This window comes from Neodiprion pinetum, chromosome 2, assembly GCF_021155775.2.
Source record: "Neodiprion pinetum isolate iyNeoPine1 chromosome 2, iyNeoPine1.2, whole genome shotgun sequence".
Taxonomy (NCBI): domain Eukaryota; kingdom Metazoa; phylum Arthropoda; class Insecta; order Hymenoptera; family Diprionidae; genus Neodiprion; species Neodiprion pinetum.
Window position 1 is genome coordinate 4,706,859 of NC_060233.1, and position 288,358 is coordinate 4,995,216.

The following is a 288,358-nucleotide window of genomic DNA, read 5'->3' on the forward strand; positions in this document are numbered from 1 at the left end:
GGCATTCCACTTTGGCAAAAGGATGAATTTTAAGGAGTTCTCCTTCGCAGAAAATCGATACATTTTATTCATCTTATTACTTATCGAATTGTTACACTCGTAAAATACGGAAATAAATAATACCGGACTTTTAAGCAAAAGATTCGATGTCGATGCTGTACTTCGAATTCCCTCGAGATTGTTGAGAATTCAGTGTATTTGATCGATTCTACTCTAAGCCATGACTCAGTTTATTCAGAAGATTACTTTATAAAAAATAAACCGAACAGATTTTTTTTTCTTTTTGTATTTGTAGAAAATTGTTTTTTGACAAAGAAAAATAAGTAATCTTAAGTCGAAATCGAATTAGTCCATTTGATATTTCTCCATTTTACAGCGACGACTTCAGCGTTACCTTCATCTCTGCAAATCTGTCGAAGTCTTAATTTCTCGGAAAAGTGTATAACTTAGAAATGGTATGAAAATTCAAGGGGACCGTCGCCTCTATTGTCGATTCACCCCTAGGGAACCCTCGTCCGAAGGATCGACGCGCAAGTGGAACGAGCCTGTGATTTTAAAGGGCTGATTTCGGCCCGCAGGGCAGGATAACAGGTTTCGGCATTAGAACAGGTGAAATCCCGGCTCTCCCCAAGAGCCAGACACTATTATGACCGCCGAACAGCTTCTGCGGAATTTCGTTCAGGTGCTGTGCCTGTATTTCGGTTGATCAAGTGATTTGAACCCTTGGTGGAAGAATCGATTTACGATGTTTACTGTTATTTGCACCGATTGCCGTAAGTGGTGTTCAAGTTTGATTGGATTTACACGGAATGACTTTGCCGGGGCGGGGTTGGAATTCCGAATTTGAAAAGTTTCGAAAGCGCCTTATTCCGAATTTTTTCATGGCGAAAGTCGAAGTAAAGAAAACAAACTTTGAAGAAACAATAAAGTTTCGAATGGTCTGAAACTCGACGCCCAAAGTTCCGAGAGTGAAAATTTAAAAATCTGATACATCGAAATTCCGAATGATCCAAGATTTTTAGTTCCGCGAATTCTTGGCTCGGTGAAATTTCACCACTTTGATATTTCTTTGTTTTGGATTTTCGATATTTTTACTTTTCGAATCCTGGTCATTCTGATTTTCAGTTGTTCAGGTTTCTTACGTCCCACCCGGCGAGTAAACTACGCTGAGAGAAATTTTTAGTTCCGGTTACCGCTCAGTCCTTAACTATTTTCATTTTTTACCACAATCGAAAAATATAGTTCTAGGTAGAAAATGAAAATTAGTTTTCTAGCCGTTACCGGAAAGTCTAGAATCCGTTGCTATTCTTTCTCATTGCGATCACTGTTGCTATATTTTCTTGCAACTGTTGCGAAAATTTAACGCTCGTGCAACGATAAATTGACGTTAAAGCCTTGTTTAACTAAAAAAGTCGAGTAAACCTCACAAACTGATTCAGCGTTGCGATAACGAAAAAAGGATCGACGATAGCGCAAAATGATTAGGCGTACATCGTTTTTCGTAATTCCAACAATATTCAAACAGTTTTTTTTAACGATACCTGTTTTTCTCAATTTTTCTAGTTACTTTAACAAATGAAATTTTCCTCAGTGTACGCTGTGTGAATACATTTTAATTTTCGGGATTTTACTTTATCTAAACTTTATCGTAACTTAAATTTTCAGAATCTTGTATTCCGGAACTTTGAGCCGTCGGGTTTCCAACCATTCGAAACTTCGTTGTTTCTTCAAAGTTAGATTTTTTCACTTCGACGTTTCACCGCCAAATAATTCTGAATTAGCCCCTTTCGGAGCTTTCCAACTTTGGATTCGGTTGAAGCCGCGACCCGATTGCCGATATTCTAAAACAAATTATGAAAATTTGACGATCAATCAATAAAGTATAACCGGATTATTTCTCAACACTGATTGCAAATGAAAGGATTGTAAATCCGATTTTCCATATCCTCGGGGCGTCCGACATCCCCTTAATCCCGGCTCGACCCGAATCCAGATCAGATGTCTCGGTCAGGTATTTGCGGAGGCTGTGCTGCACTGCTGCAGACTCGCTAAAAATATGTCCAAATTATCCAGGTGACCCCTGCAGACTGCAGACCAACGTTTTCTGCAAATCGATTTCACACGCCGAGCCGGCACCGGATTATAAATACATAATAAGTCGCGTCACGTCATCGGCGAGTTCGGAATAGCCGGTAAAATCCGCGACTGCAATTCGAGCTTTGGGAGAAGGGAAAATTTTTAACACGAATTAGCCAGGATTATTTCCGCTGTTTTATACGACAACAAAGGTGAACAAACATTTTTCTTCTTTGAATTTTCTATATCAGTTTATACTTGAATAAATGAATTTTAAATTCAATTCATTACTTATGAAGTTTGCTTTTGTATTTTTTATGCTAGTAAAAAAATGTTTAACCTCCGAAAGATATACGTTTATATCGACGAGATGACGGGGGATGAAGGGAATGCATCGTTCGTTGCATTTTTTACTTTATTTCGGGAAAAACTGAAGAAAAATCGTTCCATTGTCAAAAATTCTTGAGGCTCAAAAATCCAAGGGTGTGTTAAAAGGCCTGGGTACACTCGCTCAAGGTTTACTCGAATCAACCCTTTATTTATTTGAACGGGACCACTTATTTTCCGCCACCACTTATCTCGGAAGAACGCCCACCTTTCTACCCTCTTCTATACCGTCCAATTGATGTTTTTACCCCGGATTCTCATCCCTTCCTCGACCCCCTCTATATACAGTCATTAACGGCAAACCGGCCGAGAGCTGTGGCTGCCTATATTTTTCTTAAAACTCGATAAAAATATTATTTCTCCGGTTTTCTTTATCACTCTTACTCTGTCCATGACGTATGTGTACATACAATTTGTTATATTTTCAAATCGTTTTTACACAGCGACAATTTTTTTTTTGTAAAGTGGATCTTAATTCGGATACCCGATTTTTATTCGTAAATTTCTTTTCCTCCTCTCGATCCTTTCGATCTACGCAGGGACGTACCATTCACTCGCTGTTTTTGCCATCGCAACGATTTATCGTTTGTACAATTAAAGCATAGGATAAATTTTTTGCCGCTTCTGCGCCAAAATCCGATGCAAAATGTCACGGACAAAACTTTGTTTGTCAATTCTTTGACACGTGCAGTTTATTAATAATTATCATTTTTGAATGAAAGTGATTTAAATGCGAAACTGAAGTTTCTTTAACTGTTGTTCACAATAAATGTTTGAGAAAATAGGTAATTCTTCTTAAAATCCAAAATATCGTTCTGGCTTCTACAAAAGCAAACTTTATCTAATAAAACAGTTTTTGCATTTATTAATTCCGCGGAAGAGATGAAAATTTGACATCTAGAACCCAGACTCAAGATTCGTGTTGACCGGTATGATTAGTATTCGCAAGATCGTTATTCTCTTCTATTACAGCATATTATTGTTCAACCGTGTAAGCTTATGCGTTACGAATCAATCGCGCTCGTGCAAAAGCTTCGTGTATACGGGTAACCGCGAAGCACAGAACATATGTATATATATATATATTAGGTATCGATGTATACCAGCGTATCCAAAGGGAGTTTTGAAATTTAGCGGTAATGTTAGGAACGCGTTCCAGATATTTCATATTTTTCAACTATGAGCAGTATGCGATGATAATAATTGGTGAATTCTTGTTGGAACGAAATCCGAACGATTATATCTACAACTACTATGTCATTCGGTACAGAATAGAAAGAAATTAAATTCACGTAACATTCGAATAACAATTCGATCATGACGAATACATGAGCTTTTGTTACACGAACGCTTTGAAGTTGCAGCATGAATCATAAGCGGCGTGATTGCAGTAACGAGACAAATCCGTTAAACAAATGTACAGAGTACGTGTAATGATCAATTTGTGCAGAGGTCGAGTGAAATTCGTTTCTCGAGTACAAAGCAAGGCTTGAAAATTGTTATACAAGCGAAAACTCATCTCGAAAGCTGCGATCTAGTGTAAATATTAAGAGACAATCGAATCGCGGCTTTGTGGCAAAGCGTTAATTATACCCTTCCGCTGTTTCTCATCACGGAAATCCGCGACTCGCTTTCGTTAAACAGTTACTGTCGTTATATTCATACCCGCGATTCACATCTCTTAACCCCGGAAGATTAGAACAATCCCTGCATTCTATCTCTCGCCTCCATTCGACTGTCAGTTTATTTGCCGCTGACCACTCAAAGTTCTCAGATTCAAGGGTCCCGGTCATCGCAAAAAATGGGACGAGGTTGAAATTCCGAAAATGAAAAGCTCCGAGCGTGCGAGAATGAGAAAATTTCAAAATTTGAAACATCGAAATTCTACGAATTTCACATTTCAAAACTTTGTTGTTTCATAAAAGTTTGATTTCATTACTTGAAGCTTTGCCGCAAAGTTATTCGAAATTCGGCGCTTTCGGAACTTTAACCCCGGCCCAAAAGGGTTAGAAAATTGAGTGAGAAGAAAAAATTAAAGTTAAAAAGGATGATCAGATTCCAATTAGTAAGAGATTAAAGTAACCTGATTTCACTTGGCGAGTTAATTCGCTGATTATTTTTTTCCCTCACGTCACACCAATGAAACAGGATTTTACTCCGATCATTTCAACATCGCGCGTTGATGGGAGGGTGAAAAAATAAATAATAATAATCATTTTTCCGTGCGGTCTTACTAGATCGCAAACGATTCGACGAGCATCGCGGTAATTTGATTCATCAAAGCCAGGATCACGGACTCGCTGATCGAATGCTTTCATCTCGACGGTAATCGAGCTTTTCGAGAGCTTAGAGTACAGGATGTTATTGACGAGTAACGCGACACAACGCGTTCTTGCCATCCGAGCGGTGAAACTTTTTTCCGCTTCTATTTTTCGCACTCAATGTCCGCGATGTAACGAGCTTTGAGCTTTTCTCGAAAAAGTGCAATTCACCGTCGTCCATTCAACGCGTTACTGGATCCGCGCCTAGCTCGGCCTTTCTCGTCTCAGTTCTATAAATTCCAACTCCAAGGATGCGAATCGCGCCAAGACTCTTCGCGGAGAATACATATCTATATTATAATGCCATGCAGCAGCAGCAGCAGCGGAATTGCGTCTGCTAAATCACAGAGCCGTATAACTTGCGTAATAATCGTTGGTATAAGTTACGCAAGCTGGGACACCGCGTGCAAAGCGCTCGCATTTTGCATTTTCGCAACTATATTTATTCACACGCGATATTTTTCACTCTCCTTAAGGTTTTCCTCTCCGCGAGTCAAGACGGAAGCCGACTCGATTCTCGTCGTAACTTTTCGACGTCGGATCATCCGCAGACCGCTTTAATTCCCGTAAATATTTTACTCGTCGTGAAAATATTTAAGCTCCGACTTAACGAAGAAGAGAATCGGTGCAAAGGCTTTGCTGTTACAGCGACTTCGACTAATGAGTGTTAAAATTACCGTATAGCTTTTTATACCCGGATTCGATCCCCGTAATATTCAACCTGTATTAATCATTCAGGCCTCGAGTTTTATTCCGCTACGAGATAGCTGTGAACTCCAAAAATATTCACGCCAGATTTGCCTGAGATAAAGGGGAGGGTGAAAAAATGGAATGGCTGGTTGATGAAAGGAGCAAAATATCGACTTTTCAAAGACGTGAAAACCTAATTCATACGGTTATCAAAATCTGGAAGACTCGAGTCAAGATAATCGAAATTATCAAAAGTCCAAATACGGATAAACGAAATATAGAAAGGTCAAAGCCATAGAACGGGAAAATACAGAATCTCTAACGATTCCATATCATCAAGACGAATTTAGACGATTCTACATTTTGGCATTTTACATTCAGACTATTTTATTTTTTTACGCCTCATTGCTTGGAATTTCTACGTATTTAAATTCTATAAAGTAAATGTTTCTTTACAATAAAGTTAAAAATTCGTTATTGTGGCCCTTCTATTTTTTTTATCTTTCTATGTTTTTATCCCCACATTCTAAAATATATCTATCAACATCTCCTGTATATGTATACGTATATGTACACCTTAAATTTAATCAGCTCACTTATACGAACCGCGATAATTGCAGAGGAAAATTAAAAAGTCTGTGAGCGCCAGCATCGAAAAATTAAAAAACTGTCTCTTCTTCGCTCCACATTTAATTATCGTTTGAAAAAACTGTCACTTACCTCTCTTTTCAAAAAAGCAAAAAAAAGAAAAAAGCACGAAGCTAAAGCTAGCAGCCAGAATTAGCAGCCAAAAGTGTTAAGCTTTTTGGAAATAGAAAAACGTAGTTCAGTTTTATCCTCATAATTGTACGAAAGTCCTTATATCGGGGGTTCGAGGTGTCTTAAAAAATTTTGATCTTTGAACTTCACCACCTTATGCCAAAGAAGGTTATAACATTTGTCTGCTAATTTCAGCTGCTATCTTGAGCCTCGTAAAAAAGCGTTTCTCTTTTCTCTTCTTCTTCTTCTTCTTCTTTAACCATTCGCTCGATAAGCAGTTGTACTATCGATTGTTTAATTCGTCCGAACGTCGGAGTAAATTGAAGGAAAAACGAATTCCTTACCGTCTTGATGTAAACTGTATATACGATATGAAATACGTTTAATAATCGCCGGATGCGATGAGAGGAGAGGCCGACAGCGTTATCAGCAATTGTCGGTGTGTTTTGTCTCATTATATACCTCCGATAATTGCCGTCTTAGCGTCCAAAGTTCCAATATCTAATCAGTAAAATTCCAAGGCATCGCCGCGTTAATTATAAAACTCTTAACGCTAACAATACAACACCTATGAACGAATGTATCCATCGCGTAACGTAACGCGTATATAACGCGCGTAAAATATCCGTGATTCGGTATTCCGTACGAAGAAACGGAGAGTCCATAGTCTCGTAGATGCTTTTCATAAACCTACATGCGTATGGGCTATTCCGCGTCAACCGGATCAGTCATCTCTCAGATATTTTTTTAATTTGGCATGTGGATTGTGTGGGACGAGTTAGATTTTTGTGCCAAAGCGCGAATCTCATAATGCAAAATTCGATTTTTTATTAACAATAACAAATTAGACTCCCATTTTTTTCAAAAATTCATAACTTCGGCAAAAAATTAGATACAATATATTTTTTTTTTTCAAATTACGCGGAAAGCTCCATAGAATTTAAAAAAAAATACGAAATGGTAAAAACAAGTTGTTATCAATTGTTTATTTAACAATTAATTTTTCAAAGATTTTCAAAACAGTGACTGACACGATCAAAAAATTTTTTTAAAATTCTGACATGTTCCTTGAACTGTACTACAACCTGTGAATTAATTCCAGAGGGGTGTTTTTCTTCGTTTTCGAGTAAAAAATCATTAAAGGTGTCGATGCGCATGAAATTGCGGCCCGCCGAGTCTCTACGTAATGGCGGGCGGCCGGTTGCCGTCCACCGCTACACCGCGGTGGCGTCGCAGCGTTATTTTAGAGTCATTTTCACGATGTAGGACATGATTGAAGAATCTGAAAAAAATACTGTACCTTCACAAGGCCTGCTCAAAGCGATAAGTGAAGTTTCAGGAATGTGTTTTTCACCGTTTTTTTATTACAGAGATTCAAAATAACGGTTACACACCATGAGAGTGCACATAAATGATAATAATTACATAACTTGCTACTTATTTTAAAATAAAAACACATTCTTGAAACTTCACTTATCGCTTTGAGCAGGCCTTGTGAAGGTACAGTATTTTTTTCAGATTCTTCAATCATGTCCTACATCGTGAAAATGACTCTAAAATAACGCTGCGACGCCACCGCGGTGTAGCGGTGGACGGCAACCGGCCGCCCGCCATTACGTAGAGACTCGGCGGGCCGCAATTTCATGCGCATCGACACCTTTAATGATTTTTTACTCGAAAACGAAGAAAAACACCCCTCTGGAATTAATTCACAGGTTGTAGTACAGTTCAAGGAACATGTCAGAATTTTAAAAAAATTTTTTGATCGTGTCAGTCACTGTTTTGAAAATCTTTGAAAAATTAATTGTTAAATAAACAATTGATAACAACTTGTTTTTACCATTTCGTATTTTTTTTTAAATTCTATGGAGCTTTCCGCGTAATTTGAAAAAAAAAAATATATTGTATCTAATTTTTTGCCGAAGTTATGAATTTTTGAAAAAAATGGGAGTCTAATTTGTTATTGTTAATAAAAAATCGAATTTTGCATTATGAGATTCGCGCTTTGGCACAAAAATCTAACTCGTCCCACACAATCCACATGCCAAATTAAAAAAATATCTGAGAGATGACTGATCCGGTTGACGCGGAATAGCCCGTATGCGTACACACACGCGCGCAGACGTATATAAACGTAAAAGATGTATGCACGCATCTGTACGTAACGACGTCATTTCCCACAATCAGCGTTGAGTCACTATCTCGATTGTTTCCGATTCTTTCGTTCCGTTTGTCGTTTCTTTTTTTTCTTTTTAATTCTTTTTCTTTCGTTTTATTACACGGTACAAACAGCTCACTGTTAAAAATGATTGCGAATTTACCGCATATTTATTGTACGAAAAGATTTTGTCATTTTGCGAGATCAGATTGAAAGTTTACAAATTCGATGCAGCGATGTAAGTTACCACGTGTTTGTAATTAAATTTATAACGAAGAAATTTGATGTGACTAAAATTTGTTGGAAAAACAGACAAAACAAAAACGTCATTTGATTTCACCAAATTGCGCGGCAAATTTATTGTATTTGGAAATTGGATGAACGGTAAGTGTACGGTGAATTACCTGTATCGTGTCCGAATAAAACTTCTATACTCGATTCCGATTTACGATGGCGTTGCTCATTTTCTTCTCATCGTGACAGGATTTCGGTATATTTCGATCGTAGAACGGTACTTTTGGCGAAAATTGCACTTTTTTGACTCGTGTAATCTTCCAAACAGATCTTCATAAAAAAAACGGTGAAAAAAATTCGTGTTACGTGTCGTGGCCTGTAAAATTATGTACTGTAAGGGTAAACGTTTTCTTTTTTTTATCGAGCCTTCGAGTAGTCCGTAAAAAATTGTTTCGTACCTAAAAAATTTCATATTCTTCGCGAATGTCAAGACGCACATATTTTTCTACTCTGTTTTAAACGTTTCATCCATAACAGTTTTAATGTGCCAAGGATATTTTCATTTCACTAAAATAACAGCTGAAGCGGTACACTTTGACATAATGAACCCAAATTATTGATCCTCAGCGTTACTCCAATACATATATGTGTGCTGTAATATATCGTTAAAAAATATGTTTTTACAGCTATTTTCAGGCGTGACGGTGTTTTTTTTTTTTTTTGTTTTGTTTTTTATGAACTGTTCGTCATTCTACAAGTCACAGAACAGATGACACGATATTTTTCACCGCACTTTACGAAAGCGTTTGGAAAATAATTCAAGGTCAAAAAGTGGAATTTTTGTAGAAAGTATCACTCTTTGATCGAATTATTTCGAAATGAAGAATGGTAATGGACAACAAAAATCACTAAAAACACTAAAAACAAAAAAAAACAAAAAAACAGGGCAACGCCATCGTCTTCAATGCTCTTGTTTGAGTAAAGAAAGACGTTTCGGATGATTTTGAGATACTTTGGACATGTTTCAGAAATTGTATCTTTTTCTTCTTCAAAATTTCCGGTTTTTTTTTCCGTTTATTCGTCTTGTTCCCTAAGAATAATTCTACAAAACAAAAAGCGGCAATCGATTTGTTAAAAAATTTTACCCTCATTTCAAATACCTGACAATTATTCGACACGCAGTATAATCTCGAGAAAATGGCGAGTAATAAAAGGAAAATCGATATCGTACGCTGGATGATAAAAAAAAAAAAAAAAACTTCGAACGGATTATAAATTTCAAATTTTGTACACAGCGAAACCTCTCTCACAACGAAACTTTTCTTACGACGAATTCCTCCCGACAACGGACAGTCTAAAAATTTACACGCCGAGCGTGTTCCGAATATCGAACACTCCTCGATACCGTGGAATATTTTTAATCCGAAAGATGTCCGTTACTGCCGCGAAGTTTCACCGCAACCGTATAATAATGAAACGTAAAAATATCCCGTGAGAATAATTACAATCAGACGGTGAAAGTCCGCGTACCGGCGTGTAACGCACGTGGGCAAAATAGCCGGTGCCGCGGCGTTCTTGTTTCGGCGATATAATTATTAATCAGTCTCCGAAGCTTCGGGGCGCGAGAGAGCGAGAGATATGTTGACGCAGGGATGGAGGGAGAGGAGGCGTAAAGCAGGCGTCGGGACGGCAGGCGTCGAGCGGTGCTGCCGCATGATTTCGAGACGGCGAGTGTCGGCGTCGCGATTCGGCCGGTCGAAGGGCTTCGCGAAGTTCCGTATTTCCTCGGCCACGTTCGGCTCTGCCCGCGAATCAGGTTCGCCTCTCCGGCGTCAGTTGCTCTTCGGCTCTCGCGCGGAAGAGTCTGAAAATTCTGGCGCGTATCCTTGTCGCTCAAATCCGAGTGTTTACGACGGATTTCCATACGCAATACGAAACCGAAGTATATCGAAACCGCAGTATTGTCGGAACGTGTATTTATCGGTGATACCGGCGCAGTGTGAATTGAAAATAAAAACAGGAAATATCAAAAGCGATGAAGACACGTGAACGCCAAGTGTCGTCGTGCGAAGGATAATAAAAGAATTTCAAACAAACGACAAATAACATAAACAAAATAAAACAAAAGTGCCGTCAGTTATGTCGGATTGTTTAAACCTCCCCGTTCTCGTCGCGAATAATTCGCGGTTTTGTTTCTAAGACCTCATCGGACGTACCATCGCTGTCGTTATATTTTCCTTTTCGTTCGGCATATGATGGATACTGAAGCGAGTAATTTTTTTAAATCCTCGCCGAAAAGAAACTGCAATCAGACGACGGACTGTCTAAGCAACAATCCTAGTAAAAATCCGTTCTGATCTTTCTCTCTCTATCCATCCATCCATCCATCTATCCATCCATCCATCCACCCATCTATTCATCTATCCATCCCTCTCTCTCTCTCTCTCTCTCTCTCTCTATCTCTGTCGCCTCGACTCGTGCAACGAATACGAAAAACCGGCGTTTACGCGATAAAATGCCGATCAACGAACGTTTCTCATTCGACGACGGAGTTTAACAACCTTTTTCAACTCATCCCGCATCCATCCGACTTCTCCGCCGGCGCTCTCTTACGAAAAAAGAGGGACAACGGGGAATAACCCTTTGCCGTGAGGTGGGGGGGGGAGGGGTTGGGAGGGGGGGTGGGGTGGGGGTGGGGGTGGCGAAGAAAAGGGTTTTCCGGGGTGCGGGGGAGGGGAAGGGGACACCTTTGCCTCGTCGACGAAACACATGTGTCTGTGCGTGGATGCTGTCAGTGCCGATACGTGCTGCTGTTGTTGTTGTTTTTGTGATTGTTGTTCCTGTTGCTGTTATAATAAATATTATTGTTGTTGTTGTTATTGTTGTTGTTCGCCCGGCAACATTTTGTGCATCGACGATCATCGGGTGGTGAAACCGATTATCAACGGTTATATACGCAGTGAACAAGAGCGAGTGATTCTCGATTTATTCTAGTTTTCACGTTATCGTTCGACGACCTTTGGTTGTTCGTTTTTTTTTTTTTGTTTTTGTTTTTGTTTTTTTTTTTTTTTTTTCGCCTTTCGTTCCTTCTTTCTTCAACCTCTCTTTTCTCGTTCGAAAAGTATTTCGCAAGATCCGAGTTGCGTTTTTTGAAAAAAACGTTTTTTATTTTATTTAAAAAATAGATAATATCATTGTCGCGATCGTCGCCTGTCGCGCGAATTTTATTACTCGGTGGTTTCTCTGTGACACAAACGCAACCATGGATATCCTACCGAGTGGAAACATATTCAGGGAGTTGCAGGACATCCACGATACTGGATATTTCTCCGCCCAACCCTCGCTCGAGGATCATTGGCAACAGGTATGTTAATTAATTAGGTGATATTCGCGTGTTGTTTACTTGCGAGATCGCTCGTCTTTGTTAATAACTTTCGATTCAACGACGGTTTTAATTTTTCCTCTTTTTTTTTTATTTCTTTCCCCCCCCCCCCCCCCCCACGTCTTTTCGGTTGACACAATTTTCTCTAAAAAAAAACGGTGTTTCTTGCTTGCTCTTTTTGTTTTTGCACAACGTTCAGTTGTAAGTTGAGAAATAAGAGAGAGAGAGAAAAAAAAAACACCCTTCGCCGAGTTTACTTTTACTTGTGTTTTGATACGGAAAAGTTTCGGTAATTAAAACAAAACGTGTTTTATATATATATATATATATATATATATATATATATATATATATATATATATATATATATATATATATATATATATATATATATATATATATGTCGAAGTTGGATTGTCGATGAGTAAAAATGGTTATTTCACGATTTTGGAATTGACTGAAATTCGGTCAAAACGCGCTAATGAAACAAAACACAATTGTACATCGATATTTTAATTCCTTAAAAATCATTGCAATAATTAAGAAGATTTTGGTAATTTCTTTTCACCAATATTTCTGTTACGATAACGTTACCAACTTTTTCTACCTCGTAAAAAAATAGTCGGAGAGTAAAGAAAATGAGGAAGAAAGGGATTCAGGATTTGGAATCTAGGATCAAGGATTAAGGAAAATGTCAACAGAAACTCCCACGGGTTTCATAATAATCGAAAGATCGTTACGTTACGTTACGTTACGTTACGTTGGGTCGAAGCGATACGGACGTAAACGGAGCGGAGACTCACGAAGGTTGAAAGTTGGCGGGAAGGGAGGAAGGGAGGGAATCTATTTCATTCATAGAAATAGCGGCAGCAGCGTCGAGTCTCTCCTCTCCTCTCCTCTCCTCTCCTCTCCTCTCCTCTCCTCACCTCGACGACCGCGCTCTGCAACAACCTACGCTTACGCTTTCTTTTTATATTTTTCTTATTTTCCCATTTTTCTCTATTTCTCTCTATCGTTCTATCTCGTAGAACAAGAAGAGAGACAGAGATCGCGAAGCCTTGCAGATTCGTAAACAGGTACCTCGTATCTGCTCTGACAGCGAATGACTAATTGAAGTAGCGAGACAAAATAGCGGCGATATTTTTAGCGAAATGTTTGCTAATTACTCGATTTCGATATTAATTATTCACAAAGGTGAAGTTATAGAAACGTTACTCGTAAAGATTCGTGTTATGGAAAAATCGTTACTCAGCATCTTTGGGAATTTATGCGTGATAAACGAAACGTATATTTATTGTGAAAAATCAACTCTTTTAAAGTTATTGGATAAAATTACGCATTGGTGATTTTTTTTAACGTTATACCGAATAACTTCAGCCTCGTATTAATCGAGGATGAAAAGGTCTAGCGTTATTCTAACGATTCATTTGTTATTAATAACAACTTTCAGAATCGGAATAAAGTCAATTGCAACGTATTCATATTTTCGTAAATTCAACTCTTTAAATGCTACCGCTCTGAAATGATGAAATAACGATTTATTTCCGAATTTAACATCGCGTTCACGTTGTTCCGATTCACTCAACGAAATGGCAATGAATTTATTGCACGCGTAACAATTGCGGAAATAAAATTACAAAAATACGACAAATGAAATTTGAAAAATTACTGTAATGTTCGTGGAATTAACTAGAAAGCAATCCGTATAAATTTGAATGAAACTATGGGAAATAATTGCTAACGAATCACTTGCAAGTCACGTGACAGTGTTTAGGAAATCGTAATAGAAATCGCGTTTTAAGCCTTGCGGTTAACGTAACGCGCCGAACGGTCGCAGGTTTCAATTTATAAACATATTTCGTACATTTGCGCGTTATAATTCATAAGATAATTACGTGTAATCTGAAGCTTGGATCGATGAAATCTGGTGAAAAACTGAACTGTAAATATACAGTTAAAAAGTAAAGATTCTTTGCAATATAGGTCTGTACTATATAATTGATTGATTATTCCACCGACCTATATTTTCCCTTTTATCGGAACTCGATTTGGTGAAAACTTGTATTTGCGATCGAGATTAATTGCAATTGATCGATCGAAGCTTTAGATGTAATACATGGATAATTTGCAATTACAGTTTTGGAAATAAGAATTGATAAGATTGATCAACACGTCTTTTGAGTCCGAGTTCCACATGTCAAATTTTGATTTCTTCCACGCAATTAGTAAAAGAAAATAATAGATTTGTTAGATCAAAGTTTGCTTTTTTAAGAAGTCAGAACGATGTTTCGGATTTTAAGAAAAATCATCTATTTTCTCAAACATTTATTGTAAATAACGGAATCAAATTTTTAAATAGACGCGTCTTAAGCGAGATACCGAAGTTCGTTCAGTTCTTATTTGCAATAAATGTTTGAGAAGATGGGTAAATTTTCTTAAAAATTCGAGATATCGCTCTGGTTTCTAAAAAAAAAAGAAAAAAAAAAACTTTACAAGTTATAAATTGAGATTTTGGTTATTATTCGATGTATGGAATCAAAATTTCATTACTTAAATACAAACTGAAACAAAAAAAAAATTATCTAAATTTTGTGCTGATCCGTGTCACGAGTTACTAATTATCGCATCGTCGATGAGTGTTATTATTTCTGAAATTTCACCCAGTAACATATTTTCTTTAACCTTGCACGGTAAAAATCACCTACATCAGGTTAAATATTAAGAAATATTTACATATTTTTTTTTCAACGTTTCTCAAATTTTTATCAACGTACGGTTACAATAATCACCGTCGGTTTGATTTCACTTACAATTAAAGAGATTCTAATCAAATTTCACGGCAACTTCACTCTTTCTAAATTCTTGAAGAATGTTACTTTAATAGCTCAACGTGTTCCGTTCATTCATTCATTCATCATACCAGCTGTTTATTTACACTCCGACTCGGCTTGACTTTACCTTTTTCCACCCTTCTTCTTCTTCTTCTTCTTCCGCTTCTTCTTCTCCGTGACTTCGAATAGCGCAGCTTCCGCTTAATCGTTTATACTGTTTGTCGTTCCTTCTTCCCATCTCTCTCTCTCTCTCTCTCTCTCCACCAGGAAAGGACAATGGTATGCGATTATGCGTCGGTTAAATTCGTGTGTAAACTGTAAATGCAGGCAGGATAAACGTATGTATGTATATATATATATATAATATACCGCGTGGCTGTTCGGAGCGAAAGTTTCGCGGCTGTCTCTGACTGAGTGACTGAAACACCGGAATTAAAATTGAACCGACTTGAATAACTAAATGATACGCAATTCTTCTTGTACAACAGCGATTATTATTTAAACTGCGGGGTTTAATTTTTGTCCCCCTGTCTATATGTATATATGTATATTATTATTGAAATTGTATTATAATTATACAGAGATATTTTGAAACGGTTTACAAATCAGGCGAATTATTATTTATTATATTACATGCTTTACTCTGTCGTACATTTTTTTTAGCAATTATGACATCGTTTTTTTTTTTTTTTTTTTTTTACGTATTATATCTCACAGCCTTCTTATTGTTGTTAAACGAGCGACTTGCCGCGAACGAGAGTTTAAACAGCCAGTCTCTAAACCGTAGTCGAGTAGTTCTCGTTCTTCTTTAGCTTTAAAGACTGACGTCATCGCCGACCACTGGAAATAACCGATCGAACTCGACCCGACTCTATTTCGTACACGAAAAAACTCTTTACTTCCCGTACTACAACGTTTCACTAAATTTCATTTACACGCGGCGCAAAAAGATAAAAATAACCGAAACTCGGCGTTTTGTCGAGAAAATTTATCGCTGCATCAGCGATTTAATCGATTATAAGCATCGTTTTTTTTTTTCCCCCATCTTTCCATCCCGTTAGTTTCAATATCGCAATATCACGGAGTCTGAAAATTCGCTGAGAGAAATATCCAAGGCGTCGTAATTCTCTAAGTCAGACGCTCTTGTCCCTCGAATTAATTATACTTTGGTTAATAAACCGATCCAACCCAATCTTTCCATAGACAATGATGTCCGAGGGGGTGAATGATTCATGTTCACATATTTCGGAAAGACGTTGGATGTATTACGTCGTATAGAGTATAGAGTATACAGTCTGAAATACCATCACCATTGACACCCCCCCCCCCCCCCCCCCCCCGTGAAAGCTTGAAAGCTCGAAAGCTATTATTATTATTATTGTATACCCTGAATAATTAGAAATTTGTAGATCCTTAGATTAGGTCTGGTTTTGGTATGGTTTAGTTTGGTCGCCTGTGTTTGAATACCCTCGTTATTACACGTCAAGAACGACGATTACGATTCTCCGTTACAACAGAGACGACGCTGATTATTATTCATATGTCCTTTGAAATTACTGCACTAATCACACAAAATCGTCTACGTCTACTAGAAATTCATACGCTACGTGATACAACACGATGTGTGTGTGTGTGTGTGTGTGTGTGTGTGTGTGTGTGTGTGTGTGTAATATATACTACAAGCTATGCGCACTCGAATTGAAAAATTAGAGCTTTGCACAATTGGGCCAGGTTCATCTCTAATAATAACAGCAACGACAATAATAATACCAATTATGATAAAAATCAGTTTTATATCTCGTGCTAGATAAGAACGTACAGATCATACCGGATGACGACTTGAGACGACACACGACACCCGATCCTCGGTTCAGAGATCTTTATTTAGTGCTGTTTGTGTTCGAAAAAAAAAGAGAGAGAGAGAAAAAGTTTTCGAAGACATATGTTACGTATCCGCAATTAGTCGTTTCTCGTGTCTCGGGTGGTAAAAAAATCAAATTTTTTTTCTTCTCCTTCTTCGCACCATCGTGATATATTTTCTCTGATTTATCCAATCAGTGATAATCGTGCGCATGCCGCGTATATACATATGTACGAATATTATTCAATTTTTCGTAATTTATTTACAACTTTGGAGACTGATGTGATTTTATTTGTTTCATTTGAATTCGTTCTTGTCAGTTTCTTTTCTTCTTTTTTCGTCTTTATTATTATCATCGGTATTATTATTGTTATTTTCCACAAAATTCCGTATCCGATCTATGTCATTGATTTATTTAAAACAGCTACAGCGCTGTCCAAGTAACGCGCCTTTCACTTCCGTGCAATGCAATGTGAATTGACGATATACGAACGACTGAATAATTGAAATATTGCTGAGGATTAAATTTAACGTTATTTTTATACCGTATGTACGCAAGAGCTTTTTACACTTTACAGACTTTGATTGAGTTATTAGTATGAACATATAAATACATATGTATATACTCTTATCCTCTCTGTCCGTTGCAGGATGCATCGAATAATAATTATTTTCGTACAATTATACCACACGTGATAAACACACACACACGCACGCACACACGTATATACATTTGCATTTGTATGTATATATATATGTACATAATCTATGTAATTTAATCTATAATACATGTGCGAACGTATCGCGTTATCATCTTCGTGTCACCTCGTATTTAATACAATGTTGTAAATCCATCTTACACGCCAAGATTCGTATCTTACATAATACACACTCACACACACACACACACACACATATGTTAATTTTTATGGTGCGATTGGATCATCATTATTATCAGTTGTAATTATACATGTGTATTGTATGTTATACATATATATATATATGGATATAGTACGTGCGTTTTATTGATGCTACAGTGTTACTATCATTAATTATCGACGGTTATATTCTTATCCGTTTTTTTTTTCTGTTTTTTTTTTCTCTTTGTTTTTGCATATACATACTTTTTACGTTCGACGTCGACGAATCGCACAATTTTATAGCTAACTAATTTATCTCGTCGCGACACGGCTTCGTCGCGTGTTTTTTTTTTCTTAAATTGTCTTACTTCTTTTAACAATGATATTTTTCATACGTTTAGTTTTCTCCCGTTGTTCACAGTTTACAAGCGTACGCTTGTCTTATCTTACAGTTCATAAATTATATAATTATAATATGAATATACTGTGCATATATATATACATATATATATGTTGCATACATAATTCTCCCCCTCTATCTTTTATAATTCATTTTGTTTTTTGTTTTTTGTTTTTTTTTTGTTTTTTTTTTTGTACTCCCGCGCTTATCACGAATTCATTCATTCGTTCTTTCATTCATTCTCATCCCGATTCCCATTATATGAGGTATAAATAAATGGCAAACGTGAATAAATAATTGCTTATCGTTAAGATTTAGTATTCGATGAAAAATTGTCTCTTTTTCATCTCTCCTCTCCTCTCCTCTCCTTTCGTTTTCCCTTCTCTTTCATGATTTCGTTCCGTGGTTCGGCATGCAGCAGCTAGCTACTCGCGCTGCCGGCCGTCATTCCTTCGGCCAGCGGTAGCGATGAAAAACCTTGTTTATTTACATACCGCGTAAGCGTTATTCTTAGGCATATCCATAGTGTCTATGTGTTTGTGTAACTAAACTTTGCGAAGCGGGCGGCCAAATAGTTTTGGCAGATATTACCTATAGGCATTGAATATGGAGATTTGAAGTCTACGGAGAAGCTCTCTTATTCTTCTTCCTCTTCTTGATATTTTTTTGGGTCGGTATAAATTGCCGCAGGTTGAACCAAACCAAACGTAACTAAATTAAATTACACTAAATTAAACTATTCACGTTTTTTCCAGATATATAAATTGAAACACTCTTCTGTCATGTCACGTGCGTGGGGATTTGAAAAAGGAAACACGTTTTTACTTACATCGGTTTGACTGTAATTTGGTAAATTATCGTTTTTGAGGTCGCTTAATTACAGGATGAATGTATGAATTTTTATACTTTTTCAACACAAAAGTTAAACGAAAATCTAATTTTCATCCGATTTCTAAAGGGTTAAGTGACACACATGATAACCTGAGAAAATTTTAGTGTAGAACGATTATCATGGAATATGTGTTTCGAGGTGTTTTTTTTTTTCTCGTTTTTTCTCCAAAGTTTCCCAAAATTTTTGAGTCCGCGAATTATTTGTTCTACCTTTGTAATTCCTGTAATTACTGACTATAATAATAGAAAACTCGTTGAATCGTACCAAAATAATAATAACAACAACATCTACGAACCCGATTATTATTGAATATTTCTCAATTACATTGTCAGAGACATAATTACTTGATTTATTCGATTCGAGCACGGGGGCTGTAATTTTTTATTTATTTTTTTTTTTTCTTACTGCCCAATTCATTCGACGCCTGGAAGTAGAAACAAAAGATTGAAAAAATGAATTGAAATTGATTTAAATGACGAAACGACAAAGTGACGCGTTGAATTGTACGTGGTTGTATATCGTATGCCGGAAGTGCACGAGATATGTAATTATGTATACGTGTAACGTATGTGCATATGTGTATATATACATATATTGTATACATATAATACATGCGATCGACCCGTTGATTAGGATGAAAAGATTTTATGCGTACGTGATCGCCGCCGCTCCGTGCGTATGTTAAAATGTTTGACGAATTAGTCATAAGCCAGGAATGTCCGTTGCTTATTAATATATACACTTGTAGAATCGTTACTGACAAGTTTACTCGTTTGATTTATCAATTCACTATTAACTATGTTTTCCATTTGTTCCATTCGAGTGATTTTTTTTTTTTTTCTTTATATTTTTCTTTTCAAAACGTGTTTAAGCCCACGAAAGAATTTTTCGGTTTTTCTATCCGAGTAGTTTTTTTTTTTTGTTTTTTTTTTTATTATCTCCCGTAAATTTTTCGATTTTTGACTTCAATATTCTCGGATACGAGAAGTCATCTTTACACGAATACATTTGTTGTTACATATGCACTTGTGTCACATGTATTATTATCGTATAATATCCTTGTACGTCGGATGTCTGCATTTAACACCTCTTCGCGCGTTTTATTAATATCTATAATATACATATACTTTACGTTTATTTTAACAATCAACACCGCGGCAAAGCTGATATAACCCACGCACACACACACGTTATTATACTTATGCTCATTCCGAAACGCTAAATTTGAATCTCGGCAAATTTTTCACCTTCTAATTTAATTATATCCTGTAGCGTTTACGTATATATATATATATAAATACATATATATATATATATATATATAATGATGGAACAAAAAAGAAGAGAAGAATACACACAAGAGTGGGTAAAATTTTTCTATAGAAAAATTGTGAAACAAGTTGTACAAAAATTATCGCGTTCTCTCTAACTGAGAAAAAAATCGGAGAAAATTTGTCGGAACACGAATTATCGCGATCTCGTTCCAAAAGCTAGAACATATTTTCCTGTGCATATAATTTAATCTGTCACGTGCAAATATTATTAAGAGAGCAAAGTTCTCAAAGTTACATATAATGTTGTAACGATTCAATTTTAAGGAAAATCATTATTTCGCAACTCTGTGAACCATCTCTCAAACTTTGAGTAGGTGACTAATTTATTTAAAAAAAAAAAAAAAAGCAAAGTGTACCGATATTTTCGAAAAAAATTAAACTCCTTTATAAAGTCGTTACAAATTTTCAATACCATGATTACAAAATATCAATGTATCGCGTTAGATTAACGTTAATACTAATTTCAATTTCTTTATATATCACACAGTATTGTTTTATGTATTGAAAAACGAAGGGAGAGCATTTTAATCGTCTTATATATACGCCGTATGATGATGGAGAAATGCACTTGCATCGTATTCTCCTCCTCCTCCTCCTCCTCCTCCTCCTCCTCGTAATTCTTCCCTTACATTTTCATCCTGTACCTACTTTTACGGATTTGATACATGGTACACGTGTTTATATATATATATATATATGTATATGCATGCATGTCAGACACACGTATGTGCGCGTATCGATTTATCGACGTCGGCATGTCGCGTTCGTTCATTCTCCGACGTCTTGCTTGCCCGCCGTAATAAAGTCTAAAAATACTCCCCCACCATTTTTCTTCTTTCCATCCACCTCTTCTCTTCTATTCCCTTTTTCGACATTTTACCGGCCTGCTCTTCTACGTTCTCTATTTATCTCTACATACGTTTTTACACACATCTTCACTGTGAATTCTTCTCGTAAAAACCATATAGCTCGACAATTATTACCCGTTTATTTTAACAATTTTTCTTCATAATTTTACTCGCCCGGAAAAGCTGAGCGACCATTTTATTCCAGCCTAGTCATTTTACCGGGATAGTAAAAATTTTCAAAAAATTTTTATTTACCTGTAAACCAGACGAGTTGCAATTTTATCGAGCGATTCCTTTCAAGAAAAACTCTCGCTATATGTGTGTGTGTGTGTATATATATTAGTATATCCATATACACCTATGTACATGTATGCACGTACGTCAGTCAATCATCATTGTTTCAAAGATCAGAAAGAAAGATAAGAAAAAAAATAAGTAAAGCTTGACGGCGAGTGACGTGTGTGAAATATTAAATTCAGTCTTAGGATTAATTTTGAACCTGTATTATATACGTTATTACATAAATACAGTCGTAGTGTTTTAAGGGGGTGTCGATGGTCGTGTCTCCGACGTTGACGTGTTATATCTCCGATATCTGAGTTCGCGTATCTGGAAGAAAAAAAAAAAAAAAACACCGAGAAAAGGCTTAATAGTCATTTTTTATACACAATTTTGAACAAAAACACTCCGTTACATTTTCATTTTACGCAGATATAAAAAAATGGCACGGATCATACGAAAAAGCGATAGAAAGTTCGTAGAATTTGTGCCATTTCTTTATTTCTGCATCAAATGATATAATATATTGGAGCGTTTTTTTTTTTTCCTATCTATTTAGTTCAATGGAAAATGGATAATTGCTTTCAGGAACCACTATATATCGATATTAAGGGCTCAGATTGCAAGAGGCGTATTATTTCCTGTTCCTACAATTATTATATTAACATGTGACTTCGGGGAAAAAAATGAACGATATTTTTGGACAAATCTAATGCGTGTATTATGTGTATGAAATTGTGAACACTGGTACATGTGTATTGTGTATTACCAGGGTGTCTGACCACATGAAAAAAAAAAAAAAAAAAAAAAAAAAACAAAACCTGAAAAATTCCTAAATTTCATGAAATGCGAGCCTTAAAAAGTTATGGAATGTCGTGAAATTTCACTGACGAACCTGAATATTTTATTATTATTGGAAATAAACGTATTGGAAAGCTGTATCGTTTGTTACTCTTTTTTTTTGTTTTTTCTTATAAGAAAAAAATACAAGCACCTCATATACGTTTCTCGCTGCAGTAGAGCGTGGTGGCGATATTTACGACGATAAGTTGAAAAAAAAAAATCAATAAAAATAAAAAAAAAACAAAAAAACAAAAATCGAGTTGCAAATGTCAAGCTGCTTTGCTACATTCGTAAATATTTGACCAATCACGTCGAAAAAAATTCTGGTACGCAGTTTTGTGGTGATGAAAAAATTCTTTATCTTGTTCCTTGAACAAAACTTGAACCTTGCGACGATTTTCTGGTTCCCGTAAAAAAAACTCACTCTCTCTCTCACTCACTCTCTCAGTCTCTTCTCGGGAATCGGTTATCTTCGGGATAGGTCAGGTCGGACTCCGCGTTAGGCTAGGCTACTGAGCCGGAACGAATCAATTCCGAGGTACGAGTATATTGAAACAAACATTGGCGTACTAGGGTCATTACCCAGATACGTTGCGAGAGTCGTATAGTATGGCCGTATGCACGTAACGTTGGTGGGTGAATTATTACTATGCTTGTAATTTATACAGTGAGAAAAATTTCATTCGTCGCAGTAACTAATGTTGTTGGAATTAGGAAAAACGAGGTACGCCTAACCATTTTGCGCTATCGTCGATCCTTTTTTCGTTATCGCAACGCAGAATCAGTTTGTGAGGTTTACTCGACTTTTTTAGTTAAACGAGGCTTTAACGTCAATTTATCGTTGCACGAGCGTTAAATTTTCGCTACAGTTGCAAGAAAATATAGCAACAATGATCGTAACGATAAAGAATAGTAACGGATACTAGACTTTCCGGTAACGGCTAGAAAACTAATTTTCTTTTTCTACCTGGAACTATATTTTTCGATTCTGGTAAAAAATGAAAATAGTTAAGGACCGAACGGTAACCGGAACTTAAAATTTCTCTCAGCGTAGAGAACGATTTTTAACGACTTGTATTTGCCGAATTAATGTAAGTGTAATGTTCTTATTTATCAGAGTTTAATGGAGTTCTTTCTTGGAAGATTGTAAAGTTACTAAATAGAGAGCTTTATGGAAATCTTATCGTTACTTTAACGTTGCCAACTCAAAGCTTACAGTATAGCTGGATGTTCATCCTCCTCATTCAATCTCTCTCTCTCTCTCTCTTTCATAATTGTAAAATCGATCTACTACAACATGTAATTATTACTTTTTCAATCAATCAATCCTTTACCTTTCAATTCCTATATGAAAGAGAGATTTCCTCCAATTCCCACGATCAAAGAGACAGAGAGAAAGAGAGAGAAACCATAAAGTTTTATACAATTTTCTTTCCGCTTTATGCAGCGTTTTGGATATGTGCAATGCAGAATTATACGAGTTCCGTTACAATTATACATTATAACGATGGACAATTACGGAATCGTTTTTCTCGGCAACAGCCTTGTAGTCTCAATTATTACCAATCGTGTCTCGTTATGAGAGCAGTCGAGGGGCTGGAGGGGAATGCAGGGATGATTCTTCGTCTCTTTAGTTTTTCTCTCTCTATTTCTTTGTACTTCTTGTTTTCGCTATTTGACGGATAGTCTCGTATTTATTCTTTCATCATCATCGTCGTCGTCGTCGTCGTTCCCTGACGGTACAAATAGGTTTAATACATAAATTGCTCACATCGTTTAAACCGGCGATGCCCCAGCTTGAGAGAAACAACGAACTAAGAAAGGAAAGAGTTTGTGCGCGCAGAATGCGATGCAGGTAAAGATTCGAGCTGCAGTCACAGCTGCTGCTATTGCAGTGCAAATCTGCCTGCAATGTTCAAGCGGGGCAGACGACAAGAGAGCTCGGGGAATGGAAAATTTAGGTCAGCCGTTTCTAGAGCTCTGTTCTTGCAATGTTTATTATTCGTTTACGTAAAACTTGACAAACCTGCCTGCTGCAGTTTTTTTATTTTATTTTTTTCTTTCTCTTTATTTATATTTTCATTTTTCCTCGCACCCGGTAAGGAAATAAATAATTTGCAAGGTAGTAGTCTGAATTTTCGTATATACATGTATACATTTATTATTGTCAATTTCAATTGACGATAATATTCTTGACATATTCAATCTTCACGAAAAAATTATTCTTCCCAAACTGATGTAATAATGTTATCGTTTTTATTGCCGGATTTTTATATATAATAATATCGATAGAACTTAACAATTATAATAATGCACGTGTGTATTTATATAGTACGAATACGGTATGTGTACAGTAATAGTATATATTTGAAGCTCCCGGTTCGTTCCGCGATTTCATTCATAAAATATATTCTTACCCGTTTAAGTCGCTGTATCCTTGGCTTGTCTGCGTTCACTTTCTGCCTTTGCCAACCACGCACTAGTGGTGGCACCTAAATTATAATAAACACATCTCTCTCTCTATATATATATATAGATAATATACGATTCAACCTAATTGATTATCAGATTATATGACGAAATTAAATTTCCGTAGAAGGAGAAGATATTTTGTAGCGTGTTTTTTAAAACGGTTAATTATCATACGTCGTATAAAATCATTATCAGTCACGATTACTTTTCTTCTCATTTTAATTTGAAATTCTTCCGTATCAACGTCTTTGGTGACCAATAAATTTTCATATTACACAGAAATGAGGAAATGGCACGGATTCTACGAAATCGCGATAGTAAATTTTGCAGTTTCAATTATTTCTCCGACAAATGAAAATTTATCTGAGTGTTTTTCTTCGAAATTTTTTACAACAAGGGGCTGTCAAGACCTTTTTTGTATTTGAGATACGCAGGCGTCTCGATGTTTGAAGATGCATTCGCCATATTCAAAGTCTACCAGAGCACCCCGTTAAACAAAACCGCCAACTTACCGCTTCTTCTCTCATTTCTCTTTTCACCCCTCTCTTATCTACCCTCTACATCTCTCCCCATCTTCTAGTCTGCTGCAAAAATTTCGCCCACGGTATATTTCACGCTGTGTATACACCAGATGTCAGTTACAAATGGCTTCTATTTCGATCTACGACACGTTTGCCGGAGTGAAAAAGAAGGGGCAGAACAGAATTTCACCCATCCTAGCGCTCTGCGAGAGTATATTACACATATTTCAAAGCGATAAAAGTAATTTCTTTCTCTTTCCTCTCTCCTACTTCTGTAATTGTACGTATAAGGTATCCCATCCCATTAGAAGTTCGCATAAGTATATTATTTGTACATTTTTTTTTTCTTGTAATTTGTATTACCAATATACTATTTACACTAACAACAAAATTTGCATCATTATTTTTCTTCTGTCTTTTTTTCATCTCGTTCCTCCAAATTTCATTGCTGAAGGTAAATTTTCGCAACAGTTCCAAGAAAATACAGCAACGTTTTTTTTTTTTTTTTTTTACAACATCCAATCCCTTAATCGCTTGTAATATACGTATGTAACGACGGTAATCCAGCATCTCGACGCTGCGAGGAAATTACTGCTCGTTTTCCGATTCCGTAGTTACGTTCTACGTATTACTGTATTACTGTGTATACAGTAAACCACTATGTATACCGAAGACCCTGTTACAATTTAGCACGGATTAATGTCGCCATGTAATTAGCGTGTCTCCACCTCCTCCTCCTCCTCCTCCTCCTCCTCCTCCTTCTTCCCTCTCCGCCACTTGATTCTCTTCCCTGCATCCTCATCGACGACGTTACCGGCTTGGCCGCTTGTCAATTTTCCGTATCGTCGAACCAGCCGATGCATATACATGTATACATACACGTATGTATTATACTATGCATATATCGATGCACACGCTATGTAACATGCATACATACATATTTATGTATATGTGTCATGCCCCAAAGATCCATTAGACGTACCCACATAAGGAATATAATATCGACAGTTCATGCTGACACCGTTTCAGTTTAGAGCGTCACGTCTAAGGAACGATAATTGCTGCTGTTCGTTGTATTTTTGTTTCACACCCTTTTTTTTTTGGCGATCAGAACACATAGCAATAGGCATCGAAGATAGTATTTTTAGTCAAATTCATTCCTCAAAGGAAGAAAAGCTTGGGGAACGAATCCTCCTGATTTTTTTTGTTCCTTTTTCTTCTTTTTAAATTCATTATTTTATTTCAATTCATTCTCCTCGGGATTCTTTCCTCAAATTTTACGATCCCCTCTTTCGTTTTCCTTGGGTATCCGTTTGCAAACTTTTTTCATTCCTTTTTTTTTATCGATTATCTATTTATTTGTTATTCATTTTTTTTTTTTATACCATTGTACGAAAATCAACGAAATTACGCGCGTCATTTTCTTAACGCAACAAGACCGGCAGCAGCCCAGTTCGGTGGATTTACGAACAACCGTGTAGAATTTGAGAAACGAAAGTCAACCAAACCCAAACCACCCGACACGTATGGATATTCCTATAATTCTTTTCACATGGAAACCGATGATAAAATAATTTTCCACCGTCGTCGTCGTAACGGGTCGGACAATGGCGGTGCGACGACTCGGTTCGTTGAAATGATAGTAATTCAAACCGGAAGCAGAAAAAAGGGGGAGTCGCTTTTCGTTCTTCCGGCAGTGCCGGCGTTGCTCGTTCTCTCCTACCGCGTTCCGCTATTGAAATTTTTTTTTTTTTTTTCCCCTCAAACGCATCCCGGACTGCCAAGTTTCGTTTTTTTCCCTTCTCGCTTTCATACTTTGAGTAAAAACAATACGGATCTGGATCTTCCCGGCGTCTCGTAAAATAAAATAAAAAAAAATAAAATAAAAAATTAAAATGAACCTTTTTTTCACTTTCGTTGTAAGAATACTTATCACGTAGAAGAATTTTCATCTCCTTTTTCTCGTTCCTCGTTATTCCCACAATTTTCACGAATTCGTGGATTGAATCGACCAAATTGAAAAAAATATACAATTATCAAATAAATTATACCCACCTACATTTGAATGTCGAAAATAGGCTACAGATTGTGAAAAACAAATATTATAAAAGAATAGAAACATGATTTTTTTTGTTTTAAGAAACGATAATAACAGCGATACCTACGAAAATAATATATATTTGAAATTTTACCAGCATCACTTATTGTTATTATTATTATTATTATTGTGCCTGTATATATAAATGATTCGTGTGCCTACTTGTTTTATAAGAAAATAACAGCTTTTCCGGTATTTGGAACGTGATTTGGATTTGGCTTTTTGCGAGACTATCCGCAGTTTCCAACAAAAACCATATTTATTCCGAGACGATTCCGCGTAGAAATTAAACATTACTCTTTTTCAATGTGTCATTTTTAATTTGAATTCAATCGGTAAACAGGCCTGATGCTGCCGCTATTATATATATACGCAGGTATATAAATTATGCCGGCGGCGATGCTGTGCAATGCTTATTGTAGTTTTTACTAACCGATCCCTTTTTATTTATTTTTTTTTTTTTTTACCAAAGCACCGCGCGTTTTGCGGTGGATTTTTGTCTGTTATCGCGGTTCAGCGGGTTGACCAATAATTGCAAAAAAGAAAAAAGAAAAAAGAAAAAGAGATAAGAAAAAAGTGGGAGAGATAAAACTAACCGTTGAACAATGTTTTTCATCGTAATATTGAAATAGATTTCGCCTCGTATTAAATTGTATTATTATACACGGCACGGTTTTGACGCATCGATTGTAAATCCATAAATCGATAAATTGATCGTGGTCGTAATTTAAGAAGTATATATCAGAAGAGAAGAGATAATTTATTGCATCTAATGTGTGTTTAGGATGTTGAAATTCCGGTGTTATTGTTTGCGCGTCGTTGTCGAAACTTGCAGAAAAAAAGGTAAAAAAAATTTTTAATTCAAATCTTGGTCTCGTTTTTCCATTCGTTTTTTTTTTTTTTGTTTCTATGAAACCGATTACATATTACCATGAGTTTTGGGGCATGATTGAAATTCCGAAATTTAAAGTAAAGAAATCAAACTTTGACGAAACATGGAAAGTTTCGAAAGTGCAAAGTTCCGAAAAGCTGAAATGTAGAAAGGGCGTAACTCCGATAACACAAAGTTTCGAAAGTGCGAAAATGAGAGAATTTAAAAATCTGAAAGACCGAAGTTTCAAGCGATCGAAGATTTTTTGTTCCGTGAATTTCTGGCTCGCTGAAATTTCACCACCTTGACGTTTCTTTGCTTTGGATTTTTCATATTTTTATTTTCGGAATCCTGGTAATTCTGATTTTCTGTTCTCCTCATTTTTCACACCCACTCGTCGAGCAAACTAAGCCGCGTGATTATATTTCAACTTTCGGAATTTTACTCCATCGAAACTTTATTTTTCAGAATTCTGCTCCATCGGAACTTGAATTATCGAAATCTTGCATTTCGGAACTTTGTCGTTTCTTCAAAGTTTCATTTCTTAACTTGAAGTTTCTCCGTCAAATAATTCTGAGCTAGGCGCTTTCGGGACTTTTCAAATTTGGAACTTTTCAAATTCGGAACTTTTCAAATTCGGAACTTTTCAAATTTGGAACTTTTCAAACTCGGAACTTTTCAAATTCGGAACTTTTCAAATTCGGAACTTCTCAAATTTGGAACTTTTCAAATTCGGAACTTTTCAAATTTGGAACTATTCAAATTCGGAACTTTTCAAATTCGGAACTTTTCAAATTCGGAACTTTTCAAATTCGGAACTTTTCAAATTCGGAACTTTTCAAATTTGGAACTTTTCAAACTCGGAACTTTTCAAATTCGGAACTTTTCAAATTCGGAACTTCTCAAATTTGGAACTTTTCAAATTCGGAACTTTTCAAATTTGGAACTATTCAAATTCGGAACTTTTCAAATTCGGAACTTTTCAAATTCGGAACTTTTCAAATTCGGAACTTTTCAAATTCCGAACTTTTCAAATTCGGAACTTTTCAAATTCGGAACTCTTCAAATTCGGAACTTTTCAAATTCGGAACTTTTCAAATTCGGAACTCTTCAAATTCGGAACTTTTCAAATTCGGAAATTTTCAAATTCGGAACTTTTCAAATTCGGAACTCTTCAAATTCGGAACTTCAACCCCGTCCCGCTTCCTCAGTATTAAAGAACAATAACAATTGCACACGTGTTTTAAGATGTGCACAATATGTACGTACGCATTGCAGGTACACCTACTTTTATACACATGTGTGTGTATATATATATATGTATATAATACACGTGTTCCCCACCACACATTCCCCGCATGGTACGGGTATTATAGGGCACTGTGCTAATGCACTTCCTTCCGGTCTCACGTTATCGCGACCCCGGTATATTACATACAATATACCCTATAATACGTACTCGTATACACCTGTAATAATATTCATCGCATAAAACTCCCGCGCCCTTTTTACGTGCACCGGTGCAAAACCGAGGGGGAGGGAATAAAAAGTAAAGGAAATGGCCGTAGAAATACGGAAGCTTGAAATTCGTCTGTTGAAGATGAAATAAAAAAAAAAAAGGAAAAAAAGAAAAAAAAACTGCCACTCTTCCGAATAAGCCAAAACGTAATATTTATTTACGGAATATGAATAATAAATTACGAATCGGCTTATAGACGGTATTAATGTCAGAAGGTGAATCATCTTTGAGCGTATCTCATCCAAAGTCTGGATAGTCTGGTTCGTTTTAATTGCATCATTGAATATTATACATGTACACAGGTATGTATGTATAAAATGTATACGCAGCCCGTTTGACAAACTTGTAATTCTTCTCGCAGACTCAATCATTACACGTAATGTTTTGCGACACTTGGGTATGTGAGATTTAATGTACACAGGCATGTGTCACTCTTTGCCATACGTCCGTGATATTTGTACAACACTTATTGTTGATAGTTGTGCGCAATGAATCAGGTATTGCATATTGCTCAGAGATTGTTATCTCGTGTACGCTTTTTCTTTTTTTTTTTTTTTTTTTTTTTTTTTTACTTTTGTACCGTTGCGGCAGCATCGGCCTTATGAAACCGGGCTACGATAACGCGATAAGAAAACATTGCGTCGTACGTAATATGTACGTGTACCTATTTTAACGCGTAGGTATTTTATATATGTAATATAAATTGATGTGTCATGTGTGCATATATATATATATATACATGTGTGTGTGTGTGTGTGTGTGTGTCTAACAAGCCGAGAGCAAAGATTGCAAAATCTGTTTCGAGAGAGGAGCCTTGCGACTTGTCTCGCGGATTCGACTGCAATTATGCACGACGTGCGGATTTGTCGTCTTTGCTTACACTTTGCATTAGTGTAAAGTCGACTCGTGTCATTCGCAAAGCGTTATGTAAATTATACATGTATGGGGCGGCGGTTGGAATTCCTCAAAAGTATTGAGGAAAAAAAGAAGTTATTCGATCGGATTGAAAATTGGATTAATTGTTGTCGTATTGGACGGTACTAATGGCAACAAAAATTACCCGATTCACTTCGACAAATATGAATCGAGACGGAGGGTGTATAATTTTTGAACTTTCGTTGCAAAGCCAATTATCTTGAAGCGCTAGCGTGAATTTTTTTTTCTTATGCAAAAACCTCGCCTGAAATGTTTTCAATAAGATTATTTACCAATTTTCAGTAACTCGTGACTATTTGAAAAAAAAAAAATAAATAAATAAATAAATAAAAATAAAACCTTTCTTTGACGTCTATTTCTTTCCAAAGTTGGATACTTTATTATTATTTTTTTTTTTTTTTCCTTAAATAATTTTGAAAGAAAGGAGAGCTTTTTCCCCACAGAATCACCAATTTTCATATCGGGGAATTCGTTAGAATTTGAACAGTTGACCGACCAGTAGCCATTATATTTACATATATCTCGTTTTTCCTAAACTGATTTCTTCGATCAGTGTATTGTTGGAATATATTTTGAACGTCTAAGTGTACGCGTTTACGCGTGAATAATATATTATTATGGTGTGAAGGCCGAGTCAGTTAACGAGAACTGAAATATCGTATTTGAACTGTTTGAGGGGTAATAATTATATTTTTAAACAGAGGGTGAACGGTGTTAAAAAAAAAATTGTCGCTTGCATTCGAATTTAGCAATACATATAATATATATATTTGTTTTTCATTCTTTCTGTACGTATCGAATCACACCGTATTTTTTTTATTACATAGTAATTTTGTATACATGAAACTTCCGATAAATAAAATTGTTTCTTATCAAATTCAAGTTTAAACTTCTATGATTGATCATACAATATGGTGGAAAAACTTGCTTCCTATTTTTATTTTTTTTTTTTTTTTTTTTTTTTTACGGGAGGGGGATTGAAATAGTAAAAACCGCAAGTGTACAGATCAGGGTGTTGCAGAAAAATTACAATTAGTGATTTTTTACCACGGCACCACCTAAAAAGTTTGTTTAGGTTAAAAGAAACATTCTTTCAAGATCGACGAGCTTTCTAAGCTTACGTAAGATCGCGTACAATAGATTTTTTACTTTCCATTCACAATTTTCTTTTTTAATTTGTGATGAACACGTTGTAGGATTTCAATCATTATTTCTCTCCTGACATTTATATTCAACCCAAAGATCACGATTCGTAACACAGCCGATCCATGTATGTATATATATATCAACCGGGAATTTTATTCACCTAAATTAAATGTTCATATTAAATTATAATTATTTCACAAGATTGAATTAATAATGAAGAGGTCGTTATATACGCTTTTCAAACATCAACCGGGGATTTGATGTTACAAGTTTGGTTCTTGTATGTGACGTAAATTGCTGCGACGATTGATGTAAGCAATAAAAATAGAAAAAAAGAAATGAAATTTACGATACTTCATGAATTTGAAACAAAATAAATTGTAAAAAGTGAAAAATCAACGTAACGCAAAACGCTCACCTTTTTACAGAATCTTTCCTTTAACCAGAACAAACTTTTTACGGTGCGTCATGGTGGTATATCGCTGATTACTTTTTTTACCGCAACACCCTAGCAGGTATGCACTATGCATACATCATACGTATTTCAATTTTCAACGACGTTCGGCAGGCGATGTTTAACGGCATCCGCGCTGCGGACGTGAGCCTTTGGTTTTACCTAATGACACGACTTACTGCCTGCAGTGCCAGTGCCTAATGATCATTGACCAACGACGAATGACCGTCGAATAGCGATACTGAATCTCATTAGCTAGGCCATAAATTCTACGAATACAACGCGCCTTGCAGGTCTCATCGACGCTTAGTTATGCAATTAGTAGGTACTAATATTTTTCCACATTATGCATACATGTGTTTATTTATCAAATTCAGGAAATGACAACCGTTATTTTGCGACTCGAGAATTTTATGAAATTTAGTAAATCGTAACGAAACAAGAGACGTTCATATTTTTTAAATCATGGTACCTTAAAAGTCGTTATAAAATTGATAAAAAAAAGTCAATTTTCATTCCAATCCTTCGTTGCGATAACGCTAATGAATAACTTCAACATCGTAAGTATTTCGCCTTATTCTCAGATTCCCTGCATCGTTATATAATTTTTCGTAAACTGATCGTGCTATTTCATTACTGCAACAGTGTGAAGAATTTCATTCGTCATATTATTATACAACTTACATCTTATTTTTCCATTTTACAATCTGAAGGATATTTATTTGCCGAACTTGATTAAAATATTCTTTTACCGCGATACTTCTAATCGTTATTATGTATTTAAACATAATATAACTCGCGGTAACTTTATTATTTTTTCTCCGCTTGTGTAATTGTTATTACTTGCAGTAGTTGTATCTTCGTTGAGAGGGAGGATGAAAAATTTTCAACGGCAATTGCGAATACAAATTATATGCATAACACATATTTTCGGTGAATCAATCAAGTGTTACCCGCAACAATAATTTATTCAATAATAATACAGTTTTACCAAAAAATTTCAGATTCTCGCGTTGTTGTTGTTGTATGCTGGGTTTTTATAATTTAGTAGCTGCTCTTATTTTCTTTTTTATAATTGTTTTAAAAAAAAAAACGAGGTTTTCGTTCTGCTGTAAGTAGATCATACACGTAACGAAGAAAGACCCTTGATTTGTTTGAATTGCAAAATTATCAAAAAAGAATCCGTCTCGTTTATTTTTTCTTATCATTTTATCGCACCGTGAATTTACATGTCGTACAAACATATGCCGACGGATGTGTGATATACATACCTATACGTATACGTATACGTTTATAAAACAAAAGTAAAACAAACCGAAGAAGAAGAACAAGAAGAAGAATAAAAAAATGAGGAATTCAAAAAGCAACGATTGATTGACATATTACCCGGCAGAGTCAGTCGTACGCGAGAGATTCCTGTGCGTGGGTGGGGGTGGGGGTAGGGCGAGGGGCGAGGGGTGAGGGAGGGGGGGTTATACAGCATACCTTGCTTACGTACGCACACAAACACACACGCACACCGCGTCCTGAATTTACAAGAACTAACAATAAGCGAGATTTTCCACGTCACTGTATGTACAATTGTTGCTTATATACATATAGACGAGGCGTTAACTACGCCTAGTGTATTTACGAATGTACGGTATGTTGTTTGACGCGAGAGACGCTCGTTAAAAATAATATCATTTTGTGTTTTATACGCACGTACAGGTACGCGTGGTGTGTATAAAATTGTATTATACGTGTATTGTACAGTAGGTATATGTATACATGTAAAAAAACACATGGTGTGCGTAGAAAATATGTTGGTACGTGTGTATCGACGTCGAATCATTGTATAACACATCGGGATGCGATTCTGGAATGACGAAGAAAATATTATCCCGTGAATGATACGCGTACAACGCGTACAGAAATTTATACACACAGGTATTTGATATTTCCTATTTACGATTAATCATTATCTCAGCGACTGATTATATAATTTATTATTTTTTATATGTGTAAAAAAGAACGTCCCGTCGTTTGACAAAACCGTTCTTTTAACTTGGACAAACTTTTTATCAGAGGGTGCGATGGTAAAAAAATCGCTAATCATTTTTTTTTTTTTTTTTTTCCTGAAGGACCCCGATGTAGGGAAAAGACGGGATAAACGGGTCCGACAAGGGAGGAATAACGACGTTGAATCAATTTCGACAAAGACAATTTTTTGTGCCTTTGGCAAGAAAGAAAGAAGGAAAGAAAGAAAAAAAGAAAAAAAACCACATTTCAAGCGTTATCGACAATTTTTGAATCATACCATTTTCCCATCGTCTCTCCCGTAATACGTACTTGTACCCTGTGCCTCTGTTATATGCATACATGCACGCATACCTCCTATATCTTTATGCAGTATGTACGTACGTAGGTATACGTATATAATATAATATAAGTTATGCGAGAACCTGGCCAAATTCAATCCGCGTACCGTCAATGCGTTACTTCCTGAATAACAATGATTCGCACTCCCGGCGTCGAATTGCCCCCCCGACGAATCGGCGGCGGTGGTGGTGGTGGTGCACCGACGGGGGCGAGCGTCGCGACGCTGAAGTGGCATTATCATTTCTAATGAATATTCAGTTTCGCTTTGTTCGAAAATCCTGGTATTAGGGCGCTGTTCAGGCTCAATAATATTTTTTTCCCCGCACCCCTCAATCAGTTTTTTTTTTTTTTCTTGTGCAGATTCTCGTTTCCAGTCGTCGATTTTATTTTATCGATATAGATTTTCCCTTCGATTTTATCTTCTTTTCTTCTTCAATTTAAAAAAAAAGTTTCGTTTCCGTACTCCTGTTATAATTTATTTACGTATCTTTTTTTTTTCTCGCCCAATCCCGTCGCTTCTCCATCTTTGTCGAATGTCCGTCGTCGTGTTAATTTATTTGTTTATTTTTTTTTTTTTTGGTCAACTCGCTGTTTCCTTGGGAAACATTGCAGGGCAACCTTTTTTTACATTTTTTTACATTGCCAATTTTTGCACTACGGTCAAAAATTATAAAATTAACGATCAAGAGACGCGTATAAGAACAAAAAAAAAAAAAAACCAGCCGTATCAGTTTCACGCTGTAATATCGTTATTGCGATGAATCGTGTAATAATAATTAGACCCGCAAGATTTCGAGGAATCCAAAAATTTGATTGAAACAAATTGAAAACGCCAGCTGGTGATCAACGTTTTTTTTTTGGTCGACGAAGATTTGTCATCGAGGAATTCGCTTCTTTTTTTTTTCTCTAACGAGAGCTTTCGATCGTAACGAAGATTTTTTTATCATTATACGTACCGCTTGAACGGCGGTCATAACCGCGTCTTAAAATTCTACCCCTGGCTATAATGGCGTCTGGTTGGTGACCAGCCTGGTGAATACGAAGAAGTTTATTAATACGTGGTACCTATAAGCCGTATCCTGAAATCACGGTTTGTACTATACCCGACACATGCACACATTTACCACCTGATTTGCATTCGTTATTATAACAATTAGAATTTAATCGATCACTTGTATAGAATAATAAATCGAGGTGACTTTTTCTCTCTCTCTCTCTCCCGTCCTTGTTCGTAGTGGCAAAAAAATAAATAAATAAGCTTATTCGTTGTTTTGTTTATTTATTTATTTATTTATTTATTTATATTGTTCAGATAAGATAAAATCCGTAAGTACACATTTTATTTGGTATTTTTGCTGTTTTCTTGCCGATGGCCAACTTAAATAACAAAGAAAAAAAAAAACAAGAAGAAGAAGCAAAACGCGTCCGAAGTGTGGCCAGTCTTGCAACCTTCTGTATTACATACTCGTACACTGTGTGAAATTTTTAGTTCCGGTTACCGCTCAGTCCTTAACTATTTTCATTTTTTTACCAGAATCGAAAAATATAGTTCTAAGTAGAAAATGAAAATTAGTTTTCTAGCCGTTACCGGAAAGTCTGGTATCCGTTACTATTCTTTCTCATTACGATCACTGTTGCTATATTTTCTTGCAACTGTTGCGAAAATTTAACGCTCGTGCAACGATAAATTGACGTTAAAGCCTTGTTTAACTAAAACAGTAGAGTAACCTCAGAAACTGATTCAGCGTTGCGATAACCAAAAAAGGATCGACGATAGCGCAAAATGTTTACGCGTACCTCGTTTTTCGCAATTCCAACAATATTCAAACAGTTTTTTTTAACGATACCTGTTTCACTCAATTTTTCCAGTTACTGTAACAAATGAAATTCTTCTCAGTATAGGAATTATTTACGGAGAAACTCGGCTAGTTACGCGAAGCTTGAATCACACGAGTTGAAGATTATGCGTGTGTGTATATTTCTATACGCACACATGCATGGTGGGTTGTTAATAAGTAAATGTGCAATTATGCTAACTGCAATTAATGACGGAATTAGTCACTTATCGAAAACTGTCAGTGGCAAGAATTTCAATTAGAATGCAAACTGCGATGTGGGTAGCAGATAGGAAGGAAGGAAGGAAGGAAGGAAGGAAGGAACGAACGTACAGGTAGTTTCGCTCAAACAAAACTTGCAAGGGGCTAGAAATGGCAGGCATGGCAAGCACTTTTCCCAAAGTGTACACTCTCCCTCGAATCATCCACTTCTCTCCTTCTCTCCTTCTCTCCTTCTCTCCTTCTCTCCTTCTATCTTTGCCCTTTCGCCCGCTCAGCATCTCCTGCAACGGATCGCTTTGAGCTTTCGCAGCATCCGGGAGAAATGGGGAGAGAGTAAGGCAACGCGAAAGGGACGAGATGCAGAGTAATGGGAATGGGAAATCCCGTGAGAGAAGCACCACCACCACCACCACCACCACCAGCATCAGCAGTAACGCTCTCTCCTTCCTTTATGGTTCCTTACCATAACTGCAGGAGGATGATGTACGCGGAGAGCGGAAGTCACACACGGACCGGAAACACGAGCCTAACTCCTCTCTTCGCTGTTCCTTATACCCACCCATTCCGCACTTTCCGACCTCGCCTTGTATAAAATATTCGCGCACAGTACACGTATAATAATTAATATCACGCACAGGTATGTGTTTATAAGGTTGCTGCCACAGAGTGGCTTACACCGGGACAATCTCTTGAAACTTGAAAATTGAAAATCAACCGCGCATGCGTCAAATAATTCAATCTCATTGGTCGGCGAAATATTCCATGCAGGTGAGCCAACCTACGCAACATGTGTACGTTTGAATTTTCAAAGAGCGGAAGCGTTAAATTCCGACCGTTCTTTGAAGAATCGACTTTCCGACCCTGTAACAAACGCTTTCCAAACCTTTGCGAGTCGCTGCCTCAATTATTTGAGATTCTAACCTCGAAAATTCGCATCAACTGCATCGCCGGCAGAAACAGTTTGACAGCTGAAACTTGGGTTGGCCAGCCTGCACGAACGGCCGATAAAACTCGCGCATGCGCGGTTGATTTTCAAGTTTCAAAAGATTGTCCAGGTATGCGACTGCAGAATTACTTCATCGTCAGTCTCCTCCTCCTCCTCTTCCTCAAGTTCTTCGTTCTCATTATCAAAGTCCAAGAAAGTCGAATGTGTCCATTTATGCGAAGAAAAGAATGGAAGGAAACGGATGTTGACGTTTTTACGAAACTATTCAAATCATGCGCGACGGAAGACTTGAAGGGTGGATTTTCGGCTCCGTCCTTGTATCGAATGCGTAATGAAAGGATTCATTTAGTTCGTAAGCTAGGACGATTACGACTTTGGAAGTCTCGGTGCAGGTGTAACGTGTACGTATGTAATAAGACCTTAATTAGAAAAAGTCCAATTGGTGAAATCAGGAAGGTGGTATGTACATATTGTACATATTATATAAACTGTGGGAACCGTTTTCGGTCCGTTTTCTACTCCTCGAGTTTTTACCTTAGCTTCAAGTTCGTTACTCCGCATAGGTTCAAGTATCAGCCTTTCGTCTATCGCACAAAGTCTTTTAAATCCAGAAAAGATTTTTTTTTTTATCTTAAACAATCAACATTCGGGAAATTTCGCGTTACGCGAATAACTGCCGATTAGTTAGTCTATATCTTTTATTCAGTTTCGTTTCCTTCTTCTTCTTCGCGTTTGGAATCAAGGAAAGCGATGCGTTTAGAACGATGGTCGAAACTTACTGGAGGAGAACGGTATTTTCCGTTAGATCGAGAAAGAGAGAGATGCAATCGTAGAGTCGATTTTGTACCCTGCAGGCCGCAGTTCTAGATCGTATCTCACGAGCTGGTCGCGCCGTTAAGTCTGCCGTTCAAGAATATAACGTAGGTGGTGGCCGTTGGTCTGCTTCTTATATACAATACACACACACACACACATGTATATATGTATATAATTATATATAGGAGACGAGGCTTAAGTTAGTAACGTTAACGTAACGAAACTTGAGGGGAAAAAATGATTATCGTTCAATTTTGGAATTACTTTCAAGGAGTTGACTTTTCAAAATATACCTATGAGTATGTTTCGTTCATCGTCATCACCGTGCTTCGTTAAATTGCAGACAATCCTAAGTGTGCGAGGTGACGATTTTTCCTGAACACAACAAAATTTACTATTTTTTACCCTTAGAATAACTCTAGAAGTTGAATTTACAAAATTTGATTTTGTTTATACTGTAAACTTTACGTCATCCTTTAAAGTTGCAAAATAACGAGTTTTTCTAAAGATGCATTATTACAATAAGGGCTGGCTGCCATTATTTCAAGGAGAAGTATTTCACGTGAACTTTCAACTGAAAAAGTGTCCACCAAAAAGCAGGAAATAGTCGTTCAAAAAGTCGCCAGAATGACGTTGATAAGCGGTAAAGGAAGTTCAATCGGGTTCGATCTGCAGATTGGCGATTTGTGGAATTTTTCCTGCGGCAACGCCATCTTAATTTCATTCTACTTTACGGACAGTTTTTATACTCTTTGTTTTATAATCCTCCTTACTTTTAACCTCCATAGGCAGATTGATCGAAACTTTTTACTACGTTTTATGATTTATATTTTTTCTTGAGGCAATATTTCGATCTTCTTTTCTGGCTGCAGTTGCCGCTACCACCACCACCACCACCACTACTACTACTACTACTACTACCGCTACTATTATTCTTAAACCTTATACCTGTTACGTATACCTGAAGCCACTTATCGAAATGCCTCTGAAAGTCGCGTGCTGCAAATGACGCAGTTTCAACCACTCTTCTTGCGAGGATAGAGATGACTAAGAGATTGGAATGTAGAAATACCTGACTGCCGATTTGGGTGAAAATTTGTAGAAACGTTGGAATATAATCAAAGTCTCACAATATGTACGGTGTGAGAATTTTTAGATGGGAAAAAATTTATACGAGAAGAATGAAGAATTATAATACATAGAAAAGTTCGAAATTTATAGAAAGCCAAAATGCTGTGTATAAAATCGTTGTCAGAATGACGAATTATAAGAATATTATCTTGTCAAAGTTAGAGTTTGATTTTCTACATCACACTGAGAAAAATTTCATTTGTTACGGTGACTAGAAAAATTGAGTGACAAAGGTATCGTTGAAAAAACTGTTTGAATATTGTTGGAATTCTATCTATAGCTATATTTTTCGATTGTGGTAAAAAATGAAAATAGTTCAAGACCGAGCGTTATCAGGAACTAAAAATTTTTCGCAGTGCACATGTTATCAAGCATGGAAAAAAAAAAAAAACCCTCCCTTCATTTACTTCCGTTCATGCATATTATCACAGATACCGTGGAATTTATTTATTTACGCGTATCAGAATGTGTAATATTACATCGATTCAATAATGACACACGTTGTTGTTACAACTACCAATAACTTATTTCGTTCAGACCGTTGTAGTGTAGCGGCTGTCTTTGTTCTTCGAGTCTGGAAAAAATTGGCAGAGGGCAGCATGAGATTCAAACGTTTTATATTTTATCTAACAATAAACGTTTTTATAGCTGTATGGCTATACGTATATCGACTCGAGAAACAGGCTTACTACTTTACTTCGCGTGTTTTAACTTTCAACGCGAGTTATTTTTGCCCGGCCTCCCCCTTCTCTACCCCTCGCCCTGCTCTCTCTCTCTCTCTTTCCCTCTCACCCTACGCTACATTTCGCTGTTCAAAGGAATTTCAGCCTTGAAAATAAAAATTCCTGTTTTTTTTTTTTTTTTTTTCTTTTCACCCTTCCAACCGCTAACCATATGCTCGCTCTGAAGCACTCGATCGTGCTCTGTAGGGATATTTTTTTTTTCTTTCTCGTCATGTATGATATTATGGCCACGCGATTTATAGAAGTGCTTGAATTATATTTCTGAAATTACTTTGATTTATTGAGAGTCTTTCTTTTTTTTGGATCTTTTTTTTTTCTCCCCCCCTCGACGTTGTATAATTTATAGAAAATTATCAAGTTGATTTATCGTCAGAGAATACTGTTGCTCTATGTATTATTTATACTTGAATGTCATAGTAAGAAATTTATTCTACATCCCTCAATATTCGTTCTTCGCTTATCAAATTTCACCTTACGTGAAACCATCGGTGTGTTGATTCGTTCTTTGGTTTCATTGAAAATAGTTTTTTTTTTTTTTGGTTTCTTTTTTAAACGTTTTTACTGAATTCTCATATTATTACGTTATACCTAAGAGGTAAAAAAGTTGTAAACCCTTCTTGGAGGAATTTCGCTTTTCCGAGAAACCGATTATTCATGTCGTGCTGCTGCTGTAAATACACCGCGTACAATAACAATTGGTCGATAATAATACACGTGTGTACGTAAAAAGTTACGGTGGAAAAAAAAATAATAAGAACATTTCATCTCGACCTATTATTTTCTTAGGTCTGCAGGAGAGTTTCTTCTTTCTTCGTCAATCATCGTATTCGTAGAGTAATAATCTAACAATCGTTAATCATTATTATTATTATTCAACGTTTCATACATACATACATACATACAAGTTTGTGTTATATATATATTATATATAATATATACGTACGCATATAACTTACCAAAAAGTGTTCTAATAAAAGTCCAAATCTAACAAACCGAGCAAACTTGAACAAACCAAACTTAAGCCAACCGGCACATAACTAACGTTTCGCACTCCAAAGCCGATAACTGGGCTTCTTCTTCCCCTTGTCGAGCATTCGAAAATCCTTTCAGGCATCCTTAAACTGTCGATTTTCCGTCTCAAATTTTACCAATTTCAATCATTTGACGATTCGAGATTCGGCAATTCATTATTTTAGATATATGTCAACACATTATAGTTAATATAACTGTAATTTATAGATGTAATATGTATTTAACGACACTCACGACTTGAGGTCTTGTTCTCTCGTTCTTTTTGAGCAAATATTGGCAACAACGATTTTGCAGTGAATTCAGATAGATGTGCTCAACGAAAGCTCGAGTGCTTTTTTAATTTTTTAATTTTTTAATTGACTTGACTCGAAACTGCAGGGGTTGCAAATCATTCGATGCCAATTTATAAACTTCATCGATGATGATACAATTTGTCAATTCAGTTGATACGGTTCTTAGCTCTCTCTCTCTCTATATATATATGTATATATATAATTATTATCATACCTGCGCAGTTAAACTCTTTAGTTATTCTTACAAACTGCGCGTTATAGCTATTATAGATCTAATCTTGAATTTGGAATGAAAAAGAATAGATTAGACTGATTCCTATTTGTCTTAATTATATGTGTTTCAATCATTTCCGATCCAAGTACAAGGATACAATTAAATGTAGCATTGTTGTATCTGATTAGAGACTAATTGTAAATAAGTTTCTCAATTTGTCTTGTCTCGTTGGTGAAAAATTACGAACGCAATCAAAACTGTGTGTATATGTTATCAGCTTTTCCTTTCCTCTGTCTCTCTTTCCTCTATTTTATCGATCCGGAAAAAGCCGTGTAGACTCGGCGGCACAGCCTCGTCTTCTTTCTCTCTCTCTCTCTCTCTCTCTCTCACTTCCGTCGACGTCGACGTCGGGGGGCGTCCCCCCTCTTCCGTCGGCTCGTGCTAAACAAAATAAAATTAGTCTTCTCGCCCTCGGAGGCAGCGAGCGTCGCGTCGACGTTTTATATGCGCCCTTTTCACCTGTAGCCTGTATATATGTATAGTTTACCGTAGTTGTATCCGTCCCTCTTTCTCACCGACATTCGTCTCTCTCTATTCCCTCTGTGGTCCTCCGCCTCCTCCTTCAACGAGACCGTACGATTCCTCCTCCCCCTCCCCCTCCCACCGCCACCCCCTTGCGCTTCTTCTTATACATGCAAACTCCATTAGGGAAGAGGCTGACACTCGCTTCTGGCAAAACTGTATTATGATACCGAGAAGAGAGACGGCATCTTCATCCAGCAGCTCCTTCCGAGGTGCTTGGTAATGCATCCACCCTCCTTTCCTTCATTCATTCATTCATTCATTTCTCTCCCTCCCCTTATTATTTTTATTCTTCTATTTTTCGTGCTCTTTTTGCTTGACGAATTTGTACAATATCCGTACGTATGATATTCCTTGAACTCGTTATTGCAAATCGAGGTGTCTTATTTAACGTTTTCAATTAGATTCCTTTTTTTTTTTTTTTTTTTCTAAATCGTGCTTTGAATTGTGTTTGATATTTTTTTAAATATTCTTTTTGTTCATTCAAGTATTTCCATCGTACCTACTAAAGATTGTTAAAATATCATCGTTTTGTTCGTCGTTATTTTCTTTTCCTAGATTCTTTCTCATCCTCGTTCGTTTTATCATTCTTTTATATTTTTCTTTTTTCCAACTCGAATAACGCTCACGACAACTTACGTACTTGACAGTACTGCTCGTTTCGTTTCTTTGAATTTTAATCCTGCGATTCAGCACCAGCAGAAACAGTTAGGGGGAAAATTTTGCCTTGAAAAGAAATGTTACCTTTTCTCCTTCTTCTCTACTTTTTAAACATTTTTTTGATATTTTTCAACCAGACTCCGTTTTTTTCTGCATAATTTCATCACTTATCCATCGAATCAGTTACCGACACAGTTACCGACACTTAGCCAAGACACAATCCTAACGTTGAGCGTTTCAGAAAAAGGTTCGTGTCTTGGCTAAGTATCGGTAACTGTGTTGGTATAGGAATCCTTATCCCGAGCAGGTATTGCTTTACTACTCCTGTATATATATACTGAAAATAGAGAGGGAGAGAGAGAGAGAACGATATTTGGATGAAGCATATAAAGTATATATTGTGTATATATAGAGATAGAGAGGGAGGCGCTTGGCGGGACTCTCGGACCGATCCATGTAACAGTTTTTGCTACGCTTTCCTCGATGAGGCAAAACAGTAGTTGAACCTGCGCCGCGCGTTCCGACCATCAATCAAACACGCTCACAATCGCTTTTCTCCCTCATATCTTTTCTTCTTCTCTCCTCTCTCTCTCTCTCTCTCTTTCTCTCTTTCTTTCTCTTCCCCCGGGTACGTCTTCTCGCCGAAAACTTTCCACCCTCGCTACCGTTAGATAAAAGAAGAAAAAATGAAGTAAGTAAGAAATTGTGAATAAAATGGAAAAGAAAGAAAAACTCACCGCAGATATTCGGGACAAGTAAACATATATTATTATATAGATGGAAATAAAAATTAAACTTAATCGGAGGAAATAATTTTGATTCAGTTTTCTCTCATTTCACGGTTATCTAATTATCACTCGTACGAAGAAGAAGATGAAAAATGACTGATAAATTAATTATTCGTTGAAAAAACAAAAAATCGAGATAGCAAAAGATTTTCTGCACGTTGAAACTGAAGAGTAATGATGAATAAAAAAGGGTTGTGTAATATGAAAGGGAACGCGAAATTTTTGACGACAAAAGAACACAACACGTTGGAGTTTTTTTTTTTTTTTTAATTCAAAAAATTGATTCTCACCAATAGTTTCAGTAGCCTCTACTCGTTGTGTTATATTTGTTTTTATTTTCTCTTTCTTTCTCTATCTCTCTTACACTTTTCATACTTCGCGTGGAAATTTTCATTATTATTCCACAAATATTTTTGAATATACATAATAATAATTCATGATATTTAATAACAGTAGGTATGTAATAATGTATGCATATAACGGTGTATAGATATTACGAAGTGGGTTCATCCCATAGTTGAGTTACGAAACAGGTGAACGACCTAGGAACTTATCCTTACCTTACAGTCGGTATAGTTTATACCTTTCCACCTTACTCTCTTCCGAGACGTTTCACAATTTTTTTGAAACTCAAATTTTGTACCGATCAAGCATACGCGTTGCATACACAAATCCATGATCAACGTTTAAAATTTAACCGTAATTTGAACTCGCGTTCCGTTTTTTATGAATTTTAATTTATACATTTTTGTACCCAATTCTTTTTCAGCGATGAAACTAACACATGTTTGAAAAATTAGGTTTCGTTCAATTGAAATCTAAATCCTGAATTTTTTTTTTTTTTATAAATCAATATTTTAATTTTAGTAATTTTTTCTGTTACAGGTAAGAATCGAACGAACGTATTTTCATCGTTTGGAAAAATCTATACGCGTACTTGCACTAAACTTCTTTACCGACAGCTGTAACAAGTATTATACATATATATATATATATGTATATGTACAAGGTAAGAAAATTTATGTCAGAACTCTTAAGTGTCGTTGCGACAATGTAACGGTATGAGATATATATCTATGCTAACTTAAACACCTACATACACGTTGCATATAATTATGCGTGTCAGGCGTTAATGTTTTTCAAGCCTGCAGCTCGGCTGACAATCCAAAGAGAGGGAGAAAGAGAAAGAGATCTTATATCCGATTTTACGGTATTTAAAGAGAATACTTGAAGTAAGTAAGCATGACAAGTATTCTTTGTACTTGCGGTAAAAGTTTCGTGGGTATTAAGTGTATTTGTAAATAAAGGCGTACCTGCGTAACGTATAATTATACACAATTTTGTGGTAAAAAAGAAAATAGTCGCCTTCATCTATTAATGTCTCGGAAAATCTGGTCGGGTGTTAATCATTTCAATGTTATTCTTTATCGTACACATTGCTCAAATTCAAAATATACGTGAATGGCTTGCCTACTTTCGTAGATCTAGCGATGACAGCTGCGTGTCTGTTGTGAGAAATTTTGTAAATTTCTTTTCAAATTATTGTAAATTTCTTGAAAAGTTTCGTTTAACGAGGTGTAGAGTGCATACGAATGATTTCGTGGTTGGTCAAAGTGGGTTTGTCGTAATAATACACTGCGAGCTCTTTCGCGTTGTTTCTTGATTAACAACTTTTCTTGTTAATCATCGTTTCCGGTACATAATTCCGGCTGTGCAACGAATTGCACACATTTCAGATCAGAATAAAAATGACACGTTTCATCTCCTTTTTATTTCAACACTTCCATGCGGCACGTTTTTATTCTCCTCGTCTCATGCATGGAATCGATTCAACGCTGGGTACGTAAACGAAGAAAAAAAAGGAAAAAAGGAAAACAAAAGAAAAATTGATACAATTACTTAGTACCGTATAATCACTCGTCTTTAATATTTTCTCAATGTTTGACAATATTACACTATACCTGTATTCAGACTTTATCAGCTGGCACAGGTAAATTATTCTTTTTTTATTTTTTTTTTTTCATACACTTCCTTTCCGTTTTTTACTTCCGTCCGTTATACCCTCTTGTAAAACACTTGCCTTTGGAATACGTATGTATTTAATACTACATACCTGATGCAGGAAATTTAATTATAATTTTTTTTTCTTCTTCTTCTTCTTCCTCTTTTACTTTTTTATTTACTTGACGAATTTTTTTTCCTTCCCCCTCCTTCTTTCGTTCGCCAAGCCCGGTATACAATTTACCTTTCCTTTCGCTCATCATCAGGAACGCCATCTCGTACATACCAACGTACCTTTGCATATACATAATACATACATACATATATTTATATATATACATACATATATATATATATATACACCCCACAGTATTTTGTAACGTTTTCACGTAATAAGGTCACGTCAGTCAGAAGAGGCGTGATGAAAAGAGGTGAGGCGATGAGTAGGAAGGGTGAGGTCGAGTCAAAACGCCCTCCTCAGCTTCAATTCGGTCGGTCTCGGTGTCGAGTTATGTATACGAGTAAGGTTTGTATGCGTATATATGTATATATAAATACACACGCAGTATAATATCTTGGCGCCGGTGCCATTCGAATGAAAAGAAAATGAGGCGAAAGCTTATGTAAATTAGAATCGTCGCGAGCATAACCCTAACCTTCGTTTTTTATAACATACAACACTGTCGGGGTAAAAACAAAAACAAAAAGAAAAGGAAAAAAAAAACAAAATGGAACGAAAATGAAGGAAAACTGAGGATTAGAAAAAAAAAGATTACCTACACCGTCCGTCGACGATCTGAAATCGTATTTTTTATGTTACTCGCAGAGAAAAAAATAATTGCATTTTGTACGACTTACTTTTTTTACGCGTTGGAACTAATCATCGTGCTAGCTTATCTCGTTGGAGGAATTGATTTTTTATTTTTCCTTGTTTCATCTTTGTGGTTACGGGTTTACGTTGTCCGTTCTTTCTTTTTTTTTTTTTTTCTTTTTCTTTTTTCATTATTCCTTGGTAATTTAACGGTAAAATTTTAATAACTTGTAGTAAATTGCCACATTTTCATTAGCCTGTGTAAATAATTAAAACTAGTGGTTTAAATCGGAGAACTTATGGTAATAAAATCGCACATCGAATTCCGGGAAGCTTGTGAAACAAAAATTCATTACAGTCAAGATTAAGCAGTCTAGGATTCGGGAAAATTATCACTTTAACCGTGGGACAATTTATTTATTTATTTATTTTCATATCGCCTTTTTTTTCCCTCCCTTGGCTCGGTCTTGCAAAATTTTGTAATCCGCGAACGTAAATTTTATTTGTCATGTTTCAACGGTATAATATATAAGTATAAACCGTATATGTATAAAATCCTGACTGTAAGAGGCTTCTGCTTATACTTACGATGTACATATTTATATTTATAACGTATACATATATGCATATCGCATAATATGTATATATATATACGCGCGCGGTTATTTACGGAAAGTAAAAACGGGGAGAAAAAGAAATTGAAGTAAATTTTTTTATTTTTCTTCCCCTTCCACCCTCCTTATTTGAGTTCTCCTCTCGCACGAAGGTTTTCTCTGGAGATATTATCACGAAAAGCTTCTGACTGTTACCTCTATTCGTTTTTATCTTATTCGTTTCATTGAAACCGCGCTGAGAAAAATACGCGGCATCAAAAATCATTTTTTGCATGCACATATACCGTACACGTATATAACTATAATATTATTATTCGTTATAACGGTAGCGTGAGAGACTTCTCGAGAAAAGATTTGGAAAAGATTTATGGAGGTCGGGCGGATCTTTAACTTGGTTCGAAGAAGAAAGATCTCGAATTTAATTCGTTTCTCTACGTTATTCTTATACTATGTTATAAACATTTTCCATAAAAAGCTTCGAAAAATCGTGAATTCACGTGCTTTTGACGCGATCGAGTCACCGAATTATTTCGAAATTATTATTTCATATTCCTGTAATGAATATAAGTTCAGAAACGACGAATAGAAGAGATTAGATCAGATTCTCTTCGACATTATTATTTCCTCGATTTTCTCCTTTACTTTGCATAACTTTTCCATTTTCACATTACGATTATTCAATTGATGGTGGTATTTACTTCCGTTTCATTTTTCGGTTATAATCTCTCTCTCTCTCTCTCTTGATCTCTGTATTTCACTCGACCCGACGGGAATGAGAGAAAGAGAGAGAGAGAGAGAGAGAGAGAAGAGAACTCTTTGGGATCCGTAATCACGAGCTTTTTCGTGTGTAACTTATACGTAGGCAGGTATCTCTGGTACTATCCAGTTTTCCATGCTTTGAGGTCGGAATGTTTTCATTTGAGGGCGAAAGCTCTAATTTCCCTCTCCCTAACGATTCTCGCCTCTGCATTTTCCATCCTGCTGCAACTCATTCTTTAGCCCCCATTTAGAGAGCTTGCACTGTAGTTGCTGGCATGCTTTCGCCTTGCCTCGGAGCTTTGATGTCGAAGATTTTTTCCCGCTCTTTCCTCATTCTGTTTCCTCTCCTTTATACCTACGCTGCGTTTTCCTAAAAAACATCCCCAAAAAAAAAAAAAACAAAACAACAACATTTCTTCCGTTTTTACCTTTCGTCCTTCTTTCCTCCTCCCCGCTACGCGGTACCGCAAAAGTTAGTTGGCTTCCATAATTTTTCTCCAGCTTGAGCTTTCTCGTCGCTTTCATTCCCACGTGCGAACATCAGCCGCAATATTTTCGTCTCTCCGATCATTTCTTCTTCGTATTTCTGCTTCGCTCTTCGAACGGAACCATCGTCGGCTCTTGTTTTTTCAGTTCAAGAGCTCTCAACGTTTTGCAGCCAGGAATCGGCGTCCTTTTTCATTCCCTTCTACGCTTCGCGGTTTTTCTCTCTCTCTCTCTCTCTCTCTCTCCTTCGCTCTTATTTCGCTCGTCGTGTCGCTGAAACGTAACCGCTAGGGTCCTTGAGTGACGAGGAGGGCTTATAAACACTAAACGAACTATGTGAAAAATGGGGAGAAGAGAAAAGAGAGAGGTTTTTGTGGTTTTAACCTACCTCTTGTCGCTGCTACGGCGCTTTCATTTATCGATTTGTACAGAAAGGGAGAACATTAATTGCGGGTGACGAACTACTAACGAGCTGTTTCAAACTCAACTAATTGTACGATTCAAATCTATTCTTATCTTGCTGACACTTTTTCACCGATGTTTTTGCCTTTCGGTTTGTAATTAGGAATGGTTGAAAACTATGTAAAAAAAAAAAAACATGGATTCAGTCTTGATATGATATTTCGGAAAATGCCTTTCCAAAATTTTCTATTGTTTAGCCTTGAAAACCGAGCAGAAGATTTTTGTTTTCCATAATACGTCACGGAGGCTTGTAGGCTTGTATAATCGGGAATTCCAAAACGACCACGTTGAAGTTAGCAACGAAACATCACGGAATAAACGACTTCCAAGAAATTGGTTTTTTCAAAATATGAAAATGTTTTCTTTGTTATAATTAACTTGGCTAAATTTCAGACGATCCTAAGTTTGCGAGGTAACGAATTTGCCAAATACGCATCGTTAGAGTAACGTTAACGGTACATCAACGTCATTGGAAATCTGGTTCTGATACCTTTCCCAAATTGTGACCCTCTTCTCTTTCAATCTCTCATCTTATTTTTCTTTCGATTTTCGTCAACAAACACCGAATTTCCGTATTTCCCGTTGAACAAACACCGAACGCCTCGGGCTCTTTTATCCGCATCACCATGCTCCGATTTCTTCGACCAACGTAGACGACGTCGACTGTCTTTTCTCGTCGTAGTTTTAAGACGTCGGACCTGTCCGACCCAGCACCCGATGCTACGTCACGCTGCGCGACGATGATGGTGGTGACGGTGGTGGTGGTATCCAGCCGCCATCGTCGACGACGAATCTGCGTATTTTTCAAGCAAGCCTACGTACTCCGAATAGATATCTTGGGCTCTATATCGGGTCTCGGCCATGCGCCACATGGCCATTAGAAGCTGGTGCTTTTACCTACAACGTGCTTCGTGCGGTGAATTAACCGAACGAATCGTTTCACTTTTAAGCTTCTTCTCTTTTTAATCTTATTTCGTACACGCGCCGTGATAAAGTGCACGAGATATTTTTTAACGAAATGAACTTGAAGTACCGCACCTTGTGTATATACAGAGTGGTGACTTGCCTGGAAAATCTGGAAAACCTGGATATGTCGTGGAATTTTTAATTTGGTCATGGAAAAACGTGAAAATATCAATTTCCTACAATCGGAATTAGAAATGATTTTGTAAAAATGATTGGTTTAGATCGAGCTTTTTTCTTTTTTACATTACAATTTTCTTCAATTCGAATTGAATCGTAAACGAACATAAAGTTAACAAGCCGAATAATTTCGGTTTTAGTATTTTACTAGAACTGCGAAAATGTCGGTGAAAACCAGGTCTTGGGTCTTGGCGAACCTAAAAAATGTCGACGACTCTTTCTCCCAAAAATATTTGTGGCCATCCTGTGTATAAAATACAAGTGTCGAGGAGAATAATTTGGGTTCGATAAAACAATACCGAAAACCAAAGTTTTCTTCCTCTCACTATTGATTTCAATTTTTATTCTTCGGCAGCTTAATTGGTCAGGCTTTGGTACAACTAGAAGACAGTGTGATTTGGATGTTGGTTGGAATTTGAGAGGCGGATTTGAACGAGATAAGGAAGACGGTAAAAGAAAAATTGCCTCGTAACCCTGGTTGGTTGTTAGCTACAGAGTGAAGGAGGAAAAAAATAAGATGGGATTTTATAATCATCGTTTATATTCTTTGATCTCTTTACCGGGCTTATGCAAGAGCTTACAAGGCTTTTTCATGAAGAAGGTGCTGAAAGACCGTGCAAGCTGTGCAAGCTGTGCAAGCTGTGCAAGCTGTGCAGTGCCACACGGTACGTTATTAAATATACAGGCTGTGTTATACACGCTCGTTATTACACCCAGACTTCGCCTCTACCTGGTTATCCTCCTCCTCCAGTTCCTCCTCGTCTTTTACCTATTCTTCTCCTTCTTCTCCTTCTTCTTCTTTTTCTTCTTCTTCTTAAGTTCCTCGGAACTAGTCGCAGTGTATACCTCGTACCAGCCCACTTAATTTACCGGAAATACCTCGACACGAGAATTTCTGTGAAAAGTCCGCGCTGCGACAACGCTGCTCGAGTCGAGGAACGTTTCGGTTTAATGCGACGCGGTGGAACTGGGCAAGGGTTTTGGTAATGGGACGAGGCGGGGTTGGTTTGGTGTCGTGATAAGAGGGGATTAGGAGGAGAGTGGTAATCTGAAGCCCCCGGAGCTGCTTGCTTCCTCCTCCTCCTCCTCCTCCTCCTCCTCCTCCTCCTCCTCCTCCTCCTCCTCCTCCTCCTCCTCCTCCTCCTCCTCCTCCTCCTCCTCCTCCTCCTCCTCCTCCTCCTCCTCCTCTTCATCTTCTTCGTTATCGTTTTTTGAAGCTCCGCGGTTAACGCGACGTTTGCTGTGCTCTGATCTGCGAAAGAAGAAGAAGAAGAAGAAGAGGAGGAGGAAGAGATGAAAGTCCAAGCTCCATGGGACAGTCATGCTGCTCTTCTCAGCTCTTTTGCAGCGAAAAGAGAACCTTGTGTATAATGTAGGTTTTGCTCTCCTACTGCAGTTTCTGCGCCTGCAGCATCATCGCCTCTCCTCTCCTCTCCTCTCCTCTCCTCTCCTCTCCTCTCCTCTCCTCTCCTCTCCTCTCCTCTCCTCTCCTCTCCTCTCCTCCACGTGCAGGAAAAAGACACACACACAACTCCCGATCGCTGATGTGTGGGTGCAGTGAAACCCGGATGTCGGGTCTCCCTTCCCCTTACACCTGACTTTTCCCCCTTTCATCCCCCCTTATTCGCTTCTTCCGCGACACCGGCAAACCCTGCCACGTAAAATACGAGCGTTGCGACTGCTAAGCCGGCCGTAGATTGTGGAAAGCTGAAAGAGCCAACCTCGCCTCCTCCTCCTCCTCCTCCTCCTCCTCCTCCTCACCTTTGCTTGAGCTCGCGTAACACCCGTCCTCGATTATTCTACGCTAACCTAACCTAACCTAAACTAACCTAAACTAACCTAAACTAACGTCAGCTCGCCTCATTCATCCCGCGAAAACCACCAGACTACCAGCCTCGTCTCCTTTTCTGCCAGCTTTCGTTTCTCTCGATTTTTCTCGTAACATTTATGTATACGCCGTGTCTCCTCATTCGCGTCGATTCTTTACTGCACCGTGTAATGTATGTATGACTTTGATTTTTGAGGGGGTAGTCTCGCCTCTCGATGAATTTTTTTGTTTTATAAAACGATATTCTTTCTCTGAGTGAAATTTATTCGATTGTTTTATCGTTTTCTTTATGTCAGGCCGTCCGAAGTTAACCCTATTTAAATCTGGCTTACAGGACGATATCTTGACTTGTTGAAAGATCGGAAAAAAATCTGAAAAAAAAAATATCGAAGAGATTATTCACAAAGTACACTTGTCGTTATCGTCTGAAGCAGGATTATCCAAATTCGATGGAAGAAAAAAATAATACGGAGGATTTTTGAAATATTCAACCTCTTTATTTCAACTTGAATTGTTGAAGCAATGGATTAAATGTTGATAAATAATTTTGATGGTGCTCCAGACGATAACGACAAGTGTGTGTTTTCATAATCTCTTTCTTTTCAGATGCCAGATATAAATAGCGATAAATTCAGGCGGTCATATCAGCGAGATTTATCTTCAAAAACATACAAAGAAATTTTCCGCTTTACTTTGTAACATCTTCTTTTATGTGTAAAAAATTTGAAAATATTATGACAATTTTACTATGAAAAAAAAAGTAGAAATAATTAAACAAAGTAAAAACGTGAAAATATTAGACGAATGGTTTGTTTATTTACAAATTTTTTTTTCTCACTCACTCCATCGCGTAATATCGTCCAAACCGTACGAACTAGAAGTCCACTTTCTATTAGAATACAACAACGAACTTGAGAAATGAAATTATATTACGTATAGGTTAAACAAGAAGTCATTTGTCAGGCAATGACAAGTTTCTAAGAGAAAAAAAAAGTGTTCGTTGGTTAGGTACGATATCAGAAGATCGTGGAACGATTGCGTGACTAATGAAACTCGACAAGCTTGTTACACGTAAATTGTAAACGAATGATTCAATTATACCTTGAACTTGATGATTACGTATCTCGTATCTCGATCCACAATTGTTTTCTTTTCTTCTTTTTATTTGCACTTTTTTGCTCTACGGACATCAAGAAATGTTTTAGGAACTTTATTTTTAATTTTTTTCGAACGACATGTGCCACCTGCAAAATTAACAACAGTCATGCGGTACGATAAATCTGATTACCCTTTGCACTCCGGCCATTAGGAAAATATAAAGACGAAGGCGACGAGTAAAGTACTTGAACGTTTACTAAATATATATGTATACAATATTATATGACTCATGTTGATATATTATACTACGAGAAATGTCGAAGTTTTAAATTATATACGAGCATTAACTTACCGCAATGACGAATTCGTTTTCTCTGTAACTACCTCAATCTTTTTCGAAACTTTTTTTTTTCCTTTTTTTTTTTTTTTTTTCCTACCAAATCAAACGTTGCAGCTATGTTTTATTCCTCAAATATTACAGTACAAGTATATGTATGTATATATATGTGTATATTTGTAGAAAACGTATGTATTTGATTTATCTTGTTGGAAATCCCAGGAAATAATTATCATCGTTTTATCCGACGATATAAAACACATGTGTGTTCATTCGACTGTATCGGACTTTTGTGCGGCAATGTTTGTAGAGATACGATGTTCGATTTTGATAACATGATATCGCGACATTTTTTTTTTTTATTTATTATCGATTATCCCGATCCAACGTGTTTAACAATATGTTTGACGTAGGTAAGCGTATTTTGGTTATTCGTTTGTTTTGTCATTAGTATTTTCCCCGGGTGTTGGACAATAGTTGAAAGAAAAAAAAAAAAAAAAATTTGAAATATCACCAAATCAATTGTAAATTTTCGTTCCTCAAAGCTTTTTCATACCGCCGCATATCAGCGCCGTGTTTTGTTTTCTTCTCAAATTTCACTCGATTGTCGAAGAACCAACCTTATTTTTTCCATTAATTCTCCCCCCCCCTCCCCCCCCCCCCCTTCCTCCGTCATTCTTTTACGAAAGAACAATATTTGCTTCTACGGTGTTTGCCTGCAGCTGTTTTTGATACTAACAACAAAAAAATAAAAATAAAAATTGAAAAAAAAAAAAAATAACACAAAATAAAAACGACCACCGACAGGCGGACGATACAATTTCCCACATGTAGTTACATACGTACCTAACCTAACCCATGTACACACATATATATATACATGCAAGTGGATACATGTGTGGATGCATGAGGAATAATACGTCTATCTTCGTCCCGCAACTGTATAAACAAAATCTAAAAGTCATATTTGAAACGTGGAACGCGTTTCTCCATCTTTTACTTACTTGCGACAGAATCCTGTATGAGATACGTGCGTGTGAGCGTTTCCTTCTTCTTATTTATTTATTTATTTTTTTTTTTTTTATCGTTCTCGTTTCGTTTTTTCTCAACTTTATGGACGCTTATTTGTATTTTTAGGTCGCGCAATTTTGGTGGAATTAGTCGTATTTCGTTCAGTTCGAAATCGTCTCTCTCTCTCTCTCTCTATCTATCGTTGATCCGTGTACGAGCTGTGAAAACGAGAATCCCTCCCTACGCTTCGGGTTATTTGTTTTCCCGTTGAATAAAAAACAAAATACACTACGTCCCGCTAATCGATTAGCTGTTCCTTCTTTTCCACATTTCCACATTCCGTACATACATACTGACATACATACATATTTAGTCGATATTTATCTAATTTTAGCGAGCATTTCATACACTTGACTTTTTCCTTAAAATTTAACCACCTTCCGATGTATCATCATCGCGAACAATTTAATTCTCCATTTCCACTTTACAACCGTTCCTTGTTTCTTCATAGTTATTGCCACGCCGTGCACTGAGAGAAATTTTTAGTTCCTATTACCGCTCGGTACTTAACTATTTTCAGTTTTTACCACGATCGAAAAATATAGTTCTAGATAGAAAATGAAAATTAGTTTTCTAGTATCCGTTACTATTCTTTCTCATTACGATCACCGTTGCTATATTTTCTTGCAACTGTTGCGAAAATTTAACGCTCGTGCAACGATAAATTGACGTTAAAGCCTCGTTTGACTAAAAAAGTAGAGCAAACCTCAGAAACTGATTTCGCGTTGCGATAACCAAAAAAGGATCGACGATAGCGCAAAATGTTTAGGCTTACCTCGTTTTTCCTAATCCCAACAATATTCAAACAGTTTTCTCAACGATACCTGTTTCACCGAATTTTTCTAGTTACCGTAAGAAATGAAATTTTTCTCAGCGTTTTATACTATACATTATATATTACATGATGTAATATACTGCAGTGTAAACCCTAGTCGCGATAAATTCGCCATCTTTTCTTTATCACCCCGCAGGGATCATGACGGAATCATATTGTTATTGTCATTATTATTATTAATACGATATTCTCATACCGTATGTGAATAGTGTAGGTAAGTACGCGTATGAAAAATTAGTTATAAATTTTCACAGAGTACGCGAGGCGAGAGACGGCGGGTACGGCGCGGGGAGGGGGGGGGGGGGGGTAAATATAGGTAGTAAATAAAGAAGCGTGGAATTTTTACGAGGAGATATTTATGCCGGTGGTTTTTATGGGGTGTTGCTGGCTGGGCAGACTGGTACTCGTCTTGGTCATAGTTCTTTTCTAGTTTCATACGCCAAGCCATATTCTTCTCAGTGTGCAGCGTAGTTATCTTCTCCGAGCGAACGTAATTCCGACACGTTAACGATATCATCTAGATTCGTTTTTACGTACAATTCTTGTAACAGTCCTTATTTATATTTATATGTAGGGAGCAAGCAGAGACAGTTATATAAATGTTAAAATCAACGCAATCTATGTATGTATAGAAATCGAATTATAAGCGATTATTGACAAAGTAGTTATACACCCATGTACGTACAATCATTCGTTACGAATATTATTCAAATGCATATCCGATGTAACGATATGTACTCGCATCGCATCATCGACGTTCAAAAGCCCGAGGTTAAAATTTGCACAAGAGATTTAAACAAATATTCCGGGTATTCATACAGATTGGTGGAAATTTTAAGAAGGTCGTATTAGCGTCTGCAAATATCCAAGGTTTACACCGACCGTCTCTCCTCCATCATGGATAGGCTATCCATGCATGGCTACCCTAAAATCCCCCCCCACCCCCCCTCCAAACTCCCTCTTGCACCACTATCATCATCATCATCATCATTTGTCTATTCGTGGTATAAATAGTGATACACACATTGGCGACTCTCGGCTTTGACGCCCCCTCTTCATTATACATCAACCATTAAGTTGCATCCCCATGGCTGGTAATTATACACGCGTATGCCTGTAATTACCTGCATTCCTGTAAACTATGCACGACGTGTACACGTATACTGTATGTATATCACGGGTCTTTTCTACTTTGGATATTTGATCAACTTGTTCCTTTTTTATTTTTATTTTTTTGCTTAAAAATTATTGCATCGTTTGCGACTACATAAATTTTCGTGTTTTGTTTGCTAATATTTTGACCATGGTTTTTTCGAACTTACAGAAAATGTTGCTTCATTTTTGGCACACTTGATTCGTTGTTGAAATACGTAGGAAATGTGACCATACAGGATACTTAACGATACTTTAGAAGATTGGGGTGTTTTTATAGTAGTGGGTAAAAAAAATAAAAATGAAAATTACGAACGAGAAGATTGGAGTATTAGGCAAGTGAGGAAAAAAACAATATATAAACAAGTAAACCGTTTCGGACGATTACAATCTTATGTTATACGTACTTTCATATTATTTATCCTGTTATATTGTCGGACCAATTTTGTTTGAGAGAGTCGTTGAAAATTGTAGATCCGTGATACGCGAGGTCTTCTATCAAGGTGGTTAGGAATTGCTTCAGGTTTGTATGAATAAATTATGATATTGTGAGAAACTAAAAGGCTGTGTCATAGTTCGCAAGAGTGGCAGCAATAGCAGCGTCGCGTCGCGTCGTCGTCGTCGTCATGGCGGTTCACGGGATCCATCGATCATCGTTGAAACGATATATCTATATGCTCATGTAGACGACACATCCTAACTCACTCACTTAACCTCCCCGTCTATTCCCAAAAGTCTTTCTTCCACTTTTTTCGCACAATATTATTACCCTCAAATACCGGACGCACAGTTTTAGAATACACTGAGAGAAATTTTTAGTCACGGTTACCGCTCAGTCCTTGACTATTTTCATTAGTTACGTGCACCTAGTTTGTTGTAATTCCAACAATATTTAAACAGTTTTCGTCAACGATAGCTGTTTTACTCAATTTTTCTAGTTACTGTGACGAATTAAATTTTTCACAGTGCGTACAAACATTCAACTGAATTATTGATTCACGCCATTTTCGCATCATCAATTTTATTATATACATAAGCTTTTGTTGTAGCTTTTTTATTTCATTTTATTCTTGTTTTTATTTGCACACTTTAATTTTTCTTGGTAGAAGGGATGACAAAATACTAACGAATAAATTAACGTAACTGATGATACCTGTCCCCACACAGAAATATATTTAATGCTGTAGAAATCGAAACTATACATGTTTTGTATACTAAATTTAGGTTATACCGAGTAATGTGTGTGTATATATATATATATGAGACATTCCAAGCCAACTTGGTAAACGTATAAAAATAGAAGAAACGGTTGAAAAAATCGTAAATTTAATTCAAAAAACAATTTCGATGTCTTTGAGAAGAGTTTAAAAAAATTGTAGGGTAAGGATGATTGATTGTAAAAAAAATTGGAAATTTTTTCTTCTAACGAAGCCATTCAGGGATCGTACCAAAGTCGGAAAAATCCTTGGTGAAATTGAAACGTGACAAGAGGTCAACCGTTTACCGAGTTGACGTGGAATGCACCATATATATCATGTATAATTTGGTCGCGCAGAGGTTGTTGTCGCTTGTAGTATTTAGACGCTCAATTTAATTCCGGAACGAACGGACGACTGCTTTCCCCGTGTTACTGCAGTAAGGGTGAAAAGTAATTTCTCCTCTCTCCCGTGTTTTTCCATCCCCCTCCTTCTACACCGTCCACCTCCTTCCCCTCAGTCGATTTTCACACTCGCTACCCTGCCCGCTTCAATTTTCTTTTTCCTCTTCTTCTTCCTTCCCTCCTTTCTTTCATTTTTCTTTCCTACCGTCGTTCTCTTTCCAGCTATCGATTCGTTCATCTTTTTTACAAGCTCTTTTTACATCCCCGCTTTGTAACCTCTCGTTGTACGGATTTTCAACCCTCGATACAATCGACGCGACGCGCCTTTTTTTTTTTTTCTTAATCACATATTCAATTAAAATCGCAAATTTAATCAATAATTTTTTCATCCAATTCCCGAAAGATCGAATCGATTCGTTAACTAGTGTGAAGATTTCGGTACACGTGTCGCATTACTACTGGGTGAATTCGAAAAGTGAAAATTCATTCGCGTGTCCAAACATTTTTAACATCGCAGTATCAAAGCCAAAGCCGTTAGAGTGAAAGAGAATGAGGAAAGAAAGTAACTTTGCGAGAGTGTAACGGGAAGGGAAGGGTAGGTTGGTAGGTTGGTAGGTACAGAAATACGACCTATTGATTTTCAAACAATTAAGCTCGGATTTAAATACCGAAACGCGAAGTACACTCGAGGCAAAACCTCTTGTCTCAGTGAATAAAAAAAGAGGAAAAAAGAAGAAAAAAAAAAAAAAATAACACAACAGAAACGTCCTTTACAATTTTCCGACGGTCCCGCACATCCCTCGTCATATTTCTTTTCCTTTGTGTGTGTGCGTGTGTATTATATATATATATAATATTATATTTCTTGTGCACGCATGTATGTATTTCAACGTTTCTTTTTCGTTCTTCTCTTCTCCGTTTTCTTTCTTACTGTTTGTTTTACCCTTTCTCTATCTCTCTTTCTCTATTCGTTTTTTTTTTTTTTTTTTTTTTTTTTTTTCCCATACCCTCAACGAAGTCTGGAAGCACGCAAAAGCTCTCGCGCTCCCTTATGTAACGCCTTGCCATAAATACATCACCACACACATACACGTACATTATACACAACAGGATCACTCTTGTTATTCAAACATGCTTGTCAAGTTTCAACATTCATATTATACTTACCTGTCTACCCACATAAATTTGGAAGAGCGGAAATTTAGTTTTACCTCGCGTAGGTAATGCTATGTAACGTTTGTCATCAAACTCGTATTCGTCAAGTGGTTGAATTAATTCCTGGATAAAAAATTTCACGTATACGATTTTATTGCTTTTGGTATCAACATTATTATTATTATTATTACAATCATTATGGTTTCTATTATATTTCACCGCTTTTTTTATACGTATAAAATTGCAAACCGAATGAACATACCTATATGAGGTACGCGTACGTGATACGCAAGTGTAATATACGGGTCAGGAGGTTTGCCGTCTCATGTTTTTTTATTGTTTTCTTTTTCTTTTTTTTGAAATCAAAATTTTTTTTTTTACCTTTTTCCTCCCATAGCCCTTTATCTGCAGGTATGTTAATATTTAGGTATGTGTTTGTTTTTTTTTTTCACGTTGTAAAACAACTGTTTCATACGACGACGTACCATGGTTACTTACAACAGGGTAGAAAACAGCCAGCAGTCGTACGGTCGTCGTTATTCTATGCTGCCACTGGGCACGTTTAATGATGCGAATAAAAATATCCTTGTAGCGGTTGCGACGTAGCTTTAACGCGAGCTTTACCGTACAGAGTTCACTCGGCTATGAGGTGGCGACGGAGGTGGAAGGGAGGGAACGGGACGGTGGTGGTCTTGATGGACGATGATAAATACGACGACATTGATTCCACTCTTCTCCTAAATACGAAATCACAGGATAAACAAGGAAAAAGGAATACTTACGCATACACGTGAAACAATTCAACAAGTCATCTTTCAAATTACGCTCTCATGCAAATACTTACATCCGATATTTTACAAAATTCCTTCGTCTTCATCTTTTTTTTTTCTATCTATTTTTTTTCAATGATTGTGAAATCGGTCCAGCACAATGCGATACGTAACACAGTTAAAGCTGATACAATTCGTAGGTACCTACTCGAGACAAATTTTTTTTTTCTTATCAGTTACGACAACGTGCGTGTGTAACGTTTGTGGTTACTTATAAGGTGAGTGTAAGTTAATCTATCCGCAGTTTTCCGCTACTTTGATTAGGGGGTACACAGGCAAAGTGGGAATGCAGAAAGATTGATATAATGGTCGGAAGGGGGATGAGGAGGGGGAGGAATGGAATGGAATGAAATGAAATGAAATGAAATGAAATGAAATGAAATGAAATGAAATATACTAAGAGAGGAATATGGAATGGTGGGTGAGGCGTGAGGGTGGGAGGAAAAGAGAGGGAGGAACACGGCGTCGACGTCTTCGTCCTTCTCGACGACTCGACTCGACTCGGCTCGGCTCTCCACCTTCCACCCTCCACCCTCCACCCTCCCTCATCCCTCATCCCTCTTCCCTCGTTCGCTTCTGGCCAGCTAACAACGCGAGCCTCCAACCAACCCTCGATCAATAACACGTGTGCACGCACAACGCACCACCACCACCACCACCACCACCACCACCACCACCACCACCACCACCACCACCACCGCCATCATCACCACCATCACAGATTTCCATCCTCCCGTATATTCACGCACTTTTACCTACGACCTTGCGCCTCCGAGCTGATGTAGTACTAACGCATATTTACGCGTATGTGTCTCTCTCTCTCTCTCTCTGTGTGTGTGAAATTCTGCACATTGCATACCGCTATACGTATACGTACGGTATATAACTGGACATATGCGTGTGTGCGTGTGTGTGCGTGCGTGTGTGTGTGTGTGTGTGTGTGTGTGTGTGTGTGTGTGTGTGTGTGTGTGTGTGTGTGTGTGTGTATATTAGGGTGGGCCAAAAAAAATGAGTATTTTTTTTTTACTTTATACTCTGAAAATCGGTTGCTAGATACCTCTAAAGAATTCTCACCAAATATGAGCTCTTAATTTTGATAACAAGGTCCTCCGCTTTACAATTTTGCATTTTTTCCTGAGTATTAGAAACAAAAATTCATATCTCTTTGACAACTGTTCGTTAAAAAATATCTCTCCTCATATTCTTGTAGGAAATCGAACGCTCTACAAAAAAGGTCTCTTACAATTTTTTCGTAAACCTTACCGTTTAAAAGATATCAAAGCTTAAAGTTTGATTATTTTAAGAGAAATTTCTGTTTTGCTTATGAATTTTTTAACTCGCTTGCAAAAAATTTTGATGAATTGCGCAACTCATAGTTTCGTAGGAAATTAACTGCTCTACAAAAATGGTGTGCTATGATTTGTCGATTAAGTTAAGCGTTTAAAAGATATTCATCGTCAAACTTCAATGTATACTAATTTTAACAGTTTTTGATGAATAATTCGAAAAATTTCAATTTAATTTATAAGTTTCATGAAAATTTATTCCAATGTGAGTTCCTAAGAAAAGAGAAATGTTTTAAACTATTTTTCTTTTATTTTTTTAGTTCTATATATTATATATTTTTTAATTTTTAATTTTTATTATATATTTTTATACTATTTTTCTTTTATTTTTTTAGTTCTATATATTATATATTTTTTAATTTTCAATTTTTAATCTATATTTTTATACTATTTTTCTCTTTTCTTAGGAACTCACATTGGAATAAATTTTCATGAAACTTATAAATTAAATTGAAATTTTTCGAATTATTCATCAAAAACTGTTGAAATTAGTATGCATTGAAGTTTGACGATGAATATCTTTTAAACGCTTAACTTAATCGACAAATCATAAGACACCATTTTTGTAGAGCAGTTAATTTCCTACAAAACTATGAGTTGTGCAATTCATCAAAATTTTTTGTAAGCGAGTTAAAAAATTCATAGGCAAAACAGAAATTTCTCTTAAAATAATCAAACTTTAAGCTTTGATATCTTTTAAACGGTAAAGTTTACGAAAAAATTGTAAGAGACCTTTTTTGTAGAGCGTTCGATTTCCTACAAGAATATGAGGAGAGATATTTTTTAACGAACAGTTGTCAAAGAGATATGAATTTTTGTTTCTAATACTCAGGAAAAAATGCAAAATTGTAAAGTGGAGGACCTTGTTATCAAAATTAAGAGCTCATATTTGGTGAGAATTCTTTAGAGGTATCTAGCAACCGATTTTCAGAGTATAAAGTAAAAAAAAAAATACTCATTTTTTTTGGCCCACCCTAATATATATATATATATATATATATATATATATATATATATATATATATATATATATATATATATATATATATATATATATAAATATATGTATGTAGCTGAACGATAAATGCTCGTGCAAAGCGGCAATAGCCGAAAAATACCCACGGGAAATGAAAATGTGTAATTTTGTAATTGTGCTAACGACACAATGCCCGTCACGTCATTCGGTACTCGGGATCATCGCACTCTGCCTCATCCCCAAAGCTTCTGTATTTTCTTTGTTTTTCTTTTTTTCTCTCTTTTTTATTTTCTTCTTCTACACCCCCATTGTTTTTTCACTCCTCATTTTACTTCTCTCTGTATTCAGTCGCGGAACTTCGATTAGTACCGGCTGTCTTGTTTTTTCTTTTTTTTTTCACCCCTCTCTTTTTCTCTCTCTCTCTCTCTCTCTTTCTCTCTCTCTCTCTCTCTCTCTTTCTCTCTTTCTCTTGCTTCTTTTTTTTCGCCTGTTGATTATATTACAACGCGCGAAGCAATGTTTTTAAGATATCGAGAGAGGTTTATAAAGGAAATTTTGATATAAAGTTGCAGCAATTTTCAATCTTTCGAGATCGCTTGAAACTCGCTGCGCAACGAAGAAATCGGGATTTTGACAATTGTCGGTTATCCGTGTATCGTTACAGTTTCGATAATGTTAATATACGGGCGATGAGAAATGGTTTGAAAATTTTCGAAAACAAATCTAACTCTCCGATAACGTAATTCGTAATGCATATTACGGTGTATTATCTATACAAACACGTATCTGAATATCAAAATACGGGTGGTCCGATGGTATAATTTGCGGGCAACCCGTAAATTCGTTTATTGGTAGGATAAATTTTAGTCCATTATGGTAAAAGCGTCTCCTCGTCGTTGCGAAGGCTGCATATATATATGTGTGTGTGTGTGTGTGTGAAAAGCACGGCGAGCAAATCACGTGGATCGAATAAAACTCTTGTATACGTACATATGACATGTGTGCATTTTTATGCATTAGTGAAAGTACGTCGATATTTTGCGACGATGAGTTCTACGCCTAATGCCACCACCACCACCACCACCACCACCACCACCACCACCACCACCACCATCATCGTCATCGTTCAGACATCGATGTTGTTGCCCTCCCTCCCCATCGGCAAGGCTCGATTTCATCCACCACCCGTCGTCGCATTACCACCCAAATCTCGCGGTGTAGTCAGCCAATTTAACCCCGTGTATACGAGAAACGAGAGTGGGAGTCAGAGTGCCGCCTGCTGTTTGGCGTTCGGGGTATATGGGGGGCAGGGAAATTCAATTTTAGCCACTCTTTCGAAGTGAGTGTGCATTTTTGAATTTAGGGTCGGCGGTGCGGAGGATCGGTCGGATCGGTTTGAATCAAGAATCGGGAAGAGGGTGAGGGAAAAAAAATCAGCGTTTTGAAAATATCGGGTAGTGTTGGCTTGGACGATGATGGTGAAAATTAATGAAACGACATTTTTGACGTTTAGGAGATGAATGAATACGAACAAATTTTCAATTACGCAAGATAACATAAATCAATTAGCTGAGAATAGGTTTTATAATATTGAAACATTTGAAATTATAATGTAACGAGAAAATGACAGCCGACGGCTTCAAATTTCCGAAAATTCAACTTACGTCGGAGCAAAATTCCAAAAATAAAGTATCGGTGGAGCGAAATTTCGAAAGTTGAAATATATTCACACAGCGCAGTTTACTCACTCAACGAGTGCGTGTAAAAAATCGAAAAAGCTGAAAATTAGAATGACCAGAATTCCGAACGTGAAAATATCGCAAATCCAAAACCTAGAAAAATCACAGCGGCGAAATTTCTCCAAATCGGAAATTCACGGAACAGAAAATCTTCGATTATTCGGCATTTAGATGTTTCAGATTTTTAAATCTGCATATTTTCGGTATTTTGCACTTTTTCATTGCAGATCATTGTAAACTTCGTTGTTTCGTCAAAGTTTGATTTCCTTGCTTCAAGTTTCGCCACGAAAATATTTGGAACTTTGCGCTTTCGGAACTCTCAAAATTCTGAATTTCAACCCCACTCCGGCTATATTAGTTTGGGTTTGTTCGGTTTTCCTCAGATTCGTTTCCGTTGCACGTCTGTGTGAGGACGTAAAAACAATAACAAAAAAGAAAAATTATATCTATCGTCTGAGGGGGAAAAAAGGAGAAAAGTAAAACCGAAAAATATACCCTCATGCCAAATCCGCGGGATTAACCGATCTCGGAAGCGCGCAATTACAGGACTGCGCGGTTCGCTTCTTCGAATTCCATCTATACCAATCGACTCGCCCCCTCCTCCGACTATCTGTAATTCTACTTCGGCCCGCCTTCGGGGGATTAGGTAATCCTGGATTTAGCATAAGGCATTTTTTCGGCTAATTGCTTTGACGGTACGCTCGCCGTTTGCGCGTCTCTGCGCATGACCGCGTCGCTGTTATCCTGCCAAGGTAGGTTTTTTTCATCTTTCAGATTCCCATCGTCGTTCACCACCTTTTATTATTCGTTACAGTGAACGTCGAGTCTTAATTTGATTTTTTTTTCAATTTTTTCAACCTCTACTTTACGCCCAAACGCAACGTTATCCGCGGATTATTTTTGCTAACAATATTCTGCAGGAATTTCCGCACTGAGAAAAATTTCATTCGTTACAGTAACTGGAAAAATTGAGTAAAACGGGTATCGTTAAAAAAAAAAAAAACTGTTTGAATGTCGTTGGAATTACGAAAAACGAGGTACGCCTAATACACAACGCTGCGTGATAAAATTCACCAAACGCGCCGTGCAGCGAAGAAGAGTAAAAACATTATACCCTGCAAATTTTTATTTTATTTCTTCTTCTTCTCTTCTACTTTTTGGCCACCCTCTGACGCAGTTACGGCATCGCTGCTGCTGCTGCTGCTGCTGCTTACTGTCACCTTGACTTCTCGCCAAATCGCATATTCGCGGGTCGTTTCGAAGGCGGTCAACGACCCTTTGAATATCGCCACCACCGAAATATGCTGCACCGCAATGCACCGCATGTGTTGCCACGCGGTGAAATTCTGAATTTTCAAATTATACCGTCGTCGGAACGCGGTATATAATGTGTGTGTATGTATATATATATATATATATATATATATATATATATATATATATATATATATATATATATATATGTATATGTATATGAATAGATACATGTATATACGTATGTATGTATAATACGCGTGTATAAATGTACGTATATCTTCCAAGGGCGGATTATTCTACGTTTACCCACCTTTTAACCAGATTAATTATTCAACCCCTGCAGCTTAAGCCGGTTTTCCAGATATTCACCACTTTCACAGAGCTGTAATAATTTGAGGCTGGTATATATATGAAATTACGGATAATATTGTTACAAAGGGCGGAATCAACCTTACGCTCGTCGTTCTGGTTTATAGTAGGTAGGCATCGTAGAAAAAATACGTCGAAACTAATTACCGGTTGCTGCGTTGATCCGTATTATTTTACAAACAGTCCTGATTTAGACTATGAACTTGAAGCACGTTAAAATAATATACAACATTTTTCTGTCTCCTCCCCCCCCCCTTTTTTTCCTTTCATTCTTTATTTTTATTTTTGACGTGACTGGTCACTTTATTTTTTAACAGTATTACATTCTTACTTGCTTACGGAACTTCGGTTTCACACACGTATGCCGTTTAATCTATGAACAATTCAACTGCCAGGAAATATCTCGAGAGATTTATTAATGAAAAACGCTTTTCGTTATTTATTTGTTTGTAATTATTTTTTTTCTCACTTTTGCACCATGTTGTTCACGCTTGAAGAAGAAGTGAACAATTAATATGGGTGGTGGTGAAATGTGGAAAGATTTTCATAAAATACAAGAATGTTTCGATATCGAAATTTCGATTACCTGAAAATCTACTTCATGCAGATGTATGCGGATAATTTCTAAAAAATTTTAACACGCATTTTAAAACTATATCGCGAATGAAATAAATTTTCAGGTATTTCAAAATTCGATATTGTAACCTCTCGTGTGTTTTATGAAAGTCTTTCCACATTTTACCCCCCCCCCCCACACAATAAAATGCAGACACTTTTTTTTCTGCAGAATCGGTAAGAATTTATTCAAAAAAATCTGAGACAAATGTTGTAAATTTTGAAAAATTGTCGAACGTATCTCGAAGAAAGATAATTAATAAAATGTCTTTCGATCGTTTGCTCCTCGAGTCCCGGGCTTCAGGAATCACGCACTCACGCGTGTTGAAACCTCGCGGTGGGGGTTGAGGGGCGGGGACGGAGGGAGGAAAAGGATTTATGGAACCACGACCTAGAGAAATTAGTCCCGATCCAACGGAACCATTCGTCGAAGGAGAAATCACAAATCTTTTCCACCTCCGAGAGTCTCCAGTTGTTGCGCTCTGCAGCGGTAGCCGGTTTGCTGCTGTTGCTGCTGCTGATGCTGCTGCGTTAGAGCTATTTATAGGAAAAATAACTGGACCAGAAAAATGATACGTCCGTGGGTACAGAAATAAATCGACTCTGGACCCAAGACCTCTTTGTTGTTTCGGGGTGGAGGGAATCGCGTTTCCGTGAAAATCGCGCGACATCAAACTTTGAAGAAACAACAAAGTTTCGAATAGTCCGAAACTTGTCGCTCAAGTTTCCGACAAGTCAAAGTTCCGAAAGTGGGAAAATGAGAAAATTTGAAAATTTTAAGCATCGAATTTTACCACTTTGATCTTTTTTTGTTTTGGATTTTTCATGTTTTTACGTTCGGAATCCTGGGCATACTTATTTCCGGTATTTCTGATTTTTTAGGCCCAGTCATCGATTAAACTACGCTGCGTGAGTATGATTTAACTTTAGAAATTTTACTCTATCACATAATATATTTGCATACTCAAAGAATACAATATCGTACTATTATTTATCTGAATTCTACGATTTCAAGTTCTGTCAATCGTTCATTTTTCTGCAGGCAAACAATGCAGGCGTGAATAACGATATGTATTGAAAACATATCGAGTGTATCCGATGTATATCGTGATAAATTTGGAGAAAACGATTAGGCGATAGGTACGCTTAGAAGTGTACTATTCGGACACGTCGATTTCCATGGCATTTGATACACCGATCAAACTGATTATCCGGACGATTCTCCGTGCGAAAATAACGTCCACGACGTGCGAGTATAATTGCGATAACTAATTGATACGCGACAGGATTCAAAATCCATATACGTTGATGTAATTTGCACGACGTATCTCGCCTGCTATGCATAAGGCTAATTGAACCAATTAGTCTGTAAGAACCACAGAAAAAGAAGAAGAGTACTTAATAGGATCTAAAAGAAAAGAAAAAAAAACAAAAAAAGACGAAATAAAATACAAATTGGGGTCAAATGTACCGATGCGTGATGATGATACTACAATATAACGATCCCTGCATATTTGTCAATTATACGACATTTTAACGACCCACCAGCGCCACTCAAGTTTCTACATTATGCTCCAGAGAGAGAGAGAGAGAGGGAGGGAGAGACAGAGAGAGAGAGATGAATTTGTTCGTTTCAATAGTTGCAGTACATCTGAAATAATCTGTCCACGTACAATTTATATTTTCGGTGCTATAACGCGGTGAGAAGTTAAATGCAAAGGCGTCGTTGAATTATAATTTCCAGTCAATTGTAAATAAATTTTTATTTTTTTTTTTTTAACCTTACGAGACAATTTCTGCACTACGGAAAGTAACGATTATATTTTCAATGTGTACTGAGAAAAATTTCATTTGTTACAGTGATCAGAAAAATTGAGTAAAAAAGGTATCGTTGAAAAAACTGTTGGAATATTGCTGGAGATAGGAAAAACGAGGTACACGTAACCACTTTCGGCTATCGTCTATCCTGTTTCGGTTATTGCAACGCAAAATCAGTTTCTGAGGTTTACCTTACTTTTTTAGTTGATCAAGGCTTTAACGTCAATTTCTCGTTGCGCGAGCGTTAAATTTTCGCAACGGTTAGAAGAAAATATAGCAACAGTGATCGTAATAAGAAAGAATAGTACGGATACCAGAAAACTAATTTTCATTTTCTACCTGGAACAATATTTTTCGATTGATCCGATGCCTTGTAGATATTCTCTTGTATTCGTATGAGAGAAGAAACGTTCGTAGTGTCGTAACACTTTTGGGTGTCACGGAAATTAATCGGTTTCGTTGAGCGGTAAAAAAGTGACGGAAAGAAACTGAAATTAAAAGATTGGAAAAATCTTTTTATTAGCGATACGTGTTATCGTTTTAAAGTCTGAAAAGCAGGACTGTTTTTCTAATAATGTTAGTTGACGCAGCAATCTTATACATTTTATAACATATTACGAGTTCTCACGTACATATAACGTGTCTTTTATCTGTGACTGTTTTGATTTCACCATTTGTAACGGTATTAACGTACAATATATAACAGCAGCTCGTTCAACGCTTGATAACATTCTTCTTGGCTACTAAAATTTGTCTCAATTTAGAAATAAGCGTTCCGATAACGCCTCTCTGCAGTCTCGCAGGAGGAGAATGAAAAGGAGCTTTTATAAGCAAGCTCCCGTGAAAATGACGACAATAAACTTGTTCCTTATCGTTGCGCAGTACATGTACAACGGTCCAAGAATCTCGGACTAGACAGGGACAGGGAACAAACAATTCCTTGGGTCCAATAGCATAATTCACAATAAAGGGAAAACTACCCGGGGTGAGATAGACAGACAGAGAGAGAGAGAGAGAGAGAGAGGGAGAGAGAGAGAGAGAGAGTTTCTTGTTCAGGGTGAACCATGCTTCTCTGAACCTCCTCATTCTCTCTCTCTCTCTCTCTCTCTCTGTTTTTCCTCCCCTTCTCTTCGCCGCCGGCATCACATCACATCCCTCCCTCCCTCCCTCCCTCCCTCCCGCCCTCGCACCCTCCATGCATCCATCCATCCACCGATGAGTGAAAAATCAACGACCCACGCACGATAACGTCGGTGTATCGCCGAGGCGCGGGTTCCCTTTCTCTATCCTTCGCTCTTGCGTGTTAAATTAATTACGACGAACGATGTCATTTATTTTCATTTCACCCGCGAATCGTCCACCCCTCCTATGCACCGCTATCCCCCCCGCCATCCTGCGCACTCGCTAACCGCTCGCAGATGGTTGCCTGCCATTCTTGACACGCGTGTGCTAATACGCTTCGTGGCTTATGATGTACACGCGGAACGGACTATATATGTATATGTATACACGCGCCTTCTCAGCGCACGCATTATTATTACCTAGGCGGGTATAATGTATGTGCCTGGTGATACTGGGTTCACCTTTAGCTACCTGACTGCTTAGTAGCTAGTTAGTAAGTTAGTTAGTTCGTTAGTAAAGCCAGTTTGATATTTCACCCTGACAACGAGCCTAAGTTGCACGTACGTATATATATATATATAAGTAAGTATTGTAATATATATATATATATATATATATGTATATACCTCTTACGCAATATCAGGGTGGCCACACGCGTGGATAACCTGACATATCTGGAAATATCAGGGAATTCAAAAGGGTTCGTGGAAAAAAATTGAAAATATCAATTTTCTATCGTGTGAATCAGAAATGACTTTTTCGAGGTGACAAATTTACGTTTTTTTTATGCCGAGAAAAAACAAAAAAAAAAAATAAATGACCTAAACTGATCTTTTTGTTCATTATATATGTATATATACATATATATTTATTTTTTTTTCCAATTTCTATTGAATTCAAACCGAACATAGAGTTGATAAATAATCGATTATACTCGATTAATGAGGATAAAATAATCGATTCAATCTGTAATTGATTATTATTTTTGGTAATTTTTGCATCGAACAACGGTAGATATCAAGATGTACCTACGTATGGATTATAAAATTAACAGACGGTCAAGTTTCAAATTCAAACAAAAAGTTCAAAATTTATAAGTTTGAAAAGTGACATATCTATAGTTGAAAAATTGGTCTTCGTAGAGCAGAGAAGAACAGGTAAAATTCACGTAATTATTCGCGGCTTTTAGATACCTACTTACAGTTGAGTATCTTCTTCTAATGAAAATATTCCAATTTTTCATTTGCGTCAAATTTGTTACCATTGTGCGATACATTCCAATATCACATGTAACACGTATGTAAAACTGTGTACGGTAGAAGTACGTCACGTATAATCCGTACGTTTATCCAATTTATACGATATTTGCATTTATACTTTCGATCGTCACGCTAACGGATCAACGAATAATTATTATCATAATTGTAAACAAAGTACGGTAATATCAATACAATCTGCGATAGGATGCAGAAATCTCTGCCGGATGTAAATTTGTAACGCTCTGCCATATCATATATATATATATATATATATATATATATATATATATAACCTTATTGTGTACGCTCAAATTTTTACCCTGTGTTGAATTATATAATAGCTTCATCGCACAACCGGATCACATAAATTAATAGGCATAATTAATCTATTTCACACGGACAAATATACGCGGATCGGTGAGTTTATTTTGATTGCAGAAATTCGAGACGGACGGATGGATGGCATTCGGTTACCAATCTCAAAACGTGACGACTCTATATATGCCGATTTATTTCCGTATTGTTATAATAATCGTGCAACGAGTCCGATTGCCCGGAAATTCAAACGCGTACTTGCGATTTAATTTATAATGCGATAAACCGCTCCTCGTCGGATTAATTAACGGACCCTTTATCTCTCTCTCTCTCTTTCACTCTTTCCGACCATTGCTTATAATTTCTACTTCGTAATAGCTGAGAGCTTCACTCGACGATCCTTTGCTAGGCTGCTGCTCACGACGCTTTCTTTCTCTCTGTCCCTCTCTCTCTCTCTCTCTATCTCTCTCTCTCTATACAAGTTTAAGTCACGCGTGCGTGCATATCTCACGTACGTAGTTACGCATGTAGAGAGGTACGAGGGTGTAGATACCTTATACCTACCGGCACTTTGTAGTAATATTGCAGCAAAGGTACGCCGCGTTTGATGTCGCTACTGCCGCTCGCCTCGCGTTGCTACCGTATAACGTAATTATCATTATATCCCTTCCTTCCCTTCCATTTTCTTCCCTTCTTCATCCCTCCCCTCTCACCCTTTTTCCTTCAACGTGTAATCACCGTTACTACTATTCCTTCCTCTCTATATTCTACATATACGTATCTATCCCTAACCTGAGCAATGCGCACGAAAAATTTCTTACTTTTTTTTTTACACTTTTCTATCCGCGGATATATTTACACGTCTGTAACGTATATATATATATATATCATGTTTGATTGAAATTGGTAACGTTAATGCAACGATTCATGCCCGTTGAAGGAATATCTTTACTTCGTACCGTTAGATTTTTAGTTTGAAATTTTTTTAATCATACTGAACTAAACGTATCTATATTTTTCAAAAATCAACCCCGTGAAAGTTATTCTAAAATTGCAGAATAATGAATTTAGCGTTACTTACTTTAATCTCTTAACGTACGTAACTGTCAGATGTGAGAGAATTTTTTATTCAAACGTTGTTATTGATCTGATTACGAAACTTGGGTTTTTCTTTCATTACAATTATCGTAGTACGGATAATTTTTATTTCGAAGTTGTAATTCGAGTCGATTGTTGATAGTGACGGTGAAAGGTAAGAAAGTTGCATGTAATTAATATCGCAACGAACTCCCCCATCTATCTGCCTGCAGTTGGTATTTAATCGTATCGTTGTTACACCTCCGTGCAAACAAGAAGAACCGTCAGTGACGTGTATATCAATCCGAACGGAAGTTGGGGATAATAATATTGGTACAAATATCAAAGCGTCAAAGTTACAAAGGTATTTCGTTACGCAATTTGAGACAGCGATTTTCCTATCGAGTTGCAATTTCGCGTTATGAGCATATCGTCTTTTTCATTCCTTCGATAACGGCCTCAAGCCTGCAAGCCCTAAAAAGTAAAAAAAAAAAAACAAAAATTGTGTAGAAAAATCTTTGAAAACATAAGATAATTCATTCCGCTTTTTGTATAATCTTTATTGTTCTTTTCTTTTATATAAATTTCCCAGAGCGTTGCATGACTTTTAGCTTAAACAGGATTGAAATTCGTAACATTTAACGCGACGTTGTAGTTTTTTTAGAAAAAATTTTTACTTTCCAACATCAATGTTTTCTGAAATTTCGTCATTCGTAATTAAAGAAATAATCGTTTACTCTTATTACGGACTGTAAACGTTTCTCAAATCGCAAGTCAATTGTTACGTCAACGTTACTTCCATTAATCTTGTATTATTACCGTCTGTCGATTCTCCGTAAATGCGATCGCTCTTTCCATTTCCCAATTTCCCGTCTCTCATCCGGAAGCTAACGTTGTACGTAAACATTGTCAGGTGTAAATCTGCCATCCACTTAAATTTTCTGTAAATATAATTTTAACTTTGTTCACCGCGACACCACGGTTTTTTTTTTTTTATCCCATCGCTTCACCAATCTTCCATCATTTTCTCTACAGGAGATGGATGTATCATCCCAGACAGGCTTATCTCATCCCGAGATTCTCTTCGCTCTTTCCGTGTTTTTTTTTTTCTGTTGCATTATGCAGATATTGAACTGGTTCAAAAAAAAAAATCGTGGCTTCCTCATAAAACTGTTGTTTATGATAGAAAAGAAAAAAAAATCGCCTGCAAATTTGAACTCGATCGGACAACATTTAGAGATTTCAATGTAAAAACGAAAACTCGAAATCGAGTTTTTTTTTGTGAATCACTCTGACGTTAAATGAATAAAGTTACGATAGAAAGGGTGAACATTTTGTGAGAAATTGTCGAAGATCGAGTCGTATAATAGTTTATCTCCACACATTGATTCTTTCAGCGCGTCGGGGAAAAAAATTGTTTAGCAGCTTGCACAATGTTTTGTAGAAACAAATTATTTTCACACGGGAACTTAATTTTAGACAATTCTGCACTGACTTGAGTTTTGATAATTATAATCTTACGTAATCGTAACAGTTTTCATTCGCCGTTCTCGCACGTTGCATTGAGTTGAATCTCAGAGTCTCGTACACGTCGTAGAAAGGATTACGAGGGATATAAATGAGTCTTTTTACGTACGTGTTATACATCGGTGTAATTGCACAATCATGTTTATAAGTAACCGTACGGATATTTACTCACTTGTAGGAGAAGGTGCAGATTTCATGTGTACACAAATTTCTGTATGCGTGTGTGTTTGCGTCTGTGCGTCTGCGTGTATACGTTGATCGATAAAATCGATAAGTCATCACGGGGCTTAGGAAACGTTTTGGACTCGTTATCGGCTGTGACACGGCAAGTACATCGATCATTTTGCGATGGCGTTGGTACTTAGCTTGTGCTGCGGCCCCGATAAAGGCTGGGTTACATAAATTTATCAGAGTAGAAGGAAGAGGAGAAGGAGGGAGGTGATAGAGGAAAAGGAAGAAAAAAACCGTGGAGGAAACACACATCCGAGCTTTTAAATTTTCACGCACACTTGTAAAAAAGGTCGGTTTGCGGTCGGTCAACGGTTTAACTCGCCTCGCAATTTCCGTACATGTCACTGTAATTTCTCTCTCTCTCTCTCTACTCGTTCTAAGCACGGATTGCACTAATGATGAAAACAACCGGACGGGATTGCAAAATGTTTTCCCCGTTTCTGTTGCAGCGTTAATTAAATTCTGTATATACACACCTGCTGCCGGCGTGTTGTTTATCGTAAATCGGATTCAAATCGATTTCGTTATTTTTTATTTTTTCTCTCTTTCTTCTCCTCCATTGCAGCGGAATAAATTTCGAATACCCAATATTAGCTGTAGATTTTATAATAATAATAATCATAATAATAAGAAGAAGAAGAAGAAGAAGAAGAAGAAGAATAAGGACAATCTCAATATTTACAAATAAGATTGAAAATTTATGTGAAAGTTTTGGGAAGGCGTGAAAACGTGTTACGAATCGAAGCGTAGCGTTTAATCTTTCGCGATAGAATTTCTTATCGTGGAATTTTTTTTCTCTCTTTTCTTCCAGTTTTCTTTTCTTTTTTTGTTTTTTTTTTTTTCTATTCGCTCCATCGTCCTTTAACCTAATTGCCCTACGTCTTTGATACTGTAACATATAATCTTTTTCCAAAGTGTTCGCGGAATGTTCAATTACCTCGCAACTGTATATAATACATGAATATGTTGAGGCTTTGATTGGTACCGAGGGAATTTCTGATTATTATACAACCTATCGCGTAATTAGGTGCGTGTAATTACGATAAAATTGCCAATCTTATCGCGAGCCGTGTAATTCTTTTGCTCGGATCTGTTTTTCTTTCATCACTTTTCTTTCTGAATTTACATTAGAGCTGGTTATACCTATATTATTAATTGACGTCAAGTTTTTTTTTTTCGACGTTTTCTTTAAATTTCGTTCGTTTTATCAGGTAACTCACGCATTGAGAATATAGTTCACATCTATTAAGCCACGAAATTTATTATTCCGATCTACGGTAATTCCGAGTATCTTTATTTCGTACCCATCTATAATAAACTAACGATGGGTGTTTTTCAACAACAACAAATGAACGGAAATGATTGTTCCGTGCGTATGAAAAATCTTAACTTCGTTGTAGGTGTAATCTCTGATACGTTATCGCTCGCTTCTTAAATTTTCCAGTAAACGCATTATGCACGTATCGCATATCCGAGCGCTTGAAACTAAAACGTGATTTTTCTTTACCTTGTTCCAGGTAAGAACAGAATTCATTGGAAAAAGAATTATCAAAGTCCGACATCGCTGCTGATACAGGCTTGTTAAGTGTCTGAGAAAAATGATTGTGAAATGACGAAGTGAAATAATTTAACGAGGAGCACTTGTTGACGCATCGAGCTACCGCCCGATCTATAAGGTATAATTTACACTGACATTCGTTGCTGCGGGAATTGGTACGGGGAAAAATTCTGTGTACCATATGCCTAACCACACGCTAGTCATGTGCGGTGCATATCTAAGGGTCGCAATCACGGGGATACGCGTCACCTATATCATTTTATCGTGATTGTGCCACGCGTACCCGACCAAACAACCCGCGGACCCACTTGAGTTCAACCGAGTACGTGCAAACTGGTCAGAGGGAGAAAAAGAGAAAGAGAGAAAGAGGGGGGGGGGGGGGGGGGAGCAGTTGGTGGTGTAATTTAGATAGTACCATCCGATGACGTCATGCTCCTCTTATCTCTTCCTGGCTTATTACAACAGATTGACACGCGAATGGTTTACCGATGCTTTCGTGATTTCCTACCTACTTCTCTATGTCCCGTTTTTCTTTTGCCATTGTTATATTCATTATGGTGGCCCTTAAAGCGGTCTTTTTTGATTTTGGATTAGCTCACCCTCTCAAATCAGCTCCAATTAATTGAAACATAATTTCCTAATTTTTTCAGACTTTAAGCTCAACTGTAACTCGTGCCCCAAAAATGGTGGATTTCCCTATTCAACCCTCTCAGTGACACATCAAATCTACAGAACGGATATAGATGAAATTTGGAATAGGGGGTTTTATTGGGTCACTGATTACGAATCTGAACTCAAAATTTGAAAATTCAAAGCGGCGGATCCAATGTGGTGGACCAAAACCCCAAGAGTCACTCGATAATGCCATATTGGATCCACCATTTTCAATTTTGTAATTTCGAGTTCAGATTCGTAATCAGCGACCTCGAAAACTCCTGAGTCTCCAGTTTTATCGGAATCAAATGAGTTTTTTGATTTCCCTTCACCAAATTGGATCCGCCATTTTGAATTTAAAAATGTTGAGTACAGACTCGTATTCAGCGACCCAAGGAACCCCCCAATACCAACTTTCATCTAAATTCCCTTCGGTACGTTTGATGTGTCCCTGAAAGGGTGGAATGGAATCCATTCTCTTTGGGGCACGAGTTAGAGTTGAGATAAAGATTTGAAAAAATTAGTGAATTATTTTTCAACTATCTCGAGCCCATTGAAATTAAAAAATGACATTTCCAAGGACTACCTCTAAGTTATCCACATACTCTATCCATCGGCTATTCTTCTTCATCGTAAGACCATCGATTTAAACGAACGAAGATGAATTATGTAATATGAATAAAAACTCAGAGAAAGAAGAACAAAGTAAATGGAACTGTAGAATACTTGAAGAAAGTTGCGAAACTCTACTTTCACGGATCATGAATCAAATTTAATACCTGCAGGCAAATCGCGGAGATTCAGGTGACAGTATTAAGTGGAGTAAGGGTTCGGCGAAGGGCGGGAGTGTAAACGACGCCATTTCAGGGGAAAAGGGGAAGTTGGCGTGTCACTTTTCCTTTCATGTTTTGCACTCGTAGTAGTAGCCGTCACTTGCTAAACGAATGGTTCAAGTTTCGGGGATGCGTATAATAATGTTGCTGGTGCTGCTGGTGCTGCTCCAGAGGAGGATGCCGTTGTGCAGGTTCTCCAATTAATCTAATTGGTTAAACGGAATACCGTGACTGGTTTTTTCCTTTCCATGCAAAACGCCGCGTCACGATGTTCAACACCCGCGGAGCAACGACACCCACCCTCGTGAAAGTGGACACGAATCATGGTGACCCGAGAAGACCTCGATGCCGCGTCGTCGACGGTCACAAAAGTGAAATCGCCAATTTGACCAGATCGTAATCTTGACCGTATCTTGCCCCCGGGGAGCAATTTCGTTTGCGGAAGATTTGCCACTTCGAAACTTGAAATTTAACCCTACGCACAATGCCGCCCTCGCGTATCGTTATGTAAACCATTGGAGGGTGTGGTTTATTGAAATAAAACTACCGTCAAATTCTTTCCTAACAGTCGGTAAAATTTTCAAGGGTCTTACGAACCATAGCGCGGAACGACCGTCCGGCAATCATTCCGCGGTAACGATCGGACCTAAATCAGAACTTTTATCAAAAAATGAGAGGAACGATCCTTATACAATTCTGACGGTTGATCCTGGAGGATAGACCGGGATGCCGGGTATTCGCGTCTCGCTACGCGTTGACGGGAAAATTCTCTTTTTCTCGCTTTCATTACTGCCGGTGTAAGAAGGATTAGAGCGTAGACGATTTCGAGCTTGTACCCCTGCAACTTCTAGTTGGCTTACGTGCCTGGCTATACAGTCGGCGTCTTTATAAGCCGGTTACGTGTTCCACGTCCCCGTATTTCGCCGCTCAACGATAACTTTCAGTTGGGGAAATTTCAGTCTAGGTAGGTACCTCTCAGTCACTTCTCGGGATGTCAAGTCTAGGCCATTGAACCCAACGAACCACCCAGAGAGGAAAAACTTTTTCAAGTATCGTCGTTGCAGTATAGTAGCATGATTATTGTTATAAACGTAACATTCTCTCTCTCATTCTCTCTCTCTCTCTCTCTCTCTCTCTCTCTCTCTCTCTCTCTCTCTCTCTCTCTCTCTCTCTCTCTCTCTCTCTCTCTCTCTCTCTCTCTCTCTCTCTCTCTTTCTCTCTCTGTTTGGCTTACTGGAAATGAAATGCCAGGCCCTTGATCTCCGTTTCGCTGCGTGATTATCGCGCTGAACAAATAAGCGGAAAAAAAATTGAGATGAAAAAAGTTTTAATCATCAATTAAAACTGACAAAGATCGCTGGAATGGAAACGAAAGTCTACAAAGATGCGTACGTATATATATACACATGTAACAGCAGGCTGCTTTTTGTCTGACGAAATTATTTAAAATGTGATTATCTTCCTTCAAGTTTCGCCTCTGGACGTTTATAACGTTCATCAAAGCGAAAGGATTCGGGGCTATAAAGTGCGACTAATCGTAACGAAAGATGGGGACCTTGGGTTGTTATGTAGGTATAATCATTTTGACGGAAGTAACTGCAGTTCGTGTAACGTTGAAACAACTGGTTGGGTCCGTTCGTTGTGTGTGTGCAAGTTACGTATGTACGTATACAGCCTGCGGAGAGCCGGAGCGATGGTGGTAGACAAACATGTTTTCTCGACCGAGAAGCAATTAATTCAGCTCGATTGTTCATATCCCCTTCCTTCCTAGCTTCCTTCTACCGGGCTCCTCTTCCACCTCGTCCCCCGCCATTTCCGTCCCGTTTTCCTGCACCCCTTCGAACCGAAGGAACCATAACCATTCGGCCATTTAATTTATTACTTGAACTTAAAAGTCAAGACCCGGTCGTCGCCGAAGAACCATGTGGTATTATACGCCAACCCGCAACTAACTAAACGTTCCTTCCTGATGGCTATATCTTGATGATATATTATGCAAACAGGTGTGGGTAGTAAATACACGTACAAAGGAAGAAGGATATTAGTTGCTGGTTGAATTGGCCCGTTGGGGTGCGGCTGTGGTGGTAGAGTTAACCTGAACATCGAAATCACCCGCCAGTAAGGAACGACCGGAATCCAGGGCTTAATTACCGCTGCAGAAACTTGCAACGTTCTTTTTCTCCTTCTTCTTCTTCTTCGTTCATTTATATTTCTACTCCTCCGCTACTTCTACCAGTTTTACGACCGATTCCGTTTCTCGCGAGGTCGTCCTGCAACTACTCCTCACTATATGTATATACAGATAGATACCGTCCCCATCCGCGACTGACTTCATCCAATTAAGTGATTTTACGAACCTGAAGGGTAGTAATCAGCCGAGCACGTGGCTCGTATCGTATCATTCGGAGCTTGCTTCTCTCACCCCGTTTTTCTTTTCCCTCTCCGCCACCTTGCACCTTGTAACGTGTAGGAGGTACAGCTCGTACACTGCGGGAGGAAATTAAACCTCCGCAAAATTTTATCCGCTCTGTTTTATTCTCCCCTTTATACTTTTTATTGCATCGTGATACAGTTTTTCACTTTTCTTGTACAACACCGTGTGTCGAAAAATTCAATTGTTAATAATGGTTTACTCTCATAATTGACCATCGCATCTTTCTCGCGTAATTTCTCAGCACAGGATCAAGTGTTCGTACCAGTAGTTGCTTGACGAGTGAGATACCTCAGTAATGATTCATTTTACTATATTTTCACGTTTATTCATTCAAGCTTTGGGACTCCATATTACTTTATATACATACAGCACAACGACAAGCCGGTATGTTAGAAATGCTGCACCTATACAAGATATGCATGCACATGATAGGCAACGTTGAACCGATTATGAGCGAAGGGCAGGGAGTAGTTGGAACGAATACCAACGATCGAACTCTGCAGCCCCTCTATATACCGCACTCCATCCCCGCTTCGTGTCGTAAAGTACAGAGAAGGTGGACGATATAGGTGGAGAGAATGTCTAGGTATGGAACGCCGGATAATCAGGGTTGACTAACCCCCGAGTCGTGGGAGTCGCGTGAGGCGCCACGACGCGACGTCACGACGTCACGACGCCAGTGTCGAGTCTATGCATGGCTGCCCTGCGGCTGGTCCACCACCCAAGTCCAGCTGGTCTCGACCTCCGTTTCTTCCTCTTTGTTGAACGATGAAATTACCGCATCCCCCGCTTTACTTGGTATACCGTTACTCGTTGGTTCCCTGATTGCCTCGTTCCCCCGTTCGATGACTAATTCGATCTAATCTAAACCATTCTTGGCTATAGACAGCAGAAGTAGTCCGCCTTCGTTATTCTCCCATTTTAACGGCGTTAGCCGGATATAAATCAAGGCGACCGCGTGCTGCACTATCCAGTCAATTGTCCATCCCGTCCATTTACAGTTTGAGCTTGCGATTCTCTCTCCATTACCGTTTTGCGGCTGTTTTGGTGATGCAGTGGTCTTGGTACAAATTGCATCGGTACTCCAGGTTGGAACGGTCTTCTTTCTACAATACCCAGACTCTTTCATCACGTCGGTTTTTTCTCGTTATTCTTTGTCTGCCTTTTTTTTTCCCCCCTTTATACTCAGGTGTATGAGTTAGGGTGCAATTTTCTGGCGGTACCGGGGGTGCAGGCACTTTAAGAATTTTTTGCGGTAACCCTCGGGCAGAGCGGGGGTATAAATCATTTTCGATATACGAGTATATGTATATATACATGCGTATGAGGGGGTCGTCTCGGGGAGCCATTATCGCAGCTGTCAAACCACCCTTAAGATACGAAGGATACGGTATCTTCCGCCTCCCCCGCGCTGCCACGGGCTCCCACAAACCTAAATAATCCAGAGTTTGCTCGCTCGCCGGCCATCTGCGCGATCCCACACTCCCGTACCACCACCTTAATCCGATCCTGTCCGTCCGATGCTCCTCCTCCTCTTCCTTCTCTTCTCCTTCTCTCCCTGGCCCTTTCCCTCTTATACGTGTATCCATCCGGCTTTCCCCAAACTCCATATTTACACAATCGAACCAGCCGACCGACTCTCAAATCAACCTATCGCTCCTTCGATCGCTCAGGAATTTATCCTCATCTTTCAGAAAAGAAAAGAAAAACTTCCCATCTATCTTCTAAACGTCGCGTTACCCTGCACGGAACGGGAGGAGATTACTTTCACCCTAATCATTCCATTTCCAACGACTTTCCTTCGGTTATAGATTTTTTTTCACTATAGTTGTACTTTTACAATTTATATACGTATAATTGTCAATAAAGGTATCTGTAAGTATTTCGCGATACGACGGTAGTTTGGCGCTTACAAGTTTAGAGTCAACAACGTGTATGCGCAAGGTGTTTGCATCGAAGGACGAGGTCCCACTTGAAAGGATGGAACTGGATGAAGGGGGTGGTGGTTGTTGACTCGTTGGATGTTAGCAGCAGACGAATCGTGCTGGTTGGGAAGATTGTATTTTTTGACGGAGAGTAGAAAAGTAAGGAATCTGGATGTGCTGTAAGGTGGAGGTTCGTATGTCTTTTCATCGCATCGCGGCAGCGGTAGCAGGCGAGTGAGTTGCAGGGTTCTGTTGCCTTGACGAAGGAGAAGCTGGTACCCGTGTACCTTTATATCTCTGCCAACCCAAGAACCAACCACCCAACCAACCCACCTTAGACGTTTAGCGGCAGGAAATGTCGCGTCTGCGAAGTTTACCAACACGAGAAGAGGCGGAGGAACTCCTCCTAGTGCGTACTGGAGTAGTTCGGTTTCACGGGGTTCAATTCCTCGGGTTAGTTTCCATGGAAACTCTACGTCGTTCTCTCACTCCCCACGCCGGATAGGGAAGGGTACCGCGTGGCTCGACCAGATACACCTAGAACTCCTTCGTCGTATACCTATATACGTATGGAGCACATAACCCGTAAGTTCTCTTCGATTCAGGGTATGAGGTACCTGCAACGAACTGCAATCAAATCGACCCCGACGATGCTGCAGACGTTTGAAACCATGGGGAACTGTTGAAAGTTTATGTATCGAATGAACAATGTGGTTATTATAATGTATTCCCATTCAACTAGACGTGTTTCATTCGAGAACTCTCCCGACGGTGCCGCCGTTTCAGCACTGTATATGCACCTCATATTATATAGCAGTCGGCAATTCCGGCAGCCCGTTGAAACCAATTCCTCTTATATGATCCTTCGGTTATATGTAGTCGTGGTAGTATCAAGGTGCTTCACGTAGACTCGATTTCAATGCTTCCTCGGTGTTTCCTCACAGTAGCTTATTGTCAGCCTTAATTGATTGATCAAACTTTGACGAGACTCATCCATCTTCGGAGGTCGAAATTTGAGAATCATTCTACACATCATTATTTAAACAATTTCCTGTTCAGGGTGTCGCTTATCTAACGGTAACGGTAAAAAGTCGGAAAGGTAAAACATTTGGCTGGGAATTGAAGCTGTCTGACACGTTGCGAAGGAATATGCGGATTACGTGTGCAACAATTATTCCCATGCGGTATAATTGACAATGGGATAATTATGTGTGGATATAAAGCAGAATCTAAACACACGTGCGATGAAACAACGCGGTGATGAACCGAGCTGAGCTCAGCTGAGCCGAAGCGAAGCGGACGCGCTTCGTTGATAAATTAATTACACCACAGCAGCTGTAGCCCCTCACTGTTGATGGTTGACGAGTGCGCTGCAGAGCTGTCGTCGCTCGTTTCAAGACTCGTTGACGTCGTCGTCCTCATCCTCGAGAAGAGATGAGGAGAGGAGAGGAGAGGAGAGGAGAGGAGAGGAGAGGAGAGGAGAGGAGAGGAGAGGAGAGGAGAGGAGAGGAGAGGAGAGGAGAGGAGAGGAGAGGAGAGGAGAGAACGCGACGGCTCTTCTCCTCTTCGCACCCGACATCAGACAACCAGGTGTCGTTGATTAGTGTACGTCACTCTCTGTCTCCACGCCAATATTTGCCGCGAAATTTTCTTCCACCCTCTTATGGTTTTGCACCGAGGATGTCATTGATGTAATATCCACCTAATTTCGTGCAATCTTCTTCGCATCTCGCGCAGGCTGTTTAACGACTTTCATTCCGACCTCGCACTTGGCAGCCATCTTTTTCGCCGACTAGATAATAAAATTCTGCACACCACACAGGTGCGCGCTTTAGCTGGCAGATGCGGAGCGAGAAACTTCCGTATATTATGTCTAATTCATGGGGACACACAACGTTTAACCAAAGTAACGAAGGCAGATGGGCATCAACCGGAAGTACGGACAACGGACCTCTTCAGTGGTCAGTCAGTCCTTTCACTCAACCAGTATGAAGTTCAGAGATACAGAAGAAATATGACGATCGTTTTGGGTTTTGGAAAGACTGTGTTGTCAGTGGTTATGAATTGTGAGAACAAGTGCTCCATTTCGTCTTTGTATGAGGATAAATAATAAATATTGAAAATCTAGAATGAAATCATCGTCGTTATTACTTCTCATGTGTCATCGAGATGACAGATCGACACTCTTGAGAACAGTCCAACTCCTTGTATAGTTTATAAAGTAATTTGCTTCATATATTCTTAATATCCGTGAGTACGCAACTGGTCATGGGTATGAAACTGTCGGTATCCTCTACGAACCAACGGGTTCAAAGCCGTTTAAGAACGGTAAGCTTTTCGGTTATTCAATCGTACCAATTTTACGATAATTAGGTTGTTTTATCTTGCGGAAATCCTGATAGTAAATGGAGTTTAAAAATGTGGAGCATTCGATGGATTATAGTAGAGACCGGCGCTTCTTATCGAAAGTTTATCGAGCCAATCCAAGGAACCCGATATAGGTATAATACGACGTGTATATCAATAACCGACCGACGACTCGATTCCACCGTACTCCTCGCTATACATATATATGTATACGTATACATATATATATGCGCTCCGGTTTTAGAAACATGATAAGCTACTATTATCAAATTAGGTTATGCCCTCCCTGTAGGTATAGGTATATAGCCTCTCAGGGTTATTGCCTCCGCTTCTCCTCAACCCTGCCGCCTACTCCACTTTCCCACTTCACTCTCGTCCGTTGAACGGCGGAGTAGCTATTGTCGGCAATACTCGTTACACTCGTTGCTTGCCTCAGTAATGGATTAGGACTTGGAACGAAGTACCGCAGAGTTCAGAATCCTCGCTATTTTTCTATACGTATAACAGATATAGCCATTCCGGGTAGAGCTAATCAAAGTGTAATGCAAAATCTACTCAATTCCGCGCTAATTCAATTCGCATAAAGGTATAAAGTACTTTAGGTGCCATTGCAATGTGACGGCAGTTTTTGATCACAATTTTCAGACGCTGTTATTCCATCGGCAGTCACGTGCCAAAATCACTAACCCACGTGTTAATTAATCCTGGTAAGCTTGGTCTCCGTCTTTACAACCTTTCGCAGGGTTGGTGACAATTTTCGTTCATTGTATATTCTTCTTTTTCTTGGGTTACTTGAATCTCTTCTCTTCACTTTCCAATCGGAAACTCTTTCGGATGTTTCAATTTTACAGGAGTGCTGGTTGTACTGCTACTGCTGCTGCTTCAGTCGTTCTTAGTCTTCGGTAAATCGAATGTAACGGTTGGGAAAAAGTGAAGGGAGTGGAGCGTGGGTTAATCTCAATTTAAAGATGACGATGACGGAGGCCTTCGAAAGGAAGGAAATGATTCGAGTGGAGGAATTGTTTTCTTTTAACCAGACCCGACTAAACTCCGTTGCTTTAAACCCAGCTTTCAATCCTCCTTGGTATATACGAGGTATCCCGTACTTTTATCTCGAAACTATACATGGAATGTTACAGATTTGTGTACACGCGCGTCTCAAGGAGCTGCAGAAATGAGACGGAGAAGAAAAGTATACATCGAATTTTATACCGTCGTGTGTAAACTATGCGGGAACACGTACCGGGTATGTATAAAATTGGGGTGAAAAAACTTTTGCACCACCGCAGCGCGACACGGTTGATCAGACAAAGGTTTAGGCAATCTGGGAAATTCCGAGGTGGCAAAGAATCCTCCAGGCTGATCCCCGTAATTCCTTCTTTTCGGCACCCCGCGACTTATTTCCGTGACGATGAAAGAAGAAGCGAGAGGAATTCCTTTCCATCACTAACTTTCTTCTTCTTCTTCTTCTTCTTCTTCTTCTTCTTCTTCCATCTCCCCTGTACGAATGATCCGCCGATTCCTCCAGGGTTAGAAACTCGACTCCGATTCTCGGAAATGGTTTGACAGGTGTCTATGGGATTTGGATTTCAGACTTGCTTGGTTCGTGGTTTTACACCAACAGGGTGCGACGTGTACGGAAATGTGTAAAGTAATACAATTTTGCAATTTCCGTATCGACGAACGAAGGGGACTCCCCTCCTTCTCTCTCTCTCTCTCTCTCTCTCTCTCTCTCTCTCTCTCTCTCGCTCTCTTCCGTCTTCTTTACCATACAAGTTGCGGCCCTCTTCGTAGTTTACGTCGCCTGTTGTTGTCGGTTGTCCCTATCCTTCCGCGGTAAACTTGTCAGCTTTTGACGGAAACACCCTCACTCAGTCACTCGCTATGTTACCTGACTGGCTGTTTGTCCCATGTGTAATCGTGTTACGTGTGCGCGTAAATCGCGACTCTCTACCACCACCTTCTCTACCTTCTGGCGCCTCCTATCTCCGAAAAGCCGTCAGGTGTAACGCGGAAACAACAACAACAGCAACAACTCGAGTTATACCTGCAACCAGGTACATGTTCCTACGTTTACTACGCCACGTGCAGTACTGACACACTGTCACCGCCATTAGTCACGCCGGTGAAAACACCGCACGATGACAGCTTCGGTTCGCTCCTAGGCTCTTCTTCCTCCTATACCTACTCATCTGTATAACCCGAAGTCGAGAGAGAATTTCAATTGTATATAAATTAATCTACCGGGTGTCGGCATCCGTTTAATTAAACGATATAAGATATAGGAACAGCGTTTGATCTGCACCACCTCGCTTCACATGTACATATTATTGTTATGAATCCACCAATTTTCACATGTCAAGATTTGCAATGTGTATATAATTTAGGGCGGTCCTTGAAAATGTCGTTTTTTAATTTCGATCGGCTCGAGATGGTTAAAAAATAATTCTCTAATTTTTTCGAATCTTTATCTCAACTCTAACCCGTGCCCCAAAGAGGATGGACTCCATTCCTTTCAGGGACACATCAAACGTACCGAAGGGAATTTAGATGAAAATTGGTATTGGGGGATTCCTTGGGTCGCTGAATACGAGTCTGTACTCAAAATTTTTAAATTGAAAATGGCGGATCCAATTTGGTGAAGGGAAATCAAAAAAGTTATTTGATTCCGATAAAACTCGGTACGCGGGAGTTTTCGAGGTCGCTGATTACGAATCTGAACTCGAAATTACAAAATTGAAAATGGCGGATCCAATATGGCAATATCGAGTGACTCTTGGGGTTTTGGTCCACCACATTGGATCCGCCGCTTTGAATTTTCAAGTTTCCAGTTCAGATTCGTAATCAGTGACCCAATAAAACCCGAATTTCCAAATTTCATCTATATCCGTTCTGTAGATTTGATGTGCCACTGAGAGGTTTGAATAGGGAAATCCACCCTGTTTGGGGCACGAGTTAGAGTTGAGCTTAAAGTCTGAAAAAATTAGGGAATTATGTTTTAATTATTTGGAGCTGATTTGGGAGGGTGAGCTGATTTCGAATCGAATGTGAACTTTTTAAGGACCACGCTAAACACTGTATATATATATATATATACATGTATACCAATTTAAAGTTCGCGGAAATTTATAGCTATATATTCTTAGGTTACAAATTTTGCCGCGAGATTAGACACTGCCATGATTCGACACTCTCAATCAGCTGTGCACAGGAGTTGGTTAGCTGTTCTCTCTCTTTCGCTTACCTTTTCGCAGAATTCAATAACACTCATTCCCCGACGGAATTCCCAGCTACGAGTTTGAAATTGGCGAATTCCATCGACTTTACGAATCGCTCTATCCGTCTGCCTCTCGCTTCTTGCCTTTTGCCTCTTTCCTCCCGACGGCTGATTCATTGTCTATTATGCAGTCAGACTGACTCGACGCGACGCAGGGTAACCGAAGAACCCGAAACACGATGGCGACCATCTGAAAGTATAATGACGACGCGGGATCCGGCCAATCCCGTCTTTTTCACTCTCTCGTGTAATTTTTCCTTGCCTATTTCGTATTCGCGCGGGACACGCGTCACTCCGAGAGAAAGATACAAAAGGGTAGAAATGTCGGAGAGTGGAGAAGAAGAGAGATGAAAAGAGACGGGAGAAAGGACGGTAGTTTTGACAGGAAGCGCATACCTTCGCATCCGCACGAACACACCCGTACACACACTACGAATATACGGGGAATACGGGTCAATCGGTGTTGCAATCTTTAATATTAATGCCTTCGATTAACCGCACCGCATACCGTTCCGCTGATAGGTCACACTATTTCATCCTCGTCGTCTCCGTGTGCACGTAATTCTCTACTGACTCGATACTCTATTACCATCTCGATTTAATACCCGTTATAAGCTAATCTGAACGCCCGTCTGTCCGAGACTCTGTGCCACACGTTGTACGTATTATGTGAGAGAAATCTCATTCCCGTTGGACTTATGGCTTGGAAGGCGATTTACTCCCATGTACTGGGAGAAAAATCGTTAACTAAAAATGATTACACAGATCGTTGCAATTAATTTTTTTAATGGCACTTTTCTTATTCGATAACTTGGAGATACAGAGTTTAAGAGAATCGTTTTGTTACTGAGAAGGTTCTGATGACGAAGTGAAGCTTTATGAGGCTGAAGTTAGTTAACGTTAACGCAACGATACGTCGAGAGAAAATATCATTAATGGGCAATTTTAGGATGACTTTGTAGGAATTGGTTTTTCAGAATTAAAAAATTAGCCATTTTTTTTTTAAACACACATCGTTACGACAACGTTGATAACTCGATCCGGACGAAGCTCTCCGTGGGTTACTTCAGCGTGTTTTCATCTTCGTAGAAGTTAAAATACTGCGGATATGTATGTATATGTTAATTTTGAATCATAGAGACCGAGTCCAGGTTTTCAGCTCGTCGATGGCATCGTACCTTTGAATCGCAAACGGTCGCCTTGGCTCTCCTGCAACGCGTATATTGTATCGAGGCACTTAACCGGCACAGGTATGTTTTATACGTACATCCAGAGCGAATTGTTGAGCGGTAATAAATATTAATCCCGTAATTGGACCATAACGTGATTTATATTTCACGTAAGATAGCATCCCTACCCACGGGATATATTTATTGAGGTGATGCCTCCTGGTTTACGACGGTCGCGCAGGGCGAGCGAGGGAGGGTGTATAACTCTGCGGGTGATGTGCAAGCTCCGAGCTTTATACTCGATCGCCTACTTTATACATAACACACGCGTCTGCATTTTGCACACAGTACGGTAGGGCTTAAATTATACCTATGCGTGTAATACACGCGTGTTATACGTATTTTACATTGACGCGGAGTACTTTTCTATACCTAACTATCTCGTATATTCACTTCTTGACAAGGGAGACTGGGTGAGCAATGAAAATTGCTTTCTGCACTTTAAACCTTTCAGTCACAGTGGGATCTGCTCAGCGTTCGAGGTAAACAAATTTCCATATCCTAGCCTTATCACGGTTTATTATCAATTCAGACTTCAGATTCGTGATCAGTGACCCCAAAAACCCTCGAGTAACAAGTTTCGGTTAGAGCGATCGAATTTTGATAGTTTTTTCGATTTTACAACCGACGTATTGGATCCGCCATTTTCGATTCAGAAATTATCAAATTCTGACTTCAGATTCGTGATTGGTGACGACCCAAAAAAACCTCCGAGTAACACAATTTCGGTCAAATTATTGAGTTGAAAAATGTGTGACCGAGTGAAAGGGTTAAGGGTAGGTATTTCGGATCTTTCAATTCGATCTTGACGCTTAAATGTGTTTACATTTATATGAGATCTCTCCCTTCATCTTTCATCGATTGCATTATTATATATACGTGAACCGGCGATGCCTTTGATCTCAATAAGGAGGAAACAGTCTCTCGCGATTCAATGTGACGATAATCCGAAACAGGCAAATGAATTTAATTGAAAGGAAAAGGTAAACGTGGAGAATTCGGTACACTTCTGATCGTTGCACTGCTTCGTTTTACTACGTATCAGCATTTATAAATTTATAATCCCGTTTACCGTATATTGAACCAAAGTTTTTTTTTTTTTTTTAATTGCTAAAAATATTGTTCGTGCCTTACGACGTGCAAAGGATTAATTGTATCCTTCAATTTTACGTAATTTTTCGTTCATTCATTCGCCTTTCAAGGTTTCTGTCCATTTTTTTTATTACGATTTGTAATCTCTCTCGACGCGATACCTACTCGAACGGTCATTATTATACACGTCGTATATTATACGCGTCGCATCTATAATAAACACACGTGTGTCAAATAGAGAAAGCTGGTCAAATGCCCACGCATGCATCAAGCACAGCAGCGGTATCCCGAGAAAACCGTCACCCGTGAGTGAGTTGCGTAAATGTCTATTAATATAATACACACAACTCCTATCGTATACGTGCTCGATATGAATGTTTGCGCATGTCACATGAAGATGAACATGAATTCGTTACGCAAATAGGAAAAAATAATAATCGTACGTGCTATAATAATACGCACACGCACGCGCGTATTACTCGATTTGTTTACACGTTCCGAATGACAGAGTAGAGTAGCTAACTGTAATTGAATTTCCGTGGTCCTCAATTACCTTCTTCGGCTGTCGAACTTTTCTTTTTCACTCTTAGGAATATTACTATCATACCACACGTTTGATGAATACTTTACAATAATTAGGGAGAAATTTTTTTACTCCGTGCAATAGCTTTGCCCTATCTTATCGTAGCGAAATTTTTGAAATTATCTCCGAACGAAAAAGAAGAAACAAAATATGTCAAGAAGCCGAAAAATTGAGGATATTGTGATTTACTTTTTTCTCTTTCTCTTCTCCTCTTGTACGATTATCTCCCCCCCCCCCCCCCCCCCCACACTCACCCTTATCTCCCGACACACGTCGAAATGAATCTCTCAACGCTTCTCTCGACTCTCGAGGGACTTCCTCCTCCACCTCCTCCTCAACCTCCTTCCCGGTCGGTCATACAACTATTTTAACTCTGTCAAACGACGACGTACAACCCGTGTTATCTATTTTTAAATTATCGTAGGCTATTAACGGAGCGCAACAACACGCCGAGAGACGAGACGCGGTTTATAACGGAGGCTTCCCTTCACCTCCTCTTGCGACTAACTGACCTGTGCCAATGCTAGACAATAATAACAATAACGAAAGCGAGAATAACGATAGCAGAACAGCGATTCGACGCAGTCTCTTATATATAATGTAACACGCGCGGTTTACTCTATGAACTAGTATTACATGTAAATGGTTGCGTGTATGCGTACACATATGTACGTACGTGTATGATAAATATAGCGCATAAGAAATGCGAACGCGGCCTTCAACAGCTCATGTTGCGAAAACAGTGCAGACGATTAGGTCATTATTGTAAGTTCACAACTTGAACGAGTAAAAGAGGAAAGAGTATCAGAAAATTTACAATAAGATTGACTCAAGTATTATATCTATGAAATTACAACGACGTTCGAATGATTTTCATTATTCCTCTTGTCTCAGCATCATTGACAGATAAACTCGCATCTCTGGTTTCACGTGGTGTATCATTTTTCTTTTATCCAATTATACATTTTGTTGGTAGAATTATGGTCGTGGTGTAATCGATGAGCGTGTAATTAACGAAGTGAAATTATTTTCTGTTTCAGGTAAGAGGCTGTGGAAATATTCTTACACACTGTGTTTTGGCGTTTTCTCGATTTTCCGCGTTAAAAGTTTTTCACCCATCGGTCTTGAGATATTATCGAGAGCAGTCGGAACGAGGTACATGTCATTTCCAGTACCTAAGTAGGTACGTATACGATTTTCGATCTGGTTCAGCGCTAGTTTTGCAATAAAATTAACACGGGCAAAAGTGTTACACGAACCAACGTCGTCGGACGGATAACAGATCAGCAACCGATCCCCTTTCTAGCAAACTAATTTCTCCTCTACTTCGGGCAGCAATTAACCTGATTATCGCTTAGCTGGATGATACGGTAATAATTTGATATCTTGATATCCTAATATCCATTTACACGACGTCGACGGCGCCGTGGAGGCGACGTAGTTATAACCGAACGTGCAACACGTCTCGTCGTCCTTCGTAGCAGCTACTTAGTCAGAAGCACTTATGCGCAAGAACAAAGTTTGCTTGTTTCTTGCTTGCAGCGTTGCAGGAGACATAGTTCGTTGGCGGTGGTTGACGTTCGTGTGAATGTCCCGGGGTGGCTTTCTTGAGTTTGGTTTAATACTCGAACTGATTTTCGTCCGCAACGTTGCACCACTGCAACGTTCCGTTACTACGGAGAGACTTCTTGGTGTGTGTGTGTAACGATGTTCTCTCTCTCTCTGTCTCTCTCTCGTAGTTTCCTACCAGGGAAACTTTGAACAAAACATTCACGTCACACCAACGACGCGTCGTCTTATTATGCTGTTTAACCAACAGCTGCGGCCAGCCTAGAAACAGCTGTTCTTGCCTCAATTAGCGAAGCATTATCGATTCCAGTCTAATTTTAGACCCTGAGTTGGTCCAATTCACCCAGAAGTACCTCGCTAATTGTACAACTGACTTCGCTCGTTCGTTGTTGGGTTAATAGGTCGATAAACTCTCATCCCCGTGCACCATTCGGAGCGGCGTCAGGATTTTACACCGAGGAAGAAGTGGAGGAAAAGAAGCATAAAATGAGGAATCGGGAGTGAAATTGAGGGTGTCTCTTACCTACCCTACCCAAGGCAACGAATAAATATATACTCGTCGTCTCTGAATTTACCGAAGCGGAAAATCTTTTGTCAAATATTTCGGTAGCAGTATTTTCAACGTGTCGTTGTCAATTGTTCTCGGTCAGTCGTTGTGAAACATTTTCGCAAGATTGAGAGGGGGAGATAAATGCGTCTGACTCACATTTCGCACAGTATCATCTAAACGCGGTGAATTTTCATGATTCATCGCTTGACGTCAAGCAATGCTGCCGCGGACGGGGATCATATCAGTAGCAAAAACAGGAACTTGGCCAGAGGCACGAGTTTAGTGAGTTTCACAGGCCTCCCTGCCTGCAATAAGAGCACAAAGGCAGAGACGATGGTCATTTGTCAAAGGGTTTCGGTTCTGACGGCCTGTTGTGTATATTCTCCCAACTCTTCTTCTACTTCTTCTTCTTCTTCTTCTTCATCTTCTTCTTTTCATCCTCATTTCCGTGTTAGTGCAGAGTGGCATTCACACAATAGACGCCTGCAGAGCCACGTCTAATTGCTCGATACTAATTCGTTGGACACGGAAAATAATCTCTTCGGCTCAAAGCTCGATTAGATCGGACGGGACTTTCATCTCCTCAAACTTTCGACGTGTACACTTTTTTCTATCTTGTGTTGGTGCTCGATGATGACCCGTACGAAAGGCTAGTTTTGTACCCTTTCGGCGAGTCGATGGATGAAAAGCAGCCTCCGGTATATTCACGCATCCTTACGTGTGTGCGTGGATAAAAAGACGGCGTACAATAAGCGAGGAATAAACAAAGCGTTATCGAGTCGGTCGAAAGTTTATATATCTATGAAACCTTTCGTTGATTTGCTTCGCTAACGATTCGTGGTCTAATTCCTTCTCCATTCAACATTTGGGAAAAAGTATTTTACTACGGAGTTGAATTGAATTCAAGTAATGATGAGAATTAAAACACTATGAATCATAACACGCGGAGAATGAATATTGCGATAATTATTAGATAAGTGTTATTATCTACCGCTTCAAGTGAGTTGGCCTGCAATTTCTGTCACGATTAGCGAGGATATGCAGAATGACGCAATAACGAGCCAGCAGTCGTTGATTAAGACGTGAACGAAGGGAAGCCTGTTATCTCCGCCGTTCGTTCTGCCGTCTAATGGTAGGAATTGTTTATCGTTTCACACCCGGTCTGCGTGCGTCCTGTTGCGAATATATTTATTTACGTACTTCATCCGGCAAGCACTAACTCATCCTTAAAAAAGAACGGTTATTCACCGAGGAGGAAAAGTTGGATGGACTAATTTCGTATCGACATCACGAGGATTGATAATGATGATGAAAAATAACTCATGCGAGAAAGAAGAGGGAGAAATGAAAACTTATTATGCACGAACTTCGTGATTGTACTTTTTTTTTTTTTTTTTTTAATTTCTGTTCTTATTCCTCTTTTTTCATTTCCTTCTTATTTTTTTTTTCCTTGTGCAGGTACTCGCAATAATTCGTACCGGTTCTCGTATTGCGCGTTGGCTGGCCGTGAAGAAGCTCGGATCGTACTTATCAGGGGCTCTTGAAGCCACCCTGCAGAGTACTAAACGAGCGTAAGAAGATCCCCGCTTTGAAGCGTGCCTACGGAGGAAGGAGGGCGTGTTATCTCGTTGCGGCTGCTACCGTAATTACTACTACTAAAACCTCGGCGAAAACAGACGCCCAGGTCCACCATCCTTCTCTTATTCCCTCTACTCCTCCTCCTCTTATGTGGGCAACGAAATTTACTTTTCTTATCGTCGCTGTGCGTATCACATGCACAAACGCTCTGTCTGCCTCTTATTTTCCTACTCGACTAAACTCGCCCGAAAATCCAAAAATTTCAAATCGCTATATCTTAGCAACCAAGGCCGATTGGATTGAAAATCGAAAACCACGTTAAATCGGGGGTTTTCATCTTTCACCACGTGCAAGGACTATTAGATTCGCGATATCAAGCCTCTCTGCTCTTCTTGTGAGTCAAAGCAGCTAGTGAATGGTAGAAATTTTGGCGGGCAGCAGGTAGAAAGCTCGTTTGAGCAAATTCGTTGGAAACATTCGATTTGGATCGATCTTTTCATCGATTATTATACCGAGCTCGGGGGTCCTCGTTAGATTAGTTTTCGCTGGGTTATATTAATGTTTACACAAATTTATATGTACGCCTCCTGTGTCACTGGCCGGATACATTAATTGATATTCAAAACGATCCAGCCACCGTTTTCACATAACTTCCGCCGCTATCTGGTCCCTGGTAAATTCCCCTTCACTGATACGCGCTACCATGTTACGATACAATATACGTGCCATGCAAATACTTGCCTACCTTGATCGAACAATAAATTTGGCTTATCGTTAAACTTTGCGGTATCGTTACGAAATTAGAGGGAAGAGCGGGCTTTTGGAAAAATTCACAATGTTCAATCACGCTATTGGTCAAATTTCACCATAGCCCCGAAGATGCGAATCAATGCAAGACGAGGCGTACGGAGTGCAAATTTTGGAAAGATCCTCGAGAATAACGATTTTTTAACAACAGGAAAATCAAGTCGAGTTATATCTTCAGAATAGTTATCCCAGTTTCCTCGTATACCGAATTCCTCGGTGCGAAATTCATTCAGCGTTGAAAGTGCCGTTTCCGGAGCCGCCGCGTTCTTCAGCTGCGAGTCAACTTTGAAATTTTAGGATATGAATCATGCCGTGCATGCAATTCTGAACACACGCCGCGTGTCTTTGATATTCATCCTCGAGCTGTTGTTTCCGCCATTTATTACACCCTGATGTCTAATATCGTAGATTATTGAATCGTACAGTATTTGAAAAGTTTTGCAAATAATTATAGAGCGTGTGCAAAAAAAGTAAACGTGTACCGATCTCGCTGTGTTTAATTTTAGAATCGTATAATTGTTGAGTATTTGGAAAATAGTTACGAAATAATATTAGGGGATGAACTTTGAACCTGCGGCAACGGAGGTTTGGCAACGAGTGCTAATTATTGCTGGTTTAGGGTTATACGTAACATATATACCGAATATAAATTTGCACAACGTTTCGTCGATGTATAATTGAAGTATAACTTTCAATTTCGCTGCACGCGAGCGCGTTGCAAAATTAATTCTAAATCAAATCAAATAAAATAAAATTCCTCCGGATCATTGCTTCTACTAATTACACACTCAATATTGCTAATTAACCAATCGCTAATTGCTACGTTGAGTAATGCCACTTTCGTTCGTATTGATCGGTGAAAAAGTCTACCGAACACGCATACTCAACTTTTTTTGGTAGGATATTTGGTGTTGACGTAATTAGCAAAAAACCGTTGTCCGTCGTATCGGGTTTCAAACCTGGATTCTTTCAGTGAGCGAAAAAAGAAACTGATACCCAGAATAAGAATTCGTTCTCTGAATTTCTGTCAATAATGGCGTCTAATTATACATCCTTCCTTACGCACCTAACGACTCTCCAGATTCCTGGACACGAAGAAAAAAAGCGATAAACAATTTTTCGAAATTCTTGAAAGGGACAGAGTTGTATAAAACGAATTACCAAGGAATATCAACGCTATCAGCAGGGTCTTTTCGAAGCAGAGAAAAGATCGTTGTGATTTCATCATCGCGATCCTTGTTCCAAGTCGAAGTATTTTCGTTATTCGTGCTGACATGGATGCGGATGAAAAAGAGAGAAGCAAATAGGAGAAAATACGATACAGGCGTAAAGAAAAGGACGAGGAAGCGTGTTAGGTGGCCAAAGGCTGTGCGCCCGTGTTCATTCCTCGGAGGGACGTTTCGAGAGTGAGAGAGGATCCGTTCCCTTCCATTTCATTCCTTTCCCCCCTTAGATTCCCTTCTCCGTCGTCATTTCTCTCGTCTTTGTCCGTTCCTTCGGATCTCTCACTTCCTCGCTGCTGGATGGATGCTCGTACACACGGCGCGATGTGTCGAAGATGAGGAAGAGAGGGAAGAGAGGCAGTGAGAAACCCGAGGAGAGCAGCGAAGAAGGGGGAGGACAGGGATTATAGTAACAGGGTCAGGTTGCCATCGTGCCACGTTGCCAAGTCGATATTTTTTACTCTGTACGTATATGCAACGGAGTCGACGAAACTTTGCCTTGTCCGCGAGAGCGAAAGGATGCCTGGGAGTGTAAAAAAAGAAGTTTGAGCAAAAATAAAATGAAATGGGGAAAAAGAGAGAGCTTTCGGTGACGGTAACGAAACCCATGTGTCATTCACACGCGCGCACGTTCCTTGGATTTCGGTAGTGCATCCATACACACTTGAAAAAGTCACACCTTCCGTCCCCTTCTTCGTCCTCCACTCATATTCAACTTTGTGTCTTATGTACGTATACCTTGGTACCCGTTACTCAACCGTTTTCTATCCTCATTAATCATCGCATTTGGGTCTATTCTCACATTGAGAATCAACGAGTCAATTGACTATTAGCCAGTGCGGACAGGACGCCACAAACAGTTTGGTTCTTTTACGGTAGAGAATGTCAGACAGATACTCTGATGATTTTGCTTTCTTTCTTACTTATTCCAGTCTTCTATACGTCGTTCATGAAATCATTTTGACCCCGTATCGAATGACGAAGTGATTCGTGAAGTGAATTGATCGTTTAGAGGATCCCGTTGAATCGGTGACATCGATTAAGTGGATTCAGAAGCTTGTCAAGCCATTCTGAACCGTCAATAAAGGATGGCGGTCGATTGATGATTGTACGATTCGCGTGGCGAGAAAATCATCACATTCGGTGATACTCGTATGATCTCTAGTGTATGTACAAGTAACCCGGTCGGATATGTGACGTTCGAAAGACAAACCCGATCTCGCACTCTGCAACCTGCTACTGCGAAGCACAGAGGACTCGTCCTACAAAAGAGGAAGAGTACATAGAAAAGCATGGCAAAACGATAACCGTGGTATGAATTAAAATTGAATAGAAGTGCAGAGGAGGCGACACGCGTTGAATGAATGTACGCGTGCGCCTATGGTGCTACAGAAAAACGTAAGTTAAGATGGGGAGAGAAAGAATGAATGAAAGAGAGGAAAAAACGTTTCACGTATACGTTTATGGTGTTGTACACGTTTATGGGTGGCTGTGGTAGGTACTCTGTAGAAATCGGCCTCGTGTCAGGTGCCTGCTGTACATGCTGCTTTACAATCTTACGGTTATGCGTGTGTATCCAATAAAATACACGCGTACAGAAACCAGGCACAATCGAACCCACTTACTTCGTTACAAGTTCACACCATCAACATCGACGCGGCATAATGCACTTCACACTTCTCGTACCGTTTCGTGTTACGCTATTGTAAGCCGAACCCTTCCTCTCTGCTCGTCATTCACCACACCCTTCATCTGGATATCCACCCCCCACCCCCTTCATTACTTGTCGAAGCTGCGACGAAAGCTTAGGTAGTAGGTACGTACGCTTGCGAGAGAAACTTTTAGTTACGGTAATCGCTCGGTCCTTTGCTATTTTCGTTTTTTACCACAATCGAGAAATTTTATTGTAGGTAAAACAATTAAAATTAGTTTTCTAGCTGTTACCGGAAAGTCTAGTATCCGTTACTATTCTTCCTCATTACGATCGCTGTTACTGTACTTTCACTGTGACAAATGAAATTTCACCCAGTATGGGTACGTGCACACACGTTTGCGCGCACCCTAAAACTTCTCAATACAAACAAGATTCTCATGCACTTGTAGTCGAGGATGAAGTTGGAGTGACACTTTGACGTGAGTCGGTACGCTGTAGAGCTATCGTGATTCTACTGTGATTTTTATCGTTTCTACACTCTCTTTTCGACCCGTACCCTATCGGATCTTCTGTTTTGGGGAACCTGAGACACCGCGGTAAGACCGAATCGATTCGCTGTCTAATAGACGGATGGAAAGAACTCCACCGAAGATGGTTATCCTCTTTTCAACGACAGCAGCTGGCGGTTCCTTGTTACCAAATACACAGAGTAATCGAATGAAACACGGAGTGTCGCTGCAGGGTCCACGGATGAATATCTCTGATCTCGTTATATCGTTTAGAAGGTTCGGGTACCGTAACTGTTCCTCGAAAAATTAAATCCACTTGAAGCAGGTCGAGGGTGGGTGACTCGCTGGTACCCGGGATGAACAAATTTGCCGAGAGCTTAGCTGGTGCACAGAGGTCTGAAATTTCAGTTAAACCCGAACTTGCTTTAAGCTGGCATACATCAATATTATCATAACGCAGTACAAACTTTCGAACAACCCTGAAGGAGCGGGTGGCAAAGAGAAGGCGGCCAAGGCGAAAGGATGAGGCGGAGGCGGATGTTCTCTCTTTATGTCCCATTTCTGAAAGAGGGCGGATTGTAGCAACGACTTCCTGCATTGTTTCCGTTCTGTTTTTGTAATTTTTTTTCTTTTGTTTTAATTACAAGAGAGGGTGGAAAACGCACCCCCCGCTGCTGTTTACGGTGTTGAGTTTCCACTCTTTTGTTTGTTTCCCTCGATTTTCACGGACATTGGGTCAGTAGTCCCGCGTAGGCTCGGTCAACTTTCTTCGCAAACTTCGCCCGCGAGTGTTTGAATTTTTCATCACTTTGTACACGTAAACGGTTAAACGGACGTTAGTTAATTAGTTTCCCTTAGCAACCCGCACGCACTGCTATACCCGCGGGGTTAAGCAAACACAATTTTTATTCCGAACCCCAAGGAAGAAGGAAAAGGAAACAACAAAGCCCGAGAAAACAAACAATACAATAAATCCAATATTTGGTTTGTCGCGGAAATAATTTTTACTTCCAACGAGTTTCTCATCGATTTGGGGCTTTATTTATTTATTATTTTTTTTTTTCTCTTTCTCTCTTTTTCTCTTTCTCTCTTCCTCTTCTTCCTCTTCTTTTTCCTCTCGCAACGTGTCTAACAATAAATAAACGACGAAGGCACCTATACGTGACTACAGTAACAAACTGGCGTTGCGCAATTTTTCGTGTTTACCTGTGATCCCACGTGCATCGTACGGTTCTACGATGAAGATGGAAGTGGCGAAGGGTGAGAGGGAGGGAGAGGGAAGATGAAAGGAACGAAGAACGAGGAGAGGATAGGAGAGGGCGAGGACCGTTTCGGTGTTGTCCATCGGCGCGCGCGCCTCGTGTTTCGAAACTTAAATACCTACTTACATCGAAAATGACCCCTCATGACCCCGCCAGGAGAGAAACTTCGCAGCCATATACACCACGGACTGTCTACAATATGCGTGATGTAGGTAGAAGGTACGAGCACACGACTCACCGGTACTACTTTCTTATGTCCATAGAGGGGTTAACGACTCTTCCATCTTCGAGTTGTATCATGTACGATTCAGTTTTCCCGCTAATAAGACCAATTTCAAACTCGTTCATGCTCGTCGTTGACTCCCAAGCAGTGGTCCACGGTTTCTTCTTCTGCACTGGGAGAAATTTTTAGTTCCGGTTAACGCTCGGTCCTTAACTATTTTCATTTTTTACCACAATCAAAAATACAGTTCCAAGTACAAAATGAAAATTAGTTTTCCAGCCGTTATCGGAAAGTCTAGCATCCGTTACTATTCTTTCTCATTACGATCGCTGTTGCTATATTTTCTTGAAACTGTTGTGAAAATTTAATTCTTAACAATAACAGACGTTAAGGCCTTGTTTAACTAAAAAAGAGGAGTGAACCTCACAATTACCAAAAATGGATCGACGATAGCGCAAAATGGTTAGGCGTACCTCGTTTTCCGTAATTCCAACAATATTCAAATTTTTTTAACGATACCTGTTTTACTCAACTTTTCTAAATACTGTAACAAATGAAATTTTTCTCAGGGTGGTTAGGGAAACTGGACGGTCCAATCTCGTTATAAGGTCGGTCGCAGGGCTGTCGATTGATAAACGTGGCGATTCGTGTCCCGGCAACGCCGCAACGACAAGTAGGACTAGATTGTTTATCTGAATAAACGGGTCAGATGGATACGTATGAACGGAGAAATACACGCGAGTTGTATATATATATGTGTGTGTGTATATTAAACGGACAGACAGTTACGCCGAAGATTTCTGGGCCCCCATTCCGTACTAGGCAAGTTGCGTTATAAGATTAACGAGCACGCAAACGGCTTCTCGCTGAGAAAAGAACCTCCGAGGCCAAGAGCCTCTCGGCTCTCCTCTCCTCTTTCAGTACCGGACGATGGGATGAGAAAGGGTCCAAATATGGCGCATGACCGTAGGCAGCAACCGTGCCATGCGAGTAACGCAACATCCGAGAAGACCGAACGACCCGCGTTCTGTACCAACGATCTTTTATTATATTCTTGTATCCATGTTGGTACACGGGAGTATTGGTACGTAGGTACTCAACGAGTCGAGACCCTGATCAAACAATTTGGGAAAGTTGTCTTACTTTTCACACCGTCGTCCGTAACGCTTCGGGCTATCGTACAAAACGCATTCTCATCTTCGGTACATTTCACACGACGCGGATGGTCCGATAAATTTGTTGAGAATACCAGATTTTACTGGAAAGTTGAGCTTCGATTCACGGAAATATAATCTAGTCTCGAACAGAGATGTTGAGCTTGAAATCACGTCAATGGTTTTGTAAAACGAACACGAGAAACAATTAAAAATAGGACGTGACGATTCCTCATTTCGATTGTTGCGTAGATAATTCTGAGAAAGGAAAATTCACATCCGTGGGTAATTACTCTACCAAGGGGGAAAGAAGGGACGTTGCGAGGAGTGAGCTTGTAGCTTGTGGCCTAGACGAGTATAATTCAGAATAGTTAATTTAACGGTTAAAGAGACTAGAACGACGGGAAGAGCATAACTGGCTCGTTTACACGCAACGGGGATTGTACCGAACATTGTTACGAGCTAGCGTATCCACCTATACCTATACCTATACCTACATATACGTGACATTTACACGATGTTGTAATCTCGTAATCGTTTTCGACCGTCGTCGATTGTCCCTCACAGTCTACAACGCACTCGCAGGATACCGAAATGTTTCTGGGGGTATCCGGTAATCTGAAGGCTCTTGGAATCGTCCCAGGAAATTCATTATAAGTGCATGGGAAGTCGCACTGAGAAAAATTTAATTTGTATAGTAACTAAAAAAATTAAGTAAAACAGGTATCGTTAAAAAAACTGTTTGAATATTGTTGGAATTAGGAAAAACGAGGTACGCCTAACCATTTTACGCTATCGTCGATCCTTTTTTGGTTATTGGAACGCGAAATCAGCTACTTCGGTTTGCTCTACTTTTTTAGTTAAACGAGGCCTTAACGTCAATTTTTATCGTTGCACGAGCGTTAAATTTTCGCAACAGTTGCAAGAAAATATTGCAACAGTGATCGCAATGAGAAAGAATAGCAACGGATTCTAGACTTTCCGGTAACGGCTAGAAAACTAATTTTCATTTTCTACCTGGAACTATATTTTTCGATTGTGGTAAAAAATGACAATAGTTAAATTACCGAGCGGTAACCGTAACTAAAAATATCTCTCAGTGCAGGGTTTCAAATGAGAGCCGTTCGATATCGCTCGCATCCCATTTCGAGATCCAATTTTCAGCTAATCTTACGTTGCTGGATTCCTTTCCGCACTGTTCACCGACTTTCCACTTCTGACGTACCCCGGCGACTTCGATTGTTATTTCAACCATGTCGCCCTTTGCTGCGGTGACAATGTACCAGGAAGCAATCTGACGCAAGCTCCGCTGTAAACCGCGGTCAAGGATACAAAGTGTACATGTAAATAGGTGTCTACATTCCTCGTGATCGTTTGAACAAACAGCCGAGCGAGGCGTCTTTAGTTGTTGTGAAGTGAACAATTCAGTTTATTCATTCGTCGTTCCGTGCGATTGATACCTACCTGTTTTATTAACTGTATAAAAACTGCTTCTGTCAAAGTTCGAGCACCTCCGCAGGCCGATCATCCGCCGTACAAGCATAATACGAGAGCTTGATACCGACACCTTGGCGCGCGCGTTTCGTTGGTGAATATCAAAGTGGCCGTTGCCGATTGTACGTGCCAACGATTCCTTCGTGACAATATTGCACGCTGTCAGCATTAAAGAAAACTGGGAGTGACCTGCGGAAGCACGCTCGACGTGAATTCCTTCGTCAATCGTAGTGTCATCGGCTCGACGTGCCGGTTGTGTGGTACCAATAACGACGACGGCACTGTACGTACAGCCCGCGTTTGTAATTGCAAACTTGTCAAAAATCCATGACACCACCGACCTGTCCCGTCATCTAGTCGCGTGACGGAACGACGAGAGTGATTGTCACGTCGACGTTGCGCGTTACATGCATATTTTCTTTCCATGTAACGAAACTAATTGCTTTCCGAATAACCGAAGCCTTTGGGCTTTACCTAATCTCTGGTTTATTAATCATCGGCATTAGATGGCAGTGTCCACACACAGCGATGAGCAGGTAATGCACGAAACCAAAAAATAGATGAAATAAATGAACAATGACAAGCTGATGAATCGGATCACTGGAAACTCGGGGAAAAAAAACATCATGGTTTTGAAGCGACTAGGCTAATCGGTGACATTAGCGCAACGATTTTGGTCGACCGATAGAAGGATCTAGAATTTTTACACATCGATTCATTCCCGAATGATCTCAGTCCATCGTCACTCGGTTTGCCAGAAACTACGATCGAAGAAACGTTCATCGGTCTCCTAACGAACCTTCGTTACATGATCTACCGATTTCTCTTTTTACTCTTCGCCAGATCCAAAATTGGTTAGATTTTCTTTTTTCTTTTTCTTTTTTTTTCTTTTTTTTTTTTTCTACTGCACACAAATACTCGGCCACGGTGCAGCTCATTTTTCGAATCAATCACCCTTCTCTAAACGTTCGCACACACACGGAAATCCTAGTGTTCTGCAGCGTAGGAACGTGTAACTGCAATCGGTCGACTCGTATCGTGATTTCGATCGGCAGTATCTTTATCACCGTTGCTGATGATCTTGCGTCCATTGCGTCTGGCCGTAAAATACAAACGGCTCATTACCCACAAGCTAATGTTTCTTGAACGTAACCGTTTTACGATCGTGACTCCGATGCAAATGGTTGCAGCCGAGGGAGAGTCATAAAATTCAAAGCCACTGCTTCTTCTTCAGGATTTTGTAATTGCACGCTCTCGCGGTTCGTTAATTAGTCTCCCGCAATTAATCCACCCTCCACCCTCTACCTTGTATACCATATTAAATACCTACGAAATTTCTGAAACAGTGTACAACTTTGTTTCCAAGTATCATCATCTGGGTTGAACAGCCTCGTTATTATATCGCAGTCAGAGGTATGTATATACATACCGTGCACGACGTGTACATATATATATATATAAATAAATTTGCTTACTGATACCGCGTAATAAATAGATAACGTTCAACTTCTCCTTAATGACCGTTTGGATGGATCATTAGCCGGCGAGGAGTTCCATCAACGAAACGACGGCGACGACGACGATGATCAGACTCCTGTTCAGTTGCTAATTACTCCGCCGTACACATCGATACACGGCTAATGGTATTTTTGCAACTTTTTCGCAAACATGGCCGCGATCGTTGCTCGTTTACAAACGAAGCTTTTCATCCGCACACAATTTATATATATATATATATATATATATATCATCCGCTCTGTTGGCTAATTGATAAGTCTCGTGCCATTTCATGTTGGTATACATACGTCTTTGTGTGTGCCAGGACACGACTGGCAACGATTACGCAATGAAAACTCACAATTAAATTTCCCATTGCGTGTCTGTGAGCTCGGTGCTGTACCTAGTCTATTCACACACACACACACACACACACACACACACACACACACACACACACACACACACACACACACGCACGCTCGCAATATGTACGTAGATCGGTTTAATGCGCCAAATGGCCTTGCGAAAGAAACCACTACATACTACAAGGAATCATCTAATTGGGTAGTCTAAGAGAATAATGACACGGTGCACGTGACGCTAACTATTGAAACAAAAAAAAAAAAAAAAAAATAATAAAAACGAACGTAACAGAATCTACAACCGTCAAATCGTTTGATACTGCACGTTTTTCGATTATTCAGATTCAATTTGACTTTTGTTTCAATAACAGCGAAACGTTAAGCGGTCGATTAATAAATTGTTGATACGCCTACGCGGTTTGTTATGACCGGAGCATTAAAAATAGGTAGAGATGGAGGAGGAATAATTCTATGTACTATATCGAGATGTTTATTACTGGTGAATAATCGAATTACCACCGCAAGAAGAAGAGTGAGAGAGAAACGAGGTACGAAGAGCGAAGCAAGGATCGAGAAGTAGCAGCAGCACCAGCAGCAAGGCCGAAAGAATGCCGTTTGTGACATAACGGTTATATTTTTAACTCTTAACTACTCGCCGGTGCTTGAGTCGACTCAAGTGCCCACCACGGGTCCCTCGAGGAGGAAAACAGGAGAAAGAGGAGGAGGAGGAGGAGGAGGAGGAGAAACAGGCGTAGCGATGGTGAGCCATGATACAAAAACAGACCCCTGACCCACGGGTCACCCACCCACCGTAGAAACTTTTGGAGCTTTTTTTTTTTTTTTTTTTTTTTAAAAAAAAGCTACTTTTGACAGCAGAAGGAAAAAGTCATTCGTCGATGCAAATGACACAGTCGCCTGTTGCCGTCGATGTTCCTGCAGGCGCAAAAGCTATAACGTAAACGCGGGGGAAGAAACGGTATAATTTATTACACTTAGGTCCTAGGAAACGATTTCGTGAGGAATTTCAAATTTACCCAACTCGATTGCTCGGACCGTGAATCTTCCTTAGCCATACCATACATTTTACGACGGTGGTACACATCGGGCACGTGTATCGAGAAACGACCGTCTCTCACTTGACGTTACTTCAATTTTTCTACGCTTTACAAATTGTCAATAAAACTTTTTTATTACTGTTTTTATGAACAAAAATAGCGTTACTGTACACTGGTAAACAAAATTTTGTAACAAGTTGCTCGCTGATATTTAAATTCCTATCTGCCATCGTTGTAAAACCATATTTATTTTGATTCGATCAGGTCTAGTTTTTGCGTTACAGCTACTATCGGTAGAATTGAATGTTTATCGTTTTGACTCACCTTTTTTGGTTCAGGGTGTACGAGACGGGTGTATTTACAATAAATAGGTATCAGTTAGTTGGTTACGATAAATAAAAAACATTTTGACCGGTGTTGTTGATCCGTTCATTTTTCAAAATTTATAAGTCGACGACACAAATCGTGGAATTTTTCGACAACTGAAACCAATTGCCGGAGTTCGTTACTACAAATTAAAGATCAAACAGAAACAATGAAAAACGATCAATAACCGTTACACTTATCTTACATATTTTTTGTTTTTACTTCTTCGCAACAATTTATCCTTCGACACGAAATCTGTCAGTTCTGTAACTTTCGTCCACGTCGTCTAACGATAAACTTGTTAGCCTCGTTTATAACCCGGGGCTGGAACAAATCTGCCGTGATTATATCTGCCGATCGGTGTAGTTTTGTCGCGTAGATGTATAACTCGCAACGATTTCACGGAAATAATCGTGCGAATGAAAGGGACGATCGTCGTCCGTTAATCGACGCTGACCCAAGGAGATTTTGTCCCTTGTAACGTGCGAAGAGGGTGAGGCCCGAAGGGCCAGAGAATCCGGTGGCTTTTTCGGTTCATTATCAAACGAGTTGCGCGCGCTAATGAATCTAATTACATTCTTTGGCTCAGAGGGATCAAGTCTGTGCATACCCAGTTTATGGGATTTAATTAGAAAAAGTTGTAGTATCGCCTCGACCAACGTTTTTTTTTTTTTATTATTCGTCGACTGCGTCCGATTGGCGCGTCGAAAGACGTTATTTCAGGTAGACGACGATCAACCTTGCTTCCTATACACCTGACAGCTCTCGATTCCGTTTCTGTGTGCGGCAGACATGCGGTAGCCCGGAATACGGCTACAACATCACCTATCCAGCGGCGTAACGAACGACGACGAGATCCGATATCGATTGGTAACATTCCGCAAACAGGCTGGTAGCAAATAAAGGAAATAGGTACGATCACTCAGCGTCTGACACTGTACACTACGAGAGATCGATTTTCTCCTGGGAGAAACTTCACGGTGTTCCACGATGTGTGTAGAAAAGAACGTGGGTTGAATCTCATTTTTAACACGTATGTTATACGTTTATTGTCAGGGGTTGGGAGGCACGGAGAGAGAAAAAAAATTCAGGACAGATGGTGCGGAGGAGGAGAAGAAAATATAAATAAATAAATAAATAAATAAATAACAAAATAAATAACAAAATAAACGTTGATATTCACGTTTCACGAACAAAACGCACCTGCGACACTTTGTGATAATATATCCCATGTTTGGGTGTGTTGAGGATCCGATTTCGAAAACGTGACTCGAATTTCATTTTTGATTTTCAAATTTAATCGTATTTATTTTTCTTTTTTCTTCGCTTCTACGTACGATATTTATTATACGATTGTGGAAATAGAATCCGAACACAGGAGATAGTGTGAATGAAAATTAATTAACGAATTAACTTCTTAATTAGGATATAAATGCATGTGCATGAAAAATTCACGATTACAAATCTTGAACACGAACGTGTGAGGATCAAGATTGAAAATCTTAATACTTAAATTAGCATGGTACCCACTTAAGCCGCTTGTTTGCCCTTGCGAGCTTTTTCGGTACAATTTATTACACTTGGGCACGCATCTCTTATTCCCTTGTTATTATTATTATTTTTGTTTTTTCTCCTCGTCTTCTTCTTTTTGTTGTCGTTTTTTTTTTCTTTTTATCTTCTTTTTTATACATAATTAAGTCCATCATCATCATCCAGACGTTCTGCATAAGCAACGCTCGTGTAATTCTCTACCGTACAGTCAGTCCTCACGCGTTGTTAATTAGATTACGCCCGTAACAAACACACACACAAACACACTCACTCACTTTTAAGGAACAATATACACGTGTACACGTTTATCGTTTAATTTTAAATCTCGCAAAAAACTGCGAAACACCAAAACGGGTACGACGATGCACATCCTGTTTGTTCTTTTTTGTCTTTCGTATTGAAAAAAAACGAACTGTGCTGAATAATAATAATTAGAAAATTTATATAACTAAGAAAAGTTGTATGTAACGTGGGGTGGGTTACGTCCTTCTATAAAGCACGTTTCAAATTAGTACAATTAACGTCAACAAAAGTTTCGCACGCGATATAACTGCCACGGGTTATATACATACATATATATATATATATATATAATCATACACACACACACACGCGCGCGCATTTATACGTATGCATGATGAAAAAAAAAAAAAAAAAAACGGTGGAAAAAAAGCTCACTCCAATATTTTTTATTATACTTTTAGGTTTTTCGACATCGCGTTTATAACGACGCGGGTAAAGAGTTATGTATAATCGTAGTTTTTATAGAGCGCATTGTTCTTCTCGCTGTGCGTGTGCAATGCAGTGTGAGCTAAAACTGCCTAAAATTCTGCAGTCAGTCCGCGAACTCGCATCTGCTGCAAATGCGCGGCCATTAAATGAGAAAATAAAAAATGAAAAAAACAATGAAATACGCCCTCCACTATCCAATTACATATTTTAATTCAACCAGATTTTCCAACGCCCAACGCATTTTTTGTTGCTCGGTTTTTTTTTTTCTTTTTTAGTCTAACCCTTCGCCACCTACGTTGAAAGACTACAAAAAAAAAAAAAGAAAAAGAAAAGTTTTCGCACAAAATAGAGGAGAATGAAAATTGCCACGAATTTTATGTCTCGCTACGTTTTTTTCCCGCGTGTAACCAATTACGATATTTAAGCTCTTGTTCATTGGCAGCGGGAATTCAATTTCAACCGATGAAACGAACGATCGTTTTTATATCCTACGCTTCGGATCACATACAACGTTATCGGTTGAACTAAATTATAACACGTCACCGAGGCTTGTATACCAGATTTGAAAAATAATATCTCTAACTATTGCTGTTTTCAAACGATCCAGAAATTACGTGTGTATTTTATGTACGATCTTGTTCGAAATTTTCCCCAAACAACCGCTTACACAGAATTCTTTTTATCTTTCAACGAGGTATACTTTTTTTTTTTTTTTTATTATGTTTTCTTTCCACTCTTTCTCTCTCTCTCTCTCTCTTTCTCTTTCTCTTTCTCTCTCACTCTCACTTCTTTCCCACCCGATTTCTCGCGTATGAATGGTCCGACTGTTCGTTCGATCCTCGATCCCTTCATCATGGAGAGGCACTTACGGATGGTAAAATAAATTGTTCGTCGAGACGAACGAAAGATAACCAGTGTGAATGAGAGAAAGAAAAAGAAGTAGTAGAAGCAGCGAGAAGGAAAAGAGAGAAAAAAAAAACAGGAGACCGAGAGCGAAAAAATGAGGGAAAATACCGGTGGTAAAAGATAAAAAAAAAATAAAAATGAACAAAGTCGACAGGAAGAATAACAAAAAACGTTGACAAAAAAAAAAAAAAAATTCAACGGTACACAACCAGCGAATGGAATAGAGTTTCGTTTGTTCGCCTTCTTTCTCACCCTTATATCTTGTGTATCATAGGTGTAACACATACACGCGGATATTTTTCTCTTTTCGAAGAAAACTGACTTTTAAACGTAACACCGATTATGGAAAATGTCAATTTTCACATTTCTCAACGGTTTGCTTTTCGTTTGTTATTTATTGTCTTCTTCTCACATTTCATATCTTCAAGTTCAGTTATATTTTACCGAATCGTTTACCAAAATCGAGAAAACGAAGCAAGAACGAGAGGTTTTTTTTTTTTTTTTAATACTCGTTCTACTCACCTGTATCAAAATAAAATTATAAACCATAAATGATTTCGAATGTTACGAAGAAAATTTGAAGAAAAGAAAGACTATTTGTATCTGTATACTCATTGATTTGTATTTCAGTCGATGGTTGTATTTACTTTTCTTTTGTTTTTTTCCTTTTGTCTCGTTTTCAAATCGGTCCTAGCAGCTACGACTTTGAACAATAAGCTGCAATATTACCTCTAATTGTTGGAGAATTTTCGGGTTTGGTGGAATCTATTCGTGAAAGCGGGCATCCAACCTACCCGACCGACTCTTCGTAAACTCCCAAAGTAACTCTTTAAATAGCTTCTTTGTTTATGGCACGGAGAGGGCAAAGTGGTTTTATATGTATCTAAAGAGGTCCGCAAAGAAACTTGGGACTCTCAAGCACGACTTGAAGCTTTCCCCGCGATCTATAAAATACAGTCATGTCATGTATTATACCTACGTATAATACCTTACGTATCGTATCTCACCGTTACACCAAAGTCCACATCTTTCATAACTTTATATAATATTTCGTTATTATACATAATATTCTTTCACTCTCTCATATTCTTATCTCTTATTCATTGAAATATAATATTTACCGATAAGTTATAATTATAAGTGCAATTCTTAGAGAATTCTTTATGCGGTTAGTGTTATTTCAATACATAATATCAACGTTATCTTATTCTGGTATACAAGTAATATATTATAATAATGTATGACCAATGTCTAATAATAATTCTTATCACATTATGTAAAAACTTTCAAAATTATACATGTAACGCGTTTAACTTTATGAACTGTAAATATAGTAATGAGATTCGTACTGTAATGATAATAAACCAAGTTTAGGCACCAATGAATCTGGCAGTTGAAGATAATTACAGTTCACTCAATTTCTTATCTTCAATGTGTTTCGCAGTGTAAACCGTGTGTGTGTGTGTGTGTGTGGCCGAGGAAAGGGGGGGTGGGGGCTGTTACGGTTAATTTTTCACTAATTAATATCGTTCACTTTGATAAAGAAGCTTATAATATTATAATTAAACTCACTCTTAACGCACTTTTGCCGCTGTGCAAGCATTTCGTTTATAACAATATCGATGTAACGAAGCCGATTCTTTACATTGCGTACGTTTGCATACTTAATTGCTTAACCACATTTAATATTTTCATACAACACGTATTGATAACAGTGTTTGAATTTTACACCGAATTGTGTGTTTCTTTCTTTCCTTTTTCTTTTTTTTTCATTTTTCATACGAAAAGATGAAATATGACGGCAAGTTAAAAATATGGCAATATTACGCTCTGCATAAAAGGTTATAAAATTATCGCCTGACTGCAGGTGGTCCGCGATATTTCGCGATTCGCTAACTTGATCAGTTAATTAATTGATATTTAAGAATGATCGATGAGTATCTGGTAACAAGTGTTTTTTTTTTCTCTCTCTCATTTCCCCAATTAAGATGCCGCGTTTTTGCTCCTTTTTTTTTCTCGTTTTGTTCTTTCTCTCTTCTCGTTAGTTCTTAGGTTTTATTTGTTTTAATTTTACATCCTACGGAAAGTTTCTTCTCTCGTACGTGTACGAAAATTTTCCCGAGATGTCACCGCGACATTGTTGCGTATTTATTTATGTTTCACTGATAAGAAACCTACGTCGCGTAATACGTCCAACGATAATGTAAGAAAAACAGATAAACACCTCATACTGAGAGGTATGTGTCAGTAAGGGTTTAACGCAGTTTGCGTAATAATAATTTCAATGTGTCTACAAAGAGAGAGAGAGAGAGAGAGAGTGAGTAAAAAAAAAACACATTGCAAGAGTAAAAATAAAATAATCCGCAGCTCCTGCACTCTAGAAAATGCTTAACATCCTATATAATGGCCAGGAATCATGCACGCAACAGGTATAAATATACCTGTGCGATATATGTGTGCGTGCCTGTGTGTGTGTGTGTGTGTGTATTACCTATCTACCGATAATAGCCGTATACCGCGATGATTTAAGCACGGAGTGAGCTCATCGCGAAGAAGGTGTTGTAAATTTGATGATGTCACTTCTTCGTCGTTCCAACGTAAGAAACATCATCGTCATCACGTTTCTAGCCCATAAACAAATTCCATTCGATCACGTCGAAGCGATGGAAAAACTCGAATATTTTCTACCTTTACTTGTCATATTAATTATACGCGTTTCTAATTTACCTGTGTATGCATATTTTTGCGAACATACGTATGCTCTTAATTGTGTGTGTGTGTATATATATATATATATATATATATATATATATATATATATATATACTCGACTATGATTCAGAGACGAATCGATCGATCATCACCGAATGCGTTATATATGTATGATCTGCGTCATTCATTTATATCATAATAATAGTAATATTACTACGTCCTGTAGCCACGTGACAATTACCGGTGCTCAGGCTTCTATCTTTTAATGGTGTGTAATATAATTTTAATGGCTTGGTATGCGAACACATTTTCTTGCATCATTTGACTACATATTTCTCTACCTTAAACTAATTGAATTTTTGCTTTCATTTTCTGTTGCAGGTACGTTTTGTTATTCGGATGCAATATGCTATTTTATCGCAGAACAGTTACGCGTAAGTAGCGTAGTATTAACTCGTACGTTTTTTGCGGGATAATGTTGCGAGACCGTTTTGTTTTTTTTTCGCACCGATATCGCGAAGCGGAAAAGAAGAAAACTGAAAGTGAAATAAAAAAAGGGAAAAGAAAAAAAAAAAAAGTAAGAGGGTCGTCGGGGCTGAACGTGAAATATTAAAGAGGAGGACAGAAAGAAAATATCGACGTACCTATGAGAAAAGTGGGTATGGAAAAAAATTCAATAAATTTCGGGAACGGTGGGTCAAAAGGAGGATTTTAAAAATTGGGGTGAAAATTGATACGATCGTTCCAACTTGTATCACAGAAAACTTTTATTTCACGTTTTATTTTTTATTTAATTTTTTCTATATGTTTTTTTTTTTTTTTCTTCTTTTTCACTTTCATCGCCGTTTTATTCATTTTTCCGACAGGTTCATGTATGTATCGTATGATTTATATTATTGTATTTATATTCTATGTATTCGTTTTTCGTGTGACATATATACATTTTACATGTATAAGCTTATACGATGTATATATATATATTAGCGTAGCCCTTAATATTGGTAAAAAAAAAATATTATTTTTTCTCTCACCCCTTAAATCGACTCGAAATACTAAAAAATGATTTTTAAACGCGAAATCCGCTGTTAATTTTAATATCAAGAGTTAAAATCGATTAGGAGTGATTATCAAGGTAAAAAATTTGTAAAAAATAAGTCTTACACAGTTTTTCTTGCGAAAATCTATGCCGTTATCAGTATTTCGACAGCATTCCTTTTTTCCCACGAAATAGATACGAGAAAATCCGAAAAATAATCGGATCAAAATACCACAACGCTGGATTGGCAATAATTACGTTCGGATATGTATTCATCAGCGATTAATAACATGTAAAAAAATTCACCCTTTTATCATTTATCACATTTCTCTAACGTCCGTATCACTTTCAGAAATTCAGATATAAATGCGCGGAATACGGTAAAATTACTTTTAGATTAGTTTAAGCTACCACACAATGTTGTTTCATTGTTTACATGCAAATTGATCAAAAAATTGATACAAAAAAAAAAAAAAAAAAAAAATCGGCTTCAACTCCTTCGGATAGCCTTTCGGGCACGGGTTAATATTAAAATTAACAACGGATTTCACTTTTAATAATCAATTTTTAGTATTCCGAGTCAATTTAATGGATGAGAAAAAAAATGCATGTTCTTATGTATAAGGAAAATGGAAGAAGGAGAAATGCGAAGGAAGACGAAATTGATAGGTTATATTTATACAATATTTTTTATATATTTTATATGTTTATATTACGAGCCGGGCATGCGCGTGTCGGGTCTAGTCGGGGGAAAATCTGTCCGGAGATTCGCCGCAGCATCAGCGTCGGAAGCCCCGGATGATCGTGCATGGCGGCGTGCAGTGCGGTTCCAATAAAAATGCAAATCCGTAGCCGCATCGCATCCTGGCCGCGGTGAATCAGGTGCGGTGTGGTTCGGAACCCTGCGATTTGTTTATACATATATACGATATGTAACGCGTCAATACGCGCGTACGTGTAAAACGGAGGCTCGCTTGTCGGAGAAATTTATGCGTGTCTCTTGTTCATCTCTCTCTCTCTCTCTCTCCGTTTCGCGTTATATACACGTGAAGTTTTATCAGATATTCGCGAGACTGACGACGAATTTAAAATGTATGATAATAAATAAATGTACGAAACTTTTGCAAATCTGAGGCGTGAGGCGTTAAATCGGGAGGGAAAGAAGGGGAGGATTTCCGGCTTAACTACGTTTTACGATAACAAAATTATTTTTTTACTATTTTCTATTTACTATGCTTAGGCGTATGTACGTACGGCTCGCGATCGGTGAATAGGAGGTGGTACACGTGTATTATACAGCTTAGGCGGGATCGTGATCCCTGGCACAGTTTCCATTTTTAGAATTTTACGGCATAAACGCGGTACGAACGAGATCTTCGTATTATATACACACACATATATATATATATATATATACAATTATATATATGTACATAGTACAATGTATAATCCTGTTTTTCAAACACTTGCACGGATTTTGCAGATTCACATTTTTACAGATTCGAATTTTGGTTATTTCTTCTTTTGACACAGTCGCGATTTCACGTTTTTTTTTTTTTTTTGTATTCGTCGTATATTGAAGATCTTTCGGTATGGTGTTGATTTATATGTATATAACAATTTATCTTCCGTAGCGATTTTGCAAACTTGACGAGATATCCTGTGCAGGCAGAGTTCATTCGTTCGAGGAATTTCGCGTCAGCATAAATCAGGCAAGAAGGCGTTCGAGAACCTTCGTTTTCCATCTTCTTTGCTTTACGTACTCGGAATTTTTACTGCGGGTTTGGAGTGAAAAATATAGAATTATAAAAATAAAATAGAAGAGCTACGATAGCGAATTTTTATAGAAGCTGAAACCTAGTTTAGAGAATTTGTAAATGTGGTTAGTCGAAGTGTGGAAAAGTAAAAAATCATGCCAATATGTAGAATCGGCAAAATTTGGTCTCGATAATGTAGAATCGTGTACAAATTCTAGATTTTGCGGTTTTATGTTTTGACCTGTTTATAGTTCGACTTTATAATATTTTCAAATTTTTCCCACTCTGCCTTTCTACAATTTAACAACGACACCTACAACTCGGATTTTGACTTCTTTGATAATTCGATAATTTAGTCCTTCTGGTAATCAGCCAATCCAGTTTCTTACTCTCGCTCACTTTTATTCCTACCGATCGGCGGCCTTATTTTTTTACTTTTATTGTACATTTAGTTTGAAATCCAAGCCACGCGTAGGTTACCCAACGTTGAAATAAAGTGGAAATGTTGTTTTACACACACACGCAAATACACATCAGCTCTACATGATACCGGTATGGCGGGTAAGAATTTATCTCAATCCGTCTTTGGGGAATGGAGAAGAGAAAATAAGGCAGAAAAAAAAAGAAACAACAAACATTCGTGTTCTCCGTTGAATGATAAGATTGAATCAGGTTTGCGAAGAAAATCGAACGATATAAGATATGTACGAGGTGTGTTCAAAAAGTAAGGTGACTTTTCTAATTTCGCGGGCTATGTCCGTTCGATCTTCGATTTTTTTTTATGTTATGTTGGTACACTTGTCCCGAACATCTGTACACAGTTTCAAGTGTATAGCATGTTTAGTTTGTTTTTGACAGATACAAAGGTGAGACGTATTTTGGTGTGCTCGGCGATTTTTTGCTATCAAGAAAAATGGATCAAAGAATTTGCATCAAATTTTGTGTAAAAAATGGAATTAAGTGCTCCAAAACACTTGAAATGTTGACAGTGGCATACGGTGAGTCTACTCTTAGTAAAAAAAACGTTTATAAGTGGTACAAGCTCTTCCAAGATGGCCGAGAAGATGCCAATGACGAACCTCGCTCTGGACGCCCCAGCACGTCAACAACAGATGAAAACGTTGAAGCAGTGAAGAAAATTGTTTTCGAAAATCGTCGAATCACTATCAGAGAAGTTGCTGAGGATGTTGGCATATCGGTTGGCTTGTGCCATGAAATTTTTTCGGATGTTTTGGGTATGAGACGTGTGTCAGCGAAGTTTGTTCCGAAACTGCTTAATTTTGACCAGAAGAATCGTCGCATGAGCATCGCTCAGGAGCTGTTGAATGACGTCAATGATGATCCTGATTTACTCAAAAGGCTCATATTCACCGGATTTGGCCCCATGCGACTTTTTCCTGTTCCCAAAACTGAAGAGACCTATGAAAGGACGGAGATTTGCAACGATTGAGGAGATAAAGACTGCATCGCTGGAAGAGCTCAAAGCTATACCAGAAAGTGCTTATCAGAAGTGCTTTGAGGATTGGAAAAAGCGTTGGCACAAGTGTATTATATCTGAGGGGGATTACTTTGAAGGGGACAACATAAATATTGATGAATAAATAAATAGTTTTTCATAAAAATATAAAGTCACCTTACTTTTTTGAACACACCTCGTATATATTTTTCTGAAAAATTGTATACATAGACACTGTACATACATCATGTATACAATGTACGATATACATTTTTTTGTTTTTTTTTCTTTCATCGTATTTTAAACAGTCGAAGTAAAATTTATCCCCGTCAATCAATTATCATTTGAGGAACAAAAAATTCACAAATTTCCACGTTTCGTTTGTACTATCTACCAAAGATTTTCTTTGTTTTTATTTTTTACACTCCGACTGGTGATGCGCGTTTTATATAATGTATACAGTATTCAAATTTATATATATTTTTATGTATATACATATTAGGGTGGTCCTTAATAGGGTTGTTTTTGAATTTTTATGCTCTCAGGGGCTCAAGAGCTTTCGTATAATAAAAATAAAAATTCCCTGAAAATTTGAGCTCTCTGTGATCGAAGTATCCGATGGAAATAACATGGGTAAAAAAATTCTTTGCCTTTGAAATTTTACAAGTCGTTGTCGAATGTATGGAAAATAATGGAAAATATACATTTTTGTAGAGAATTGTGACCAGGTGAAAATATCAACCGGGACTAAAATTTTTCAATTCTTTTCCGAGTTAGCATCGATCGATACTGGTAGAAAATAATTTTTGGATTTTCGTTTATTATATAATGAAAGTTTTTGAATAATGTAATTATATGATTCTATATTAACTTTTTTTAAACTAAACAAAAAATGGAATATAATTATAACACGATTGTTTATTTCGCAGAGCTATACTTGACGGGATAATTTTGTATAAATTATAAACCTTGAACGTTAATTAACATATGAACGCTTTCATTTATGAATTTTACGCATCGGAGCTATTATTGCAGAGAGTTCAATATTCTCTACAAAAATACGTATTCTTCATTATCGTCGTTATATTCGTCGACGACATGTAAAATTTTACAGATCGAAGAAAGTTTTCCCCACGTTGTTTTCACAAGATACTTCTATCACAAAGCGGACTATCTTAGAGTTTATACAAAGCTCTTGCCTATCAATTTAAAAGCTTCAAAGCCCCTGGGAGTATAATAATTCAAGAACAACCCTATCAAGGACCACCCAATATATGTACATTAGGGTGAGCCAAAAAAACTAACCTATCGAATCTATGGTCTTAAAAGGACATTTTTTTTTTGCTTGTTATTTAAATGTGAAATTTCAAATGGCCAGCGACACCTTTTAAAATTGAACTAAAATTTTTTCCAAAAGCCGAAAATTTTCTTTCTCAGTAAATACGTCCTTGATATGTTAGTTTTTTTGGCTCACCCCAACGTACGTAAAGTACATCTAATCACAAGTGTAACGTGTAAAAATGTCAATTACACACTTGTGACGTTGGTGCGCAATACCTGAGCCGTATAACCGCGTACGTAATTTGTTTCCTTTTCACACACGCCGCCGTTGGCTGCTGCTGCTGTTGCACTTGAGGGCAGATATCTCGTTATCTAACTATAAACCCGGTTGTGTATATTCGCACACGCTGTAAGGCTGCACGCGCGTGCCGTTTAGTCGTGTACGGTACGTGTTGTTTAATTGAAAACTTTTCCGCGGATATACGGGGTGTACAATTATGTGAAATACGAAAACGAATGGTCTCGTATTATATCGCGAATTTATACCACTGAAATGGATTCGGGTGTAGACTTTATTGAAAAAAGAAAGAACGTTTCGAACAAATTTTTTTTTTTTTTTTTTTTTTTTCTTCATTAAAATCCTTTCCCCCTGAAATTCCTTTTGACTTATTAGTCATTTTCTCCTATTCTCAACGTGTTTCCGAGAGTCAAAGTGTCGAATTGCATCGCGTACGTGTATCATTTTGATTGAAAATCGGTCGCAAGATTTGCTACATAAATGCCGACGATAAATCAAAGACGGGATATATTACGTTTGTGTATGTAATACGCGTGAAATTATTTTTACATCGAGTAAAAACAATAACTACAAATGAATCATGATCAGGAATCTTCGTTGAAATTCGAGACGTGTAACTTATACGCATGTGCGTATGTGAAACCGCGGTTTGAAGCCAACATCGCATCATATTTTGGCTCGAATATTGTGTCATCGCGATCGTACGTAGGTACGTAGAGACGTGTGTAGTTTTTTCAATGAAATCCATCCACATGAGAGTCTAACGCTGCTCTTTTTTCACGGTTTTGTTTTATTCTTCTTCTTTTTTTTCCGTTTTTTTTTTCTTCTTATTTGTAACCCACTTGTGATCAATGAGCTTGTTTACCGCATTTGCCGCGTTCAATTCACGTTTTGTACCGTTCCCACCGACTTACTTACACACGAACTGTGTAAAGTGTTTAATACCTAGCCAACCTACTATGAAATGAGATAATCGCGTTACGAAACTGTCGACGGTTATCCGCGCCAAACTCGCGTTTCTAGCCTGCAGGATCGATGTTTAAAAACCTATATTTATTTTTATTTTTTATCGTTTTTCTTTTTCTTTTTTTTTCTTTTTTTCTCTTTTCCAAACGAAGACACAAATTTTTCTCGCCCGTTCGACAATTCTTTTCTCTTATCAAATTGTAAGACGGTTGATAAAAAATTTCCCCCAGAGTCGACGAATTGTCTCGTTCTTTTTTTTTTTCTTCATTTTTTTTCGATTCCGCTCTTAATTTTCAAAATTATTAAAAGGGAACGTCACGTTTTTAATTCTGTAACTTGCGTATCTATTATATATATATTTACAATGTGCAAATAATCGCCTGATGTGATTTTTGATTTTGACATTTTTACTTAATTTTCTACCTTCTATATTGTACGTATAATAACTGTCGTCTTGTATCATCGCGGTTGCGATGCAAAGAATAGATGTGTGTTTAGGCGAACACCTTGCGCATATCGTGCAGCATACAAATTAGTCGGCGGGGATAATTAAGAGTGTATAAGCATTGCGCAATTCGTGCGCTCGCATTTTGTACATAACAAACAGAAAAATATAACATCGTACAATATGTGCACACCTATGCATACTCTTAAACTGCTGGAAGAGAGAGAAGATTCGGCTTCATCGTGGCTTACTTATACCTACGTGTATGTATAAAAACATATAAATATTAGGGTGTTTCAGAAGAAAAGTAATTTGCGATTCTCCGCCAAAAAGTTTGGTCAGATTAAAATAAAAATTCTATCGACAGATTGAAAATAAATACGTTTCACGTTATGTGGACGATCGCCTTCAGTTGATTTTTCGCTTTTTTTTTTCTGCATTCTTTTGTTTTCAATTTATGAAGTACCGTGAATAGATTGTTTTTTTATTGCTCAAATCAATCACCAACATCAATTTACGTCAGAAAGAAGAGCCAAACTTGTAATATCAAGTCTACGGTTGATGTTTGAGAAACGTATCTGACGACTTATTCATTATTAATTCAATCTCGTGAAATAGTTACAATTTAATATGAACTTTTAATTTAGGTGAATAAGATTTCCGGTTGATATTTATATATGTATATATATATCGTTGTGCTACGAATCGTAATCTTTGGGTTGAATATAAATAAGTCAGGAGAGAAATAATAATTAAAACGCTACAACGTGTTCTTCGTAAATTAAAAAGAAAAAAAAAAAAAAAAAAAATGCACACGATCTTACATTTTAACGTAGAACGTTCATCTTTTGACAAAATGTTTCTTTTTACCTAAAAAAAAAACTGTTTAAAGTGTACAACGGTGGTAAATCGCAATTAGTTTTTTTCTGAAACATCCTGATCCATATATACACGTGTAGTTCGGTGTATAGATTATGTTTACGTGTAAGTATTATACGCGTGTGTATATATTTACCAGCGTATATACGATCCACGCAATGCTGCCTCGAGTTATTAACGGTCCTGAGCAAATATCTGCAAAAACGACCTTGCAAAGCGGCCGGTATGCCAATTAATTAAACGTTCGCGAGATCCAAAACGTACCTATACGTGTATATACATATATATACACGTGTATAATAAAATATATTTAACGTGTGTTTGTACGTAACTCGGGTGTTTTTAAAAAAGTGAAACAATCGTTGCGTTTATTATACGCGATGATTCTCATCGGAGTTTTCTTATCGTCTTCATTATAACCATTATCGCAATGTCGATCTGCATGTTGGCGCAGATAGCGTACTGAAAAACAAGGTGAAAATATTTTGTTGGATAATAAAATACGCCGAATTTATACGTCGAATAAACGAGACGCAATCCGGTTTGGTAAGTGATGGGAAGAGGAGGGAAAATGCAGCAGGATGGAAGGATATAGGCTTGAAATTTCCATAAATTAACCGCATTGCAAAAGCGTGGGATTTGGCGGATACTCCATCGTCATGGATTACCGGTTGATATTAATTCGGTTACTCAGTTAGCAAAATGATGGATGTGTTGTGCATGTAGCATTTGAAACCTCGTCACAATAACCGCAGTCAAATATGAGAAACGCAGGCGGGATGCATTTCGTGTCGTTTCTAACTACACGTCTCGAGTGACGTGGATTTATTCGATATCTGAATATTGATTTTTTAATATCCCGTAAATCGTGTCATTTTTTAATCGCGAGGAAGTTTTCTTTGACGATACGCAAATTGGCCGATAGAAAGCTTGAGAGCGCGTTAACGTGAAAGCTCGCGTCGGAAGCTTGTCGAAGAAACAGCGATAAGTCGTCGCGTTGAAGTTGGTAACGTTATCGTAACGATTCGCGCTTAGTTTAAAGCTTTATTTCCCAATTTTCGAGCTTTTTGAAATTCGCTGAACCGTAATAAAACCAAATATATTCACATTTTGAAATCCTGGTCTCGTGAAAGTTATTGTAAAAATAAGAAAATAACGGTTTGTTTTTTTTTTTTTTTTTCCTCAACCTCTCGTTACGATAACGTTACCAATTTCAACCTCGTTGATGAGTCAGAGAATTTCCGAACAAATAATCCTTTTTCATTCGTTAGTCTGACGTACGTTTATTTTTTATTTTTCCATCGTAAGGCAGAAGCTGCTGTACCTGTCATAGAAATTAAATAATAACAACAACAACAACAACAACAATGATAATAATAATCTTTATTCATCACAATTTTGTTTGCGAATGTTACACGAGTAAAAGTTTAAAAATTAAAGAGAGATAGAGAGAGGCAGAGAGGAGGAAATGCGACGTGTCTGACGGATCGCAAGTTAGAAGAAAATTAAATTCATACGGTCATACATGGGTCGATAAATAACAATTTAATTTATCTGACGGATGGACGTCGGTTCGTATCTTCCTAACTGTGTAACAATTACCGATGTGACAGACTGACGAATCGACTATATCGCTGTTTACAATCCGTATGTTTACACGATGTTGAAAGAGGTGTAATATCTCAAACCCTGCGCAAAACGTATGACCCTCGAAATCGACGATTTTTTTATTTTTATTTTCTAGTATGACGTGAAGTGTAGAAAAGAAAGATAACGTCTGAACAGGATTCAGATTTTTTCGATCACGGGTTTGATTTTTTACTTTACTACGAAAATCACACGAGAGCACAATTTTCGAACGAACAGTTCCAATGGATTGACTTTAAATTTTTCGCATTAATTCTTTACTGAATAACGAAAATTTTTAGACCCAGACGGAGATGGACAAGCTTTTCGTTTGAAAGTTACAGGCTAAGCAAGTAATTAAAAAGTGAGAAAAACTGAATTGAATATAAATTTAAAAGAAATATTTTTGTGCTTGACGCGTTTTTTTCCTCACTTTTCAATTTAACTTGTTTCGCCGATGAACTCAGAAATAATTAAAATCCCCGATAGCGAGGGTCACACGTAGGTCGGTTTTGGGTTGAAACGCCTCATACGTACATTATATAATACAATCCTCTCTATATATTTGTTTGCATTTCAATTTCTATCGCTTGAAATTGAGCTCGTCGTCGATTTGAATAAATTCAATTGCTTGTTCGCCAATCCGTCAGTAATTACATGATTGCGTGTAGATAGAGAGAAAGAGAGAGAGAGAGAGAGAGAGAGAGAGAGAGAGAGAGAGAGAGAGAAAGAGAGAAAATGTCTATAGAAGATGTGCAGCAGCGTTTATATCATATTTGTCACTTTTTAACACCGATGCGTGTCCTGAATATGTCTTCTTTTCTTCTTTCTTTTTTGTTTCAACTCTGCGAGTCGTCGAGACTTTATTGGCTAAAATTGTAATAGTCAGTGATGTTAGGCGGCCATTTTTGGCAGGAAGCTTGTCGTCGCCGTTATCGCGACGGTTAAATTGTTCTCTCTCTCTCTCTCTCTCTCTCTTCACATCAAGCCCCAAAATTTCATCCCGCTCGTTATTGTCATTGCAAAGTGCCTCGCGTTGCGTCGCTAACACATTATCTACTGCCTACAGCTGTAGAATATTACCTTCGCGTAGTTATAACACAAAACTCGTAAACTTTGAATACTCACTTTTCTCCCCCTAATTCTTATTCTTATTCTTATTCTTAAGTTCAACAGCAGAGCGTAATTTTATTCGTACACTTACGAAATGTGCACGCGAAACAAAACTGGACGAATTAATGTGAAACGAAGTTAAAATATGTATGGCAAGAAAATTTGCAAAGCTTGAAAAAACCTCGATCCGACGGTATATGCGGAATATCGACACGCTTTACGAGAAACTCGAAACTCCCTTCGTAGTTGAATAAAGTTGGAAGAAAAAAAGAAACAAAAATACAAAAAAAAAAAAAGAAAAAATAAGAAAACTTAACCTGCACCGAATGATACCGCAGTTCTCTTTATTGTTACTTCAATGGCCGTAGAGCTCTTGTAGTTTATTTATTCCGCCTCGGAAAATTCCCTCTATATTGATTCAACACACAAAGTTTTCTGAAAAGTTTTTGAAAAAGGATAACGTCGCGTCTCTATTCTTCGCATACCTAACACAACTGGCCAACTATAAGCGAACGATAGTTGCATGTTGGTATATATCTGTGTAGGCATTTATGTACTAGATATAAGGTTACATATTTACTTGCGGTATAATATAAACTTCTACGTGACCGGTTAGTTGCTGCTGCGCTGCATCGGACTTTGCGTTTCTCCAACGTGTTTTTATTTCTCATTATTATACTGCAATACACATATATGTATATGTTACACACATGTGTGTAATTTGTGTTTCGTAACAAACGAGAAGTGACGAAGGAGATGAAGAAAAAAAAATAAAAAATACACCGAAAGTGTAATATTCATATGGCAAACGTTATTTTTTTGTAATCATTTTCGCGTCACGTGTAGTTCTATAAATGTTTCTATTAACGCGAACACAGCGGGATAAAATCTCGCATACGTGGATAAGCGATTTTTCTCCTGTCTAATATATCCTTGCAAATTATGAACAGTAAAACAATTTGTAGAATAGAATTAAAGGGAAAAAAAAAAATCACTTCCTGGTAGATCCTTTTTTGTCCGTAGCTTGTAACATTCAAATGAGGAAAAAGCGTCAAAGCGACGTAAGTACATAAAAATACGCATATGCATACGGCGGTATATACAAGAAGAAGAAGAAGATGTAACGGGAGGATCGATAAACGACGCTCTTCGGTCCAGTTGGAAAAATGTTAAAGGAAAATCGCGAGTTTTATAGTGAGTCACAGGCACGTAGACAAAAAGTGATAACTCGTTTTAAAATTTCATCAACGATGCAGGAAAACACACACACACACACACACATATATATATATATATATATATATATATATATATATATATATATATATATATATATATATATATATATAAATTCAACCGTCTAATTCGCGAATATCAGTGAATATATATTATACTATACATGTAATAACGATTGAGGATGGCAGTGCGAAAATAACTTAAGTATCGATGGATCGGAATTCCAATTTTTATTACTTTTAACATGAGTTTGCTATAAATCCTATTTTTGCATTATGATATATGTATATGAACAAGTTTTTATTCGATGATATATAATGGGATCGCAAATATTCACATACGGCAAATCGCATAGAAATTGGCTAATTATACAACTATCCTTTTATTAGATTACTTGGCAATTTCGGACTACTCGCAATGTTTTTTTTTTTTTCTTTTTTCTTTGCCTTACAAATTGGTGTTCTTTAATTCATTGGACAGCCTTCACTGCGATACTTTGAATATAATAAGATTCAATAATCGATCGATAGATATTCAAATCCTAGTATTTGAACCTTTTCTTTTTCCCCCGATTTCATTTGAATCCATCTTTGTTCGAAGTCTGATGTTAAACTTCAGTTGTGAACATCGTTCGGTTATAATTTAAACACTTTTTTCATCTCTCTTCTTTCCCCCTCTTCGTCTCTGTTATATACCTCGACGACATCTGTAAGATATTCAAGCGATAGCACATCGTCTTTAGTCGTTCGTCTCGTTTTGTAAGGATTTCAGTGTGTGAAACGGTGTGAAATGATCTTGCCACGACGGTTTGAAGAAGGGGGAGGGGGGCCTCTGTGGCGTCATCGCGACGATTGGTTTAACGGCCGACTTGACTCGGCAAATTTGTCACGTTTCTTTTCTTTTCTTTTTTTTTCTTTTTTTTTCCCTCTTCTTCTCTTTCTCTCATTCTTTTTTAGGCTCAAGGTTGCTTATTTTCTCATTCTCGCATTGCTGGAGAGAGACAAAAGAGAGACAAATTTGCATACTTTTTTTTTTTCGATTATGCGTCAAAAATTTTTTCAGGATTAAATTCATCAAATTCATACTCGAGACAAAATTCAAAAATATAATATTAAAACCAAATTTCTTGACGAAATTGTCCACGAAGTTGAAGAAGAAAAATAGAATCAAACAATTCGTCCAGGTTGAAGACTAAAAAAATATTCACCCACGCAACGATTTGCATACTCTTTTTTTTTTTTTTTTTTTTCACCTCGGTGTGAACATTTCAGCCAGTCAGACTCGGCGAGTCGACTCGTTTCGCCTGTTTTTACGTCTATTATGTGTATTTAGAACGCGACTACAATTAAGTATAACTAGAATTAATGAATACTTACCGTCTGGATGCCCTGGCGGCTTATTTAGGCGCCAAGGATTAGCATCCCCAAGGATCCCGTTGCCACTGCATGTGGCTCCCGTATCCCGGATCGGTATAAATAAAACGCAGGAGATAAAATTTTACGAGGTTATATTTATGTAACCATTTGTTTTTCCTAATTTCTCTGCCGGCGCTGAAATAACGACGATAATCGGACCAAAGAATCTTGACCATTTTTTTTTTTTTTTTTTACACTTTGTTTCGTCGATAATAAGAGTTTTTTGGAAATTATTTAACACTGGGTTTTTTTTTTTTCTGTTTTCTTTTCTAACGTTTTGAGACGAAAAATGTACCTAAATCCTATCTAAAAACGCGAATTGTATCTAAACCGTTGTTCTCATCGAGATTTGTATATACAGATAATACAGGCATGTCTATAATGTTCCCTGCAGTAAAACGTCGAGTTAATTGGGAATCTTGAAAGTGACAGTTATGCCCTGTAGAACACTACGTATATAGCGGCATGTTTATGTTCTTATTTTTCCTTCCAGAGCTTCTGTAGTAAAACAGGATACGTAATAACCGAGAGTCTTTTATTTATTTATTTTATTTATTTTTTTTTATTTTTTTTTCTCTTCTCACAATCCGTTTCGTTGTTTTTCTCATTCTTTTCCAATACTTTTTACTTTCATTCAACACTATTTGGTTTTCTTTTATTTTCCGGTTTAACCGGACTCCCGTCAACTGTGGGAAATTACTACAGTTACTACTATTATATACGCGTGCGTGTTTGTCCGCGTGTATGTTTGAATGTTAAAGCGTCTCGCAGCGCGTTGTGTGGTAATAAAAAAGTGCCGACCGGTAAATTAAAAAGAATAAGAATAAGAAGAAGAAGAAGAAGATGAAGTAGAAGTGGGGGTGAAAACCGAGGCAACCGGGCAATAAGCAGCGCTACTTTACAAAACTTGCATCAGGATACTCACGATGCTTGCGTGCCTTGCATTATTATCATTAACTTGTCGCGACATAATATTTTTTATCTCAACGCCTTCGCGTGTGTAGGTCAGTTCCCATCCATCGGCTTTCCCATACGAATCCCATGTATAACGCATGTTACATGTATAATAATGTAATTTACGTGGGGTTCGGTAGACGTGACGAGATTCGGCTCCCCAGCCTCCGGATAAAAAAAAAAAAAAAAAAAGGTGAAGAAAAAATTTTTTCATCATCTCGGCACGGAGAGGATTTTACAACTTTTCATTATTACATAGTACGCTATGCATAGTAAACGTGGGCAAGCAAATGATGATATCAAAAATAAAACAAAAAAAAAAAAAAATAATGGGAAAGATCTGATTTTTCATCGTCCTTCGCGCCGACGACGCGTTGTTCAATTCCAAGTGATTTTAGGCGTTTGTTTTATCAAAAGAGAAAGTTTTCTCTACCGTTAACAAAGTATCGAAAAAAGAGTGTTATTTATATGTTAATTTTTTTTTTTTTCATTTTGATACGGAACTGGATTTTCGATCAATTCGTTATGGTTCTTGGTGTCCAGTTGCTGTTTAGTCATATTATCGTACGCTCGACACCTGTTCGATTATCCTTTCATCATAAATGTACAACCGTCGACCGTGCTGTTAGCTTCATTACCGTTTTTAATCGACTGGTCCAGCTGCCGCGGTTCAGAGGGAATAAAAACAACACGCGGTGTGTCGAAGGTGTTCTTAAAGTTATTCAATCTGAACAGAATATCTATTGATTTTATATTTTTCACCATCGAGTCGTATAATAACGATCGTCGTCTCATTTCAAATTTATACCACGAATGTAACGAAAATACGTGCCCAGCTCGTAAAAACTGTTCTTCCCCGCTGTTACGAATGTTCTTATTTTATCTTGACGCGCCTCGGCAAACAGTGAATTATCTGATAAGAAACACTTTTTCGTAAGTTGAGATGATTAATTCTCAGTCATGCTTGTGTGGCACGTTTCGTCGTAAGCATACGTACATCCAATAGTTACGCGATAGGTGTTTTAAAAATGAAATATTCGGTTGAGAATAATAATTTGTACATTTTTTCGACGGTAGAGAGGTGGTCGTTAAAAATGACGGGTAATAATTAACCTGTTGCAAATTGTACAAAGTTACAAACGGGGAAACGGGAAAAGCGAATGTGAACAAGAAACGGTAATTTCGGAATCGTGGGAAACGAAATTTAATTACGAATGAGAAAATTGCTGTAGTTTTTTTTCCCTCTTTCACAACGTCTCTACAGAAACAACGTTATTATCGCGATATGTACCTGTTGCCACCGCAGGGAATTACAGCAGCAGCAGCAGCAACATCAGTGCAGTACGAAGTTTGAACTCGCCCGGGCGATTCCTCCTCTGACCTGTCCTGGTATTCAACCTCAGATTGCACTACTCCACCCATTTGAGTATCTCGTGTTCACCGAGACGCATTCCTTGGCACGCAGATGCGCCGAGGTGAGCAACGGTATGTGGTGGCTTGGTACCGAGCAGCTATCCGACAAACCCAAGGGTCACCCTCCTACCAAGTGGTGCGTTGCCGCATTTCCAACCTCGCGAATTCCTACGAAGACCCTTAAAGCTCCTCCGAGAAGTCCTCGTGTTTTTATTTTTCTTCTTCTTTTCTTATCCATTTTTTTTTTTTTTTTTTTTTACATACTTCATAATTATCCTTCGCGTTATCGGAATATATCGCCGCGGCCTTATATCGTACAGTGACAATAGAAGTTTCGAGAAACGTGCGAATGAAAAATGCGAAAATTGAAGCGCAATTCCATCGGCGCGCGTGATAACAGCTTTTCGTTTTACGCATGAAATTCAAGCTGTGCTTTGGAACTCTGTATATAAAGTCACAAAGGCGAATCGCCGAGGTGAATAATGTTACCCTCGCCGTTCCGTTGTGCAGTTTTCGCGTTGAAGCAGAGCGGTATAAAGTCCGCGGACTATCAGACACCGGTGCAAATTGCAACCGGCAACGAATATCCTCCTACAAACCGGAGGCAGTAGGTACGCACACTACCTATACGTTTATCCAGGTTCCATATACGGCCATACAAAGTTTCAACAACGCTATCCAATTTCCTAGACCGAGCATCGTCTCTCTCTCTCTCTCTCCTCCTATCTCCCTTCCGCTTGCAGCGAAGCAGCGGAGAGCAGTCCAGGAATTAATCCTCGGACCAATTATCGCCAACAGACTCGTCGCTTAGAATTTTTTGACATTGTGTTTTTTTTTTTATCGTCCTCACCATCGATCGGTCACCGTAGAGTAGATACTTTGAATAATGAATCACGAAAAATAAAAAAAAAAAAAAAAAAACGCCAAAGCGATAACGTCATCAGAATAGAATCATAATCCGTCATTCATGTCCCTTTTTGCAAAAGGAGTTTTCAGCTTGCCCACGCTTTACACCTTCTTCGTTCCTACGCGTTGACCTTCGCGAATTCTTGGCAATTTTGATAACCGCCAAGTGTCCAAGTCACCGGCTATAAATAGCCTTCCGTTCATCCGTCGCTCGTCGTCGCTCCTCGTCGTCGTCGTTTGGAATAAACCGAGTAGGTGGGTACCTACCTACCTACCTACCTGCCTACGACCACCAAGCGGGCGAACCGCTGTCATCGATCCTGGTAATGCGAAACCGTGGGATACTCGTGGGATGAATGATACTGCAGCTATGATGACGATGATCTTGTCCAGGTCCATCAAGCGAGACTGGTCAACGGATGACAGTGTGCAGCTGTGTGAAGAGAGGTCATTCTCACGTCTGGATGCTGCAACAGTGGCTGGACGTTGTTGGCTGTGGCTGCTCGGTGTTACGGAATTGCCTCTGCATACTTTACCCCATTGCGGTGTTCATTAAGCACGTGATGTTAACCGACGCTGCTGCACAACCGAGCTTCTTCACTGGATTATTAAGCGTAACTCCATCTATCTCCCAAGGTATAGGGTTGGGTGGTTGGGACGACGGTGTAACGGAGAGAAGTGTATTTGGTAAGGTGATAAACATAACCTGAACTTTCCGAGTGTCGTCAACTTCCATCTTAATTCGACGATCAACTTTTTGGTCTTGAACTCTTTTCAACTTTAAATCACTTCACAACGATGGTTTCGAGACTTTCGTCTCGCGACAAGTTGCTCTCGATATTGCGAAATCCAGATTTGCCGGTTGGAAGCACTTTCTTGGAAGTGTCCGTTCGGTTCCCGTTCCAAGGATAAACGATACTTTCGGAATTGAGGAGTGATATCGTAGTTTCTTGGCTTTTCATGGCCAATCTGCGATAATATAAACGTTGTGCGAATAACGAATGCATCTCTTCCATGGAATAATAGAGGGGAGTAAAAAGCCTCAGTTTCAAACTGGTTATATGACCGTTTTACTACATTCAGACTGCATTGTGCGTAAACGTATCCTCGTGTCTTGGCCTTCTTGAATCTCATCCGTCTCTTCTCGTCGCCGATTGGTCGGTTCGCCCTCACTCTTCGTGGTCTCTCTCCACCTTGATCTCCGTTCCGTTCCTCCTTCCCCGGCCCTCCTAAAGCGACTTTCTAAGCGTTACGCAACGAGCCGTGTCCGTTGATTATTTTTCAAACAGCGGCGGTTTGGAAATTTTTAAACGGCTGTTCAATGAAACCGGTTTCCGCCTCGTGGGAGGAAGCTGTGGACTCGACTCAGCACGCGAGGCTGCGCTTCAGCCGCCTCTTCTTTTTCCTTCCTTTCTCGTACCCTGCGGACTACACGAAGCCGAATCCCTGATTCGAATCGGGATCCGACCAGTCGGAATAACGCGGTGAAGCCAAATTTCGTAAACCCGGAATTTCATCCGTCCTTGGTAATTTTTAACGAAAACAAAAGTACCACCAATCAGCTACTACCCATTCTGGATGTATATGCGCATCGGATAAAAAGAAGGTAAAACGAAGTGTAACCAAACAAACGTAAGGATACCTTTCTCTGCCTGCGCAGCAAAGATTCGTCATTGTCGACCCTCTTTCCCTACCTGTTGGAACGCTCGAACGAATCCAAACTTGATCCTGAAAGGTCAACGACTAGACACGTCAGCAGAAGCGCCAAACGCACGTTTCGCGCAGAGAACGCCGGAAGAATTGGAGGGTAAAACGCCGACTGGACGGTTTTCGGTCCATGATCACGAAGGGTGTCGTCCTTCCGTATGATCCAAGGCGTTCGGACGTCGTAGTCGCCACGAATATCTCGACTCTGTTCGCTCTATGTGGAATCTTGTAATCGATCACCGACCAGCTATTGGCGCGAGAGTGAATTCCCCAGGTTAAATAATTATCGCCCGTTTTGCCGATCGATCAGTGTGGGAGTAGAGATGCCGCATGGTTGCGGAGGCAGGTGGATGGGTATATGTATACATAACCGGGTAACCGACTCAGTTGGGAAAGGATTACGCGGTCAAGTGAAGGCCATGTGCTCGATAAAGACGATAACCCCTTGGGCCAGACCTCCGGAATCGGGTTTAACCGTGTAGTCTCAGGTATTTTACTCAAGCTGGCTCGATGCCATTAGCAATATCCTCTACAGCTAACGCGCAATTCGAATTGTGATGCGTGATTCTTATGCCACGGATTATACGACGTGGTGTAGATGTAGACGATTTCGATTCGATGGTGAAGCTGAAACTAGCAGCCAAACTTGTTAAACTTTTTGGAAAGATAAAAATGCAGTTCGGTTTTATCCTCATAATTCTATGAGAGTATTTGAGGGGTTTGAGGTATCACAGGTCTGCAACCAAAAAATGGCACAGGTTTTTTTTTATACTATTTCTTGTTGATTTGCACTCACTGAAAACGAGAAAAATACTCAAAAAGTTACATGACGTCAGGTTTCTTTTTGAACTTGTGTTTATGGTTTGATTTTGAGTGAAACTCTCGTTTAATTTGAAGTCTGGTAGCCTGTTCTTGATTCTGAAAATCCTATGCAAAAGTGACTTCTTACTTTCATTTAATATTTATTAGAGTGAGACTCGAGAATAAATACAAACGGGGAAACGGAAAATGGAAAGCGGAAGCGCGTTCGGAGGTGTATCAAAGAGAAGAAGAAAAGACTTCATCGGCGAAAAGAATGATCACGGAATGTTAAGTATATTTCATAAAAGAATTGTTTGTTCAATTTTATAAGAAATATTGTTTGGTCGATTGTAATAAAATGGTAGTTTATTCGTTATTGTTATGCTTTTATTTATGCAAACGTCTTGTATTTTGCAAGAGAACTGTACATGATGGAGGAAAATGAAAGTCATTTTTGGATTCAGAAAACTCAAAAACATAATATTTACCGAAAACTTTCCATTCGGCTGAAAAAAAATTCTTCATTGCAGACTTCTGTATTTCACAAAATTTTGATTATTGAACTTCACTGCCTTATTCGAACGAACATGAGAACGTTTGGCGGCCAGTCTCAGTCTCGTATTTTGTTGCAGAGAGGGTTTTTCTACCCCCCAATCATCCCCTAATCACCGTTGCGTAATTCCGACTTCTTCCTGCGATTCTATCAAGCGGCAGCTTAGCATGTGACATCATCGAGTCCATTGATTATTATTCCTAATACATATTTCATTCATGATATTACGATGTTCTCTGATCGTGAATGTTTTTTGTTCCCACGTACACTGGCAGCAAAAAGCACATTATACGTAGTGAAATTTAATTCGCGGTGGAAATTTTTTTACATGCTTTAATTATGTGCCAAGGCCACGCGACGTCTGTATGAACAACACGATACGACGGCTTATTTATAATCATGCTGTTGCAAGTCATCATTATCTTCATTGTTCGAAACGTTGATTGCTCAAAACCTAAAACGTATAATAAGGTAAGTTTATACTTACTACACTCAAATGGTTTCGTGCACAATTAGTTATCTGGGTAGTAGGAACGAGGTCTTATTATTGTCGTTCCACACCTCAACGGAGGTTGAAGAAAAACAAAAAAAAAACATACATATATATATATATATATATATATAAGACCGGTGCATGTTGTTCAATTCGTTATTTTGTTTCTTCTTATTTTTATCAAGTTACGTATAACGCAAAACAAGTTGTGGAAGGTACGAAGAAGAAAAACACGGTGAACATCAAGCTCACGGAGAGTATAAATTTGTTGGTCAAGATCTTAACTTCCACATTTTTTATTATACGGTGTATAAGGTGAATTAAGAATTTAAGAGTATCCGAATACTAAGTGTAATTCAACCGTTTGCGGTTGCGGTTTGTCCGCCGATCGAACATCGTCACGTTGTAGAATTAATCATTGTAAAATAAGGTAACAACGACGGCCTCGTTTCTAGGAATTGCGAGAATCGAAATTTAATTCATACAAGGAAATAATTGCCTGTTACGACTGCAAGGCCGTTTCGGTGTAAGAACGAAATCAGCTGACCGATGAATCAGCACGAACCGTTCATTCATTCGATGGTAATTCGAACAGCTGTCGGTCGGCCATTCAGTCAGTAATTCAGCAGCTCGTCGTCGCCGGTGTATTAGACGCGCAGTTGAGTCAGACACGATGACGAGAGGGTGATACAATCGGCGTGGCTACGCAACATCGAAGGGGAGGGAAGGGGAGGGATGACGTGATCCCTGTAATCGTTTATCTGGACCAATATCGGAGAGACTGTGTACGCGGAAATCGCTCTGTGGTCGGACGCGACAATGCAAACTCAACCTGACGAGTCGGGCTCTGGGATCCGGATCCATTTCAGTGGCAATATTAGCCCCTCTCTACCCGGATTCCAGGGACCAGTTTCACCGTATCGGCTACACTCGACGAATCGCGCGTTAAAAAGCAACCCTGCAAGCCTTGAAATTTGAAATTTTCAAAATTTCAAATTATTTTCAGATTATTTTCGTCGTTGCAACTTGCCGTTTGATACTAGGATTTAATTACTCGCAATTGTAAGTTAAATTATTTAGTTTACCTCGTTTTAACAAATCTCCAGCGCTGCAGTTGTTGGTTGTTACACATGTTAAACGACAAAACTTCACAAAGCTGAAGTTGACAACGTTACTGTACTCTGAGAAAAATTTCATTTTTTAAAGTAACTAGAAAAATTGGGTAAAACAGGTATCGTTAAAAAAAACTGTTTGGATATTGTTGGAATTACGAAAAACGAGGTACGCCTAACCATTTTGCGATATCGTCGACCCTTTTTTGGTTATTGCTACGCTGAATCTGTTTCTGAGGTTTACTCTACTTTTTTAGTTAGACAAGGCTTTAACGTCAATTTATCGTTGCGCGAGCGTTAAATTTTCGCAACAGTTGCATGAAAATATAGCAACAGTGATCGCAATGATAAAGAATAGTAACGGACACTAGTCTTTCCGGTAACAGTTAGAAGACTAATTTTCATTTTCTACCTAGAAGTATATTTTTTGATAGTGGTAGAAAATGAAAATAATTAAAGACTGAGCGGTAACCAGAACTAAAATTTTCTTCCAGCTTAACGAAACATCAGGGAAAACTTGATTAATTGTTTAATTTTACAACGACTTTGAATTAGTTTTCTTTTCAAAATATGATTGTGTTTTACCAAATTCCCGACAGTTCCTACGGTGAGAAGTAACAATTTTTCTTAAACACGCGTCGTTGCAGCAACGTTACTAACTTCTACCAACAATAATTTCAAAAATACACGGTGAATTATTATTCTTGAAAAACTAATGATCGAGTTTCGAAATGTTTTGTTTTATTTCCGGGATTTCCGGAGATGCATATGCACGATGGCTGCCGGCATGACCGTCCGGCACATTTTCAATTCGGATTACTGCAATGGTGCATTGCGCGCACGTGTCCTCCCGTAAATTTCTATAAATCTCTCGACCTGCAGCAGCCACGTCGGTTTTTCCATCGCTGTTGTTATACGTGTACCTAGGAGTAATATACGGCTGTCGCACTGCACTGGTCAACCGGGGCTGCGGCATATATATTCGCGTATTATACGTACACGCAGATTCGTAAGCAACCGTACATCCCCGAATAGTGATCCAGGGCCTCAAATCACGCCGTCGCATCCCTCTCGATCCGAGATAAAAATCCAACAGTTCCCGATTGCCAAACGGGACGTCGATTCGAGCCGAACCTAGTCGCGTACCTCGCGTTTCAGATTTATGAAACTAGAAACCCGAGTCCCGTGCCTTCCGCACGTATGATCGTAAAAAGTTGAATCGGAAATAGAATTCGAGGCAAAATATTCAGAGCTATTTCATGATTTCTGATCTACAAGTTCTACTTGTTTCGATTCGGTGTGAAATTTTGTCGGTCTCTCGAAACACGCTCGATTCTCTTTGCCTCGGAAACGAAGGATGAAAAAATTCTGGCGATATATCGCACGGGGAATGTACAAGCACACCGGTACCATAAGCACACTACTTTTGTTCGGAATTGTAAATTGGCTCGAGGGAGACCCTCGAAGGGTGCAGGAAAAATAAATGGCAGAGTTGGTTTGGTTTGTTTCTGGACTGAAATAACGTCGTTACACTTAACTATGGAGAGTGGCTCGATCGTGCGTGCGATGCGAGGAGAGCCGCTGGTTGGGGAAAACTGGATGTAGGGGTTGCGGCCATATGTACAAGGGCTGAGACCCCGAGGGGTCTCGACAATTCCGTTATGAATGCTTTGCTTCTTTTTTCCTTCTACTCGATTGGCTCGGAAAACCTTGAGTCCTCTTTACGCAGGGCAGGGTACGAAGGTGTGAGCGAATACCTTAGTCGCTTTCGGAGAAAAAGAATAACGAGGGCGGAAAGGGGTGGAATAAAATTTTGCAACTGTTGTGTTCTTTGCCCTCGCAGGTCCGACTTGCACGCACGCCTGTTGTGCCTTTCCGGACGATGATGAAAATCGGAGAAAAATTCTCCGCCGCCAGACGCGAAAATGTCTACTCGTCTGTGAAAATTCGAATCTTGAAAAATTCATAAATTTCAAAAACTCGTTTAACCGCCAACCCTGCTGCGAACTAAGCGACTCTGATATTACAATATCGAGCAAGGAAGGCGAGGAAGAGGAGACGACTACTCGAAACGTATATCTAGTAGCGGGGGGTGCGAAATGAGCAAACGTCGCGAAACTGCGAGTGTATGTATACACGTAAGAAGGGGATGCGCGTTGGCCGGTAGGCAAAGTGATAGATAAATTGCGGACGGACGGAACGAGACATTCGCAATACGTACGCGAGAGGAAAAAAGAGGATTGGCGGGAAATTATGTCGCAAAAACTGTTCTAGGATTCTGTTTTAACCCCCTGAAAACTTATCATTCGTGTCTGATAAAGGGACTAAATTGCACGCACGCTGTGACTCGGATTGAAATATATTTGCCTCTACGCAAACAGTTTGAGTGGGTATCGTAAAAACGTTGCTTCAAAGTTCTGAACACAGTGGTGAGGGAGGCTGCATTCACCGCGTTTGGGCGTTGGCGTAAATCGACGTTTGAAGTTGCAACAAATAATATATATATATATATCATGACGTTGCTGCAAGTAAAAGGTCTTTGAAAGGAATTTTACTTCCAGCGAAATCGCGTGGAGTTCGAATTGCGGAGCGACCTAACGAACGAGGAGAAAAAAGTGGGGGGCGGGGAGGGGAGATGTGTTTATAAAAGAGAAAACAATGGATTCGAATTCGTTGCTGCTCTGCAGGGAACTCCTCCGCGATTCGACCAACCACTGCAGCAAAGTCCGCGTCTACTGCAGAAAATAAAATGTAAAGAAGTAAAGCAAACCTCCGGAGAATGCTACCGCTATATATACTCAGCTGTGTCCGGCGGAGGACACAAAGCTTAGCGATCTTCGCGATCTTTAAAAGATCGCCCGGCCGGAGTTCGAATTCCGTCGTCGCTGCAAGCTCTTAGGATGTATACGTCTACCGGGGTTGGCATCGAGTGTGCAAGCTGAGGGTAAAGGAGACGAGTCGGGACGAGCTGCAGTCGGAGGAGGGAATTTCCTTGCGGCAGTAGTAGAAGATTCGGAGAAAGGAGGCGGAAGCGAGACCGATGCCACGTCGATCGAAGGGGAGGGAGAGAGATGCCGGAGAATGCTAGACGAGGATATTGATTACTACGTGCGCGAGGGGCTGCGAGAGAGGAGAGGAGAGAGAGGAGCGGACTACGTAGAATTCCCTCCACGAGACAAAACTACCCCCGCAAACTCGCGCTTCCACCGGCAACCCGGAATTGCCTCATCTTCTTTCGCCCTCGACGGCGAAAACGGTTTTCCATAAATTTTTTTTTTCTTTTTCGTTTTTTTTTCCACCCCTTTTCTTTGTTTGCTCTTCTTCGATCATGCGAAGAAAAATCAAACGACTCAGAAATCATTCCTCCTCTTAGTTGATAACACTCGTTGCAGTCATTCGATTTTGCGCTCTATTCACGATTCTGAACTGCGAAAACTTAACGATGAGTTTCAAATCCCCCAAAAACGGAATGGTTTCTTTAATTATTGACGCAATTAGGCAACTCGCTGTATTCGAGTCCCTGAGTAATTAATTACTGGGAATCAACGTACACGTATAACCGAGTGTCCTGAATAAACTGTTCGATGAAATGGTTCGGTTCGTTTGGCACCGCGTCGATTCGACGACTGTGACGACTGTATAAAAAAGTGACGATGGCTGATGGCGGTAGGTGTTGGTGAGAGAATTTCTTTATCAGGCCCAGACCATGGAGGTGAAAAAGAAGAAGAAAAAAAAGTGAGACAGACTGCACGGCGCTAACGAGACTGGGATCGAAAACTCCTTGGAGATTTTTTCACTCGATCCCTGGAGAGCGGGTGCAGAAGTGGCAGAAGAAGTTGAATGGCGATATCGGATGTGGGTCGTCGGTGGCAACTTGATTGGGGCCTTTGGAACTCCGCGACTTTCTTCGGCATACAGAGTTCCATTTTTTTTCCCCCTCACTCAGGGCGCGACGACGTGACACCCCTTAGTTAAGGGCGCCAGTTTCAGGTGAATCAGGGGTAGCGTGGTAATTGGTCCAAGTCTAGATGTTATTAGCGTCCTTTGTCAGCCATTAAAGTGACTGATTCGATTTTTCGAAATTGACCAAACGACGAGTCGAAACTTAAACTTCACCATCAACAGTGAAAATATCAACGATACTTATTTAGTCGGAAAAAAACGGAGAGCATGTCACTGTTGGTTGAAATGAGTTCTGAACTCCCGTGATTTCTATATCTTCCAATGTCGTCGTTGGCGGTTTTCCCCGCATTTCCAGAGGAGTGGAAGTATATATCGTAAAAATACAATTAGGCTCGATGGACCGAATTTATGTGACGTTCGAGGTCGGTGTACATAATCCCATCCGAAAAGTTTTCTCCATTGGTTAGTAGTCACTGGTCTGCCCAGATAGCTGTGAGAGCGAGGAAGTAAAAGAGAGAGAATGACAGAAGGAGAGTAATAAATAAAGCATAGGTAGGTCGCGGCGCACGGCGGTGGGTAAGGTAATATACTAAAGAGTTATATAGTAGCTTCCTGATGGCCCTCGAACCCGGAGGGGCTTGGACGACGAGAGGAAAGTTCCCTTGTAGCTTTCGAGCTCTATTTCATATTTTAATATCACTAGCGGATATAGGTAGTCAAGTAGCACTACGTCTCCGAGAAGGAACACACACACGAACACACATACAATATTCATCCGACCCCGATGCAGCATTATCATTCATTTCATCTTCTCTCGGATCCATGTTCATCCAGTATCTAATCATCGTCGCAATCATTGACCCGTTCTTCTTTGTTTTCTGTTGCAGGTATGTACAAAGATGGAAGCCTCGGTTAGCGTTGATCAGGCCAAACCAACCTGAAGTCACATTCGAGTGAATGGTGGACCTCGCTCAGTACGTAAGTCCGCCGTATGATTCGAAGATGCTGTAATGTATAGGTACACATACGTGTAACGTAAGACAGGGAGGAGTAGACGAGGAAACAGTGAAATAGAGGAACGGGGGGTTTTGGGCTGAAAGTCGTACTCGTATAAGTACCCACCAACCAACAGAATCATCCCATTCAGTACCACGGAGAGACTGAAAATAGAAGTCGACGCATCTCCCACGGTACTCGCGTGGTGCAGTGCAGACTGTCAGACCTCGAACCTCATCCCATCGCTAGGCATACTCCAGCCTTGGGTCTTCTTTCTCTCCTGTACAGGGTGTTTCGACGCTTCGGCATGTTGGATCAGGAAAGGATCAAGATACTCCGATTTTAGGAAAAATCGTTCAGCCTCGATTTCAACGTTCCGTTTTAAAGATCACCGCAAGTCGGTTCGTTGTCCCGATTATGTCCAATGGTCACGACTCTCCTTCCGAATGGTAACTGCCAAAAAAATAAAGAACCACGGGACACTCTGTATACCGTGACGTGTAGAGTAGCTCGTAAAGGGACGTGTGGTGGCTCGGATGTCGAAGTTCTCTCTACTCTGCAGCACTTTCGTCGAGGTTACGTTTGTGTTCCGAAGTCGCGGCAGCATAGTGCACGACTCGAGCCCCTGGGGCCTCGTTCGATGCGCCTTGACACGCGAAATGCGTCTTGTAGTTCTGGAACACCACCGTTTCGGCTGTTTTACAACCGCGCATGTCTAATGGCGAAGCGGAAGTGCGTATATTACCACCGTCCCCCAACATCAAAGCTTCTAGAACTTCCACAGACGGGGGAAAGGCAAAGTTGTTGAATCTCTCCTGGTCCTCGATGAATCGGAACGTAATGATCGGCAAGAGTCATACCGTTTGAGGATCAAAGATCACTGCTACCTCCAACAGAGGTTTAAAACGCCTGGCACGCGGTGTGACATCCGAAACGGAGCAGCAACGGATATTTTACTGTGTAATAAGACAACACGGTTATAAATTATACTTTGAATACGTGACACGGGGTAGCCAGCTGTATCTGTTATATAACCGAATGAGTACGCAACGAATGCAATTACGCGTTGACACGCACCAGGCACCATCCCCGGCATCGTCACCCGGCCAGCCAGTGCCCATCAACAATATTTATCTTTGCACCCGGCTGGAGCAGCGTTGGTTAGGTAGGTACCTACGTACGGTGTATGTAGGCAACGTCTGCTCGTTTTATACTCGGCGGCCGCATAATTGCAATGCGTGTGTTATTCGTGATACAATGTTTCCACAAGCCTGTTTTACCGTGTTTACTTATCATTATTATCCATCCACGTGCATACATCAAATGTGTAACGCTGCTGCAGTCGTCAGGGATCTGACCCGGTTTAATTCACCGAGGTATCATGACGATACACTCACTCTACAGAGATCGCGTTCGCCAAATGATGTAACACACTAAAAAACAGTGGCGGTTTTTCACTCTAGGGATATGGTCAGCGTTAAAAAAAACAAAAACTCTTGACAGAAATTTTGGAAATATCTCTCATCTCAGTTACAGAAAATTTACCCTCTTGACGATACAGTGACGTGACGTAGTTGGTTGATGAGGCGGTAAATGATGCAGCTACCCATTCGCCTTTGAGAGATACGAAATCGTGAAAATAACTTGTTTTAGTTGATCGCATCTTTAACCGTACGGGGATTTCGTTCAATTTGCAATCGTTTAAATCAGATCAGATACACAGGAATATAGCAAGTTTCTAAGATGTAATCAAGCGATGATGAGTTTCTTGAGAATATTAAATACGGCGGAGGTGGGATAGCTATGTATATCCACTCTTCATCCGAACCAGTCTTAATGTCTATGAAATTAATCAAGCTACCCAAGAGCATTCGCCTCGTCGAATTTCAATGAGCGAATTGTCGAGCAAAATTCTTGAAACCTTTGACGGGTTTCTGAATATACATACCTGGAATAATTAAACACACGGCCGCCAATAATTACTTTGCACCTTGATCTACGCTCGAATTCCATCGGCTCACGCAACCAGTCACAAATCCGTGACGTCTTTATACGACAACAAGTTCTATCGAAATATTCACGTGTAAACCGATATCCACGTATGTTGATTACTACACACCAAGTTTCAAGATGTTTCAAACTTAACGTAGAGAATCACGTTGCTTTTTGTGCTTCCGACGGTAACCCGAGGCTAAAAATGACTCGACAAGAACCAGGATAATAATTGTCGATTAAGTGGAGTGTACGTCACAGGTATAGCAATCTCATTGTCGGTTTTTGATCGCATCGTTATTCTTGAAAATCGCGTGTAAGGGGGATTTATAAAAAACGGGAACAATTGAAAGGGATTCCTTCCTGCCATTATTCGGCTTTCCACGGTCTCTGTAATAAATATTGTACACGGATGGTTGATTTGCGAGGGTGGAAATTGTTCCTTCATTGCAGTGAGACACTCTCGATGGGCAGTAGATACACAAGCCTCAGCCTCGGACAATCGCCTTACAAATCGTGAGGAGCTTACAGATTGGCAGACTTAAGCCCGCTGAATGCCACTTGAAAAACGACCGGGTTCCAGAGTCGGGGTGTTTTCCTCGGGAACGGCTCGTTAATAAAACCAGAGCGCTCTTAATTCGAGTGCCTTCCGTCGTTCTCTCTTCGGCCTGCCCGGTCCCTCTTTCACTTTCCATTTTTCTTTCCGTTCTCGTCGCTCCTTCCACGCGTTTAAAAGTAACAGAAAAAAAGAAACGTTGGCAGTTGGGGGGTGGAGAGGCAAAAAGAGTAGAAACCAAACAGAGAATAGACCGCTGGAGTTGAAATTCATCGTGTGTGTTACCCATGTACCTTCACATCTCGCGTTTAGCGAACGTTCCCTCCATCGGGTATCGCGCACTATTGCCCAAGCTAATTAACACCGTGACGGATATTTGCGCAGAGGATTTCCCTTTGGGAATTAAGGATCACCCTAACTGCCTACCACCTGTGCGTATATATCCACTCCGATATCGCGTAGCACGGCACATAGGTATACCTTGGTAGTATTATACCCATGCAGTTCGTGCAGTTCAATTGGTCACTAACGTATATCCATGGCATCGCCGTTTCGATTACTGGAATCGTAGAGACTGAAAAGAAGGAATGTACAAGGAAACGATTTTCAGTATCAACCGTTAGTAGCTGCTCGTACTGAGTTTTCACGACGATGATTCTACGGTGAATCTAGTCATGAAGTGACACTGTAGTCGTATGGGTATAATTGATATACGGCAGAATATGGAGAGGGTTGAATTATTATACGCATACACCTGCCAGTGTAGCGGTGTGAATGGTTGATTACTGCCGGCGAGGGGCGACGAGACGAGGGAGGTGGGCGGGCGGTGTTCATGTACGCAGATTTGTTAGGATAATTTAGTTTTCCAAATTGGAGAAGGTCTAATCATTCGAGCGAGGGAGAAAGGGAGAGAGAGAGCGAGAGAGAGAGAGAGAAAGAGATCGACGGTGAGAGAAGTGGAAAAGGGTGGCACAGCCGAAGACGAGACCGTATAACTGTAGAGCGTCCTCCACCTTCAACCAAACCAAAACTTCTCGGTGGTTTACGACCCTCCAACCATAGCCGGGGCAACGACCAAACTAACAACGTTAGACGCGCCGGGCGCAGATGCGGAAGGCATATTTTACCGGATTTCCAATTAATTATTCTCTCGGATTCCGCTTTGATTTTCATCTCTCTTCATCCTCTCCTCGTATTACGTATGTATGATACAAGTTCGCAGTGATTAACCGTGTCTGTAGAGCAGAGTTTCACGTCTCTAATTTTCGTCTCAAATTTCTCGCTCTTCTTTTACTGTTTTTTTTTCGATATTTTCTCTCTCTCTCTCTCTCTCTCTCTCTCTCTTTTCGATTACTTCGCTAAGCTTTTTCGTTCATAAGCTCAGTCGTCGCCGTTCTTTGAAGTTGGCCGACACGCCATGGTATAACGAATCGTTGTATAAATGCATGGAATCGAATGCGGATTTTACCCATGCATGTTCGTTAAAAGTGACGTTGGTTGTGAACGGAAGGATTTGGACTGCGGAGAATTGTCATTCGCTGTTGCCCCGGCGTATTTCGTGTACATACTCGTTTATCAAAATTCTCTCGGATACAGGTATGGGGGGTAGGTATACCGTTGTGTATCGTTTCATTGGAATTACCGGAAACTTCCATTTGGTCCGTTAGTTCTGTCTATACCAATCTACGAGTTGTTATGTACCTACCATCCTAACTACCGGCCGGTACTGTCGGCGATTTATTCGCGCAGCATATATAACCTATTCCGGCAAAATTGCTTCAGTAGCATGATTCCGCGTGAATTGCTACCCGTTTCGGGGTTTAATCGCATTTTTTCCAACTGGCGACCAATCGTTTTAGTCCACCCTCGCCTTCGACCGCTCTCTCGCAGCTGATACACATCAATATGGACGTACACTCATATTATATACCGTATACATAGGTATATATCTATAATCGTAGAATGTGTATACCGCATTCCTCGCTTCTATCCCTGCCAATCGCTCACATCTGTCGAGGTCTCGGAAGAGAGGTTCGTTGTTGAAAGGTCAGCTCAAATTGCGGTATTATAGCCCTGAGGCTTCGGTCATGTTTCCCGCTGGCCACGTGCTTCCATTCGGTTCATCATCGTTATTTTTCTATATGTATATTTTTTTAAAAATATTTTTCCCTCGGTGACAGATTTTTTTTTATTATAGTCTAACGCTCAGTGGTAGTAATTATTTGTCGATAATCTACGCGTGGAGTCTTGTAATATCCCTTTTTACTCAAGGCAACGAATTCACGTCATCATTCACGATGAGTTACGATATGAAAGAAGCAAAGATTTTCGTCGTAAAGTCTGCGTCATACTTTTCGACACAAGTTTAAATTATCCGGAATCTCGTTTGAAAATGAAAATACTTGATGATCGTTTTATTAAACAAACCAGTTTCGCGGAACCTTCGCGTTTAAAAGTTTACCATATTATTATCAAGATAAAATTAGAGCATTTAATTGTCTTTCTTTCCTTTTCTCTTTTTTCAATCTCTCTTCTCTTCCTTCTTCTTCCTTCCTCCTCCGCCAAAATTATCCAATAACTGCGTAACGGCATTAGCCCGACTGCTGCCGTTATATTATGATTATTACTATTATCGGTATCATCACACAGTTGCATTATGATGATTATCGATTTTGTAATCACAGCCATTTAGTGGGCCGGTGGCACGCAATATCCCGAGGACATTAGCCAGATCGTTCCTGAAGAAAATAAGAAGGAAAGGCCTGAATGTACCTACCTACCCTATCCATCCGCTCGTCCGTTAGCCCGTTCTATACAGAAGGAAATATGAGGTCTGGCTGGTGGCAGCGGTGGGACGGGGTTCATCCATTCTTCGATAATCGGCGCGAGGAAAGGAAGGAAAAGAAAGGAAAGGAAAAAGGACGAAGAAAAACGAGGAGAGAAAAGACACGGATGTGAAAAAAAAATAAAAAAAGAAAAAAGAACGTGATCTAATGGCGCGCGTGATGCCGCGGTGATTCAGAAAATTGCAGATCGCCGAGTATAATCGTACTAATATCACCTTTCCACCTCGACGTTCCCAGTTCTAACGCTTCATACCTTCAGCCACGTATTACCTCGGTATACCCAGGCCACCTCATCTCGCACATCTCCTCCTCCTCCACCTCCTCCTCCTCCTCCTCCTTCCCAGTCACCTCCGTTGCCGAGTCTTGGGAGTCGCTCTGCAGATCTGAGGAAAATTTCACTCGAGAGTTCATTTTCCGCGGTGATGCCCTCGCTTAAAGCGATGCGAGGGAGAGGCGGGGCTGCAATGGGACGGTGGAACGGTTTTGACGGGGGTGGTGTGCGGGGGTTCGAAGGTATGAGGTAGGCGGCGATGAGTAGGGACTAAAGCGACGGAAAAAGAGAGAGAGAGAGAGAGAGAGAGAGAAGGAGGGAGGGAAGAGCGCGGGGTCAACGAATTATTTCTCGTAATATTTACACCAGGTCCTTCCTACCTTTGTCTCGAAGTTCGTATAATAAAAATTTCATTATGTAATTTTTCATTCTCTTCTCCTCACCTCGTCTCGACAATTTTCCTTGATTTCCTCAGGCCGCTGAACGACTTCTCGATCGATTTTCAAAAAGGTAGAAATCTCTTCATTCTCACTCGACGACGACGATGACCTCGTTCTGCTGACGGTGCTTACATACTCTCAATCTCAAGTGAACGAAGACTTCTTATTTATTTTTTATCGACATCGGCTCTCTGCAGCAACGATATTGCCGCTAAAACGATACAACTTGTTGGAGTCGCGCGCGACGTTATACTGCAACGACTTTTAGTACGATCGTTAAATTTAATCACGTCCGCTCGTTGATAATGATACGGTCGCGCGAGTCGATCGGCCCTCGGATTAATTACGGGATTTTTCCCCCCTCGTGTATTTTTTTCGCTTTTCATTATTTTCTTTTTCTTATTTTCGTTCATTTCAGTTTTATTTCCAGAACGTAGCATCGACGGCATCGGATCGTAAATTAGACCGGTAACTTAACCCCTCGTTGGAATAAACGTCGATGGTGCGCTTGATCTAATCATCACCACGCAGACCGATCGATCTATTCGGTATAATATCTGCACAGTATTTTAGAGACACCAATAACTTTTTTACCAGTAAAAAATAAGGAAAAAGAAAATCCTTCACGTATCGTTAACGAAAGACGAGGGAAAATGTAAGAGATGGAATTTCCATCGAGCTTCTCTCGATCTCGGTTTCTCGTGTAGGTACATGACAGACTTTTGATCATTGAACGGTCGCAATGCTTCTTCTTCTTCTTCTTCTTCTTCTTCTTCTTCTTCTTCTTCTTCTTCTTCCATAGTCTGCCAGCGTACAACCTTTACACGCACAGCATCGGTACATATAGATGGATGGATATACGCGTCCTTATGAATTATGGATATTAATACACTCGAGTGAGCTCTCTATATCCATCCCCCCCTCGAACCACCACCATCACCATCGCCGTCGCAACCACCGTTACTACCATTTTGCTGTTACGGTTCTGAGCAACGAGGCAAGCGCCACCACGTCGGTTCGTTATGCGCTCAGACGCGTATAAGGTGTATTGGTTGAGCCCGCCCTCATCTTTCGAATTCGAACTCTGATCGTTGCGTCAGCATTTCTTGACGCTCGTCTCCACCGCCTCTTCTTATTCCTCTTATTCTTTGCCCTCGAGAAGTGCAACCAGACCGGGAAAGGGGGGGGGGGAGAACGTCTTCCTTTGTTGTTCCCATCATTGTTGCCCACTTAAGATGGGCGTTATTATTGTGTATTGTCATTATTGTTGTTCCGTGTATTGTTCATGTCCCCTCGTGTAAATACATACGAATATATGTATGTATATTGTATATGTATATATATATGTATATACACACCAATCTACAACAGTCAACTGACGCAATGCGGTAGTAATGACTCCTCGTTGCTGCGCCCAGGTGGGATGTCGAAATTTACGAACCGAAAGACCGATGTTACAATCCTTGCAATTGAATTTAAAAAACAATCCTTCCCTACAAATCAATTCAGTCGTTTCACCCACCTGATCATCACCATCGGATGGTTATAGTTTCGTGGAAATTATCGAACGGCGATATATCTCGTCGATAAAAGTAACTCTTCAATCGCCTTTTCGATGAATCGAAATTTTCGCGGAATCGCTTTCCAAACAGAATTAAAATAATCCAAAATCGCAATCGACACGTAGAAACTCGACAAATATCTTGAAGATTCTTGTCTTTCTGAAGGTCCGAGCGTCCATCCGTATTCGTGGAAAAGAATTTTTCTCCACCTGTGGCTACACCGAAAGAGGCAGGCTGTATTACGATGAATGAGAACGAGCAAGCAATCTCTGTCATACGAGAGACGTATCTCTCTCACTTTCCTTCTCCATCCACCTCGCGTTCTCCCTTTTTCTCCCCCCTCCCACCCTCGACAACCTCGCGTAAAACGTAGTATTTCAAGCGAGTACGACGAACGGGGGATTCCGTTGTAGCTGGAAAGCATGCCTGCCTGCCTGGTCCGCCGGTGTAGCGCGATACCTACATCCCGAAAGCTCATCCACACTCCCGTAAAAAGCTCGACCAGGAGGAGGGAAGGACGGCGGATACTGTACCAGAGACTTTTGCCCTCGACCGTTCGAATGTAGCGACGAACGACCTCTCTACCATTCTGTGCACCGTTCGCCCCAGGGTTACCACTCTCCTGGGATCTATCCGTCTTTTTCCTTCTCTTCACCCGCCTGTCATTCCCCCGCCTCCTCCTCCTACTCTCTGTACTCTACCCTGTTTTTCCGTCTTTTATTTTACAGTTCACTCAATCTTCCATCACCATTTCTATATTACGTATCTATAAATACACGACTTTTTACTTCGTTATTATTATTTATTCACGCTGTAAAATCGGTTTTTCGATTAAAAAAAAAAAAAATATATAAATAAATAAAAAATAAATAAAAAAAATACGAAACAGAAACTGTTCCGGAACATTGATCGTAAGTGTTAGCGTTGTTCTCTATCGGATGTATACGTTGCACGATAACGCAACTCGGATATCTATAACGCGAAACGCTGGTATAAGATATTATATTCTTCTTTCTGGGGTCGATCGCGGAGCTCTCTGCAGGATGAAATTAACGGGAGGGGGGGGGTGAATAAAGAGGGGATGCCGGGGCTGAGCGGTAATGCTTTTTCTCTCCGCCGCGCGAATGAGGGTGTGACACCGTAGCGCTTCCGTGTCCCGCCCTTCGCCAAACCTTTCCGCGTTCCAATTTCATTAAAGTCCAGTTCATTTTCCGAGTCCAAGGGTCTTCGGCTCATTTCCCCCGCAGCAGCCGGCGTCGGCATTCCAACGTCGACCAGTGACCCACGATACCACACCTCCACCCCGAGATTAAGATAACTGGCTTACCCCGAATCTCGACTCCTTCGGAATCAACCCTCGGCATCGGGGACACTGTGGGAAGGAGTCGAAAAGCTACGGCGCAGGGTGAATTCGCGAATACGATCTTACGTAGAGATCGTTTCCTTGCCATGGCCTGAGAGAGAATATAGAGAATAGAGACTAGGGAATAACGATTTTAACGATAATATATGGGCAGAAAGAGAAGGTAAAAAATTCTCTCCGCCATTGATTCGACAGATAAAAATAACGCTACTCTCCGCGCCGCTTGTATGTTGTAATTTTATCGATTTAGTTATTAGATAGTTAGCGGTTTCACTGTCATAGCGAAAAAGTGGGCAGCCCCTTCTTACTTCTCATATATAGTCACCCCGAAAATTGGTAGGTGAATGTGAGGGAGAAGCTCGCGTGGCCACTTTCCTTTCCTCCCGATAAAAATAAATAACAATTAACATAGTGTTTGCGTGTATATATATATATATATATAGACACATACACAACATGTATACGTAGTTGAATGTAGAAGGGGGAGGGAAAGGGGTGGCTGGTTTAATTGCGGTAGCACGTGCAGCCGCCCTCCTAAAAACTGCCAGGTCATCCGGTGGTTGAAGGGCAACAAGGTAGTATCGCGTTGGCGTTGCGAGTCTCACCGCTCGATATGTTTGTGAAAACAGAAATGAAACAAGTAAAAAATTGGAAAGCAAAAAAGAACGGAAGAAACAAAAAATGATGTTTTTCATCGTATTCAAATTTTCAACGAGAATATCAATTGTGGGGTGAATTTTTACACTCGTTTGGGAGTGTAGAAGAAAAAAAAGAAAAAACAAGATTCGCTCGGTTTTTTCTGCTGTTTCTCTTTTGCCCGCGCTCTTCTCTTTTCTTTGCAGTACTCACCTCTCGTGCGGTGGAAAAAAAAGGTAAAAAATTGTAGCAAAAAAGTTCCGACGAAAGAGCGATAGGTAATATAATACTAGTTGTAGGAATTATACGTAAATCGAACCGAAGCGATTCGTGAAAACACCAAATCTGAAAGCTGAGATGAACTATTTACTGTTAAGGGATGTTTATCTTACTCAACGACAAACTGATCCTCGTTTTATTCTTCCACGAAGCTTTTCACTTCTAAGAACAAAGAGGAAAAGGCGGAAAAAATAACGAAACACGATCTCACTTGGCTGAGCGTCGAATTGTGTATTCCGTTGGTTCTGCGATTTTTTGGAGGTAAAAAAATAAAAAAAGAAAACAAAACGAACAAATTGAAATCAGGACTGAATTTTAAAGTTAGCGAAAAAAATTGCGCGTGTATTTACACTCGCCTCTCTCAGATTCGACTGTTTTATTCCCCGTGTTTGACGCTTTGTTTTCTGTCCTGAATCAGCCCGCCCACTTCACTAATTTATCCGCTTGTTTCCGTGAATGTACGACGAGGGTGCGTGAATTTGCACGACACGAGGTTAAGGGGGTAAGTATACCCTTTGAAGGAGGGTATTTTCGAGAAACTTTAAAGTCTGGAGAGAGTTTGCTATTAACCCTCTCGTTTCTCGACAAATTAACTAACAAATATCCTGTGAGCACAAAATTTAAGAGCCGACAATCATCCAGGATACCGGATGGAGAATAAAATCCCGTCAACCAGAGTTAGAAACTCACTCTAAGGATATCCTTATTAAACCATCTATTCAGAATCATAAATATTTTTGAGAATGTGGGGCAACAACGTGAACGTCGTTCGACAAATTTCCTCGTCAATTCAATTCAAGTGGAAAACTAATTTCGTCAAATTCCCAAGAATATAACAGTTCGAAATAATATCGCTGGATGCAAACGTTGACCTTATTAACGGAATAATAATCTTCTTTGCCCGTTATGGTATTAAATTTGATTGTTATCCGATCTAGAAATTCACGAGTGAAATCGAAATCGTAAAATTTCCTTAAATTGTGAAATTCATTTAACGATTTCTTTGGATTAAATTCACGGGACTGAAGCTAACAGCCAGAATTGATAGCCAAACGTTCTAATGTTCTTCGGAATAAGGTAGTGATGTCGAAAAGTTTATATTTTGTGAAACGCCTCGAACCCCCCATACTTTTATAGAGTTATGAGCACCAAACTGAAAACAAAACGAAAACAACAGCAAGTTTGACACATTTGGCTACTAACTCCAGCTTCATATTGAATTCGACCAAAAATTTATCGAATAAAGCTGAAAAATCTGTTACAGCAACAAGTTTTTAACCGTATATTTGCGCAATTGATTCAGAGTGAAGAAAATAATTTTTCGTGATATTTCATTCCATGTTTACGAACTGAATGATGAAATTGGGCTCTGACCACGAAAATAGAAGCATCCTTGTCGATTTTCAAGGCTTCCTTATTTCACCTCCGAAGTTCTGAGTCGTATAAGGTACAAGTACCTACGCTCGTCAAGTGGCGGTGGCGCAGCGTGACGATTCACAACTTTGGAAATTACAAACAGTGGCGGCTATGGGGATCCGAGACATGGCAGAAGAGCTGAGGGGTGGTTTTGCTGCAGAGGTGGAAGGTCGACGTGTATTCCCGGAGGAGAGACACCGTTGGAGAAAAACAACTCCTTCGGGCGAGAGGAGAGAATCAAGGTGCAGGCGTGGCTACCAGTTGCCAGTTGACGAAGGAGAAATATACAACCGAGAAGGGTTTGGGGTGCAAGATGGCTTGCGCCAAACACCCTCTCTCCTGTCACCTACGGCACTCAAACTTTCCAAGTCCCTCTTTGCCTCAAAAACTTTCGAGACTTGTACAGGTGTTTGTATACCCACGTCGCGAGTGTGTGCACAGGTTGTTTGTTCAATCCATAAAAGGCACCCTTGTGATTTCTGCCGAGTTGCTGCTGGCTGCTACAGACCAGCCACCATGGATGGATAAACAGACAGTACAGCCTCCGGCCGGCAAAAAGTACACTTCAATCAATTTCCTCCACCCCAATCTCCAGAAGTCTACATCTTTTCCCGTTTTACTCTCTACGCCATCGCTCGACTGTCTAGATTTCGTGCAAATGCAACATCGAGGAGGAGTATATTCAAACCTTAGCAACGAAAGAGACTCAAGCAGTACTCGAACACGAAGCAACAAAAAATCAACGACTATCATCCGTGGATCCAATGAGAGAGTGATTTTCAATTCTTCTTGGTCTTTTCTAAACTGAGATAGGTACCCGAACACCTCGTGTGTTGTAAATGAAGTGAAATCGATTTTTGTTTCACTGATTAGGTACCTCAGACTCGAACGACCAACGTAACGACCGACGAAAACTGCTCCTGAACATGAGAGCTACTTTTTCAACGTCTGGAATTATCGGTGGAGTAATTTTTCGAAAGGTTCACCAACCAGCCAGCGTACGTGTCATAGGTACTCAGTACAGAGGTGGGCCTCTACCGTGGATGTATTTCTTACACGGAGTCGTATCTTCCGCTTGCGTATCCACCGTAGACTTTTTCCCTTGGAGGTAATCTCGGGTAATCCGAGAACTTCAGGAGAGCTTACTTGTTTTCAAAGACTAGAGCGCTCCTCGATGTTCCGCCGGGTGGCCCAACTAGACGACTGAAATATTGGAGAAGCGGTGGTTTGTGGTGGTGACGAGTAGCGAGACCCTTTGAGAGTTGGCATATTCTCGCGAGTGGCGCGGGGAGGATCTTCGTAGTATATTTCAAATTAGGGAAAATTCGAAATACCTCAGCAGCAAATATCTCGAGTCAGTCCTCCGCCTTCTTTTTCTTTGCCGCCGCCTTCGCTCTCCACATGCCCCATCGTATAATCGCTAAGTGTTCAAAACTTTTTCAAATTGAAATTGTTTTCGATATGTGGGATAAGTGCTCTCGAAAATACGCGGGAGAAAGAGAAAAGGCTCGTCTCGAGTCACGTCGTCGTATTACGCGTATACTTGCTCGAGAATTATATCACTGCCAAAAGTTTTCGACTTATATACACGCGGCAAAGTTTACCTCTTACGTTGGAAGGGTGGAAAGCTCGAACCCGCGTATTGAAATCTCGGTACGCGGGAATTCTTCATCTGGAAATACCGACAATTTTTCATCATCTTGGAATCATCGATTTGAAATCGTGCCTTGAGTCAGGGTTGTGCTTCAACTCCATCGAAATGCTTCAGGACCATCTTCTCAATCACCATTTCACTCCTCTCACAGTTTTTTGCACTGTAATCCATACTTTCTGCCATAAACCTCTTCTTCGAGGTCACAATCGATTCTGTACCCAGTCGGTTCGAGTCCATTGCACAGCACTGAGCTGTCCTCTTCAATTCGAAAGGTAAAATTGCTTTTTGGTCTGATATCATTTATACATTCATTTATTTATCGTTAGTTCGTCCTGTCAATTGGAAGGGAAGGTTAGGGCCGAAATAAAAATTGCGTGAAAAATTCTATCGTTTGAAGAACGTGATAATCCAAGTTCTTGTCGAAAAGCGTGGAGGTGTGCACATTTCAGTGGTGCGCGATGAAAACGGTTGGTAATATATTTATGCGACAGCGGGAAAAGGAACGCGACAACGAAGGAACGGAGGAGTCAACGATGCGAGAGCGTGGAAATTGCTGGATTTGAATAACGAAGGTACGGCGAAGAGAAGAAAAAAGGAGGGCAAAGATGAGAACAGAAAACAAACGATCCGAGGCAAATCTACCGTGTCGCGAAAAAATTACCGAAAGATTACCGGGACCATATCTCTCGTATCGCGTTGAAGAATCCGAGGCGATAAAGTTTTGCAGGCTAGCATCGCGACGCTCGAGAAAGAAACTCTATTATCGAATCCTCGAGTTGTTCGGTAGGAGATTGAGATGGGAGGAGAAAAAGCCGTGAGGAAAAACCGAGGGACTTTGAGAGAATGGGACGCATGCATACTTCATGTCTCGTTCAAAGAATAGGGACAGCCTCGTCGGGCGAAAAACCCTGGGGAACTCGGCTCCTCGGAAATAAGAAACTCAGTTTTGTTGATTCGGCGTGTCCCTCTTGCCCATCGGGAACACGTGCTGCACGTATCCGTACTTTCTGCTCCATTATTTATATACAGGGTGCACCCGCCATACCTGCTGTAGCTGCTTACAGCCTGTCGGTGAGCTCCTGTGTCCGTCGTGCCGAAAGTTTTTTTTTTTTTTCTTCTTTTTCTTCTTTATGGAAATGAAGAGAAACTAGTTAGAAGTTGGAGGCGCCCTTCGCTGCCGTTTACTTACCTATTCGGTAACTGAGGATCTCGGGTGGAGCCTTGGGCTCTTGGAATTAACTAAGTGTACGAAAAGTGAGAGAGAGTGAGAGAGGGAGAAGGCCACCAGCAGCCTGCTGCAGTGCGGCGTTGTGATTTCACCCGGCACTCAGAGGTAAGAGGTTCTCTTTCGACCTGGCCTAGGCCTCCGGCCACGCTTCGAGGGGATGATAAAAGGCTGGCCAAGGAAGAGGAAAAAAAGCGGAAAGCAGGCGCCGCCGGGTGAGGAGGACCCTCAAGTTTGATAAGGAGTATAATTAAGGATGGTAATTGCAGAAACAAAAACACTGCCTTTCGAGGTGCCTTTTTCTCGGAGCTTAGTACGAGAAGAGGTCGGATCATCCTTAGCAACGTTCTTCTGAAGATGGACCGAGACACCGAGACTACGATTTCACGGCCGGTTTTACCCCATAGTTGGCTGCCACCAAGAAGATTCAAACCTTTCCTGGTGCAACGGTAAGCACGGAGTGAGTTGCGCGGTTTCGCCGCGTCGCAATTCTCTTCCGAACTGCATTCTCCGGCAACCAGCCGTCTTTTATTCATTTTATGCCGCTTCGTTTTTACCCTTTTTCTTTTTCCCTTGTCCCATAACGCTTTACTCAACGATCGACTCTCGCTCCTCCTGCATGCTCGTCCTCTTCCTGAAACAACATTCTGCCTCTATCGCTGTAAATATCAAACAGCTGAAACAACTCGGCCGTTCTTCTTATCGTCAAAATAATAATAAAGAAGCCTCTCATCTTGTACCTTTTGAACGTAAAGACGATGCTGACTGGAGATCCTAGGAATGCTGGCTTCGCGTGTATCGACAATGACATTAGTCTTGCTGATGTTCGGTATTGGAGAGCACCAACGACTCCTTCAGGAACGATGATGAAGCCCAAGACCTTCCCCCTTCCGCATATCTGCAACAACGGCAGCTAGGTGGTGATAATGAGGTGGTTGTGGTGGCAACAATACCGCGTTGGCACGTGCAATTGGAAAACACCACGTGGTCCATGTGTATGACTGCGGAGAATGGCTGACAAAACCTGAAAACAATGTAGGAGAAAAGGACGGTGCAATCCTGTATCCGCCACCCATTGTCTGAGTGCCGTTGCACACGCTCGTTCCCATATGCAAGACCGGATTGAATACGCTCATTGTAAACCGCGCTTAATCTCATTTCTCATACGTCCTCGGGGGGCTTAATCATTGCCTCCGACTTAGCTAATAAGGAGAGACAGGAAATGGATCTCACCTTATAGGTATAAGAACCAGAGACGCAGATGCGTAATAATCGCCCAATTTCACTGAAACCTTATGTGCGGAAGCTTGCTTCGAAAATTCGATAATCCTTGAGGAGGGATCGTCATATGTACACCTTGTGCTGTTCGGTTGAACGTAGACGCCTGAAACCGTACGTTTCTGAAAACTTGGAGTAGCGATAGTGAAAATTGAAAGTCCCTCGAAATTCGGTACGTTTGTTAGGTGAGTCAACATGGCTACCCCCTCGAGGAATGATTCGTGAAATTTACAGAGGATCCGCACTTTATACCGTTTCAGGGCATACAAGGGATTCCGCTGGGATCTCCTAGGTTTGACCTGTAAGTTTATTATCGGAATCCGAAGCCGGACGACCGGCCACCATCTTATCTGTATCTGGAGCTCCCTTGGCTGGTTTTCTCCTCGTATCTTTTTTCCTCACCCCCATTTTTCTCAAAGCTCCTCCTTTTATCCCTTCATCCTGGCAAACTGTATGCCAGTGCCACCCGTAAATTCATATCTCGTATAATTTTCGTTCACAGCCACCACCGGTACCAGCAGTAGCAGCAGTAGCAACGACGGCGACTGGCCGTGAGCCAAAAGTTGTCGTAACTTGTCGGTACTCTTTTATTCCCCGTCCGTTTCCACCGTCTCTCTTTTCCGCTATAGGTAATCCTCCCTACCGCTTTTGTCTGATATTCCTGATTCCCCGGAAATGCCTTCCGCAATCCTGACGCCGCCATATCTCTTGCTCGTGGCAATTCTAGGTGCTGCGCCACCTAGACCGGTTCAACCGCGCCTATAAATATCGCCAAAAAACAACATCGTCTCTCGCTCCTTGTTCCTGCTGCAGCAGAGACGCGCAATGGGCTTGGTGGACCTTGAGATGACGTTGAGTTAGGTCATGTCCGACCGTCCGGTATCGCTAAAACGTTGCAAAATTTTATCCTTTGTTCTTTCCTTGCCGTGCGTCGCGTCGTGATGATGACTCCTTTTCTTCGACGCAGGCAAAACCCGTGACGACTTTACAAACAGCAGAGGCCATCCTTTGAACTGTGACGCAGCGAAGCGTGCAACCCCTTGTAGCATCACTAGGCAGGTCTTCCGGTGTAGGTGAAATGGAATCGTAGTTTTTCGGGATCTTGGGGTTTCCTCTTCGTAAAATTTTTACTTCGCCTCAATTTAAAGTCAGCTTCTCTCTCTTCGGTGTAGTAAAAAATGTCTATTCTTGTCTGAAACATTTTTCTTAAAGCCAATTCATACGTGGAGGCGGGTTCTTGCGGAAACTCGATGCCCCATTAGTATGCTGTGAGCGTTCGGATGACCCAGAGTTTCTCAGGGTCGCCTAGAGGGACCATCGTTCCTGCATATGCGAGTCCCGGTAACCCCCGCTATCTAAAATACAAAACTTTCGGTGATAGATCGTTTTCGTTCTAGGACTTGAGAGAGAAGCAGCGGTATAATAAGCCGAAGATCGTGATACGCGCGGGGAACAAAAGGTGGGAAATTCGAGCACCCCGGAAAAGAACAATTTTATTTTTAACTTTCGGGGGAGGAATTATTTGAACCCCCGTGTCTCTGCTGTGTCAAATTGGGCACAAAGCTCGACTCCCAGCATCCCCCGAGGCTTATGTAACCTGAACTCAAAATTCTTTTTGCTACATTTTTTCTGCCCTCGACATGCTCTGCTCTGTATTTGTACGCTTCGCAACCCTTTTCTGCGAAAGCTTCATACATATATGTATATACATATATAGTATACGGACTTTTGTTGGTAAAATTATTTTACGGTAATGGAATTTTTTATTTTTTTTCTATTTTATTTATGTTTTTTTTTTTCTCGCCCGTGTACATCGTGCGGAATTAATGATGCTTAATTCCTTTATTGTTTTTGTTTTTTCTTTTCTCGTATTTTTTTTTTTTTTTTTGTTCCTTTAATTCATTCTTGCGTTTCACGAGCTGTCCGAAAACTTTCTCAATTTCGAGGAAAGTCGAAGTGCTGGAAATCTTGTAACTCGATTTCTGTCTCGCTTATTCGTCTCACTTTTGGAGGGCTCAGGCGCGGCGGCATTGAATGATGGGAAATTTTGTAACGCCGGGAGCGAAGTGATGCCACGAGTGGGAAAGTCGAAGAGTCAGAAAATCGGAAAGGGTAATGAAGAAGGTGGCTTGACGAAGGAGAAGAAGCAGAAGAGGGAGAAGGAGAAGCGGGTTCGTATAAGGCGCGAAGCTTCCGCGAAAGCATTTTGTCTCAGAGAGACAAGAGAAAGAAAGTGAGGGAAAGGGCAACGGAGAAAAGAGAGAGAGACGGTGCCGGGAGGCTCCGACAACTCATTAGGGAAATCGACCGGGTTAATTCTTTATTTCAACTCCCCATCGGCCCCTCTCTTTTCACTCTCTATCGCAAAATCATCCTCTCCCCTCACACCTTCCGTCTTATCTTATTTGCCAACCCCAATTCTAAAGCACGATAGCTCCTTGGGTATATTCTCTATAATTTCGCACCGAAAAGCTACCGTTTCCTATATATACAAACTTCGGTCACACAGCTTCTCTTTCGTTACTCACCTTGTATATTATAATATATTCCGCATTGTTCCAATTAGTTGAAAATTCAAGTTGAACAAGTCACGCAGATGACAGAATCAACATTTTCGAATGTCAGGTGACTTTGGTATCAACGTGTTTTTCCCCAATTTTCATGGACCTGATACCTACACACCTGTGAGGCTCGTCACTGGCATCGATCAATGACTGTACAACTCGGGGTTTTAACCGGCGCCACTTCGTCGGCGGTCACATTCACACACAAATATCACCGTCACGGTACCGTGGTATAGTTGTACAGTTGCAGTAGCTTGTACCATACGTACACCGTCCGCCGGATAAAATTTGTCTCCTCGTTTTACTGCCCGAAATTCTCTTATTTTCTCTTCTATTATCCGCAGCAGCAGCAGCGACGGTGATAGTATGAATTTTGTCCCACTTCCATACATCATCCCGTATGTACCATCTATGTATAACGTAGACATTCAGTGACGCACGCCTTATGCGAAAGTCGAAAAGCGAAACTTTTATAGCAGTAAACTAGCAAGTACTCGTATTGTGCACGAGTAGCTGTTGTTTTTTCATCCTTAAAAGCGAGATAGTGTTGTATCCAACCTTGTGCAAACGTTACGACCCTACACAGACTCAAAAAATTTGTATCGTGATCCTGTGACGACGTGTTTAATTGAGAAGTTCACGCGGGCATGATCGCAGAAGGAAAAGTAAACGAAAATTTTCAATACCGGTATCACAAGTTTTCACCAAGTCACGAGTTTGATGTCGAAAACTTGGGCCAGCTTTTCGTCGGAGATTTTTTAATGACGAACATTGGTCTGTAACACACTGAGAGTCGAGAGGAGACATCGGACGTAGTTCAGGGATTTCGTATAATTCAATACCCGGGTGGTGTAAACGGTAGTCATCAAGAGCAGGCGGCCGGCTCTACTCGGCATTGGAGAGAGTTCATACGACGTATGTACGACGTTGTGCTTGCTGTCTATCGAATCGAAGCATTCAATATCGCGGATTTGGTTCGAGAGTCGCGGAATCCAAGAGAGAGAGAGAGAGAGAGAGAGGGGTTGGTGGAGAGTGGGGAACGGTTAATATGCAAACTAGGGGGTGGAAACCGTTTTCCTGAACTTACGAGACAACCCGCCGCTCAATGTCGACCCAATGTCGACCCGGACTCAATACCGCACTGCCGAAATGCCCATCGACTTTATGCGCACCTCCTCTGATCGTTATGGAACTTTGGTGTATTACCGGGAACTTCCTGAAACCCCATCGGGTGAGGCAGGGGACGAATGACGGTCCCCCAATAATGATACCACCTCAACCGAACTATCCTCGATCTACGTGGTCATCATCTGCGTCAGGATGAGGCGAATGAATCCCGACCCGCGATTCTTTCTTCGGCGTTTCTTCATTTTTCTTCACTTTTGTCGTTGTCATTTTTTTTTATCAGTCCTCTTCTTCCATGAAAACCCCTCGAGGGTATGATGACTTTTCGATGAATGTTCTTCTGAACAAATCTAAGAAGCCGAGCTTCTGCCAACAATTACCGTTTTAAATCGTAGCAATCCTGGTTGAAGGGTTTTCATTGTTGTCGATAGTATAAGTTAATTGCTCGTTACATGACCGAAGCTGCACGCAATTAATCAATGTCATGAGGATTTCATTTTTTGTTTCGTACACTTTTTACCTGTTCATTTGTGTCGTTTTCTTTATTTCTTCCTTTTTTTTTTTTTTTTTTTTGTTATACGGCGTTTACGTTTTTTCCCCCCTTTGCGGTACATCGGTCGTTGGTTATAAAGCGACGATTGTGACTAGCGATGTGACACCAATGTCACCCGAACCACTCCATCATACGAGGTTCATTAAGTGTCGCGCATCATCGCCCGTTTGTGCGCACTTTAAAACTGGACCCGTTCCCGTTTCACCCTCACGATTTATCGACGACGATCATATCCCAAAAAAAAAAGCTCTGTATCGGATTTCATTTTACATTTCATGGATCATTCTCCGTTAACAACGTAGAAAATCTCTCATTCGCGACTTCCAACACAGTGGTCGCGACGCCTGATATTACACTATCCGAAAGCCAAGGAACCGAGAAGAATTTACCTGACTGGAATTCTCGGAGACCCAGCTTCGTCACTCGTTAACCAGTACGTCCACCTGTGCAGGCGGCTCTTTGTAAACCACAGAAACGCAGAACTCGTGCGTGCCTCTGCCGTTGCCTTCCACAGTCCCTTTGTGTTCCCGTTGTGAAGCAAGTGAGCGAACGCTTTCTTCTTGGCATTACTGCCAAAAGTCGTAACGGTGTCAACGACAGAGCGACACTTGTTCATTTCCCGTTTGACAAACTCGATTCGAACGCTACTTAACTCTGTTCTACGAGGATCTCGATCTTCCGGTTCTTCCTCAGTCGGAACCAACACAAAGTCGAAACTCAAACCACCGCTCCGGGGCCTTTCCAGATCACCTCTTCATATCGTCTCTTTCTTCTTTCCTTGTTTCCCTAGCAACGACGACCGATTACCGCCAAGTTTTATCAAAGTCGTGGTCGACGACTACGCGGGGGACCGTGTAGTGATCTTTCCACGAGATAAGCCAACTTTTTAGGCCAACATTAGTCAGCAGTACGCGTATTCCTCTTTGCGTGGCGGCGCGCCTCCCTTGGGGTGCAGATAGCACGCGAGCGTGTAACTGCGTTATGACTCACGCGAGGGAAGAGACGGAGAAGGTGGGCAACTCCCGGAGAGAACGAGAGAGGGAAAGAGACGGAGAGGGTGAGTCCGCCACCCTTGAGCATAAGTTATGCACGGGTTTGTGGAAACGACGAGGGTCGACGACGAAGACGACGGCGTCGGACCGGCGGTGAAAAAAAAAATAGAAAGAAGTTTCATCGCTTCGGATCACCGGTTAAACACACCATGTTCAGTCTGCTTTATGGTCGTACACGGTCGATCCCCGCTGCTCGTTTATCGAGGCTCGCTCAATTATTGGCTCCTAACGCGGCGGTAACGCTAATTCACGATAATATAGACTGGTAAAAAATTGAAAACTGATCCGATAGTAGGATCCCTCTGAATCCCCTTTGTCCACTATACCCGGCGCCTGACTGCAGAATTAACGATCTTTCCTTTCTCTCCTGTCTTTTTTTTGTTTTTTATTTTTTAAGGAATTTAGCGCTAACTCGTTAAGGAAAAATGAATATCAAGCAACGAAAGACTGAGGCAATCGTGATGTTTACAAAAGAAATGAGTGAATAATCGCTTTGCGACGTAAATGTAAGCAACTTTTTTTTTTCGAAAGTGGTGGTGAATGGTTGTTACGATTGGAATCGAGAATGAGAAACGAGCAGTCGGAGTTTTCTCCTCGGTGAAAAATCCTTCCATACCCTAGCGTTGACACTCGGCTAGGTTCCTGCCATTACGCAATCATAGTCAGTGCGGAAACGAGCTATTGAGGACGTCGGCCAGGTCAACATGACCCGATTCAAGCTTGGCAGCGGCGTCATTCACCCTGTGCAACGTCTCCGCAGTGGCAAAAGGCTATGTGCCTGGAGTTGATAATAATAATAACAACCCGTAATGGAGTATTATCACAGTATTCGGCGAGGTGTTACAACAGCTTTCAACTAATTATTATCATTTCCTTGTCTCTGAATGTTATACGCAGGTGAGATTTGTACAGGATTAATATTTCGGGACTTTCGATCGGAAGGTTTTGATCTTGAAACAGCACTGTTTGGATGTAACATACGAAAAATTATCGGTTACAGATTTGACCCAATTTTTTATTCGCTCAAACGCTTCAGAGAATGAATACCTGTGCCCAGCAGTTGAGGTCTAATCATATCTTTAATTCTGTATTTTCCGTTTCGCAAACAATTCGGCTTGGAATATAACAATCCGATATTATGCGGAACGTAAAAAATAACTATATTCGCTTTCGTTATTATTAATTATCATTATTATGCCATACGATTGATATTAGTTGAAATTATCAACAATCGATTCAACGATTCATCGAAATTATGAACGTCGCAAGGAAGAGCGATAGAAAACTAATTACAGCGTTATTGTTTTTGCTCAATTAAAAATTTTTATTTATCGAATCGACCTGTTTTTTTTTTTTTTTTTATTATTATTATTTGTTTTTTTCTCACGCTTATCACATACTTCAATTAATTTTGTTCCATGGAAGGTTTTATGAAACAAGTGAAATAAAAACAAGCATATTTATATACCAACTTCGTACGCAACGCCGGTATAAATGTGACGGCTTCTGTGAAAGAAGTTGAGTACCTAAACGCGAATGGAAGATTGCGAGGGCGAGCCAGAGAGACGGATAAAAAGTGTTTGTGTGTGTGTGTGTGTGTGTGTGTGTGTGTGTGTGAGAGAGAAAAAAGAATTTATATAACCCCGGGTAAAGCCAGATGATTGAAATTGCAATATCGGAGAATCTCGATGGAGAACAAAATTCATTACGTCGTTATTAATATTCCGTATCCGGATTGATTTACTCTATTCTATCTTACATTTTAATTACTTCATATTATTCAATAACTTCTCCTATTCTATTTGTCACCTTTAATTGTCGTTCTTTTTTTTTTTTCTTATATATCCGAAATTTCATAAAATCTGAAATTCATTCGTTTCGTTATTTGCGCCTCGTCGAAGTTATTACCGCGTCGATAAGAGTTATACAAAAGTATAGAAATCAAATGCGCGTAGCAATTAAACCGTAGAATTAATTGATTGAATCTGTCAGTCAGTCACTGCAGAGTCAGTGAAAATATACTCGGTTCGGCTCGGCAAAGTCCTCGATTGTCAGAGGGATTTGTCGAGGACATCGTTGTGCGTGACGTCAAAGTCTCTCCGAGTTTGAACAGAAATTGCGAATACATGTATTTTTTTTTTTTTATTCATTTCGTTTCATTTCCCTCCCTCGCACCTGCATGTCGGAATCAAATCTTGCAATTTATACACGAGTCTTGCAAAAGTACGGATAAATGTATTTTCAATCATTTTGAAATTTTTTTTTTTTCTTTTCTCTTTTTTTTTTATTGTTACATTTTTTTTCTTCATTCCCTTCCAATCTCCATCCGCAAAGTGATAAACCCCCTGTGGCTATGAACTCGTTACACTTGTTCACTGTGTAACAAACGTGTGAGGTTTATAATGTATACGAATAAATCTGGTGGATTTGGATTTTAATATCGTCACGTAATCTCTCTCCTCGCCTCATCGCCTCTCGTCTACTTTCCATATTATCATTGCTCGCCTTCGACCAGGGAATATAAAGGTTTGTTTGAATACTCGGATGTAAAATGACTAGAATCAATATAGTATATTACCTGTAATCAGAGCCAGCGGAGGATATTAAAACAGAAATTAATCAGGGTGGACCAGGCAGTAACTGAATTCACCGATATCGATGCAGCAACCTCTGCTGCAGAAATATCTGCTTCAATGCAGTTACGTTTCCAATCGACTATGAAATCTTGAATATCGACTCGTTGCATCTACACTGAGAAAAAATTTCATTTGTCATAGTAACTAGAAAAGTTGAGTAAAACAGGTATCGTTGGAAAAAACTGTTTGAATATTGTTGGAATTACGAAAAACGAGGTACGTGTAACCATTTTGCGCTATCGTCGATCCTTTTTTGGCAATTGCAACGCGAAATCTGTTTCTGAGGTTTACTCTACTTTTTTAGTTAAACAAGGCTTCAACGTCAATTTATTCTTTCACAAGCATTAAAATTTCGCAACAGTTACGGGAAAATATAGCAACAGTGATCGTAATGAGAAAGAGTAGTAACGGATACTAGACTTTCCGGTAACAGCTAGAAAACTAATTTTCATTTTCTACCTAGAACTATATTTTTCGATTGTGGTAAAAATTGAAAATAGTCAAGGACTGAGCGGTAACCGAAACTAAAAACTTCTCTCAGTGTACGGAGTAAGTACAGTATGATACTGCAAGTCGACGCGTCTCGATCCAAATATTCTCTTTAAAGAAAGGCAGGTTTTCCTCACTACTCATCATGGCCCATCTATCGGCGACGTTATTGGGGGAATGACCACTGTCGATGCTGAAAACTCCGATCGTTAGAAAAACTATTTTCCCGTGTAACGCGTAGCAAGTGTGCCAAGGTTCCGGAACGTTGGGGTTTCACGGAAGTGAACCGTTGTTCGAAACGCTTCTCCTCGACGGTCAATTCGATCCTGCATCAGCAGCAGCAGCAGTGACCGACCGACCGAGCAGAGCGGGCATTTCGGTGATCTCGAAGCGACGCTTCCCGAAAGATTTTCCATTATCGTTACCGGAATTGGTTCTCATGGTGGCGGATGCCAGCCTTGCCTCTCCACAGTTCGTGCCTCGAAGATACAGCCAGCCAAAATAAACTCCATTCTCATCTTCTGCTCTCTCCCTCTCCCTCCCCCTCTCCTTCTCCCTCTCTATTTCTATCCCTCTTCTTTTTTCTTACGGCGCGGTGCGACGAATCGTACATGTATAGCAGGCACGAGAGATCGGAGGGCGCGTTTGTGTAAAACTTTTCCTTTGTATACCTTCGGATCTCGAGGGCAGAGGCCACTACCCAGCGACAAATCGTTTTCCTCTACGTGCCTCGCCGGCTTCGTGTGGATGTAGGTATACTTTATCCACATAGTGTCCCCGGGCCGTTTCACCTTTCGAACGTCTTCTTTTATGCCCATAGTCGGAACTTTTCATTCGATCCTCGATAGCGCGATGGTGGTCCAGGTGGTGTCGGCGTTGGTGTTGGTGATTTTCCTTCTACTTCTGCGTTCTGAACTGAAACCGCACGAACGCGGTCTCCCGGCTGGTTTGTTCTCCAATTAGCCACCCTGCGAAGTACGGTATAGTTTGAACTTTACGAGAGCGTGCGGCAGCAATTGCACGAGTGGCATCAGAGATCCGGTGGTAAATTTTAGGGTCCTACCAGTCCCGATATTGCCGTTGCTGCGGCAGTAGCTCTAGCTATCGGGTGGATACACGGATACCTGCAGGGAATGCTGCTGCTGTTGCTGCTGGCCAAAGGTGCGCGCGATAATCGGGCAACAAACAAAGCCAACAGCAACGATGTGAGGTGTGCCACCGGCGGACAGACGTGTGAACAAACAAATAAACCATTTGGTAGAGAAATTGTCGACTGGTGTATGAATCGGTGAGGGTCGGATGGATGGAGGCGGCTAGACAAGGCTGGGCCAGATGACGTTATCAGCGGCACCGCGCCCTAATTCACCAACTAGATACAATTTGCAGGCTAGCTTATTTCGCGCTTCCCAAATGACACGAAGCCACTGCTGCTGCTGCTGCTGCTGCTACCGTCGACTGTGCGTATGGCTGCTGGCAATTTGCAATTTCCTGCCTGTTCTCTGCGCCGCCGCTGCCGCTGCCACATGTATTCTCAGTACCTCCACGTAACATTATATTTAGTTCTCTCCGCTCGGTTCCACCCTCCGTCCTCTCTTCTGCTTCCCAGCCCCCGTCCTCCCTTCGTTCTCTTCGTCACTTTCCCGCACCCACTCGTCTATTCCGCGATATATGGGTACGCTGAACCGGTGGTACAAACACGGAAAGCATTACGCTTCGTCGCCGCTAATACACCTTGTCCATGTATGCGTTTTCGCATGATGCACACACGTCGCATGCCGACCGCTAGACGTGTCGTAGCCAAACATTCGGGCGGCACGTGACACCCCAATTTAATTCAGAAACTACTTCCGCTCACCTTTCGTTATACCTATCCCTCGGGGGTAAACAACACGGGGTTGAATTACTCGTGTATGAAATTTCGCTTCCATGACTTTCCAAATACGGAGACTATGACAGTGACCGTTTTTGTGCAACTGTGCAGTGTTGCCGTTTCTTCGTACTCTAATGCCAAGTTTAGTCCATGCTTTGTGGATCACGATGTATCAAGCTACCGGCACAGCGGTAATCGCCTCGACATTAATTAAATAGCCACGTCATCGAAGAAGTTGCTGAGTTGAAACTGTAGGAATTCACGTCTTGGCCGTCGTGTTTTATTGTAGTGTTTATATTTGAACAGAGCATGATATCCAAGATGCTGGAAGTAGAGGATAGAGAGAACCAGCGAAGGGTCAAACTGAGACGAAGGTACGACAACACGCCTCCGCATCGCCAGAGGTTCTGCAAGGCTCTTTCACAACGGACCAAAAATCCAAGGAAAGGGATACTTACTGGAGCTAGATGGAGGATAATGTCGTTTCTCTGTTTTGATTTTAAGTATAACTAAGCATGTGTTAAAGAATGATCGCCACGTTCTTCTGTAGTGCAATCAAAAGTCCACTCACACTCAGAAAAATGTCATTTCCTATAGCAATTAAAAAAATATAGCAACAGTGATCGTAATGAGAAAGAATAGTAACCTATACTAGACTTTCCGGTAACAGCTCGAAAACTAATTTACATTTTCTACCTAGAACAATATTTTTCGATTGTGGTGATAAATGAAAATAGTTAAGAACTGAGCGGTAACCGAAACTAAAAATTTCTCTCAGTGCAGATTTTTAAAGCTGTGTATATAATTTGAATAGTTTCAACCATATATACAAATCTGTACATCGTGATTCTCAATAACTTCGACAAAGTTCGTAGTAAACGACGAGTTTCGGTGAACTCCCTGCGAGGTCAGTTGACTATCGGTGACGTTTAGTCTCGGGACTTTATCTCGAGTCGTAATCTCGGTGTGGGCGCACCTTGATAGAGTCGGGAGGCAGGATGCTGTTCGTCGGGCCCACACACGCCTGCTTCTGTCTGTCTGTCCGTCCGTCTGTCTGCTAGAAAGATAAAGTCTCCGGCAGGCAAATGCCCTCGACAGATGCCCAAAGCCCACGTTGGTAAATATAGCAACGTACCTCCGCTTGCTCGCCGCATCGCGTGAAGGAATCATCCTCCAGGGCTGATGGCTAATCCGGAAGACGTTGACCGAGGATGGATTCCGAGACCTTGGAGTATCAGAGAGGCGATTATGGGGAGCTTCCTCTGAAACTTGGTAGAAAATTAGCCCTAAATTGATTTTAATACTGAAAGATAATGAAGCCAAAATCATTTGTATCCATTTTTTTTCTGAAACTCATGGCACCGTGGACCATAAATTGCAGGAAGAAATTTTTGGGTTCATTAGTTTTTCGTCAGAAGATTAATTTTTCCATCGATTCAGTGTAGTCTTCTTTTGAGAAATGTAGAGTGACGGGGGTATGACTGAGACTCCATCCGATGTAACGTTTGAGGGGGTGGCAAATGACTGTTCTCCCGTTCTGAGTACCCGCATGCAAGCGAAGTAAAAAAAAAAAAAATAATAACGAAGTGTAGAATTCAAAGAGGAGGCAACCTTCTGCCGTAAACGTGAATTTTCTTTTTCTTTTCTCTTCGTTTTCCGCGCGCACGTTGGGGGTGGAGGAACATTGGAAAGCCAGTTCCTTCCGCACTCAAGGAGGAAAAATTCGTTTAATTTCGTCGTTGAAAAGGGGGATGTTACATCACCGTGGGTGGAACGAGACTGTGGGCAGGCAGACAGCGGCCTCAAAAGCCAAAAAACAAACAACTCTCCTTGATCAAAACGGCAAAGAAAGAGGCCGCCCGGGTTGCTGCCGGGCTACACGCCCCTGTATGTACAGCCGAAAACGGAGCTCCGTATCTTCCTGATGATTTTATTTCCAACGCTCGCAAGCTCGTCCCTTGTCGCCTTCATTTTCGTGCCACTCGAAATAATCATTTTATAGACGAGTCCCTTTGCGAAACATCGTCGCTTCTTCTACTTGTTTCGTCGGCACAAAACGACGACGCCTATTCATACCTGCTCAAATTTCTCTCTCTCTCTGTTACACTGAGAGCAGAGAAGGAGAGAGAGAGAGAGAGAAAATCCTCCAGCTTCCTTCGTGCGGGTTTTATTATTGTATAATTGAATTTCCTCTCGTTCCACGTCCCGATGTTGGCACACTTCAAAGGCGTGTCTTCTTCTCGACGTGGCGCTACCGTTGTTGGAAGATTTTCAATTAGCTTCAGATTTCATCGGTGGAAAAGTAAAAAGTGAAGAGAGAAAGAAAAAAAGAACGGCGAAATTACCGAAGCGCGGCGGTGACTTCAATTATATTTATTTTACTCGCCATTAATATTACATACCTGTCCGTGTAGATACATACCGTTACCTCTAAATCTATACAATATTACTCTACACTCGTTTCATATCTTCCGTCACGTTTTGCCGACTGATTGCTTCAACGTTTTCTTTTCATTCTCTGTTCCAGGTAAGCCGGACCCACCGATCTCATGCTCGAACCACCGAAACTCGGTGCAGTTCATCTTATTCCAGTAGATACGAACGAAGCCGATGAAGCGATTATTCCTCCAAGGTCCAATCGATTTGCATTATGCGTGCGTACATGATATCCACGTAAGATAATCTTAAGATAATTTTCAAACGGCGTTCCTCCCCCCGTCACGTTGGCTCTAGTTCCGGAGAGCTGTCGGCGGTGGCGCGTTCGCCGCAAAATGGGTTTACCCCATTCGTAGTAGTTTCACAAGACCCCTGTTTTACTACGGCGCGCACAGTGTCGGACATAATTGAATTGCCCCTGGTTCCCGGTGTCTGTCGTAATAATATCGCGAAAACGTTATCGAGTTAGCTCGTGTAGTTCGGCCCCCGTAACCGAATCAAGATTCGATCCCGTCCAACCTAGCTGCAGTCCATGGAACTCGGACGTTTCCGAGGATCCACGTGCACGGACTTCACCTTCCCATCGGAGCTAGGTGTTCCATTTTCGTATTTCAATCCATTCCCAATTAGGACGTATCGCACCTGACGTGAATTTTCTCGTTTTTTTCCCTTAAATACCGAAGCGGTGAATCAGCCCGTGAGTTTCACAAACCAGATATGAAAAGTGCGGAACGTCAAACGTGAGAACGAGGCCAGAGTTAGAGGGGGAGGTCGTCGAGGGGTGAAATTAACCCGAGACCCTTTCTCGGGTATAATTCAGACTCTTCTCGTCTCTCCTCACTGAGGACAGACGGTCTTCAAATCCCTCTCCCCTTCAACCGACGAGGAGGAAAGTACGCAGTCCTTCTACGAGGATGAGGTGACGCTCTCCTCTCTTCTCCTCACTTCTCTCCTCTTTTCTCTTCAAGGTCGCTCAATGCCGAGGGCTCAATTCCTCCAGGGGTACGAGGATGAGGGAAAAGTGAGAGCGAGTCGCGGGCGTCGGTGACACGTTGTGCAATTTATATTTTATTTTTTTCTTCATTCGCTCTTCTTCTTCGTCCCTTTTTTCCATTTTCTTTTCCCTTTATCGGCCACCTGTAGATGTAAATTAGTAACCGCGCAGCAGCAGCAGCAGCAGCAGCAGCAGAAGCAAAAGCAACACCAGTTATTCTCTCTTTCTCATCTCAGGGGAAAAACAAAAGATTTTGAAAATGTACACGTAGTTCAGGATTTGTCATCTGTAGGTTCAATTATACTCCTGTTCTTCTTCTTCTTCTTCTTCTTCTTCTTCTTCTTCTTCTTCTTCTTCTTGGTAGTCTCATTGTCATGATGAGTACCCAGTTAATTGAGTCAGATATTAAAAGGGATTTCCTCCTCGTGCATATCTTCAATCAACCTGAATGGGTAACCCAAATTTCGTACCATACTCAATAAACAAAAAAGCACACAGAAAAAAACACAAAGAAACAAAAAAAAAAAATAACAACGTCGTGCCACTGGCAAGTCTGAAAATAAACAATTAGGAGTTTTTGAAAGAGGGGATGAAGAGGAGCGAATTTGAGTGAAATAATAATAACGCGACGAAGTTCCTGTCCGTCCATCCTTCCATTTCACACGAGCTGCCGAGCGCTCCAGACAATCGGAGACAAAGGATCTCGCCATAGACAATGGGAAGACGATGCAATACGTCACGGGTTTCTCTACACCCGTATTCCTTTCCCAAGACGAAGAGAACGCGACGCTGGATTGTTTTCACCAGGCTTGATTTCCCGACGTTTACTCCGTCGTCGTCACTTCGTCAGAATCTCGGAGGCTGAACTTTGCGCAATTAACACCGAGGTAGAAATACGTGCCGGATCTATGGTGAGGATCATACTGGAATTTCCTGCAATTATCGAACCCGGGGGAAGAGTAGAAGAAGAAAAGGGTCTCCGTCAAGAGGATAGAACTGTTCGTTGGATTTTCCGTCATTAATTTTTATTTTTAATTTTCTTCTTTTTTGTTTTTTTTTTTATTCTTTTTACGTCGCGATGCTTGGAAACCATAACGTCATCGCGTTCGTTCCCGGATTTAGAACGAACGGCTTCGAGCAACCTTTACAGTGTAAGCAACAAGGCGAAACCCCGGGGAACTGGTAACGTTCACCCAGCCGAGGGATAAATAAACACCGTAACGATTGGCCCGAAACGTTTAATGGCCAGACGCCAAATCGAATTAACAGCATTCGTCGAGTGTATCGATTTCCGTCAGTCGCATTCGAGACGTCGCCTCGCCGTTAACTTGCCACATTTCAAACTCTGGAGAACGCGGTAACGCAGTCATCGATATCCGATGGCCGTCGCTAGCTGCTGCGAAGATTCCACGGAAAAAAAATGTGTCGACAGTGCAGGCTCACTTATGCGGAAAAGAAGGTGTATTGCATGTACATATATGTATATTCCAATTTTGTTAACTTTTACAATCCAATACGCTTAAGATTAACACGCGATACGTGAGCCTCGAGTCGCAGGTGTGGCTGCGCTTTTAAACAAATGGATCGAGCAAGTGATACAGAGATATTCAAACGCGCCTTATCACCCTCGAGTCAACTTTATTCACTCTTTCTCGTTATCGCCAGAAGAGATTTACGCCAAAGACGAAGACTAAACGGGTCGGTGACACAAGATTCAAGGTTACAAGGTCTTCGAGATCTTCTTTCGAAAACACTACTCGAAGATAGGTTCTACAAAATAATATTTACCTACATGTGTGTACAATGTACATGTATATTTTAAAGAAATGGAGAGGCAGAAAAACGATCCTTAGATAATCCTGAAGAACTTGTGCAATATTGACGATATAACGTGAGCAAGGAACCCTCGGGATTCCTGAGAACTCGTATTACACCTGGATCTGTCGTCAAGTGACTGGAAGGGACGGTGACGAGGATCGCCGGTCGCTCTCCAACTCCGTTAATCTTAACTCAGGGCGCGCCTGTCGTCGTCAAAAAGTGGTGTTAATCTCGAGCTTCGATCAAAACAGCCGATTTCAGGTAACATTATAAAGTATCGAGCCTGATTTTGTCGTCGAAATTAACGATTTTTTTTTTTTTTTTTTTTGTTACTGCGGTACGGCCGAAATGGAATCACCTTTATATACCGTCATAATACAAATATTGCAGCTTGACATTTTTTCATCGCTGTATTTTCAATCCGATTGTTAGCTCATCATCACGTTCGTTCGTACGACTCTCCCCGCATGATGCATTTTTCGTCACGTTGCAACGTGACGGCTACGGATTATCCATCGTTGATGTGAACAACGGTCAATACCGTCGTAGGAGAGAAAACCAGGATTGTTGCTTGCCGTCCCGTCGCGCGTCACTTTCACAAATATTTAATAAAGGGAAACGAGCAATTGACGCGATACGGCGCGATGCAGAGGTTTATCCAGATTAGTACCACGTACTACCCGCAAGCTCGATCCTATATACCACCGTATGATGCAGATGCGGCGAACAATTCTCTCTCTTGTTTTATCAGTTACTTCCTTTATTTTTTTACCCCCCTCCCCCATTTTGCAAACGAGAACCATTTTATTTTCACTATTTTATTATGCAAACTCGATCACTCCGAACGCCTGCTGCATACACTCCACGGGATCCAGACTGTTCTCAATGAAATTTGATTAAAGGCATATAACGCGTGCAGGGGCGAATTAAATTTTCACGATATCGGGGATCGACCTCGCCGTGTAATATTTCACGGATATTATATATCGCATGGAATATTTTCCGTGACCATGACGTTATAGAAGCCTTGAAGAATTTCCGGAAGATTAATGTATCTTAATATGTGCAGGATTCTTTTTTTTTTTTCTTCATTTTTAATCCAATCTTTATATTCCTCAAAGTTTTTCCTCGAGATAATTTCAGCGAATAAGAAGCAAAGTTTTTCCTCAATCGTAGGTCAATGCTACGTGACATTTGGTAATGATTTTTCTTACTCGTCTTTTTTCTTTTTTCTTTTTTTTTTATCGCGTGTTCACGCATCGCTCAACTCGACAAAGCGAGAATCACGACGAGCGTGAAACATTGTAACGATTGGTTGAAATAATTTTTTTCAAACCACTCGAGGATGCTCGTAAAGGGTTGCCGGGTTTCCACGGCAACAGAGATTGAGAGAGGGAAGATCCGCGAGCTGTGCCGCGCACAGGGGTGATTGTCTTTTAATTTGGACCAAGTTAAGTGCAGCGAAATCGCTCGTTATCCGCTCCTGGTTCTCGTCAGATACGGACCGGGGACGTTGAGCGTAGCATTTGGCTCAGGGGCTGCGAGGACGAGAAAGCGGAGGAGGACGGGGACAATCTAAGCCCCTGTAACGCGTCGTGGGGCGGCCGGATATGACGTCATCAACTCACGAACCTCGCCGCCCGCGTTTCTCGAGGCTTCCACGATCACCGACCAACCACCACCACCACCACCAATTCTCCCCGTGTAGCCATCGCAGTATCCCATCAAGAAGTTCGCGACCCAAACACCCTGGGTTAATAATAATAATACCCACCACACTTTGCGAACGCTTCAAGACCTTGTTAGGACTCTCCATTTTCAATGGTTAACAATCTACGGCAACTGCAATAGCCGCCGAAATCGTTTAACAGTCTACTGTTAGATCAATTATATCCGATGATAAGAATCGTAAAAGTAGTTTAATATTGTTCATTTTAAAGAAGCAAAAAAAAAAAATCTTTTGATCTGCATTCAATTCACAAGACAAAGAAAATGTCCCAATTCCAACACTTCGGATTCTTCGGGCTTTGCTGTAATCAGATACTGATATCGTTCGGTAGAGGATCAGGGTTCTGAGCGCGGCTTCAATCAACGGGTGAGAGGAAGGGACTGTGGAATGGAAACCACGACACTGCTCGGTTATGTTGCCATCGCACGCGCACCCGTTTTGTGTTTATTTTACCCGCACAGGGGAGTGCGAGGATGAGAAGGAAGCAGGATCGTGATCCCAGTGATACCATCTCTGTTCCCGTTCAATCTCGGAGCGATGCAAGGCTCGCGATCCATTTTAACGGGGATAAGATGCCGAAACCGAGTGTGTTTGTGTTTGCCGAACCAATCGTCCGTATTCGTTTCATTCCTGATATCTAAAGTCAGTCCGTCATAAATATTGGCAAATATCGGCAATTGGAAGTGTGCGGTATTGTAACGGAAAGGTTGCGTAAACGAAAAAGACCAGTTTCGAGCAACCGAATTCCTTTCAAACGTGTTCGTTACTCGGACGTTTCTTATTTACGTCTTACTCGAACGATTGTTTTTACAACCTCGAAACGAGTTTGAAGAATTTACTCTTCCTTTCAGATTACTTTCACTTCGGGCATCTCTCGATCAAATTATAGAAAATTTTGATATTTCATACTGATTAGAGAGATGCGTGAAATTCTGCCGCGAAGTTTTTTCTACTCGAAGAACAGCCGCAGTAGTATAAACGCAGTATTGGTCAGACGGAGGTGGTGAAAACAGCCAGATGTAGTCGGACGCACGGTGAGCCTGACAGGAGATTGATCTTGTCGAGGATATTTGCAAGGACTTCGCAGTTCGCTCGTTCCAGATGAAAATACATCCCATCCTATAAACTTGCCGACTGAAAAAGGATTATTTTGATTCTTTGCATTGACGTAGGTCTTCTTTTTTTGAACAGCATTTGCAATCCTGCATCTTCCTTTGTAATTTATTATAAACTTTGCACAAATTGCGTATATCGAGATTCGCAGCAAAAGATCTCTGGTTTAGTTTGAACTCGAACGAACACAACTTGCATACCTATCCTTTATCCGTCGGAGCTTGTACCGTGAATTAGCATAATTCACCAATTCAGGTTACAATCGGATGATATAAACCGGTTGTAAATCGATCCCCCCTGCCGTTACAGTATATCTCTGAAACAGCGAGCGTAATAACAGTACGATCGCAACAGTATGAAATAACAGTATAACAATGGTATTGGTACGATAATAATAAAACGGTATATAATAGTATACAGCTGTGTAATTTTCGTCCATTCGTTCGTTTAACGGTACGTCGTAAAGGAACCGAAATATCGCTTCTAATGTATCGGAAGGCAGCGGGGGCGGAATTTTGAATGGACGAACATGGGATTAATAATAACGCATATGCACGATGGGTGGAGAAAATGAGGGATTTTTTGATCATTTGAAAACTCCTCGCGAGTGAACCGTGTATCATTTATAAGTCGTATACCTAGTAGTAGGTACAGTATCGTCCAGAGTAAAGTCGCGGTGAGGGAGGGGAAAAAAAAAAAAAACCACTTAAAACTTTTAAGTGCTTTCTAAGCGACGTTACGGGGCAATTATTTTTATTTTAATTTTTTTTTTTTTTTTACGCCCTCGTTTTTCCTCTATTATCGCACAGACAATTTATTCGCAACGTTGTTAACCTAGCGTAGATAAATCCCATTCGTTTGCGGTGGCAAAAAAGATGTGAAAAGAACAACAAGGTTGAACATGGGTGAACAAAAACGTTTCTATATAAATAAAAAAAAAAAAAAAAGTAAACAATTACGTTCGCACAATTTCGCAGACACGCCGAAGGCGCGAATTCGTAGTTTTTGCAAATCAGTCTGAAGTTACGAAGGTTGCCTTTTACTTTTCATCCCTTCCCGCACCTCGCACACGGCAACGTGAATGGCCCCTCTCTCTCTCTCGCTCTCTTCCTCTCTCTCTCTCCTTCTCTCCCCCCACCGCGTTCGCTTCCTCATTCACTCCACCCCCGCCTCTTTCGATTCTTCCGCGGCTCGGCTCCCATTGTGCAAATGTGGAATCGATAGAATCGCGTGTGTATACCCAGCGTTGCCTACCTGCCCGGCACGGAATGTCTGGCGCCATCGTGTCGAGCTTTTCTCCCCTTTTTCACCCCCGACGAGCCGACACGCAGTGCCGTAGGTACGAATGGCTGGAGGGTCGCGAATCGCGAGGTTAGCGCGTGGTGCAGACCGGATTTCCGGGGTATATTTTTCGCGGCGTCAAGTTGATCCTCCTATCTCTGCTTCGCACTCCCTTTTTTTTTTATCATCCCCCACTTCCGCTTCTCTGTCTTCTTCTTTTCTCTGTAGTTTTTTATTTTATTTTTTTCGAAATTTCTGTTTCATGTTTCGACAAAACAGCAATAAACCATACACCAGCGTCTTTAGCTTCTCTCTCCGGCAGGCAAAGTTTGCACGTTCGTTACAAACGACGGATTACCTATACAGGCATACATCCTGCGGAGCTTAGAAGAAGGTTTGTACCCGACTAACGAAGCAGCGTCGGTCGTGCTCCACTCGAGTAACCTTAGAGTTCCCGAAACGAATGTTAAGGAGCATGTGCACCGTAGCCGGCTTACGGCGGATTGGCTGGTCGGCCGGTATCCTGCACACACTGTCCGAGATATCTAACGAGACCGTGCTAATGTTTGACTTTGCACAAGAATAATATACCCCGCCCTACCATTCGCGGCGTGCTTTGCATCCGAAGCAGGGTTCTACGCCGCATAATTCGCGCGGAATCAAGCAACCGCAGCGGCAAAACGTTCGAGCCGCACACAGCGGTGATATCTTGGCGGAAGAGTCGCCGAGCATATCTTGCGCAAATCTTATTTTACTTGTGAAAAATTCAATCTCGGGATCACGGGTATTATTCTCAGGTGCAAGGATACGTTGGTACAACGTCTTAAGGAATCGTAACGCGAATAGCTGACTGAAGCGCTGACAATAAAACTGGGACAAATGAAAAAGCTATATGACGACCATCGAGTGAGTGCTGAACAATGAAATAAACGCGCGCGTGTTTCGTTAACGAATTAAGATCTTTCTCAAGGAGGGCTAATTTCGCGGGGAAATGGGAGGGTCGTTGTTGTCGCCGGGGATGAGAGGTGCGACCGACTCGACGGTAGACCGAGAATTTAATTAATCAGGATCACACTTCTCTCGATTCTTTCTTCTTTATATCGTCGCGGATTTTTTTTTTTCTTTGTTTTGTTTTTTTTTTTTTTTTTTTTCCGGAATCCCGGTCACGTAGGAGTGTTTCTTTTAACCTCGAACCACCTCCTCCTCCTCATCCCCCCTTCCCTCCAACCCCAGTCCCGAATCCCGAGTCCCGTATTTTTTTTTTTTTTTCCTTTGTTTCTTTCTTCTTTCGTTCCTTCCCGCGTCAGCTTCTCGGGTGACGATTTGGTCAGACTTTTTTGAACGCAGGCCTAGCGTCGCGAACACACGCACGTACGACGATTGAAATTCGAAAATGTTATAGGGCAAATCCGTGGGTGGTGGGATTCGTTCTTCGAATACAAGAGCCGGAGGTTTGACAAAATCCAATTTCCTCGCATTTGGGGGAAGGGGTGAGGAAAATGGCAAGGGTGAAGGGGGAAAAAGGGATCCGCGGTCAGTGACAACGCACTTTGAATTTTGATCTCCTCCCCGTCACTCGACATTTCCCGGCGTTCCTTATTTGTTTGCCATGCCATACCGGCGTGCAGGCGAGTCCCGCGAATCTGATTTCAAACGGAGCACTTTCCGGAGTCGGAAGTCTGCAAATTTGCTAAATTCATTCCACGGTTTACCGTTTGTGCGACGAACCCTGGGCGCCAAGGGCGACGGGGAAAACACACGCGAGCGTTTCGGTAAGACCGCGTTACGTTTCTCAAACCCGCTCAGCTGCTTGGCTAGTATATACCTATATCCACTCTGCTCTATTCCCGCAGAATATCCATTAGTTACGGAAGCAGTGAGCAGTGTTGACGAAGCGGGTTATTTCCCTTGTGTACGATGCCTGGCCTGCCCGCCTGCTCGCCCTCCTGGTCCCTCAATCTTTCTCTCCGTGTCTCTCCCTCTCGCTCTTTCCATCCGTTTTCAGAGCAATCAACCTTCGCTCGAGTGTTTGCCCTTGCACAGAGAGAAAGAGAGAAAGAGAGAAAGAGAGAGCGAGTGAGAGAGTGAGAGAGACAGTCGGGCGACTGCGTCGGTTTTTGGATGACTTCTCTCGTTTTCAAATTCGTAGCAATTAAATTCCGCCCCGTGATGCTTAGTCAGTCCACCGTACCAGACGACTCTGGAGAACTTGGCTTGTTCCAGTAACAACAAACCCGAGAGTCTTCTTCTCTCTAAGTTTATACGTGATTATTCAGAGAGCAGATTGTGCACCAGATTCCGTTCCAGAGTCAACGCGCTCTCGAGTTCGCCAAATGCAACGGAAATTCACCAAGTCCGCAGTCTGCCTTTTCAGACTCGATGGCAAAAGCCGCTCCGTTACTTACCTTATGCAGATTACTGCACGCGGTTGCCTTTGTAATGAGTCCTGTGCCGCCGCGATCTCAGCACTTTGTCTCTGACTTTTTCACACACCCAAAAAGAAGAAGAAGCAGAAAAAGAAAGACGTGAAAATTGCTGAATCGTCGGAGGGAGGAGTAAGGAGGAATTATAATGGTGATAAGACGCCGACCGGCATGCAGGAAGCGGAATCCTGGCATATCGGATGAAAATTCCGACAGTGTTAATTTTCCACTGGATGATCACCACCGGCGGAAATTCTTGGTTATGGGGCCCCAGTCGAGGGACCGCGCGCAAAGCCTGGGGGTGAAACTCTCTTCCCCGCTACGGAGAAGAGAAGAGGGAGTAAAGTAACACGGACCACCCTACCTGCACACATCTATCTACCCAACGGTCAACTTGGACTCGGGGAGTTTAGTTTCCACACGTGTTATGTACCTACGTTATACGTATTCAGGTGAACAATGGTACGCGGCTAGACGTCACACGCGTGTGAAACAGTATGCAGCATTCGTGCACGTCGCGCTGACCGCCGCTTGGGTATTGCAAGATAATTATTGTTGATTAAAGGCGTTTCAGAGGCAACGGCAGTGGCTCTGGTCTAATACATACTCTACCAGCTCAACATCAACTTTGGAAAAAGAAGCACAGTCTGGATATGATGACGTGCGGGACCTCGATCAAGCGGAAGGTAATGGTGATAAAATTGTATTTAATCATACTGGATACAAAGAGTGAAAGGAGGGACATTTTAAGAGGAGTCACTTAGCGGACAGATAACTCAGTGCTACCGCTAAGAATACTTTTCATACTTGAATCATCGGTCAAGGTTTCTCCGAGTTTAAGTCATAAGTGAGAAAATTTCTCATTTGTTACCCCTTTTTACGACGGACTTCCTTGTTTATAGACTCTCGGTTTCTACGTAGCAAAGACTATCATCAGCCAATCGACCCTCGGCTCTAGGATATAAACAGCACGAAATTATAGCAACGCACCCTGAACTTGGAACACCAATCTTCTAAACGATCCCATAATTTACCCTAATGGATTAGTAATCGTTCGAGAAGATAGCTCTGGAAGTCGTTATTATACTAACGTTGCTACAGATCGGGTGCAAGGTACTAAAAATACCGATGTGGCACATCGGTGTCTTCATTATTTTAGGAACGAACTACTTGGTCAACTGTCGTTCGAGTATCTTTGGAAAAACGATCTCTCACGGGGTGTCAATGTTGGCAAATTTACACCGGCTGAAACTGATAAGCGCAAGCCAGACGCTAAATCAAGACCTAAAACGTAGCCGATTTCAGCAGTTGGACGATTCTCTTGGTACTATTGTTTTGACTTACCGAATGAGTTTCCCAGTTTGTGAACTGAACACATTGCAGTCTTTACAGACGATATTCAGACGGCGTATTATAACCAGGAAACTGAGCATAACGTTCCTCGGTACGCATATTACATCCAGACACGTACGAGTATACGCCTATGACGAGAGTCGCCGGTTGCACGGGAGATTTAACGACGATCTCGAATATATTTTATTTCATACCGTCTGCAATAAATCCCGTTAATGGGGCGATTCTTTAGGCCTAGTCCACCGCGAAGTTCGATGCCCAGGGGGTGAGCAGAGGAAGAAAGGTGGTTTAGCTTAGACGCGCGAGGTATGCAAGGGTCGGCAGCTTATGAAGCCGCGGTCTCATCCTCCGGGCTTCTTCTCTTCTCCTCCGTCGCTGCCTGCCCTACCCTCTCCGCGAACGTTAGGTATGCTATAATCGTCGGGGGTAGGGTATAGACTCAAAATGTCTGTATATCTTCGTAACGACGTCGTTACGCCGCCATCCGTTACCGCCGGCGTTGGCTGCGCTCGACGCCAAGAGTCCGCGTCGCGTCGCCAAGCGACAACCTCGACGGCTCAAGGCCATCTTTGTGCCTTTTACGTTCCCTCGATCCTAAACTGCAAAAATAACCGCAACGTGTCCCGTATCTCGAAATCAAAGAAAAGGCAAAGAAGTAACCTGACGAGTCATTTTCTCCCAGTCAAACAAGACTTGGACTGTCAATGTCGTCAATACACTGTACACGATTGTTATTTTTCATTCCATCAGCAGATATATACTCTCGTAAACCAATTTGCTTACCGTTTGATGAACGAAAAACAAAAAAGAAAACGGAAAAACCCGCGAAGCTCTTCTCAGGTTCGTTTATCACCGGTGACCTGCAACCTTATCCGCGATTCGTTGTCGAGCCCTGGTATGGATTTTCCGAAATGTACTCAGGCTCTTCTTTCCTTCGAACTGGATTAAGAAAGGCCGGTGTTTTTAATCTGAGAGGTTTATCAAGCCCGACATAAATCTGGAAGACGAGGGTCCATTCTGTCGCCCCCCGTCCTTCCGTCCTATCGGCCTTCTTCAACCGATTCACCCACCGCCACCTTTCTCTGTCAATTTCTGTATAACCTGTATATCGTTCCCGCTCCGCTTCTCCTCTCCGTTTTATGGCGTGTCCCGTCATCGGTGCTGACGTTAACCCCGGAGTCGGGTAACCCATTGCGATACGTGTCAGCTCAACGAAACCAACCCATTTATTTTTTATTTTTTTTCTCTCTTCTTCATTTTCAATCTGCGCTTGATTCCGGACCCCACAATTCATTGTCCGTTTAAATTTCATCGCCGGTTTTGAACCAGCTGGAGCGACCACTCGGATCACTTCATGGGATTTCGGGTTGCTCCGTTCTGGTGGCTTCGGCTGCCTTGGTAATAGATTACAGCTCGCGCAAGAACGGCCTATACATCCTTAAGTCCTTATCTCTTCGGTCGGGTAAAGTCAGCCTCTCGTTTTTCGCGGATAAATCTTTCGCTCCACTTTCTTTTTTTTTCTTTTTCCTTTTCCTTCATCTTATTCCTCCTTTTTCCTGTTTCCTTTTCTATCCTTTTCCTTTATTCCTGTATATGTTTCGACGCTAGTGTATGTGTGCGAGATCGTCTTTTTATTATTTCCTCTTTACTTTTGTGCGGCTCGCGTTCACTTTATATACCCATACTCAAGATACGTACTTTACCTAAACTAGAAAACGTGCAAAGAAGTCGAGGAAGAAGAAGATGAGAAGTTATCTAGATCGTTCTTATCAATAGTAAAACTTCGGCGAACGATATTCCTGCCATTTGTTTCATACTCGTGATTTCATTCAAACAATAAAAAAATTTGCAACAATTTTTATATGCGTGTTTCGCGATGATCCCGGAAGTATAAGTTTTTCGGAAAATTGTGAGATAGCCTTATAACAACATCGACATAATCGCAAGTTGCGAGCGGCTTTAATTCTCTCCCCCTTCGCCACGGGGCTTGGTGGAAAATGAGGAGAAAAATGACACGTGTCGGATTCGCGGTTACGAGGCACGTTATAACTCCAAGGCCAAAGGTCGGGAACCGTGGCGCGAATCCGACCCATGAGAAGAAAAAATAACTCAATGTATAGCACACGCACGCACATAATGGCGCATTTAATTGGCTTCATTTTTTAAGATGGAGTCGAATTGCGTTGGCTGCTGCGACTAATTACGAGAATCCATTTTGACCGGGTGTTACACTATCGTACATACCCACGAAACACCAAGATCTCTATATTCTTTTTTCAATTAGCCTGTGCAGGTGTGTGTGTGTGTGTGTGTGTGTGTGTGTGTGACAGAGAGAGAGAGAGAGAGAGAGAGAGAGAGAGAGAGAGAGAGAGAGAGAGAGAGAGAGAGAGAGAGAGAGAGAGAGCGCTGCGTGTAACTCGACGTACGTACATACCTGCGTGTAATGAAAGGCCTGAAAGGCTACACGCAATGCGGCGAATGGACGGAATGGGGAGACCCTTCATTCACGTCACAAACGGGTCTTTCTTTGGCGTATAGTAATCAAAACGAGTCGCCAGTTTCCCCGCGAGTATACGACGTGTTTCACGGCCCAATTCGTGAAAACACACGCTCGCTTCTTGCCGTGCCGGTTTCCCGCCATTTTTGTTTATCCACTTATTTCACCTCGCGTTCCTGTTTTTTTTTTTTTTTTTTTTATTCCTACATTTCTCATCGTCTTTGCGGTAGTGGAATTCCTTTTTCCGTGCGAATGTGAAAAACAACTGTAATCGAACGCTGAGAATAAAAAGAAATTTTCACAATGAAACGGGACGAATTCGATTGATCGACAGAAATGTAAATTAACCCGGAATGGAAATCGTTGGATTTTAATTGGCTACTGCAAACCCGATTTGAAATTCTTTCTCCATCTCTCGCTGTATCGTTCTCTTATAGTATTTCAGAAGGAAGCCGTTAAAGTACTCGCATATAGCCTCAGATTTTATAATTAACAACGCTGGATTACTGTATGGATTTTTCTAAGCTTCGTCGTTTGCAATTTCCCAAGGGGGGGGGGGGGGGGGGGGAAGGGATTGGCGAGATTAGCTTAATTGCTAATTACACGGTACGTAATTGGGCATGTAGGTACATGCGGACCGGTTGAAACCTACGTGTTTCTTAACTTAATCAAACTTTACACCGCGAAGTTATTCGCTCGAGTCAAAGCTCGAATCTCCGTGGTTACAATTACGGTTGATTCGAGAATGGACACCCGGTAAACGGATGCGGTGGTATCCGTTCGTATTTAAAGGCCGATGTGGTCAGGTTTACGAGGCGCGTAAATCGCGATGTTATCTCTTGCTATTTTCAACCTTTCTCGGCGGAATTCGAAATGATCGCGAGAGAGCGAGAAGGACGAGAAGAAGGAAAAAGGAGTCGCTCGCTCTTCTCATCCTACCGAGCTCCAAGCGAGCAAACCAACCGTTCGTTCGAACCGCCGTCCTCGGCTTTGATTACTATTTAAGATTATTGCTAAACCTCCTCGACCGGCTCGCTGCTCGCCGGTCATTTCCTCGCCGTGAGAAATATACAACAACTCTTGTTAGCCACTGAGAAAGATATACGGCTTTATCCCCGCTAGCCGAGCGAGTAAATTAGCCCTCCTCCTCCCCCGCCCCCCTGGCTGGCAACGTGAAAGTTACCGAAAAAGTTTCACGGCGGTGTTATCACCGGTATTCTTCTTCTCTATCCGTTTAGAAAAAAAGCTGATAAAAAGAATAAGAATAAATCGCGAGAGCGATTTTTCTACGAACATACAAGTTATGCGGGAAACGCGATGAATTAATCTTACAGTCGCGTTGCGAGGAGATATTTGTAATTCTTCGTATTATTTTCACCATTTTCATTTCGTCAAGCGGAACGATATTCATGCGGACTGCGGAGAGTGACAAACGATTTTATACTACGTACATAAGGTGTGTCTATAGGTTAAAGGTCGTAGATATACTTGAACGCGTTTAACTATACAGGCAGGAGTAATTTCTCTTGTTCCGATTTTTATACTCGTCAAATTTTTTTCCACCCTTTCGTGTTTTTTTTTTTTTTTTGTTTCTGCTTTTGACGCATAATTGCCAACGGGTTTGAAACGCCGACGAAACGTGTTGCTCTAGCATCGACCCGCGGTGTAGGAGGTGAAGAGCACGTTACGGGCAAAGAGAAAGAGAGAGAGAGAGAGTGAGTTGAAGTGGATTATATATACCGGTTGCTTCATTCGAGTATTCAGGTCTCGTAGTTCCTCCGACGATTGACGGTTCGCCATTCTTCTCCTTCACGACTCTCATGGAATGGCAGTCGAGTGAATGTAATGAAAATTTTACTGTACTCTTGAATTTTTAACGCAAGCGAATTGATAGCCAGAAAACCGAGTCTCTCCTCCGTTTCTTCTCACTTCATTTCGAGTGAAAATTAACTTTTCACTCGAAATGTCAAAGGCGTCGACGGGCTGACCGCAGACCGGAGTGAACCGCTAACCGCATAAGAGGGCTTTGTGACGTTGAATCAACTCACAATCAGTCGCTGCATCCACATGCCACACAGGCATCGTCATATGGCCGACGAGATACGCGGAGGCGAGCTTTGCCGCAACTGCAAAGCCTTCACCTTTACAGCGGCTCAAGCCGTGCAACTTTTGTCTCCGTTGCGGCCTTTCGTTCATAATTACTTGCTGTTATCGCCGTGGAACATTAGTTCGAACAATTTTGCGAGAACGTTCTCTTTCGACTATCTCGAGGATCTGAGATGCTTCGGAATCAGGTACCCACGCTGTTTTTGAGGAAATTTGTACAATGGAATCGATATCAGTGAAAATATGAGTGGTCAAGGGCTTGCGGCATCGGACGAAGCTTGGTTCTACCACCAAGAGCTGTTTGAAAGTTTCAGGTTTTGTGTGTAAGTGACACGTACGAAAAAGACAGTTTTATCCTTTTGTAGGAGGGAGTTTTATGGATGGAAGTGGCTCCGATGTACGTTATGGAGTATAAGAGGAAACAAGAAGAAATAAAGTAGGATAAAGAAGAAACACAACGGAGCCTTGGAGGACGATAATTCACGGTTGGTTTTCCCGGGTTTTCCATGCCGTCTGATCGTTCCCCGTTTCGAGAAGCCATTTTCAGATTTAACGACACGAAATGATATCATGTAGATTTACGCTCGTTGAATTAGAACGAGCCGTCCTCAAACGACCGAGGATTGCAACACGTTCCCGTATCCGTGTGCGCACACCCTCTCAAGATTAACGTTTCTACCTTCTTCCCTTCGCCCCCCCCCCCCCCCCCCCCCTTCATCGGTATCTAGCAGAATTTCTCGTCCTTTGTTTCTGCTCTCTGATCTCAAAGTCGCAATAAACCTAGACGTAATTTCAGAGAGCCGAAACGCCAAGGCCGTAACAAATTAGAGGACTTTGTCAACATCGTGCACCATGCCTCGATGGTGCTGCTACTGCTGCTGTTGCCGTTTTATTCTTTCCATGGTATACACTTTCACAACCAACACTGCTACCGTTACCACCACCAACCACCATTACCGTCGCACCTTTTTACCTACCCAACAACGTCTTAGAATCGCGCAGCGTGGAACGCCGTTCTGGAAAATTGACCGTTGGATCACCATCAAGAACTAATATATCCAACACCAGGTGCCACAGTGCGTTACAGATTCGTTCATAGTTCGATGATCGCGAACCTTGATCGCGGTCATGCTCTTCGGAAAATATCTCAATCGAATGAAATCGCTGTGTACGGGGGTGAATTCCTTCGCTTCACGTTGCCGTGAGGATAATTTTACCGAGAATAGTAACTTTGGAAGAAGCGATTTGGTTTTATTAAATTTTCGCTTCTGTGTGGTATGTATTACGACGTTCATTTCGGGATAGCCATCGGCGGAGTAACGAAAATTGATAATACGTATAACCAGTTTCCCAGAATCGCGAAACTAATTTAATCTTGCAAAGGAATCGTACACACTTAACAAGGCTCCATTCTTATTCGTCTTTGTTTGTTAAGTGAAGAGCAACGAGAAATATAATCAAGTTTATTCATATATATCTGCAATCTTCCGAAACGAGGAAAAATAATAAAAAATCGAGTCTCCTCGCTCCGCGTTTACGTCTATACGTATATGTGTACGTATATTCAAAGCAATTTCATTACGTTTATCGTTTTTTTTTTTTCCCCCTTCCTTTTGGCATAGATAGATATACGGTCCGTCTCTCATTCCGACAAGTGAAAAGAGGGTCGCGTAGGTATCCAACTCGTGAAGAGGTGGATTTCAATCTTATCTTATCTTACCCGAGAGAAAAGTGGATGGTGTTTACGTGACACGCGCCGATGCCGCTTCGTCACGTGGCGTTTTTTAGCCCAACGATAATTACTCGGTGGATTTGAATACGTGCAATGTTACCGCCGGATATGACGGCTCTATTTTAAATATCGCCGATTGTATTCCCTCGCGGACTTTTCTCCTCCCATTTACCCTTTTGTTCCTTCCTCTTTTCAGTTTTAACCTATATATTTTCATTTCTTTAACCTATATATTTTCATATATATATATATATACTATGCACACCTTGCACGCGCGTAACCTTTAGGCAAGTTTTACACAATGGAAAAATAGTCGCAAATGTGTACACCGTGTGAGTGTAATTACAATTTTCCCTCCCTCCGCGTTCTCTCATTCTTTTTTACTTCAATCATGCTTGTTTCTTTTTGTCCTCTCGTTGTCCCTGCCCTTCGTCTCATCTCTCTACTCTCCGGCATAAAGTACAACAGGCCTGAGCGTCCGGTCATGACGAAATTAAATCTGTTGAGCAGAGTGTTACTGTAAAAGAGCTTTTAACAGACAACGTTACAGGTACGGAGTTGATTTTCCTCGTGAACAAAGGACGTCGCAATCAGCTTCTAGCTACGGATAAATGTTCAAATCCCGTTTCTAATTCCACTACCACGTATCGCGGTACATTCTGCATTCCTGAACCTGGCTGCAGAACTCCGTGCACGTGCACCGTGATCATTGGGCCTTGAGTCGTGGTCGTGGCACAAAAATTCTTTCCCACCTTGCCACAACAAAAACCGTTACATCCTTTCCCGTGGCAAATATCTACCGTACTATACAGACGCACGTATTTATACCGGGCATTCTCGCAAGTAACGTTGTTACGCCGAGCAGCGAGGTCGGAAGAGATCAACGGGCGATAAGGTCATCGCCGCGTTGCTCAACGGACGAGAACGCGGTTAGGACAGAGACCAGGTATTCAGCCTTACAGGTGCTTGTCGCAATTTCTCATGACTATCCGTTCCTCCCCGGCGCCTCTGGGCTTCGACAAAAAACACCGAGTGTCGTTGGTCCGAGGATGACGGCCGAAAACTGACTTCGATGCGAAACGGGACACTGCAGGAAAAATGCCGTTTCTACTTTGATAGACGGTGTGATTTGATGATGACGATTTGACACTATCTGACGTTGAATTTCAGAATCGGTACTATACTTGGTTTAAAGTAGTCCACTTTCAGTCTATCATCACTGAGAAAAATTTCAATTTATCGTTGCACGAGCGTTAAATTGTCGCAACAGTTGCAAGAAAATATAGCAACAGTGATCGTAACGAGAAAGAATAGTAACGGATACTAGACTTTCCGGTAACGGCTATAAAACTAATTTTCATTTTCTACTTGGAACTATATTTTTAGATTGTGGTTAAAAATGAAAATAGCTGAGGACGGAGCGGTAACCGGAACTAAAAATTTCTCTCAGTGCATCAATTTTAACACCGTCATTTTTCACGGTAAACACTACTTCGATCGTAGCGAAATTGAAAGGATAAGGGTAAAACGTATAACCTCGAGATCGTCGTTCAACTCTGAGAGCAATTCTGGCGTGTTGTCGTTATTCTTCAATTACCAGGCTACATGGTTTCGGGAAAGAAATTGCCGGAAGCTATTGCGGGGCAGGCTTTGACGTCTTTGTGATATGATGTCGAGTCACGGTTGCTCCAGGGGAACGGTTAGAACCTCGAGGTATAGAACGGTCGTTATAACAATCCTCTCTCTCTCTCTCTCTCTCTCTCTCTCTCTCTCTCTTTCTCTTTGCAGCGTAAAGCGAAGAGCAAGTCGGCTCCGGAGTTCACTCGCGATCAATAAACATACTGCTGAAAATTTTTCTCTCGTCTGATGGCGAACTGGTTCTTCGTAATAGAAGGATTCGCTCTGCACGCAGTCCGTGGAATGGAATATGACCCTGTGACCGGGGAACCGTTATACACGTGTACCAACCCCGGTGGTTGGTGATAACGATTCGCCAACTTCCTTGTTACCAGCCTCTGCGGCGCATTATCGCGTGCATATTGCACTTCCGGGACGAGCTGATTGATTTTACGTTTGTTTGGTTATAACGGCGATGATTGCGGCAGCAGCGAGTAATCAAAGAATTTTTTCTGTTCTTCTGTTTCAGGTGAGACAGAGTAGTGCGCAACGGATGTTGAAAGTACGCTCCAAGGTATTATAATCCTCGTCCTTTTCCTCCGTAAAAGACACCTTTGCGGTGAGTAAAACGACCGCCGTTAATGCAATGAAACTTTTCGCAGTGCGGTGGCGAGAAGAAGAGCACCGAAATGGAAATAAATGATGGCCGAAACGAAGGGAGAAAACAGATGAAGAGTTTTCCCTTCCTCCATTGTGCAATTATATATATGTATATATATATATTATACATCAATCCAACTCCCGTTTGCTTCATTAAGTGTATTCGATGAAGTTATCCTAAAATTAAGCCTCGCTTTAAACTTCGTTCCACTCAACCCCCATTTCTACCGCAAAAAAGTTGACGCGTGAGATGAAATTACCCTCAAAGGGCCGTGGAAGAAAAATTAGCGGGAATGATGGAAGCGCTTCGAGTTTTACCCGCGTCTTCGGGGTGTGCAAAAAAGATAAGTTAAGGCAAAGGGGTTCTTTTTTCATTTTACCTTTTGCCTTTTGGATGGTTAAAAAAAAAAAAAAAAAAAAAAGAGGACAGGATAATATCGCGTTTCAATCGTTCTACGAATATATTTCATCGGATATGTGACTCCAAACTTCTGAAACATACATTTTCCAGCGAGTGCGCGGTTCCAGAGTTGCGGAGATACGGACTCTTCGGCGACGGGGGAAAAAAAACCTAACGAAGAGTCACGACCCGGTCTCATGCCAACCGACCAGCGAACCAGCGACAACAAAGTTTTTGTTCAAAAGGGAGAGAGAGAGAGAGGGAGAGAGAAGTCTCGAGCATTAGCAAAGGCTCCCGGCTAATCCCCGTTCCCCCGGTTTTGAATCCACGGACGTTGAGAAGCTGCCGGACCGCGCGCTCTCGCAATTTTGCCGATGAAAATCCGGCGGGCTGTTGCGTTTCCGCTCAATGTATTCCGGCCGAGAAAACGCGGAGACCGCGAGAGGAAGAATCTACAAAAGTGTCTTCGTTCTCTTCCCTTCTCGTCTACTCGAGGAGAGACGCTTTGACTCACGCGCCATCGTCTCCCCGTCCGTTTCATACGCGTCCCGTTTTTTTGATGGAACCTTTGTTCGTGATCAACGCACCGGACCCAAACTGCCGGTCCATCAGCGTTTCTCCGCTCCTTCGTCGTTTCCATCGTCCTTCGTTCCACATCTGTGCACCATTTCCCTCTATAAGAAAAGAACAGCCAAAGAATGGGGGAGGAGGAAAAAAGACGGTGACACGTGCGAACTTGCGGACCACCACCCCTACCGTAATTCCATTCTTCGGACTTTCTTTTTTCTTCATCGCGTAACTCCGGGGTGAAGTCGTTTCAACCAAGTTTCCAGGCTGTTTTTACGGAGAAAATATTTAATAGCATTCGATAAATATTTTCGGTGACTTTTTAATCTGGGTCCGGGTTTCCGACATCTAGTTTCCTTTATCGCGGATGAAAAAAAGAAGACTTAAATATAACGAATACCTGCGATTAATTGTTCGAAGATTCAGGTCTAATGGTATTTATTTTCTCACGAACTTTATGTACAAATGGCGCTAAAATCCAGGATTGAATTTATGTAACGCTTTCTTGAATCTGTCCCAGAATGAGCGGCTTCCGTTTTCCCAGGGTAGAAAAATTTCCATATTCCAATGCTCTCGGAATGAGTCTCGGTGTACAAGCCCTTACTGAGAAACAGGCGAGAAATTTTCTTCAACAACCGACCGTTTTTCCTCCTTTCGAGAGACGAAAACAACGAGAGCAGCCGAGCTGAGATTGTGGGGAGGGGGAAAAAGTATAAAATATGTAAGAAGTTGAAAAGATTATGAAAAGGCGATAAGGCCTGGCTGCCGGGCCAAGTGGAGTGTTGCTGCAAAGTCGGCAACCGGTCCCCTTGTTCAAACTAGTTTAAAATCAAAGCGTAATCCGCTCGACCGACACGTGCGAAACTTTTGACAGGAATGGCACATAAGAATGCCGGCGACTTGAGAACCGAGCGAAACTGAACGGCCCGGGAATCCGAAGTTGAGGGTTTGAATGAAATCGAATATTTTTACCGAAAGTACAGCCATTGGGAAAAAGGCGAGAAAGAGAGAAAGAGAGAGAGAGAGAGAGAGAGAAAGGGACGAAAGAATCTCATTAATTTGACAGTGAAAACTTTGAAGTAACTTTTTGCGACGGTTTGACGTTGATTTGTTTTCAGCATTCTTTTCCCGGCTTAAATCGTCGGTTATATATTTGCACCGTGTGTAAAGAGCGGCTGCAGATGCAATTCGTCAAAGTCTCGCCGTCGCGTGTGTGGTTGGAAAATGTATAATAACACCGTTTTTCTTCTTCGCGGTATTTTTTTTTTTTTTTTTTTCGTTCTTTATTTCCACTCTGCCGATCTATATTTTTTTGTGTAACATACCCGTTCGTAGGAAAAGGTCGCAAGGTATTTTTTTTTTTTCTCAATTTGAAATCGAGCCTACGAATCACGAAATTATTCTATTCTTCGAGCCGTATGTAGGATCGTAGCCACTTTCAAGAGGCTGCTGGTATAAGAGGTAGGGTGGAAAAGGAAGGGGTGGGCACGGCACTTTGGTCGACGTGACGAAAGCTTGTGATATAAACGCGACAAAGGCGCAGAATAGAGGGAAAATAGAAAGACGAAATGAAGAAGGGAGCAAGGGGGGGGGGGGGGGGAGGGGGGGGGGGGGGGGGGAGGGGGGGGGGGTAAAGAAGAAAAAATAAAATAGAGAAAGAATGAAAAAAAAAAACACAACACCGTAAAACGAAAATCTCCCCCTTTTGCACGCATAGCAAAACCCGCGAGTAGAAACGACTCGCGCTTGGTAGTTTTTCTTTTTTGCCCGGTTGCGTGGTTCGTTGAAGGTAGAGAGAGGTTAAGGTAGGTGGATGTTTATACATCTAGAATTTAACGTGAAAGAATTCGCGACCTGAGGTTGTCGGGCTCTTTTCGCTTGGTAAGAAACTTCGGGGTTGGGTTCAGAAAATCTCATTAATTTACCGCCAACATTCCTTTATCCTTCCTTTCTTCCTTCCTTCCTTCCTTCCTCACGTATTTTCGTCAATAGCATAGCATGCAAAACCACGTTTCGTTCAAAAATTTGACTCTGTCACCTCGTGCGATTGTAATTTTTGGATTCGTTTTTTGTCTCTCGTGTTTGAAGAATGTGATTTTTTACAGTTTTCCAAACTCCTCCGAAATTCCAATGTCGGAAGAGAAAAGGTATCGATGAAATTGTGATATGAAATTTTGATTCCTTGATTCTTAGAGCGATGATCAGCTGCTCTAACAATCCGGTTGAGTTACAGAATTTTCTATTCCACGCTTAGGCATACATACGTATGGGAATGCGATCGGGAGATGCGAGGCGATAATTTCACGAGGGTTGCCGGAGGTGGTGGTGGTGGTGGTGGTGGTGGTGGTGATGAAAAGGAATCGGTATAACGGGACAGCAGGGATTTCGTTTATTACAGACCCGAGGGAATTAGTTATGGTGGCGAGGAAACTATTTTCGGTATTTCTAATTCCGTCTGAAGGGCGGCGGCGCGACGCGGGGTTGAGAAGCCGTTTCTGTCGTTCGGCTCGCCTCGCGACCGGCAGAACTTTTAAATTGGAGTTTTGACTGAACGCATTGAAATGGATTTAATGCGATTTCGAATTGGTTCGAGGGGGCGGATTTTCCAACGACGACGGCCCGGCTCCTTCGTCGCTTTGGTCCAAGGGGGAGGCTCGGAGAAAATGCTCGCAAAATTAGAAGACCCGATCCTTCCTCCTTCCTTCTCGTGCAAAACTCAACTCAACTCAACGCGACGACAAAGACTTTGCGGTGAAACGTCCTACGTTTCAAAAGTCCTACAAGTTTTTCATCGCTTCCACATTTTTCTCTCCCCTCCCTTTTCTCTTAACCACCTCCCCAACGTCGGAATATCCTTGGTACGGGTGATAAATCAGATCCTGAACGACGACGATACGCGCTCGGTGAAAGAAAAAAGAAGAACAAAAAAAAAAAAAAAAGAAGAAGAAGAAAAGAAATAAAAAAGATTAAAAAAAAAAAAACATCGGAAGACCGGAAGCAATAAAATTCCACCAGATTTTGTCCGATGCATCCACCTCTTTCCCTTCATCCCGGGGGGGGGGGGGGGGGGGGGGGGGGGGGCTGTTAACAGACGAGCAGCAATCGAGTCAGAGGGAGGAAAGAGTTTCGAGTGGCGATGCGGTCACGCCTCTTTACCCCCGCAGGCAAGGCATGGCGGCTGAAGTTAATGTACTTTCTCTGTACGAAACCACACGCCAGCGAAGGCCCGAATAGCCGGGTCTCTATACCCGGAAGAAGGAAAAGAAGTCGATGATTTCGAAGCATTCGAGGTAACGGACGTGTGGGGGGCGGTTTGTTGACGGCGGTTCTCGGGGGGCGTCGCCTCCACCGCCGGTTAGAGTGGTGCGAACGAAATTAAGAGGATCGCAATTGAACGGAAACAAGTCGACGACCATTAACCGGCCACTTACAAGCCCCGATCGAACTCTCTGACTCCCTCCCTCCCGCCCTCCCAACCCTTCGTCCCTCTCTCTCTCTCTCTCTCTCTCTATCTATCTATCTCTCTACCTCTCTCACTCACTCACTCACTCACTCCCGGTTCTCGTAATTAACCCCAGAGTACGCCGGGACGACGAGGGGTGGTTCGAGGGGGTGCGAAGGTCGGACAAGGGATGGGGGCGCGGATTCGGCTGGCAAAAACGTATCCCCGAAACGTAGCGTTAAATTAATGTTTGCTCGCTTTGATTGGGTGCCCGACCGACGACCCCCAATCCACCCCCATTCAAACCCCTGCATCCCTCTCTCGGTTCCTCGCTCCAAACACCATTGCGAATTTCTTTCGCCCTCGTGTGGATACCTACTTGCACCTACCTCGGTTTTGCTTGCCCGAATCCGGGACTGGTCGAAATACTGAGGCGGATTCCGCAGCTGCGGTTGCGAATAACCGACAAGTACCGAAGCAACAAATGGACGGATACCACGGTCGAAAAATGTTTGTGGTAAAGTTGCGATGTTTATTTATTGATCGATGTGTAACGAAAATTTGGTGGTTTTGATATATTTAATATGGCTTACATTATCTTGACCCTTGATAAGTTGATAGAGGACAATATCTACCATATTTTAATTTTTTCTCATCGTCAGTGCAGGAATAAAATTGACTCTCAATCAGACGAGTCTTTTTCTTTCACGTGTTTTGATCCTTTCGATTCTTTTTCGTTTTATTCTTCTTCTTCTTCTTCTTCTTCTTCTTCTTCTTCTTCTTCTTCTTCTTCTTCTTCTTCAGGGGAAGGCGGGGATCATTTGACCTCCATAACGTCAGGTGGCCACCCTGGCGCAGATAGGGTCGAATCCCGAGGAGTACGGACACCCTACACTAGCCTAACCTGACCGTCGTTAAATCACGTGCGTCGTCAGGCGCCGCTGTGTAGGACCCTCTGTTTTTGCCCAAACTTCACCCTCTGCCGCTACCAAGCAAGTTTCGCCCCGAGTGCGATAAGTCGGGTACCAAGAATAAGTTGAAATTGGGTCGAAGAACCTCGCGAATCATTCAAACTATGTGAAAAATCAATGTCATTGGATGTTGTTGACGAATCGGTTGTTACAAATAATTCTGTGTTTTTTATTTCCCTTAATTACGATCAGGCCCAAGGTAGTAACGTTGACGTAACGAAACGTCAGGCTAAAAAATCATCGCTATCGGGGAGATTGAAAATTACTTTCAAGGATTCAACTTATCAAAATTAAAGTATACCAAATCTCCGACATCCCTGAAGATGCAAAGTAGCGATCTCTCTTAAACATCCATCGGTTACAGCATCCTTACTAACTTCGTCCTCGTTAATTTCGGATCATACGATCCGGCCGATTCGCCCTACGTAGGGAAACTCGATTCTGTCGAGAAGATTTAAGGCAGCTTAAAGAACCTGAAACCGTTCGACAAACTATCACCGCAAAGGTGATTCTCGCTCGGTGAAGATCGCAACGGGATACCTGCGCAAGCTGTGAAATTGGTCTCTCCTTGTCTGCCGGATCGTACGATGTCGGAAAGCTGCTGGTAACGCGATATCGGTTTCGCATACCAATTTCATCCAAACTTTATGGACTACTTCACCACACGGGGCACTATATACCATTTAGGTTAGCATACCGCTCGCTCGCTCGCTGCGCGCCTCTCGTCGTCGTCTTGATACCCTTACTCTCGACCAGGAGCAGCAAGCTTAGTACATATGATACTATAACCTGCCCTGCACGCGTGCTTGTACATACATAACTTGTTATACATAGTGGCGCAGCAGCGCTCCGCGATGCTCTTCACGTGCTCCTCGTTCCCCGTTCATCCCGTCAACTATCCACCCTCGACCCCGTTCCGCACACTGAGAGAAATTTTTAGTTACGGTTACCGCTCAGTAACTTGACTATTTTCATTTTTTACCACAATCGAAAAATATAGTCCTAGGTAGAAAATGAAAATTAGTTTTCTAGCCGTTACCGGAAAGTCTGGTATCCGTTGCTATTCTTTCTCATTACGATCGCCGTTGCTATATTTTCTTGCAACTGTTGCGAAAATTTAACGCTCGTGCAACGATAAATTGACGTTAAAGCCTTGTTTAACTAAAAAAGTAGAGCAAACCTCAGAAACTGATGCAGCGTTGCAATAACCAAAAAAGGATAGACGATAGCGCAAAATGGTTAGGCGTACCTCGTTTTTCGTAATCCCAACAATATTCAAACAGTTTTTTCAACGATACCTGTTTTACTCAATTTTTCTAGTTACTGTAACAAATGAAATTTTTCTCAGTGCACTAACCTCACTTTCCGTTCGCTGATTCTCTCTTCTCCTATGTCTTTAATTCTCCCGTCCACTTGCGAATAATTTTGCGTTACAATCCTTACGAATTCGGCTTTGCTGCATGTAGAATGAGGTAACAATTTTTTTTGCCAATTCGTCGTGATTGCCGGTGCGCAGAATTGTCTGATCTCAGTGTGGTGACAGACCGGGAGAACCGTTAATAGTCAGGGAATTATGATGGACCGTAAGAAAAAACGTATTTTTTTCATAGTTTTCAAACTTCAGCTATGCTTCGTAAATTGTATTGTTCAATCTTTAATTATTTGTGCGAAACGAAGCAATACTTTGTGTTTTTTACATCCAAATTTATATATTCAAGGAGCACAACTTCCGAAGCCTTTGATCGTAAAAGCTGCCTAACCTAACCTAACTTTGTTGGAAAAACGTCAGGGAATTCGGAATTTTTTGACTTGAAAAGTAGGGGAATTTTATTTGAGCAAAATTTTTACCACTGGTTATCACGTACAGCGGCATAATTCAAACAATATTACAATGTATTGCAATGAACGCTAGCAGCTCTGCGAGTAGTGGATTTCGTTGTATCATTTCTATTTTTAGATTCTCTATTTGTAGAACGAACGGTTGCCGAAACGGTGTTGTAGCATCGTGCGATCGTCGAGGAGTGAAATGGATCTGCTGAATCGTTCGAGATTTTTTTTTATCGAGAAAATCCGCTAAGATAATCTCTTTTCATATTTTCCGATCCTCGACGATGAGGGTTGATTACATCCTCGTTCGACCGTAATAATAATAATGATAATAGTAATAATAACGCCATCTGTAATTCGGTGCTTTTACACACCTCGAGTGTGAAATGCCGGGATGTATGCACGAAGAAATTGAATCTTTTACCACCGAGACGACGCGAGGCTCTCGGAATATCTCGGCTCATTTTTGTTGCCTGTATTCGAGAGTAACGCACTTACTCCGAAGTGTAATTGCGCTCTCGTCGGTCGCGAATTGGCCCTCGGCACTTTCAGCGGCAACTCCCGGCGAAACTTAAACTTCCAAGTTTAACTTTTCAAGGTCGTCCTAACACCGTCTTGGGATAGGTAGGTATTACGTGTTGGTATATGTGTATATATATATATATATATATATGTGTGTGTGTGTGTGTGTGTGCGTGTATCAGCTGGCGAGATATTACAACGAAATTAATCCAAGAAAGTTTTCAATCTTACATTCTGCGACCCGCGGGTGTACGTCGCACATACAACAATCTTAACGCCCCATCTCGGTGGCAAACGACGGCTATCTTACGTTGGAAACTTTGACGCCGATTCGTCTTCCACCCCCTAACTATAACGTGGTGGAAAAGCGAAAAGAAACGGGAAGTGAATACTCGTCTTACAACGAATTCACGCTAATTGCTGGAAGCGATTTGGAGGAATTTTGTAATCCAGAGACCCGTGCACAGTCTCACCGAAATCCAACTCTGTGGAAATTCGAACGAAACACGCGCGGAGTGATACGCGAGGGAACATCTGGGTTAGCGGAAATACGTATAACGTGGGTACAAGCGGGGGGAGGAGGACTGGGAATCGCGTAAAACGTACGGAAGCGAGGCTAAACCGAAATATATTGTATTCTGGGAACGTATTATACGTACGTGGGGGAAAGACGGTGCACTCGCGAGTTTGCTTCCATGGTAGCCATGTCTACGTACGTAAACGTAGACGATATGCGAGGCTTCCCGGCAAAGTGCAGAGAGTAAAGTAGCGGTAGCTTCGACCGAGAATTTACAACGCCTGCAACGTTCCCTTCGTCCATCGCACACGCAAACATCCTCTACGGGGTTAGCGTAAACTCACAAGGTAAACGCCAAACCTAGGCATTTATATGTATGCTCTTATATCGTCCGACGTTACTTGTCGGAGGATTTTACTTGCAACGAGAAACCGGCTAGTGCTTCCACAATATTCAAAATGGAATGTATTCTTTACTCGCGCGAATTGCGGCGGCGTAAAGGCGAAATTAGAAAATAAGGGGGAAGGTTTCAGAGCGTCAAAATCAATCTAGAGGGTTGCATTGAGAAAAATTTCATTTTTTACAGTAACTAGAAAAATTGAGTAAAACAGGTAACGTTAAAAAAACTGTTTGAAAATTGTTGGAATTACGAAGAACGAGGTACGCCTAACCATTTTCCGCCATCGTCGATCCTTTTTTGGTTATTGCAACGCTGAATCAGTTTCTGAGATTTACTCTACTTTTTTAGTTAAACAAGGCTTTAACGTCAATTTATCGTTGCACAAGCGTTGAATTTTCGCAACAGTTGCTGGAAAATATAGCAACAGTGATCGTAATGATAAAGAATAGTAACGGATACTAGACTTTCCGGTAACAGTTGGAAAACTAATTTTCATTTTCTACCTAGAACTATATTTTTCCATTACGGTAAAAAATAAAAATAGTTAAGGACTGAGCGGTAACCGTAACTAAAAATTTCTCTCAGTGTTACAATTTTTTCGTCAAATGTATAATATGTATACATGTTTTCGATATTAACTATTGTTCGATATTCACATTGATTATTGTTATATTATAAATTGCAATTAATTTCAAAAGAGTACGGGAATTTAACCTGCAGCTCTCGAGTATTCTAACGAGATAAAAAATGGAGGAGCTGGGAAGTGAAGAGCGAATGTGGAGAGGGGGAGAAAAAAAGAAGATTAATGAATATAAAAAATAAATGCAAATAAATTGGGATGAAAATTATTACGAGGTCGTAATGAGAGATTGTGACGACGTCGTTGCGCCGCAGCGTCCAGACCTTTTTTCCCTCTCTCTCTCTCTCTCTCTCTCTCTCTCTCTCTCTCCTCTCTCGTTTACCGGTGACACCGTGTAGTAAAACCGTGACGCTGGTTTGGTGCAAACAAACGAGCCTGCCGTCCGAACACGACGGACGATGGCGGTGGGTACACGGTGCGGTCCGGTAATTTTTATTAAAACCGTAAAACGCTCGCTGCTCACCCTGCCCGCCTACCCGCGTGACATTTTAACACCCACCAGCTCACCGGCAAAAATTCTCACCGATAGGTACTTATATACCTACAACGAGCAAACAACCCCGGTAGTGATGCGAATATACGCCTGTCCTCACTTCATGAATCACAATTCAACGAACCGAATCCACGCAGAAGGGTGGAAACGGAAATTTGGGGGCAGGGAAACGGAAAACTAAGGGTGATTGAAATAAAAAAAAAATAATAAAATAAAAATAATAGAAAAAAAAAAAAATACGAGGGAAACGATTACGGAAGAACATCCTCTAAAAACGCGGGATTATGAATCGAACATCGATCGACACGTGCGTGCCATTTTACATAAATCAGAGATGCACGTCTCGTTTCTGTATAATATACCTATTATGTATACATATGTTCGCGACAAGTGCAGGTGGATAAAAAAACTTTGCAGATTTTCATCGAAGCAAACCCAAAACCGAGTAAGACGTTCTTCGAAAACAAGAGCTGGCTTGTCTGCGGAGTCGATTCAATCGCTTTATCCATTCATAAATTTATTACGGATCACAGACGGTTTTGAATTTTAAATTAGGTCGGCTACCTGTCGTTTCGATAAATTCGTTTCGAATAAATCGATCAAAATTATTCGATCGAACAAAATTCAACGTACGTTACGTAAACTTTTTTTTTTCAATCCTTTTTCTCGTAATCGTCGTCCAAGCTAAAATCGAAACAGGTACACGTGCTGATTGTACAACGGTTAAGTGATGTTCGTAATTTGGCTTGTAATTACAACGAACAATGCCAAACCTTAGACCGTACGATGCCTTGATAAGAAAAATGAAACGTCTCGAGCCCGACACCCTGTCAAATACACACCGGACGCTGAAACGTGACGAAAGTAATTTCGACGTCTTATAGCTACGAAGGTTTATACTTTGTGATTAATTATTCTCAACGGATTTATATATATATTCTTCACTTGTAGGTACACGAGCTGTTACGAACGATTTTAATTATGAAATAAAAAAAATAATATATGTATATAACTCCGAGCCGGTAAAGCGCGATGATGAAATCTCGAGACCGAAATCCGACGCACCTTTGAAAACAGAAATAAATAATTACGATACCAAAAATCATGTCATAAATCTCATTTGGCTATATTTCCAACAAATAGAATAGAAATAGAATAGAATAGAAAGTAACTATTTTCGTATTCGAAACTCGCCGTGTGGTTTTTTGCTCCAAAATATATATACATATATACATACAGGCACCTAGACTATACGAATCATTCAAAGTACCTGATTGGTTATTCACGTTCGGGTACCGTACGTATTTGTGCACATATATATATATATATATATATATATATATATATATATATATATACACACGCATTGGACGAGAGTTTTAACGAAGTCATTCATGCCGTTGGGTCGCTGGAGGTCGGCCATTTTTCATCCTACTTTGATCGATAAGAATCGGGAATCAGCCAGTACAGGACTACGGCGATGCTCGTAATTACGATCACTTGTCCTCGGTCCACAAAGCCGGGAAAAGAATTCCAAAACGCGGATGGTGCAGAGCGAACGAGAAATTAACGACATTTAACGCGAAATTAGCTCTACGAAAAAGTGCTGAACGGTCCGAATGTGATTTACAGCAAGGAAGGTGATGATTTTTTTTTCTTCTTCTTCTTTTTCCCTCTCTTTTTACACGTTGAGTGCAAAAAGAATTCGTCTCGAATACGCCAGGTGATAGAAGTTTGTTAGGATACAATTTGAAGCTGTTTAAAAGTTCCGTTGTATAGTCGACGCCTTCAAAGAATAGGCGTACAGGATATAGGTGTGTATAAACGGTCGCTTCTTTGTGCAAACTCGCGTTTATTTCGAGACAAAATATAAAGGCATTAATTTCGCATGCAAATACTACCGGGGGTCGAGCTTTTCCACCGACTCAACCCTCCGATCCTTGACTCGAACTCCGCCTGGCGAATGTATGGGGCGGAAGAGAAGTGGGAGAAAGGTGGAAGGAGGGAAAAGGACCGAGGAGCTTGCAGGCGACTCGAGTCGAGCCGGCTTTCAAGGTATAATCAAGATGTTTGTTGATGTCGAGGGTGAAATAAACGCAAAAGCTAAAACGCGAGTGCAGAAGGAGGGAGGCGATTTCGAGAGTAAAGACAACGTTGAAAATATTGTACCAGCAGAAATACCAACCGTGAAGAATGTGCTACCTATCTACCAACAGATATATCGGTCCGCGAAAAAGACCGGCGAAAAAAGAAACCGACAAATCTCAATTGGCTAATTTCAGAGTGGGAAAATAGTACATTATGTACCAAGGGAATAAAGTCGCAGATTATTCCCGCCGCCGGTGGTCGAGAGCAAATAAGGAGCGAATCCGAACACTTGCGTCAAACTTATGTAACGATGTTTGTTATTCAAGTCATTCGATTCTTCGGTCTATAGACCGAATTCTACAGAAATGAGAACATTAAAAAGTGTGAAAATGAGACTAAACTCTCCATGCGGCGATAAAACAACACGGGTTCGAATGTAAATCCATAATAAATCCGAAAGACCTTAACGTATACCCAGTGTAAAAATACTTCTCTTATTTTCAGTTTTATTTATTTCTTCTCCTCCCGAAGAAGATGGCTACGTTGCCGCCGCTGTTGCACCGGACTGCCGATCTTGGACGGGGCCGTAAAGTGTCCAGTAATCGTTTCTGAAATATACACATCCTATATATATATACAATGCTCAACGGCAGATAAAACTCTCTGTGTATCCCCATTGCGATTTTCCTTGCACTTGGCAGATATCGGCTCGTACTACCGCCTCGCCCATTGTCGACTACAACTGCGTCCATGCGTTACGTTTGTTTTGACTTAACGGTTTATCGTAAAAACGCGTCTCTCCCGTCAATTCCCGTTGGCTTTTTCAATCCTTTTTCTCCCGTTTTCTCCTGCCGGTAAGAATTGTTGCGCGAATGAACATTTCCTCTCAATCTTCCATCTTCCATTCCCTGGTAGCACTGCGAAAGAAAGAATCAAGTACACAGAGAGAATACATAAATTTTGTTTTTCAACCCAGAAAAATATGGAGTGTCGTGTTTAACAGAGTTTGACGGTCGCTCGGGTTTGGCCTTCAACGTCAGCTGAAGCCGCCCCCAGGGTGGTGCCCGGTATTTGCTGAGGAATTTTTTTGAACCATCCAGGGACGCATATTGCCCCGGTAAGAGGGAAAGGGTTGACGTGTAACCCCGAATCGTGGGAGGAACGGCGGTACGGAGCGAGGGTGTAATATTGGTGAAAAATGGTAGACAATCATTTTTATTCCCCGCGATCCCTGGGTAGTTAAAAGCCAGACATTGCACCTGGGGGAATCTACTTCGCGGGTTGCGGGTTTGTATGCTAAGTAGGTAGCTGCTGCAGGGATATAAGTGTTATAATCCTCGCGAGACGACGACACCGACCGACACTCTGACTGCTGCCGGTGAGATGGTTCTCTTTAAAATTTCATGCACCATCAGATACCGCGATGACTTTGATACGCCCGGAGATATCGCGTCCCGTCTACTCTTTTTCTCTTTCACTCTTTGGTGTCGCGTTGCAACGGTGCTGGGATCGATGAAAATAGTTGGAATTCAGAACGCGTTGAATCAGTGCCCGCGCATTAACGAACCTGTAGTCGAAACGTACCGGCAGCTTTTCTCGCCGGCTTGATCGAAATTGCCGGAGTATTACAGAGATCAGCGAGTATCGAGTGTAAAGCCGTCATTTTGACATTTGTTGCACGAGTTTGCGAATGGTGTAAACTATAGCCTCTACAAAACAGAATCCGGTCAATCGCTTCCACTTTGGCCGCCATTTTCTAGCGAATCGAAATTTTGAGAAGTTTTAAACTCGCACTATTAGGTAGAAACATTGATGTTATATGATAAGCATATTACGATATTAATTACAAGCTGCTTGTAACATATTCGTTTATTAACATCAACGTTTCCACCTACTTATACTTGTTTAAAACATCCCAAAATTTTGGCGCGCAAGAAAATAGTGGCCCAGGTGAAAGCGATTGACCCAACTCTGTTTTGTAGGGATTTTAGTGTAAGCGAGACACTTTTAACGGTCGGTAGATTTCTCAGTTACGTAGAGAAGAGAAAGTGAGAAGGGTAGAATTGTGTAATACTAACTCTACCGTAGCTGGAGTTATAACAGAAATTAAACCCTTGAGATTAATTTAAGGCAGGAGTTTAACCGATTCCGGAAGGACCGGAGAAATGTAATATATTTAAACACCGAGGATATAATTGAATAAACGTTAATTCAAGATATTTGCGGTCGTGATGATGATGACGTTAAACCGTCTGTTATTGTCGGGTTACAGAGCTCCTCCCTTCTCTTCCACACAAACGCACATGCTCCGAGGCAAACCGCACACTACATAACCTGGTACTCTTCCGGTTTAGCAAAAGGTGCCGCACACCGATTTGTCCGTTGTTTACGCGAACGGCGAAGCAAATCGCAAAACGATCTGAGTTAGAAACGATCAATGCGATCGTAAAAAACATCGACGTCTCAAAAAACGCGTGCCCTTGCATACTGCCGGTCTTCCGTAAAAATTGTGTTGTGGCAAATCCCATAAATGGTACCTGCACTTGTCGCAATGTTTCACGGTAATGAAATTTGTCGAAAGAGAATGACGCGGACCGTTTTGATATTAACGATAGCGTTTCCCGCTCGTGCAAACTATCAGTTCGGGTTGTTTCATTGGCTCGTAAAGCGAGTTACGCCCCTCCTTGTCTTCGGAAGCGACGGCGTGCAATGTTGCAGGATTAAAGTCGCTACTTGCGTTCGTTCCAGGGACGGCGTTTCGCAGGTTCGCCGACATCGACGCGTATAAACGTTTACACAGCTTGCAGGTACAGACGACTTTGGCGAGGCGGGGTTGGGGTTGGGGGTAGGAAGGGCGGAGGGTTGTACCGGCGCTAGGTGTGCCCACCTACCGTGGTGGAACCGTGCTACTGCGGACATCAAAGCGAGATTGGCCGTGTAAACCTTCGTGCCTTGCCAAAGTCTTCTCGTCCGAAGCGCCGGGGTTGGCCAACAGGTCGTGGGCTGAGGGAAGGGCAAAAGGGACGGGCAGTGGCCGCAGGTCGACGTGGAAAAGATGGCGTTACACGACGCGGTGTTCGACGATGAAAAAACCTCGCGAGAGAGAGGAGCAAATAGGAAAAGTATTTTGGAACTACAACGGTGCAACGCTTTTGCCGTCAAACAAACTGGAACAGTAGAAGAAACCGACTCCGTGAGATTGAATTTCTTTCTTATTCCCGCCCTGCGAGCTGGGGTGTGTTAAGAGGGAAAAGAATACAACCTGCGAATGCCACGTCGCTGATCCTTGAGCTCACCCTGGTAATATAACCGAGACTCTGCTCGTCTTTGTCCCTCGTGAGTGAGTTCGTAGCGGTGAATTTTTTCTTCGTTCTCTCTTCGTTTTTACTCCTTGTGCTTCCAGGGAACGAGCACCAATTCGGGGTAAACAATTTGAATGCTTCCACGACCAAGCTCCTGTGTATGACGATGTCAAGCTTATACATGATGTACACCCGTCGAGAGTTTCCCTGCTGCTCCGAAAGCGACAAACTAGACACTTGAATTATGCATCGCCTACGAAGCGAGCACCGTGGCCGCTAATACCTGCCGGGCTTGGTCTAGCTTTGCTCCAGCTCTGTCTCTAGCTCTACCTCCGGCCTTACCCAGCTTCGCTAACGAGCAGAGGCCGTGCTCGGCGAAATGTTGAAACTGAAATTTATGGTTGAACTTTTTAATGAAATAAATTGCGTGGGAAAAATCGCTCTCTCGCCTCATGCAGCACGCCGTTGCAGACCGGAGGTGTTAAACCAATCCCAATCCTGCTGCTCCGTGGTTGGCTTTGGGAAAACAGAAGCCATTTATCCATGCCGTAGTGTTGTTCGTTCTTTCGTTTGCTCGCAGTGTGTAGCAGGGAAAAACGAGAAGTAGGAAATACTTGTCACACGGTTTCAGTAAGCGAAGGCTAAATTCTCCGAATGACGAATGAAAACCAACATCAAATCACGCTTGCCGTCGTTGCAGCACTCGATTGACGTGGAGGTATGAAATTCAGGAGCCATGTTCGTGAACCGCGTACCTGATGATAAACTCTTGCGACTCGGTCCGCTACCGATTTATGTTGTATTCGGCAAACTTTCCTACGGCCGATGACTCGACGTAGTTACGTATTAGCACGTGCAAAACGCGGCCTTTGGACGCGTACAATTTGCCGGCGGGGTGACATCATTGAACTTTCACGTTTGCCGTAAAAGGTATCGTGGGCTGCAGCGGCAACAACGACTTGCGGTTAAAGTGGACCAAATCGTTGAGGCAGTGTTCTACTCGTATAACCTGTGCGGACAGTGATGAGAATCGGAGTCGTTTTTGCTCAACCTGTATTCAGGATGAGTCGGGACTCGTTTGTCTGTTGTGTGATAACCACCAGGCACCGCTACAAAAATGAACTTTGTATTATCGCTGTAACGTGGACCGAACGGTTCCAGAAACAAAGACCCTTGCGTGTTGGAATTCGACATAACGACACGTCGCGACGCCGATCGTTACACGGACAAAAGGTTTATTCCACCATAGGAAGGACTTTTGGTACGAACCAAGCATCCTCGCTGCGTAATGCCTGCCGAAGTAACATCTGGCAGACACCTGTACGATGCGTGACGAGTATATCAAACGGATTGCGCAAGGCACGCGTTCATTTCTTTCTCATTTAGGAACCGATAATTCTCTCCCTCTCTCTCTTTATCTCTGTCTCTCCCGCGTGCTTACGGAACACGAAATTCCAAATAATAAAGGGTTCCTTTATCATCCCTCATCGGGGAGAACGATAACAAGTTGGCGAGGAATTAATGTCGTCGTCGAAACCGTCGGCCAGTTTTATCATTTCTGGTTCACGGTACCTACCTAGTCGTCATTTTCATGAGCTCACGTTACGAGATCGTATAACGCAAAATCTCCTTTGTTAATTGCTTGTAAAGGGATTGCGATATGAGCGTTAATAGACAGGTCATACCTCGCTTATCGCCCCGTCCATTCGGTAGTCTGTTTAATGCCTGCGGAGCGGAGAGAGAAATAAGAAGTAGAGACACGTAGCAGGTGTACAGGTGCATAATAATAATCAAAGAGTTATATTATTACTCGGCTCGTGATTTTAACTATTTTCACCGTAGCCGGAGCGTTGTTAAAACAATTAAAACTTTTGCCAAAGTAATTTACTCGTTACAGGCGATTTGAAACTTGAAAGTTGGGCCTTAATCATGAAAAGTTTCCCGTTTTGGGTGAGCAGGAGAGTAGAGAGGGGCTTCCGAGAACAATTAACCGCCGTTTTGCCTCCTTAATTAATAAGCTTGCAATCAATTTCTTGAAAATTCGCCACACCAAAAAGATTCGTGTATGCCTGTCAGCCGAGTTGGAAAAAGCAGAGCTTCTCTATCAGACGAGATACTCCCCCACACATCCTTTTTTCCAGTCCTTTTTCCCCGGCCAGAAAAACAAGGAGAAGGAATCCAGCTCACGTCTCCTCGGCACGAAAGAAAAATCCCGCTGGGATAAGGCGTTCGAAACTTGGATAACTTCTTCTTCGCCCTTTCTTCGCGACGAGCCGAAGACATTCGCCACCAAACAAGCTAGCTAGCCGCAAGCCTAGCTAGTAGCGAGCCTGAGAATTGATCGGTGTATGCAAGATACGTACTCGCATAGGATGTCACGTCAGCGAACGTGCGTCGAGTCGTCGTCGTCGTTGTCGTTGACGTTACGAGGATCGGCCGTGAACGCGTTTCTCCGTGTTTGTCTCTACGTGTGTGTATATAAATACTCGCATCTCTGTCTCTACGGCCGTGTGTTCCCTTCTCTCTCACACCCCCTTGCCTTCCCTCTCTCTCTTCTCCTTCTCCCTCACTCTATCTCTGTACCCCGTATCGCCCGGAGAGCGAACGGATGGCACTTCGCTCCTGTATGACATCCGTAATGTCTATCTATTCACTCCGACGAGTCGCGCTGCCGTTGACAGCGTATGAATTCCAAACTTGAATGTGTATTGTTGGGATTAAATTAATTTAAACGACATATGCGAGCCTCTCCGCCTCCCGACTCTCTGCATGTGTGCTCTGACGTTTCAGGTATATGGAATTGTTTTTTAAATCTACTTTTTTCCTTTGTTTTTCGAGATTAAACGCTTTTTATGCTAATTCCGAAAAATAATCGAAAGAGTAATACTTGTCAGAACGACACCCGAAACTTTGATCTCCTTCTATCTTTGCGCCAACTGAATAGGATTTGAATTAACTTAACGTGGAATGGGCAGTAAAACCATTGGAATCAATGCTACGGCATCGTTCTGTAACGTTTTTCCCACATGGAGGTGTTTAAGAATACATACCGAATTTTTAAAATCCAATTTCAGCTGAGAGTTTGAAAAAAAATCATCCGGCAAGCCGAAGGATCAAAATCTGTTAAGTTTCTTAGCCGACGATGGAAGCTCCGTTAATAACCATCTCCTATCCTGTCGGTGGTTTGCTTCTGCTCGCGTCTTTCTCAGCCTCTATTCATAGTCCATCTCCCCTTTCCTGACTGCGCTCTTTCACTCGTCCTCCCCGTGCGCTGGCTGTCCTCATCATCACCACCAGGACACTTCAGTGATCTGGTAATGGTCCGTATCACCAACGTTGCGCGAAGAATGACGTGTATTGACATCCACCTCCTCGTCTCCCCCCTCCCCCCCCCCCCCCTTCCCTACTTCTCGCTTTAGTTCCTCTTTCTCCATTTCGTCAACGAAAATGAAGCTGCTGGAAACGCCGAAGGAATACACGTTTCACCAACTAGCTTCGTCGTGAACTGTTTGGCTACGGCGATGAGTGGCTTCTTCACAGGTTCATTAAAAATGACGAGGAAGAACGAGAAGTCTGTAACTGCTTTAAGAGAAATTGGTAATATGTCTACTCTGTGCCTTGAGGATTGTTGGAAAAATTCAATCGAATCTTTCTTATTGTTCAGACGATGCTGGTCGGATAGCAAAAAAGCCTGAAGCTAGAGTGCGGAGTGCTTTTTGGCCCTTTCCTTCGATTTTCTCCACATATTTCTTGATACGACGAACAATAAGGGAACGGTAAAAACCCAGTAAAAATGTCTGCCTATGGTTGAACTCTTCTCCGCGCCTTCTTGGGGCAGAACACACACTTTTGTCCCTGAGTTTTTTCTGTTTTGACGCATCAATGCCTGTTGTTTGCACCAGCAACGACAGCTGACAGGCCGTACTTACACGGAACATCGCCAAGCGTCATCCCCGTCCGTCGTCTCATGTCACATCGTCGTCGTCGACGACGACGGTTTAACCAATAATGTCGAGAGTACCCGATGCTGCTGCCGCTGCTGTTGGTACTGTTGGTGCTGTTGCAACGTATACACACAGCCGCAGTGACGCTGTCTGGATCCATGTGGCATAATATTCCCGCTGCGTCCCACGTACGCACCGATGCACCCATGCCCACTCGGTCCCAGCATCCTTCTATAAATATCTAACCTAGACGCGGCTCTTACAACTACAGCAATCAGTTGCACCATGCCGAGATCCGTTCTCATTGTACATTTACAATTGCCAATATTCTCGCTTCCCTCTTTCCATTCCCATCTTCAATGGCTGGATAAGAACCTATGCTGCAGTATAGCTGCAATGAATCTTGTTCTGCAACTTCTTGTTGTTTGAGAAACTCCGGTTGGTCGTTACAGTGGCCGTTGTTGGGTAGGAACCGACATTTAACGGTAGAAAGATTTCTCTGAGACCAGAGAGTCTGGCTGAGGAAAAAAAAAAAGAACGGTAATTCTCGGGTTCTTTTTTACTACTGAAAGAAACTTCGATCTCGCGCCCGTTTACAACGCATTTGTAATCTATGATTCATTGCCTTATCAACTCTCTATCGGTAAATAAGACCAAAGTTTTTTCTTTCGTGCGTTTTATTTCGTCTCTTCGTACAGTTACGAGCAATAAACTCGTGATTTATCTTCCCTCGGTATTTCCTCCGAAAGTCCTTTTACAAAAACCGACCAAGTCTGCTAGATCCGTGGAAATCTGAGATAAGAAGATCCGATTGGTTCTCGGCGAACAACGAACACGTCGAAAACCATCAGCGTATTTTACATTCGCAGTACGAACGTGAATTGAGGATACGTGTATCGCCAGTGGGGTCAAGTAGTAACGAGGTGACGTCAGAATGCGGAGGAACAATCGCAATGGCCTATCTTGAAGCCGTCATCCCGAGTCGTACCACGAGGTTCTAACGAAGCTGTGCAGTAACCGTCACGTATCCCGTTATTGGTCTCAACTGAAGTTACGCGCAGGGATGTGCACGTGGTGGGGCTTGGCATCTGGCATCTGGCCTATACGTAGCGTAAGTCTCGTGCGTCTCGTAGCGCCGAGGTGGACGCATTCAGCCGACGTACCGAATTAGTCGTAACTCATTCAGTCTTGGCTCGTTAGCGTTGTTAACCCTGACCCCGAGCTATTCGCTCGTCGTCCTCGTCGTTGGTTTCAAGACGAGCGTCGCGAGTGTCTCCTCAGTGTTGAAGTTTTTTTTTTCTTACAAGGAACAAGAATCACTTTCGCGACGATGAGGAATGACAACGTTGCAGGGGCTGGGGAATATGAAAGGAGAGAGGAAAATGGAAACGAAAATCTGTGAAGATATACGCTTTTCCACACAGCGGCTTGAACGAACGATCGGTCTCCTCGTGCATGTAACACCTTTACGAAGGCACACGTACACACGGGGACACTGGATTTCAAATTCGACTTTGGAAAATAATAAATTTTCAATTTTATCGTCGCTCTCTTCAAAACTTTTCGGCTTCTCTTTAACGGTCTGGCTCAAAGCCATACCTACTTGCTCCCGGGGTACGACGTCCCCGTGTGGTTGGGAGTAGAGAGGTTATCATTCATTCTGTCCTCCTACTTCTCGCTCGCTATCTGAGAACCGAGAGAACGAGCAAACGAGCCAACGAGTTCCTGCCCTGTCTCTGTTAATGACAGTTGCTCAGAATTACTGCACAAGTTTTCATCCCTATTCAAGGAGATAACCTCCCGCGGTTTAAGATTATCCCAGCGTCAAGTGGTTTACGCTTCTGTTTTCTCTCCGCCGTTTCTTTCCTCCCTTTACCCTCAATGTCGTCGCTGTCTTTCCGCCCAACCCTTGCACAAACTCACCAGTCTCTCTCTCTCTCTCTCTCTCTCTCTCTTCATTCAAACCTCCGGAACACTCTTGGTTGGTTCGATGAAAGAGGGTACGTATACGAGTGGGAGTGCATGCATGTACCAGCTCTCGTAGTAAATAGTAAACAGTGAAACATCGCATGGAGGAGATACGAGCCGAGAAAGTGTGGGGGGGATGGGTGCAACCGGTGGCGTATGGAGAGTCGTCGTCGTTGGTTTTGTCTTTCGTTTGTCGTGAATGAAACAGAGCTGGGCTTTGTACGACGAAGAACCCGTACAACCCATACACTCGGCCACATCGTGCACAGAAGGCCTACTATCTTCCCGCGGTGTCGTGGCCAGTGCTTCTTCCTCTCTTTTTCACTCTCCACCATTTGCGCCCGCCATGCGTTAACGCGTTCCTTTCAACTTTTCCGTCCCCCGTTCGCCCGCATTCGAACAATTCAGCAGCACTTCTGGGAGTGAATGCCTTCGAGGGAAAACCATGCCCGCTACACCAGGACGTTGTATTCCTTCTCCTCGCGAAGAGATGACAATTACAGTCAGTCCTGGCTCTCTCATATCTGTTAATCTCTATTTTTATTTATTTTTTTTTTTTTTCTATTTCAACTTCTCTCCAGCTGTGCGGTCAGCTTTGATGATTTAGAAGAGCATTGTTCAGAAATCATCAAGTCGTTCCATTACCCAATGCTGGAGCGGGCGAAGCTGCGGGAGTAGCGAAGATAGATCGGGGATCATTCAGGCAAGGAAAGAACAAGAGTGGCTAGCCACCTTAACTCACGAACGGGATTCTTCCGTACGACTGTTGTCCGCATAGAACCACAAGCCTCGACGGGCCTCTTGGGGACCCAAACCATCCAATATCTGTGGGAACGTAGCAACAATCGACGGTGTACGATATGGGCAAAGTCACAATTCCTCGGACGGTTCCATCACCGGCAGAACAGCCATCGCCTAGCCTTCCGCTATGCGCCCTCGTACGTTTCTTTCTTTCTTTCACTTTTGTGAGGCAAGAAGTAGCGAGACCACGGATGCATCCCTCGGGGCTTCCGTTAGATAACACGAGCCATCGTTTTCTGTCGGGCTCGAGAATCCAGCGTTATTGGAAAGGGGCGGGAAACGGAGCTGGAAAGCCGTTATAATCGACGAAATGCGAGGCGAGGCTACACGGCCCGCCTAGCAGCCAGCTCCTAGCGACGGTGAATTTTTAAATTATTACGCAGTTTCAGGTTTAATGGCGCTAATAATAAAAAGACTATAGATATCCAGCGGCGTCGTCCCGCCTCCGGCTTCCATATATACCGGACCGAGAAACGCTGGAAACTTTAACCGCCTCGTGTTCGTCGCGGTGTAAACCTCCCGATTACTTACGACGACTTGTTCCGGGCCGAGTGAACCAGGAAGATAAGATATACTATTTTCACCTATTTTCTCTCCTCCGTCCTTTGTTGATCTTCCCTCGCTCTGCTAGCTCCGGTTCACCAAAATCCCACGTCGAATTTCACCCGCTAGGTGGACCTCGGACTGGCGCCACTACCGACTTAGCCCGAAGTTTAATTTAGACCCAGCCTTTCAGTCTGGCACCGTGCATTGGTTGCTTCGGCCAAACTGATCTTTGTCGGTGGTAAACTTTGTCAAAGGTCTTACGCTCGCTCGCTCGATCGGTGTCTCAGAGAGTCGTACGTCGACTCTAAGGCCAACACCCGCGGCAACAGGTGTAAGCGTATAGCCGGTATGTAGATACACGTATATATATATATATGTATGTATATATGTATATATATTACAGGCTACGTCATATCGAGCGAGACTCGAAATGTATGCAAGGCGGTTTATTCGGCGGGAAATTAAGCAGCGTGGATTTCCCGCGCATATGGGGAGGAAAAATTTCGTGGACGCGGCAAATGGGTACGGAGGGTTTAGTTAACAATGCCGCGCTACCATCATCCACCGTAAGGACGGTGTATATGAGGTTGAAATTTTCACAGTTCACAGCAAACGCCCAAGGAGAATTCCTCCCGGACTTCTCTGATGCTCGAAATTCAGCGAATCGTTGGGCTCCTTCCATCTCCTCTTAACCGAAATATCCTACCGCGGTACTCACATGCCGACGATGACGCTTCGAGTGTGAGAGGCTCTTTCTCAGCCATGAATTTTCACCCGCAGGCAACACGTGCGCCAAGATCCCCAGCTCCTCGCAGCCTTTGTGAGTTCCTTTGCGGAAAATTTTCCAGGTGGGGGGAGTGGGTGGCTAATATTTTTACTCTATTTATTTTTATCGAACCATCGGACTACAAGGGTGTAAACAGAATCATAGGAATAACAGTAATAATTTTTCAGTGACGGATACCGCATGTTTTTAAAAATTTGATCGATCGGTCGTTCTTTAAGCTGTCCTAACTTTGGAGCGCGTAAATCGTGATAGAAATGTAACGGTGAAAAATGCCCGCGGCAAACACAGCGCTGGGGGGACAAAAGGGAAAAACAGATAAAGAATTTCCGAGTAATGATCAAACTAAAAAATAAAATAAAAGTAAGAAAGTAATCCACTCTGGCCATTAGGCAAGGCCTAAAGTTTCCGGGTTAAACCTGGGGAACGAAGCTAACGACCTGATAACTGGTGATAATTTTATCGTTCTCGAAGGAAAAGAGGATCCGGGGTTTATAGTGCAGCAACGCCGACATAAACGGAAGCCAAGGAGAGTGCCGTTGCGTATAGCTGTACGGGTTGTATCAAATTAAGTAACTAATCGTGACGCATGAGGCCAGCTGGAAAGTTAAACCACTGTGCACCCAGTTTCTGTTCGCGAGGTAGCGGCTTGGGAGGTAAAACATTTCCGGAACGATAATCAGATTAATACATATTAAGGATGAGTTCATAGTTTCAGCCGTTGTGCGAGTGTTGCGTATTACGCCGCGTTCCTTATTCCCATTTAGACCCGTCGGCCCGTGCGTGTTTAATTAAAAGGTCTGAATGCCGTTGATTTTATTTTTTCATTTTCTTATGTAACGATTCACACCTCTATGGACTGAAAAGGTGTGCAAGGGCTGAACGGGTAGCTGCGGCACTGCGCGAACGAGTTCGAATAGGTGTGCGAGCAGAGCAAAGAAACACGTGAAATGCCTTAGAATAGTAGCAAAGTGTATTGGTATAAATAATATAATGCCGTGTACTGCACGGCGAGTAATAATAACTCGGTCCGAGGAAGGAGTTCGCGCGCCGCTAGAAGTTTGAAATTAATTATTTTCATTCCCGTTCCACTAACGAGCTCAAACTTCTATTTCCATATCGCAATTAGTCCTAATTAATGAGCTCGGATAAAAAATTAGCTCGGGCTATAGTCTATAAAACTTTTTTTTCCTCCCTTCCTTTAACGGCCGCGCGAATTATGGATCTCTGTCCGGTTGGTTGGGGAGGTTCTAGACACGATTGGCAGCATCGTCTCGGTGCGAAGCTAGGCGAACGAACACTCGTGAAAGTAACGGGCTTTACCCCCGAAACGACGCCGGAAGTGGATGAATACCAGCAATTATTTTTACCCCATCTGGAATATTCAACGCCCAGTGTGTCTGTCCCACCGCTCGGCTGTTTCCTTCGGCTCATCATTCGTATATTTACTCAGGACTCCACGGTGTCTATGCGCGATGCTTGTACCAAGAGTAGGTATGTACATACGATAAAGTATAACCAACTAAACAAACTGTACCGACGATAAGGTTATTGTTGAAATTTCTCTAACCATACAGATTATCATCGCATTGTATGGATACTCCTATATTTGCACGTAACGCAAACAACCAAGGGATGCCTGGTGCATGGCTCACCACATGTGGCATGGCATAATTATAGGTCCGGACGTATCTCGCGAGTCCATCGTCAAAACTACATCGCGCGTCCCTCTGAAAGAAATATAATGCAATTGGCGCCTGAATGGGGTGAGCATCTTGATTATTACAGGCTAGCGCTTTTTTTGTTTCTCCCTTTTTCTCTGTGATAATTCCTGACCACAGGGATGATGGAAAGCAGTTCCTGCTCTCTGTGAGATGAGAGAATTCACGTAGCGCTAAGCACACACACTTGTCAGATCAAGTTCTCTTCTTTTCTCCGGCTTAACATTGTGAAAGAAAGAACGTCGGTCCATTACCGCATCATCTCTCCGGTGTCAAGCCGTTCCGTGACTTAGATACCACATTAGGTGTCCACTTTACTTTGAGTGTCCAAAAGGTTGGCACGAATATGAAAGCGTCGAGTTCGAGGAATGCTTGGGGCCATAATGCGCGTAGATTTTTTGCCCATTTTTGTGAAGAAAAAAAAAAAAAAAACTGGCCATTCAGTGAATGTTTGTAGCAATGAAAAGTCTGACTGATTGTGGAGTAAATTCGTCCTTCCAATCTCGATGAAACGTCGCCGTTACAAAGAATTCCCGGCAACGAGGGAACGAGCAACAACTTTATGATATCAAATGAGGAACAGCAGAAACAGGAGAAGAGAAAATACATGCGATAAGTAGTAGAAACGGAGTGAAACAAAAAACCCCGTTTATATGCGAGAAAAAAAAGTACCTATGGAACGAGAAAAGACTAAAGGGAAGAAAGAAAACAGGGTTAAGAAAAATGAGGGAAATAAAGTCCCTCCATCACAGCCGGCCGGGGAAACGAGGTAAAAATAAAGCAGTTCTCGTTTACTCGTTAATATAGTTGCTGTTATCAGCGTGTTTCCCGCGACGATCACTCGGCTCCGGGTTGCGATTATAGTTGTGTTATATCTCTGAGGCAGCGAAGAGACAATCTCGTTCTTTCGCCCTCTTCCTCTCACTCGGCGAGTCCGCGGGATGACGAGACCGGAGCTTAGAGCACAAAGAATCCCACCCCCTTATTCGTCAGGGTAGAAAGAGGATGACGAGAGGGACTGACTTTAACCCTGGGAAAATCACAACGAGGAGAACAGTTAAGCGGGGGCAGCAGCAACTTTCCCGGCGACAAGACCGAGCCGCCCCCGCGTGGATGAGTCTCTCCCAGTCGACTAAACAAAGGGGGCAAAAGAAAAAAGATAGCCCCCTTCTCCCAGAAACTGCTCGTTCCTACAATCGTTTGTCATCGCTTCAGTCAATTGAGGCAATGTCTGGAAAACAATGGCGCCGACTACAACACTCGCCCAACAATTATTGCCCTTGGGTACACGCGGAGCTTACCAACAATCGCGATTCAGCCCTCGTCGTTTTGGTACGAGAAAATCCCGTTTCCTTCGCTCCGAGGTAAGCCCTCTTGCCTCGAGTAGTATTACGGACAGTGGTAGGGGAAAACCGTTCGAAGAAATGAATGAATATTTATCAATAAGCAGACTCAGACGCTGGGACCAAGATACATATTTCAGGGTCCTCGTCAAACGGCTCGTTGGAAATCGGATTTATTTCCAAAGCGTGCGAGTTATTGCTCGGCTTAACCTAGGGGATGGGTTTTACAGATTACCCCGTCCTCTTTGGGGGGTGGGGGACGTTCGATCGGGCTTTGACTTCGGCTGGCTGCACAGGGCAGAGTTGCTTCTGCTGCCGCCGCTGCTGCCTCGGCTGGCGGTGGCAGTGATGGTGGAAGTGAGGAGCAGGGTAAACAGCTATAATAGTAATTAATTAACGGGGAGTGCTTCGCTCGGAGGGTGAACGTATAATCTCATTTTGGTCGAAGCTCGAGTGGAGAGAAACGGCGAAGAGAGAAATGGAGGGGAGAGCAAAGCGGAGCAGAGATGAGACGCAGAGAATTCTGCACGGAAGGAGGCACGATGATAACTTTACACTCTCTCCGCGACGCTCAGCCGCTGCGAAGAACCCGTTACCAGCCTACGGCAACCAGTTCGCAGCCTACTCGAGTGGTACACTAACTTGGCTAACGCGCAGAGTTATGTCAACTTTGCTTTACATGTACGTTGGAGTTGAGTAATTTCTCGTTTATCTTCCGAGCGACTACACGGATATCCCGCACCTCGAGTACCGAGCACTTCCCTTCGCCCCGCGTTACTGTTTGCTTAGATTCCGTATGGAATGCCGCTCGTCTCGGTCCACGCGTTCTCCGCGCCTTCCACCATATCTCTGGCTCTTTTTACCCCGAGTATACGAGTACGAACGCTTCGCAGTCTCCGAAACCTTTTATCCTGTTCCCCTGGTAACTCTGAACCAGAAAATCACTCGCTGACACTAACCGACTTTGAATTTGCTTTTCAGACATGCTACGAGATGGAGAGGTACCTGAAGGACGAGCCTAAGCTACAGTCGTACAAAAAATTACCCACGGAGTTGGACACGGCGCCATGGAACCTCTTCAGAGCGCCCCCCATTTCGTGGACAGCGTCGACGGGGAACGCAAACGCGCAGTTCGACTCCCCGATTAAAATGGAGGTAAGAAACAGTAGCTCGAGCGGTACTAGGATTCTTGTTAGTACACCTTTGTTGGAAAACGAAACTTTGTACAAATGGATCATATCCTCGCGGCTTGTCGCAGGTCACAACGACATCCGACGACAGAGATCCCCTCGGTCTTAACGACATAAAGTTCAGCCCGGGTGACCACAACCATGATCGACACCTCGACTCGCTCTCGATGTCGTCGGCGAGTTCGGCCTGCTCCGCGCTCTCCTGGGACAGTTCGCCTTCGCTATCCTGCAGAGCACTGATCCTGAAAAAGGAGCCAAGCGAAGACCTCGAGGAGGATGAGGAGCAAGAGGTGTGCACGAACCGCCTTTCATTTCTCTCTTTGCCTGGTCGACAAGTAGTACTGGTAGTCCTCGGGAGCGAGTCAAAAGCTAACCACACACCCCCCTCTTCTTGTACCCTTTCAGGAGATCGAAGAGGAGGACGACAGCGGGTGCGAAGGCGAGGGCCAAATCCTGACGCCACCATCAAGTCCCGAGTCTGGTCAGGGTCACTCGAATTCGAGTCACTCTTCCAGCGGCAGTTCGATGCTGGACGTTCACCATCACCTAAATCTCCACGGTACCGGTGGCAGAAGTGCGATCGTCAGGGTGACGGCCAGCAGTCCACAGGGAGTGGCGAGGTGAGTTACAGCAACAAAAGCAATTCACGTCGGTATCGAGAGCCAATTGTCGCAGGCCGATCTCTGATCTTTTTCCTCTGTCATCCCAGACTGATATCCGTCGCGACGAACGGCTTTCCAACGGCGGTGGGTGCGCAGCACCAGCACGTCAGTGCGAATCCAGTCGCGGCGACGGTCGTCCAAAGGCATCACGCCCGGAGTCACGAGCACAGTCCACCTGACACGAAAAGGCGGATACACAAGTGCCAGTTTCCCGGCTGCAAGAAGGTCTACACGAAGAGTTCGCACCTCAAAGCTCACCAGAGAACGCACACGGGTGAGTCATTCGATACTTTCCATCAACGTGAGAGAGCATTTATCTGACTAAGGGAAGGGGGGGGGGCAAGACAAACTAACGCCCGTGTCGGACCCACATATTTAAGAACCTCGCGGTCTACTGATCGTTGTGCTTTCTTACGCCGGTAAAAAAAACTCGCCGACGCGTCTGCCCGTCATTATCTTAACGCGAGGTAGCATCCTACTTCGGATGCTGGGAAATCTCAAGTGGACTTTATGATGATCTCCAGATCTCGCTGCGCATCAGTCGCTTCGGACGTTAATACTAGTAAAGAAAAATTATCACTCAAATTAACTGGGCTCTATTGAACCATTCATCGTCGCAGTTGGTTCATTATCAATTTTTGTCGTGAGTTTAGGTTTCGGACAAACACAGTACGATGTCTTGATTCCGTAATTTGTCACCATCGCGGTACGCATGCAGTACCTGCATTGTAATAGTTCCTTGTTCGCTAGTTGGCGAGGTCGCATTAGCTACATGCGGACATGGGAATTTCACTATTTACGAGTTCGTAAACAAGGGCGGAGAAATGTTTGAGGGAACGAGGGTTGGGTTGGTGGTAGTTACGAGAAGAAGGGACATACTGTTGAAATCGGCACGAACCGTTGGGACCTGGAAGTTCGTTCGCTGGCACAACAAGACGGGGCTAGACCAAGTACTTTGAGAATCTGGGTAGTTTTCGGGGAAACCAGGTTGTAGAGAACAACGCGAGAAGACGCCGCGCTAGGACCGTATAACAATGCGCAATTAATCACCGAGGCTGAATTAGGGACCGTGGGAGAATTTCCCCTCTTCAACGGCCAAGATCTTGATACAGGAATCGGTCGTTGCGCCTCAGGCCTCACCCTAAACCCGATGTAAACTCTCGTCCCGTGTCCCAATCCTCGCGTGGATTACCGCGGTGAACTTTGTCAAAAATCACCTTGCACGCTCAGGCCTTTTAGGCAAACCGGTCTAGTTCATTTCGCGAGGTGAATGCCCTCGATTATCGTTCACAAATTTCATTTAAATTCCAGCAGAGCCACTTTTTCTTGTTTCGCGTTTCCGCCGGTTCCACGCTCCCAAATTAATCTCTGACAAGGAAAGTAGCTGAAGTGTACCTCACCGATTTTCTTCATTTCGTTATGTCCTTGACGCGCATTAATAAACATTAAATCCGTATTTTTACTCCCAGAGCATGTATTACTTATTTCTTGGAGGTGAATTTGAGGGATGGTTCTTACCCTTCGAACATCCGAATTGGCATGTAAAAAAATCCGTGTCCAATCCTTTTCGATGTAGATACTACAACGCAATCACAGAACTAATAAAATCTCTGAGGCACACCTCGGGTATTTTCCTTGCGGGGAAATTTCTCGAGAGTGATTGTGCACCCGTCTTTTCAAACCGCACGCAGGGTGACGAGGAATAGCAGCACCCTTTATACCCTTGGGTCGCAGGTTTCCCGGCGTACGTGTTTCGTTACGAAACTTTTACGGGGTTGGAAAGCACGGTTTATACGGGGAAAATACCTCTCGTGTCTGGCGATGATAAAGGATATTACACAGGTAGTTCTCACGTAGCTTATAACTCTTGGCTTGCATTCCGCCACCTTGCACAGGGGTAGGCTAGTCTGTATTCCATGCCGGGAGGACAAGAGAAAAAGACAAGGGATCGTCGACGTACCTGCGAAGCGTAATTAACGAACTCTCGCGTTTGTTAGTTTTCTAAAATTGTAGTTTACTTTTTTCCATTTCTTTTTCTTTTTCTGCACGATGAGGACAAACTTTCTCACACCTGCAGCAAAATGTAACCTGGTGCCTTTAAATGTGCGTGATACAGCGGCGTACGGTTTCAGTTCGTTATTACCTGAAGGTGGGTAGGTATACGCATACAGACTAGGCCGAGACATGATACTGCGGATGCTGCTGCTGCTGCATAAGTCGTGCGAGGTTGGTGGTCCGGGTATTGTGGCTTGTCTGGGATTACAGCTCGCGGATCGTTAAGCAGAACTGCTAACTACTGGATTATGCATGCTTCGCTCACTCGCAATTATCGCCGGAATATAGAGATATGAATTCGCGGTCGAATGGCCAAACATGCACATCAAGAATGCGACGCCTAGCGTTAATGTATCCGATGTTCAGATCGCCCTTGCGAGATAATTTCTACCACAACGAGGTAGCTCGAGTCTGCCGATCATTCGTTCGTTTGAAAAGTTGCGTTAGCGACTCGGAAGGAAGAATATCACTGGTGTTAAATCCCGTGTCGCATCCCGGGAGGAAGAACAGAGAACATCGGCATGGGGATGAGATTGAGGTTTGCGCGACCGCGTTTTCCGCCCCTTTTAGGTACCCTGGTGCAGACCCGATGCATCCACAGGGGGGTAAAGCCGGCCTGTGTAGGTACCAATGGCGGTTTTCTGAGCCGCGATAAATTTCTCCGGGTGTTGCGGTTTACGGGAAATTGCGAAACGCCCTTACATGCATGGCTTGCTGAATCTGGCTGCCGCTGCCGCGTTTCGGGCTTACAGTTGTCTGACTAAATTCCCATCGAATCGATGAAGAAAATTAACTCCGATTCGGTCCGGCTTCGAAAAGCTGTACGTAATTAAATTTCGCGTCTCGGAACCAGCCGGCAAAACATCGTTGCTCGTTTTCCGCAAGAAGAGAAAAGAGTCGACGGGTCATCATTGACGTTGACGAGCGCGTTCCACCCCCACCCACCCCCCAAACGAAATTATGACCTACATTGTAGGACACACATTCCCTTCGCTTCACGATCCCCTTGCCGCAGACGGAATCCTTGACTAGTCTTTTTTTTTCTTCATCCGGAGCGGCAGAGGGAAAATTCGAGGGGAGAAAGTGCAGAGGCAGGAGAAGGGGAACGCACCCCAACAAATCGATACGAAAACTGAGGTCCTCGCGGGAAAATATATGTATAGGAAAAGGAGTTTGTTTAGGGCCGAAAGGTATAACGCGTTCGGAGACTTTTGGAATTTCCGTGATCGACATACGCTCCTGGGATGATGATGGGAAACGTGAAACTACAGACTTGACACTTCGCGTCGATGAAAACAAGAAAACCTTCAAGTTTCTAATTCGTGGCTCGAGTCTCCTCGCCGAAAGTATCGTAGATAATCTCATGTAGAAAATATCGAACAAAACATTTGGCTGCAAAACAAATCATCTCTTAGTCATTTTTTCGAAAACAATTTTTTTTTTTATCGTACAGTTGAATGGAGTATATACCATAATATATTATGACGTGATTGACACGAGGTTGAAATAAATTTTTTTTACTTCTTCTCGCGAGTAGTTTAGAACAGTCTATATTTGTAACGTTTATTTTGTGCAAAATCTGTTGGAATTCACCGGAATACATGCTTCGTATGCTATAGATATATACGTACCTACTTTGTACAAAACGTAACTGAATTCCTGTTGGAACTCTGCTGGTGAAGGCGGTCGGCGACCGAGTGACTCCTTTTCTTTTATTCAATAGCCTCAGAACCTTTTACCAATTTGATATTTTTTTTTTTTTTTTTTTTTTATGTTCAGTCTCTTCTTTTTCTATCCTCGCCATGCTCATCTGTTCCATTCCCTTTTTATTTCATTTTATTTTTCTGTTTTTCTTCTGTCCCCTTTCTCTTTCCTCATGGGAAAATAGTAAACTCTCTCGCAATCCGGTGCAGCGGTCCCTGGACTAAACCTGTTCTCTTCTCTTCTCGTCAACTAATTTTCCGGCCTTCTGAAGTTACACCGCAGACTTCTAATCACCTTATTTTCCTCTCCTCTGAGCGGCGAAAGACTTCGGAAAATAATTTCCAAACACTGTAACGTGCTTTAAAAACGGCAAATTTAACTTTAAAAACACTGAACAGGCTTGGGAAAATCTTTACCGAATGTTGTTTATTCCTGATCTTAACTCCGATCTCTTCATCGATACGTATAGAAAGTATCTGAATCGTAATGGGAATAGAAGATGGGTGAAAAGAGTGGAGAAGAGGAGGGAGAAGTAGATGAAGAAAAAAAAATAAAAAAACAAAAAAAAAAAAAAAAACAACCTGCAGGTATAAAACTAGTCCTCTCATTGACCCCGTTTGCGGAATGCGTTTTGTCCGCGTTCCGATATCGACGGCCTTTAGAGCGCGCATTCCACATCGATAGGCTTCAATTTGCACTCATTAGGAATAGCTATACAATTAATTAGAGCAGACGTTAATTGATAGTGATTGATGATATTACGCCAAAGCCGATGAAGACGGCCTGAATAATAATCACAAAGGTGACGTCATATCTTCGGTGATGATGATGATGATAATGCAAAGTTCCAACGAGGCCGCAAGAAGAAGTTAGAGTAGGGAATTAGATAAAAATATTTTCACAAAACTCGAGAGCTTTATTTTGGAACAATAACGAGGGTGGTAATTGGCCGCGAGCCTTTCCGTCGTTGTGCATAGGGTGGAAAGTTTTAAGAGGGAGAAGTGAAGCCCTCCTCCCCACCTCGCGTTGTAGACACTTATTCTTAATTTTTAAACTCGGCTTACGCCGGAGGGCATCCCCCCCCCCCCCCCCCCCCCCCCCCCCCCGGGTAATTATAAAGATCTCGTTTTGGCATGCGGAGGAGGAAAACGCTTGTTTCCCCAACATATTAAACGCGCGCGTGTGTGCTTTCGTGTGTTGTACGCGATTCCGTGATAACGCAACTTCCACCGCCGCGTATTGCTTATCGCACTTCATACCCCGCCCCCGACCCCCAGTTAGGCAACAGCCAGTGGCGATGGGTTCGCCAACTGTGTTACACAAAGTCGTATTAAACAGCCCAGCTGCTGATGCCTGCCGCGTATTTCTCTAATTTTCCACCTCTCTGCCCCCGGGGGAGAACGAAATGAAAGTCAAAACCTCCCCTCCTCCTCTCTCTTCCTCTCCTAACCACGACCCTTATTCGTAGCGACGGAACTGCGATAACGATAATACCGCTAACACGCGTGCATCATTTTTCTTTTTCACCCTGTATTTATTCCGTTTCGTTTCACCGACGTCAAATCAATCCGGCCGTCATCCCGCCCCGTGTATACAAACCAATATGAACTTTCAGCTACCGGACGGTTATATAGGTCGCGTATACATGTCGCGGTGATAAAACCTCAGGCAAATTTGTTCATCACTCGATCTGTGCACCAGGGTTCGATCCATCAACGGTATTCAATGTCCATCAAATTTCCGCGCCTCCCTTTCCAGCGGAACAAAAAAGAAACAAGGCACAGAAAAAAAAAGGGGGATAGAGGGAAGAGAATCAACCTGATTTCTGTGACAAACTAACTGAACTGAAAATTATTTGAATAATGCTTGTATTTTCATTTGCGCTATGGTAAATTCATTCAAATCTGACAAATTTATTACCTTTTTAACTTTTTACTCCGTGGATCTGATTGTAAACCTTGTTTTGAGGATCGAGATGCGCGTTGATGCTAAAATTTTATTTCACTTGAGTTCAGTTGGGGAATTAAACCAGAAGCGAGCTTTCCACTCGGAACACAGTTAATACCTATATTTCTCCAGAGTCTTCAACAGTCGAAATCGTGCGCACGGTTTTCACGCTTCCGATGAAGTAATTAAATTAAAATTTTCACCGCGTTAAATGTCACTTCTGTTAGTCGTGTATTCGTATACATTCGTCGTATACGGTACATGTATGTTTCACGTATAGTCGAAACATGCGTGGTTTTCACCCTCGTCGTAGCCGCTCACGGTGCAATTAACAAATTAGTACGGTGAACGTGTGGAATGGAAAATTTAATTCACCACACATTGGTAAGCGAACGCTGTACGTACGCGGAGCATTATGTCGCGGTGTGATATAATGAAAGTATTAAGTTCTGCATAAATTCTCGTACGTGGTCCGCGACGCCATTTTGAATCGCGGAGGGGTTGAAATGGCGGAAGCGTTGGAACGGGGATGGGGATGGTCTTCTTTCGACTAGGACGGCAATTTTTCTTCTCCGCTACGGTCTCGAGAAAGGTTTAACCCGTATATTGCGATGGTGAGTTAGGACGTCTAGATATCAGGTGACTCGTGCCCGCAGGCGTGAAACCCCGTTTTTACATTTTATTAACCTTAACCGCGCGATACGTCAGCTTGGGTCACTTGGAATTCACAATTTTGTTTCACTTCTTCTTTCTCCAAGAAAGTTGAGTGGGTAGAAGTTTGAAAAAGTTGACATTTTTACGTGAAATATTGCAGGGACACTGAAATTCTATGTAAGTTATATAATCCGCAAGTGACGAAATCGCAGCTGCGAAAAAATGCTACGGAAAAATTAATTCGATATCTTGAGATAGGGATAAATAAAGGAGGAAATAAATTTTTTTCCCTATTCCTAATCTTGTTCTGAATTATAAAATACTTTTAAGAGAATGTTATGTAATAAATGTCGGTTATTTTGAATATGTTCAAAACGCAACAATAATGCAAAAAAATTTTAATCCTATAAATGAATTGCCACTTATGGCAGGAACACATATCTTGGAATTATTTTCGCATAGAACCAAAAAGTTTTTATTCAGCTGATTGCGGCATTAATGATGGTCAAAATAAGTGACATTTTACTCAGTCGGTAAAGACCGATTGTAGCATCCTCTTAAGTCAGTGTCTGGAGCACGTTGAACACAAGTCAGGCGTGAATAATTGCTGCGATACACATTCTGAGCGTACGGCAGTATTTCTCCTCGTCTGGAACGTCTCCTTAACTTACCGACCCGTTTTTCCGTTTTTTCAAACAACACCGTCCGCCCCACCCTGTCTTTAGGAGAGGTAAAAAAAAAAAGGGGGGGCACGTAGTTGACTTTCAGCTTCCGGAGGATGTTGTTGACTTCGTATATATGCGTCGCGGTGTCTCGCTTGGATTTGTCAGCGTCGCTTCTTCGCAGTCGAGAAAAGGGTTGAGAAAAAGAGGGGGAAACGAAACGAGGTGAAAATCGAAATTTAAAAACAATGAAACTAGCTGCCGACGACGTCGCGACTTCGTGAACGAGATGTATTAGGTGCCGCATAAATTCTTCCGTTTATGAGACCTCGACTCCCATACCTCGTCTCTTCTCTTCTCTTTCCTTCGCTTCGTTTCGTCTCGCCTTGCCTATTTTCTCCACTTGTATTGTCTCTCTGAAGAAACGCTGAGACGTGTAGTAAGCTGGGTTATACGCCGCACGACAGTCGCATGCGAAGCTATTTCTTCATTCGCTGAAGAATTTATTCATTTTCAACGTTTAACGAAGAGCTTCAGACCCGCGGTCTTTCATACCTCGCAAACCAACCCCGGCATAGGTATATATATATATATATATATATATATATATATATATATATATCACCAGACACTTGTTCCCGTCTCGAGCACAACGATCTTGCCTATTCTTCTTTTCGTTCTCCTCATCTTCCTATTCGTTCAACGAAACTGAAAATGTCCTGCACCTTGCGTCACGTAACTCAAGAAACTTGGTCTCGTTGCACTTTTTCCCGAATCTGTTTCTACTTTACCCTTATCTTCCGAAGGATATAAGCAAGAATTTAACAATCCGTGACAAAGTTGGCTGCAATATAACCCCTTTTTTTTACCCAGTTGTAAGTTATTCACCCCTGACCTCAGCGCGAAAGCTCATTCAAAAGTAAACCTTGGAACCGAGTTCAACGCATAGTGGTAGCTGCGAGTTCAGGATGAAAAGAAGAAGTAGAGTGCAGCAGGTCGAGGGTGGAAGAATAATCAGCAATAAGAAGCGTTCACAATCTCGAGCATTTGTAGAATATTGTAATGCATGCTAGCGGGTAGTGTATGGTGTGTATATTAATAATATAAAGGTCCCCATAAGTCCTGTTGCGTATGCATGGAACCTTAACATGAAACTTGAAGTCATACTGTATCACAAGTTATAGTACGTGTTAATCTCTTCTTTATTTCAATGTGGGACGTTGTACACGCATTTTAAAGATCGTTAGGTACAAATTTGGGTTCGGCAAAACGCAAAAAAAAAAAAAAAAACACAACGTCTGAAGCCACCAAACGAACGCATAGAAAGCATTTTTGTATTGTTTGACAGTTCCGATAAAGAGACCCTTTCTGACGAACTTTAAACTCACACGTTCAAACGTTAAAATATTAATTTTTTTTTTGTCGTTATTTTCGGCTAGTACCATACACTATTATATAAACCATTTGTCGTGTACATCAGGGACCGAGTTTAGGACAAGGTTCTTTCGATACCGAGTCTTTCCAAGATTGTAGTAAACCCCAGACTTCGAGTTTGAACCCCGAAGCGATAAGAAACGAAATGACCACGAGACGACGTCTGTCAGACGTTTCCTCCGCCACCAGAAACCATAAAATTGGTATCAATTTGAGTTTGTCTTGGGCGTTAAATCCCAGAATCGCGAAACGAAAGCTCAAACCTCGACGGATGGTCAGAGGATAGACTCGGGAGCATGACTGCAGGTCGGGTCGATAGCGACAGTGTCATCACCTATACATGTGCAGAGGCGGCATCCACCACAGATGCCATCCAACTCAACTCCCTCGGCTTGTTAAGCTCGGGTAACATCACGCCACAGGTGGTGACCCGGTGCATTGTCTCGCTCTTTTCCCTCCCTCACAGCCGCCGATGTCCCAGTCCCGGAGTAAATTGATTATTTACGCTTTAATAATCAGACCGCGAAGCTACGTCCTCGCATCTTGGGGTGAGTGGATGGTTGGGGAGGGGTAAAAAGCGTTTAATTTTCGGCCCGCGTCATGCCTCCGTCGTAGACCGATATACTGCAAGAACCGGTGTACTAAGGGTGGCTTCTGTTTTTTCCCTGTTTCAGGAGAGAAGCCCTACAAGTGCAGCTGGGAGGGTTGCGAGTGGCGATTCGCCCGCTCGGACGAGCTGACTCGCCATTACCGCAAACACACTGGTGCCAAGCCTTTCAAATGCCGGCATTGCGACCGCTGTTTTTCCCGCAGCGATCACCTGGCCCTTCACATGAAGAGACACGTTTAGAGGTCAGATACGACCCGGCGTACAAACCTCCTCCTCCTCCTCCTCCTCCTCCTCCTCCTCCTCCTCCCCCTCCTCCTCCTCCTCCTCCTCCCCCTCCTCCTCCTCCTCCTCCTCCTCCTCCTCCTCCTCCTCCTCCTCCTCCTCCTCCTCCTCCTCCTCCTCCTCCTTCTCCTCCTCCTCCTCCTTTTCCTCCTCATCGTACTCCTCCTATTCCCATTCCCATCGCGTGAAGAGGAAAATATCCCCACCACCGAACCAGGATGCAAATAAATTATTACACGTGTGGTACCACGAGGTAACAATCCGTCAAGTTTGTCACTCGACGGTTACTCCGCAGTGCTGCGATGTATCGAAAAAACGGAGAAAAAAACAAGAAAAAAAAAAAACGAAAAAAAAAAACGCCGTACAATTCTTTTTTCGCATCTCATCATCGTACTTGGATATTTCGTTCGTGGACGAAGAAGATTGAGACGAAAATTATTATCCGCGAAAGTGCGACGATGTTTTATGGACTTCTTATATAATATGTGTATAACAGTTACTGAGTATAACGCTGTGTATAGTTGTGTACGAACGCCTCTACGGCTGATAATTCGACTTTGTGTATTCGGTTTAGGTGTGAATCACGTTTGCTTTTTAATTTTTAATTTTTTTTTTTTTGTCATCAATTCGTATGCGTGTATGCGCGCGTGTGCGTGTGTGTGTTTGTGTGTGTGTGTGTATGAGCGAGACTTACTGTATGCGTGTGTGTATATATATATATATTACGTATATGTACATTTCTTTTCTTGTTTTTTACTAATCTTCTTTCACTCCATTTCGAATATATATATATATATATATATATATATATATATATATATATATACATATATTACATATATATATGTATTACAATAATTTAAAGAGAGAAAGAGAGAGAGAGAGAGAGAGAGAGAGAGAGAGGGTAATTTTACTTGTTTCGCGAGATTTGTAAAATCTATGAGTTGTTTGAATAATGTGATAAAATCCATAACGTTTATTTGATTTGCCATTTAACGGAAGGATGATATGACACTACGTATCTCTGTCCTCGTTGGACCGTACTAAAGTGGAATATACTAAAATTTGTAGCCTTCAAGAACGAACAGCTGAACAATAATGAATACAACGCAGAGAAGTGTGTGTGTGTGTGTTTGTGTGAGTTTGTACATATATATATATATATATATATATGTATGTATGTATGTATGTACATGGCTCACACCGTGTTGAGTGCTATATATACGATAATGACGGAAATATGATAACAGTATACATATAAAAGTATAAAACTGAATTTAAAAAATAAATATTAGAAAAGATTCGAGAGAACTGAAAAATTGGAAGTATACCCTTAGCTGGTAATTGAAGAGAGAGAGAAAGAGAGAGGGAGAGAAAGAGAGAGAAATAAACAAGAAATTCACATCACGCACTTATAGATACATACAGTACATACAACAAGTGTAGTTTATCATGCATTGAGTAACGGGTAAATATTAATATAATACCCAAGTTTTAACTGAAAGAATAGAAAAATATACATATATTTATATACATATACACACATATTGCAGATCTATGACGTATGTCTGTATATACATATATGTGTATATCAATCACTGCCAATATTAACTACGTTAAAATATCTTCGCTGTCACATCGAGAAATCTGGGATTCCTGCACAGAAGTTTATACCACGCATGATACGGACAATTATTCAGATCTTTGTATCTATATACAGATTATACTCTCATCGTTATTATCTATACCCACCTTCGCGGATATAGTTTCGTCTCTGATCCTTTCTTCGTTTGATTTTGAAAACGATATGAGGATTGAAAGTGAAAAAAAAAAAAGAAAAGATAATCAATTTTCGCACAGTATTCCTCCTTTCTTTTTAGTGATATGTATATGTATCATATATTATACAATAGGGCGATCAATGAACAACCAACACAACTCTCTTGACGACGATTCGTGCGAAATTCGTTGATAATTATCACGATTATAATGATGATAATAATATCGGTGCCAAATGCCATTTGCTTCGACTTAAATACGTATTATTTTCATTGCTTATTTATTTTTTTTCTTTTCGTTTCTCACTACTCACAATCACAATACCTAACGGGACAATCTCTTGAAACCTGAAAATCAACCGCGCATGCGCCAAATAATTAAATCTCATTGGTCGGCGAAATCTTCCCGCAGCGATATTCTGGTCTGCGATGCAGGCGGGCCAACCTACGCAAAATGTGGACGTTTCGAATTTTCAAAGAGCGTAAGCGTTGAATTCCGACCGATCTTTGAAGAATCAACTTTCCCACCCGATAACAAATGCTTCCCAAACCTTTCCGAGTCACTGCCTCAATTATTTGAGATTCTAACCTCGAAAATTCGTATAAACCACATCGCCGGCAGAAACAGTTTGACAGCTGAAACTCGGGTTGGCCAGCCTGCCCGAACAGCGGATAAAACTCGCGCACGCGCGGTTGATTTTCAAGTTTCAAGAGATTGTCCAGGTATGTGAAGCATCGTGTCTCACAGTTTTGATAGAATCTGTATAGCACATAACCACGTATAAAGAAAAAAAAAATAAAGAAAAAAATACACCACGCGACTTACGATTAATTACAAAACTCAACAGTGAATTACTACCCATTAGGTTATTACAAATGCTTTACAATCAGTGCAGTTTATAAATTTTAATAACAGGCTTCCACGCTTTTGCGGGCGTTGCAGTGAATACAAAAGTGTTCTAAAGGAATGTGAGTACGTATATTTATATGATGATATACTTTTGTCGTTTTTTTTTTTTTTTTTTTTTTAATTAGCTTCAGGCTTTTTCTGGTCTAATGAGTATGCATATATAACAGAAAAAAAGAGTAACGAAAAAATGAAAAGGAAAAGTATTGAGAAAAAAATTGAAAACAACATAATATATAACATTTATTCGCCCGACTGGTTTTGCTATTGATTTTTCTTCTGTACCATTGCAATTGATCGTAAATTTTATTTTCAATATCAATTGTCAAATTAATATTCAACGAGATATACTTTCATGTAGGGTACGAAATCTCAATTGTATCACCGACTTTGAAACAATGCCGTAGAAAACAAAAAAAAAAAAAAAACGGGTGACGGAAAAATACACACAAGTGAAAAAATAAAAATAAATAAATAACTATTGCAGGAACATGTATACATTGTAATGTAAACTGAAACAGCGAAAGAATGTGTGGTGGACTAAATGTATAATCCCAGAAATTGAACAAATAGGCGAAGATAAACGCAGAAATTGAATGCAATAGTAAGAGAAATGAGAGACGGAACACAGTGGGGCCAGTTTATATAATCACGTAGTTATTTCCTACTTCATGATATAATAAAATAGTGCGAGAAAGAGAGAGAGAGAGCGAGAGACAGAGAGAGAAAAAGAAAGAGAAAGAGAGAAAGATAGCGAGGGAGAGAGAGAGAGAGAGAGAGAGAGAGAGAGAGAGAGAGAGAGAGAGAGAGAGAGAGAGAGAGAGAATGAGAGAAAACAAATTTTTTCGAATAAAAATAGCAAAAGCAAAAAAAAAATAAAAAAGAACTGCGCGTATTAAAGTTAAATAAATTATTTGATATAATCGAGTTTCAAACACGCTCATCAGAACTAACCTTTCGAAAAGACTAACCCCCACCTTAAACAACACAAAGAAATAAATCAAGATAACGATATAAAAAGAAAATCATTAACAAAGACATGAAAGAAAAAAAAAAAAGGAAACTACAAACGAGGAAAAAATATTTGAAAAAAAGAATAAATGAATTATAAATAACAAAAAAAAAAAAAAAGGAATAAAGCGAAAGATAACTAAATTGTAAATGTTCAGTGGCCAAATAAATAATTTAATAATTGAACGCGTGGAACTGTAATATTATTATTATTAACAATATTATTATTAACATTATATTGTATAATTATTTTACATTGAACGAGCGAGCGATTAGGAATGAGAAATATAGACCAGAGGGTAAAGCGTAATAAAATTATATACGGTCTATGATGAGGTGGACATTGGGTGAAATTTCAATGAGTTTGTGTATTGTGCAATTTTTCTATGTCTCAGTACCCATATTATTATAATTATAATTTGTTACCATTGTTCACATATTATATATATTATATATATATATATATATTAATTATAATATTTACAATTCTATTATAGTAGGATGTAGTTAAGCACGCATCACATGATGATAAATAAGTTGCTATATTCTATGTATACGTTTCTTTTTTTTCTTTCTTTTATTCGATATCATGTATGCATTTAAATTGTAGTTATAAAATAACTATTACTATTATTATTATTATTATTATTATTATTATTATCGTTGTTGTTTTTACACGAGGTGTCGAAAAAAAAAAGAAAAAAAAAAGAAAAAAGCTTGCATTTTCGTTGAAGCCGTGTCGCTAGTTAATATATAAATTAATATATCTAAACATTCACGCATATGTACGTCTGTAATTTTAATTTTACTTCTCGCGTCGGTTATTATCAACATCGTTATTATGATCATTGTAATTATTAATAAGTAAGAAAGATAATTTAGGTAGTCATAATACAGGTTTAGATAGATGGATGATAGATAGATATGGTTATTGAGTATACACCCCGATTGGCAAGAAGGTATATTTAGTAAGAAACAAAAAAAAAAAAAAAAAAAAAACAACAAAAAAAAACAAAAAAAAAAAAAATTGAAAATAAAAAACACCTTAGAACCATACTGTAATATAGAATGAAATCTGTAAGTGTAAAAGGATATGCATACCAATATTAAATTGTATTATTGTGGTTTAAGGTATTTTCAGTCATGTTGTATAGTAATTGTATAATATAATATATAATGTAACTAAAAAGCGAGAGTGTGCGTGTTTATGTGTGTGTGTGTGTGTGTGCGTGTGTGTGTGTGTGTATGAAAGAAAAAGAGCAAAAGAGCGATTTATGGAACTGATTAAGGAACAACAAATGAAACTATTAAAATTTGTTCTATGCTAGAAGTTGTCCGTATATACATATGCATATATATATATATATATATATATAATATAAAATCGAGGAAAAGTTAGAAATTTTGCTTTTATAAATGCAAGTCAGGTACTAATAATTATTTAATACTTGTCGTCTACACGTCGAAGAAAGGGGAATGACGAAACCGTAAAGTATAAATTCCACTCGTACATACCTATATACAAATAACCTGCATTTGAAATAAAAATAAATTTCAATCGATGAGCGAACAAACGAAAGATTTCACCTCTCTCGATTTGGTGTGTTGAAAAATATCGTGTGAAAAATCTCAGCAACCGCCGCCGGCAGATGATATCCGCATTGCATTGAACGTAACGTACGTATGTACAAACATGCGTAACCATACGCCATTAAAATATGATATTAAATTTAAACTGTTCAACAGATTAAAGACGAATAATGAATTAATATACCTTTGCCCTTGAATAATAATAATAATATAAATAATAATAATAATAATAATAATAATATAAATAATAATGTATATGTTACGAAAAAAAGTATTAATTATTATAAATTTTTAATTATTAATTGAGTCAGTAATACAAGGTGTTCATAGTGAGAAAATTTGATATTTTTATAAATGTAAAAGTAATAATTATCATGTAACACGTTATAATATAAAAATGTATGTAGATACACCGGGACCGTTTTTTTGATTTTTCTTATGAGTTTTGCAAAGCTCATCTTCTGTCTTTTTTTTTTTCTCTCTTCTTTCTACCTCATCTCGATTTTCATCTTTCTTGAAATTTCATTCCACTTTGTACTCGCGTTTTCTTTCTCCCCTCAAACTTCTTGCATTTATTTACTTATTATTATTATTATTGTAGTTTGTGTTTTTTTTTTTCTTCCGATCACGCAGCACGACGAAACCTCGCTACGCTTCCGTTCACGCGAACTCCTTGTATTACCATGTATACCTACATACATATATACACACACACATACACACACACGCAGCCACACACACCTATGATGTAAATTGTCAGACGAAGAAATGCGAACTATTTTTCGAGCTGAATACGGGATTTGCAAAAGAAAAGACACGAAAGTCGGATAAAATTAATAGCATAGAAAATAACGATTGACAAATAAGTTGTACACAATATCGTATACATATGGTACCTATCATATTATATACCATATACCTAAAATATTGAAACGGAAATAGGTTGTAGGTACGCGTCGACACTGCGAGGTAAGATTTAACCGAAAAATAAACGTAAATTGTAAACGAATGAAGAATAAGATAAAGAAGAGGAAAATGTTTAAAACAATATACCTATATATTTTTAAAAAAGTGACCTTTGGCATTTAAAGACTTGTAAAAATCGTGCAACGAGTTAAGTAAAACAAAAAGTTAAATAAATAACAAATGAAGATTAAGAAACAAAAAAAAAAAAAGTAAAGTACATAGAACATTTATTTTTTTTTTTTTTCCGTTCTTCTCTCTCAATCTTACATAGGAAACAGAATAATATACCGCAATGAAAAATCTAAGAGAAACGATAAAGATAATTAATCGATCGATTATTTAAAAATTACTAATAATGATATCAGTAAGTATACCACAACCCCTCTCATCTCATCTTACATCTTATCTTTCCTTACTTTATCTTAAATTACGTCCCGCACAGCTCTTACGTATACGCGTTTCATTAACATTGCATACCGATCGGAACTATTTGAATAAACGAAAAACAAAGAAAAATGTTAATGGAAGATAATGAAACGAATCGCCGTTTTTCATACGTCTATCCAAGCGGAGCAAAGTATCAAATACGATTCTCGTAAGTATGACTTTCGATCGTTGTTATGAGAAATTATATTCCTCAAAGATCAATGTTTCATTGTAAGCATTGTATAGCTGGATCTTCCCCCCTCCCCCCCCCCCCCCCCCCCCCCCTATTTGTCAAAATTGTGAAGCAATTCGGGTCAGAATGCAGTGCGTGCTTTCAGGCCTAACGAATTCGTGAACGATCAATTCAACAAGGCTTTTCAAAAATCCAAAAATTAGTTAGAGAAATAGAAAAAAAAAGAAATAAAAATAAAAACGTACATCTACAATTCACAGATGAAGAATTAGAATCGAAAGATTTTACTATAAAATTGAAAAATAGAACACGTAAATCCTTCGATAAAACTTATCAATCTCAATCTTATTCTTCGAGTGGTTGGGGAATTTCCGAACGAAGTCGAAATATTATAGTAATCCATTCATGTAATAACAATTAACGCGTTTATAAAATTTTACACATTTCTCGTATACATATATTTATATAAATATATGTGTAAGTGTATGTTTAGTAGTACGTACACACACCCTTAAATAATAATAATAATAATAATAATAATAATAATAATAATAATAATAATAATAATAATAATAAGAACAACAGTAATAGGTATAATGTATATTTGTCGGTGGAAATTGTGGATAAATTGAAATGGAAAAAAGAAAAAAACAAAAAAATATTGAATAATGACGAAGAACAATTTTTATTGAAAGTATATAATATGTATAATAATAACGATAACAATAATAATAATAATAATAATAATAATAACAACAACAACAACAACAACAACAACAACATTAATAATAATATAATATTAGGAATAATTATAACAATAATTCAACAAAAAAACGAATCGAACGAACAGATAATGTTGATTTTTTTTCCTCGTTGTGTGCGTGAGTGTCAAATTGAGTATTATACATGATATAAATTATGAATACGATAGGAAGTTGAAGTCAGTCAGTCAGTCCGCATATATAGTATAACACTACGTCATCAAAACACTCGCCTCATCTGTAGTATAAGTGTTTGTATAGGATTTTATACAGGAATGCAACAGCGTTGCACAATGTACGTTCTATAATGAGCCAGGTTGCATAAATTATAAATCATGCATATATACATACTCTTATATATATGTATACATACACATATTCTATCTACGTTTAGTGAAAACTCTTGCTGTTCTCCTCGTCGCGTGGATATACTTTTAAATATTATACCTACGTTGCGTATTGTGTAGAGAAACGTTGAGAAGAGAGGATATAATATAACCATTCAATATTGCGATGAAACGAATAAATAATTGGAGGGAAGAAATGCGAATTTGTAAAAAAAAAGACGAAAGGATACTTTTCCAGAATTCTGTATACTCTGATATGATTAATTAATTTTCTCAAAATATCTCTTGTTATACATTTGAAATTTGTCTGAATTTTTTGTCTATAATATTTAATTCATTTTGGACAAAAAAAAAAAAAAAACAAACTAATAAAATTCAACGACAGTTATCATCACGCGAACACTTCTCCGTAAAATATAAGGGAAAACGAGGCGAGAGAGAGAGAGAGAGAGAGAGAGAGAGAGAGAGAGAGAGAGAGAGAGAGAGAGAGAGAGAGAGAGAGAGAGGAGAGAGGAGAGAGAGAGAGAGAGAGAGAGAGAGAGAGAGAGAGAGAGAGAGAGAGAGAGAGAGAGAGAGAGAGAGAGAGAGAGAGAGAGAGAGATTTTCATTACTTTCGAATTAATAGCTAATTCATCGTTCGTCAAAAGACGGTGACTGAAGTCGCCGAGTCTCCGGATGATTAATTGAAATCTAATTGCGCTGGTTGAACCTTGTAGTACCGGCGTGCATAATTGAAAGAAAACCTTCGCGAGAAAATGAAACACCGCCTGGAATAACGTCACAAAAAAAAAAGAAAAAAAAAACAGCACCGTCTTATCGTAATCCAGGGAATTGCCTCGTTTCATTTTTTTCGGTTCCCTTTCTCGTACCATTTCTTTTCTTTTTTTTTTATTCTTCTTTTTTCATTGTTGTCGAACCTTCGGCGCCTTATTTTTTGTATCAAAGAAAATAAAATAAAAATTTTTAAATCCGCTCTGCACCAGACGATAACTGTACGTTCGATTTCGCAGTCTATCTGAATTATTTATATTCTTTCCTTCTTCGCGTCCCTCTCTGGTATCGTTCAGACAGTCGCAATGAATTTTTTATCACCAAGGATATTGCCAATATCTATTTCGAGATGTGACGTTGTAGACACGCCAGCTTCTCGCGAACTTATAATTGCCTGTTACGCTTTTTCTTTACGCACGACGCGACTTCACGTTGAAAATTTCATTCCAAGGAATGGCTTTTGCTATTCCGGTTAGCGGAATTTTGAGAAAACGGCAGGTTTAAAACGATCGCGTAAACTGTGTTGTCGTAAGACTACGATCGTCACCGTGAACAGCGCTTCGTTGGCATTCATTCTACGTTTGATTTGGAATCCATATGTGTAAATATATATATAATATATATATATATATATATATATACCTACATGTTATCTAAGTCGAACTTGATTGAGACGCGGTTCGTAACAACGATAATAAAACTGAAGCGTTTAATAAAGAAGCAGACTAAGCGAATTGAAAAAGATTACATGTACCATCATTCGCATGATTGTATTAACAAGGCAATTATCAATATTATACTGCCTGTAAAATCACCTCATGCCCCCGAAGTAAAATAAAAATTGATACGCCCAAATGCTTATAAAAATATTTAATCCGCAAAAGAGAAAGTGAAAGGAAAAAGAAAGACTGCATACTGACGGTTCGTTAAGAGAGACGCTGTGGATGTATCGAAGATGTGCGCGTGTCGAAAAAAAATTTTTCTCCATTTGTAGCTCGTTTCTTTTTTTTTTTTTTTTTGTTCATCATTTCTTAAAGCACACACACACATATATATATATAAAATATGTATATGTACAAAATTGTAAATGGAAATCACGTGTAATGGCAAAAATGCCGAAAGGTGGAGGAAAAATCGAATGAAATGAGTAGAATAGAGAGCAAAGAGAAGCGAATTGTGTTTTCGAAATAAATAATAGATAAGCGAGGGGAGAAAAAAGAAATTACTTGTTATTAGAATGATAATGAAAAAAAAAAAAAAAAAAGAATCAAACTTACGTGTAAAAAGAGATTTGCGCATGGTGATCAGATTTGCATATACCTTATAGGTGTGATGATGTTCGGATATACGAATGAATGTTTTTATATAAATAATTAAATATAGATCATTGATTGATTATTAATTACCATCGTATTGTTTTAATTGTACAAAAAGAAATTATTAAATAATAATAATAGTAATAGCAATGGAGTAAATTTAAACGTATATATATATATATATATATATATATATATATATATATATATATATATATATATATATACATAATATATATATATAGCTTGTAACAATTTAATTGTATTAATATTATTATATATGATTATTACTATTATTATTATTATTATTATTGTTATTATTATTATTATTATATGATTATTAAGCATATAAATGGAAATTATTAATTGTGAATACGACGATGATCATGACGATGATCATGATCACAATGATAATAATGTTCTTCCGCACTCTTTTGCGATTAATCTTTTCGATGTGCGTGATAATTATATCTGTACGTGAGAACTGAAGTAAAGAGTCGCTGGCTATCAAAGCACGCGATCGATTATAATGAATGGGTTTCGTCGTATATCGTGTCATATGTATGTACGAACAAACACGCATACACGCATCTGTATAATTATATATATATATATATATATATATATTATATCTCTACGTATTAAACGTATGTTCAATTTTCTGTATGATTTATTGGAAGAAAAAAATAACCAAAAATTAAATCACTTTCTTGTTCTTCGTTACATGATCGTTTTTCTTTTTACCGACGAATGCTTTCTACTCTCTTGAACCTACGTAAACGTTTACATAGATACAAAACAACGAAGAAAAACTATTGCGAGATAACTTCTACGTGTAATTTGTTGTTTGTATAATGACGGCAAAAGAAAACTATTTATAAAAGAAATTTTTAAATGTAGAATTGACCCAATGACGTATAACTATAAAAGCAACAGCGCGTGAAACGTCATTCAGTTTTTATATGATATGTATACATTATATTATACTTTGATTGCCAGCACTGTTAACTATGTTAATTAACGTTATTAGGAGCTACATGTTATATACGTATACATGTATATATATATATATATATATATATATATATATATATATATATGTATATATATATGTATATGTATGTATGTATGTATGTATGTATGTATGTATGTATGTATTTATGTATGTATGTACATTGGATAGAATTTGTTGAAGACGCTCGCTTTCTTTGGCACTTCTGACGAGCTGGGTTTTGGACGTTGTGTACATAAATGTATACAAGATCTTGTTTCGTTTTTTATTTTTTTTTTTTATTTTTGTTCCTAGATTATTTAATTTCTTGTTTACCTTTCGATTCGTTATAATATCAAATCGTTTGTTACTCACGCTCTGGATGTATATAGTAGAAATTTTTCAAATATGATATTACATACGTATAGGCAAAATTAAAAACTAGTTCGTTGAATTGATTCAGGGGTGAAATATGAGAGAAGATATAAATGAAATTAGTCTATGTAGAAAATGAAATTAGAATGAAATGTGCGGATGCAGAAAAGCATAGAAAGATAGTTGAAAAATAAAATTTAGTGGAAAATAAAAGAGAGAATACAACATTTTCAAATGTTTAGGGAAACGGGTAAATGATAGAAAAAGTGCCAGCCCAGCGTCAGAATCGCCGATAAAACAAACATTATAAACAATATAAACAATACATGCATACATGTGTGTGTGTATATATATATATATATATATATATGTATATATATATATATATATATATATATATATATATATATATATATATATACTATATATTTCATATTTAAGTGCAGAAATAATTTTTGTGATTATAATTCATATTATAGGTGGTATATAAATTAATTAAGTTTTAAGTGAGTGCTTGCGGCGGTGTAAATGATTGCGCGTACGCGCGGACATATAAAAGCTTAAGCTTAAATATTATTATAACACTTACGAAACGCTTTCGGTGTGATTGTGACGAGGAGTTGTACGACGTCTTGAGTTATACGCGCCCCCTCCCCATCACATTTCATTTCGTGCTTGGAACACGTTAAACTCCAACGAACGAAACGTTGTAGAAAAGTGGGGGGAAAAGAAAAAGGAAGAAAAAAAAACAAAACTATTCAAGTAGTTCACGTGTCATTCTTATATATGTATATATATTGCAATATATTATTTGCATATATATATATATTGTCTACATTGATATAAATAATTTACATGAGGATAAGTGTGCGAGATTACGGAGAAGATAGCAAGTGAGAGATCGAAATTTCAAAAGAAAAGAAAAGAAAAAAACAAAAAAAACCTAGAAAAACCTAGAAAAAATGTAAGAATGAATGAGGGAGCGAAAGATAGATAGATTAATCTATAGATAGATAGGTAGATAGGTAGATAGATAGATAGCGAGTCGTTTAAGAATTCAGAGACGTTGCGTTTGAAGAAAGGCGATCGCTTTCGTCTTACAACTCGTCGTCGAATCGCTCACGGTGATTTCGCAAAAAATTTCCATAGTTATACATCAGGGGGCACATGCAGATGCGGGGCGAGCGGATCAATTATCATCTCCGAAACTCTACTCGGGCACGTATAAAGCATGATGGCATGGATAGGGTATGTTGTACCTTTTGGGTATACAACGTTAACAAACACATGCGTGAGATACGGAGCTTGCGGATGATGTATTAAGTGCATGGGTGCGTGATTGATCGCGTGTTATATGAGGAAAAAAAGAGTCGCGTGCATTAATACACGAATGCTTAAATGTACATTACCTCCCTGAACTTGAGTAAAGAAAAATGAAGAAAAATAAATGAAAAAAAAAAAAATAAATAAAAAAAACAAGAAAAAATATGTCGTTACTCTTTGATTCATTTGTTTAATAAAAGCGGCGCGCGAAGCACACCCCCTCATCGTGAGATACCTGCACCGGGCAAAGAATGTCTAATAAAGAGCAGAAAAAGAAAAAACGAACGGAAAAGTAAGAAGAGAGCGAAAGTGATTGTGAGAGAGACAGAGAGAGAGAGAGAGAGAGAGAGAGAGAGAGAGAGAGAACAAGATAAGAGTGTTGAATATAAAATAAGCAAGGAGAACATATAGGTATATATACATATATATATTTATATATACGGAAGAGCACCTTGATATGAATATATATATATGTATATCTTCTTCAAACTACTTTATTTTATTGTTAATTGTTACCTCTTTTCGTTTCCCTTTTATTTTATGTATAGAATATATATTGTTTTGTATCCATTTCTCGGTTTTCTTTTCTTCATAATAGTCATAACTACATTATAACATATTATATGTGTGCAGCATATTTTAAATATCGTTATTTTTTAGGAGAATTACCCATATGAATTATGAGTAAAAAGTAAAACGGGGAAAAAAAAAGAGATTGAAAAAAAGTAAGGTAAGAACAAAACGAGAAATATATATATATATATATATATATATATAAATATATATATATTTATTTTCTAAGATATAATATATTATGTATATTTAAATTATAATAATGCACAAAATTGTAATTATATGTATGTATAATTATTATCTTCTTCTACACATTCGCGTATATAAGGATGAACTGGGAACGCGTATATGAAATAGGGGTGCAAAATTTTACCAATCGGTGACGTGGGGGCTGAAAAGGTGATCGGGGGGGGGGGGGGGGGGAGAGCTAGCCGCCGCTGTAACCTCATCTTTCACGAATAGCTTGTATTTCTGCTCAGTGCAAAATAAACGTACGTTCCTGTTGAAAAACATCTTATATTCGCCGTCTTAAACATTTTTTCCCTATTATTCCTTGTATGTTTCTTTCTTTCGTCAAGCCTCTACGTAATCTCTTTACATCCTAAATCCATTCCCATAGGAATATGTGTCGTAGGAGTAAATGTTTCCAGTTGAATTCTCGGGCTTCCATCTTTCCCTACTATTGAAATCGATACCAAATTATTCTTGCCATTCTACAGTTTGGTTTGAAACAATGTTCGATAGTTTATCAGCCGTGGAATTGATTCTACGGCAAATATAAAATCTCAAGCGTCTCACCGGCGGCCATATTGATTTCATCTTAGCGTCAATTACTCGTATGTGGAATGGGTTCACAGCTTGACACAGTTGAGCTCTCGAAACATGTTAAAAACTGTTTTTCTTTTTTTTTTAAATGAGCCTCAGATTCCGCATAGGACGGAAAATTTCAGCGTGGTAAACGTTGAGATAAAGTTTATTATTTCAGAGGGTAGCGCGGAATGTACGTCTTCGAGTGAAAATAAATTTTGAATAAATTTGAATTACGACCCCGCTAGAGCTGGAGGGAGAGATTTCCGTTACGCTATACGTGGGATATCCATGTTTCTGTAATTTTCGCAGCAATCTCCGCTGCGCAGTTGGTACGTATAATGTATACACGCTTCTTGTGCAAGTTCCGCCGCGTGAATGGAATAAAAAGAAAGAATATGTATGCCACGAATTCCGTTAGCCCATTTTTCAGCATCATGCCATGAATGTATGAATAGTATTCAAAAATAACAAAGACAAATGACGCGCGACCACCGCGGCACCCTGTCACCAATTTTATTTCAACATATACGCCGGGATACCATTTTCCCAGAGATATACACGTACGGGTGGAATTGTGAGAAACCAGTGATAATTGAATCGCAGTCTCAGGCAACGCACTATTGGTTGAATTTTTGTTGCAAAATTGCAGTTCCCTCGACGAGCTTTCTTGTCAAGTGATATTATTTTCTGTCCTTGCCTTATCTAACCTATTTTAAAACTATGGAAAATTTTGCCAATCTTCGTCCGGCTAAATCGTAGAAAAAACCATGAGGCTTAAGTTCGGTGCGCGTAGAAATCACTCGCTTTTTATTTGCACAAGACACGCATTGGCGTACCCTGAGTTGCATACCTCCAGGCGCCTGTTCGACTACCCAACTCTCATCGAGTGATATAGATATGGATCTATCTCTGAGTCTGAGTAAATGTTAATCTGTTCAACAGCTCGATGCGGCTTATTTTGGTAAGTTTATTATCTATCTCAAAACAAGAGTTTCTCGTTTGTCGTTATTCATTTTAATAAATTTTTATGCATTATTGTTTGGATATGAAAACGAGAGAAGCCGGAATTTCCATCAAAAACGACAAAAAATCCTTAAATAGAGCAATATATCATCAAGCCAGAAATTCGCAATGACAAGGTAAGTGCAGTTCAATTCGCAATGAAGATTCTCGAATCTTGAATCAACCACAGAATCGCTTAGCAAATGAACGAAAAATGTTATCCACGAATATTTAGCAATTTGCAAAGGGCATTTCTTTACTCAAAATCGACTCGGATAATTAATATTCCGTGAAAATTAGTAACAAACTGATATAATCGGTAAGTATTTTCGGATGCCGAATAATTACCTTCCTCTTTTGCGTACCGTCAGGTGTCGGTGATGCACGCATTGGCGGGTCGTTCACCCCCCGAGGACAATTGTCACGAAATAGGGGAAACGTATGATACATGCAAGCACTGCAAGCACATGTGCAGGGCGTCCTTTGTGCAAATATACGAACGCCGAGTTTCAGGGAGAGCATTGAATTGAAAATAGTTTAGCGATGCAGCCGGAGTCGTACGCGCGCGTACATTCGCAAGCGTATTGACACATGGCTATATTTACCTACATGCATAATACGAGATTTGCATGGTGTACTCTACATTGGGAATCTGTACAGTGTTCGTTGCACAGATGCCGACGACAAGTTCAGTCTCGGCGCTTCTCCTATGCAGCGCCTGCGGCAAACGTAACTTGCCTTTAGCTTGCGGCCTGAAGAGACGCGATATTTCGCAACAGGGTATCAATTTTTCAAGATTTATTCATACTTTGAATACGAATGACGAATAATATCGCGTTAGGCGATTCTCAATAGCTTTACTTTCTAACTGTAATTCAGACTTTTACGATATCCGACGAATTGATGGTAAATTATATCGTTTATTGGCGCGAAATGCGGCTGTAATGCTATGTAGATTTATCATCGGGAAACGGGCATAAATTTTGTATCAACCAATAAAACTATACCTAAGTAATAAAAGGGAAAAGGGGTTGACATTTTTATCGGAATACAATATATAATGCCGCTATGTTATTGCGAGCGTAAAATTTTCATCAAACGAATAGACATCGGTGTCGCGGTTTTATTTAATTTCTGTTAACCCTTTGTCGGCGTTACGCAGTCGGGTGTATACACCTATATACCATCTATATACCCATCCACGTGTCCGCGCATTAAATTCCCACAATATATTAATTCGTACATCCCCAACGGTACAGATGTGACAATATAGAAGCATCCGTGGTATGTGATACACACACACACACACACACACCTACAGTTATTACGCACGTATTACACCGTGTTTTATTGCACGCGAGTTCTTCCCTAAACTATATAAACCTTGTTTGATAGTCAACCAAGGACATTCTCGGTGTTTTTTCCTCGTAAAAAACATTTTACGAGAAATTATAACTCGCTTCCTTTTCTCTCCGCGGACAGTATACAGGTATGTATAATACACGCGTACATTTAAAGACGGAAGCCTCCTACCTCTTCACCCCGCCCGAGATAAGAAATAAATAAATAAATCCATCTTGGATACGGAGAATAAAATCACTCGGAGTTCTTTATCCGATGCACCCGTACCTATATCTCACCACACAGTAGCCGATACGCGGTCGTCGCATCGTCAAACCGAGCTGAGCAGACGACGGAAAAAGGAAGTAAAAATGGCGGTCGTCGAGCCACCTGGAAACTTATTTCTGTCACAAAATCGTTTCTATCACCTCAAAGTCGCCGGGCGCTACATCTGGAGAAACGTAACGATGGCAGGAATAGTTTGGTCGTAATTTCCCCAACGTCGAAAATGTAGAAACCGAGAATTCAGCAGGCGGAATTCACTACACCCACATCGTCTGTGGTTCCATTCTTAATCCTTGCGTTTCCACGCTCGACTTGGTGCCTGCATCGGGCGGCGTGGCGCGAGGGTTAGAGAGGGTGAGGGTTTCCTCCACCTGGCGCTTTAGAATCGGTATACGGAAACTGGGGAGTGAGGCTTAACGAAACAGTGAACTGCACTACATGCGGAAACGGTATATTCCCAACGACTTAAGAGGCGGGACACGCGGCCCAGACTATCACAGTGCGGTTCTACATGGACCCCGGAAGAGAAGCCTGGAAGAAATTCCTCCTGAACCTTCCTCCGCAAATTGGGTACAGTGGCAGTTTCAGCTCTACCAAGAATTACCGTTCAGCTATGCACGATTCAGCTTGGTACCTATAAAAGCTGAGCAACCTGGTCCTTTTCCTTCCGCTTCTCCCGATCTCTGCATCCAAATCTACGCGAAAATACGCGTCAAGATTTCTCCGGGCTTAACGCCGGTTAAGAAGCTGTGGCGTAATCCGGTACCGTAGTAAAGCAAGCTGACCCAGTAAGTCAGACGCCAACTGTTCTTGAACGGACGGTGGGTTCGTATATAGCGACGCCGGTCTTGGGTAGCACTAAAACCTTTAAACGGCTTCCTTCCTGCGACCAGACAGAGCTGAGAGCTTCGCTTCCTTCTTGGCTGGCTAAGTAAGTCGGCCTGGGTTTAATCCCGCATTCCTCCAGCCTACACATCGCACCGCGGAGAAGCTAAAACCAAAGAACTCTAAGTACGCTTTCTAGACAACGCACTCAGGGGATCCGTATACGTACCCTACCCTCCACCCTGGTTCAGAAAAATTGAGACGACGGTCTTTGCCCGTTACTTCTTGCCCCGCAGCTTCATTTCTCGGCTCGGCGTGTTTTACCATCCGAATCCCCCGAGTCTTTGGGTTTCGCAACGCGCTGGAGGGCGAGTAAGTTTGCTGATATAAAATGATACAGGAATGATTCGAAAATTCATTATGGCGCGATATTTCATTCGTTCTACCTCCGAGGCGGGTATATTATATGAGCAGGATTATCGAAACGTAGGAGGCATATCAATGTCCTCACGCGGCAGACACCCGAGTTCCTGCGGGAAACGGGCGGTGGTGAAGAATTTCCGATTTATGCGCGGCGGAAGGCGAAACGCCGGAAAATTTCCAAGTCCTCGTCGGATCGTAGGGCGCACGTACACAAGTCGAGAATCCGCACTCAAATGTCTCGCAGGAATTTAATTCAACCGTCCTCGGATCACCCGGAGAGTTTCTCGGTATTTGATACTCGATATTTTTCCGAGCGAGTTGTAGGTCGACACCAGCCGCCGTGAAACTCGCATCTGTTCAAACCTCTCGGCCGGAATATAAAGCAGAGATTCTCAAATCCTAGATCAATATCGTCGGAGAGATCCTTTTCCGAAAAAAATTGTCAGAAAGGCGAGGCACGTCGCCTGAGGCGGAAAAAAAATCGACGTTCCGAAAAGGAAAGCCCATAAGCACGGAGAATGAAAAACTCCCTCTCAATACTACGAGAAATCAACAAATAGCAAAAACAAATTCGTTACGCGCGTCAATTTCGCGTCGACTCGTTTTATCCTGTCCCCGGGGTGACGAGCAAAAACATAGCCGTGGGGAGCGGAAAGGGCGCGTATAACCGGGTTGGGGACGAAGGGGGAATCAACTCCCGGCGAAACTAATGGACGTCTTCTCATCCGCAATCTTGTTATTTGGTCACCCATAATCTAATGCCGGCACGTCCCATTTGTTCCCAGCAGACACCCTCCACTCGGCGCGGCGCTACACGCTGGATCATATCGAAAGTAGCGACGCCGGCAGCATCAGAGTCCACCCTGCGCACCGAGGGACTCGCAGGAAACGCCAGCGTTAATCATGGACGGATACATCCGTCGACCCGGGACGAAATCTGATAAAATCGATCCGATCGACTCGTCTTATTTTCGAGCAAGTGTCAATCGTCTATCAAGGCTGGCTGATCCGGATCTGATCGAGACCGCGAACACGGATCCCAAATGTCCGCGCGGGTCCCTCGTTGTGTTAGCAATTTTCCTTCTCTATTTCGTTTTTTTTTTCTATTTTCTTCTTCTTCTTTCGTCCCTTCTCACGCACCTTTCGCCGCGGGACATTCGATGAAATCGGCGGGGGAAGGGGGGAACGGCGGATAAGTTTTCGGTCCAAACGAAGTCCGTGAAAACAAAAGGGAAAAAAGATGAGTAAGTAAAAGAACCAACCAAGAGTCTCGTTCGGCAACAGCGTATCGGAACTCTTCAGCCCTCCCCCCCCCCCCCCCTCCCCCCGTCCCTTCTCGCGAAAATTACCACCTAGATACAGAAAGAGAAGAAGAGAGGAGGAAAAATGAGCTCGCGTGACTTAGAAAGTCTCGCGGATTCAAAGGGTCTCCCGGCGATGGGTACGCGGGTGGATAAAACTCTCGATATAGCGTCTGCAGATTAGGTCTCGAGGTGTGCGTACAAAGTTTACCGAGTAAAAGAGCGGAATAGTGAAAAAGAAATCGTGGACCCTCTCTCCTTGATCGAATCCTCCTCCCGTATCCGTTATTTCGCAATTCTCTGTAGTTGGCATCAGGCTCCGTTTTGCGCAAGGACGAATCTGCAACCGGCAGAGGTTCCTGATGCCGGGGCCCCCTAATCAGGGACTCGGAGTAATCACTCTTCGCTCTTTGGCTAGCTACGGAGAAGATCGGGAACGTAGATCGGGATGCGGGCGAGCGCCTCAACGAACCCGGATCACAATAGCGTCTGATCAGTTGGTCCTGACAGGGTGTACGCTGGGGGAGAAGAAGTTGGCCAGGAGGATCCGTGTGTGCGCTTGGCGCACAGCGGAAACTTTATCTCGGCGAGATTTTTCCGCCGAAGAAACTGGGGACCCGGAAATGGGGAGGGGCGGGGCGTCTTGCGGATATCGACTGGTTCTTGTCCGCCTTATCCGAGCTCCCGAGAAACTTGTTATAAAGTATTTAGTAACCGGGATGTGAGCGGCCCGTCTCGTCTCGGCTGGTCTCGCGGCATTTTCGACGGTCCGAGACGTTAAACAATCGGGAGAAAAAGCGAGCAGCCCGTCTTCCGGCCGGGGACCGACGCTCACGGTCCTCAGGTGAATAATTTAACGGCGAAAAGACGCAGACGCATGCCGCGGGGATGAAGAGCGCTCACCCTGCGGGTCGAAACGTGTGAAACTTTCCTGAGGGTAGCATGTGCCGCTCAGGCCACCGTCCCTTGATATAATTCCCGTAGAGAGACGCGAGTCGTGCCCTTCCATAATGCAGCGCTGGCGGTTGCCTCGCATAAAAAATCCAACACACTGCTCCCTAGACGAATAGAATATTCAGACGTATGGCTCCGAGAGAAAATGAATGCAGCGCCAAAAGGCGGACTAAGTTTCGTTCGCCTTATGGAGGTCCGGCCTTCTTCTTCTTATTCTTCCTGGTCTGTTTTTTCGCTGCATTATTTACGCGTTCAAACGATCCTTGTCCCGACGGAATCATTTTTTAACTTATAATTTTTCCGCCGTTTGCGGAAAGTTGCTTACATCAACGCTTCTCTTGTTCTTCTTCTTCTTCTTCTTCTTCTTATTGTTTTTCTTCCACATATCCTCAAAGAACCGCGTCGAATAGCGCTATACGTGGCGCATGCACGTGTACAGAGAGAGTTTTGAAAATTTATGAACCCCGGCGAGAGAGTGAGGGAAAAACGCCCGCCGTGCGAACCGGAAAAGGCAATTTTGCTAATTTGAATCCGGGATAAGGATTGGGGGATTCGGCTGTTTAATGTCTCGGAAAGATCGGACAAATGAAGCGAAATTTATGTCGGAGCTGAGGATGCAGGCTTTGTTTAGTTTCAGTGAAAACAGCTCGCACCGCGATTAGCGGATCCCAGTGCCTACGGACTGGCGAATTTCTACGACGTTCCGCATGCTCAACTCTTCGCTAAATCGAATCACGCGGCGAACTGCAGCGCGGTTTAAATAGTAGCTATACGACAATATGCACTTGACCAGAAAACCAGACGGAAGATATTGAATTATAAACAAGAGCGCGATGCTCGGTATCGGGAATTTCGCGAAGCACGGTCAGTTTCGTTCACTCATTGCGATTGAAGGACGTCAGCGATAATTCTATCGCGACAAATTTCGTTGATTATTTACTTCTTCGATGGAGGTTCATCCAAGTGCATCGAGGGCGTGGAAAGCTCGCAAGCACAGGTACGATCATGCACGGGGTATACGTGGAACGTTGCGTTGCAAGGACGAGAAGAAGAAGAGGTGCAAGCTCAGATTGGCTTTGCATAGTTTCGTGTGTCAGGAGTTGAGTTATAATTACCTCAGCGCTCGTAATACGAGCGTTGTAGCACCGGCAAGACGACAGGATAATAAATTAATGCCGTACATCGTGTGAGAGGGTAACAGGAGCTCAGACAACCCACCAGCTCCAGGAGTATCGCTGACAGGGACTCGAGCTTCGGGGAAGGAGCAGGACACACGGCTGGAATTCATGAAGTTTGAGGAAAAGGAACGATTCGTGGACGCCGGAGGACAAGGACGGGCGAAAATACCACTAGCGCTTTTGGAGCGGTGGGAATTCATCACGGGCACAATAAACTCGGTAGGCTTGAGCTTCGGGCTCGAAGCTCGAATCGTCGAGTAGATCGTTAGCTCGAAAGACACGAGGAACCCTGCCGGTCCCGAGATGGATGAGATAAGATGAAAAACGAGGGTTGAGACGTATGGGGGCGTCGATGGGGGTGATGCTGGTGAAAGGAAGGAAGAAAGGAAGGAAGGAAGGAAGGAAGGAAGGAAGGAAAAGTAGACGCGTGTATTGATTACCACTGCCAGGGGCAGGCTAGCTAGAAGAAATCTCCCGTACAGCTTTCCCCGCTCTCTCTCTCTCTCTCTCTCCCCCACGCTCTCCATCTCCTCATCTTTCTATTGCGAGAAAATACCAATTCGTCAAAGATTCCCGGTTCAAAACTGCGCGTCTCTATACCTACCGGCTATTGGATCAAATTCACAGAAATGATGGCTGATACGTACTTGGCTAACGCCTCGACGGATGTAACTTGAATCGCACTTCGGCCAATTTTCATGATGCGCGATTCAACGTGTGACGCAACGAATTCTCGAAATAATGGGGGAAGATCGAGCGTTGGGAAAGTCCGTTTCTGGGTATTGGAACATGACCGCGGCACAGAATCGAGGAAGCAATTCTCTGTTCCGTCCGAGCTTCGACACACGGTCTATATTTACGGCCTCGGTAAACGACACTCGCACCTACGGTTAAAGATCTTTATAGCCTCCGGGAGAGGTCAGAGTGAGCCAAACTCCTTGGGTCAGCAAATTATGTGAACGGAAAGGCAAACTTTGGGGGAAAGGGGCGAGGGAGTTTCGAGGGTGTCGAAGAGTTTCGAAAAAGGAGTTGGGAAGGGTTGTAGGTACCGATGAACAGAGTACTTCTTGCTAACGTCGTGCGGGTACAACGCAACATGTAACAAAACTCCTGCAACGTCCTGCGATGTAGAATATTAATTCCAGCCTGATGCCGAGCGAGCTTTGACTCGTTTTTCTTTTCACCCCGAGTAGCTGGTGTGGCAAAGAAGGGTGGAAGAGCAGAATCCAGGCTCGAGATCCGACCGAGCTTCTCCGAAACGGTGAATCATTTTCAACCTCTTCGGCAAGAGGGAATTATCTTTCACTCAAGAGTTTCGGTAGGAATTTTTCGTTCGAACTACGGGCCGCTGCTGCCTCTGCCTCCGCACGCTTAGGCAGTTACCGCCACGTGCGGCTCGAGCCGAGGGTGCTGCTGAGTTTTCTTGCAATACCAAGGAGAAAAACAAAGTTGGAAATAGCGTCGGCTGTGGATGGCGGAGGGTTGAGGGGGAGGGGGATAGGGAGGGTTTCCAGAGAGGTGAATGCGCCAGCCAAGTTTCTCTCGGTAATAATAATAAATATAATCATAATCATAATAATGAATTTCTTAATTAAAGAAATAGAGGCAAACTGCCTTCCGTGTGCCAAACCCTTAAAACATTATACAGCAACAGGCCGAAGCGCTACATGCTGCGAATTTCATCCCGAGATGTAATTTATTGGTGCACCTCCAACCCGCAGAGAAACTTCCTTATACCACCTTGAACAGCTGTACGTTGGCTACGGAATTCGATGGCAAAATTTTCGCCGTTTTAAAAGTAAAATAATAAACATACGAAAAGTAAAAAATTCTTTCGACACTGCCTTCAGAACCGTACGTTGTTGAAATTCAACTCGTATTCGGCTATCATTTCCGTTTCGTGTGTTCAGCTCAACGCACATCTATTCAGAGTATTTTATTCCACCAAACGGTTTTTGAGTCGGAAAATTTTCCGCCAAAGCCACCGATGCTTCCCCTTGTATTTTACGCACACTCTTGACGAGATGTCACGGGCAATGGTTAACCAAAGAATCGCAAAAATACCGGCGTAGCTCGTATCGACAGATTCGTCAATGCGTTAGCAATTCTGACTGCTGGCTCACAGTGACGTCACGAGTAGTTATTGTGCACACGACCATCCCTGCACCGAGAGCTTCGTGCTTGATTATTCAAATTGAATACCTCGCCGGCTCTTTGTTTCGTTGCATCTATTTTTTCATTGCTTTCACCGGCTGCACGCGGGAGCGATGAGAGGAGAAAATTTCTTTGAACTGTAAAAAGTTTATCAAAGTTGATTGATCTCGTTGCAGACTGAAAAAATATCCCAGATCATATCAACTCTGCTAATTTACCGTGGACCTGTTATCCGACCTGACCGTGTGGGCCTTCTACCCTCGCGATAAATTAGTTATCCATTTTGCGGTGTAAGATTATCCTGTAAGGGTAAAGGTTTACGTATAACTCCCAGGTAAAATAATCCCGGCCAGCAGGGTTGCTAATTTTCGGGGTTATTGTGTGAGAATTAGCGCTCCGCCCTAACTTTAATTAATAAACCTTGTATGATACCAACCATCCTCTATCCTGCCACCTTGCAGGTCGACCTGCCGTTCATAATGGCTAATATATTGTTACCGGCGTAGCTGGGGTTCCGTTCGCATCAATCGTTAAAATTAACTCAAACGACGACGCTGCAGGGCGAGACGTTTCTCGAATCGCCTGCCAGGGTTTCTCATACTTTGATTAAAATTAAACACCGCGGCGGGAAAGCTTTTCTGTAAGTTAAAATTGAACCGCAAGCTTGGCGAAGCGAAATATCGCGAGGTTATCAAAGGAGCTTTCGAGTCGAAAACCCAATTCGAAACGTCAGACGCCGTGTGAGATTCCGAGAGATCGTCCGGCGGGCCGTATTGGCGTTTCGGTTGTTTTCTCCAAACGTTTCGCATCCGGTATAGACGGGAAATTGAATTTCTACCACACACCTCGGTGACGAAAGTCCTATACTCGAGGCTGTTGCTTTTATTTGAGACGCTGAAAAGAAAGAAACCTACGGAAGTGAACGCAAGTACGATTCAGAGAAACTGTACAACCGTTTCCAGGTACCTTTTTGCTCTTTCGCAAATAATCTCGCGTCCCGTTTAGTAGCAGAAATTTTGCATATCGCACGAAGCTGAGCGAGGCTCCTCGTAATTTCCAACTTTGGGTAAACTAATTTTGCACGAAAGGAACGTGCAACATAATTCACGTATGTTTAGTATCCCGAAGTTTCGATGTTGTACAAAACAGGAAGTGCACCACGGCCTCGACAGCGGCTGCATCCACGGAGGTCAGATACCAGAGCTTGCAGTTCGGTATGCGCCGTAAAATTTTCTGGACTCCGGTTAAGCTGTCCGCTTCAAGCATGCAGCCTCCACCTTTCGAACGGAATATATCCGAGGTCCTGGAAAATCCTGGCAACGTGTCCCAGATTTTCCGCAGCAACGGTGATTCGAGAGAATTGAGTAATTCGAAATTTTGAAAATCGAGACGACCGGTGATTATTCGATATCGTTTCACTTGTGTAACCTGCACGTTTATGGACGGGGTGGACTTATACTGTGCGTCGAATAATTTATGGAAGTGAAAAGTTGCGCGAATCCGATGCTCTTGCGGAAAGTATAAACTATCGGGAGTCGCATAATTTAGGGGAGAGACCTTCGGCCCACCCTTGCCGGGCGCACTACTAAGCTTGACTTGGTTTCCACCCCCTTCGGTACCCACTTCCGTGCCTCGGTCTAGTTTATATGCTCTCGAGGTTGTTTTAATTGGTTCGGCAGTGTTCAGTGTCAGTGTCAGCGTCACGAAGCCGCTGTGCCACTGACGATGACAAATAGCGCGGCTTCCTTCAGTCCACTTTGAAACTCTGAAGTTTAAGAAAAAAGGATACGCTATTTTTTTTTTTGTTTTTTCTTGTTTCTAGACCCCCAGAAGTTTCCCCTTCGAAATAAATTACAATCGGCTACCTACGTCCTATGGTTTAGAAAAAAAATGGTCGGAGAATTCCTGACTCCAGGCTACACATTTCAGCTACGAAGATGGTAGGGAAAACGAGGACGAACCGAGGTATGGACGTTTGCCAAATTCACAATTCTTCAAATTGTCCAAACGTTTTTCTAGTCATTGATATACGATTCTGTTGAACGAGTGTGCTCCTGCATTTACAGGAATTTCAGGAAATTCCTGGGTATGTTAGTTGATTTTTTTCTCATGTAGGAAAAATTGAAAAAACTTAGAGGTTTTAGGTATGCATTTCAGTAAATTTGCCTCGGTAGATCTTCATTTAAATGTAGCAGAATGATGCAGTAAATATAGAATGATATAGTAATATAAAAAAAATCTGCAAATCGATGTTTGGGCCGTAAATGCCCCCTTGATGTAACAAGAACAGAGAGGCAGCCTGCAGCTCGTAGGGGTGGCCGAAGAAAGACCCTTTGATCGGAGTTGTTCACAAACCTGGACGTGTCCCTCAGGCTAATATTCTGCTCTATTGGTTGTCCAAGATGGCCAATTTGTTCCCCAATTCTTTTTCTCCTCCTTCTCTGTTACCCGTAAGAATTTCTTTCTTCTTACCCTGCAACGCGTATGTCCCGAAATGCAGCATTCTGCTAACCGGAATATCATATTTGATGCCGAGAATATTCAATGCATCGGGATTGTAAAGAGTTTTTATTTCACAGCGTACGAACTCCTTGAAACAAGGCTTAATTCGATCACAGAAGATGAATTCTTACGAGGATTGTCTGCTATTTGCAACACTTTTTACTGATCAATTAATTGTGGAAAGTTTCCCACTGAATTTCACTCGGACCGGCGATCAAGGGGTTAAATTTTTACCCCACTAAGCGAGGAGCCATCCATGTTATCATAGTAAAACTAACGTAATATGTCGAACACATAACCCCCTATGGGATAGCTAACCTAATTATCCTCAGGCAATTTACTTTTCCGATGTTTGACGAAATTAAGTTACCCTGCGGCAAGTGGTTGTACGAGTCTGTAAAGCATGGGGAATGCGCGCATCGATGTGTAGAGAAGAGAATGTGTGCGCCGGAGCGAGTCGGCCGAGCATGGAGAGGCTTTCGTTGTATAGTTTCAATATATCCACTGACGCATCATTAGCTGGTATCAAGAGAACGAAGAAATTGTATGAATGTAGGAAGGGGGAAGATGGAAGAATTCGTTGCAAATGAAACGGAGCTTTGAAGGGATCGCTCCAAGGCAAACGAGGTTCGCGGGGAAAGACAAGACGGATCAACTTCAGCTTTGAAAATTCTGCATCACCCTGTTACTACCTAATTGTCTAAGTTGCGCTACAATATGAGCACAACTTGCATTGCATAATAAGAACAAGACTGATACTGTAGACGTGATCAGTGAAGCTCGAGAGCCGGATTTGCTGTCTTGGGATTTACATGCATTCACCTTTTCATGATATGGAAAATGGAATTGAACACTGCGAATATAATGTTGCTTGGCAACTTAATGAAGCCATAAAACTACGAGCTCAGTTGCGCGATGATGGAATTTAACAGCGAGTGTCAAATGAATGAACGGCAAGCGCGGGATTGATTTTTTGAACCGAAATTGATTGACATTGACGCAATTTCAGTTAGCGTGTACTGTGTAAGACTTATGGCACGTGCCGAGTGAGTCCGAGATATTGTCCCGAATGATTGCAGCCGACGCTTGCAATAAGCCTGGACAGAAAGTATGAAAGATTTTAAAATCAATATATAATTCTGGGAGAAACAAACGCGCAACTTAAACCTACTGAACAGTTGATCAAAAGTAACTGCCCATCAACGATTGCGTGCAATCTAAATTGGCTGCGAAGAGCGATTCAAAGTCACAGTGAAAAAACATTGACTCCGTGTTTACTAAGATGTTGGTCTCACGCTGTTCTGGATACCTTTTTTGCAATCCCGAGGGTTCAATTGGTCTGGAGAGGCTGGTACGAATCGATACCGAGACAAAAGATTTTTGGCGCAAAAAAAAGTAAGGCCCTTTGGATTTTTGGTAAAAATTTTGGTGAATTTCGAAGATGGTAAAATCAATTCTTTAAGGGGGAGGGGGGTAAGGGTTTGCACTTTCAAAAATTCGAATTTTTTTTTGTCATATATTATTGTTGAACATTTCAAGAATATATTCCCAAAATTTTCAGTCCATCTGAGCGAAACTCTTGAAGTTATTGTCTAGTTGGACTCCTGCCCTTTAACACTATAGCTCTGAGAGCAGGTATACAGCTCATTCACTTCTATATTTCTGGTCCATTATCCTGTTTCGAGAATGTTTTATTTGGTGAAGATAGGTAAGTAAAGCCATAAAGACATATTTTATATTTGTATGCATACTATACACTGTACAATATTTTGAAACGAGAGACGAGCGTCAGTTTGTCGTTATACGTTCGATCGTGCGCTTGTGATTTTTTCTCAAAACCACTTTTTAAAAGTCCGTGTTCACTGCCGTTTGAGAAATACTGACCGATTCATTTCAAACTTGGTACACATTTTCTACATGTGAAATACCTCCCCCCAATGTTAAGTTGAAAATTTTTTTTTTTCACTAAAGTGGTTTTCCACCCACAATGTGACGGAATTTTTCGTAGAAATTAGCAGTTTACACTTTAGATGGCCGCCAAAGATTTTGAAATGGGAAAAAAATAATCATAAGACGTTGAGGGAAGGATTTGATGATACTTTGACTAAATTTTGATGTTTTTTGATTTCAGATAAGTTCCGACCGAGATATGGTCAACAAATTGTTCTTTTTTTTTGAGACGTTCTGGGGCCAGCTCTGTCACCGGCTTGTTTTTCAATATTTCCGAATAAAAAAATTACACAATATTGTTAGAAGTATACTTAATGATGTACGAAAGGTTTGAATAAATTTTCTCAATCCATACTTTGAAAAAAATTCCCAAAACAAGTGTTTTTTTTTACGCCGAAACCCTTACCCCCCTTGATGTACTGTATCGACGTAATTTTTAGACGTAAGTCAATTCCACGCAGTGCCGATCCGCTGCAATCAACGGATCGGAAGTTACAGCCGAAAAACGAGAACCTGTGTTTTCGAAATTTTTCAGCAGGTGCTTTTTCCTTCGTAACTTCTCTCCTGTTGATCCCACGCTGTTTTCGCTGCGTTTTCTGAGTTCCTGGGGGTCCAATTAGTCAGGGAAGGGTCATTTAATTCAAATCTGAGACCAAAAGTTTTTTGCCCATAAAAAAAGTAAGGCTAACCCCTTTGTGTTTTTGGCGAAAATTTTCGCGATTTTGAAAAGTGCTGGAAGAAATTCTTTCGTGCACTTTTCCGACGTAATTTTCCGAGAGAAATCGAATAAGCGCAGTCCGAATACGCTGCGAGCAACGGATCAAAAGTTAGAGCCAAAAACCAAGAACCTGTGATTTCCACATTTTTTGACTGGTGCTTTTTCCGTCGTCATTTCTCTGCTGTTGGTCCTACGCTGCTTTTGCTGCGTTTTCTGAGTTGCTGGGGGTCCAATTAGTCAGGAAAGGGTCATTTAAATCGAATCTAAGACCAAAAGTTTTTTGCCCAAAAAAAAGTAAGGCTAACCCTTTGCATTTTTGGCGAAAATTTTCGCGATTTTGAAAAGTGCTGGAATAAATTCTTTCATGCACCATTCCGACGTAATTTTGCGAGAGAAATCGATTGGGCGCAGTCCCAATACGCTGCGATCAACGCATCAAAAGTTACAGCCGAAAAACGAGAACCTGTGTTTTCGACATTTTTCAGCAGGTGCTTTTTCCTTCGTAACTTCTCTCCTGTTGATCCCACGCTGTTTTCGCTGCGTTTTCTGAGTTCCCGGGGGTCCAATTAGTCCGGAGAGGGTCATTTGAATCAAATCGGGGACCAAAAATTTTTCGGCTAAAAAAAAAGCAAGGCTAACCCCTTTGCATTTTTGGCGAAAATTTTCGCGATTTTGAAAAGTGCTGGAATAAATTCTTTCATGCACCATTCCGACGTAATTTTGCGAGAGAAATCGATTGGGCGCAGTTCCAATACGCTGCGATCAACGCATCAAAAGTTACAGCCGAAAAACGAGAACCTGTGTTTTCGACATTTTTCAGCAGGTGCTTTTTCCTTCGTAACTTCTCTCCTGTTGATCCCACGCTGTTTTCGCTGCGTTTTCTGAGTTTCTGGGGGTCTGATCGATCAGACAACGGTCATTTGAATCAAATCGGGGACCAAAAATTTTTCGGCTAAAAAAAAAGCAAGGCTAACCCCTTTGCATTTTTGGCGAAAGTTTTCGCGACTTTGAAAAGTGCTGGAATAAATTCTTTCATGCACCATTCCGACGTAATTTTGCGAGAGAAATCGACTGGGCGCAGTCCCAATACGCTGCGATCAACGCATCAAAAGTTACAGCCGAAAAACGAGAACCTGTGTTTTCGACATTTTTCAGCAGGTGCTTTTTCCTTCGTAACTTCTCTCCTGTTGATCCCACGCTGTTTTCGCTGCGTTTTCTGAGTTCCTGGGGGTTCGATTAGTCCGGAGAGGGTCATTTGAATCAATTCGGGGACCAAAAATTTTTCGGCTAAAAAAAAAGCAAGGCTAACCCCTTTGCATTTTTGGCGAAAATTTTCGCGATTTTGAAAAGTGCTGGAATAAATTCTTTCATGCACCATTCCGACGTAATTTTGCGAGAGAAATCGACTGGGCGCAGTCCCAACACGCTGCGCTCAACGCATCAAAAGTTACAGCCGAAAAACGAGAACCTGTGTTTTCGACATTTTTCAGCAGGTGCTTTTTCCTTCGTAACTTCTCTCCTGTTGATCCCACGCTGTTTTCGCTGCGTTTTCTGAGTTCCTGGGGGTCCAATTGGTCCGGAGAGGGTCATTTGAATCAAATCGGGGACCAAAAATTTTTCGGCTAAAAAAAAAGCAAGGCTAACCCCTTTGCATTTTTGGCAAAAGTTTTCGCGACTTTGAAGAGTGCTGGAATAAATTCTTTCATGCACCATTCCGACGTAATTTTGCGAGAGAAATCGATTGGACGCAGTCCCAATACGCTGCGATCAACGCATCAAAAGTTACAGCCGAAAAACGAGAACCTGTGTTTTCGACATTTTTCAGCAGGTGCTTTTTCCTTCGTAACTTCTCTCCTGTTGATCCCACGCTGTTTTCGCTGCGTTTTCTGAGTTCCTGGGGGTCTGATCGATCAGACAACGGTCATTTGAATCAAATCGGGGACCAAAAATTTTTCGGCTAAAAAAAAAGCAAGGCTAACCCCTTTGCATTTTTGGCGAAAGTTTTCGCGACTTTGAAAAGTGCTGGAATAAATTCTTTCATGCACCATTCCGACGTAATTTTGCGAGAGAAATCGACTGGGCGCAGTCCCAACACGCTGCGCTCAACGCATCAAAAGTTACAGCCGAAAAACGAGAACCTGTGTTTTCGACATTTTTCAGCAGGTGCTTTTTCCTTCGTAACTTCTCTCCTGTTGATCCCACGCTGTTTTCGCTGCGTTTTCTGAGTTCCTGGGGGTCCAATTGGTCCGGAGAGGGTCATTTGAATCAAATCGGGGACCAAAAATTTTTCGGCTAAAAAAAAAGCAAGGCTAACCCCTTTGCATTTTTGGCAAAAGTTTTCGCGACTTTGAAGAGTGCTGGAATAAATTCTTTCATGCACCATTCCGACGTAATTTTGCGAGAGAAATCGATTGGACGCAGTCCCAATACGCTGCGATCAACGCATCAAAAGTTACAGCCGAAAAACGAGAACCTGTGTTTTCGACATTTTTCAGCAGGTGCTTTTTCCTTCGTAACTTCTCTCCTGTTGATCCCACGCTGTTTTCGCTGCGTTTTCTGAGTTCCTGGGGGTCTGATCGATCAGACAACGGTCATTTGAATCAAATCGGGGACCAAAAATTTTTCGGCTAAAAAAAAAGCAAGGCTAACCCCTTTGCATTTTTGGCGAAAGTTTTCGCGACTTTGAAAAGTGCTGGAATAAATTCTTTCATGCACCATTCCGACGTAATTTTGCGAGAGAAATCGACTGGGCGCAGTCCCAATACGCTGCGATCAACGCATCAAAAGTTACAGCCGAAAAACGAGAACCTGTGTTTTCGACATTTTTCAGCAGGTGCTTTTTCCTTCGTAACTTCTCTCCTGTTGATCCCACGCTGTTTTCGCTGCGTTTTCTGAGTTCCTGGGGGTTCGATTAGTCCGGAGAGGGTCATTTGAATCAAATCGGGGACCAAAAATTTTTCGGCTAAAAAAAAAGCAAGGCTAACCCCTTTGCATTTTTGGCGAAAATTTTCGCGATTTTGAAAAGTGCTGGAATAAATTCTTTCATGCACCATTCCAACGTAATTTTGCGAGAGAAATCGATTGGGCGCAGTTCCAATACGCTGCGATCAACGCATCAAAAGTTACAGCCGAAAAACGAGAACCTGTGTTTTCGACATTTTTCAGCAGGTGCTTTTTCCTTCGTAACTTCTCTCCTGTTGATCCCACGCTGTTTTCGCTGCGTTTTCTGAGTTCCTGGGGGTTCGATTAGTCCGGAGAGGGTCATTTGAATCAATTCGGGGACCAAAAATTTTTCGGCTAAAAAAAAAGCAAGGCTAACCCCTTTGCATTTTTGGCGAAAATTTTCGCGATTTTGAAAAGTGCTGGAATAAATTCTTTCATGCACCATTCCGACGTAATTTTGCGAGAGAAATCGACTGGGCGCAGTCCCAACACGCTGCGCTCAACGCATCAAAAGTTACAGCCGAAAAACGAGAACCTGTGTTTTCGACATTTTTCAGCAGGTGCTTTTTCCTTCGTAACTTCTCTCCTGTTGATCCCACGCTGTTTTCGCTGCGTTTTCTGAGTTCCTGGGGGTTCGATTAGTCCGGAGAGGGTCATTTGAATCAAATCGGGGACCAAAAATTTTTCGGCTAAAAAAAAAGCAAGGCTAACCCCTTTGCATTTTTGGCGAAAATTTTCGCGATTTTGAAAAGTGCTGGAATAAATTCTTTCATGCACCATTCCAACGTAATTTTGCGAGAGAAATCGATTGGGCGCAGTTCCAATACGCTGCGATCAACGCATCAAAAGTTACAGCCGAAAAACGAGAACCTGTGTTTTCGACATTTTTCAGCAGGTGCTTTTTCCTTCGTAACTTCTCTCCTGTTGATCCCACGCTGTTTTCGCTGCGTTTTCTGAGTTCCTGGGGGTTCGATTAGTCCGGAGAGGGTCATTTGAATCAATTCGGGGACCAAAAATTTTTCGGCTAAAAAAAAAGCAAGGCTAACCCCTTTGCATTTTTGGCGAAAGTTTTCGCGACTTTGAAGAGTGCTGGAATAAATTCTTTCATGCACCATTCCGACGTAATTTTGCGAGAGAAATCGATTGGACGCAGTCCCAATACGCTGCGATCAACGCATCAAAAGTTACAGCCGAAAAACGAGAACCTGTGTTTTCGACATTTTTCAGCAGGTGCTTTTTCCTTCGTAACTTCTCTCCTGTTGATCCCACGCTGTTTTCGCTGCGTTTTCTGAGTTCCTGGGGGTTCGATTAGTCCGGAGAGGGTCATTTGAATCAATTCGGGGACCAAAAATTTTTCGGCTAAAAAAAAAGCAAGGCTAACCCCTTTGCATTTTTGGCGAAAGTTTTCGCGACTTTGAAGAGTGCTGGAATAAATTCTTTCATGCACCATTCCGACGTAATTTTGCGAGAGAAATCGATTGGACGCAGTCCCAATACGCTGCGATCAACGCATCAAAAGTTACAGCCGAAAAACGAGAACCTGTGTTTTCGACATTTTTCAGCAGGTGCTTTTTCCTTCGTAACTTCTCTCCTGTTGATCCCACGCTGTTTTCGCTGCGTTTTCTGAGTTCCTGGGGGTCTGATCGATCAGACAACGGTCATTTGAATCAAATCGGGGACCAAAAATTTTTCGGCTAAAAAAAAAGCAAGGCTAACCCCTTTGCATTTTTGGCGAAAGTTTTCGCGACTTTGAAAAGTGCTGGAATAAATTCTTTCATGCACCATTCCGACGTAATTTTGCGAGAGAAATAGACTGGGCGCAGTCCCAATACGCTGCGATCAACGCATCAAAAGTTACAGCCGAAAAACGAGAACCTGTGTTTTCGACATTTTTCAGCAGGTGCTTTTTCCTTCGTAACTTCTCTCCTGTTGATCCCACGCTGTTTTCGCTGCGTTTTCTGAGTTCCTGGGGGTTCGATTAGTCCGGAGAGGGTCATTTGAATCAAATCGGGGACCAAAAATTTTTCGGCTAAAAAAAAAGCAAGGCTAACCCCTTTGCATTTTTGGCGAAAATTTTCGCGATTTTGAAAAGTGCTGGAATAAATTCTTTCATGCACCATTCCAACGTAATTTTGCGAGAGAAATCGATTGGGCGCAGTTCCAATACGCTGCGATCAACGCATCAAAAGTTACAGCCGAAAAACGAGAACCTGTGTTTTCGACATTTTTCAGCAGGTGCTTTTTCCTTCGTAACTTCTCTCCTGTTGATCCCACGCTGTTTTCGCTGCGTTTTCTGAGTTCCTGGGGGTCTGATCGATCAGACAACGGTCATTTGAATCAAATCGGGGACCAAAAATTTTTCGGCTAAAAAAAAAGCAAGGCTAACCCCTTTGCATTTTTGGCGAAAGTTTTCGCGACTTTGAAAAGTGCTGGAATAAATTCTTTCATGCACCATTCCGACGTAATTTTGCGAGAGAAATCGACTGGGCGCAGTCCCAATACGCTGCGATCAACGCATCAAAAGTTACAGCCGAAAAACGAGAACCTGTGTTTTCGACATTTTTCAGCAGGTGCTTTTTCCTTCGTAACTTCTCTCCTGTTGATCCCACGCTGTTTTCGCTGCGTTTTCTGAGTTCCTGGGGGTTCGATTAGTCCGGAGAGGGTCATTTGAATCAAATCGGGGACCAAAAATTTTTCGGCTAAAAAAAAAGCAAGGCTAACCCCTTTGCATTTTTGGCGAAAATTTTCGCGATTTTGAAAAGTGCTGGAATAAATTCTTTCATGCACCATTCCGACGTAATTTTGCGAGAGAAATCGATTGGGCGCAGTTCCAATACGCTGCGATCAACGCATCAATAGTTACAGCCGACAAACGAGAACCTGTGTTTTATGATGTAATTTTTCCGAAATCAATTCATTGCCCACAGTCCGAATACGCTGCGAGCAACGGATCACAAGTTGTAGCGGAAGAATGAGGAAATTATGAAGTCTTTCTAAAAATGTCGTTTCATCTTTGTTTGACATGTTCAGGATCCACTTTCGAGTGTCCGATCCCACTCTCAAAATCGTAAAAATCAGAACTTAATATTCACCACGTGCACATCGGATCGAAAGTCACGGCTAAAATATATGAAATGGTTCACACGTTCTGGAAAAGGTAAAGGTGGAAAATCACCAATTCACAACTCAAAATTACAATTTATTCAATATGCCTTAGTCCTAGTACAAGTGTTGGGGTGTCAGTGTCGAGTAACTTAACAAGTTGATGAGTAAAATTAAGGTTAAATGTAGAAAGCAGTGCAAAATTATCATCTAACAGTACATATCTAAGGAATATAATTAAGGTATGAGGTAATAGTTGCGCACTATATATCGGCATCAGAATATGAAAATTACTCCATGAGTTGTTCATGATCATATTTTCAACACCCACCTCAAGTCTTGCAACACACCTCTGTCAGTAGACGATGTACGATGCATCATAATGTATGGTCTTCCTGTCTAACCTGTATTCAAATGAATAAAAAATCAATTAATGCTCTATTTCCTTTTTATTTCATCAAGTGCTGGTCGTTTGCTGTTCTTGATCTCTTTTCCGCACTTCTGAGGGTCTAATTAGTCTGGAAAGGACCGTACAAATAGATTCCGAGGCGAAAAATTTTTTTTCCCAAAGCTTGTAAGCCTTCAGATTTTTGGTAAACAGAACAATTTTGGCTAAGAACAACGTAATAAAAGTTACGGTCGAGTAACACGAAATTTCTTTCTATTATCTTGTTATCTTCTCAGCTGCTGGTTCCTCGATTCTCTGATTGCCATTTTTGCAATTCTTGGGGTCGACATAATTCAGAAAAGGTTTGACCATCGAAAGCTAGTCTCAACGCAAATTTTTTATTTCGCTCACCGAGTTTCCAGAATCACACAAAACGGCTCGTAATGCAGAGAAGGGTATTTTACGAGGTATCATCGAGGCCGCATACATCAGAGGCGAGGTCGATGAGAAGCAGAGGTGAATAAGGTGGCAGGAATAATTCCCCTCAGTTTCAGGGTGCTTAACGTAGATGTCAAGTTTTCAGTTTGCATTTACATTTTCGCGTTATAGGAGCGACAATAGAATTTGCATTTTCACAACACTTCTGCATGCGGCTTAAAACGAGCTGAAACAAACCCCAGAATACCGGAATGCCCGTCCCCTCGTTGCGGGTATTACAGTTCGCTCTTATACGCGGAGCATATAGCGGTGCTTACGTGCGACGAAGAGATGATGCAGAGCGAAAACATATTTGCTCAACCCAACCTCATCTCAGACGACGCCGACGACGCCTTATTGCGAACACTTTCATGTCTCATTACGACGCGCTTCTGCCTGAAAGAGCTTTTCGTACCCAAAGTACCTCGGTGGTAGAATTAAATCTTGTATAAAATATCGAACGAAGAAATTGAATTTACACCAGGGGAGGGGGACAAATCTTCTCAACCTTCGCATAATGGTACACTTGTTCATGTAAGCCGAGTAAATTAATGTAGACTAATTTTCTTCGCTTCTTTTTTTCCACACAGGATTCTTCTTCGACAAGAATAATTGGCCCACCGCTTATTCGCAACATGTACACGCAGATGAAATTGTCAAGATTGCGATGTGTGTTAATAATAAATAGAAAAGAACATGGGAATTTTGTAATACACTTTATTGATTATACAGTATAAGGTAAACGATTTGTGACCCTAAAAATAGTGTACCAATAAAATGTCTGTAGTAATAATTTTACACACCGCGTTCATTGATTCGTGTAATTCATTTACTATAATTAGACACCATTACGAAAATACAGTTTTCAAATTACGATCGAGACTCTCGGCGGATATATCCCGACTGAATCTTTATACCCAACTAATCAAGTGTTTTTTCTCTCGACAAAAGGGAGGAGCGGTTTCGGCCCGAGATCTGTTGGTTTTCGGATTAAGCGAAGGGTTAAAACCGGGCGAGCTCGTTAACGAAGAGAACACACAGTAGGCAAGAAACTGAGATAAATTCATCCTTTCGGCCTAGGTCAGTCCGCCGCTAATGCGTTAGCTGTATATCCTCCGCCTCGCACTAGGTATCGCCGCGTTTCATCCCCCATGGCCTATGGGCCTAATCTGATTGCGTCGGTAAGAAAGGTGGGCGAACGCTTTGCGATACACGAACACACTTGCAGGACGCGTGTATACCTCTCCCGGAATTTTCCCTGCCATGTTCAGAACGCGAGTTGGCCTGTCCCGGAAGGCACGAGGATTATGCTTCCCTAGATTAGGGTGAGCTTTGTAGATGCCTGACGCTCCGGGGCGAAACAGTCGGGCCCGTTTTCCCGGGCTGAGATTGCTCTTCGGGCCAAATGTCAAACGGAGATTTAAAGAACCTTCTGACAGTTAGTCAAATTATCTCGCGGTATGAAAATAGGAAGCCCGTGATCAGGTTGGCGATATCGAGAAATGAAATTTGGCTTTATTCGCGTTCAAGTTCGCAAATTTGTTGATGTTGGAAACGCCCTTACCGACAGGGTAATCTTTTAAGTACATACCCACAACAGTTAGACACAGAGATATTATGCTAACTTGTGCTTTGTATGTTCCATTTTGTATAGTTTATGGTTTTTTTTGGTATGTCGGAGCGTTCCTTATGTTTTTTTAAAGCCACGCTGAGCTTCTTCGTAATGATTAACAAAAAAAAATTTACGTTAAGGAGGTTACAACTAGCATTTACAGTGATCTTTAGTTTTTGTTTTTCGGATACTCCGTTTGGCTGAATACACGGTTATCGTTTTTAACGCTGCTTTTTGCACGCCACGACTTCAGAGGCCATAGCAGCCTCAATTTTCACGTTACGAAACGATTTTTTTCTCCAAATTAAAGTTGAAATTGCGTACTTCCAAACCCAATTTGTTTAATTTTTTTCTTCGCCTACTCCCGACCCGTGCAACTTTTGGAAATCGTGAACGTTATACAAAGCTCGTTAGTTAGAAGCCCCCTTAAAAGAATACGTCAGAGTTTCTTTTCTGCTACCAACCTCTCCGACAGTTCGTACCGCGTATTAGAAATTACTGAACGACGTCCTTTTGGCTGCAAACTTTATACGGCTGCATATTTCCACGAGATAGCGATCGAGTGGCTGTGGCGAATTTAATTAATTCAACGTCGAGACTTTGGGCACGGCCCACTGTTGTGTACAAACCATCTTAATTACGTACCAGCTAGTTGGCAGTTGACCGACCGTCCCGTTGTAACCGTAGTTGTTGAGCAGACGTAGTCGCGGGGTATTCAATTGCATCAGAATCACTGTTAATTAGTTCTCTAGTGCCTTACCACTCAGCTCCCGGTCCTTCGCTCGCAGAAGTCCGCATCAATTTTGTCCGCTTAGCGAGAGTACCTGCCGAGAGGCTCGAGTGTTGGTCCGCCTGTATTCTTCTTTTCGATCTTCCATATTTTCCTCTCGGCGTATCAGACCAGCTGCAGTACGCGAGCCTCGGAATAACGTAGGGAGTTTTACAAGGTGGGTAAAAAAATTTGTCTCAAGCTTTGCGAACCCGAGCCATCTTTCTCCCTGAGAAATCGCCTCCCGTGTCTGTCACGAGCCCCCATCCCCCGCAACGACTTCTAACTCGAGGTCCTTTGCATCGTAATTGGATGTTCTCAGTCTTAAACTTTTCCTGCGCTTTGAAGAAGAAGAAGAAGCAGAAAAAGTCGAGGGAAGAGAAAAAGAAAACCAGGTAGAAGAAAAAGAAAACGAAGGAGACGGAAAAAGGAGAAGCAAGCCGGAAGACGGATATGAAGATCAAGGGAGGTAGACAGCGAAAACCGGCAGGGATGGGAGCTTTGGGACTTTTTCTCAGCTCCTCTCTCCGCGCTTTGACAAGCCTTTCATATTTGTCCCGTTTGGGGTACGAGAATGGTTGGATTGGGATCGATCAGAAATTAATCGTGACATTGTCGAAACGAGGATGCTGGTACGTGAAACTGACCAGCTAAGCGGGACAAAAGGTTGCCATTTAAATTTCGAGGAGAAGAGTTAAAAAAAAAAAACGTCTCTCCTGACGTGCATCCAATTTCGGCTCCTTCGAGCCAGGACGATAATCCGTAAGTGCACGGCGCGCCTCGTACACGCCTCCTGTCCGCCCTCCTAGTCGTCCTTGGTACCGGCACACTGCTCCAACCCACTCTGCCCGCTTGTCCAAGTACATCGTGAAAGCAGCGTGCCCGTGTCATCTGCTTAGAGTGCATGTATTTTACGAGCTAACCCGGGAGTCCTGGCGAGGCTTCCGCTCCTTGCATAATGGCAGACGTATCTACGCCGCAGGAGGCGACTAGGTGCCTCGAAAAAGTGGTGTTCCGTTTCTTCTGCGAATATCTTAGAGACGAACGTCCTGGAATTGAAATCGCAGACAAAACATAAACTACAATGTGGGAAGACAGTTTGAAAATGTACATGACATTTCGGTCCTTGGTATTGGTCCTCCTCAGGACTTGTATTTATTTATTTAAGCATCTGCAGCAAAAAACTAAAGAGAAGGTAAAGAAAGGAAGCATGGAATTGACCCTGTACAAATTCAAATCATTACCGGTGAAGATTCAAATTTTTACGCTTCACGCGTCACCAATAAATATTAATATTTGCATTGCATATTTGACACACAAAGGAGAAGTCTAGTCATGCTCATAAACTGAAGAAAGAGAGTCGGAAATAGTAGGGCCGAATCGTCGACAAACAATCGATGTTTCTTTGATCGACCCGCATTTCCAAGATCTCCTTCCACGTATAAACTTTCGGGTCAAGAGGATTCTTTACACGAAGTAACAACAATCATAGCGACGAAAGCTTGCGGGATGTGAATCGATCATGCGACGATACGACCTGCAGCTTGTCCCGTTTCTCGGGGCTGCCTCATGTACCGGTACAATCTCTAATGGATCCTGCATTAGGGGTGAAAAGCGTAGGGCAGGCACTCAAGCCGCGAAAATTTACGAGGATCGAGCAAAGACTCGGAGCAGTTCCGATCGAGTGACGGCGGGTTCGAGAACGTGCGTGTAGAATTTCCTTAATATGTATTTTATGGGACGGAATATCTCGGGGACTCGGAGCCCAGGGTCCCCTTTTCCGGAGGCTGAAAATACTCGGAGGGTAGTTCATTAACCTGCTGTGGAAGAGGGCGGCCGTGTCGAGACATTAAACGCATTACGCCCCGCGATAAATGCACGCGGTGTATCACCGACGCGGTTTCCCTCATTTCAGGACCGTTCTTCCATCACGGTTTCTTCGATCTCACGTGTGCGCGAGGAGAATAATTACTTTGGGATTAAGGGCGCGGAGGGGGGAATGACGGCGGTTTTTAATTGAAACTTCTCGGCGGAAAGAAAGTCGGAAGTTGGTTCGGTTCTTCGAGCCTCGCCAACGATCGCTTGAGTCTCCCGATGTAAAAGATTGCGGACCTGATCGATATTTACCCACTTCGAAGATTTTCCGACGTATTATATGGACGCGATTATACAGATCGAGTCTGGGAATTAATTACCTTCTTAATTATACCCGCAAAGCTCGTTGCCGGGGTCAAAAATTATTATCGAGATGGGGAAACGATTCGTCGTGGAAAAATTCTCGAGTAGAAAAATTCGATCCGTACGCGGTGTAATTAATTGCTTTCGTCGGATAATCCTGCAACTTGGTGAAATTAATCTCGCACATTCTCGAATCGAAGTTTTCCCCCAGTTTGCAAAACCCCTTCGGCTCACGCCATCGACCCACCTAACCCTCGAATTCATTTCTTTACGGAATTACTTTAGGAACTATTTTGAACGTGATCGAGAAATTTTAGATTGCCAATCTGCGGATCGATTCGAATTCAAAGACACTCTGAAGACGCTACCCAAGAGCCGCGATCTGTGTCAAAAAACTAGAAACGGTGATTGGATACAGGCGCAAAGTCTCGAGACTCGAATATTTTTTTCGACATTTTTCAATATCTGCCTCAATCGAGAGATAACTCTTTCATGCATACATTTTTCCTAACATTAGATTTACTTGAAATTTTGCACACATGGACTTTTAAGGTCACTGATTATGAATCGAAACATGGCGTACTAACGAAAACAAGAAAAAGAAATTATTTTTTCTGTGTGCATTAAGTTTGTCTACACAATATTGGCATTCGGATTTTCATAGTAGACTAGCAGAAAATGCTTTTTTCGTGGAAAAGCACGAATTTCGACCATTTGTTTATACGTGCTATTTTTCCAATAAGTGAATTATATATTTTATTTTACATTGGGAAATATTTCAGGGGCTACGTGGATTCAAAAAACCTCGGTAGTTGTTGGCAAAAAAGTAGTTTAATAAATAAAAAGCTACAAAAGCTGCGTCCCGGCGTGAATTAAAGGGCCTAATTGAATCTGTCAAAAAGCCTCCAAGGAGAACGGAAGATTGCAAGTTCTTTTCACGCGCAGCTGGTGAAAGAGCAGGGCGAATAGCTGGCAGAGAAACAGAAACCAAGACGTAGAAGAGCAGCCTCGAGGCTCCGGCTCCGGTGAGGATTAAAATCCCAGGGTCTCTGTATGCATTACGGTGCTTCGCCACGTATGAAATATCGCTGCGCCGTATCTCGGTTGCACCCTGGGACTCGGGTGGTTGGAATAGGGACTCTGGGTTGGGGGGGTCGGAGTTCAGAGTCGTCTCTGCGGAACGCAGATACCTGTTCGCATGCACAATAGAGTACCTCGGTGCAATTCGTGCAAACGTTGGATAAAACTTGTCCGACTGAAATCGAGCGCACGTTCGTCACTCGCGTGCAAAGATAAAATTCAAAATGAAACACGAAACGGATAAGAAATTGCTAAATTTGCTTCTCTACTTCACTCGTTATTTCAGCGACTAGGCGCCACCGGAAGTTTGGGGTTCGAGCCGAAGGGCTTTAAGTGAGCATCGATCTTAGATCGGGTTGGAGATAACACCACTTCCGGTAATGACACTGCCCTGCGAAACAAATCGTAACTGAGGGGAAATTGGTGCTTTTTATAGTTCCAAGAACTACAATAGAAAATAAAGATACGTTACTACCGGGTACGTATCTAGGTGTGATTAAATGATCGCGCAACGACTCGTGGAGATAAGAGTAATACGAAGCTTTTATTTTCGATCTGAAAAATTGATAACGCAATTATTTTCCACGGGAAAACAAGGCGGCCCTGCCATCCGGCATTTGGCGATTTGTTTACCGTGAAAAGCCTGCCATTCGTTGCCGAATTCAGTGAAGCGTTAGTTGTTTCCTTATCAATTATATCAGACAACCTTCTTCCTGTTCCCTGCACACAACCCAAGTGGATATCAAATGTCAGGACGAGTTAGTACCCGTAATTTGAACCGAAACTGGCACAGCAAATAACGCTGTGATATTGGTCAGTAGTGGAGAGTATCGATTTGGTAAATCAACCTTTCCAGCCACTTAATTCGAGGAAAACAAACGCGACTGTAGTCGTTACGCGCGATAACGGGTACATAATTAAACAGTATAAGTCTGATTATCACGAACCGATGATCGGGGCTTATCGCTCCTATGGTTAACTACTTTGCGGGCAGGAAGCAGAGGACGGTGATTAGTTCTCAGGATTAAAGCGCAGAGTGCGACGATGAAGCGGCCTTAAGGGTAACGCCAAACAATAATAATATTTGAGGAAATTGTCAGGTATAAATTTAAGTATTATGCAAAAAATTATTACCAACAAATATTAAAAAATGACGATACTCGAGCCAGTCTCGCGCGACATGTTGAATTCTGCGACACGTAGTGTATTTCGTGCAAAGAATCTGAAAGAAAATAAAAATTATACAACCTATATGCTTATAGCTAGTGAAATACGTAGGGGATTATCGATAAGTTAATTTAAACGTTGTTTATTAACGAATGATTGTCTTTTTTTGTCGAAAATTCAAGGTCTTTTATTTGGATACTCGGAAATCACACAAAAATCGGTATTTATAAGATCCTTAATACATTTCACCGGCAGTAAACATGTAGATTAAGTAACTTTTGTTTTTTCTTCCAGATTCAAACTTGCATCAGTTACACCGCGTGCTTAAATACATACCTTCCTTGGCTTAGCTTCCTTAAACATTATTGTATATACCTTGTTACCTTCTATTCCACCCGAAAAAAATAAACAAAAATGTTAATAAACGTGCTTTTTTAGGTCTTTACAGTGGAATTTCCGCTTCAGAGAGCCTCGAATCGACTCACAAAGTGTCGTTGGCTTTTCTCAACGATTTGTCTTCACCGCCGCGAACGAAAAAAATTCCTCCGCTTTCCTATTCTCTTAATAAGATTTTTCCAGAGCGTTCGGTGCACTCTTGCAGACGCATTACACCGCATAGCTGCAAGGACTGCGGAGGGGTTTTGTTATTTGTGCAAAAAGCGAGAATAAAAATGGACCCGAGGGAGCTGCAGGGTATAATGCATGGTGTTTCCGAGCCGTTACGTACACCCCGCGACGTAGAATTGCCCCTGCGTATTTGTGCGCACATATCCATGATATCCATATACGTGTATCGTCGACGACGGTCCAGCGGCGGTGGCGGCTGGGAAGGTTTCTAATCAGCTTACCTCGGTAGCTCACACCTTTTGTACTCGAGATTCGCCCCGGTGCCTGCCTTCGGATTAAACCATTGTTGCTTGTTATTATATCGCGAAATATGGACAGCCTCGACTGAAATACAGGCAACAATACCATACTCGTCCGGTTGCACGAAGATAAAGTCTACCCTGGGACAACCTTCCCCCACGCGAACGCGGCACATCGACCTTTGCACATTCCGGCACACACCCAATTTCGGTTATGGTATTATACTCGGACATAACGCGATACGCGGCCTCTCGACCAAAAGCAACAGCTCTGACCTTTCGCTCCTATCGATGTTATTTGCACTCGCGAAATTTTGCTTATTACGATTTAAAACGGTATTGACCCGACGATTTTTCACAACCGGGTCGAAATGACCCCATAGTATGTTCAACGTAAATTCTAAATCAATAACATCCGAAATAATCTGATTTGATCCAAGACAAATAACGAAGTATCGTACAAATCGTTAATCCATTATTTTCCCAAATATTCAACTTCCTTCGCTCAAATAAATACGTACGTTTTTTCATCGCTTAGTATATTCATATTTTTTTTTTTTTTTCATTTTTTAAACATCTGAGTTTTAAAAGTTACTCAATCAATTTTTGGCGCGAAATATTGAGAATTCAGTGAGTTATGATTTTTTGAGTAGATGGATCCATTTTCCGATATTTAGTTGTTTTGCGAATGGTGTTTTTTTTTTTTTCTTTGTTTCTTCATACTCGAAATTTCATTTCGCTGAAGATCTGGGGTCGCCAATGACCCCGTTGTTATATACAGTAGATGTGCAGCACGAGGGTTAAAAGGAAGATGCAGATTGTTCGGTTCTCCCGATTACGAAACTTGAATGCAACTACAGAGATATTATAATTTTGCTTCAAGTGAACCATGTTTCTGCAAAACCGTTGTTCTTTTTTTTTTTTTTCATCGTGCACTTCTCAATCGATTCAAAGATTATCGTTCATTTTCTCCACCTTATTTTGCGAGTCTTGATTTCGACTCAAATATTACATCTGCGGTAGAATTACCGGGTATAGATCCTTTGAGCGCAAACCTCGCTCGATTTGAACCAACTTGGAATAGAACTTTGAATACGGTTCGGGTGGCTGGCGGTTCCTGCAACCAAATTTCGTATAATTTGGGTCAATGAGGCGGACAAATTCGCACCATTGCTTTACCCCGTTCTCCGTTCTCCACGTACGTCGAGGCCTAACAAACAGAGCTATCCCGGAACGTCGGGAGTTTCGGATCGGTGTATATACATATATGTATATATATATATATGTTGCGTAATTATCGTAATACCGTTGCAAAAGGGGAAAAATCGTGAAATTCTATCGAGTATTTCTCCAGCCTGACGTCCTTTATTTGTTTTTCAATTTCTCGTAGGTCACGCGTAGACGGGAGAGAAGACTCGACAAATCGTAATCGTCCACCTTCACGGTCCGAAAAGGGAGTGAAGAAGAAAATAAAATGAAAAAAAAACGAGAGAACCGATGCGATCGGGCCGACGTGTCGAGACAATTTGTCCGTTTCGATGTGTGACAAATGATCGGAAATCGGGTGGAAAACCGTTCGGCACTGTACAACCATTTCTCGAGACAAAGGTCAGCCGGCTCGTGCAGGCTTAAAAATAATTGGGAAACGCTTCGATTTTCGGGGAAACATAACACGAGCGTATAGTTTTCGCTGACGCAGAATCACCGCCTGTTCCTATAGATCACCGGGGGCGAATTCCGCCACCCCACCGTTAGACTGACTCTGACGCGGGAGGATAAAAGGCGTATACCGGCATCGGTATCGGAACCAGTGACCTCCCGTGGGATATTCCCGAAATCGAATTTAACGCTGAGATACACTCTGAGCCGAGCGACGCTTCATGTGTATCCCGCACCTTAGTCGCCCGGTGTAATTTTCCCCGGAGTAAACACCGTCGGTAATTTATAGCCGCCTTGTATACATGGACGGAGCGAATTGATTGAAAATTATGACCCAGGGGTGAGAAACGGGAGCAAATGCCAAGCGGAGGGGATGGAAAAAATTTATCACCTCAAATTTCAAAACGTTCCTTAACCCTTTCAGTCACAGTGGGACGCGTCCCACCTTAAAAATTCCCATGTCCCAGACTTATCACCGTTCGTTTACGACTTGAAATGATCTTTGTTACTTCGTATACTATTCAAACCCCCCCCCCCAGGTAACTCAAGTTTCGGTCAGAATCGTCGAAGATTTATAGTTTTTTCGATTCTACATCCGCCATCTTGGATTCAGAAATCATCAAACTCTGACTTCAGATTCATGATCAGCGACCTCGTAAGCCCCCGAAGAACAAAATTCAGACTAAAATATTGAATTGAAAAATGTGTGACTGAAAGGTTTCACTGGCCACCAAATCTCAGATTTGTATAAACCGTCGTTTAGACCTCCGTTACTCCAAAAGCTCATTAGGTTTCGGTCAGCTCTTCGAATCTATTTCGTAGTCTGGACTAATACTCATTTCAAGCATGCAGTTTGACTCTATAAACGTTATTTATCAGTAATCAGAACATAAAACACACCGTTAATCAAGCACGTCATCTTTGATCTGGCTGCTGTAATTCGTTTCTTCAGTTACGCGAGGAGAGCCAATTAGCGATGAGACTCTGACCCGAGGGTAATTATTTTGGGTCGTTTGCGGTGAATGCGATCCATCGTGAGGAGAGAGTACACAACCATGTCACCCTAATTGTTCTTTGTGCAATTGCCGCAACGGTCCCGAACACCCGATGTCTGATCAAGTTAACACGATTGGACGGCGGTAATACGAGGTTGATTAGCGAGGCGGTTTGTCGCGTGGTGAAGCTTGCAGTTCGGTCGAAAGAACCGTAGAACGTCGAATCTGATTGGATAAAATGAATCTCGCGTTTTGGAGTCTGACAAATACCTGAACCCTCTTTTCTGCATTTTACAAATTCCTCGGCGAGGTTCGAAGCGCTGAGTTCTCGTTGGTGCACTGATTGCTAGAAAAATTTCATTTGTTACAGTAACTAGAAAAATTGAGTAAAACGGGTAAAGTTAAAAAAACTGTTTGAATATTGTTGGAATTACGAAGAACGAGGTACGCTTAAACATTTTGCGCCATTGTCGATCCTTTTTCGGTTATTGCAACGCAAAATCACTTTCTGAGGTTTGTCTCTACTTTTTTAGTTAAACAAGGCTTTAACGTCAATTTATTCTTGCACAAGCGTTAAATTTTCGCAACAGTTGCAAGAAAATATAGCAACAGCGATCGTAATGAGAAAGAATAGTAACGGATACCAGACTTTCCGGTAACGGCTAGAAAACTAATTTTCATTTTCTACCTAGAACTATATTTTTCGATTGTGATAAAAAATAAAAATAGTTACGAACCGAGCGGTAACCGGAACTAAAAATTTCTCTCAGTGTGGCGAAATATCGCTGACCCGTTCCGCGGACGTTTCTTTGTCGGGAGAGTGCACTCTCGAAAATGGAAGAAGAGTCTGTACGTCAACCGTAACGAAGTGATGATCAACGGGAACGAAGTGCCACGGGATTAACGGGCCTTGGACGGTATTTGAATATTTTAATCAATCCATGTTGCAGCGTGCGCCTGTACGAGTATCGAGGTATATAATTAACCGGATAGGTACTACGTAACGCAAATTATGATAATCACCGTTACATCGTGTATTTCGTTAAGGAGCAGCGTCGTCGGAGTAGACGGAGGGATGAAATATGCAAGGGGAGGGCGGCCTGGCGCAAGTGAGATAGGGTGACGGTAGGGGCACGTCAGAATATGGTGCGAGAATGGAGAGGAGATTGAAGGGGCGAGATAGCCGACGTTCCATTACTTACTCGGAAGTTTCCCGTGAAAGTTTACGGTGGTAATTAATGAGGTTATTACAACTCGCAAACAATTTTATTGCCCCCGAAGGACCATCAACACTCCAGCACCCTGTAGCCCTCTATACAGTGCCCGTCTCCCTGTCCGTCCGGCAATTAGTTTTCCAGCCCTTCGAACGTCCGTTGCGATTAAGAAATCTCGACCCGGGTTAATCCTCCGGCCTGCCAGCCGCCGATTAACGATTCGCGTATCAACCGTACGTGCCTGATCGGGGGAAAACAAAGAGCTTGAATGAGGAATTGGAGATGATGAAAACCTGACCTTGGTACGAAGTTTGCGGACGAACCATTCGGCCGTGATCGATGAAAATGTTCACCCGAGCTTTTTTGGGCAAAGGACAATACCGATCGATTTGAATAGAACTTGGAAAATTCTTGGGTCACAAAGATTTCGTACTATTTTTACCGTAAATCTTCAAGAAGTACATCAACGGTACCTGATTCCTTCTCCTTCCCAGATGCGTGAGTTCGCAAAGTTCCGTATCTTCTGTTCGGAACTTCACCCTCGATTCCGTTCACCGCTGATATCTAGTCCCGGGGATGAGAGGCGGGGGTTTTCTTATTTAGAACTGAAAACAGGCGGGTGATACAAACGACTCATTAGTATATCGAAACCGAGGTAGGAAACTTTGATGGAGGGAAAAGGTGGGAGGGTGTCAAATTATATCCCTGATAGTGCAAAACGTCCTCGTCCCTCTCTTGGCTCCTGCGTTCTTCGGTGTATTTTATCGTATACCAACCGCTTGTAACAAGATTTTCGCGGGAGTGCTATTGTTGTGTGAAAATTTCACTCCGTATTGCGACTCTGCAACCAGCGGGAGAAAGGCGGGGGATGGTGGTCGGAAATCCAATCGCAATAGAGTTAAGTGTTCGGGAGTAAAACGCAGCGCGACCTCGATTACCGACGGAGAATTTGTCGGGGAAACAACCCCCGTCCCTAGCAGCTATAGAAACGATTGTTCCGGAGCCAGTTCCTCGAGGAATTTTGCGCAAAACATTACGCAAGACCGCAAGTAACCGCATTCCCTTCTACCGAGAGAGGAAACGCAAGCTCGGTTGTTAGAGGAAAAAGCTCCGGGACCGTGAATCTGCCAAATTCGAGCTACGTCCGTCTGATTGGCCGTGAGAACCGCCGACGCTGAATTACCGCGCTCCTCGAGTTTCTGGCCGCAGACTCTGGCAAGTCCATTTCCGGTCTTCACGGCGTCGTGGCCACGAGGTAAAAGCGCTCTACCCAATGCGGAAGCGGCTATATGTGTATGACCCGGATGGAAAGTTGCAGATAAATTTTCGGCCCCTCAGCAAACGGAAAGCAAGTTACAAAAGTTGGGTCTTCTTAAGCCTGTGGAGCATACATTTTTACATAAGGGTTCTCGTCGAGGTCGCTGATTTTAAAAATGCGGTCAGATCTGAGAAATTTTCAAACATCAAAATGTCGGATCTTGTACGAGCGAACAGAATCAATTTTTATATTTTTATCCCGTCATGTTGGGACCGCCATCTTGAATTTTAAAATGCTGACGTTGGATTTATTTTTAGCGCCATCAAAAATGAGAAAAATTTCATTTGTTACAGTAACTAGAAAAATTGAGTGAAACAGGTATCGTTAAAAAAAACTGTTGGAATATTGTTGGAATTACGAAAAACGAGGTACGCCTAACCATTTTGCGCTATCGTCTATCCTTTTTTGGTTATTGCAACGCAAAATCAGTTTCTGAGGTTTACTCCACTTTTTTAGTCAAACAAGGCTTCAACGTCAATTTATTCTTACACAAGCATTAAATTTTCGCAACATTTGCAAGAAAATATAGCAACAGTGATTGTAATGAGAAAGAATAGTAACGGATACTAGACTTTCCGGCAACAGTTAGAAAACTAATTTTCATATTCTACCTAGAACTATATTTTTCGATTCTGGTAAAAAATGAAAATAGGTAATAGGACTGAGCGGTAGCCGGAACTACAAAATTTCTCTCAGTGTATGATCAGCGAGTTCCACTTTTCTAGTCCTCAAAACCTTCCCACAATTACATTTATTCTACAAAAACAGGCATTTCCAACACTTTGTTTATTTACAGCGCTCACAATATTCACGGAATCATCGTAATCCGTTTTAAAATGTCAACATTGACATTTTAGAAGTTCAATAACGCAAAAAAAAAAAAAAAAAATTACCGTGACATCTCAAAGATTGAATATAAATTTTGAAAAAGGAGTCTCATATACGAAACGCTGTGCCGCAAGGGATTAACAGTTTCTACTGTTAATTTTTGAGCTGAGACCGCAGAAGCACTTCGCTATGAGATAAGATACCGCGGTTGCTATATTTTTTCAATAGCGAAGACAACGATTGATTGCATAAACGATCAGAAGGCATGCAAATCACGTTACTGAGATCTTCGTCGATAACAATCGGCTGATAAGATTAATTTCGTTCGATTCCAAATACCAAAATCGAGTATTCGGTCCGGTGTCTGATTACGTTATTACGGTACAGCGCGCTACAAAAGCGAGAGCTATCTCTCCAGGCTTCGGACGGCAAGTGACATGATTCGATTTCACTGAGATACCTCGAAGACCCTCTCTGCTAAATTAAGGAATGTTTCCAGCGTTTGTAAGATCAGATTGATCCTGAAGTTGTTAGAATTTCCGTAGGCACTCTGCTCGCCGGTGAAAACTTATAATTGAGAAAATGATTTTCTGTAAAAGCTTAAGGCAAAGTACTTTCATCCGTACGAATTTAGCGAGTATTTTTTCGGCTGCCGACGATGTGCAGCATTGTTACATAATTACTGCCTCGCTGATAGGAATTCTATTTTCAACGGCTACTGTTCAGATTAGATTAGATTGCATGTATGCGAATTATATAGATATCGGGGATCTCCGCTTACGCAAATGTTTACCGCCATTACGTGATTTTCAGTATCGAAAGCAAGTTGCCAAATTCAACAATTAATTATCAGATGGTTATGTTAATACTTGAAGGATTTATAGGAGTTCCTTTTTAATGCAGATTACATTGATCGACGATGTTTTTTTCGGCTTCAAAGCGTGCCACTGATAAAACAGAGCCGCGAGATTAAACCCGATGTACTTGAAACCGTAAACACAGAGATTTCCTCTGTGGTCACAGGAAGGGTTAATTTCTATCAGAATTGATCGATATCTCTGCGATATAAAGTTCTCAGTGATATCTCTTGCTCGAACGTCCATTTTTATCAAAAGTAGAAAGTCCGCGGCGAGAGAGTCGCAGAGAATTAGGATCTATTCTTTACACATCGGTAACTTATCTCCTCGCAAAGCAGCGTTCAAACTTGTAACAATCAACTTTTCAATAATGTATTTTATATTCTAATAAAAGCAGCGGTGTAAAATTTTGAGAATCGAGAACGCGGTTACGTCTTATTAAACTACAACAATTTTAATCACAGACCTCAGCGGAGCGAAGGAGAGAACCCTTTACTTTCCTTTTAAAAGTTAGCGCCACCTGGTCGAACATCCCGTCTTCTTATTTATCGGGCAAAAAGCCCATTCGCGACACGCGGTGTTCTCCGCTTTTCGTCCGAACCTCGAAACCGTTTCCACCCCCGCCCCGTATCGGCGAAACTTTTCAAATTGTTTCGGCAACCGATCTTTGAAAGGGAGAAAAAATAAAATAAAATAACAAAAGTCTAAAAATATTTATTTCCCTGTCCCGGTCCCCCCCGAGCTTAATATCCCCCCTCCCCATCATAATTTGTTCCGTTTTTCCGTATTTTCTTCCCACTCCGGAGATGGAACAGAGCGATTTCTTGCGTGGCAACACCGTCTTATCGCGACCGGAATCTATCGGTCAAAGATCAGGCCGTCCGTCTTTCTCCTCGATCGTGGTAAGAAACTCCGCCCGTGGTTTTCCCAATCACGTCCAAGTCGAATAACCCTCTTCGGCTGCCCGCCGCGGAATCGAGGAGGGAAAATCGCAATCGAATATGTATCGAGCCCGGAGAGTTTGAATCGTTCCTTGATTCCGTGACTAATCTACCGTAGTACAAAGCCGGGGGCATGCGGAAACTTTGTCAATGACGCTGTTGCCAGGCTGAGGAAGGAGATTTCGGAGTAGCGATCAAAGCCTTCACGTCCAGCAACGTCTTGGGTATCAGTAATCTGATCACCGCTCGGCCTTCGGCTTCCATGGAAACTTTTTGGGTAATCATCGGCGAAGGACTTCAAGGATACGCCCACCACTCCTCGCCCGGCCCTCGAGTCAATAGCTGCTCTTCACCAGAAGAAACTCATCAGCTCTGCCTCTTTTTTATCTTCGTCTCGTTTTTGCTTCCATATACTTTTCCCGAAAAAGATTAACGGCCCGTGAATTTCTAACCTTGCACGTGAACTTGCTTGACTTTATAGTTAGATAAGCAGGATTTTTCCTCAAAGAGACGGAAATTACACCGCGTCAAATTTTTCAGCTGATTCGTAAATTTTTATTCCGTACTTTAAGCTAGCTTCTGTGCTGCTTGAGTGAACGTCGGTTCTCAGTTTCTAAAACGAAACACCGCAGTGTTGAGTGCTGCGGATTTAGATCAGACATGTTGTTAAATAATAAAAATCCGTGCGGTTAAGTGCATAGCTATGATTTATCGCAAAGAAGTCAAGTGTACTGATATGAGAAAGTAAGACTTGGTCAACTGCGGAGTCCGATTGTTCCGTCACTCTGACACAATTGCCCAGATATTATCAGTTATTCACCTTATCTTATAGATAAAAATAGCTGAAATGCGACGTTCACCGTGAAAAGCATTAGGTTATTTTTAATATCGCAATCCGAGCATCGATAATCACTGAATGCGAATTGTCCAGCTAATTGCAAGGTTAAATGATTTTAAAACCGAAGGTCGATTATTATACAAGCTTTGAAAATTATTCATCGAGCATTTTGACTCTTGGCTCGGAATAAATTTCCATCAACAAAAAACTGGCATTCATAATTTCTCCTCAAATCTATTTGCCAAAGTTTGAACGTGACATAAATCATCGCAGCGAGTGAGTTGCAAACGACGATATGACTGAAAGAGAAAATCCATATCCAGTATGAAAAGCAGGTTGCATGAACGTAAATTTTCAACACCAACGAAGCGCTATTATTGTTCGGTGTTGGAAATGAAAAGCGTTCTCAAATGTACCATCGTATGCAAGTTAACGACGTTTTTCCGTTTTCTTAATGACAGTCCATTGCATGGCAGTTTCACTAGGAAAGGCAACAAAAATAATCTCCCAAATACTAATGACTGCTTTGCATGCAGCTCAATTCACGAATGCTCCAACTTCACGAGCGGCATATGGTGCAAGATCTGCGATATTTATGCCGTCGCGCGTGGGAATATTATAATATTTTCCAAACGGTACATCAACGCAGTTCAATCTTCACGTTAACTGGGTTCCCCTGCCCAGTTTTCAACTCTAATCTGAAAAAACAATCCACAATTCAAACAAAGAGGTTGAAAAAAGTTTGGTCTTCAGGCTAAAGAAGGCATAATAATTGACGCAGGCTTTGCAATATACTGACTATAATCGTCACAATTTTTAGATTATTTACACTGTTCGAGGAAGAGATGGTTGAAGAAATGTTACGATCCTGAACACTGAGAGAAATTTTTAGTTCCGGTTACCGCTCCGTTCTTAACTATTTTCATTTTTACCCATGCTTGTGCAAGAATAAATTGACGTTAAAGCCTTGTTTAAGTAAAAAAGTAGAGTAAATCGAATAAACTGATTTTGCGTTGCAATTACCAAAAAGGATCGACAATAACGGAATATGGTTACGCGTACCTAGTTTTTCGTAATTCCAACAATATTCAAACAGTTTTTTTAACGATACCTGTTTTACTCAATTTTTATAGTTACTATAACAAATGAAATTTTTCTCAGTGAAACATTCTGTAGTCACCGTACCCGTTTTTATCGCGAACTATATTGAGATTACAGTTGTTCTCACTGTACTTTGACTGTATTCGTTGTGAAAATAGTTGTTTTAGTCAGAAAATATTTAATGACCATCTGGTCACGGTGAAAATAATTTCATTGGTTATAGTTGCTATAAAATTCAAGTTAAATGCGTATCGTTACAAAAATTGTTCAGATATGGTTCGAATCACAAGAAACTACGGTAAAAGTAACTATTTTGTGCGATCAAAGTTGCCAGTACTACATTTTCTGATAATTGAAACGTGAAAATCAGTTTGTTTGATTTACTATATTTTTTCTGTCAAATAAGGCGACACGAATTTACCGTTGCTTCCACATCAAATTATCACAATAAATAGCAGGAGTAACCATAATGAAACGAATAGTAACAGATACTAGATTTTCTGGATACAGCTACAAATCTAATTTTCATTTAGTACCCAGAATGTTTTTCCGTTACAATAAAAACGTAAATAGTTAAGAACTTTGCAGCAACTGCAGCTTGAAATTTCTCTTAATGTATTATTTTGCATATTAGAGAGAACCGTATATATTTTTTTTACTATATGACAGAAAAAATACCTATGCTTCGAAGTACCGGTGGCCGAAAAGTTACATTGCAAAAAGTTCCCAGAGAGGATAGCGGGTTTATATACCACGAAATTGTTTACTTTTATCAAGATGAAAGCTGGCTTATCGGATAAGATTTCAATTAATTCTCGTTGGTCTTATCTTGCTGTTGGTATCTACTCGACAATTGATTTTTTCTGGAAATCTGTATATCTTTCTTCGCTTGTGACACTACCAAAGGATTTATCTGGAACAATCTGAAGTGGGGATTTTCGTTTCATTGCATAATGCGCAATCTTGCAACCTTCAATTTGTCGCTGCGTAGGTTCTGCAAGTTTACATAATTATGCTGTAAGCTCGATTTTCACAAAGAGCCTGACTTCACGTCGCTGTTCTTGGCATAACGAAACACAAAATTTGGCATTAAATTTGTTAGACAAACGAAATTGATGAAAGGAAACACGTTGATCGATCGTCCTGTAAAGAGAAAAAGGAAATGTTGCAATCTTTGAGTAACGAATTGATGAAAAAATTGAAATAACATTAGTTTGCAAAAAAAATCTCACTTTGAAGAAACAGAAAACATAACCCAAGAAACTCTGACGATTATTCACATTCTCGATTACACCCAAACGACGAAATTCATTTGATGCATATCAAATTCGAAATCCTTCGCCCAAAAGTTATGAATACGATGCATTCGTTAGATCGGATGCCTGGCCATGAAATTCGGCGACTACAACTTGAGTGTAGCTAAGCTCATTCGTGGTAAGAAGAGTTCGTTTTCCCATTCCCGCAGGAATCAATGGATCCCTGACATCCAGAAATCACACTTCTCTCCACCTTTCGACTTTCCATCGATCCAGATGAGCGGAATATTGGTGAGATTGGGCATGGTGATAATCTCCATGGTTGTTGCCAGCGTTTTGGTCTATCGATTGAATTATTCGTCCCGCGAATCAAACGGCAGAGTTTGGAACGGGGTGGAGGCCCAGAATGAGAGTTCACTGAACGAAGACCTCTGCGACATCCTGGGGTTCATACCGCTGGATGAGGTGAACGATATTCTGGAATGCTTCGTGAAATACGACAAGCAAATCGGCGACGTGACCGTCGGCTACATAAACGATCATTGGATGTACATCGCCCGAGAATTCAAACGGATGCCGGAATTTAAGAGGGCTGTAAGTTTCCTCGAGAATAACGGTCTGGACGTGGAGTATTGGCGCAACAAAATCGTGCAATTCTGGACGAACATTCCCACGTACGTCAATAACGACACGTCCCTGGCCTGCGGCGGTCTTTCAACGATGATGAACAAAGTCGTGAGAATCATCCCCCAGGCTGAGATGCACGAATTTCTCTGCCAGAAATTACGATACTCGTCTAGCTTCAGAGCGTTTTTGGAAATGTTGCGTTCACCGAACTTCGAGGAACTCTGCGACGCGATTGAGAGCAGCAAGGTGTTGCAACGGCACTACTTCTGGGCAAACGACGACGGCATCGAAGTCATCTTTGCTGTGGAATTGCTCAAGAACTTGTACATGTATTTGGCGTACGAACTGGAATGAGAAGCTACGTGAAATATTTAGTTAAATTATATCAAGGAATAGCTGCAAACATGACCGAATTTCTAACACAAGGTGAACATCAAAACTGAATTTTCTGGACTCTGTGAATGTAATGATAATCAGTTCACTCGTAGCATTGATATTTTTAATAGATTTAACAGGCTCAATTCGACCCTTGAACACTGCAAGCGTTACAGTATCTAATGATAATTTCAGAAACTCTGATTATCGGTGCAACCCTCCCCCCTTCGAAGCGTTGGAGACCTCCCACACGGCTGATTTTAATCTAATCGACGTTCTTGTTGATTTTATTTCTCTTGAGCGGTCTTCTTATCTTCAGTGAGATGCAAAATTTCGGTATATAAGCGACCGCCGGATTCACATCCTCATCATACAACTGTTTTCGCAGTCTCCAGAAAAGGTGAGTAGATATTTCAATAACTCTCAAGTATACCAATTGCTCTGTGCATAACAGCAATCCCATAATCGCCCAAATATCGAGTGCCAAAGTATTTTTCTACAGATGAAGCTGACCATTGTATTCCTTGCTATCCTCGGCGTCTCAACCGCCGCAGTCTTGCCTGCTGCTAAGACTTTGGACCGCTCCACCAGGAGCCTCAGCGATGACTGGGCTGAGTTTAGTGAGTTGATGCCCTGGGATGAGATCGTTGAAATTGTAACCCAGTACGTCGCTGAAGACGCAGAGGTCCAGTCCGTCATCGCGTACCTTCATTCCGACGAATTCAAGGCGCTTGTTGAAGCAGTCATTAGTAATTCCGAATACATCGCGTTCCTGGACTACCTTGATGCTGCTGGACTCGACATTTACACCTACATTAACATCTGGCGTAATTGGCTAGGACTCAACACGTCCAGGGTATTGAGAACCCGTTTCGCATCCAGCCGCATCACTGGAGGAGTAGCTGGACTCATCGCTGATATCAGGGCCATCCTTCCCACCGACGAAATCAAAGCTCTGTATTACAACAAACTTGAAACTTCTGAAGATTTTGCGAAACTGATTGCTCATCTCGGCTCTGACGAGGCCCAGGAACTTTACGCTGCACTTAAGGCTAACGAAGAGTACCAACACATCCGCGCGGCTCTGGTAGCGTATGGACTCGACATGGACAGTTTTGTCGACTTCCTGAAGTCTATTGTTGGTCTCGCCTAAGTACACGTTACGACTTGCTTTCTATTACTCACGTTGTTGTAATCCGTTCTCAAGGACGTGTCGTCCTGGATGACCTGTTCGTACGACTTGACAACATGTATGTACTCGTGAGATCAAGATTGCAATAAACGTATTTTCGCCAATATATTCCAGCCGTCGATTATTCAAGTACCCTTCCCTTATCCACTGAACATTACGATCAGCAGAGAAAAAAAAAAAACGTTCGATCTACGTACGTCAGAGTAATTATACGGACAGCATCTTTTTTAATTAAAAATTACAAGGATGTCTGTAAGCATTACTCATTGGTATGTTTAAGTTACATGCGCGGATGTTTCTTCAAACTTTTCAAATACCGTAATCGAAATAATTTACGCTTCAAAAAACTGCTGTCCGTATGATCACCGTTGCGCATTTAAATCGAACAGATTTTTACCCGAGTGTTATCCCATTGAACAGCTTGGGGCTACCGCCTCCTCAAATTTCAGTAATAAATAATCGACGACGATATCTTATGCTTGGGACTTACTATCACCGCCGGGAATCTATTTCAAACACCCGAACTCAACCTCTACAGCTCTTTCGCGAACCTTGTCTGCAGATTTCTGTTGCCTCAATAGTAGCACCCTTGGAATCTGAAACAAGTTTTGCATTAGTCAATGTAAACACGGCGTAGCGAAGTTAAGTGAAATTATTAGAGAAAATGACGTAGCGTCTCTAACGTCGAAGCTCGAACACAAATTCAGCGCTCCGAAGCAAACGGTTCGGAGATATGACTTCAAAAACGTGTGATTGGAGATTCGCAGCCTTATATATGCGAGATCATTGATCGATAACAAAATCCGCAAATTAAATATCTGTCAATCTACTTTGTCTAATCTTACTTTTAGCAGGTGCAGTCTAACCGACATTCTGGAAATTGCGTAATCTTTCGTCGGCAACAGCTTACTGAAAATTTTCTATGGATTAAAAAAAATGTTAACAGAAGGGACAAATATTGCTTAACTAAACTGGCAGTAGATATTTTTCTTCTCTGAGCTCTACGTAGAATTTGCATGGATTTTCAAATAATTTTCATTACATGTATAGGTCGATCCACTAACTTTTTTCAAATTTGTCGAGTAAAAGTTTTGATCTGACTGCAATTTTAATATGCCATAATAAAAAAAAAACGTTCATTAATTATATCATATTTCCCAGTCGAACCTCGTTGTCCTGATTTTTAGTACTTTTTGTTGTTGAAACAAATATGACCTTCTGTATTTTTTGTATGACAACGACTGATATTTCCGAATACAAATTCCATCACGAGGTGGATTTTCAAGAACTGCGAAAACTCACGTTCTTATGATATTTTCAATTCCATATATGCGATAGACCAAAAAATGAATTGCTTGTATTTTTGGAGGTGGAAAATTTTATATTTTGAAGTATATTTCGAAATTTTTAGTTTCGGATAAAAATGGGAACCTAATTGAATCAGTATAAATATTCCTGGAATCTCAAATCTTCTGAATGTATGAAAGAGAAAGTGTTGACTTTTTAAAATTTTGTTGTGTCCAAACATCGACATTTTAGAGTATATTCTGAAATTTTTAGAGCTGGATTAACTGGATGCTAATTAATGATGAACCAGAACACTAATTTTCCAGGGATACAGAAAATATTCAAAAAATTCCATATCAACTTTGATTGAATCATAATACCATTTTTGTCTCACTCTGAAAACTTCAGGATATATTACACAATATGGATTTTTTCAGACAAAGAAAGAATTTATTTTCTTGTTATACAAGACGAAAATGTGAATAAAACGTTTCTTGACAGTTTTTAAGGATCTACATGAGAAAGTGTTTTGCATCGGATGTATCAGCCTTTTGTACGTGAAAAACTAATTAATTGGTATTTTTTAGCAATGACAAGAAGTGCTAAAAATTCAGAGACACGGGCTTAATTCGAAACCGTGATAAAATTGATTACCGTGTTTCGCGTGCACAGTGAGGCCTAAATTCGAGGATTTTCGTATCGTAATTTACACATAGCCAAACAAATCATAGCTAGATCGAAACTTTCACCGTAAATACCTGGCCGAAAGTCGGTAAATCGGCCCGTATACCTTATTCGTAACAGCAATAAGATATTGTGGGTGAATGCAGACAAGCGAATATGCACATATGAACATAAATAAAAAGCAATTCTAACGTTCAGTAAATTTTTCCCCAAAAGCAGTAGAATATAAACTCGTTGAGTATAATTTATTTAGTTGCAACACATTTTTTTTTTCATCAAAATTTATACATTCCATTTTTATCCACTCGATCAAACTTATGAATTTTTTATTTCAATCGAATTTGATAAACCCGCGTGGAATAGTTTCGCCGTGAAGTTTGTGCCCGGTTCACGAATAGTTTCCCCTCATACAGTCACTAGGTCTGATTCTTCTGTCTTGACCAATTACTGCAATTTAAGAAAAGTAGACAAATACCTACCATGGATAGGCATAAAAATTTCCATATTCGACACCTTTGTGGCGGAATATCTTCACAATACAATCCAGATCCGATTCTTTTTAACGGACGTCTGATCTGCATAGGCTTAGAAATTTTTTAAATTGTCCGTTATTCGCCTCGATTTTATTACCGATTTTACGTAACGATTGTTAAGCTTTGAAAAATTTGAAATAATCGCAAGACCACCTGGTCAGAACACCTGCCGGTTATCTAGAATTACGTCTAAAAAATATAAGATACTATTTCCTTTACGAAACACCTGCAGCACCAATTTTAATCTAATCACTATTTTTTGGTGATCTGATTTTACATCAAGTGGGTTCCGTTATCTGTGGTATCGCATGAAACTGTGGTATATAAAGGCAAGACGAATCGATTAATTCATTCTGAACCGGTCTACCCACTCTCAGGACAAGGTGAGTACTCCATTAAATCTCGATCGCTTTAACGATCCCTCTAAGAATATTAATTGCCTGCAATTTTTTGTACCCCGTACTGACCATTGACGTCAATAATTCTGCGCAGATGAAGCTTTCAATTCTGTTCCTCGCTTTTGTCGGTGTGGCTACCGCCGCATCTCTGCCAGCATCCAAGGTACTGAACCGTTCCACTCGGGACCTCAGCGATGACTTCCAGGACTTTCTTGCCCTGATCCCCGCCGATGAGGTACTTGCGATCGTAATCGAGTACTTGGCCGGTGACGAGGAAGTTCAGAATGTAGTGGAATACATACAAAGCGATGAATTCGCGAACTTGATCCTTGCCGTCGATGCCATCCCCGAATACATCGCTTTCCTGGACTACCTTAATGGTGCCGGACTCGACGTTTACACCTACGTCAATCTCCTCCACAGTTGGTTGGGACTCGACGAGCTCGAGGTACCGAGCACCCGTCTGGTATCCAGCCGCATCACTGGAGGAGTAGCTGGACTCCTCGCCGATATCATAGCTGTTCTTCCCACCGACGAAATCAAAGCACTGTATTACGAAAAACTTGAGTCTTCTGAAGATTTTGCCGCACTGGTTAGTCTTCTCGGCTCTGAGGAGGCCCAGACAGTTTACGCTGCACTTAAGGCTAACGAAGAGTACCAACACATCCGCGAGACTCTGGAAGAGTATGGACTTGACATCGACGCCATTATCGGACTCTTGAAGACAATTGTTGGTCTCGCCTAAGTGCTCGTTACAACATGCTTTCTATTGCAAAACTCGAAGAAATGGTTGTCAATGTCGATGAAATCTCCACCTTCTTCAGATCTTCAGTTGATGCTGCATAAATCTTTGACTTGAAGGTCTTCCGTAATGCTTCGGTTATTATTATACCAACGATTATTCCGAAGCGATGTTTCATCATACTGTAAACCAGTTCCTTAAAACGCTCTTGTAACCTACAGTTTCGAATCTATAATAAAGCGTCTTGATTAACATATCCTCTGAATGAATTTTTCAATCTACCCAAATTCCAATCTGAGCCCAGCATCATCCTTCCGTCCATACATCGACACTAGAACAGAAAAAACAAAAATGTAATTCACCGAAGCTGAAGCCGATGAATTGCCTTGAACATTCTTTTCCTCCTTGTCTCGTATCTCTTTCAATCCATGCGCTATATTTTTACACCGTAAAACGCGTCCTTCGTGATAGTTAGCGAGAAGCAGAAGAGCAAGATATCGCAGTGAAAATAAATGTCTGACTAGACGCTGCCCTTTACCACTCGCGAGATGAGTAAGGGCGAGTGGTTGTTGGTACTTCTGGCCTATCCTCGGAGCGCTGCAGGATGGGAATTAATTCTGCTCAAGGAGATATCCAAGGGTCTATGAGTGAAGACGGACTGGATGGGGGGGGGGGGGGGGGGGGGAGCGGGGGTCGAGAGCGAGAGCAAGCAGCTCGTGGTGTCTGCGGCAAACAATTCCAATTAACTTGCTGGAATTGAAATGGGATTCGGCCGACGTTGGCGGTGGTATTGTATACGCAGTTGCTCGGCGTTCCGTGAGCTTGCCGCTTCTCTCGGCGTTTTCTTTAATTCTCTCTTCTGCATTTTTCTGATATCTCGGCCCCTTCTTTCGCCCTGCGTATACCTATAATCAACCGAATTCGTGACTTTGGCTTGCCAATATCGCGAATTTCTGCCGCCCGAGCTCAGACTCGGTGCTCCGTTCGGTGCAAAGACGAAGACTTGGGCGAGTTACACCTGCGGCTAAATGATCGCTACTTCTCGGGCTTGGTTTGTCAAATTCAATTTCTTTGTGCGGGAATGAATGGCCCGCTGAACAACCATTATTCCAGACATAATACCCATCGCGTAGATAGGGGAGCACCGGCAATACCAACCATAAAGGACAGCCAGACGGGCAGACGAGCTTATACAATGCTGCTCGGTGGCTGAAGCTGCTCAGATATTGAAGACGCCCGAAAGCGACGTGTACCAATGTCAATGTGTACCCAACGTCTAGCCTTACTCTCTACATTATTAAATATTTCCTTCCTTCCTACCTTCCTTCCTTTCGTTGCCACCCTCCTTCTGGCCTCGGTTCCTTACATGCGCCGGAAGTTCCTCAGGGAATTTGATTATTCTCAAACTTGGAACATCTCCGGTTCGACTCACTTTTTCACCGTATAGGTATTTTCCCGACGAGATAAGTTTGACCAGCAGTCGACTGGTGTCTCCGTGAAATGGACTTGGACACCATGTGGTTGTGACTTCTTGAAAACCCGAGTCAGATTACTTTGTGCACCTGTCACATCTGCCCAACGAAATACTCGCAGATATATATGCTTTCACTGCATCGGGAATAATTCAACGTTTCAACTTCGTCCGTGTAACTCTGCCGAAGTTTCAGCCTCTCACTCGAGACGCGGGTCTAACGTACGTGCTGTGAGTAGTTCGATCCGTTTAAGACGGCTTAAAAGTCGAATTTCGAATTCCGGTCTGTAGTTTACGACGCCGATCGTGAAATGGTTCGATTGAGATTGGAACAATCTGTACAAGGTCATCGTTTCGCTCTTTCTTTCATCACCAGATGGCAACCATCATCCGGCGCCGATAGAGGATCGTAATCGCTAGAAATCGACCGTTGTATAAGGATATGGGGCTTGGAGGCAAACCGAATGGTTCAAGCTTCTGGCGGAACTTGAAAAGTTTAAGCCCAGTTTCCGGTTGATTATAACATTCCGGTGTCTGCAACGTGGGGGATGGAATTAAGTGAAGTGGCACACGACATGCAGCTGGGACCATCATCAACGGTTGCGGAGAATGTGGTGCGGCAATCTGGGACACGTTTAGTGCATCGCGCGTCGCCAACCGCCCGGCAATTCCGCTCTTACGACAGGCTACCGCAAGCTCCTTCCAGACTTAACACGAGCCGAGTGTTAATGCGAGTTTAATTAGGCTTAATTGCAGTTAATTAAACACAAACGTAGCGTATTACAGGCCCGGTTGCGTTTGTCACTTGTTGTGTTCAACGGTTTATGCTAATTTTAATCACACTCCATCCCTCATCTCTCTCCCTTCTCCAAAGTCTTATTCCAATTTACGATAATTGTCTTACACCGTTGGGAAACTTTGGCCGCGGAGAAAACTTTTAACAATTCTTATAGGCACTCGGGACTCCCAACTCGTTTCGCTCTTTCATTACGTCCACTTTGAACATCTTCAGTGCGCGAGATCTCAATCTCTCAGAATGGTTTTAATCCTCAAAACTTGGGCTGATAAGAATTTAATCTTACCTTCAGGATGCGTTCGGACGTAACTTGCTGCACGTAATATGCACAACATTGTAGCCACTTATTCACACGGGCATTTTACTCTTGCCTATGAAAAACGAATTGAGTGTGGCATTGGCAACGGTTGAAAAAATTATCCACGATGTTGTTTCACCGAGTATTTTTATACGGATTCCGTTTGCGGGTTATCCGATTGCCGAAATTCTGGCTCACCCACGTTACGCGTGTTTTTTCCAGTAATTGCATCCACCTGACTGACTGAGTCGATCCAATATTTCCCGGTACCAGCTGCTCGCGTGTCGGTATCGCGTTTCAAGCTTAGTTTTTCGCGTTCACTTTTGACGTAAGTTTCTGCCTGCTGTGACAAAACCTGTTGAAATTCCTAAAACCGCACATCCTCTCCGCGACTAAGCTATGACTGTGTTTACGAATGAAGCGGCAGAACAACGATCGAGTGGCTAAAACGAAGAATCTACATCGAAACGAACGGCAATTAACCCAACACTTGTCGATGCTGGAAAGCGGCGAATATATTTTTACTCTCACAGGACTCGCACAAGTAATTCTGCACGCAGTTACGCGGGTAGAGTTATACCGCGAGTTGAGATGAGCGACGGAATTAACCCGGAGTTCTCGGGTGTACTCGGCATTCGGTAAGTGTCATTAGAATGCGACGAGGAGGTTTGCAATCAGCCGACGGTCCGGGTGGCCCGTCGAGAATTAGAAGGACCCTTGGCAACTCGGTGTGACCCGAAGACCGGTTCAATTGGTACCCAAGACACGTCGGTGTTTAACGAGATTACGACGTTTACCGGCAGGATGCAAGCGAGCTGATCAGGCTGCAGCGTAAAATTAGGGCGTCCCGGTTCCAAATTACCGGCACTGCATATCCGGCTCCGAGTCGGCAGCGGTTTTTGTTTTCCGCAAAACGATCCCGCGTGCGCGATATTTTTTGCAATCAAGTTGTAAGTCGGGTCCGGATCCCCGCTGCAGAAGGGCGCGTCGAGCCGCTGCGCGGTGGTTGAACGTGTTTTACGGAGCTTTTCCTTCCTCCAATCGAGCCGCCGGAGCTTTGCTTGCAATTTATCAAGCACCACCACCCAGCTAGAGCATTTTCCCCTTTTTTCGCCCGCCCTCTTTCATCCCCCTCTTCACCCCCCGTCTTTTTTACCACCGTCCTGTTTTTCACGGTTCTCTCCTCCTCACCCCCCATCCCCTAGTACGCAGGGTCCGGCCTGGTCCGCACGGCGTGACACTTCCGTCAGGGCTATAATCCCGTTGACAAATGATGCCGCCCTGCAACGCCGCCCCGCGACGATCTCCTCGGGAGGAATGACTACGCAGGGAAGCCGGGACAAGGTTCAAAATTGGCAAGGCTAGCGTAAAAACAGGATATTAGAGTGCCGCGAGGGCTGTACACCGTGCACGCGGTCTGCCTAAAAAAGATACAATTTACCAGGGAGAAAATTTCCCGAGATAAAAGGACCTAGGCATAACAATAACAATAATAATAACAACAACAACAGCATAGAGACGAGCGGAAATGTACAACCTCTCGAGAAGGGCGAAAAGTTCATCGCGCGCTCGTCCGCTCTTCGCGTAGGTGTAATTTATTCCATTGCGAAAATATGCTGAAGACTCATTCCCGCCGTGCCAGCATCACTATTATACTTGGGGCGACGAGGATGTTCCGGCAATGTCAAACAGTAATAGCCGCTCTAATGAAGCCATCAATTACATATCTCTCTCCCTTCGCCGCAAGGATTTCACCCCTCCTGAAAAGACGAATGAATTTTTCACGTGCCCTCGCGAATGAGTATTGGAATGCGGTAACGGAAACCGCCTTTGGAATATCAGACCTTGACGATCCGATCAGGGAACGCTTGCAGCCCGAAGCGATTATCATTTTCGCAAACGAGTCGGAAACAGCTGGACCGATTTTACTAAACATTTTGTGAGTAGTTTGCCAAATGAGCCCCAATCGGTGGCCCAGATCCCGTCTGAAGCAATTCATCCGTTGTCGAATCAGTTCTTCAACGATTCTAAACTTGTTTTCCTTCCACCGCAGGCGCGAGGTTGGAAAATACCGAGGATCACCGAAATTCACGAAGTCGTGAGCGCGCCTTAACGCAAAGGTGGAGTCCTTGCCTTCTGACTACGTCAACGGTAGGGCCATTAGCATCCTCCCTGGACATGATCGATCACTGACATCGCCTGCCAAAACGCGAGAGTCGTTACGAAACCCCGAAGGTGCGTACTTTCGGTGAGATTTTCGCCGAGTCTTCGAAAGACGGCAGCCGAGGGCTCTCTGATGAGGTTCCGGAGGATTTTCACGGATTTTCTGGATTTTTCTCCCACTTGCAAGACTGCGATACATGCCGATGTGCTCTGGTAGCGGTTCGGAAAGACTTTCCGCGGCTCTTCAGTCACCCCCTTAATGGAAGTTAGCCGGAGCTTTCATGTCGGGATGATAATTACAAGGGTAAAAGGGTGTAATGTAATAACAGCGTGACGCGAGCTGATGGAAGAAATTTTTACCTTGCAATTGCCTTTTCTAAAAATCACACCAACTTCCGCTGAGGGTCTGCAGTTTCCCCGGCTCTTTACTATTATATTTTCCAACAAAGTCGTAAAAGATGATAATATGGTTAAACTTGCGAGGAAAGATTGCCTTCCGCTGCTGAGCCACGGGTGTGATGAAGAAGCCGAGGGGCTAGCAAGAAAGACCTCCTTTTTTCAACCACGTTATCTGCAAGCTTCTCGTACAATAGATGTTACAGGTACTCGGATGCTTCAGAGTCTGCGGCTACGAGCTATATAAACGGAAATTTCCAGCTTTTACCACAGCGTCACTCAGTTTGGAATATTTTAAGCCAAGGTCCGTTTTGACCCCGCCAAGGACGGAGGGAACCTGCGAACGGATGAAAAAATAGGGGATGTAAAACTATCCGCCAACATCGGCCGTCAACCATCGACACGGAGTTTACATCGCCCGTATAATTCCCGATAAACCCACTTTGCTCCTTCGGGCTAGTGCACCCGGTATCGATAGCAGCGTAAAATATACTACCCGTAAACTCCTGCGCGTCGATTTGACTGCCGGGCACCGATACCCGCTCATTCCGAATCGACTGACGGGACATTTATACGTATCTAAAAGCAAGCGGAACGTCTGAGAAGTAAAAAATCTTCCGAGTACCGAAACAACATCACAATAGAAATACGAGAACAACTTGGGTGTTGCCAGTCTCTGTAGTGAAATCAGGAAAGAACCCCAAGTACTTCGATCTATTAGCGAGTAGATTTTAGGTCGATGTCTCAGATTAGCTTTATAATTTTTGTACGAAAGTACGTGGCGAAAAACGTAGTCGCAATTTTTTTCAGAATTTTTCAACTCAGTGTGTCTGAGGTGTGATTTAAGCACTGGAAAAACAA

The 288,358-nt window shown here is 41.1% G+C and overlaps 3 protein-coding genes across 3 annotated transcripts; all 3 read left to right on the forward strand.

The window, feature by feature from the left end:
* Positions 1-11,697: 11,697 nt before the first annotated feature.
* Positions 11,698-230,538, forward strand: LOC124211575 (Krueppel-like factor 6). Its single transcript, XM_069133327.1, has 6 exons — positions 11,698-11,989; positions 211,957-212,130; positions 212,234-212,455; positions 212,571-212,785; positions 212,875-213,101; positions 221,958-230,538. Exons 1-6 carry the CDS (start codon positions 11,888-11,890, stop codon positions 222,131-222,133), a joined length of 1,116 nt encoding a protein of 371 aa, XP_068989428.1. The 5' UTR covers positions 11,698-11,887; the 3' UTR covers positions 222,134-230,538.
* A 46,129-nt stretch (positions 230,539-276,667) lies between these two features.
* Positions 276,668-277,516, forward strand: LOC124211192 (protein G12). The gene has a single exon (XM_046610005.1). It carries the CDS (start codon positions 276,668-276,670, stop codon positions 277,514-277,516), a length of 849 nt encoding a protein of 282 aa, XP_046465961.1.
* Positions 277,517-277,818: 302 nt separating this feature from the next.
* Positions 277,819-282,629, forward strand: LOC124211193 (uncharacterized). The gene is made up of 4 exons (XM_069133813.1): positions 277,819-277,937; positions 278,040-278,684; positions 281,611-281,616; positions 281,726-282,629. The coding sequence occupies exons 2-4, from the start codon at positions 278,040-278,042 to the stop codon at positions 282,374-282,376; spliced, it is 1,302 nt and encodes a 433-aa protein (XP_068989914.1). The 5' UTR covers positions 277,819-277,937; the 3' UTR covers positions 282,377-282,629.
* The last annotated feature ends 5,729 nt before the right edge of the window (positions 282,630-288,358 follow it).

Excerpts from the sequence above, each read along its gene's own strand:
- LOC124211193 (XM_069133813.1), top strand. The coding sequence starts at position 278,040 with ATGAAGCTGACCATTGTATTCCTTGCTATCCTCGGCGTCTCAACCGCC.
- LOC124211575 (XM_069133327.1), top strand. The coding sequence starts at position 11,888 with ATGGATATCCTACCGAGTGGAAACATATTCAGGGAGTTGCAGGACATC. Across the intron at positions 212,456-212,570 it reads AGGAGGATGAGGAGCAAGAG|GAGATCGAAGAGGAGGACGA; the intron begins GTGTGCACGAAC and ends GTACCCTTTCAG. Across the intron at positions 212,786-212,874 it reads AGTCCACAGGGAGTGGCGAG|ACTGATATCCGTCGCGACGA; the intron begins GTGAGTTACAGC and ends CTGTCATCCCAG.
- LOC124211192 (XM_046610005.1), top strand. The coding sequence starts at position 276,668 with ATGAAATTCGGCGACTACAACTTGAGTGTAGCTAAGCTCATTCGTGGT.